Source organism: Chlamydotis macqueenii, chromosome 2 (assembly GCF_036417535.1).
Source record: "Chlamydotis macqueenii isolate bChlMac1 chromosome 2, bChlMac1.mat, whole genome shotgun sequence".
Classification (NCBI taxonomy): domain Eukaryota; kingdom Metazoa; phylum Chordata; class Aves; order Otidiformes; family Otididae; genus Chlamydotis; species Chlamydotis macqueenii.
Window position 1 is genome coordinate 158,236,840 of NC_141557.1, and position 288,358 is coordinate 158,525,197.

The 288,358-nt window shown below is 39.8% G+C and overlaps 1 protein-coding gene across 1 annotated transcript; it reads right to left on the reverse strand.

Annotated features, from left to right (window-relative positions):
* Window positions 1–29,727: 29,727 nt before the first annotated feature.
* On the reverse strand, window positions 29,728–223,908 carry FAM135B (family with sequence similarity 135 member B). Its single transcript, XM_086742651.1, has 20 exons — window positions 223,837–223,908; window positions 162,580–162,675; window positions 135,016–135,095; window positions 106,057–106,196; window positions 98,281–98,351; window positions 96,166–96,339; window positions 85,387–85,513; window positions 57,979–58,132; window positions 55,240–55,289; window positions 50,634–50,789; window positions 48,885–48,958; window positions 45,076–45,230; window positions 41,452–43,522; window positions 39,542–39,708; window positions 38,210–38,301; window positions 35,487–35,584; window positions 35,040–35,191; window positions 34,126–34,236; window positions 31,561–31,674; window positions 29,728–30,210 (listed from the first exon to the last, which is right to left on the reverse strand). Exons 2-20 carry the CDS (start codon window positions 162,654–162,656, stop codon window positions 30,005–30,007), a joined length of 4,269 nt encoding a protein of 1,422 aa, XP_086598777.1. The 5' UTR covers window positions 162,657–162,675; window positions 223,837–223,908; the 3' UTR covers window positions 29,728–30,004.
* Window positions 223,909–288,358: the final 64,450 nt, after the last annotated feature.

The window sequence follows — 288,358 nt, forward strand, 5'->3', positions numbered from 1 at the left end:
CAGCATCAGCCCACCTACTCTATTGACACATTTCAATTCGTCATTTCAGCTCTTTGGCTGACTTGCTAAAAAAAGCAGTTTATCAGCAAGCTGAGTCTCCAATAGAAGCACTCTCTCCCTCAGCCTCATCTCTTTTGTTTTGTATTCATTTACTATTATTTTCTGCCAAAAGAAGAAATTACCATCTAGTAGTCTTTTGTTTTGCTTTTTTTTTTCTCCTTAAGCTATGTTCTGTTACGCCTATCTCATCTTTCAGGTACATCTCACATATCTATTTCTCATGTAGCTAGATAAGACACTTTCATACTCAGTGTACACTTCATTCAGTACTACTGAGCTTTCATCCTCAAGTAAGCTATTTAGTAAATCCATCAAGGTAAGAAAAATAGTAATGACAGACCATTCTCAAGATTACTCCAGTTTCTAAGACAAAATAGAACTCCAAGATGCCTCTTAATGATCTTGATGAATGACAAATCAAATTTAGAGGTGATAAATTGCTGTTGGTTTCATCATCCCTGTAGGAGGAATTTTCAGGAAAATAATAATTAATATCCATTGTTGTATTTACACTCTTTCTCAGAGTCCTGCTGTTGATTATCTGAATTTCTTTAGGATGACATATATGCTTCTTACGGAGTTGTAATTGATTATTTCTCTTTCAATGTGACTTAGCAAACAGTCAGGAACAGTTTCTATAAAAGATAGGCAGGTTGCATCAAAGCAATATGTAGAAAAGTAAGACATCATCTTAGGGAGACTTCTAGGACAGGAACAATGTTGTGAGAAGGGCATACAGGACTGACTACATGTAGCTGGAGAGGAGGTACTGGTTAGGGGGGAAAAAAGGGAAAAGAAAAGGTAGAGGAGTGGGAAGAGGAGAAATTAGGAGTGTATTGATAGGGTGACTTCAAAGATAGAAACTGATAGGGAATTTGAAGAAGGCTATTGAAGTGATATTTGGAAACTTGTAAAGAGAACGGACCACAGTTCCCTGATAGCAATAAACATGAACATGTGAAGCTGTGTAAAAAGATACTGTTTACTTAATTTTGGTCTCTTTGGTGACTCCAGAAGTTGCATATTACACTGATATACTTTATTGAATACTCAACACTTTGGAAAACTTGAAATGCTTTACTTCCTGCTTATGAAGGAAATCTTGATCCAAGGTCTTTGCAAATTAGAAAATAAAAATAAGTACATAATGTTGTTCTTTGTTTGTTTATTTGTTTTTAAATAAATATCATTTGTCAAAATGTGAAAATGCAGGATGTTCATATTTATGGTTTATATGTCAATCTTTTATCTCTGAAGGCAGAGTGCTCTCAGGCAGGTAAAATGTATTTAAAAAATTTGATAGATTTTACTGAAAAAAATGTGGTATTATTTAACCAATATTTTTTGATTAGTCATCTTGAATATCCCTCTCTCTTGAATGAAAAATATAAGCCTAGTGCCACCAGTAGGACTGCAGATTTGTGAGTGGACTGACCATGGGTTACATCTAATCTAGTGGCTTTTCCTTTCACATTTCTTACAAACTATTTTTTTTTCCTTTATCTAAACCCCCATTGTCAAGGTGGATTAGTAAAAACTTCCTGGTTTAAAAGATCAATTATTTTCAGTGGTATTTAAACAGAATTTTAATTGTTTTATAGCCACCTATTCTTTACAGTTAGCTTTTTTCATTGGGCTAGACCCTGAAATGCACTGGCATGATGCTTTTAAGTTTCTTTATGTGCTCAGCAGCCATGCAGAGAATAAGAACATGGGTTTTTTTAGCTGGATGGGACATATATAATTAAGACTACATCATTCATATTGGACAGAATAAGAACAGTAGATTTTTTTTTTAAAGAAATATTCATATAATGGGAAGTAAAAAAATGTTGAATGAACTTTGAGAATATCTTGGTAAAAATAGACAAAACACTTTTCCATCTTCATATTTTTTCCTCCTTTTCTATTCCCCACTCCCTGAATCATACAGCAAATAAATAGTAATGGTACCAATAATGAAATAAAAAAAGGCAGCCCTCTACAATGATCCTCCGAACTTCTCCCACACAACACTGCCTACTCCTCCCCTCCCCTCGCCCCAATAAACAAAGTTGATCTCTTTATATAAGCAAAGGCTTGTATCTCCGGAAATATCCTGGCTTCTAAAAATCAGCTGAGCTACTTACAGCAAAGTGGATTTCACTTTATCACTAAATCTTAAAAAAGCAGGATTAAGGATTGTTTCTTTTGCAATTTCTCAGAGTTGTGCTTCAAACAGGTTAGAAGCCTACCATAAAGAGTGGCTTCGGTGCTGAGAGCTAATCCCTTTCCTTTGTGCAGTGGTAGATGATGGATTTTGCTCTGCTCTAAGATACTGCCCTGTATTTACTCATCTCTGCCAGTGTCACTAAACAAGTTTTATTCCTCCTCTTGTCCCTCATGGTGTTGATAGGAATCTTGTCCTCCACTTGCTGCATTAGGCATCACATAGCTCCAGTTGAGGTGGTTTCCTTCAGGCAAAAAAAAAAAGAGACAGTCCTAGTGAACGAAGTAAGGAAACTAATTCTGTAGTTGTGCTCCTGCACAGGGGTTTGAGGGATGAAGGGGTAAACAGTGGAAGAGCAGCCATTAGGCCCATTCAGAGCATGCAGACATCAAAGCCTCCCTACACAGTCATGCTCTCTGAGCTAGAGCATGCTGTTAGCTATCTCGGCTTCATGTATTATGCAGACTGTGGAGACTGCTCTTTGATCAAGGGGAAACCAAGAAGAAAAAGCACAGGAAACAGCCCGAGAGGGTTGCTTTATAAGTGAGTAGCTACCCGCTTTGCTGCAGTTACCTTTGCTTTCAAGGCTCTCCCTTTTGTCTTACCAAGTTTCAAAGGATGGAGAAGAGTAGCTTTGTGTTTGATTCCCAGGTAAGGACTCCTGGAAAGAAGAAAAAAAAAAAGCATGGAATAAGCAGGAGGTTGAGGCCTACTTCTGTGAGAGGGTTTTTATTAGCTTCTTTATTTATATGTACTGTCCTAGTTTTTAGCCAAGGTCTTAACAACACGTGAAAATGGGCACAGGGCACAGTATACAGCAGAGGGGAGCAAAGCAAGATTTCCTCAAAGAATCACTGTACTGTTGTTTGTTGCTCCCCTACCTTGTTGCCTTGCCTGGGCAAACAGCAGAAGGGTATATGAAGAGAGAACAAGACTCTTTTGAAGGATTAATCCCTTCCTGTCCTGTCATTCCAGCTCTACATTTTATACAGTGTGGCTCTTGTAAGGGTAGGACTCCATCTGCAAAGGAAGATTCCTGTCTTTTGCTCAGTACTGGCCTGATAAACCATGTGAAGTCTGAGGAATTTTGAATTTTGGTCCATTTAAGAGCCACCTCCACTGAGATGGGTCCATTTAGGGCAAGATAACTTCTGATTGTCCCAGATACTTGGCAATCCTAAAGAGCTACAGCAGATAATGGGGCCATTGGCAGTCAAATATATATCTGTTTGTTAGGCCATTTGACTATGTCTATATTCCACTTAAGCAGTGATAGCCACTTGCTCTATTATACTGTTAATTTGTTGAAATAGTGTCTGGCATAGTTTTGGTCAGGACTATCCAGACAATTCCCAGGAACTTAACCAGTCAACGCAGGCCACGGACCGTTTCCAAGAAGCATATTAGATGCAGCCATCCTGTTTTGGAAGGCAGGAGACTTCAATAGTCTAGATATTGACCATTCCATGCCAGTAGTATCAGTGCCAGAGGAAAGTCCCAGTGCATTTAATTTAATAGTGTATGTGTAGCTAAACAAGCATTGGCTACAAATCTGAAATAAACCAAGAGCAGGGATGAAAACTGAATGGTCCCATCCGAGCTGATTATCCCCACTGTGGGTTTGTGCTCTTTCATGGCTGTTTTCCTCCTGCAGCCGTAAACTTCTCATTCCCATGCCTGCATAGGAAGGATGGGAGCATCTCTGTTGAGGTTCTGTCCAGACTACGGCATAGCTTTGGGATTCTGCCTTGGTATATGGGATATCTCCAAGCGAAAGAGGGCCTAGGCCTCATGTCTTCCCCCTCTGAGCTCTCTCTTCTGAATACTTTTTTACAAGGTTGTCATAGTTCAGCCCTGATCAGGACCAGACTATGCAGTCTCTCTCTCGCTCCCCCTGCCTTCCGAGAGAATAGGGGGAGATGATATAGGAAAAACGGCTCAAGGTTTGAGATAAGGACGCGGAGAAATCCTTAAAGTTACCATTACAGGCAAAACTTGCGGAAAAATACTAATTTATTTCTAAAACTAGCAGGAGAATGAGACAGGGAACAAGATAACCTCCCCCACCCCTCCCTCTTCCCGGGCTTAACATTATCTCTACTACCTCCTCCCTGCCCCGAGTGGCACAGGGGGGAAGAGGGAATGGGGGTCGCGGTCAGTTCATCATGCGATGTTTTACGCCGCTACTTTGCTGTCGGGGGAAGAACTCCTTGCATTCCTCCTCTGCTCCAGCATGGGGTCCCTCCCATGGGCCACAGTCCTTCATGAAACTGCTCCGACATGGGTCATCTCTTCCACAGGCTGCAGTTCCTCCAGAACAGCTGTCCCAGCATGCCCTCCATGGGCCACAGCCTCCTTCAGGCATCCACCTTCTCCAGCATGGGGTCCTGCATGGGCTGCAGGTGGATCTCTGCCCCTCCATGGACCTCCATGGGCTGCAGGGGGACAACCTGCTCCACCATGGTTTTCACCACAGGCTGCAGGGGAATCTTGGCCAGGAGCTACATTACGCCTCCCCCTCATTCTTCACTGACCTTGGCGCCTGCAGCCGGTCCTCACAACAGGCTGGCAGACGCCTCTCAGGATCCTCTTTACATCTTATTCACTTCTCATCTCCTCTCCACTTCTTGCAGCCGGGCCGGGCTGAGTTGGGCCCAGTCGGCTGCCTGGCGGGAGGCCAGAGGGTGAGGCCTGCAAGGCCCACAAGGCTCGTGCCTCCCCCTCTCTGCCCCCATTCAGCTGCTTCACGTCTTCTTCTCCCCCTCTTTTTCCCGTTTTCCCCTTCTTAAATACATTATCGCAGAGGCGTTATCACGGGACATTCTGCTACCAATTGGCTCGGACTTGGCCAGCAGCAGGCCTGCCCTAGGCCCAGCCAAGTCCACTGAACAAAGGGGAGCAACTTCTAGCAGTTTCCTACAGAAGCTACCACCTTAGGCCCCCCCTCACTAACAAAACCAGAACAGGATTCAATCCTTTTCTCTCAATTTCCCCTCCTTTTTACAAGACTAACCCTGCAGAACTGTGGCAGAAGTAAAGCAAATATAGGTTATGAAATTCTTAAAGTGAGGAGTCTAGATATTCAACTTCTATAGACTTATAACATACCTTTCTTGTATTGTTTAGAAAATTGAGCTTAATCAGATGTTCAGTTATTATAAGTAATAAAATGAGTAGAATAAGTGCTATCCAGCTCACCTGGAAAGCACTCATTGCAGCAAATAAGATAAGCTAACCTACTTCAATAATAATATTTAAGTTTACAAAAAAAAAAAAAAAAGTTCTCCATAATGTTAGGACGCATATCTACAGGAAAAATCCACAATATGTACACCCTACTTATTTATATTTTTTAAAGGACTTGACGGCTTCTTTGCTTGCTGAGAATAGTCCCACAGCAGATGTCTAATGGCACTTAACGGGGGTCCTGGAGACCAAGTTGATAATAACTAAAAAGTGCAATTACAATAATTTTCTCAGAGTGCCGCTGGGTAAAATCCTCCCTGTTACTGTGCACATGCTTTTAAGCAATTTTCAATCTGTGCCTCATTACGCAGTTAGCAACATGTTCTTTCTCACCCCCAGCCATTTGGAAGGATAAGCAGGAGTGGAAGGGCTTTTACCTCAGCACTATTTTCAGGGTTATTTTCCCATTTCATTGTGCTGATGAGGCTTTTCTCTCAATGACTGCAGATTGCATCCTGTCTTGGTCCCAGTGGAGTAAAATCAAACTCAAGAAGGTAATTCAATTGCATGTCTTGCACATGAAAGCTGACAGTTTTCTCCCGTGTAGATTGTTCAATTTCTGAAAGTTCCCACTTACCTTTTGGCCATACTTTGAAATTGCAGGGACTCAAGGGCACAAACTGCCAGTTATTCTTTGTAACTTTGTTAAGTTGCAGTGTTTAACAAAATGTGGTCCAAAGGTGGATGAAATTAGGACATAACGTATTTCAGCAGCAGGTGAAATTCTAGTGTTGGTGGAATATTCGCTGTAGAGTCTCAGTGGTTCCTTGTGGGCATAGCATTTGTCAATGCGTCCAAAACTCAGCTCTTTGAGAGTGATTTTAATGGTGTTGCATGCACGACTGGACAGAAAATTACATATCCTCATTGATAACTGATTCAAAAGGGAAGGTGGACTTTCAGATAATGAGATAAAGATTGAAACTTCAAAGACTAGGATGTCTGTGTTAAGTGACAGATCAATACCCACGGTACCATGTAGTCATATACATGTTTTTAGCAAGCATAGTAATTTTCATCTTTGTGTACTGTACTGCACTGCACTAGTTTGGGTTGAAATGACTGTAAATACAATTTTTTCTTAGTGGCAAAGGATTAGGGATATTTCAAGTCAGCATCTCGTATTCACAACTTTTCTGCCCCAATACAAGATGCTCTGAAAGATAATAGCATAAATGATAAATGATTTCTTTTTTATGATATTTGAATTATGTAGGTTTCTGGATATTTAAAAAGGCAAATGGAACTCTGATTTTCAAATAATTACTTGAAGACAGGACTTAAGCTAAATCTTTCTTAGATTTTGTAAACTTAAGCCATGATTATATTTCCAGAAAAAATCCTACTCACATTTCAACTTACTTGTGAAATTCATGTTTCCCAACTGTGAATGTTTCTATTCTTTCTTCTTCACTCATAGTTGACCATGAGCATTTTTGTAAATAGCCAATATTAGCTTCTGCTCTCACTCTTTTTCCCTATTCTTGATCTTTCTTTTAACATCTGAAAAAGATTTACTGCATGGAGAAAAGTTAACTGCTCTGAGACACAATAAGAATCAAATTATGATTGGGAGACACAGGTGTATGTAGGAGTATGATATTTGATTGAAAGGGATTTCTTAGCTTGCAGAGCTCAGCTCACTTTTATTGCAGAAAATAGTGTCCTGGAACCTCAGTTATAGAATCACTGACTAACACCTTGGGGCAAGCTCAGTTTCCCCTTCCCTTTACTCTCACGAGAAGGCTATTTCAGACGATAGTGCTTCATAGCTGGAAGCGTGTTTTGGTTTTTTTTTTCCCCAAATTGCAACCATTGTTTCTTTTTTTTTTGTGTTCTATAATTTTTCTTTCAACAAAAAAAAAAAAAGCTCTTCCTCTCCCTAAATGTTATGTCCTTAATGTTTACAGGCAAAATTCCTGCCCCTTTTACCATGATTGTTATTTTTTTTTTTAGACTAAAGACAGGCTCTTTGCGTCTTGAAAGGTTTTCCTTCTCCTCTGTTTTCACATTAGTCTATTTGTATGTTCCTTCATCTCCTTGTTTGTATCAATCCCTTTTTGAATATTGATTGGACAGAAGTGGCCAGAGCCGTACATTCAGATTCAGATGAGATTTCAGTAGTACCTAGTATGACAGGTAAGACCTGTGACCTTTTCTCTGTCTTTTAAATTAATTGTTTTGTTATTTTGTCTTGGCTTTTTGTTGACTTCTGTTGAATTTTATCTCAGTTTTGCAAGATCCTTTATCCTTAATCTTTCAAACATTGTATGCTAATCAGATGCAAGAAATGAATTTGTATCTATTCAGTTCTTTGCCTCTAGGTTTGCTTCTGTCCTGCGAAGACATGCATCGAGGACATACAGTATAGCACCCTGTTAGCAGTTCCTCTCTGCTCCTTTGGAGCATGCCAGAAAATGCTACAGAGGAGAAGGTCCAAGTGCTTCCCACGCATTACCTTTCTGTTCCCACAGAAAGAGGAGAACATTATGTTGCTACAAAACCTGCTCTTCTTCCTCAAGCTTGAGTATTCAAAAGAGAATATTTTATACATCCATCATCCTGGACTTTTTTAATATGGTAATCTCCATAGAGTAGAAGCTATCTTCCTTGGTTATCTGCCATCATTCTTTATCTGCTCATTTTTCCTCCCTGCATTCCTCTCTTCCTCTCCCTTCCTTTCTTCCTTCCTTTCCTCTGGGATCCCTTTTTCTCCTGCCAGAATAATCTCAATACTTCTTTTAAACATGCATCAACCATGAGAAACCATGAGGTTTTGATCAACTGCCTGTAGTATATGAATCCTCATGACGAGAGGAACTGCGAAATCAGCCATCTGTTTGAGATCTAGTTGGCTTCCCAGTCACATCTTATGTGGCCTTGGACACTCACTGACTTATGAACTTTCTGTTGTATTCAAAGGTAAGTCTGCAAGAAGCCTGACAGCATGAGTCCCAGGGCCAGCTGGGACTGTTGAGCAGAATAGATGCTGTAATTATTACATGGCCCTTGTAACAGCAGGGATGGGACAAACTAACTCTGCTTCCTGGCCAGGGGAACAGGCACAGACCAGGTAGAGTCATATTCTTCTCTGCTGAAGCAAGCATGCTATATAATTTAGATCTAGGGCTGAACAACTTACAATCCTCCCCCAAATAACTTTTCATTTGAGAGGAGTCCCAGCCAGCTCTGTCAGAAAGCATAGCTATTGCTAAGCATAAAAAAGCCGCAGAAGAGAAAAGATAACATGGACAATTTGCTATTCATCACACCACAGTATTGTAGAAACTAATGGCCAGGAAAGCTGAACTAACTGCCCGTTATACAAACGCCACGGTGCCCATGCTATGAGCTTATTGGGAGTCTTCTATTTCAGAGAGCTTTAATAGGCATAGGCACTTTGTCAAAAGCCATCGGTTACAGTTTGACAGCAACCAAATAACAAAGCTAGAGCGGGTTTTGTCACTTGGCTCGAGTTTGGCTCCGAGACAAAACCTTCTCAACCCGGTGGGAGGGAACGGTAGGTCAGGCTAAGAAACACAAATATATAGATGACAGTACTGACCTGCCCGTGGTGATAGCAGGAGCTGTGAGATGAGGTTTTGGCTTCCATCAGCCTTTCCAACACAGAGTAAACATTTTTATTCAAAAAGACACAGTCACTGCCGTGAAGAGTGTGGGTACCCTGAAGGGGTATTCCAGGTACCTTGGGAATGATTTTTCTCCTATTTACATTTGGTGTAGTTGTTTATAACTCCACAAAGTACACGTGACACACTGATTAGTGAGGATGTTATCCACCTCTGCCACTGGAGTGGATAAATAAGATCCTTGGTAAATTTTGTAGCATTTTTCTTTACTGCAGAGTGAGAAACAGCCACCTGTGAGCACAAACTAAATGCAGAAATACAGGACATCAATCAGAGAAAAATTGTGGAGCTTTTTTTTTGCCTATACCTTTTACCTCTTCTATTTTCCTCATGACATACATATTTTAACGTTGTAGCATCAGGAGGTTTTACTCTACTCAGTATATATAGTGTAGGTTAAGGTTGGTTTAGTGTTCAGATGAGCACAATGGCAACTGAGTTATTAATGCTAACTCCTTTCAAAAGAAAAAAAAATGCCTGGTTACTAGCAAAATAGTATAGGTGTGTTTTTAAAATTTAAGGGGAAAAATGAGAGAAAGAGGAGAGACCACAGTTCACTTCATCGCTTAAGAACTCTGGGAACTATTCAATGAGTTTAGATATCTTAAAGTTAGGCATTAATTTCAAAAGCAATAAATAATAATTATAAACTTTATACTAATATTGAGTTAGTCTGCTGCTAAAAAAAAAAAAAAACAAACTAGTAGATCAACATATCTGATAAACAGCAATCTTGCACTTTACTATTTATTTTCTTCATGATGGGAACTCCTGCTTACAGAAGAAGTGAGAATCCTTAGTGAATTCTATCCCCCCATCAAGTTTAGATGAAATTGGACTCCTGCTGAAATACTTAGCAGGACTGTACGAGCCTCATTTCCTCAAGAAAACAGTCTACAAAATAACTGAGGGAATATTGAAACACTTATACCCTGAGAGAACAAGTGGAGCATTGATACTTCTTCACCACCACACTACTCCTTTAGTATAGATTGCAAACCTCTCCTGTGTACACTAGCAATCAGAGGATGTGTTTAATTGATTCCACTTTTCAATTTTGTCTCGTTCAAAGGAGAGATCAATATTTGCACTGATTGGGAATTTCTGTTAAAAGCCTTTGAATTACAAAACCTATAAGCACTCTTGTCTAATAGGAATATTGCTGCAAAATTGCCCCAATTAAGATTAATCAGATGGTTAAAACATTGTGACTGACATGAATGTTTTCAGGTTCTCTCAAATGTTGTTTTTTTTTGTTGTTGTTCCTAAATTACTTATTTCTTTTAGGACTTCAGCCTAACAATGTGCTTCTTTGTGAAGGGTGAGTACTGCAGAGATATCTGAAATAGTTTTGATTAATGTGTCTGAAGCTTTAAAATCCTCTGACAGTGTCTTGACTGAGTGCTCTCTAAAGAAAGGCTTTATATTTCTTTTATTTTTTACATGACTATTCCTTATTAATTTCCCATACTCCGTGTATTTCCTTCTACATTAAGACTATACATGGTTAGGCCTCTGATATCTTATTTCAGCCATTTGCTATCTGAGTTGGAACAAGGAGGATGATGCAGCCAGCCCTTGAGGACATCGCACCTGGTTGGACCTCAAGAATACCCTATCACCCGAATAAAAATTAAGGGAAGTAGAACTTTCTCAATGCACATCTAAATTTGTACCACAAACTCTTCCAAGAGTCACGGAGCACCATGCAGAAATTGTACTCTTAGAGATCTGCTTCTTCCAATAAACACATGGTAGATGATGGGAATAAAACAAATAAACCCCTTGATAGTAGAGAATGTTCTACCCAACATACTTAGTTCCTCTCTGAAGAATTAATATTAATGAGCAATTTGCACTCCTATGAGAAGTGCACTGAACAGGAGAGCATTCAGCATACACTGCTGGTGTGTGCAGTCTTAAAGAGGGAGAGAGATAGAAGTACAATTTGGTGTTTGGGTCTGGATAAAGGGACCTTTATCCAGTGGTGGAAACTGTCTTCCGAGACAAGCTGAAGGGCACTGCAGTATGGCTCAAAGGAAGGTAGAAGAATTGTGTGCCTGGGAGTATTTTTCATGGCTTGAACTTCCCTTGTCCTTTTATCTGTTTATGAAAAAAAAGCCCATGTGAAAGTCTTTCGTAGGAAGGCTGTGGCATTCCCTATTTCAGTTTGGCTGAAAGCAAGAGCAGCTGAAAGGAGTCCTTTCAGTTGTCTCTCATAGGGACACTCTATCTGTTAGAGTTCCACTCTGCTAGATCCCAGGGTAATGCAGAAAGTAGTGTCTGTGCCCTAAATCCTCCCTCCATCCCTTCGGAGTAAGAGGGAATGGAAGAGGAAGAATGGTGGTATAGTGTGGTCCTGTCATTTGCTGAGGAAGCCAGAAAGGCTGAAGTGCTTCCACTTTAGCTCTGACACATTTTCACCTCTAATTTAATTTCTGGAGTAGAACTGTTTACTGTGACACTTGAATCTAACCTGAGATAAGGAAATTAGGCAAATGGACTTGTTCCATCTCAAGCAGAAGTGTCAGTAATATCAAAGCTTTTCCAGAATGTTTAAACAGACCTCTAGCTTGGAAAGATCTCAGTGTTTCTAACAGCCACAAATTTCCATCAATTTTAACAAAAAGAGAAGGAGACACATAGCTGTTGTGATAACCTTAGAGAACAGCCAAGGTGGTGGCTGATGGCAGCAGAGGAACACTGAAAAGTTGACCCAATTGCTGCATCTGTTTTTCTAGAGAGTACCACACTGGAAGAGTTTATACAAATATAATGCAAAAAAAAAAAAAAAAAAGCTAAAATTAATCTAAAAACCAAACTTATTGCTTAACTATAACAACTCCAACAGCTGTCTGCCTACTAAAGGGGTTTAAGAGGATTTCTGTATTTAAATATGATTTGACTTTTTGTTGTTGTTGTTTGTGTTTATACTGTGAAAAATATGGCAACAGAGAAAACAGGAATTTATATAACATTAACAACAGGGTTGTTCTAATGCAGTGCTAATCTTTCCCTGTGTATGAATCATCTGGTAGAGAAGGAAGTGTAGAACACCAGAAACCCAGAAACTCTGAGATCTAAGAAGGCTTAGAGAATGTATCTAGCGTATGCTTTCAGCTGAGATTTAACATGTTACCAGTAGAATGGATTAAGCTTCTCAGTAGAAGCTCTCTTTATTTGTTAAAAAGGTTAAGAATGTCCAACCTTGAAAGAGAAATTCAGGAATGGAGTAGCCAAGTAACAGATCTGTTCCATTTCCAGTTCAGTATTTGTGTGTTCTGCAATGGAAAAATACATCTAAGCTTTCATATAAACTTAATGTCAGGCAAGAATTCCCTTCTCCTGGAGGACATGCCCGTATCAAAGATCCACTGAACATTTTAAAGAAGCACAAAGGTGGTATTTGACTAATACCTCCTGGCAATTCCTGTGTTAAGAGCTTGGCCCATTGAAAATTTCCTGTTAAATTCCAGCAGACTCTATGCCCTCATGCTTTTTGATGGTACTGTAGCCTAATCTGAGCTCTGTTAATAAGAAGCAGTGATTCCTGAAAAGCCTGTGAAAGAAATCAGATTTTTAAGAACTTAGTGGACAACTTCTAAGAAGTCATGAGTTAAGGCACAAAGCAAGCCTGTGGACACTAAGCCATGTGCTGGGTCTGAATGCCATCTGCAATTGGAAAAACATAAGGAAACAGTGATTCATATACACTCAGGATACATGACGCTAGTCTAGAAAAGATAAATGATTTATGAGAGGCAAAATTGCACATCAGAAGAACACACAGCTTTGCCTTCATGGCCATCCTGTTGTGTGCTTGGACATGGTGTGCCACCTACCTGGGGTTGCTTCTAGCATCGTATAAAATCCTGCCAGGGTGCACAATGACAGTCGAGGAAATGCACAACTCAGTGTATTTGTATGAACCAATACTGACATCGTGTGGCTGCCTGGCAAGAGGAGGAGACCTCTTCAGGCTTCTCTTGTGACTGTCCACTGACTGACTGTAGGAATAACAATCCCTGTGATTTTTAAAAGCATCTGTTCATGATTTCCAGCTTGGGAAGCCAGCATTAAAGTAACAGTGAATTTCTACTTCTGTTTTTCTTCTGACAATTTCCAGTGGCAAAGGCCATCCTTCATGTCATGTACAAAATGATGGTGCAGTTTATTCAGGGCTGGTAATGACACCTCACTGATTCACCTGTTGGTGACATTTTGGCTATGGCCATGCAGGTGCTAGGCTGGATTCAAAGTTTACCACCGAGAACAGAAGTAAATATTTGCTGCCTGTTTAGCCTTGCCAAAGACACTGCTTGTCAAATAAATTCACAAGGAGACAAGGCAGCATACCAGTTTCACCATTGCAACTCCATGTAGCACAAAACGCTCTTGGGAAAGTTCACATCTAACCAGACATGGAGAGTTTCCAGTTACTATTACTGGTAATTTAAAATAGCTTTTATTTTGACTAGCTCTGTCTCCCTGCCATGTAGAGATTGCTTTTATGATTTATCAAAGCTGCTTAAGGATGTTCTTTCTGAGCTGCCTGCTGCTTCTTTACAGCTCGCACAGTAGTGTGCAGCACTAGAGAGATATTGCTGTGTATGTTCCACATTAAAGATCAGGCAGCGTAATCCATAAATAACTCTGAAGCTAAAAAGCCTGTGGCAGCTTTGGATTATACAAGCAGACAAGATGCATGCTTGTGGCAAGAGGTTGTACAATCCTATGATTTTGATGTGCAAGTCCACCAAAATAATTTGAAATTTGGCAGAGAAATCACCAGATCTGTCTAACAAATTGATGGAGCGTAATCAGTGTTTCCTGAAGTAATCTATCTCTACTGCATAGTGCAGGGCAGACTTCCCATATTTCTGTAGAGGAACACCATCACTCTCTGCAGTCCCTGCAATGAACATTGTTTTGAAATCCCACCTCATGCTGTTTATGGGATGAACTTTTTCTAGATGCAGCAGCAACAATTGCTGTTAATGGTTAATTAATGTCTGGGTTTGTGTACAAAATGCAGTAGACATGCAATGAGAGGGAGAAAAGGCAAGCAGTGATGAAAGACAGCATTTCCAGTGTTGGTGTTGATTCTTGTTTCCAATCTCATGGCTCAAGGAAGAAAAGTAAGTAAGTTTCATCGACCTCTCCAAATATGTGCAATTTTGTATGAATATGAAGATACTAGTTGCCTATTTGGACAAAGGCCTACAGCAGAATTAACTGTAAGTAAAGCAGATGCTAATGTTAACTATGTGTGCACACATGTGTGTGTGTGTGTGAGCGTGTATGAATATGTGTCTCACTCCTTCTCTGACTCAAATTAGAGAGGAAACGTCTTTGGGGCATGATAATGAAAACCTGATCAGGCCAGTGTGAGCTCTCAGGAACAACCCAAGCTGAAGAAGAGCTTGCTCATACCACCACTCTGTACACATACGTGTCTGATCAACAAAACCTGGAAGGATGAAATGCAAAAAGCCCAAACTGTCATTCTTGTCTTGAGTAATTATGCCCCAGTTCCAGCACAGTAATGAACTCAAAGTCCAGTTTTGGCTTACTTGTTTGCTAGTTACAGTCTTAATTGTGTCAACAGGTGTTGGGGTCTGCACTAATTCAGTCTCTTTAGTTCTAAATTTGTTTCCTGACTTTTACAACCAATTGTCCATCACGCTATATACTATCTTTGTTAATGGGCAGGGAAGGAGGATGTGTTTGTGTTGGGGGCACAGGTTAGAGGAAAAGGAGAGATAAATTGGGATATAAAAATTATGGGAAGGAACACATGTTGCAGTCACAGATAAAAGTTACATCTGGGAGAACAGGACCGAAGCCCAGCCATGCATAGGCTGGTGCCAAGCAAAACACACTGTGCTTCCAGGTGTTTAAGAGGCTTTAGATCAGATTCATTTTAGGCTATATAAAGTAATACTTTACTAGCCTGCCTACATGCTTTTAGCTCTCCAACCATAAGGGAAAAAAAGCACTGACTGGCTGTAATCTTGAAAAGACAAGAAAAGCTTGTGTGACCTGTTCTCTGCTTCACATCACTGATACCTGCCAAGGAATTATTTATGATTCACCTTGTCTCAAGGGGATACATGCCCTTTGTGGTTATACTCCCCTAAGAAGGTATCCAAAGCACCACACAGAGCCTTTGTCCCAGTACAGGCATCTGCCTGTTGCCTTTTAGAAAATGCAAAATATTGCTCTCATATCACTTTACTGGTCTAGGAAAATCATGTGTATCTGAAATGTAGACTCGAATCTAATCAGGATGTGGACTGTACCACAGACCTTTTTGGAAAATACCTACTTCATCTTGGACAGTCATGGCAACAAATCATGGCATCTCTTTACTAGAAGTCCTCAGCACAACACTAGAGTCTGAGTCTAGTTTACCATAAGGTACCACAATTTGACTTACCATAATAATAGGTTGTATTTAGCTTTTTTTTTTTTTTTTTTAATAATGGACTGAGAATACCAGTTTGGACTAGACATTATAAAGCTGGCATTGGTTTGGCTTTCTGGTATAGATGTGCCAACGAGTCTCTCCTGACATTGACCAGAGTATATGCCTGTCTGCTTATCCTGATTGCTTTGAGGTGTATTCTGCCAAATCCTGGAAAATATGCCAACTCTTTTAACATTTTGAGGATGGGCAAATGACTTGTTTGGATTAAGGTGAGGCCAATTCATTTTCTGCCTGTGAGAGTCAAATATAATTTTAATCAAAAGTGGAATGCATTTAACCAATGCACTAATTTTCCTCTCCTTGCTGCTGGTCCCTTTGGCATTTGATATGACTGAGAAATGAGTCAGAAAAAAACCCCTATCTATACAAACACAGCCCTTTGTTGGCTACTAATCAGCTTGAAACACAAAGGCAGCAATCCCCTAAATTTTACACTCCCTCCTTGCTTGTGTCTGGGCTTCCACCAACTTCTCCATGTATTTGCGGTCTTTTGGAGACTCTGTGGAAGACACCTTTGAACACCCCAATTCCACAAGAATTGTCTGAAATAGCATAAAGATATACTAATTAGGGCCAGGATATTTCTTCTAGGACTATACTTTGCTCAGCTTCACTTCCATCCCAAGATAGATACCCAGTGATGGATCCCATCATACCACACTGTATAACTGGTGTCATCAGCAGTCTGTAAATATGTCTGGTGTAAAATTAAACAAATAGGCAGAGAGGGATATATCCTTGCTAGTAGGTAAGGATAAACAGATGTTTGTGTTGCTGACATGAAGCTGTGATGAATTTTAAGAACATATGTATTTTTATGGAAATTTATGGGGTAAGACCACAGCTTATGGCTGTAGTCCCTGTTCATTTGACTGGACAAAAAGCAGAAAAGTCCTTTCCTTGTTCTGTTAACTGGTATAGACATTGCCATAGAGGCACGAAGAAACATCAAACCCTCCTAACCCCATCCCACCCATTTCTGTAACCTTCTGATGACAGTGTGCAGCTGGGTGTAAGGAAGTACAGTCTCAATATATGGGATCAGAGGAACTCAAGTCTACTTACAAATTACATTTCTGAAATGAGTTCCTAAATATTAAACACTAAACACAGAAAGACTTACCAAAAAAGTGTCCAAGCAATTACTACTTGGTTACCTTCAAGGTTTTGCTGCTTCAAGGTCTCATTCATTTAATCAGTCAAAAAGAGTTCCATGTTAAAGAGCTTTTAGGCCGTAATTAGTTTATTTAATAATTACTAATTCAGTAAGTCAGAACTGTTTTGCATTCTTCAAACAGAAGGATGGCCTGAATCAGCCACAGTCCTTCATATAGCTCATCTATTCTCTTGCTTCATACTTGAGAATATTACATTCTCCTTCTCCTTATCACTGTCATATGTTTGCACCATGCTACATGGACAAGAGGAGCTGGGGAACTCCCTGTCTAACTATCAAGAACCACACAAAGTACAGACAAAAGGAAGCAAAGATTTTATTGACATTTCTTTACACAAGACACAAGCTACACAAAATGCCACAATAAAGCATATGTAGAAAAATAGTAGAATCATATTGGCACTGATGACTATTCATTATTATTATTGTTATTATTGTCATCTTATTATACAGGTTTCATCATAACCATAATAAATAAGCATTAAAATTTCACAGTGGCATTATAAGCTTTACATTCATGATCTTGTTTATACAAGGGACCATGTCAGATTTCTTCAGCTTTCTTGTATGATCATGATTCAAAGTAGTAGATTTAAAAATTAAAAGCCCTTTCCCTTAACCTAAAAGGATCTGTCCACTTTAATCCATTGACTTGATCCCTTGGAGAGGTCTGTATTTGTCTAAAAAGACGTTATTTTTAAAATATAATTCTCCAACTGGAAAATTGGCCTTAAAAAGAACCCAGGACATTTGCTATCTTCTGGTGGTCTGAGTGTGAGATGCTGTGAATGCTACTGGCTGCCATTTGGCAAGATCCTTAAGCTGTATAAACTGCTTTATCAGGTTAATCCACTTGGTGATCTGTCCCATTACATCAAGATTGTATTTGAGCAGCATTTCTCAGGATCAGACCTTTAGTCAAGACCTTGTGAATGCTGTTGAGTCAGAACCTACATTTCAAGAAAACTGATTTGCATCTCCATTTTCCCTAAAATGTCATGGAATTGACTAAGTTTTTTTGTTTCCACTTTGTGAGATCAGTTTTGTTTTTTTGATATAATTCTCACTTAAATCTTGACAGACATAGTTAAAGAAAATTTAAGTGTATTGCAGTTGACAAATGTTCATCAGGGAAAGGGAAGGAAATTAGAGGGATGCAGATGGAGCATGTGTTTTAAATCTTGGTGTCTTAAAAATAAATAAATAAATACTACAGATTTTCCAAGCTCACAGCCTCTAATTATTGCCTCTTCTTTCTGATTTGAAATATAATTTGCAAGAAACATAACTGCCTCAATCAAATGTAATAATGCCTCATTTAAAAGTACAGCCTCTAGTGTCACATGACAGAATCAGTTGTACTCATATTCAGCCAACAGAAATGGTTATAATTAAAAATACCATAGACTATTCATCTGTAAAGTTCAGCCTCAGTATCAAGTTAGTGTCTTTAAATCCAAATTTGCCGAAGATTGTTTTTACTGCTATACACACCGGTTATATCATGCATATTGCTTGCCCTGAACAATCAACCTGAAAGGAAGTACTTGGAGAACGATGTATCTCTGATGCATTGCTTTGCAGCCTTTGTGCACAAACATGGGCATGTCTATCAGTGCTTGTATTTTACATCCACTATGCATGGGTACAAATGATTAGTAAATCCAGGGGTCAGTCTCTTGATTTTTTAAATAGTTTTATATTAAAAAATAATTGAACTGTTTGAAGTTGAAATTAATTACTTGAAACTCAGCCTAATAGTATTTGCCAGTTGCTTATCTGAAAAAAAAAACATATTCTTTCTGTTAAAAAAATTTCTTGCCTTGCCCTTGTAACTAAGAGCTGTAAAAATTTCCTTAAAGAAAATCGCTTTCAGAGCTAATTACTTACAGGAAATAGTAGGTTTTAATTCCAAGGGCTATTTTACTGTCATTTAATAAAAAAAAAATTAAAAATAACTCTTTGAAACACAGGATAAGGATCTCCACAGAACTATGCTCCTGTCCACTGAATTCTATTCCACATGTCAGCTGAGGAACAGTGAACATCCAATTTTAGGTGTTACCACTGAGCTGAGAATTAATCCAACAGTGTAAGGACTTCCATTTGAATATATACTGTACAAATTAGAAGCTATTTCTGATGACATTGCTAACTTTAACTATTAAGAAGTTAGAGCCTGATTTTGAGGGTTACAATTTTAATACACTTTAAAGAGAGTTTCACCAAGTTTTCCAAGACTCTCAAACCAAGATAATGGTTCCAGCATAAAAAAAAAACAACAGAGTAACTGTGTTTGTATATTGCATACAGAGAAAGATATGACATCAATCAAGATCTACCTCACAGATGTGTTTTGTTTTGAATATAAACCAGAATATTCTATTTTTAAGTGCCTGAGTGTGAATTTGCAGTGTGAAACAGAAAGATAAGGGAGCGGACAGGATTCACATATTTTCTTGATTTACCTAAATTAAAGACTTGTTACCATAAGCTCCCTTTAAATAAGAAAGAAAGTCCCCCAGCAGGCAAGTCTTCCCAGTTAATGTTTGTACTGTTTGTTGAAGGTAATTCTGTATATAGAGAAAGTTTAATTTTCTGATGTCTCAGATGCCATGTCTAATAGTCTTGATGGCCCAAGTGGAAAGATAGAGACTGAAGGCCAGATTATTTTTTTTAAGGTCTTGAGTATATATTGGTGTTTTATTCCAGACATGCAGCTGCAAAAGTGTACCATGGCTTGTCTAGACTAATCTCCCTCATACTTCATAAGAAGATTTAATGGCAGAAGAAGGAAATAGCTAATTTCCCAAACTGAATGCACAGTCAAATATATACAACACTAAAATTAGTAAGAAGAGTAGCAAAGCTGATAAATCATTAGTCTATCAAAAATGAACATTTGATTGAAGAAGATGGATGTCAAGGAAAATTTAAAAATGGTGACAAGCTTCCTGTCTCAGGAGATAAGGCAACTCCCTTTGACGTGTTGCATTGACCATGGAAACCATGGAGGTGGTAGATAACACACATCAAATTCAAGACTGCTTAGACAAAATTAGTCAACTAACGGTGTGCCAAGAGGTTGACAAATCACTGCACAAAACAATCTTTCTTCTCCAGTGAGATGGATGAAGCCAGAAAATCGTTCCTTCCTAGACCTGTTAGACTCAACATTGCTGAGCTTCTAAGTATGGTATGGCATATATACAGTGTGTATTACATATGGGAACATAGCACACGCTATGTAAGGGAAAAAATAGTTTCTGTTTACATATGTATGTAGGGTATACCACACATATGGTATATATGGCATACAAGAACTAAATTTTATATTATCATTTTACTGAAAGTTATGATGCATCTTAGATCAAAAAGGTTCCCATAGTTTCTTCTTCAATCTTTCCTGTGCGTGTAGCTGCATATATGATCGTGTACCAGAAGTGCCTTGACGTCTTTGCCCAGCTGGGAATGATGCAGGTAGTCTTATCCATATAAAAACAGCAAAGAGTAAGTGAGCATTTCTCCTGGATTGGGGTAGGTAGATTTCTACTAGCACTTATGCTTTCAACAAGGAATGAAATACTTCTTAAATTAGCTGCTAGAAACTGCCATGGAAATTGAAATATTGGGGGCTTTCAGCATCAGAAGCTTTTATACTTATTAGCATAACCCCATCTATGGGAAATATAGAACTAGTGAGGCCATTGCAGTACTCAAACCACACACTCCAAAAACAAGTTGTTTGAGACTGGACTTTTGTGTGGAGTTTTTTTAGTTCTTTGGATAAACTGTTTGTGTTTGTAGCTGATAACTTTCTAAGACTGTGAAGCACGCTGGATTGCAATAAGAATAGTCCTATTTACTGTGTCATAGTTTTGTACTTTCAGAGGCAGAACCTACTTGAAGATGTGCAGCTCCACAAATATAGCCAATGGACTTCTGGCACATATACGTATGTATGCAAATCAGTTTCAGACAGAAGTGATTAGTTTGCTACACACTTAATAGGATCTTGCAGCACTTTAGGTGAAAGCAGAAAGCTGAATTTTCAAGAGCAGATAAATTAAGTTTCAAGGTTGTAATAGAAGTTAATTTAGTCTGACCTTTTGCATAAGAAGAGTTTATACATATTTATTTTTCATGCTTTTATCCTATGCAGGGAAGGCCTGAGTCATCTGCATTTAAAGCAGCTCTACACTGATTAAACTGTTTTCACAAGCATTTCTATTCAGTGAGGGGTTTTCTTTTAGGGAAGTGTGTATGTATTATATAGTCTTATTAAAACAGAAAAGAAACAGCAGCAGTAGCTCTTTCAGACCAGAGACTGTCAGGAAGCATCATGCTGTGGACCTGATGATCACAAGGTAAGAGATCATCCCTGCCTGTCATGCAAGGGTGGAGCAGACTCACATCAGGTTTCCTCACTATCTGTGCCTGAAGCTTACCAATGACCAAGATGACCTCTAAGATGTGCAAAAATGGGAGGGAAAAAAATTAGCATGACAGTGAGCATGCCAAGGGTGCAACAAGGGGCCAGATGTATTGCGTGGCGAAAAAGAGGCCCATAAATGGTGGTGATATGCCATGGGTCACAACTCTTTGCCCTTGCTAGTGCAATTACCTTAACCAAGATAATACAGGAGCAAGAAGTAAAGATGAACTCATAGGGCAATGCAAGCTGGAAACTTGCAAATTGTGGCAACTGGAGAACAGCTCCAGCTCTTCAGATTAGAATCTGAGTTAGGAAGAGGATGTGATGAGACCAAACAGCCAGTGAGCCCCTCCTGCACAGGAAAAAAGGCACCAGTCTGCACCCGAGCTATCATCCAAGGAAGTTTACTAGTACCTGGAGCCTCTTAAACTCAGTTCAAGACTGAGAATCTGGAAAGGGTCCAGCAAAGGGCTACCAAGATGGTGAGAGGTCTAAGCGTATGGCTTCTGAGGAGAGGCTGAAAGGCTTGTTTAGTCTGGCGAAGAGGAGACTAAGTAACAATTTAAGAGCTGTATGCATTTACTGAAAAGGGAGTTACAAGTACATCTGAAACAAGATGTTCCCCATAGAATAGAAAGGTGGTACAATAAAAGGTAACAGCAGGAAGTTGCAGCTTTGAAAGTTTGAATTGGATTTTTTTCTTTATTTTTTTTCCTTAGGAGTGATGTACGGCGGTTGAAATCCAGAGTAGTTGTAGTATGTCCTTTGCCAAACATTTTCAAGACTCAGCAAGACAAAGACATGGCTGACCTTATCATGATGCTTGTGATAATCCTGCTTTGAACAGGAATTAGACTGGGAGACTTCTGGCTGTTCCTTTGAAACAAAATATTCTGTCATTTGTAGTATGTTTGGATAGGTGAATAACAGTTCTTATATAAAAGGCTGAGAAAACTGACTGGGATGAATATGTCAGCACGATGTACCACTCCTGGATAAATGAAATGACAGTGCTGAAAACATTTGTGAATGCACATCTGCGCTGACTTCACAGTCTCTGGAGCAAACACTATGAACTGAATATTCACTGTGGCAAGAAGCTTTGTCTGTTGCTATATACGCTTAAAGGTACTGAAAGCTTTTAATGTATTTCAGAATGAGCTGGACCAGGCATATAGAACATTTGAAATACAAATAATGATCTTCTTCCTTAAAAAGGAAGTTGCTGAAAGCATGCAAAACATCCTGGAGTGACAAGTGTGAACTCAGCACAACACCTATCCAAAATCAGCAAAATATCTTCTATCACAAAGCTCAAAATAGCCATGGAATCTGTATTTCAGCTTCCCACTAAGGATTCATGAAGGATAAGCTTGAATTCTGGAAAAAGTTCTGCTGAGTCATTTAATCAAAACCTTACATCATGCACATAAAACAAAGGAGGACTGGATTTGTACAAATTTGTCATGGTTTAACCCTGGTCGGCAGTTAAGCACCACACAGCTCCTCGCTCACATCTCCCCTCAGTGGGATAGGGGAGAGAATAGGAAAGGTAAAAGTGTGAAAATTCACGTGTTGCGATAAAGACAGTCTAATAAATAAAAAAAGGAGGAGGAAAAAAAAATCAAAGAGAGGGGAGAAAAAAACCTCACCAGGAAAAAAAAATGAATTGCTCATCACCAACCGACTGATGCCCAGCCAGCCCCACCCCAGTCCCCCCCAGTTTTATTGCTGAGCATGACTTCATATGGCATGGAATATCCCTTTGGTCAGTTGGGGTCAGCTGTCCCAGCTGTGTCCTTTCTCAGCTTCTTGTGTTTCTCCAGCCTACTCACTGGTGGGGTGGTGTGAGAAGCAGAAAAGGCCTTGACTCTGCGCAAGCACTGCTCAGCAGTAACTGAAATACCTCTGTGTTATCAACACTGTTTTCATCATAAATTGAAAACATAACCCCATACAAGCTACTGCGAAGAAATATAACTGCATCCCAGTCAAAATCAGTATAAAATCTAACACTACTGACAGTACTTCAGAGGATGGTAGAAAGTAACTGTCTTTTTTGGATAGTTAGACAATTTTGTAGCTTTCCATGATGGCAAGAACAGAGGGATAAAGAGAAGAGGAACTCATAGAAGACATAGGGAAAAGAAAAGCAGGAGATGAGGTCAGATCATGGAAAGGTGACCATGCAAACTGAGGAGTGTCTGGGCAAAGCAGAACAGTAGCTTAGGGCAATTTAGGCTACTCAGAGGATAGAAAATTATGGCAATCATGAACAAACAGAGCAAGAGGCACAATCTTGCTGTGGTTGCATTTGATCCATAAGGCAAAACCAAACCAGGGAAGAGCGAGTTGTAGCTAAACAAGTCCCAGACTATGTATTTTATGGCTCCAAACATTAATGGACTAAACTTTACTTCAGTTATTATCTGTGCACAGAGTTGTTCTATATTTCATTAAGTTCCTGAAACTCTGGTACTATAGCTTGCCATAAAGTAACTGCATTAAAGAGTGAGAATGGATAGGCTGAACTCTGACTCCAACAGACCTGGATTTATACTGATTTATTCCTGAAAACAATTTGGGAGAGGAGGTAAATAGATATTAAGGACTGAGTGAGTAACTGTCAATTCCTTAACATTCAACATCAGAATTGCTGAGTATATGTATTGAAATTAAAAAAGAAACCATTCCGTAAGAGTTCTCCGTGGACATGGCCTTTAACATCTAAATGATCACCTGGAGTGAAATATATTGGGCTATTCTGATAATAATTTTTAAATGGAAATTTAAGTCCACAAAGAAAATAATAATTCAAGTAGACTGACACATATTGGCATGCTGAGACTGCTTCAGAAATGCCTCATGACTATTCATTATATATAAAGTTTCATGGGGTATTTGCATAAACCTTCACGAGGGTCTAACCCTGTTGTTAGAAGTTCTCACCTTTCTCCTGTATTATCACTTAGCTATTTCAAATGCAGAGGTAGAAAGGAAGAGATCTTTTTTTTTTTTTTAACATGCAGAAAGCACCGGAGGAACCTACAAATTCTAATGAAATCTTTGGCTTGAATTCTCAGTTTTCACATCGTCTTGTGCTAGCTTTCTCTCTCAAGTGTGGCTCTTCTCTAGCAAGAGAACAGTGAAGAGGATCAGTCAGTGGATACTTATGAAGTGTTTTGAAGTAAAATAGTGCTCAGTATTCCTGTTAGTAATTTCCAAAGCTCTGTGCTAAGGTTTCAAGCTTTTAGAATACAATCCTTTAAAGTTAAGCAATTTCAACTTCCTTTATTGTCAGTGGACAGACTTGATTTCGAAAACAACTTAACAATTTCATTAAAGACAAAATGAGCGTCTCCTGAAGGCTGGGAAAAGATACATTTCCTGCCAAATTTTAAAGGAGTCTGATTCGTCTCTTCAGTGTTTGCTTTTGATCAAGCTGTGAAGTCTAAACTTGCACCTAAGTATGAAAAACTGAAGAGCTAATAATTAGGGATGTTGTCCAGTCCACGAACGTTGGGCCTCTACTTTTTGTCTACATCTTAGACAACCAAAAAGTGACTCTTATTATAAGTTTGCTGGTCATTGAAGAGAGGTAAGTAATCCTGAATGCCATGAAAGCAGGAAACAGGATAACTCCAGCAGAGTTTCCGTAGTACCTACCTCATTCATTGACTACATAGAGAAATTAAGACTTTTATTTTATTAGAAAAAAAAAAATTGTGACTAATTTTTAAGCACAAATTAGGTGATAAAATTAGACAGGCTAAATTCTATCCCCAAAGTAGAAATGTCTCCAGAGGTTTCTCCAGGTTTTATGCAAGTCAGTATGCAACTATCATCAGGAGATTGAAAACGACCCCCTTGAAAATCCTTAGCTCAGCTGCAGAAAGAACTAGCTCTTCTGTCCCTCATCTACTCACACTTAGTCACCACTGCAATTTCTTTCCATCCATATCCAAGAAACAAATCTTCCATTTCAGAAGAGATTAAGTTTTTTCAAAAGTGGAGGTCAGTGGGCTCTAGGAGCCCCAAAATAGCACAAAAAAAAATTCATCCAGCTATTAATAAAGGCCTGATATCCACAGAATTGTTATAACCACACTGTTTTCAAGTGCTTCAATTCCAGAAAATAGTTATTGTCAATCCCTTTAAGTGCTACAGACTGCTTATACATAATTATTAATTAAAGATGAAGTAGAGGTTAAAAAAAAATCAAGGCATCTTTGTGTCTTTCACCATGTCCTTCTATGAACTTATCCATAAAACTGGTAAAGATTTTGTTCTTCTTTTTTTCCAGAATTACTGTGCCATTCCAAGCTAGATAACTGTTACTGAAAAGGAAATGGTTTCAATGACCAGGTGCTATTTCAAAGCACAATATCTGTTATTTGGGCCTTTGGGGTGGGGACAGAGTCCCATAAGAATTCCAGCACTGTGTGGGATTCCTCTGATCAAGTGTAGGTGTCAAGTAAGTACAGAGCTGAAACTGACATCCCGCATACTCAGTGAAAAAGAACAGGCCTAGAGAAAATTAGACCTGAAAAGTAGAATACGTCTGATAAATCATACCCTAAAAGTGCATCTTTCCTTCCATTGATCATAAAAGGAGTTAAACTCCCCCTGTTAGGCAACAAACAGACATACTAGGCCAGCAGATCCTTCCTGCTGGTTGTAAGACTTCTAGATGGTAAAGCAACAACCCTGCATTGCCGTCTTTGTTTTTTTCTTAACTAAAGAATCCCATAGAAGTGAAGGGAGTTTCACTTCAAATACAGCTAACATTAAGCCTTGAGCTGTGTCTGGGCATTGATAAGCTACAAAAATTTCACGTTTTCCCCTCTCTGTCCAGGTTCTTGAAAAACTGTCTTAACCTCTGTGAATGTGTGAGCTTCACTTAAGAATTTACGCACTGCCCCCACAGATATATCAACTCAAGAGGAGCTTGTGTAGTTTGAAGGGAAATCCTTGTAGCAATACCTCTAAAGTACCTAAATGAATTTTAAGAGATTTATGTGAAAGGACAATACATTAAAATTCCAAAGATTGAGATAGAAACAAAGATGTTAACTGCAGTTATTTTGCTATTTGTTATGAAGGTAATAAACAAGTCCATATTGATTACTATAGTTTGATGAAGCCCAACCACTTAGATATTATTTATATGACGATTACAATGAAGATTTCTTTGCAATATAGTCTACACAATTAGAGGGGATTTACAATATTAAGAGTCATTATTAAGGCAACATTCCATTTAAAAGGATAAAAAAAAATGAGAGGGAGGCTATTCTGAGAATCGTAAAGTGAATGCTCAGCTAGATCATTACTGCCAATATTTCTTACAATGTTCTACCAGCATAAGGAAGATAAAAACCTGTATCTCATCATTTCACAGGAATGAAATCACCCAGATTTTTCTGAGGCTCCATAGAAGCTCTCTGCCATATCCCACAAGGAGTACGTAGTATGGAGCTAATCCAACTCCATGTACAATCCAACTCCAAATCTGAAATCAGACTCTGAGCCACAGAAGAACATTATATCTATAGCAACATGGTAACTCTGAGGTATTTTTATCCATCAATCAGAGCACTGGTAGAAGTGTAGAATGTGAGAGCAAACATAGTGAAAGGCCCACCAACTTCTGTAGCAGTACAAAAGGGCCAGAGCACGTCTCCAATGAAGACAGGCTGAGAGAGCTGGGGATGTTCAGCCTGGAAAAGAGAAGGCTCTGGGAAGACCTTACAGCGGCCTTCCAGTACCTAAAGGGAGCCTACAGGAAAGATGGGGAAAAACTCTTTAGCAGGGCCTGTTGCGATAGGATGAGGGGTAATGTTTCTAAAATAGAAGGAGGTAGATTCATCCTGGACATTAGGAAAAAAAAATTACTATGAGGGTGGTGAAACACTGGCACAGGTTGCCCAGAGAGGTGGTGGATGCCCCATCCCTGGAAACATTCAAGGCCAGGTTGGATGAGGCTCTGAGCAACCTGGTCTGGTTGGAGATGTCCCTGCTCCTTGCAGAGGGTTGGACTAGATGGCCTTTAAAGGTCCCTTCCAACCCTAACCATTCCATGATTCTATGTTTAAAAGAGACCTTTTCACATTTCCTTTCTTTCACAATCATGCAAAGGGAAGACTGGAAATGCTGTCTAATGTACAAGGCAAGGCAAGAAACTAGCAACCTGAATGTAAGAACAGCTACATTAGTATGTTGTTGGACACAGTATACTCAGGATCAAAAAAGGTGGTGTGCGAGACTTTGAAATAAGCATGCTTCATGGTACAGACTCTATACACATACACACACACTAGGCATGTATATATGTGTAAACTAACCTCTCTCTTAACACTTGTCGTGGTTTTGTTTAGTGAGGGGGGGCCTAAGGTGGTACGACAACACTTTTCAAAGTTTTCTGTTGTTGGACTCCTGAACATTTTCTAAAAGAGCAGACCCTCACACAGTACACTGAAGCTTGATGACTGGAGATTGCTTTTCTTTCTTGTTCTTCACATACTCCTTAGAAGCCCATGTCTGTGGCTCAAAAACACTGCACTCTATAACAGCTTAACCTACATGCCCCATTATATTTAAAACTCTGTAAACAATTTACCAAGGAAGAAGTAAGCTGTGATATGTAAGTGCAGCTCACACTAAAATGTTGAGGCTAAAAAGTGGTAAAGACTTCCCAAACAAGAAGCGGGAACCAAAAGTTCTTGATTCCTGATATAATTTATTTGTTAACTGGATAAATTTGACTTTTAGCTTTAAACTGTTAATTTATAAAATGGAAAAAAAAAAAAGAGAAAATAGCATCTACTGATTTAATTCAAGTACTGAGGTAATATTTTACGTTTAAAAAACTCATCAATACTGAGATATACCATGTCACTGTTTCTGTATAATTTCTGCTCCTTTGAGAGGCAGATGATTTTTAGGTGCAATATACCTTCCTATTTTCAGGTGATTGTAATCTCACCCATTTGTACATTCCTTCTCTCTCCTTCCTATTTCAAAAACATGTCTACATTATCAAACCAGCCTAGTGCTTTAGCAGCCTTGACCAGTCTGCTAGCAACTCTTTTCTTGAACTAATGCTGTGTATTTTTTATACTTTTTTTTTCTTTTGAAAAAAACCTAGTTTTACTTTGTGCATGTACAATGCTATGGTTGCAAGGTTTTGTGTTTTCATTTATCAACTATCTTTTTTTCAGAAATTTCCACTATCTATCTTGGTCTTAATTTACTGATGAGAGTCTCGACACCTGAAACCACCTTTGTAACTTTTTTACAGCTTTTTTCACAAGATACAGAGAGCTGATCACTTACGTTTTTAAACAAATTACGTTTGCGTTAAAAAACTGCCTGCTTTCCAAATGAAAATAATTGTGAAGAATTATTCATTTTCTCTTTTTTTGATAAAACTGCTGTGACATTGAAAATTTATCAAAATATTATGAAAATGTATAGAAAGTTATTGAAATCTGTCACTTTAAATCTGATAATTTTTTGATAAAAATTTTAATGAAAAATTGGGAAAAAAACCTAAAAAAGTGAAAAATGGGTTATTTTCCAAACCCTTAAAAACAACTTGGATATCTTTGTATGAATTAATTTTTAAATGTTTCAACCAGCTGTAACCATATAATAATTAGAATTGTATATAGCACTGCAAATGGGCATTAGTAAAGCATTAGTAGAGCATTGCAGAGGAGCTTAAGAATACCTATTTATATTTTTTAAACTTTCCACAATCCTTAGCACTCTGTCTCCAGCCTATTTTCATCTGATTGGGTTTTTTTTAGGAATATTACTGGCTAGATTTTGAATTTCATATCACATAAAATAATAAAATTTTTAAAACAAAAAATTTATCGGGGTAAATGTACTTAGATACAAATGTAAAAATAAAAGTTGTACCTCCAAGGTTATAACAAGCACAATAATGATCCTCTATAAATGTAAACAGAAGAAATGCTAACAGATGCCACTGATATTTTACAAGTAATCCAATAGACTCCTCTTGGTTTGGCTGCTTCTAACTTGAACAAAGTTATTCCCAAATCAAAGTTGTCTTTTTTTTTTAAAAAAAAAAAAAAGAAAAATACAACTATTTCTGCATTCTAAGTTAAATATTTCACTCCTTTCCATTATTTGAATGTACTTAAGTTACAAAATATTACCAGTAATGGAATCATCCAAATATTTTCTTTCAACATATGGAAACATTTAAACTTTCATAAATGTTTTTCAGACTTCTCAGTTCATCATAAAGGAGGTTTTAACCTGAGTTCATATATGCTTGTTTCCTCTTATGTTAATTACTTCAAAAGTGCTACAAATGTATAACTTGGTTAATATGCAAATAAGTATTAAATCAAAGACAGCCAAGTTCCTGGGTTAACATTCAGGATAAATAGGGATCATATTGGTCCAATCACAATTAGGCAATTAGCCTTCTTATTCTGATTCTGTACTTCAAAAGTGGCTCATGTCTTTATGCGGACAAAGAACATAGAAACTGAAGAGGAATATTTATTTCTTCCAAAAGCACCAATATTTGGAAGCTTGAATGCCTTAAAGCCATAGCACTTTATTCTGTGAAACAGAAATGGAAATGGAGAGTTTGAAAGTCCCACCTGATCTCACTTCTAACACTGCACTCTTTTGGCTAAGGGATTCTCCTCCACTCAATGAAAAGGTTTGCCTCTGTTACCCAGTACTTCAGGCACTATTTGAAGTAGTTGAGTCCTGCCACGAGGAAAAACTTCTCCAGGAAAAGTTCAGAGTCCAGCACGGCAATGTGGGCAGCCCGGCCTATCAATGTGTTGGCGGTGTTTGGCAGAGCATGGAACACATTGTGTCTGATCAAAGTGCAGTCCTTCGCCCCAATCAAAGGCTGGAGCAGGTTGTTAATCATTTCTGCATAAACAGGACCTGCAAAAGAGTTCAGATGTCACACCTACACACCAAAGCTCCCAGAACCCCTCTTTCCTTCCAATATCATTTAATTACAGTGTCAATGAGAGGGAAAACAGAAGCAAGGCCAAAATGCAAGAGATAGCAGTTCATTTCAAAGATTTGCCAAGTGCCAGGACGCTGTTAATCTAACAGAAGCACTGGCTATCCAAAGAGGTCTGCTGAACCTCCTGGCATGAAGAGTGGGACACTCCTCAGCATTTAGTCTCATTTCCTCTGCGGTGGAAGGAAATGCTCTTGTTTCCTTCAGGAGCCTGGACTCACTCTGCCTGTGAATTCAAACGCAAAAGGATCTGGCAAGACATAGAGGTCCATTTGGGTTTCTCTGGGGAATTTAATGCAGGAAGGACATCATGCAGATAGTTGAGGAGTTTATAGGGCAAAAACAAAGGCTCAGGAAACTTGAACTCATAAATGATCTACGCTAAATGTAGCTCTGGCTCCTGCTAGGTCAAACCTCTCCCTGAGAAACAACCACTGAAAGAGAGAGTTAGAAAATTGCCTTTTAATTCTTATCCGAGGTAGGATAGAAAGAGGAGTAATTTAGGTAAGACATGTGAAGGCAACCATGTTGATTATTGGGCCTGGGTGTCTCTTTCTACCTCCAAAGAGTACCTCAATTTCTAGGTAATCACATATGTGAAATGGGTAGGAAATTACACTGAACGTTATTTCTGGAAGTGGTATCAAACTGAAGCCATGAAACATTTTATAAATGAGGGAAACTGTTAATAACAAAGTTAATACTTGGAACAATACTCAGCCTGAGCCTACAGGAGGTTTAGGCCTCTGATTGCATGAATCCTGATGCGCTTTGCAGATTTTATTACAAACCAATATGATTTTAGATCTGTCCCTTAAATTACCTGGCAATCATCCAAACACTATCAAAAACAATGGGAAAGCCCCCTAACTTTGGATGTGCTGAGAGATATTTAATTATGTGAAACAAAGGTAAGACAATACTAGCAAATCACTAGACTAGAGAAAAAAACATTCCCCAGAGCTAGTTCTATTATCATCACTTAAAAAAAAAAAAAGTAAATTAGAGGGAAGGGGAAGGAACAGTAAGAAACCTTTGATTATGACCTGATTGAAATTAGTTTTCATCAGACAAAGAGCTTCTTAAAAAGCTTCTTTTATTGATTTCAGTAATTTCCTGTGGGAAGAGAACACTTTCTTCCTTATCACATACACATTTGAGTTTTCATCATGCTGATGAAAAACCCTTCTAAGGCAATGGCCTCAGTTATACAAAAACACAATTCCTCAACAGCTCTGTAAAAACAGAAATAATCTTCAACATACCTGTGTGTCTGTCCTTAAGTGCATTTTTGCACATTTCTATTCTTGCTGAATGAAAGGGTACGTATCTGTCTTGGGGTGAGGCCACTAACACAACATTTTTAAAGTACTGAAGACCTGTGGCAAATGCATTGAATACATTTATCACAATGATGCACAGCAATGAAAATACATACAGTGTCACCTCATATTCACACACATTTGAAAATCTACAATGCAAAACAGATGATAATAATTAAAAAATTAAACACAAGCTTAGAAAGATTCATAATAGCTTAAACCCATTTCTATGGCTTCTGCGAACTGTTTGTTGCTTATCAACACTCGTACAGGTTAATTGTATGTCAATAAAAAAACCCAAGAACGGTCTCTGCTTGAAAAAAAGTGTTGAACTAAAACCTTAATCTTGCAAATATTTATGCCTCTAAGCATTGGAAGCACATGTACAGTCCCACTACAGACAATGAGTGGCTTTGGATACATAAGTGTTCACACGAATGGGAATTACATTAAAAAATAACACAAATTAGTACAATTTTAGAACATAATAGAAGAGGAGAAGAGGAACCAACTTCACTGCTATGATGTCATACTATTAAATTAGTATTGAGGGAGCCTTGAGATCCAGTCCCTGCATTCAGCAGTCCCTTGATAAATGCACACTGCTGTTACATGGACTGGAAATCAGGAATCCTCCCTCTTCCCTGGAGGTAATGGGGCCACTGATGGACTATGGAAACAGGCTTCTGCTGTTTGCCCTGCCTGTGGTTTCTTGAGCCCTCCATCATCTGCATTCAGCTGAAAAGCATGAAAATGGACACAATAATATAGTCTACTAGTCCAGAGAGCATCCTGAACACAGAAGACCTTCATCTTTCCCTCCCCCGTATGGTAAAGGGGCCCAGAACCAAGTCCTTTGATTTCTAGATTTTCACAGAAAAGTTGACCATCACCACCACAAAGAAGAGTCCTGCTGGCTGCCTTTACTAAGCCTGACTGAAGCTGTCTATCATTTTCTTTTTGTGCAATCAAACCAACTAAGTTTGTGACTTCAGTCTGAGGTAAGAGGTAGGAGAAGCAACAGTGAGTGCTACCATATCCAAAATCAATTTAAGAGGTTCAATAGGGAATAATGTTTATTTTTTCTACCAATATGAGCACAGGGAACATTTAAAGGGATTGAAAAGTAGCAGGGACTTCTTCTTTAAGAAGAAAGTCAGAAATTGCTGGAGGTATGAAGAGTTATCTGGGAAAGTAGGCAGAACAGTGCTTCTGACACTTCTCCCTCTGTAGGTTCTCTCAACTACTTCTGGGAGCAGGATGCTAGAGTAGGGGCACCTCTATTTTGACTCAGTATGCCAGCTCTTACTTTCATATCTGGACCTACTTACTTCTTCAGATTTTTCACCTAATCATCATCCACCTGCATAAATCTGACTTTCCGGACAACCCTCTTGACATTTAAATTTCTGCTTTCTGCTTTTGCAGGGACAACACTTCCATTTATAGCCTCTTAGATATCTAGTCTACTAAGCTAACAAACTACAAATCACTTCGACTCATAACATATGCTTGTGAATTCTTTGCTTAGGAAGTTACAATGTGAGCTTTCTGTGTAGACTCAATTTTATTTGAATGTAACAGTAATGAGGCAGGCATCAACTCTACTCCACAGAAATGAGGGTCAGAGAATCAAGGGGGAAATTCAAATAAGGAAATTCAAATAATGCAAAGATAGCAGTTTCCCATCATTCATTTTGTCATGTAGTGTGTTCATAATAGTATGAAACAGCTCTATGTCTGTCAGACTAAAAATTAAGAAGTTATATGCATCTTAACATAGTATTTGTTTCCTATTAGCAATGTATCAAAGTATGAGAAAAAAATTAAATACCGAGTAGTGACCTTGTGACTACCTACTTAGCACTAGTTTGTTCACACACTATATTAAAAGTAACTCTTAAAAGAAAACATTTGCTGGAACAGAAGGATCATGTTCACTTTCTTTTCTTAAGAAAAGCCTGTTTTTTTTTCATTTATTCATGACAGACCAAGGAAGGGATAAAAATATTTCTATTTAGACATCATTTTTCCAGTGTAAGTCTGTACATCTCTCTCTGTACTACAAAGTCATCTATAAACAGACATGAATAAAATTTGCTTTTCATCTCACAGAGGTATATTTCTTAGAGGCAAGAGATGTTAAAGTTAAAACAAAAAAAAATGTTTTCATCTAGTAGCATAAAATAAGCAGTGGTGGCCTGTCAAGAATGATATTTCATGCTTATGGAATATAAACTTAGGTACATGCTTACTACAGTATGGAGGTCTTATTTGATGCTAACAGTTCGGCAAATACATTCACTGATAACTGGCACCAAAAAAAAATGCACAGATAAAATAAATATTAGATTTTAAACAGAGCAGCCCTTCTTGAAAGAAAGAGTGTTCACAGAAAGATTATTAAGAAAATGCAGATTTCCTTTACTCCCTGGAGGACACGGCAATCCAGCACAATTCTTTGGTATAGCCCTTGATATTTACGCAGCCACATCAAGCCCTACTCACCCGTTTTTTGGCTGAGCTGATAGAGGAAACACTTGCGCAGATCTGCATTGTCCCTGAAAGTCAGTTGCAAAAGTGACCCAGACTTTTTCAACTTCTGCATGAGCCATAGACCTGGAATGAAAATTGGTGCATATTTTTATCCTGTTTGCTAATTATGAACCAAGGGGATCAAAGACATGTGCTTACAGCAAGGGTAGCACTGTAACTCAGTGTAAGTCTTTGTTTCCTCTTACATTGGTACTCAACAGGGAGAAAAGTCTAAGGGTCTCACAGGACAGAGGTAATGGTTTTAAAATAAAAGAGGGTAGATTCGGACTAGATACAAGGAAGAAATTTTTTACTATGAGGGTGGTGGAACACTGGAACAGGTAGCCCAGAGAGGTGGTGGATGCCCCATCCCTGGAAACATTCAAGGCCAGGTTGGATGAGGCTCTGACCACCTGATCTGGTTGAAGGGGGTTTGGACTAGATGACCTTTAAATGTCCTTTCCCATCCAAACTATTCTATGATTCTAAGATTCTATAATTATCCATGTCATGGTAGCATAAACACTCAGGAAGGCTGAAGTGTGTGTTGTTCCACTCCCATAGCACTGTGTTTTGTTCAGTCCTGGAGATGTCTCTCTTTATTGTCAGGATACAGAGAAGTGGAAGAATACTGTGGAACCAAGGTCATATCTCACTGCTGCATACCCTTGGGTTTGCCAGGGACCACTGTGCTGGACCTTGTAGTATTTACAGAAAGCCCCTCTCACGGCAATTTTTTCTGTGGGGATTTGAAGTCTTCAGAAATATTTTCCACAACTTCAGTGTATGAGTCATGATTTTATGATTTATTGCTACCTCCATGTGTTGCTTTCTCATGCATTCTGCCATGGACTGCAGCCAGTCATAGCTTTCCCATCAACTCTTACCTGTACTAACCAAAGTGCTGTTGTTGTAAAGAGTTCCCAGGTGAGGCCCAGAGAGGGACAGGAAGGTGTGTAACTTGTTGAGGTAATAGCGAAACCTGGGGCGAGTTAGTACAGATCGAATGATGACATTACCAAGGGAATGTCCAATAAAACTGTTGGGAAAGAAAGAACTACATTAACACAAAAACCATCTGCATTTTATTTAAATTAAAAATAAGGGTGCCACAAATGGCTTTTGAGGGGACGCTATCACAGCTTTCAGGAACATCCTTTAGTTTAACTTTTTTTTTCAAGCGTAGTAGATAGTTTTCCATCTGTAACAATGTAAAAATTAATCTCACTGATTTAATAGCTTTTGACACAGGGCACTTCTGGAAAAGCTAATTTCCCTGAATGTTGCTCATGTAACTCAAACAGTTACAGACTATTAACTACCAGAATGCTTACCTTATTCGGGATATGGAGAGGTTGTACAACTGGATATGCTGAATAATTTCATCCAATAATCGGTCAGTCATTGTATCAAAATCAGCAAAAGTATCAGTCTGGTGAAAAACGGAATGAGTCAGTGAATTAAAATATTTTTCATTTATTGCGGGCTGATGGCTGATGTTATTTTCAAAGTAAAATGCAAGCAGAAATGTAACAATTAGTTAATTTTTTTATACATGCTCAAGGGGGGAGGGAGAGGTATTTTTCTCAGTCTGCAGGTCCTCTAAAAATTGAAGTTCTCCTTTGCAAACACAGTCATGAAGTTTCACTTTCAGTTTATTAGCAGATAGCTTCCAACTAATATTGCAAACTCACTAAAGACAAGTATTTTCTTTCTCACATAGCATTAATAGTAGGAACAACACTATGGGTTAGTGTGCGTCACATAGCTACTGCTAAGGCTCATGTGGAAATTCACTGTCCTTAGTGAGCTTGTAGGTAAGGTAAAGCAAAATTTTCTGTCATAGAGTCTCTGAGTCTATATTGTACCTTTTAGCTTCAAGAACACAACCTGATAATTCAATTTAGGACTAAAGTAATCCTACACTCTGTAGGGAATGGAAACAGGGCCCTCTAGAAGACAATTCATATTTTAAGGGGATTAAATTACCTCCTGTGGTTGCTTCTTTTTCTCTATTGACTGTGCCTTTAACTTTGGCAAGTGTCAGGATAAACCTGGACCTATGAATTATTAATAGTAAGATTAACAACATTAGGCTGAGTGATTCCAGAGTCATAAGTGTATCTTAAAAGAGCTTGACTTGACACTGGTGAGAACTGCTAATGCTCAGCTGCTCTAAACACCATACCACATGGAAGAAAAGCTTTTGGCATTTAGGAATTAACAGATACTACAACAAAATAGTTTACAGCATTATACACTGACACGCAGGTTATGCTGATGTTAAGGATGTAATCACAAAATTCTTGGCCATCTTAATGAAATGTTGTATGTTTGTTATCAGTTATCAGTAAGAGAATGAGTGTTAGAGAGGAGCAAACAATTTGTTGCTTGCAACAGTACTGCCAGTTGTGATACAATAAAACAAATAATGTATTTTCCAGTCTGTACGACTGCACATAGATCTTATTCAGAACTGTGTCGTTTGGCAATCCAACAGGACTCTAAATCAAACTCATAACTAATGAGATGCCACAAAAACAATCATCAAATGTTGGAACAGCTATTCAGAGCAAACATATCAGTAATTAATGCTTTTGTGACACAACTCATCTTGCTAATTGCAGCTCTTGCAAAGGAAAACATGAGCAGATTCACTTTGCAATACGCCTTAAAATAAATGTTCTCATAAACGACAAACAGTCCACTAACCTTCTGCCCGTTTGTTTTGTGTGCATTGATAATTAATGATTTCCTCCTAGGCTCATTCTCTCAAATCTTTCAGGTTCTTTAAAAGTGGAAGAATATCAGCCTGAACATTAATCATAAACAAAACACATCAAATGCCATATTTCACCTGGTTACATCTCCACCCTTTAGTATCATCTCAGCTTGACTGAGCTTGTCAAAAGTATCGCAAATGAGTGCCTAAAAAAAAGTGATTTGCATTTTCCTCTATAAGCCAAACTTCAGATAAACGACTCATTTCTTGGGTCATTTTTAGTGTGGTTCTCAGAGAAGGGAAAAAAAAAATGTGACAGGATGCTTTACAGTATCCAAATAGTCATAAACCACACAGGTTCTATTTCCAGTGCCATGGGAACTTCTTCACCTTCCCAGTCTGTAAGAGCAACAAAAGTTCCCATTATGCGCTCTGGATAATGTTAAATAGAGATGTTGTAAGATGTTTAATTCTCTGAAAACATGAGAAGAGGGTTTGATGCAAGTCTGAAGTGGTCTCCTCATTATTTTCATCTTGCTTGCGTTCACTGTGCAGGTCTGCTGCTGACAGAGATGTGCACTGGAAGGTGGCAAGTTCACAGACTAACACCAACTGGCCACTTCAAAATGTAACAGCTGTTGAACAAAGAAGGTTGGGAAGTTTTGACTCAAGTTTCTCAGCTGCTCATAAATCAGAATAATGTTTCTGACTGGGCACTGGAAATCCTTATCTTGTGCATAAAGTTAGGCCTCTGTGTCACAAATATGGGTTCATTGCAGAGCAAAGCACAGAATTAATTTCTTTTTCTCTGCCTAGACTAGCAATGAATTTTTCTGGAGGATGCTTCTTTATCATTTAGGGAAATAAATCTTGCAAACATTGCAACAGGAAAAACAACGGCTGATGCAGCAAAGAAAACTGACAACAGCTGCTGGATACTCCACATCCTCTGGAGTATTCAGCATCACTAACCTTGCTGCTTTCTGTCAGTGCTGTGTTGCCTGGCATCCAAAAGGCAGAGGCACCATGCTGCTAAGTTTGCAAACTGACAGAATAAATGCATTTCCTCCTTCTTCTAAAGTCTAGTCCTATAAATGCTAATGTCACTGCCTTTGACTTTAATGCTAGGAATATCTTCTTGTGGGTTTGAACACCCTATCAAATTAGACAGGAACAGGACCAGGCCTTTCTAGTAAATAATAAATAAAATTCCCTGAATTCCCTAGTGCTTTTGCTTTATTCAGCTGGTGAAAAGGCTTTGCTGAAGGCCCTGTTTCAGCAATGTTAACAGCTTGTAGCAGATCTAAAGGAAGACAGAAATTAGTTCTGTACTACCTGATTTCTTTCAGACATTAGGAAGTCTAGTTTTCCACCAGGGAGTCCCAGTTCTATAAAAGTCTTTACCAGTCGCAGATCTGCACTGTTACCTAGAAATAAATGGTATTTTACAAGACGTAATTCAACAGAAAAATAACTAATATAGAGACAATTTAATACATTTGTCTTCCTACAAACCTAGATGTCAGGGAGCTCTTGCTAAGCAGTGTTAAGACAGCTTACCACACCACAGGATCATGCATTGAAACAGCAGGAGAGCGAGAATATCTGCAGCCTGCACAAGACAGAACTGGACCTCACCTCCTGCTACTGGGGGGTGCAGAAATGGTTGGAAAGAAAGGACAAAGATCAGGCTCAGAATAACTCTGTCTCATATTTGCTGAACAGCAGAGGTAAGACAAAAAGAGAAAAAACTGAGGTCTGTCCTTCCACCTTGACAGCTGGTGAGGCTCCCAGAGGACAATATAGCCCTGCCAGGGACCTTGGCATATGTACTGGGGTGTAGGGCTGTACCTTCAGATGTAGAGTAGCCTGCCTCTGTGTATTCACAATTAGAGATGATGCTGAAATACTGGCAAGCTCCCAATATTTTGTGAGATGCTTCATTGCATTCTAGGAAATTTCAGAGTCTTCTGAAAGGTTTTGTTGGAAAAGGAGGTACTTCTACCTCATGAGAAGGACATTACTCCCACTGAGATATTGAATGGCAAATCGTCCTTGCTCAAGCCAGCAAGTGTTTGTTTTCCACTGCTGAGAATGCCTGAGATTTCAGAGTCTCCACCCCTCCTTCTCTGTAGATTCAAGGTACACCTTTCCCATTGATGCCAATAATTTGTCAAGAGAAGTTTCAAGTTGTACATATCTATTTTCTGCTTAGAAAACATATAGGTAAGAAATTACAGGCCATGCTTCCTCTGCAGTGAATAATGATTTTCATTCTCTCACTTTCTAAATCCAGCCACTAAATACCCCATAAAAGCATTGGGAGGGGTTAAATAATATTTTTGTCCTGGTGACATACTGCAAAAAAACAAAGACAAGAAGAGTTACTGTAACACACTCCTCTATTACACAGAAGGACTGATGTATTTTGGTGTAGAATTCTGTTTAAATAACAAAAAAAAAAGTTTCAGCACCCATTTCTTAGAGCAAGTATTTAGTATTCTCCTAGATCCTTTATTACAATTGACCGAATAACACAGTAAGGACTAAATACTTAGCTACATAAATAATTTCCTTAGACTTTCCATTCTTTCATACTTGCTGAACATCTGCGCTTTTCTCTTTATGCCAAAATGACTTGCAAACAGCAATTTCTCCTGGCCTTACCATCCAATCCATGGACGCAGACAACCAGGTGAATTCCATCTTCCAAATTTTCTTCCTCTTCCTCTGGTGGAAAATATGGGATATCAGAAGCTAGTACAGATAAGTCACTGTACAGAAATCCTTCAATCTTCATTTCTTTTTTAAATTTTTCTTTGGCCTGATAAAAACTGGAGAATACATTAATTAATCACAATAGAACTGGGTGTTCAACAACAAACCTTCAAACTAGAAATTAGGAGGCTGATATTTGCAAGAAGTTATGCTTGCAGCTTTCAAGTAGAGGCCTGGATACTGATCCTTATCTATTCTGATTAAGAGAAATCAGGATGCAGGGACGAAAATCTGTTTCTGAGTAACTTGGCTACATACAGGAAAAGCCCATTAGCACCTCACATCTGCCTCAGGAATGAAGAATTTAAAAAAACAAATAATTTTCTAGTGGCCCATAACAATGAGATTAAGATACAAAATCAGCAATTTTGCATCTTAACAATATCATCAGCCTTATAGATACTGAAATGCAAAATGTATCATTTTCCTAGCATCACATGCATTTATAGGCTGGTAGAAGGTGTTCTCATTCCTCAGACTGTGGAGTTAAAGGATGCACCACATATGGTGGATATTTTTGGTTTGGTTTGGTTTTGAGTTTTTTTTTTTTAATATTTAATAGCTAAGAGGAAGAGCAACTCAGTGCTGAAAGAATTAAGCTAGCCCCTTTCCTACTCATGGCGTAAAATTTGACACAAAAATTCATCCCAAACCATTTTGCTGGCTGAAGATGCCAAACTCTTCAGTGGCTTTTTGACTTAGCAAAACTTATTCAGAGCGTTTCGGAATTAATAATCATAAGATAACTGTAGAATTAGGTAGAAAACTAGGATGAACCAGCTTAGGAGATATAAACCTTTAAAGCTTGAGGATAGCTTAAGGCCACTTGGTATAATGGTGAGCACTTACATCATCCCTACTGACTTTAAAGGGACACAAGAAAGAAAAATCCAGTGTTCGGACCATAGACTTGGAGGTTCTGGATTCATGTACATGAATACATGCTTAAATATTTTGCGTCACAAAGAAGGAACATTCTTTTTTTGTGCTTAGATTAAGCAGGACTTACAGCAGGATCTATAAAACAAACCTCAAGATGCTTTCAAGAAAATAAAAACAAAGTCTTGGGCTGCAAATGAATGTGCATGCTGACAGCCAATATTTTGGGCAGCTGAATGGGTTGAGAAATTCCCGTGATACTGTTTTCTCTCAGCACAGCAGAGACACCAAAACATAACAGAAGTATACATGTGGTAGTGTGTCAATCTGTGAAATGGGCCACTGCGACATCAAGGCCACGATGTGGCAATTTTGCCATGGGCAATGAAGCAAGAAAAAAAAAATAGTATCTCTTCTCCAGCTACCCAGGATTCCACTTCTCCTATTTTTCCAGTTTGAGAAGCTGAAGCTAAGACCCTGCCAGCCAATCTGTGCTCTTGTTCCACAGTTTAGCTAACGAGTGGAATTATTTAAGCAGAAGATCAAAACAGGCTACTGCACTGCCATAGTGAACTATCTGGGATCACTGCTCAATTCTGAGTAACCTTGACTTCATGAAGGAGAGTCAAATCTTAAAGATTATTTAGACATCTAAATCCCACTGGTTTTCCTGAGAATTAAGGACCAAATGTCTTTGAAAATCTTGGTCTTTCTGTGTTTTCATCCTTCCTGTCTATTTAGATAATTTATTCAATATAATCCATTTGTCTATTTGAATTAATTATACTGCAATTCCTCAGGCAGGAACTGTCTCCAAATGCAAGCTTATAGCATGTTCTACTGTATCAGGGCCTCAAACTTCATCAGGGTCTCTTGGTATTACAGTAACATTAATGAAGAAAGTAATTAGACATTCTTACTTCAGCATTCTTTCATTGGTCTCTTCATCCATCTCATTGGAATTAGAAGAGACAACTCCGAAGGAGCCCAGAGGCTGGCGTGTGATGGGGAACGCAGCCTGCTTTGCAGGGAAGCCAACCATAGCAGGGGTCTCTTTGAGGACAGAAGAAAAGGGAAGACAGGTGGCTGTGCAAGAGACAGACAGGTTAACCACATCGACAGCCTTTCTGCTTTCCAGGGCTACTCCTTCCGTTGTTGCCAAATGAAATCCAGTGCCATTAGCTACAAGCTTATGTTCTTGGCTGTTGGGTTCCTGAGGATATTCAGCTTGGTAGGCTCCTGCAGCTGGGTCTGCTGAGGCAGGTGAGTCGCTGAGCTCAATTTCTTGTAACTCCTGCATTTCTGCATATACTGCTGGGCTCTCATCAGCAAGAGAGCTACCACACTCTCCTTGCATTGAGCCAAAATCGGTTGAGGTCTCTGAGGGAGCTGGAACAGGATAGCAAAAATCTGGTACCAGCTTTACGCTTTGTGAGAAACTCTCCTCGCCTGAAATTCCGCTATTGGAGTAAAAGCCTTGTTGTATTTTTAAACTGTCCAGCTTAAGTTTATCCTTTGGATCCTCAATGCATGTATCAAACTTATCTATATTTTTGTCCAAGTAATTATAAGCCCTTAGTGTTTTTAAGCTGCACTCACCATTGCTCTCTAGTGACTGGCACTCAGAGACATTATCTCGGAGCTGCTTTGGAGAAATGGATGGTCTTGCATTTTTCAAACTACAGTGAGTCTCTGGAAAATCTTCATTTTCCTCCTCCTCCTGTAACTCAGTGTTACTGCTACTGTGTTTGAAGGAGGGTTTGGGATGTCGTCTTGGTTCTGCTTGTCCACTTGCAGTGCCAATTTGACACTCAGAAAAGTCCACAATTATTTTTCCATCTCCGTCCTCTCTTTCCGTGCAACTTTGTAAGTTTCCTTCTGAGTCTCCTGAGGTTGCTTCACTGTGTTTGGATATATCCTTGTCCTCTGCAGGTTCTTCTGGGCTACTGATCTGAGGAGCTGAGACAGATTTTGTCAGTTTGGTAAGCTCCACTTCCCTCTCCTCTTCCTCAAAGGGCAAAGAGCTGATGGATGTGAGTGACGCTTGGATCCCACTGGGCAAGCTGGTATTGCTTTCTGTGTGGCCACCCTCCAGGGAATTTCGGTGGATGGCATGCCTTCGTACCAAGTGGTGCAGGATCTCTCGATCGCTGGGCAGCTCCAGTGCCCGGCTACGAGCATCAGACCACGCCACCGAACTTGGTTCGCTTTCAATGCCTGAATCGGATATTATAGAGGAGGATCTTTTTATAACTCCTGACATCAGGGTAAATTCTTCACACTCCTCACCTCGTTGCTCCTTTGTGAACAATTTCACTTCAAAGCTGTGTGTGGGCAAAGCTTTCAAAACAGGGAGCAGAGTCTTGGTGTCGGGATCTTCTGTTTTTTCAAGACTGGTTAATTCATTCAGTGCAAGCTCAGACAAATTTAAATTATTTTCAGGATGACTAGATTCATCTATTTTATGTATTTCAGTCCTGTCTTCCAAGCCATCAGTTCCACATGCTCCACACTCATCCTGAGCACTGATAATTAACATGGGCTCACTTTTTTGGGAATCCTTATTGCTGGGTTTCGTATCTCCACAGGTAACGTCTGCCGCAAGTCTATTGTCTTTTAACAAAACTTCCTTGGGTGTTTTAAAGTCTGATGTGCATTCTGTATTGCCTGGCTCTGAGTTGGAAGTAGTTTCCTTACTTGAAACAAAAATATTTTCAGGTTTCCTTTGGCCTTCTTTGTTCGCTGTACATACCTGAGATGTGGAGTGCTGGTTTAAACTCTTAGCTGTATATGCAGCACCTTCAGTACCACTGTGTACACAGGAGGGATTCCCTTTTATCCTGTCTGTGTGTATTAGCAGAGTACCTTTCCCAAAGTCTCCTTTCACTACACCAGTGGTATCATTTGATGCAAAGTCTTCATTGCGATCTATTACATCCATTTGAGTGCTTGCAGGAACCTCAAAATCTGGGAAAACTTCCAAATTCTGATCTGAAAGAAAGAAAGAAAAAAGTGTAAGAACACAGCAAATTACCACAAGGTGATGTGGATTTTGAAAAGTTGTAAGGCCTAAAAAAGTATTTTTATTTCTGTTACACAAATTACACGTAGATTAGAGTCATATTACAAATGCAAATGCCAGAATGCACTTAACTAGAATTATACTCACTAAGTAGTTACAGTTGTGTCAAAGAAGACAATATCAATAAAATATACTTTCCTCAGTAGAATTGTATCTAAACTGCTAGCTTTTACAGCACAGGTAAGCAAAACAAAGCTGACATTTCTTTGTATTCCTGCTATCATATTACATTGTTCATATTATAGCCCTTGCCTGCGAGTCAGTTTAATAGTTTAATAGCTTAAATATCTGTAATGAGTATTGTCAAAATTTACAGTTGCATAACTCTGGAAGAGTGGAAATTTTGGACCACAGACCAGGAATATGATCACCCGTAATATTAATACATATTGCTTCCTTGCTAATCTTAACAGCTGAGTAAGAAGGAAAGAGAAGCAAGGGTTATGAGGTTTTACTATAAATCTGCGGAACTAAGTAATTTCTTAATTAAAAAATTCATTCAAGGGGAAAATATTTTTTGGAAAGAAATGCTGCCTTTCTGGGACCGTGTTGGGCTTTATTTTCTTTTTATTTTCTTACCACTAGATGTCACACTGAGGATGAAATTCATAGTGCTGTTTTTCCTTTAAATTTGTACTGTAGCTGCCCCTCTACTCGGCTCTGGTGAGACCCCTCCTGGAGTACTGTGTCCAGCTCTGGAGTCCTCAGCACAGGAAAGACATAGACCTGCTGGAGTGGGTCCAAAGGAGGGCCACAAAAATGATGAGAGGGATGGAGCACATCTGCTATGAAGAAAGGCTGAGAGTTGGAGATGTTCAGCCTGGAGAAGAGAAGGCTCCGGGGAGACCTTATTGTGACCTTTCAGTACTTAAAGGGGGCTTATAAGAAAGATGGGGACAGAGTTTTTAGCAGGGCCTGTTGCGATAAGACAAGGAGTAATGGTTTTAAACTAAAAGAGGATAGATTTAAACTAGATATAAGGAAGAAATTTTTTACACTGAGGGTGGTAGAACACAGGAACAGGTTGCCCAGGGAGGTTGTAGATGCTCTATCCCTGGAAACATTCAAGGTGAGGTTGTACAGGGCTCTGAGCAACCTGATCTGGCTGGAGATGTCCCTGCTCCTTGCAGGATTGGACTAGACGACCTTTAAAGATCTTTTCCAATCCCAAACTATTTGATGCTTCTAGGAAAAATCCCAAAGATTTTGTTTTCTTTCTAGATATTGCCTCCAGCTCTTGTAACTAAACAGTTTGCCGTGAATACTACAAATACGAAGCTACAGGAAATACTGTAGTCTGCTAAGGAAAACAGAAGAATTCAGCTATATTACATAGTGGATCACACCGATCAAAGCCAGAGTCAGCTCAAGGGTTGTAAGATCACTTACCTTGGGCTGGGGAATTGAACTTCCCTCAGCTCAAGCTGTCTCATGAAGCTGTACCTTGTGGTGTTTCACTCACCTTTGCAAGGCATATCCATGTACCTGTCTTCAAAGATAACTGGGAGTGTGTTCCAGTCCCCATCTATGTCGACACATTCTGCTGGAAGAGGGGGCATGCTGGTGAAGTACTCCGAATTACGAATTTCTGTAGAAATCTGTCCATGACTTTGGATCCTGGCAGCAAAGTACAGAAGAAATTGAGTGTTTGAGAAGTTACTGTGCTGTTTCTCCATCACTCCTGCAAGCTCAGCAGCATAGCTGGATGTGTAGGCAGAGGACAGAGGCAATGTGTTTAAAGGGAGAGGAGGCAGTACTGCATGATGATGGGGCACCCAGCACTCCTAGGAGGTTTCCTGTGAGTTTATTTCTATCTCTCAGTTAGAGATACCTACAACTTGCACACTCTCTCACTGCAAAACCTCTGTCTTTTTGAAATTGTTCCAGCTGCCACTGCCACAGTTAGCTACCATAACTCACTGCTGTCCTTCCAGGGGTCACTGCAGCTAGCTGAGACTGGATCCCTCCACTGGCTTTCCGGGCAGGAAAAGAGGTCTGTCACTCTGGCTTTGGCAAGGGTTTCAAAACCCAGATGCAGGAAGCAATAATCAAAAATTTGGTTGAGCAGTACAGGAAGGAGGAAGGCCAAGGCGGATGCATGCCAGGCCCTCTGTCTCACTCATATCAGACCTCAGAGCCCTGTGTATGCATCTGGAAGAGCTAAAACACATCAATTCAGCCACTGCCTGTTGGCAGAAATAGAATAACTATCTGTTTCCATTTTTTGGGACACGTAAAATGCTACCTGGCTTTCATTAGTTAATGTAACATTAAACTGGGACATGAATGTGGCTTCAGCTATAACCAATATAATATTTTTTAGTTCTGATGAGCTTTTCCATGTAAGCATCTTCCTCAAAATAAAAATAGTGAAAACATAAAACACAAAGTCTGTTTATTTGTGTTGACTCTTTGAAGAATTAATCTGTTTATCCTGAGGAATATAGAGGAAGACAACAAGCTTTTCATAGATGGTCAGTTGAAAGCTTTCTGCACAGATCACGTAGGACAGAATAATGGCAATATTTCTGATTATCATTGGCAAAAGGCAGATAATTATCATGTGGCAGTTAATTAGAAGAAACACACTTTACACATTATGAAGCAAAACTCAAACAACAGGTTTGTAATTCATGCTAGCATGGAAGATTCTTATGTCCAGACACAAATAACTTGTTCACACCAGCTTATCAGCTTCAACTTCAGAACATAATTGTTGCTGTATATCATTTGCTCTTACCTGTAGGCCAGTTATTTTTTTCTCAAAGATAAACAAGTCATTGGTTGCTAAAACATGACTCAGACAGGAGCCACAAACAGCTAAGAGTTGCCTGCAGCAACACCTAGGTTGTTAGAGGTAACTCTTAGCACCGTAATAAAGTTCTCACTGGCATATTAATTAGTAGTATCAGCATTGTACTAAAGACTCTATGTGAAAATAATAAACTAAACTTGCTTTGAGATCAATCTCTGGTGCAAAAGATGAATCATTGATGTTGAAAGGTGGGAGATATATTAAATATATATATATATATGTTTTCTGTGAAATATTGGGAAGATATGTCACTTGTTAGGGGCTCCCACTGTGTATGACACCCAATTTATTGAAAATGGTATGTCCTCTTCTGTCTAAGCAGTCAAATGCTGTAGGTGCATGACCTCACACACAACTCACAACAGTAGAGGAGGCAAAAAAAAAAAAAGCTCTTCTCCGTTAAGAAGGAAGAAAGAACTGGAAGAAAAAAGAAACCCTGTTACTGTTTGAGGTGCTTGTACAGCACCTGACACCCTGAGAGGTGATCTCACCTGAAGACTCTGTGAACCTAATTAATACTCCCTACTGCCATCCCCAACATTAATGATACTCTGGCAGCCAAGACTGTTTTTCAACTACATCATCTAGCAAAATCAAAAAGATAAAATTACTCTGCCATGAGGCCTGTATAGACTGAATTTACTACACAGATCAACTTTTAAAGTTTACAAAACTATTTTACCTTTTTTTTTTTTGCTCAGTCTCCTTGATAATCACTGAAGAAAAACTATCTTTATCTGTAGGAAATTGGCTAGTTCTGTGGCTGCCTGGAGAAATAAAAACACTTCAGGCAATTAGGTTTCCTCCGGTGCAGGGTTATATTCTCCTGAATGGGGCCATGAGTGTCTGTGCCCTCACCTCAGGATCTTGACATGGGGTTTTCCTTGTACATAGCTCACTTACAACCTGACATAGGATGACTAAGTGAGCACAGCTGGGCCCCTGAAGCCATGATTATGCTCTAATTTGCAGAACAAGTAGCTTTGTATAACCCATCCACCAATTAAGTCATGGTCCTTTCCACCAACACTGAACTAATGTCCTCAATGATAGGTCTGAGAAAGTAGTTTTCTTCTTTGCAGCAGGTCAGAAGTAGATATATCGCTTAAGTTTCATTATCATGACAGGATCTGATGTCACGACCTTTAAGCTCCTTCTGAAAGATGGATTTACATACTAGCAATGCTGTGGTCCCCCCATGGTAACAGGCTGCTTCAATGCACAAATAGCGTGGACATCTCTCATTACTCAGAAATTCAAATCTGTGCATCTTTCTTTGAACTCTGCCTTCAAGGGCCAAGTCCTGACCATTATCATAGAATCATAGAATGGTTTGGGTTGGATGGGACCTTTAAAGGCCATCTAGTCCAACCCCCCCCCGCAAGGAGCAGGGACATCTTCAACCAGATCAGGTTGCTCAGGGCCCCATCCAACCTGGCCTTGGATGCTTCCAGAGATGGGGCATCCACCACCTCTCTGGGAAACCTGTTCCAGTGTTCCACCACCTTCATTTTAAAAAAACCTTTTCCTTATATCCATGTGCTTTATTTGGAATCATTGGCTAAAACTGAAGGCAGGATTTTCCCTGGTGTAGCTTTAAAATTGACTCCTCATACTGTCCAGCTTGGCTCCAAGCACGAAGTATCAAACAGAAGGAAATACTTACTTTGCCAGCTTTTTATAGCATCTTTTTATGAATGCAACCCAGTGCAATATTTGTTTACCCAGACTATTTTGCACTGTTGATTCCCAGCCAATTAATTATCTGTCCTGAGCTTGTGTAACTTCCACAGTTCCTCCAGCTAATGTGGTGGTATTTGCCGTTCCTGTCCTCCACTGCTGCATCTAGTGAACATTCACATCTACATTGGCTGTTTAATGCTCCTGTCTGCATTTAAGGATCCTTTCTGCTACAGAAAGTAGGGCTGAACTAAAGACAAAAAGAAATCCGTAAGTGCATACCCCCAAAAATGTATATTAGGGATGGTAAAAGGAGATTTTTAAATACTAAGCTTTTATTGCTTTTCAGTAGTTATTTCCCATTAAAAGTGCCAGTATTGAATCTATTACAGTGGGTTTAGAAAGTTAATTAAAGGCATAAAAAATATTTCTAAATATTTCTGCCTGCCCTATGATGATGATGTTGGTAGACATATGCTCTGAAAAGAAATGTACTCAATTGCAAGTGAGAAGAGAGGTGGGGGAGAGGATCTCCTGCACTGCATCTCAAGAATACAGGAATCTTGAAATTAATTATGTCTTGAGCCTGATTGAAGTCACTTACTTTCGACACCGATTTCAATGGTTTTACAATAGGGAGCTAGAACAGACCCAGTGACTTCTCTCAAATCAAACTGCTCCATATCCAGAGAAAAAGACCTCAGTCCTGATTGCGAAATGTTTTAAATACATTTTCAGTCATTCTAGTGACAGAGGAGGGTTAGTGGGTTACTTACAGGCCTTCCTGGAACGTGAGCACAGCGAGTTTCTGGTGCTCAGTGTAGAAGAAGGCTTCTGAGAATCTCCTCACCTGAGGGAGAAACACACAAGTTAAACCTAAGATCTGCTGAAAGGTGCCAAGTACAATGAAGCTAATAACAAAGCAGTGACTGTCAGAACTAGATCCCTTAGCATACTCTGTCTGCTTTGCACCGCTCTGGTGACAGAAAGAAACAAAAAGCCCAGTTCTGTTTTACCTTCCCAGTCCAGCACAAAGCAGCTGGTGGTGTTGCATATTTTGCTGGGAGGTAAGTGTCCCTTGACATTAAATCAAGATTTGCTTACGTGTACCTTCTGACTACTTTTCTAAAAGCTGTCAAATTTACTATTTCCCCCTGTATTCTTTAAGTGGGGAAGATTTCTTCCTTCCCCACCGTGCAAACCACACAGCAGCAGTGGAGTGAGTTACTAAATTAGAACAACTTATAATAGATCATCTTTCCTATGTGAACATCTACAGTGACTCCCAAGGAAGTCTTACGTATCAGCCCAGAGGAGAATAAGCCTTGGTAGAAATACACCTGCCTATGTCGTGATACTTACAAAAAAGAGCTCTTCAAATCCCTTCATGGACTTTAGATCTCTTCAGTGTTGGATAATCAATTACAAAAGAGACACAGATCTGAAGTGGCTGGCACAGCGCAAAGTGTGAAATAAGCTATAAAAAATTCAGTGCCCCTGTCTGCCCTGGAATAAGCTTTGAGTTTCAATGAATCAAGCATAATGAGAAATCAAATATACTAAGCTGTTAAACTACAGCCCATACATTACTAATAATATTTGTAAAAATGACCTCTGTTACAGTGTCAGAAAATGGCAGTGAAAAGCATACATCACAGCATCTCAGTATCTCCCTAAATTTCAGCTGTGCTTCAACAAATGGCCAGACCTCCACTGACTTTGACTGGAACCAAAACACAAGCTGAGATGTCAATATCTACACTGTAGATGCCTAAAGCTAAGCAAGTTGATTCCTACCCTTTTCTCTAATGATTAGATCAGACTATGAGTTCAGCTCAGGAGATGTGCTGAACTGATGTCCGCTTAATAACTAAAAAATCCTAATGGAAGACACAGCACTTGCTGAACTAATCAGATAAGAGATCTGACAAAGTTAGCTCAAAAGACAAGTGCTTTTGTGCCTTCTTTATTAACAAGAAGCAATGTCCACATGAACAATACTAATATTCTGGTGTGTGCATCTCACTAGGAGAAAGGCAAGAATGAGATATATATATATCTATGCATATATATGTATGTGACATAAAGAAGAGAACAAATCTATATTCCTTGTGGTAGTTTTGTGAAAGAAGTTTAGATAAAATAATCCTTTCGGTTATTTGTCATTGTGACGCTTGTACTTTTTAAAACAAATGTTTATGATTTATGGATATCTAGCAAGTATAGGTGATATCTACCTCTTCCCACTCACCTCTTATTCCATGTCAGATTCTGGTGTTCAAAGTGCACTCATTTTACACAGGATCCTCTGTCCCCTATGAGCAACAGCCTTCATTCCAGAATCTGAAATCCGTAATTTCAAATCCTGTGCTTCACCTCTTCTTCACCTATTGTCCTACTCATCCTGTCTCCAGTAAATACTCATATGGGCAGAACAGTATTGGAAATACATAAAATACATATCCGGATAAATGTCTGTCAGGAGGTTACCATTACTGAACTGGCTTTTAACTTCTTAACATTACCCTTAGCATGTGATGTTCCTGAGTCAGATAAGCTGTGACTTCTGGATGGAGAGTTGCTACCTCCAGGAACTGGGTCCAAAGGGCCAGGAGGTGGGAGCAAAGCCAGGCGAGGTCCTTGCTTATTTGTTCTGCTATCTTCTCTGGATTGCTCAGTAGCTGAAAGAGAGAAAGGACATTCTGAGATGAATATAGATTCATGAAAGAAAATCAGTTCGTATGTTAAATTAAGTCATTTTAGGAACAACAACAAAACCAATTTAGAATTATTATTAAAGTTACTATTTTCATTTATTTTGTCCCGAATAAAGCTAGTTAGACTTTCGCCTTTACTCTTTAAAAGGCACCTTTTTTTTTTTTTTTTTGTAGTACAAAGTGTCTCAGCTGCACAATTGGAGAGCAAGATGTGGGAAGAGCCTCAATTTTTGCAGACACTTTATGGCAGATTAGTTACTGTGAAAAAAAAAAAATCATAGACCGTGAGTTCCAAATTATCCACCAGATGGTGCTGGATGCTCTGAAATAATAAACCACGGCCTTTCATTTCCTTTCTAACAGCACAGGTCTTCTTAGCCATGTCACACTAGGATACCAGATGGGGGATTGGGGTGACCGTGAGAACAAAGAACAAACCCAAACCACTGTGTCCTCAACACATGATGGAAACAGACATCCTAGAGTCTGCTATTGCTTCTTCCCCACACTAAGACATGTTGGGGCCCTCCATGCCTTCCAGCTCTAGGCTGCAGCTCTGCACTAAAGATCTGCAGCCCAGGAAGTGCACGTCAGCAGCAAAGTCTCTGCATATCAATCTCCCTCGTTTCACAGTTTCTTTTACTATGAGAGAGACATTGCATTTTACCTCTATATTTTGGCATAAAGAGTTGTGATTAGAGGGAGCTACAGTGGCAGCTTCTGCAAGAAGCTGCTAGAAGTTTCCCCTTTGTCCAGGGGAAACTGGCTGGCTCCAGGGTGGACCCGCCACTAGCCAGGGCTGAGCCAACTGGTGACAGAATGTTCCCTGATAACGCCTCTGTGATAATGTATTAAAGAAGGGGAAAAATTTAAAAAAAATAATAAAAGGAGAAGACGTAAGGAAGCTGAAGCACAGACAGAGAGGGGGAAGTGTTGCTGGGCGGCCATCTGGGCTTGACTTCTGACTTCTTGCAAGAAGTGGAGAGGAGATGAGATGTGAAGAGAACCTGAGAGGCGTCTGCCAGCCAGTTGGGAAGAATTTCTTGTGAGAGGAACGGCTGCAGACGCCAAGGTCAGTGAAGAGGAGGGGGAGGAGTAATGCTGCTCCTGGCAGAGATTCCCCTGCAGCCCGTGGTGACGACCATGGTGGAGCAGGCTGTCCCCGTGCAGCCCATGGAGGCCCACGGAGGGGCAGAGATCCACCTGCAGCCTGTAGAGGACCCCACGCTGGGGCAGGCGCATGCCTGAAGGAGGCTGTGGCCCATGCTGGGGCAGGCGTTCTGGAGGGACTGCACCCCGTGGAAGAGATGACCCACATCGGAGCAGTTCATGAAGGACTGTAGCCCATGGGAGGGACCCCATGTGGGAGCAGGGGAGGAATGTGAGGAGTTCTTCCCCCAAGGACGAAGGAGCAGAGTAAAGTCACAAGTGATTGACTGATCGTAACCCCCATTCCCTCTTCCCCCCTGTGCCACTCAGGGCAGGTGAAGGAGGTAGAGGGAATTGAACTTAAGTTAAGCCCGGGAAGAGGGAAGAGTGAGGGGAAGTTGTTTCTGTTCTCTGTCATTATCCTGCTTTTGTTTTATTAATAATAATAAATAAATAGTTTTCCTCAAGTTGAGTCTGTTTCACTGGTAACGGTAATTTCAATGATCTCTCCCTGTCCTTATCTCAAACCTTGAGCCTTTTTGCTATATTATCTCTCCTCCATTCCCTTGGAAGATGGGGGAGTGAGTGAGAGGCTATGTAGCTTGATCCCAAACAAAACTACGACAAGAATACAGAGCCTTCATCTATTCCTAGGGTCCCTATGTGCTTCCATGAAACCAGTAATACTACCAGAAATACTCCAGAAATAACACCAGAGGAATTGTTTATCAGTTCTTGGCCAGGTCTGGTTTTGTCTAGGACTGCAATCTAGCTGAAAGACTGCTTATTTTTCACATTTTACTATGCAGGCAGTTTCCAGATTGATGACACTGCAAACTAAGCCATGATTAAAAGCAAATTGTCTATGTGTGAGAGAGAGAAACAGAGAAAATGGGTGTGTAGATAACACAAATATTGGCACTGAGTTTGCATTGTTAGGGTGCTATTCTCTTTTAAAGACTTGTCTAAAATGGACAAGCTCCCATATGCATTTTGGTAGTGGAAAAATCAGGGGGATGGTGGTAGGCAAAAGATTCTGCCCAAACATTTATTTTTGCAGATTCTGGGTACTACTCTATTTACTGCACTCAATTTTATATGCTTTATATCGATTTATATATATATATATTTTTTTTTTTAGCCAGTAAGCTGCCTATTACACCATAAGCTGAAAGCACAGTCTTCAAAGAAGATGCATTATTAATGCAAGCCACATGAGGAATAGGTGTATGATGGCTATTTTTCTAATTTATTGGTTCTTAACTTTTTGAACATATAAAGGAAAAGACAATGCCTGCTTCTAATTGTGAGAGTCTTACTGCACTGCCACACACAGCGTAAGAGCTTAGCAACAGTAGTGATGCAGGTCAAATCCCGGGGTCTCAGTTCTTCCAAGCAAAACTCAGCAATTAAAATGATCACCAAATGTGATTCTGGCTGTTCCATTCACACACCTGCTGCTGGGCTGTTCCCTGTAACTGTACCTTTCAAGCCTCACTCAGAGTAGTCTGGCTTTAACAATACCGTCATGCAAAACAAATCAGCAGGGTTTTTTGAATAGTTATTTCTGCTTGTTTCTTCACAAATCAATCACACCATTTAAAAAAATATTTCCCTTCCACTTTCTCCTTGCATCTGCTGTGTTCTTGGGTTGAATACAAAGCTACGACAAGTTAAACTCACTTTCTTTCTTGTACTTCGTTTGTATTTAATTTTAGAGATGGACCTGGCTCTACACAGTGGTAGTGGGAGACTGACTCCATAGGCTTCTGTCTGTATGATTTTCATAGCATTTTTTTTCCTTTATAAATGTCTGGTTTTTGTACATTCTGCTGAAAAGAAATTATCTCAGTTCACATCCTCCTAGAGGCAAAATACTGGGAGAACATTGCCAATACTAATCTGTACACCATACAGAGGTACACGTGACTTCAGCACTTACACTGCAGTGATGGCCAATGCTGCACTGACGTCCCACCAATATTGTACAAGATCTCAACATTTATGTCTTGAGAGTCTCTGCAAATTCAGTGTCTTTATCATCAGATTATGCATAGATGGATAGAAAGCTACCAGCTAGGATGCTAAGCCAAAATGTTTTCAGCGCATAAAGGAAAATAAACGTTTTTATAACACCTTAGAGAACCAGCTGTTCTAGCTGCTGTGTTCACCTTTCTGTCACTACACTGTTCCCTGCAGCTTTCAAACAACAATCAACACAGTCTGGCTTTATTAATATTGCCATGCAAAACAAGTCAATAAGCTTTTTGGGAGAATAAGAATTGGACAGGAATTAGAAAATACAGATAAATTAATGCTGGCATTTTCTGATGTATGTCAAACCAATTTGGACTTTCCCAGACTCATAGAAAATAGGTCCAAAGGAGAGTCTAGATTGTGTTATATAACCTCCTACACCCCTACAGCTTCTAAATCTAGTAGATCTGAGCCCAATAATTTATGTTTCTCTAAATCAAATTTATATGAAATCAAATGTCTTTCAAAGTATTCAAGTCATGACTTAAATTTAAAGAAATTTGCCATTTCAAACATTTTTCACCTGTGGCTGACAGACATTAGCCCACCATTCGAAACTGAAGTGTGAATGTACTTGCAGTTTGGTTTGGCTTCGGTTTCCCTCTATTAACTGTTATTTTGACATTCTTCCTTATGCTGTCCCTCTTACTCATAAATTGAGCAAATAAAATCTATGCAATCTCTGATTATAAAGCATTTTTCCTAGTGACGCTGATGTTGGCATTTTTCCTGGCACCCTTGATGACTTGTCTGGGTCTCACTTGAAAAAAAAAAAAACATGGTAGAAGCAAGTTCAAGAGAATAGTTCAGTCGCTTCTGTGTCAAAATCAATTTTTTCCTCCCATGAGCTTCCCTACACATTTAGGCATTTTTATTTGAAAAGATATGGTTGTACAACCTGCCAAAGGATCTTTTCTCCTGTCAGCATAAAAACTGTAATTGCAACCTACCCCCAAATCATTTTTTCTGCATACTCTGATACTCTGGGCTAGGCTCACTGAAGGATGTTAAAGCAATCCAGCTGGTGACTTGTTAAAAGTGACAGAAACATCTTGTAAGTGACTAATCAAAATTATGTGAAATTGTTGGTTGAAGAAAAACATTCAACAAACTTTCTGCTGGCACAAAAATTCCCCTTTTCCCCACTCTGATACGTGACTGGGCTCTCTCAATGCCCTTGAAAAATGGACTTGAAAAAAGTATGCACAGATGCTGTTGAAGAAAATACCTGCAGCTCCATACAAAGCTGTGATAACGTCTCTTCCACAGATAGCTCCTCTAGGGAAAGAACACAAAGAAAGAGATCAGGTTTGAGAACAGTAGATGTGAAATGTTAATGTTCTGCTGTTTATTCATGTGAGAAATAGATTATTTGATATTATTTTCCAATAGACAAGTTTCTGTGTGGATGTGGGCACTCCACAACCCATCTTGTACTGGTGCAGGTGCAGGTACATGTAACCTGTTCACGTAACCTGGAGACCCAAACCCATAGAAGTTCTGGAATGTTGTTGTCACAACACAGGCAACAGAATTTGGCTTTTTATTGTCTACCCTCTCTTTTGCTATAAGTTTGCTTATTAACCTTTGGTATTATGACCAACTCCTGAACAGAATGTGAAGTCTCACCTTTGCAAAGTCCGAGCAAATAATATGCAAGAAATGTTTCTCCTTACTGTGCTACACAGGACTGTGTAAGCAATACCAGATGTCTGACTAGTAAAAGACCAGGCATCTCTGTACTGTCTGGTAGAGTGTGAAGTACCTTTCCAATCCTACAGCAAGTACGAGTGCTTTGATGCAGCCCTGAGAGAATCCAGCACGGGGACACTCCACTTTAAATGCACCACAGATTATAAGGCAAAGGAGGACATAAATCAGCTCTCCAACTTTGGCAGCTTTGTTTTGCAATGTGGAACTTTCTAACAGTATCCATAAAGAAACAAACCAGAACAACCAACAGGCCAATCTGCTCCCTAGTCCACAAATGACTCTTCTTAAATAGTATTGAGAATGGGAAAAGACAGATTGAGACAGAAGGCACCTTGAAAAGACCCATCCTTAGCTGGTAAAATTTGGGATAAAATTATTCCCACTTTTAATGTCTAACCTAGGCTATTATTTTTTTAATGTACTACTCGGAGAGCTAGGAAAAAGAATTAGGAAAGCCTGCAAAGATTTATAGTCTGGGATTAATCTTAACTATCTTTAGAAATCTATGACGAGATTAATCTGACCAATACAGATCTTTATAACTGAGTGAGTCATCTACATTCTCCCCCTGGTCAGGGGAGAAAAATGAACAAATGCAAGGTGAAGTTCATGTCATCCCGAGGTAGAAGCACTACTTGTTGGTTAACATATTTTATTGTCCTAAATGGGCCTGTTTCTCCCTAATGATTGCAAGGAGACAGATATAAAAATTTGCTTCATATTCATCATACTGAGTGAATCTCACATCCCCATGATTTTGCTGAGTTTTGCAACAGGCACCAGATTAGCCTCAAAACCAAATTTTCAGTTATTTTCAAATTGTAAATGAAATGATGCAAATAACACTCTGCACAAGAGGCTAAAAAGGGTATTTGCATTTAGCAAATTTGCATGCGTTACAACAAGTACATTTGCAAATTAATTGCCTGCTTTAGTACCAGTAGTCATGTGAAAACCAAGCGAATTGTATTTAGTAAGCCAATACGTGCGTATCTGGGGTAGTTCTTGAGTTGTGGTCAACCAACCATACATAATCCTGCCATCTCCCAACCTATATGCCTGAGACACAAATCACCTGTTAATGTGCCTGACAACCAAGATGCCTGAAGCATGTGTTTTGTTGCACATTGGATTCTGTCTGAGAGCTCATAATTGCAAATAAAAATGCTGTACTTTTTTTTTTTTTTTGTCAGAGTTGGATTGAATAACACAGTATGTGCCCTTCCCACTCCATGAGTTTTAGGCTACCTTGAAGAGAAAAATATCAGGGAACAAGACATGAAGTAGAAAATGGGAGGTTTCAAGCCCATAAGTCTGTAAAGCATAAAGTATTACGTCTGATAGTTTGTGTATACAAGCACTATACAGTGAAATAGGAAAATGAGTTTTGCTCCCTTTTAAAATCTGCTGGCCAATGCAATCAGCTCTCATAAAATAATAATATCTCTGCAATGTAACAAAATGATAACTTCAAAGTCTACATACAGAAATACAGAGACACAAAAACACAGATATGAAATAATGAGCCACATTCCTTCGATTCAAAGAAACAGGTGGGAGAGCAGGAATTAGTCAGGGATGCGCCTCATTTTCACAGGAGCTCATGCTGTCATTACAAACATGACTAAACACAAATTACAGAACTCCATCTCACAAATCCAGCCAGCCAGCACATTGGACCCAACAGGCCCAACCAGCCAAAAAAAGCTTCTGCTAAAACAAAAAAAATTCTATTAAACAATTGAATTAGGAAGAAAAGCAGAATCATTTTAAAAAGCGAGTTGTAGTTATGTAATTGGCAGGGGAGAAATACATTGCAAATTGTAAATGAGAAAGCATGTTTCAAAAACACTGCTATCACCTTTCAGATTTTTATTTTCATTTTCAAAAAAAAATGTTTGCTCAAGAGGAAAAAAAAAAGGTAGAGTCTTCCCCAGATCCCATGGCAATTCCCAACTGGAAGTTCAAGTCTTCAAAAAGCAACTGAGACCAAAAATCACTGACAGGCAAGTATTTTGAGAAATTTATCAAAACATTTTACCCCTCCACAGGCCACCTTCAGTTCCTAGAAAAGGATTTACATAAGCTAAAAAGGCAGGCATGTTTAACAGTGTGCCAAAATAAACACTAATCAGAAAACAGATATAAAAATCCTCTAAAATCTATGAACAGACCAAGAATTTTGGTGCTAAAATGTGTACTGAAAAGGCAGAACTGTACAATATACAGTGATTTTAAATGTCTCTTCACTTACCCAACTTCAGCTGTGGTAAATCAGGAATCTCCTTCATTATAAGGGTGTAGTACATGTGAAGTCCTCTTTGAGCATTCAAGAGCAGAAGACAGAGGTCCTTATGCCATTTGTATGCGTGCTGCATGCAGTTTTCAGATGGGACATAAAAGCTGCCCTGTGTAAGAAAATTATCAAGAAAATAAAATACAGAGATTAAAATACATGGCCTCCACTTGTCTTAGAAGTTTCCACAGAAATCCAGTTGTGGGCAGCCTTTCATTTCTAATCAAGCAGTTAGCAACGAAGACATATTAAACATCTCTGCCTCCTAACCACGTAGCTAGCTAGATGTGTAACTATTATAGTATCTCATTCTACATGTACATTTTGCCCAAACCATACCAAAACTATTAGGTCTCAGCAACACTGTCATATGTATTAAAGACCCTCAGTCCAAACAGTCCAACAGAGAAGTGCGTCACTGTCCTTCACACATGTCCCACTTGTGGAGTCGATGTCTCCCCACAACGTAGATAGTGCTGTGCAAAAACACATCCTCTCTGCTACAGGAGAAGGTGTGGAAAGGACTATAAGGATGGCTGCATTCACTTTCCCTTTTCCTCATATCCTCTTATCCCCTTCTGCAAAGATTGTAGCTTGATGGTATCATGGTATGCTTTGTTATGAGTATGATGGAAAAAAACGCAGATGGCATTGCTATTCTATCAACTCATATGAGCCACTCTGTACTCCAGGATCAATGTCTGGGTTAGTATCTCTTTTGTGGGAAGAGATATAATTGGACAGATCACAGTATGATTAATAAAAAAAATTTCCTAAACAACACATTTACACTTGGAACATAAGCTGAGTTTGCACTAAGGCCCCATAAATCAGAAGTTTTCTCTTCTGTCAAAAAACACCGTTCATATAAATTACTCATATTTGAAATTTGCCCTGCACAGACTTAAAATAAAACTATTTATTGAACTGTGTTTTTAAGCCCAGGATTCCATGGAGAGTTGCAAGGAGTAGAAGGACAACTAGCAGTAACAGCTCATATTTCTGAAGTCTCCATCTGCATTTTACATTTTTTATCCAGCGATGCAGTAGAAAGGTAAGTGAGCACTTGCAGTCAATGATTATATCTGGTTATTCCCCCAAACAGGAGGAGGTCATCTGTATTGCAGGAGAAGAAAGGGTTATGAAAACAGAAAAGTGAGAAAGTCACCTAGGTGCTTTGTCTCTGAACTCTGTGAAGCATCAGGTAAACTGAGAATACATCTACATCTGCTTTTTACAGCATACAGGCTGCACAAAGGCACCAGGATAGGAGTGTCACTGCTGCACAGCTATGGAGAAACATGAACAATCTGCAATTTAGTCCACTACTGGTAGCTGATGGGGTAGGACTACAATTCCTACATGCCAATTAGATACTGATTGCCATGCATCTCCAGGAGCAACAGTGAAGAGTCACCAAGCACACCCCAGTGCATCTCCTTTGTTGTTGTCCCTTTGACTTTCCTAAAGCCTTTATTTCATGCCTCTTAGCTTGAGTTAGGATGTTTCCCTTAGCTTTCGCGTGCAAATCTTCAAGATAGTAACTAGCATTCTGTGGCAGACACAAAGGAGACTGCTCATCTTGACCCACAGAGAAATGGCTGATGATAGCTGACTGAGTCGATTGTTCTTGGATGATTTCAAAACCTCCGGCCTCAGCGTGAATCTATTTTGCTCTCACCATGAAATAGAGAAAAAGGAAGCATAAAGAAATGCTACTGGAAACAATACAAAATTGGAAGTGGATTGATATACAATGTCACAAAAAAATGTCGTCTTTTATAATCCATTGCTGATTTTTTTAGACAAAAATTATTCTGACATTTAAATGCTACACTGACAAGCAGAAGGAAAAATGTGAGATAATTACATAGTTCATATCAATACTATAACATGGTATTGCTGTGCAAGACTACACTTTAATAGGTCTATTTTCAGCCTTTCTTGGCATAGATTATTGTTTAAAACTAAAAATAAAAAGTAATAGGAAAATGCAGCTGCAAGTGGGCTCAAAAATGTGTGAAGTAAAGGTGTTGAAAATCTTGATTTTAAGCACTCTTATGGTGCTTTTTAAATTTTGACCTCAACTGAATTAATAAAAATTCTTAGAGACTAGAGAGTTCAACTTACTGAAGCACAGCATTTAGGAAAGTATCTTTTGCAAAGATTTACACAGTTGCAAAACATCGAATGAGGAAAGAATCATTATAAAAAAAAAACAACACAGTTCATTGAGTATTGTCAAGATTGTCAAATATCTTCATTAAAAGAAGGCAATAAGAAAATTCTGGGCTTGGAGAGAAGGACTCACACATGTAAACTTAGACACATATTTCTAAGCTATCAGGTCTGTTGAGAGACGGAGAAGTGATAAAGAAAAACACATGGCTGGGGAATTATTGTTTTCATCACAAAGCTGACATCTAAAATCAAGGAACTGAACTGTGGCCACTTCTTTCCATTAATTATGAAGGAAGCATAGGACAACTGACCACATGTTCTACACTATAGGCACATATAATCAGGAGCACTGAGTAAAACCACAACAGACAAGTCAAACTTCCTTTAGCATTGTTGTCCTTCAAAATGTAAGCCTCAAATTACTGTAAGATATGGATGATATACATGCGTGCACAGAGTGCTGGAAAGCTTGCTCCCAGATCTCCTTTCTCTTCCTGTCTCATCTCTCTAGGAGGAGTATCTGTGGCAAAGAAAGGTGCTGAGCTTTGAGAATACCATTGCATGGGAGGGACAGCACTGCACAGTTGCAATTTAAGGCAGTGCCAAAAAGGCACAGTCCAGGCCATGCCATGCGTGAGTAAGAAGCCATATCATTAAGCTAAAGGATTTTGATGAATCTCTACTAAATGGCAACTGACTTTGAAACCCTGCTGTTTAATAGGAACATCCATCATAATATGAAAAATCATCTTGTCAAGGTGGAAAGTGAGCATGATAGAAAAAAAAAAGACACCAAGCTCCAAATTTCTGGTCCTTCAGTGACTTAAAGACATTACTGCTCTCACAGGACTCTTTCTTCTGAAAGTTGTCACACATACAGGAGGCAGGACAGGACATAACAGCAATTATTAAACCCACCTCAGGGACAGTTTAAGCTAATGTGAACTAAGGTCTGTGCATCCTCAACTGCAGGGACCCCAGCAGGGCAGGCATCTGCCAGATGATGCCATTATAAACTGCTGCAGCTAAATCAGCTTATCCGTCATTGTTCAGTAAGCTGAGAAATGTCAGGAAATATCTTCCTTTGGGATGACCTGAAGATTGTAAACCTTCCACATCTGTTATTTTAATTGCATCTTCCGTGCGTTTATTTCAGTGGTCTCTTATTTCCTAGGTTATAGCCTGAAACAGAGATTCAGTCTACCACACTAAGAAATCATGTTCAGTAACAAACATGGTACATACTATTTGAAGGGAAAACTACTGTAAAACTAGCAGTCATATAAAAGAGTGGCTGTGACCCATTAAACACCTACAAAGTGCTTGGCTCACTGGGTTTCTTGAATCAGGAGAACAGACATCTTATATTCCAAAGAGTTTGCTTCTGGTTAAATTAAAACTCCTATTAAAACAAAAGTTCATATGAAAGCTGACAATCCCAGCTTGCTCAAAGAATGATGGCTCCCTGGGCTTGTAATACCCATTGTAAAAGTACATATTAGTTTTGTTTGTAAAGAATCTCATGACCTTTTGAGTCAATTTATTTGGTCTACTCTTATTTTAATCTCATTAGTTTGTAGGTAGACAGATTTTTCTATACTAGTTGTAAAATGCACCTGCACTGATTTTGTTTTCCAAGATTGTGCTGGTTTTGGCTGGGACAGAGTTAATTTTCTTCATAGCAGCTAGTATGGGGCTACGTTTTGGATTTGTGCTGGAAACAGTGTTGATAACACAGGGATGTTCCAGTTATTGCTGAGCAGTGCCGACACAGATTCAAGGCCTTTTCTGCTTCTCACACCACTCCACTAGCAAGTAGGCTGGGGGTACACAAGAAGTTGGGAGGGGACACAGCAGGGACAGTTGACCCCAACTCACCAAAGTTCTGAGCATTAGACATCACGCTCAGTATATAAAGATGGGGGATGAAGGAAAGGGGGAACTTTGAGAGTTACGGTGTTTGTCTTCCCAAGTTACCCTTGGCGCTCTGCTTCCCTGGAGATGGCTGAACACCTGCCTGCCAATAGGAAGTAGTGAATGAATTCCTTGTTCTGCTTTGCTTGTGTGCACGGCTTTTGCTTTACCTATTAAACTGTCTTTATCTCAACCCAGGAATTTTCTCACTTTTACCCTTCCGATTCTCTCCCTCTTCCCTCTAAGGGGGAGTGAGCAAGGGACTGTGTGGTCCTTAGTTGCTGGCTGGGGTTAAACCACAATAAAAACCCTCTCTGTCTGTAACAATGGACTGTATCTCTGGCTTTTGGCCTTTTCTACTTATGATAATTTTGGGACCAAATGAATGCCTGACAAACCTTCACCTCAAGACTCACCACCTGAAATACTGTGATAGCAATGATGGATGACAACAGAGAAGCTAATAGTAGTGACACCAGATAAAAGTATAAATTCCATTGCGTCAACATAATCAGAGACAAAAGAAATAAAAAAAAAAAAACAAGACATGATGGAAAAAGATAATTGCAGATTCTGCAAAGATTTGCTTTAATAATTGTTTTTTCTTTTTTTCCTATGATGTTTGAAAGAACATCAGCTTTATTGATACTAGATGGAAAAAAGAACAAAAGTTGTCCCATCAGCTGCCAAACAAACTTATTTTCCAGCACCTATCTGATGAACTCAGCAAAGAGATTCCTTTTAGTGTTGAACAAGTTACCAATAGAGAGGTAGGTGTATTACCAGGACTGAAGTAGTCCTGTGATTGTTAGATGTGAAAAGTTGGAGATCAGGAGGTTTATAAGGGTCTACCTTTTCTAATTTCCTATAGAAAATATTATTTTGTTGTGATCCCCAAACTAGAAGTGAGACATGAAACTGAATATAATGTACACAAACTAGAATCATGGAATCATAGAATCATTAAGGTTGGAAAAAAACCCTTAAGATCAAGTTCAACAGTTAAACTAACACTGCCAAGTCCACCACTAAACCATGTCCCTAAGTGCCACCTCTGCATGTCTTTTAAATACCTCCAGGGATGGTCACTCAACCATCAGCCTGCTCCTGAACAGGGCAGCCTGTTCCAATGCTTGATAACCCCCTCAGTGAAGAAGTATTTCCTAATATCCAATCAAAACTTCTCCTGGCACAACTTGAGGCCATTTCCTTTCATCCCATCACTTGTTACCTAAGAGATGAGACTAACATCCACCTTGCTACAATGTCCTTTTAGGTAGTTGCAGAAAGCAATCAGGTCTCCCCTCAACCTCCTTTTCTCTAGACTAAACAACCTCAGTTCCCTCAGCCGTTCCTCATAAGATGTGTTCTTTAGAACCTTCACAAGCTTCATTGCCCTTCTTTGGACATGCTCCAGCACCTCAACATCATTCTTATGGTGCAGGGCCAAAAACTGAACACAGCATTCGAGATGCTGCCTCACCAGTGCTGAGTACAGAGGGACGATCACTTCCCCAGTTCTGCTGGCCACAATATTTCTAACACAAGCCAGGATGCCATTGGACTTCTCAGCCACCTACGCACACTACTGGCTCATATTCAGCCAGCTATCAACCAACGCCTCCAGGTCCTTTTCCACCAGGCATCTTTCCAGACACTCTTCCCCAGGCCTGTAGCATTGCATGGGGTTGTTGTGACTCAAGTGCAGGAGCTGGCACTTGGCCTTGTTGAACCTCGGATACTTGGCCTCAGCCCATTGATCCAGTCTGTCCAGATCCCTCTGAAGAGCCTTTCTACCCTCAAGCAGATCAACACTCGTGTCCAACTTGGTGTTGTCTGCAAAATTAGTGTGCACTCAATCCCCTCAATTGATAAAGATATAAAACAGAACTGGCCCCACTACTGAGCCCCAGGGAGCACTACTTGTGACCGGCTGCCAACTGGATGTAACTCCATTCACCACAACTCTTTGGACAGTTTTTTACCCAGCAAAGAGTATGTCCATCCAAGCCATAAGCAGCCAGTTTCTCCACGAGAGTGCAGTGGTAAACTACGTCAAAGACTTTACTAAAGCTTTTGCTCGTCCACTAAGAATATCACCTTGTTATAGAGGGAGATAAGGTTAGTGAAACAGGACCTGCCTTTTGTAAACCCATGCTGACCGGGCCTGATCACCTGGTTGTCCTGTATGTGCCATGTGATGGCACTCAAGATGAGCTGCTCCGTATCCCTCCCTGGCACCGAGGTCAGACTGACAGGCCTATAGTTTCCTGGATCCTCCTTCTGGCCCTTCTTGTAGATGAGTATCACATTTGCTACTCTCCAGTCAACTGGGACCTCCTCAGTTAGTCAGGACTGCTGGTAAATGATTGAGACTGTCTTGGTGAGCACTTCCACCAGCTCCCTCAGTACCCTTGGGTGGATTCCATCTGGCCCCATGGACTTGTGTTTGTCTAAGTGGTGTAGCAGGTCACTAACCCTTTCCTCGTGGATTATGGTAGCTTCATTCTGCTCCCCATCTCAGTCTTCCAGCTCAAGGGGCTTGGTAGTCAGAGAACAACTGGTCTTATCATTAAATACATAGGGACAGCCTGCTCCTGCGTCCTTACCATTTCCTTCTTGAAGAATGTCCAGCCTTCCTGGACTCCTTTGCCTTTCAGGACTGCCTCCCAAGGGATCTGTCAACCAGGCTCCTAAACATGACAAATTCTGCCCTCCAGAAGTTCAAGGTGGCAGTTCTGCTAACCACCCTCCTTACTTCTCCAAGAACTGAAAACAATATTGTTTTACGATTGCTGTGCTCAAGACGTTCAAATTATCTCTACTTCCTTCCCCCTCCCGAGTGGCAGAGAAGGAAGAGGGAATAGGGGTTGCGGTCAGTTCATCACATGTTCCTCCTCAGGAGTAGAACGACTCACTTTCCTCCCCTGCTCCTGCTCCAGTATGAGGTCTCTCCCATGGGAGAAACTAATTTTCTAAGTGTCAGGTGAGCACATACGTGTACACATTAACTCAAAAAGGATCCATCACTTAAAGTATTTTTGCAGGATGTAATGTAGAATCATGTACATATAGTCTTAATTTCTCCATTTCTCAGTTTACTGAGCAGTGATGACACAAAGAAAAACCTAGGCAAGTGCCAGATAAAAACAACTGTCTGGTGTTTTGGAGATATAAAAGCTTCAGTTCAATTTGATCATGTTCTGCAAAGCTAGATCCCAATATTGGACTGTCACTACCCCTTGTCTATCTGTCCTCTACGATGTTCTTATAGATTTACCCAACCAAGCAAAATAGCTTACAAAATCAACATCTCCAAACAAACTAAGCATTCTTGACAATATCCCTGCTGAATACATTTAAATAAATCAGCCTTTTAAATGAATAGGTGTCCTGTGTAATGGTCTTTTTAGTAAACAGATTTCTCCTATAATTAGAGCGTATTACTTTGTAAATGTATTTTTCCTGTGTAACAAGAGAACGGAAAATTACTCAAGAAAAGTAAACACTGTAATTAAATAAGGTTCATGCTAATTCATTATTCAAATGCAGAGAACAATTTGTGAATATCCACTTCCAGTGTACTAAGTCCATCTAATATCAAAAGGCACCAATTGGATTTTACGCTTTGTAATAAACAGTAAGTTGCTCGTATTTGTTTTGTATTAAAGTAATTTCACAAGCTATGTTAACTTGTGCAATACTCAACAATAGCACTAATAGTCGGTAAATTAGACTCTTTACATTTAAGCTAATTTGAAACTGCATGTCACAATTCACATTCAAATTCAAATTGCTCGTCAAGAATTTTAAGATACTAAAAAGCCATTCCAGAATAAATGGACAAGTTTTGCCATCTCCAGCACTATTTCATTAGCAGGCAGAACTAGCCTACCTTGCCTATGTCTGGTGAATATTTAGAGAACTGCTTGAAACATAGGAAAAAATCTCAGCATCCAAAGATAAATGCAGTTTCTGAGAGCACAGTGTCTGCCTATTCATCTGCATGCCCATATTGGTCACCTAACATATAAATTTTATTCCAGCTTCAAATCCACTGAGCAGGGAGATTCTTAATCTCTACTTTCGAGATTGTTTTCTAAGATAGGAGATTTCCTGTTATTTCGTGGTTGGAAATAAAATTACAGTTATGGTTTGAGCTGATACATTAGTGTTTACACCTCATTATCATTTTTTGAAAACAACAACAAAAAAAGACAATTAAATGATAACAATTTCTGGTAATTAGGTATATGACTGAAGCATATGGGCAGAAGAATACTGTTTCACATGTGTAGGAACACATGTGACAAAGAGAGATATTTCTATTTTATAATTTAAAAAATAAAAGGCAGAACAGGAAGGAAACCTGGAGTTACACCATGCAGCTTATGTTATGCCAGTTGTCTTATGCTTGTTAATTATTTCACAAACATTTATATCTGCAAGGTCCTTGGATTTTTTAACAAAAAAATCCAACCACTAACCAACCAAACTAAAGCCCCCTAATTTATTGGGATATTTGCATCAGGTAACACCTGTATGGGAACTCAGTTTCCTGAGCAGGACAGTTTGTTGCTGTCCAGAGGATGATGCAAGACTCCATTGCAAGAGTCCTTATGGTGATCTTCAGCTGGATCAGGTGAGACTCCTCCAACTGTTATTCTGCTGAATTCCAACACCCAGCCGGACTATGGTCCTGTCTGACCACTCCAGCACAAGCATCATCCATTGCTATTGAGTATCTTAAAGTACATACAAAACACCTCATTAATATCTCAACTGTTCTAGAAAGACTGTTCTAGAAAGACCTCTGCAGGAATATTACCTATTGACCATCCACAGGCATCTTATCTGTGTTCAGTTTGGTCAGTTCTGCATCAAGGACCTCCCTGCAGAATCTCTGGGACAGCTATATTGACCACCCAGGATGTTTGTCACTACACCAAAGCACACAAGTTGGACTGATCAGCTTTTTTAGGAGCTGCTTGGAGGAATCTCTGGGTCTGATCAAAATTACCACCCAGAAAGATTCTACAGTAATGAGTTAATGCTGATTCTAATTGTTGCCACCTTCTTTCAGGTTGATCCATTATCTCATCCATATAGGCGACAAACTGAGGGGTTCCTGGACCACCAGTGACTTAACGCCTGGTGCCCTGAGTGTCCATACAGGCACAATCCTGATACCCTACTATTCTGTAACTATAAAATGAACTTGAACTTCATATTTATAACATTCTTATGACTTAAATTCATAGCTCTTGCCACCGATGATAAAATGCTTTCTTTTACAGAAGCTGACAAATGCTTTCAGAAGCATAATTTCAAAAAAATTCATATTACTTACACTGCAGTTAAGACAGAGACTCTGATGAAAATAGAAAGTCTGCTAGACTAGCCCTCCACAGAGACAGAAAGCAAACACAGATTTACTAAATGGCTAAAACTCTTTTAGTTTTTCATTGCTCCTGACCTTCATTTCTCTCCCTCCTTATACTCTGCTTTTTATCTCTTGCTGAGAAACCAATAATAAACCCACAGATGTTCCCTTTTCATGTGAAGTGACACACATGGTTATGCATGTTGAGGGAGATACAATATATCCCTGTTAATCAAATCAGTGTTGTGAATGTAAAATGTAAAATCTACAGCTTGAGCAGAGGGCACCGGTGGTGGGAGGAGGGCAAGTTCTTAACCCATTTACTGAAACCGATTGCATGTTAGAAATTGTTTTTGTTTTAAAGAGGTTATCATGTCGTATGTTGAACTGAATGCTGAAAGAAGACCAAAGAGGCAAAGAATGTCATCTTCTAAGCCCCAAAGATATCTTCTTTCATGACAGAAATAATATGAAATCCAAAAAAAAAAAAAAAGAACCTTGATGATTTAAAATGAAGTACTTTTCAATTAGAATGTTTCATGAGAAAAAAAAGTGTAAAAATACTGCATCTTGGTTGACTAAGGATATTTTTATAAATGTATATGGTCTATATATATAAAACTTTATATGTATACACACATGTGTGTATATATGTAAATTTACATTTCCATTCAGCTACGGAAAAAAAAAAAAAACCAAAAAAAACCCCAAACAAATCAAAACAACTTCCGCTCATTAATTCACTCATCAATAGAAAATAACTTCTAGATCCCTGTGCCAGACAGTAAAAAATTATTGGCCATACCAAGGTTCAAAGACATGAAAGACCACAGTGGCTAAATTGTGGATGCCATTCTGTGGTGACATACTGTTTCTTCTTAGCCTGGTTTCCTCAGCAAACACTGCACATTTAATCATGATGCTGGTGTATGTATCACTCTGACAATGCTCGTAGCATTTTTTCTAAATGGTGGCTGAATTTAACCTTCTTTGAGAGATAGGAAAAAGTCCTGGGGACATTCAGTACCTAAAGGTCTGGTGAAAATTTTCAGCCAAGAAATAAAATGGACTTTAAATATTTGTCTAACAGAAAGACTGTAGACTATACATAACAGGCATGTGCACAAACCTTAATCCTATCTGGTGGAAAAAAAATACACCTCTGTGTTCTCCATCTGTCAGCAGCAGATCTGCGAACACAGAATTTTTTGAGGGATGGTTGACAACCACATAAGCCAGCTCCTATTAAAACTCATTCCTCTAATATCCACTAGCAGGAAGACAATATGCTTATGGAAATAACAGTCATAGAAAATTGGGAAAATTAAGTGTCTTCCAATCAAACAAAGTGAGACCTAGAACCAAACATGTAAGATAAACAGATTTATTGGATTAGGATGCACTTGAATGTGCATACTCTATCAACTTAATAAATTGCCTTGCTAATATTGATTTACTAGTCTGCTATATGATATGATGGTCCATTACCCAAAGCTCTAAAATAGACAAAAAATAAAACCACTACATTATATTTACTTTTGATTTATATGACACTAGTAACACTAATCAAAAAAGTGTCAATAAAGGACAATACTTAGAAAGGCAGTGACAACTTATGGAACTATTTATGCTTTGGCTCTTACTAAATGTGTTATGTAAGAAAACATAGGCTAGTATTCTATAAATACAAAATACAATTTGACATTTATATTAACTCTTAAAGTTAGAATTACTTTGTCAAAACCATGGGGATGATAATGCAGAAGAAAAAGAAATCTATGAGATTGGAGTCAGATTCAGTGATAATTTACACTTTGTACAAAATTATAAGGAAGAAAGTATTTTAGTCAAGACCTTTGAAAACCAGACACCATCGGGCTTAAAAAAGAGCCATCCTCTGAACAGGTAGAAGAGAATTATCCTGGTTAGCTCCAATGGTTGTGTCTCTGGGTTTAAATAGTATAAGCTACTTTTCAAAATGCTTTTAGGAAAAAGCCTAGTAAAACAGTGGCAAAGTTCCAAATGTCTCATATTGACATTCTCAGAACACATTATTTTTAATTTTAATTTGAAATAAAACTTCTTTTTTTTTTTTTCATTTTCTTTTTCATCCAGATCATGTTCAGATAGCAATATATGATGCCATTTACAGGTCCAAGCCAAATCAAAAAGTTGTCTTTCTTGCACAGGTGTTTTGGTTTGTTGTGGCTTTTTTTCCAGATTTTTCTTTTAGAGTAGATTTCACAATTTTTAAATTTAAATTTAATAGAAATGAAGCCAAATTCTGAAATCTCCTCAGCTTATCTAAAATCTCTTTCCCGTATCACTTTGAAAACTGAATCTAGTGTTTGGAGATCATGTTACATCCTAATGTATCATCACAAGTGTCTACAATCATGTAAAAGAGATCATGTTACATCCTAATGTATCATCACAAGTGTCTACAATCATGTAAAAGGACACGTAGTGTATTCTGGAGAAGTCTTTAAACTGTTCTGCTGCTGATGAGTAAGAAGGGAAAAAATTACATTTCCTCCACCTGATCTCTAGGGTTATACATCACCACAGGGAAAATTAAAGCCATAAAAAACATTTCTTTAGTAGTAAATTAAGCACCAGGGAAGATGTCTCATGAAAGTTAGAGCAGGTGTCTGACAGGAGGCATACTTCTTCCAAGATGAGTACTGAATCATCTGGCACAAGAAAAGTCATATGTTTTCCTTTCCCTCTGTTGGATATATGTATGGCAATGACACATATTAGTCCATATCTTCATCTTTGTATTAAGTCTGTGTAGGGAACATTCAGAAAGCTCACTGAAGTATCCTTTGCCTAAGAGATGGTACAACAACACTGAGTAATTATTTTATGGGAAAAAACAGTAGTTGATTTTCAAACTGTTGGAAAATATTTTTTTATGCAAAAAAGGTGCCAGCTTAGATGTGTATATATAAAGAGACAGATGTGTAAATATATAGAATCATAGAATCATAGAATGGTTTGGGTGGGAAGGGACCTTCAAAGGCCATCTAGTCCAACCCTGCTGCAAGAAGCAGGGACATTTCCAACCAGATCAGGTTGCTCAGAGCCCCGTCAACCTGGCCTTGAATGTTTCCAAGGATGGGGCTTCCACCACCTCTCTGGGCAACTTGTTCCAGTGTTCTACCACCCTCATTGAAAAAAAAATTTTCCTAATATCTACTCTAAATCTACTTCCCTCTATTTTGATACCATCTAAATATATATATATATATATATAAACTTGATCTTTATATGTAATTTTATATTTAATATTTACAAATACACACACACACACATCTAGTGTAAATTCTGACCTCCTAAATGAAATAACACAGTGGAGACATCAAAAAGGGCTATAGTACATTGTCCTTTCTGATTAAAGAGAGTCCATGCTGTTTACTCATAGATAAGAAAAGCAAATCCCCTCCTGTTGCTGTGATCAAACAAGGACCCCTGAGCTGAAGAACTGCTGTGTTATCACACATGACTGCAGGCAGCAGGCATAAAACCAGTCAAGTTTCCAAAAGACACTTGTTAACATTTTTTTTGTCTCTCCTACCTGTTTGTAGACACTCACACATACAGAAGGAGACACTGATCAGTGGCGTAACAAATTATGCCATTAGAATTGGCATTTAGGACAGCGGAAAGTACCAAAAATGGTTTGATTTGACTTTTACACGTAGCAACAGGGAAGGATACGTTCAGCCGCTGCTGCAGCTGGAGTGTGGGTGGTTTTATGCTACGTAATCCTGCAGGTTAGCAGCTGGCAGAGGAATTTTTCTCTTTGCATCAATGCTATCTATGTCCTGCTCGATACTAAATACACGAATAAATAAATAAAGTAGTGCATCCCAGGATTTTCTAGCATCCTGATTGTTTTTTTTTTTAATGCAATTAATTACATACACGGCAATGATCAAAACTCTAACATATATCCCAGATTGTTCACATAGGAATGGTGAGATCTGTTGCTAGCAAAACTTTTATATTTAGACTGTGAACTTGTCCAGCTCAGCTTATCACCCTGAACTCCCTTCATAGCACATAGAGAAACAGGCATTTTTTGAGAATAGTTCACCTCCTCTATTTCAAATGTTGATGTTGCAATGCATTATTCCCTAGAAATGCTTCTTACTTTCTATAGACTGTGTATGAAGGAAAATTAAACTGGAAGCTCGGATGCAGGCAATTCAGAAATGTGCAGAGAATTTCCACCCCACCACTTACTAAAAAAGAATGAAAGTAATTCATGCAGTTTGTAACTATCCTTTCCTAGTGAACTGTGACATTTTAGGGCTTAGAGGTAACAGAGCTTCTAATTTAATTTACTTTTTAAATTCTCCAGCTTTTGGACCAAGAATCAGGATTTAATTGAGGGGTTATATTTATGTCAGCCTGGAAGTACTGAAATATTAATGGCAATAAAAACAACAGATGAAGATTAACAGGCTGTGGTTTTATATAGTGGTTGTCATTTATAAAATCTGAACTGCCTCATAAATAAGTCAGTATCATTGCCTGTGTTTTACATTTCAGGAATCTAATGCTCCAAAAGATCATCTAGCAACTCTTTTCAGGTGGAGGCAGAGGGAGAGAACTGCAGGGCATCCTGAATTTGAATAGATATTTTCTTCCCTCAAACTGTACAAATGTTTCAGACATAATGACTTGGATTCTTCACCCAGTGGTAACTGCTGGCTCCAAGGAGCTGACAATCAATTCCAGAGCAGGTATGTGTCTGAGTCTAGTGTGAGCCTGGAAATCCTCTAACTTAGAGCAAAGGCAGGAACTGGAGGGACCTGAGATGGAAGTGAAGAGGTGGTGTCTTGGTTTAGCCCTGGTCACCACACAGTTTCTCACTCACTCTCCCCCTCCCAGAGAGATGGGGAAGAGAAACTGGGAAGAAAGGAAAACTTGTGTGTTGAGATGAAGACAGTTTACTGGAATAGCAAAGGAAAATTACAATAATAACAAATCATAACAAAATATAAGGATACCAAAATACAAAAAATGAACGATGCACAATTTCTCACCACATGATCTCCCATGACCAATATAGTCTATCCCGAGCAGTGATCACAGAAATGAAACCAAGCAGCAAGCAAAGGAGCGAGAGGGAGAGAGCTAGATGCCAGATGACTCCCACCCTGACCAACCCCCACTTATATACTGAGCATGATGTTTATGGTATGGAATACTCTCTTTGGCCGGTTTGGATGAACTGTTCTGGCTATATCCCTCCCAGCACCTGTACATTAGAGAGACCTGGAAAGCCAGACAGTGTCCTTGGTCTCATTAGCAACAACTCATAACATCAGCATGTTTGTCAACATTCTTCATATATGAAATCCAAAACACATCGGCTACTGAGAGGAAAATTAAATAGCACAATAAGCTATTAAACACAGTGAACTTCTATCATACAGTGTACACCAAACTGCTTGGCTCAGTGTTGCCTTCTGATGCACAGACCTAGAGAAAATGGTCACTCTAAAATTCTCTTTATTTAATAAAAGCAACAACGAGAGTCACAGCTTCCTATTTAGAAACGCCAGGCTCTATTAAATACTGCCAGTCACTGCCAGAGACAAAGTGACTTTAGGCTTGGATCTCTGTTCATGTATGACTGGAGCTACAGGAATAATTGATTTTACAGTTCAGTGCCCAAACTGGGAAAAAAAAGAACTTGTTAGGTTAACTTAGAAAAAAAAATATTTCCTTGTTCAGAGTGGAATGAAACATACCTCTTTTTTTTAATATATTTTTAATAGTGATTGCAAATTATCTTATTATTGTGGCTTCACATGTCAAAACTTTTCACTTAAGCACCATAATAGACCTTACACACCCTCTTAATATGGTACAGATACAGATTAAAACATATCTTAAAATCTTCTGTACATTGTGAAGCTAATAAATTTTGAAGACTATGTTCCAAATCTCTAGGTTGAGTAAAAGGTATCAGCTGGGAAGTTCTGGTACTTATGACCCTGGTGGTACAAAAATCATGCCCAAGTTATACATAGCAATAGCCTGAGTTAGGGAAATGTATTTGAAAAGAAACATGAGCTAATTGGTGCAGCATATTGACTATATATCAGCATTACCTATACGCTGAGCAGAAGGAAAAAGAGCCCACAACTAGCAAGTGTGGAATTTGGTGTGGACGTGGATCTTTTGATCTATGGAAAAATTAGATGGAGACATAAGACTGGAGTCTTACTCTGGAAGATTTATAATAAGAAATGGGAGGAGACGGATTTTTAGTTATTCCAAGGAGTAGTATTCTGTTTCTGTATCTATTTCTGACTGGTGTAAGACTTAAAAGTAAAAATATAATTTGCTTCTCAGATATCATTGAGATGAGTATGTTTGACATTTGTGTGGAAAGATTCAAAGGCAAAGACAGGGATCCTCCTGTCCAAAGACAGGAATATATAAAGAACTAGGCAAGATAAAATTTCAGAAAAGATACTAAAAAGATTACAAAAAAAAAGCAAATCTCACTTAAATGAGGTGATGAATTTCCTCATTTCTTGTTCAAATTTTGCAGAAAAGACCTTTATGAGTTTGACGCTGCTACAAGCAAAATCTTATTATTCAAGCATCATGCCTTATAAAATAAAAGATATTTCCTTTCCTTAGGGACTCTATAATTCAAAGAGGCTGGACAATTTAAAAAAAAAAAAAAAAGACAAAACAAGATCTCTGTACATTACAGCATTTTTCCTTATTCCCTGTCAAGCTAATGGCCTGAGCCTTCGCTCCGATCAAGATTCACTAGTATTATGGGGAACAACATCTACTGTCTTGCAACATGGCATGGTGACATCAAGAAACCAAGAAGGCTTGTGAATTATTTTAATAGAAAGAGTACAGGAACATAAGCCTCTTGGGATTTCTGATATGTTGTCATTCCTGCCTATGAACAGGATGTTTATGAATTGCACCATTTGCTTTTCAGACTGCTTCTGCAGGTGGCCAAGATTACTTTGAAGCCTGTCATTCTACTCCCACTGGCTTGGCTTCTGAAATTACTTTTACAATAGGTATTATCTGAAAATCACTTCCCAGTGGGCCATTTTAGTTCTTGATCACACTGAGATTCATAGGAAAGAAGGATATGGTGCCAACCGTGTCCACCTAAATCTACTTATTTGAGAGCTTTGCCCAGAATTCAGTGTAGATATCTGTATAATCAGAGCAGTTGCTGCATGCTGGCTAATTAGCTCTGTCTTCACAAATAGAGATAAAAATGAGAATAATCATAACACTATTTCTGATCTCTTCCTTAACTTGGTAAATTTAAACATTAGTAACACTGTCAAACAATGGCTAAGGAGGAAATATTTAGTTGTCATTTGGCAGTGACAAATTACTTCAACCTTTATGGGTTCATTTTTTAAAGTAGTCTGACATTTCTTTACTAAGGCAGATTTTTTTTTTATTTTATTGTTTCTTTCAGTCTATTACACAGCCACATAGTTACCAAGTAGGTTCCAATGAGTCATTTGCAGGTGGGAAGAAATCATGTCTCTATTGACAGCACTATTATTTTTTTACTATTATTTGCAAATCTTCTTGTATATTCTCCTCTTTCTACTTGGTTCATGATTGACTTCTCATTTTTCCCCAAAGATGTGGGCAAAATATGCTGGTTTGTATAGGCTCTGTCAAACTGGATCAGGACAGAAGTCCAACAACTTTTGTGTTTTGCAACCACAGTTAAGTATCAAGTACTCACTGAGGACACAGAGGTAAACAAAGAAAAGAAACCCCAAATCTAAGCCCTAGCAACTTCAGAAACTGCATGCCTTCAGGCAAAGTCTTCCTCAGATTGCCCAAATATTGATTTATGCCACGGCCCTCACAGTTCCCACACTTTCTGAACAAGGACTGTAGGAATTGTCAGTGCTGCCATTTTGCATAATTGTGGCAAACTCTACACAATTCACAGAAGCACCTTCCGGCAATATGTTATACCAGCTACCTTATGGCCTATAAAACTGGAGAAAACCCAAATCTTTTTGTTGGTTCTAAATATGCTATTTTTCAGGTTACCTGAATTTTCTCTGTTCTTGTATTGTGAAAAATAATTAACAGAAGATCTTTTGCAAGATCCTACTCCAAGGTTTGCTGTAAAATGAAGTAAGACAAATCAATTTCCATTCCTTTCCCACTTATTTTGCTGAAGATAATTCTGTGGCTCAGAGAGTTCCATCACACAGATAATTCAAGTTTTCAAAGTGATCTAATTAATCCTTTTTTGATTTTTTCCCTCTTAGCAATGTTTCAAAATCTGTTCTTTCTGGAGTATTACTTTATTTCAACCAATCACACCCCAGAATAATCATTTGCATCCTTGGTTACAGGCACCTTCCTTATTGCAAACAGTTATTCTGCACAAGTAATGCTCCGCTTCAGCCTAGGTGCTATATTGTTGGTCTGTTTTCTTTGATGTGGGGGGATGCTTTTGCTACCAGGAAACAGCTCAATGTCTAAAGCTGCCATTATGCTGCATTCCTGAAGTCTTCACTTATGACACTCTCAGGCAATGAATCATTTATAGCTCTTTCACATGCATGCAAACATACATCAAATTCCAAAGCCAATTATAAAATAATATACAGTCCTTTTTATCACTTCAGAAATCCATAATTTCTATTTTAACACTGAAAAAGAGTAATGGCTAATCAGAAACTTTCCTAGGTATGTTACTTTAAGGCAATTATATTAATTTACTATAATTTACTGCAACAAAATGGGGAACTTCTGAATAGCGGGAGCTGTATAAATTTGCATAAGTATCATATTTTCACAGGTTCATTTTCCTAGCCCAGTAGATACCTCCTGTATTATGCATAGTACTTATACCAGCTCTCAAGTAATTTACACTCAAAGACAATCAAATTTCATGAGCCATGAGTAGCTTACCATTTATTTGGCCAGCCATCATTTAATGATTTTAAATAAAATACTTCTAGGGAGTTTAGTAGAGGAGAAGAAGGTTTGACTGACAGCTCTGGAGAGGCAAACTGTATTTGTTTACAAAAGAGACACAATATGTAGAGCAGAAACAGGGCTTTACCACCCCCAGGAACAAGGCTGAACACTGCTTTGGAGGTACCTCCCTGTCCTGTCCAGGTCTTCACCCTTGCTTCTCACTAGCCAACTCTGTCTACCAATGCCTGGTAGACCTAAATCATAGAATCATAGAATACTTTGGGTTGGAAGGGACCTTCAAAGGTCATCTAGTCCAACCCCCCTGCAAAGAGCAGGGACATCCCCGACTAGATCAGGTTGCTCAGAGCCTTATCCAACCTGGCCTTGAACGTTTCCAGAGATGGGGCATCCACCACCTCTCTGGGCAACCTGTTCCAGTGTTCTACAACCCTCATTGTAAAAAAATTTTTCCTTATTGTTTAATCTAAATCTACCTCCCTCTATTTTGAAACCGTTACCCCTAGTCCTGAGCAACCTGATCTAGTTAGAGATCTTAGAATCAGAGAACAGTTAGGGTTGGAAGGGACCTTTAAAGGTCATCCAGTCCAACCCCCCTGCATGGAGCAGGGACATCTCCAACCAGATCAGGTTGCTCAGAGCCTCATCCAACCTGGCCTTGAGTGTTTACAGGGATGGGGCATCCACCACCTCTCTGGGCAACCTGGGCCAGTGTTCCACCACCCTTAGTGTAAAAAATCTTTTCCTTATATCAAGTCTGAATCTATCTCCCTCTATTTTAAAACTATCACCCCTTGTCCTATCACAACAGGCCCTATTGAAAAGTTTTTCCCCATCTTTCCTGTAGGCCCCCTTGAGGTTCTGGAAGGTCGCTATAAGGTCTCCCCAGAGCCTCCTCTTCTCCAAGCTGAACAGCCCCAACTCTCTCAGCCTGTCCTCACAGGAGAGGTGCTCCAGCCGTGTGATCATCTTTGTGGCCTCCTCTGGACACTGCTCCTTGCAGGGAGGTTGGACTAGATGACCTTTAAAGGTCCCTTCCAACCCCAACCATTCTATGATTCTATGAACTTGACAAGGAGGAAAAATCGTGGGAATAGGCTATTGGCCTTATCTGACTTACTAGAAATGAGAGTCTACAGATGAATGATACATCATGCTTCATGACACACGTAGCTATCCTGGGATAATACAGTGACTGAGTGATAGGATCAATGCACCAGACCCTATTCAAATCCTGTACTATGAAGCTGTGAACAGCAAAAGTAAACATTGTTGTAAAATCAGACTGACTGGAAGCTTGATTTCTGAAGGTTCATGCCAGTGAAAGAAGTAGTGTAAGTTCATATGCATATTGACTCTGTCTAACTTACCCTAGATAAATATTTAGACCCAGATTCTCACCTGAATATTCATATGCACCTTTCTTATTGATGCAAAGAGCTTCTTTGAAGTGTTACCCAATTCTGCCCCAAAATTATTTTTTTTGCCACTCATCAAAACACTCCAGTACAGACTCTGAACATGCAATTAAGTCAAATCAACTTGAAGGGAAGTTATCTAGTTCTGAAGAGCTTCTAAAATTCGTATCTTGCCATGAAGCTTCAAAAAATGCCTTACCTTTATTGGTTAAACTTTTCTCTAAAGTTAATCACCTCTGACTGGCAATATTTTTGAGAATCATAACACACAGACCCATCTCTATTCTCTTAGCCCATTTTTTTCTCTTTGTCATTCTGCTCAAACTTGTCTGATCCTCAGAGAACTCATGAGATCATTGGAGCCAGGGCAGTCATTTGTGCAGAAGCTAATGTTGCAGGGACTGCGCTTCTAAGTGTTCCTCTCAAGCACTGCACCAGAACTTATAATTCATACCAGCTGTGAAACTGAATCTTGGATCACTATGCCTGGCATAGTGGCTTTGAACAGAGGTACAGGCTCTGGCTGTCACTTGAAGATTTGTTTTCACAAAACAAGACAAAGTGGTTGGAAAAAAAAAGGAATATCTTTACTCATTCCCCAGTCCCCGAGCTACTGTCTGGGACACTTGCCAGTAGCAAAGAGTTAGGTTCCAGATGATGGATCTTGACTGTGCTGTTGTTGGCATTTGTGCTCCTGTTGGAAAGGCCGTCAACTCAGAAACTATGAGAGTTGATCAGGTCTCCTTTCAAGAACTCTCTCATCATCAGTCAGTGGGAATTATTGTAGTGTTCTTTAGGGCACGTGAAGATAATTTTTCAACAAAGTACCACTGGGAAAAAATACTGAGAAAAGAAAGACTGAATCATAGAGTGCTCTGTCAAAAGACAGAGAGCAGCCAAGTCCACTTCCTAAAGTGAAGAGTAGAAAAGTTGTTTCTGCTGCTTGTGCACTCATGGAAGAAAGAAAGAAACATCTGTCTCAAGCCCCCTTCTATAAATTTTCTCAAAAATCAATGCTGAAGTCTGTAGAAAGGGAAAACTTTTATTGAAAGAATGTCAGTCAAGTGAATGACTGTACAAACCACATCAGTGGATTTCAGCCCCAAAGTAAGAAATTATGGTGATGGAACCCAAATGAGTTCTTCAGTATATAATTCTAACAGTAGCTGTGAAAGAGAAATAAATTCTCCACGCTCAGTCTGATTTTTACTAGTCTACGGACAACTACTCTAAATTAGCCATAAAAATCTTCTTTTCAGTTATACAAGTGTATAAGTGTGATTTACTTTTTCCCAGTGATATGCGGAGAAACAGGGAGATTTGTAAAGAGAATGTAGCAGTTTGACTCTTTCCAATACATAAACACTTCAGAAAAATAGCAAAAAAAAATATATGACAAATTGAACTTCTTATGAAAGTTCTACAGGTTTTCAAAAGGAACCAATTATCAGTCCAATATAAGCAATTCATGAGGATCCACTACAGAAGTGAGTGACTGAGTGATGAGTGATTCACTCCATCATCGTTCTATCTGGAGTCTCACAAGAATCTCCAGATGATTTAATGACATTTTCATTGAACATCCACAGTTAAAAACTTGCAAAGCTTTTTCAATATCATGTTTTAGGCCTAATCTCAAATTAATCTTGATTTTGAACTCTATCATAATAGAGATCATTGTCTTGCTGTACCTTAGATATGCCAGATGAAAAAGTAAGAGCCACAGAAAAGAAACATGCCAATGATTAAAGGAACCAGTTATTGTCACATTATTAGTTACTATGTTTTCTGCTACAGCTAGGAAATCTTTTAGTTCTTTATAAAGATCAGCCATTTATCTTCAGGCAAACAAAGATTAAAGACTTCATCAGTAATTACCACAAATTGTGCCCTAAACGCACTGATTGAAGATGCTTGTCATTATACCTTATAAAGAACAGTATATCAGCTCTCTTTACTATTTCAGAATAATAATACGTTGGACATCTGCTGGAGTTCCAATCACAAGTAATCACCTTTTTGCACAGGCAAGACACTGAAAGAATCCTGTTCCTTTAAAACCACCACTGGGCTGCAAACAGGTTTTTTTTCAGGGCATACAATTCCCACAATCGATCCTACATGGGCTGTTCTCTGATGTACAACCTTCCTCTTTCAAGAGCAGAAAAAGTGAAGTATTGTGGTCAAAGAGCCATAACTATACAGAAGGAAGGAAAAATAAAACACGGATGACTCCCATCTGACATAAAAATGCGGGTTTGAATAATCTTTTGGTGTTAGGCTGAAACAGCCCAGGTTTTTCATATGTTGCTGAAAAGATGAAAACATTAGCAAACTGTCTGTGGAAAAGAACTCATATCATCAATGCAATTTTATGTGAATGACACTCCTAGTTCTTGTATTATGCCAGGCATAAATTTTCTGTCTTTTTGTGATAGCTACATCAATGCTAGATGGAAGAAGAACACTTCTTGTCAAACACCAGTGTCTTATTAATGGGAAGTCATATGATTAATCAATTTGGTTACTTATAAGTCAAATTATCTGCAGTGCAACTGCTATCCAAATGAAAATAAGATTACTGTGAGTACAATTTATTAATAAGCCCCAGTATGCCATTGACTCAACTTGATTATAACACAGCAGGCATGTGATGTACAACATTACAAAGACATTAAAACAACTCAGCAACAGTGGATATAAAAGAGGTGCATGGCACAGAGTAGGGCATAAAACTCCTGAAGAGTAAGTGACCATTCAATTTTCAGTTCTACAAGGAATATTTTCTTTTTATTTATTGAAGATGTAGGATTTGTAGATATTTTTCAGTGTCCATCTCTTAGGGCTGCTGAGATCACCTGAAAACATGAGTCAGTGTGACGTTCAGATACAGACCTTGTAACATCCAAAAACAACCCCTTGAACTTCCTCACAGGGAAAAGCAATTTAGCAAACCCGAAGGGGAATTCAGATGCCCCTGAGGGAAGCCAGTCACACACAGATCATGAGTCTGTTTCATCCCCCTAGATCTCCCAAGCCTGCAGTATATATGGTCCTATATTGAACATCTTGTTAAATGTACTGTGATATATATTCCCTGTGAGTACAGGTTATGGGCTGAGGAGAGCTTGAGAAACTACTAGCACATTTTCTTATTCTCTACTAGTTTTTTTTTGGCCACAAAAAACATCTTCCTTCATATTTATCTAATAACAAAAAAAAATATTTCAATAAGAAATATCTTAGTTGTCTTAATTGTGCCTGAAAGGAAAACTGCAGTATAGATAGAGAAAAAAAATATTAGAGAGGGAGGGAAGGAGGAATGTAGAAAGAGAAGATTCCTCTTTGCTGGGGAGATGACTGGGAATAGAGTGGAAGACTTCAAAAAAATCAGCAAGGCTTAAATAGGATTAATTATTATAACTACTCTGCTAAGCCAAGAGATGAGGAAACTGTCAGTGGTGTTCAGAAGTCGCTTGGAGAGAGTCAGGGAAAATGCACGTGTACAGTCCAAAGCTGCTGGCATTTAATTAGTCTCCGCACTGAGAAGTCAGAAGTGCAGAACAAGGACCCTTCAGGATCTGTCGTTAAGCAGTGGCACCTCAGCAGACCAAGCACAGAAGATTAGCTCAAGAAGCGGCAACAGAAGCTGATGATTGATACAGGCTTTCTTTAGAAATGAAGGCAGATACTTGTGTTTTCAGTAAGGAAAAAGCAAATCAACTACATAAACTAGATGAGAATTTGCACAGTCAATCTATAAGCCTAAAAAGAAAATTAGCTGTCTGATGCACCTGTGTTTTATGAGGAAGAAAGAGGTAAAATGGGATGTATGAGTTAGAGATAACACATCACAATAAGAGTCCTCTACTCTATATTCAAGAGATCTCTGAAAAGCATGACTTAGTAGTACTAAAATCAGATTTCACCACAATTCTGGCTTTCCTGAGGACTTAGCACTACTGTAAATCCAGTCACTACTCTACTGAAGCTGTGTGTTCAAATCTTGCCTGAACCATGAGTTATGGATTGACCTAGGCTAGCTGTCAGGTGCCCACCAAACCGCTCTATCACTCACTCCCCTTCTTCAATAGGACAGAGGGAGAAAAATACAACAAAAAGCTCATGGGTCAAGTTAAGGACGGGGAGATCCCTTGTCAATTACTGTCACAGACAAAACAGACTGCACTTGGGGGAATTAATTTAATTTATTACCAATTAAACAAAGTAGAATAAGAAATAAGGATAAATCTAAAAACACTTTCCTTCAGGGCACAGCCAAGTGCTCCAGCATGGAGTCCTCCACAGGCTGGAGTGCGACAATCTGCATCACCATGGTCTTCACCACAGGCTTAAGGGGAATCTCTGCTCCAGCAACTGGAGCACCTCCTCTCTTCTTTCTTCATTGACCTTGGTGCCAACATAGTTGTTTGTCTCTCATTTTCTCACTCTTCTTTCTCACATCTTCCGCACAGCATTTTTTACACTTTCTTAAATACGTTATCACAGAGGTGTGACCAACATCACTGATGGGCTCAGCTTTGGCCAGCAATGGGTCCATCTTGGAGTGGGCTGAAATTGTCTCTGTCTAACATGGGGGCAGCTTCTGATGTCTTCTCACAGAAGTCACTCCTGCTCCCATCCTCCTCTGCTAGCAAAACCTTGCCACATAAACCCCACTACACCATGCCACTAGTCCATTTACTGAGTATGGTGACACTAGTGAGGGCATACGTTTGTGAGCCAGACTGCTTCATGACTTTGTAGAATTTACACCAAAACTATGAAATTGAATAAGCTGCAGAGTTAGTTAAGTTCCTCAGACACAGTGAAACACTAATTCGCTGGAGTTTTAAGCCATGCATCTCCTAGACTTAGAGGAAAAGTGTGCAATAAGAATGATTTAGAGTCTCTATCCATTACAAGTTTCTGTTCAAATTGAAGCATTCTGGAAAAATAATCTGTCTGCAACTGCCAAGGGAAAAGCTCTTTCTGGTTTATTCACTAGAGGTAAACCTCAAATAATGAAAGTCTCAATTGTTTGCAGTCTTACAGAGAACTGAACAGTCAGATTTGGTTCCCTAGAAAAGACATCAGAGGGAAGACACTTGCACAGGAAATGCATCTTAATAGCTTAAGCCTGGAGACTTCTCAGATCAAGGAAAAAACAGAAATGTACATGAAAAGTAGAAGGATCCAAACTCGGCTTTGCAGAGATCAAAAAAAAAACCAAAACAAAACAAACAACAGGACAGACCAATATTAACTGCTTTTCAGCATTTTACAATACAAAAAGAAACTAATAAAAGTATCTTCAGAATTCATTTGCCCATGTCCTGCTGCCCAGTGAAGCTTTGTCTGCCTTGAAGAGAAGATATATTTATTGTTCTCACTTAGATTTAACCAGTTACATCAAATCAGAGTAGCTTAGCAGCAAAAATACAGTGTGGTGCATCTCAAGTTAAGTTATTTAACAGTTGCTAATTTGGACATGCAGTAGGCAAGGTCCAATCTATTTATATATATTATAAAGTGAGTAGAGAGATCTGCAATTTTCGTCTAATGAAAAGGGTAGGATCCACTCTTATGCCCACTGATGGTGATTGCAAAATTTCCCAAACTTGGACATGTCTACAGTCCAGTTGAAGTTACATTTAAGAAACATATTTAAACAACCTGGAATAAAATCTACAATTTTGTAAAGGGAAGTAAACTTGACTGAATTCAAAGCATTGCAGCACTGTAAGAAATAATATTACTCCTCTTCCTTCAGTCCCTTGTGGCTTGATTTAAATTCCCAAATAAATCAGCAGTCATTCACAAGGCCCTCACTTGAAGTTAGGTTTAGCCCCCATAGCTGTTTCTTTTTTTGATTTTTTTTTCTGGATTTTTACTCTTTACATTAAACCAAGAGAAATAGTCTTCGCTCATTATCATACATCGTGGGTAGCATATGCAAAAAGGCCATCACAATCTATTAAATTAAAATACTCAGATTAAGAACAGATGTCATGACTTATAGAGGTTTCTGAGGCTAAAAAAATGCACATCTGACCACGTGGAGGTGGAGCATGCTTGTTTGCTGTGTGACATTATGATAACCTGCAGGGTAGCAGAGTCCTAAAGCCAGTTCATGATAGAGTGCTTTCATTTTGGTATGTAATAGGTCACCTGCTAGGATAATAATTATGCTGTCATTAAAAAAAAAAAAAAAGGGGGGAAAAAAGCCTATCAAAGACTAGTCAACGGGGATAGGTAGAAAATAGTGTTTGCAGCTAAGGAAAACATTTGGGAAGGAAATAAGGTTTCCTAATCACAGCAGACTAAGATTTTTCCATGGAGAGTAAACGGAAAAATGGAAACAAAGAGTTAGCCTTTCCATTCATCTTCTGACAACAGAGATTTGTCCAGAGGATAATGAAAAGTAGGAACCACTCTCCAAAGAAGCCTCTCTCTTGTGTGATGCACACAGATGTACAGAGATTAGTCTACAAAGACAAACATCTGAATCAGTTATTTAAATTTATATGATGTGACGGTCTACCAGAGAGGCAGAGGTTGAGGTCAGTTTGTTTGCCAAAAGCATACAATGACCCAATGGTTTGGGTAGCAGCCTCAGGCCAAACATTCTCTCAGCCTGAGTTAATTCCCTGGTTGTTCTGCATCAGCCGCTCTAGGCTAGCATATTTTTAATATTTATACAGAACAGAACAGCTTTGACAGGAAAGGTTGAGGGAAGCTGAGGGCAGCATGTTAATCAGAATCCTTGAATCAGGATTTCCTAACAAGTTAATGAGTCTAGGTCAAGTTTCTAGAGCTGAGGAAACATTTCTGACAAAAAAAAAAAAAAAAACACTTCAAAGCTAGCATTAAAAAAAAAAAAACCCACACAAAAACCACCACCAACAAAAAACCCAACACCCAATTAATCATTATTTTCCAAACAAACAACTTTGTATTAAAATTGCACAACAAACTCTTCTCTTCACCTGCCGTAAGTAATAGGATCAAAGGCATACACTAACTATGGGACTTGCCTTGGGTAAAGCAACGTGCATAACAGCCCATCACCAGCACACACAAAAGTCAATACTCCAGACACAAACCTGTCCTTCACAAATCCTTGATCCTCAAGTCCTCTGGCTGTTGAACATAAGACCTGAAAGTAATGATCTTTTACTGAATAATTAATTTCACCTTATAGCAGACACCTGCTTAGGTGGATCCTGCCTTAAAAGTGTCTTTGCCAATCAGGGATATATCTATACATCTTGAACTTTTCTGAAATGGGTCATATAGGTGGAGGTTGAACACCCAGGAATTCTATATCCAAGTGCCAGGTGGTTCAAGTAGAAATATTTGAAGGGTTCTTCTTCCAACAAAATCCCTCTACTAGAAGTAAAAAGTAGGGCACATTCTTCTCAGATAATGTGGACACTCTGTGTGACCAAATTGAAGTAAGACATCATTGTTCATCCTCCTTACCTCTGAAGAAGTGGGTTTGCAGTAGCCAGCTCCAAACACTAGATTTTCTAATGACATACTGGACTGGTCTGGTCCCGCCTCTGGGTTGCCTTTACCAAGCCATGATCCTTTCCCTGGACGAGCAAAACTAATAGAAGAAAAATTGAGAAGAAAAATAATCAGAGCAGCATTGTTAGAGAAGAGTCATTGTTGCCCCACTGTTATTTCCTTGCTTAGAAAATGTTTGCAATTTTGGTTTTGGTGGTGAGGGTTTCTGCTTTTATTTATATCAAGCTTACACTCTAAGTCCACGTTTCCCTTTCAAAATGAATATTGTTCAGTATGCACTAGCTTAAATGATGCAAATGGAGTTTGCTTTCTTGGCATTCAGTCCAATGGCTTGACTGTTATCTTTAACTTAGTCCTTTCTCTATTGCCTTACAGATCTTTTTTCCAGTATAATGTCTCAGCAATACAACCTTTCCATCTATTCACATGGATAAGACTCTTATCCAACTTCTCGCGATCTTGCATCTTGATTGATGCAATATCTTCCTCTCTGTCTTTAACCATATCACCCTTCCTCTTTGAATTGTGCATGATCTCTCTTCACTATCAATATTTTTTATACCTCATCCCAATCTTTTATTACAGATTGGAAGTTTAGATCCCATGTCTCACAGTCCCATGACACAAGCTTCCAATACCAAAATGAAAAGATTTCAGCCCAGAAACTGCATTTCCTTTTGCTAGGTGCAGTCTATCCATTTGGGTTGTGTTCTCTCATACCCAAGTGCAACATGAATTCGCTGTTATCCAAATTCTTCCTCAAAAATTTGAGAGTATTTAAGTTAGTTTAGTGTTGAGGTCATTATGTCCCAGTGCAGACTGTTACGGTCACAGTGTTCACTTTTGACCCTATCTCTGTATCTCCTGTCTTATGGCATGAACCCATTAAGAGTGGAACATCTTGTTTGGATTCTACTCAGCACTGAGCCCACCATAGTCCTCATGTGTAGCTAGGGCTCTTACTCTGGATTAATCTGAGCAAATGTCTGCAAGTCAGTTAATGATGTAGGCTGCTTTTATATTTGCTGGAGAGGAATCGGCATTTCCAGGGTATGAGTCATCTCTTTCTGAAGTAGTGATGTCAAATAGGTCAGATGAATTTCACCCTCTAAGTGCTTATTTTCTACTGTGGACTATAAAGAGAGGCTAGGACGACTGCCTCATAAACAACTGAAGTTAGGTGAGGTAAAGCCCACATGTGCTGTGCATAAACTACATTGAGATTTCAAGAGAGAAATCAGGCTACTTGTGGTGAACACAATGAGCCAAATTACTGAGTTTAAATGGTGATGCAAGCAACCATAATTGTTCTTTAAAAGTATGTAGGCAAAGACGGATTTGAAATAAAGAACTCCAGAGAAAAAAGAAAAACACATTCACTGTTCATACTCAGTGCAGAGGTAACGCCACTGACTTTGTGCTACAGCTTTCAGACTGGGATCACCATCCACAGGCACCTGATGCCCAGCCAGTCATCCCAAATTACATCATACCCACGAGATGTGTTCTCCTTGAAAGAACAAAAGCTTCCAAGGTAGGGACCATAAAAAAAAAAACCAAACATTTTAAAACCATAATGTTCCAGAACTAAAAGCCACAGGGCGGTACCATTCATTCTGCCAAAATTTTCCAATCTGAGGGTATTCCTCTATGTAGATATGTATCATGTGGCCACATCAGCTCAGATCAGCGATAATTCATGGATATCTACACCTCATTAAGTTTTAAGGACAGATAAGAGTCCTGGCTGCTGTACAGAAACAGAGAACAAAAGAAAATATGCTTATGCTAAAGACACAAGAGAGTTTCAACAATACTTGTTATCACCCAGATAACGGAGGTTCTGATGCATAGGGAAACTCAGCGATGTGTGCAACATCAGAAAAAGAATCTCAGGAAAAATTAGGAATTGGACTAGTTTCAGAAGGTTAATCACAAAACCCTGCCTCACCTCGAAGTCAAAACTGCTGCTTGTTATAGATCACCTAGCATTCATATATTGATAAAAAGGACATCCAGTAAGGGGGAGGATGGTGTAGAAAACCTTAGCATATATCTGGCCTTGCTTATGTATGTAGTAATTTATGTGATCCAAGAAATTTCCAGCTGGCTGCTTCTAAGCAGCATGAAGTCTTTCCTAGATGCAACATTTAAGACAAAAATGAATAAATAAACTAAAGTAATTTCAAACAGCCAAGAGATAAACATTGCTCTGAATAATTTCAGCTGTTATTGGATGATGTTGTCTACCCTGGTCTGCTGGAGAGGCTCAAGAAGCAGAAATAAAAAATGATTGCTGTGGTATCAGAGAGAGAAGCTTAAACAAATGTTGCCTGCACACACAAAAAAAAACCCCTCCTAATTTGAATATTAGCAAAGCTTTCGAAGGTTTTAACGGAGAGAAAAGCACTTTTTAAAGCCTTTTTTATTTATTTATCTTTTGCTTTTAGAGCAGAGAAGGGATTTTAATCTGTTGGTTTTATGGAAATTTATTTCACATAGCACTGTAAAACAAAAACCTTTTTTGGGAAACCTGCCAAAATGTTGTCTATCTGTTAAGGGAATGTTTAACTGGAAGGCTTACAAACTGCTGAGGTTCCCTTAATGCTTTCTGAAGTACATAATACTTGAAGGCAATTTTTATTAGCAATAACAGGTTGATTTCCTAAATTTTTTTTTTTTTTAAATGTATTTCTTTTTCCCAATTATTCCTGCAACCATGCTCATTTGTATGACTTTTGAATCTTGGTTACTTACATGTCCATTTGGACCATCTATTTAATAGCATTGATTTAGTATCAATATTTAGATCCTCATCCTGTATGTTAACCTTAGCTTTTATTTGGAGTCAGGATTAAAAAGATCAATAGAGATAATGTGTGCATGTCCTAGAGAATTAACATGTATGCAGAATTATTAATATTTTCAGTGAAAGAAAGATTTTTTTTTTGCTTTTTGTTTTTAGCTGTTTTTGATTATCTTAGCCATGAGACATCTTAATTCTTCAGAGGAGCCTCATAGTTCTTATAGCAGCCATCTACGGACACATACTATAGTAAGCGGCCTTGAAAAGTCCATTTTCTTTTTCCTGTGGTATAGCCTGCAAGATACCAGCATTCAAAATTTAAGAACTTTCTGCCTCAGAAGTTATATCAGGCAATTATTTCCAGCAGCCATGGTTACCTTCTATGAATTTCTGTCCATGCCATTTTGATTTATACTTTCGACCTGTGTAACATCTTTTGGAATGAATTGCACACTGTAGTATGTGCTCCGCTTTGTTTGTTTTGAACCTGCTGCTGGAGAATTGAATGTGGCACCTCTTAGTTCTTCTATGGCACAAAATATTAAATAATCATACCCTGTTTTTTATCTTCTGTGGACACTTCTCTAACATATAAATGAGATGACAGTTCCCTAGTATAAGAAATGGATTGGCTCTGATAAATGTTAATTCAGATAGGCTATTGAAGTAATTCAGAATAAATGCTTTAGGTCAGTTTAACAAAACATAATATTCTCTTTGACATTAAGCTGGCACAAAATGAAAAAAAAAAAAATTAATTTTTCATTCACTGTTTTTCTTTTCAAAATGAAGACCTTTTGGGACTTTTTAGTAATCAAAACTTAGTATCTTCATTAATTGTAGTTTTCAGTAGAATGAGGGAAAAAAAAAAAGAGATTGTGATCTGAATATTGCTTGGGGAAAAAAAATATCTTGCACTATATGAAATCGTCAAACTGTAAAAAATCAATCAAACAGAATAGCAAACAACCATGACATATCTAAAGAAAAGAAATTATAATCTTGTGGCAGAACAAGGAGTGGAAGTTCAGGAAATGAACTTGCACCCCATTTAGGCCAGATCTTATGGAGAAATAATTTCTTTTTCCCTCAGTTCCTTATGCACAGAATATTAGTGATTTGAAAAATATAAATGAGTCCCATAGAAATAACACACCTCAGAATCAAACCCTCACATTCTCCACTGACAGCACTGTTTGCATTTCCCCAGGAACTTCCTTGTAACTCCCACAGATCAGGAAAGATGTAATGCTCAACACTGATTTCCTTCAGTGTTTTAACTCAAAACTTTAATATAGCTTTTGGCAAATTATTACTGGCATGTGGCCACAGAGTACATGGATGATCTGTTATTTATTTTTGAGAATAATATGTGGATATTTACAGATCGTGCTCCTTCAGACATGTTTCTCGCTTAACAAGGAGTTTCACTAAGGTTATAGTCAGTGACTGCAAAATATTCTAAGCTTCTTGGGTAAAACTGATAAGATTTATTAAAATAAAATTTGTAATGAAAATATATCTCTCCCTAGATCCCAAACAAAGTCAGTGGAGGAATCTGCTTTGAAATCTTTACCGATTTTGATTGCTGGAACATACTGATTTATTTGTCCTGAACTTAACCTTAGTTGCTATAAAACTTGAAAGCAGGTAAAGTCATGTGGTGATATTTATTTGGTTTTGGGTAGAGATTTTTTTTTTTCTTTGCTTTTTGAGTATGGGGTTTATTTTTAAAGTTTGACTCAGGAATAGTCAAGTTTTCTTATGTGACTTCTCAGCTGGTAGCTCAGGAGAATGGCATGTCAAAGTGGAGGTTTATCTTTGCAGATAGGTAAAAAACAGTAACAAATAAAAGAAAATTCAAAGAAGAGATCAACCAGTTATCATGCAAGAGTTCTTAGAGGAAAAAAATATAAAATATTATTCTTTTAATAAAGATATTATGGAAGTAATAGCACTTTACTGCATAAATATGCCATTTTCTTTCTACAGATTAATTTATTTGCAAATAGGATGGAGAGGGAAAATAAGTCATGCACTTTACTACCCAGGATTACATCTGTGGCAGTTTCAGATAGAAGCTGCCCATAAGTAGGTGCCAGCTACACTTATAATTGTAGAAAAATTGACCTGCATAGGCTGCACCCAGATTCAAGACACATAAGGTAGTACAGTGTGTGAATCACATATAGATACATCAGTCATGCTTTTGAGGAACAGGAGGATGCCTGGGAATAAAAGAATTTAGACAAGATAAAATTGTTCAAGGATGCCCAGGGCTGGCCTGATTCCTTGGTGCAGTGGAGCAGAACAGAACCAGGTCAGGGCCGAAACCTTTAAATACTCCGTGTCCCTTTGATTCTGTTTCCTCTTCAAAGAGCAGAACAAGCTCTAGGAACTGAAAAATTCAGTCTGTGACCTGGTTTCTCCACCTGCAAAATTTGTATATTATTTCCCCATCTCAGATGCCAGCAAGATTTCCTGTTTCTCACACAGTGATTTGGGTGTGAGCAATTAAGAATTGTTAATAAGTAAAATCCTGAACTTCTACTTTGATTTTCATATAGGCATATGTATGAAAGTGGGGAAGAGAAGAGAAAGTTGAGGAGAATCCAAAAAGTTCAGGAAATTAAACTCCTTACTTGTGCAAACAAGAGAAAACAGGTTTGCTAACTGCCTATGACAAAAGATCTTGGCTATCTTCAGCAATTTCAAGTCTTGGGTTTTTTTCCCCCCCTCCTTGGTGTTTGGTTTTTTTTTTTTCTTTTCCCCAGGTTGAAAATGTTTTCAGCTGAAGCCCAAGAGCTAAAGTAAGTCTTCAGATGCTGTGGTCATTGAGAGAGCTACATTCTGCACAGTCCTTAGACAAAGTGTGTCTTTGGGGAGACCAGTCTGTACAGATAGTAGCAGTCTGGTGCTGAAACACAGCTCTTACATCTCCAAAAACCTTTCAAGGGAAGAAAGTATAAATCATCTGAAGTCATTGGATAAACTTTCAGTAGAAGACATGCCTACCAGATCCTATTGTCCATGCTGCTTGACAGAAAATATGACATACAGGGCATTGCCTTCAGCATCAGAAACTATGCATGGGAGGGAAACTCTGTACTCAGGTACTTGTTTCAGAGCTTATTTACAAGTTATATTTTTACTTATAAAGAGTAGTATATGCTAACTCCTCTTGGGAAGGAATGGTGCAGAGGTCGATGGAATTAATGAAGCAGGTAACCATGTTTCTTGCTGTTGCTTCCTCAATGAGTCCAATATGAGAAAGGGACTGAACCTGCAGCATGTCTGAGACTATGCAGACCTGTGAACCGTAGAGATGGATGTATCCCTTTGGGAAAGGCAGAAATATTTCTTGAATTCTGAACTATGCTGGAGCAAAGTGCTTTTTCTAACAGCTGGTGCTGGGCTAATAGCTGCTGGTTCCACTTATATACTGGACCAGTTGTGAAGCCAGTGACAGGGAGAAGGGAGAAGGGAGAAGTCAACGCCTCAGGCCAGAAACCAAACTGATCTATCCAAACCAGAAAACTGGATTCCAAAAGCCCAAAGTCCTCCTCACTTTCCTCCTGCAGCCGTCTTCTCACATTTAACCTCTGGAGCTTAGGTAAGAGAATAAAAAAAGGTACTCGAGCAATTTGTCAAGGCCAGTGTATTCAGCAAGGGAGTACTCTCAAGCCTGAACATTGTTCACTTTTTCTGTTTAGCTTTTGGAAGACTTGCTGGGATCATCTCTCATCCTGGGTAAAATGAGGTCACGAGAGGCAAGCTCTTTACTTTTCCATGTTAGAAGAGACATGCCAGCCAATTCCTGTTCTAGATTCTCCTCTGTTTCTCTCACATCCTAAATGTCTGAAAATACTGCTCCATGATCTGCAGCTGCCAAAAGCATTCACTGAAGACACCACCGCCCTGCACAGCAGCTGTCACTGCAGGAGAGCAAGGGGCTGGGGTTTGCAGCAGCACAGCTGGAGCCCTGTACTTTGCAAGCAGTGCTGTGACAACGTCCTGCTGTGTCTGGCAGAAGGGTTTGGATGCAGAGCAACACGCAGGTGAAGGGAACAGTGTTTTGGGTTGAGACAATAGCTATCGCAACCACTGCAACCTACATCCCTGTTATCCATTGTTTCTGCACTCCTGCCTGGAAAACCAATGTTTTGGATTTGGCCCTGAGTGGTCCAGCTTCCCCAGCCACTTCTGGGGTGTCTTTTAGAGAAGTCAAAGAACTCTAAAGGTCAAAATAAGAATTCTTAAACAAGCTGTGGTTCTGTGCTCCATAAGTATAAGTCAAAGCCACTCAGAGTCCCCTCTGCAGCAGCATTCCAGAGGTATGCAGGTGCACAAAGTACTAAGAGAGGAAGTGATCCAAGCCCCAAAGCATCCCACCGTGCTCGTGGTCATCCAAAATCTAGACCAAATGTGATTGCTGTAGAGATAACAGAGGTGGAGGTAACTAGAATCATATTATCATAGAAAAGGTAGAACTGGAAGAGACCTTTAAAGGTCATCTAGTCCAACCCCCCTGCAAGGAGTAGAGACATCTCCAACCAGATCAGGTTGCTCAGAGCCTCATCCAACCTGGCTTTAAATGTTTCCAGGGATGGGGCATCCACCACCTCTCTGGGCAATCTGCTTCAGTGTTCTACAACCCTCAGTGTAAAAAATCTTTTCCTTATATCTAGTCTGGATCTACCTCCCTCTATTTTAAAACCATTACCCCTCGTCCTATCACAACAGGCCCTCCTGAAAAGTGTCTCCCCATCTTTCCTATAAGCCCTCTTCGGGTATTGGAAGGCTGCTATAAGGTCTCCCCAGAGCCTCCTCTTCTCCAAGCTGAACAGCCCCAACTCTCTCAGCCTGTCCTCATAGGAAAGGTGCTCCAGCCCTCTTATCATCTTTGTGGCCTCCTCTGGACTCTCTCCAACTGATCCATGTCCTTCTTATTTTGGGGGCTCCAGAATTGGACACAGTACTCCAGGTGGGGTCGCACCAGAGTGGAGTAGACGGGTAGAATCACCTCTCTCAACCTGCTGGCCACATTCCTTTTGATGCAGCCCAGGATGCGGTTGGCCTTCTGGGCTGCAAGGCTGCACTGTCAGCTCATGTTAAGCTTCTTGTCCACAAGCACATCCAAGTCCTTCTCCTCGGGCTGCTCTCAATCCATTCTCCACCCAGCCTGTATTTGTACCTAGGATTGCCCTGACCCATGTGCAGGACCTTACATTTGGCCTGGTTGAACTTCATGTGGTTGGCACGGGCCCACCCTTCCAGCCTGTCAAGGTCCCTCTGGATGGCATCCCTGCCCTCCAGTGTGTCGACCACACCACACAGCTTGATGTTGACTGCAAGTCTGCCTCATCACCTTCCTACCCAGCCTCTCCTCTCCTTAGTAAATGCTTAAAGCCATTAGAAGCTGCCATGAATTGTGACTCCATTAAAAAGCTGAGGGTTATACTCTTTAGAGAAGCTGAACCACAACATTTCCACCCAGAATCCTGCAAAGGATTCCAGAAACACGAATTTCACTCATTCTCAGTTTGGTGAAGGCTTCAAAGTATCAAATCTAATGTAATATTTATTATATAAGAATTATTAAACAGGACAAACATCAATATAAAAATGTTCAGTTGTCAAAAAATAGGAGGTAATGAAGGCACCCTGGCAAGGTTGCCCAACAGGAGCCATTTGTGGGTGTACATTGCCCTGCGGGGAAAGGCCTGTATCAGCTTTGCTGGTTTCCCTACTGTTTTCACTTTTTAAATACAAGCAGTAGGGAAGAAATCTGGGGAAGAGTATCTAATTTGCCAAGAGAGACAACAAAATATGAAAAGCTGAGTCCACAGGACATATGTGAGGACGTAGCTGTGCTTCAGGAAAAGTTATTTTCCAGGACAATTTCAAGACAGCAGTGAATTTCAATTTTACCTAATGCATGATCTTTATTTTCAGGGTAGGTCTAGAACTAATGTTGTTTATATTTAAGTATATACATATGTGTAGAAATAATATGTATATACATGTAAAGTTCATACTATGATGGGACAGTTCAAGGTACCAAACTAAAACACAGTGAAACACCACATATATATTTTTCCCAGACAATGTAACTATCAGGTGTTTATTTTTTCTATATTGTGACAAAAAACTTTCCAGTCACTCAGGTTCTATCTTGTTACAACAATAAAGATGTGATTTTACAATGAAGTCTTATTTTAATATGTTCCCAGTAAACTCCAATGATAAGTGACAAGCAGGAAAGCTCTGAGCTGTGAGAAAAACAAGTAAGTTTTAGTTGGCTGGTTTTGTTTCAGAATGCTTGGAATTGTTATTTCTTTTACACTAATGTCCTCACCTTGATTTATGTTTAGAGAATGTTTTATATAAAGACTCTTCCGGTTTGAATATTTATCAAGAAGAAGATAAATCCTCAGTATCACACTTTAAAATGATTCTATGGGCTTAGGCAAATGAGACTCTACATTTTGTTTTCAAAAATCTTCATTCCACTGCATTAACTAAAAATTTTGTATACTTCATGAACGTCCACAAAATCACATTTTAAAAGCTGTAATAATCAGACTATGGAGCAGTTGCTGGTCATGTGATTCATGCCTAATAACAGTAACAAGTCTCTGCAGCCCCATTCATTAGAGGATAACAAAGCACTGAAAACAGTCATTAAGCCTGATAACTATTGTTCTTTCATCCTTTTTCAGCAGAACAATGGGCAAATTATCTGAGCAAAATTATGTGGTTAGAAGTAGTCTGTTACGATCTAATTCACTGTTTAAAAAGTCAACACATAGCAGAAATGGAGATACAGCAGTTACCTGTATCTCAGCAGCAGCAGAAGACAGATATGTCAGTGTGATCTGCTAATACAGCTCACATCGCTGTCACAACTCAACCTTTTACAATCTTAGCTTATTTTATGGCATTGTGTACAAGCAGTGCCCTTATACAAATGGAGAGCTGAAGCAAAGATGTATTAAGTCAAAACAAGAAACTCAAGAAAAAAGGAGTGTACAGGTTCATCTTTTCTGTCTCACACGGCGGTCTTTGCACAGTATTTGACAAATGTAAGGGTCTCCTGGTCTTTTGATAAACAGCAAGGCCTTGCTGGAGTAAAGAAAGTCGAACAACACTGAACGCTGCATTTTGCTGCAGGACCAAAGAAGTTCCCTCCCTCTCAGCACTCTTTATCTCTCTCGACGACAAGATTGGACACAAAGCAAATTGCCAGAAAGACCTTTGCTTCCCCTCGCCTGCTCTAAATATTAGAAGATATTGACCTCCAGCCCTGTTTTATTTGAAGGAGTTCTGAATTATTTTCTTGTCCTTACAAATCAGATAACATAAATCACACCTAGACCCCATGGCAGTGAGTATTATGCTGCTGCACAGTTAAATCAGATGATGCTGCAAAGAAGAAATTGAACGGAGCCTTATCCAGTACTGACTCATGCACGCCTCGTTCTAGCCATGTAACGAATTATGCTAATGCATGGGGGCCACAGATCAGATCAGAGTCCAATGGTCTTAAATGCTTTACAGAACTAAAGGGGGAAAAAACATAAATGCTCTTAGTTGCTTTTAGGCTAAAGAAACAAAACAGACAAGGCAAATAGAATTCTCACTTTCCTTACGTAACAGACGGGGAATAGAGAGATCAAGACTAATCAAAATTTCCGAACCTCTTCCCAAAGATTTTGCTAGTTTTTAGTCAGACCCTGAGTATCTTATCAAGGGAAGGAGCCTATGTCAGAGGCTGGCTCTAAACTTCAATCTCCAGAATCCTAGCTCAGGACAAAGAAAAACTTGAAATTAAACTATCCTCTCTGCTTCTCCTATACAATGAGCAAATGAACTCAGAAGAGGAATCTCCTCTGCCTTTCAACAGACATTTCTGTGTCCTTTACCTGATCAGAGGCTGGTGTAATGCTACCAGTGATGCATGCACCGTGATGGATATCACTGACAGGTGGAAATAGTCAAACATGACAGGAACATGGTGGTGCAGACCTCTCCGGGGGTGGAAGTGAAGACACAGTGTACGGCTGCTGATCATGGGGATTGCTGGAACATCTCTCAGCCTGGAAGAGAAGGAGGTTTACAAGGGTTAGTGAAAGCTTGAGTTGTCACAGCCTATAACACTCTACAGGCAGCAGACTGGGAAATGGCTTGAGTTGAATTTTTATCACTTCCCGGCTTCATAAGGGTTTACAAACTAATCAGTATCTTGTGTTGTACTTGTGCCCAGCATAAATACAAATATTATAAATATAAATATAAATATAAATATAAATATAAATATAAATATAAATATAAATATACACACATATAGATACAAAAATAAATAACAAGTGTAGAGATATATATAAATACACTGTATAAAAGAAAAATAGATGTGATGCAATTCCAGCTTCCCCTGGTGATTGTTCTCGATGTCCACCTTATGGACTAGTTCTGTGGACATCAAGAACTAAGTAGCAGAAGGAAACGCAGTTAGCAAACTGCTCAGCTTGTTTGAGTGTTCATAGCCAGGAAAGCTCAATACTTGTGATTTTAGTGTAAGAACAATCAACTCAGGCAATCTGTGAGAATTAGAAGCAAGTTTGTGTCAGAGAAAGCTGATAATATTCAGAGTACCTTTCCAGTTAGCTGATCTTCTGAAAAAACTTTTTGCACGAAGCCAAAAAAAACAGAAGGTGAAGAAACTGCAGAGAAACAATACAAGTTGGACTGGCTTCTCCTTTTTTTTTTTTCAGTAAAAAAAAAAAATACTTCAATTTAAAGTTTGTTTATAATTATTCCAGAATAACTTTCCTAGTGTGGACTCAGCCATATGACATCTGAGTCACCTACAGGGCAGGAGATTGAGATGTGAACCTGGAGGATGCCTAACCACATCCTCCCAATGCAAGTGAAACTCACTTCTAAAGAATTCTTTTACAGGATTAAAGACCATTCTGAAGCCATATTTTTTTCCCAGAGATAAAAAAAAAACTATGATGAGTTGGTTGAGTATGGTGCATGGTTAGTTCCAAGAAGTGTTTCGCTGAGATTTGCATAGTATTATTTTCTAAAAACCATTGCTTTTGTTTACAGTAAATTGGATTAATAATTCAGATGATAACATAAATTAAATGTATGTGCTAGAGCACAATTACATAACTTCAGTGTTTCTAGTCTTTTTATTCTTGGCTACCCCTTAATGTTTGTTTTTTCTCTCTTCTAGAACCATCAGCATCACAACTGCTGACTAATTGTCCAGTCCCACCTGCCTGAGAGAAAAAGTTTTCACTTTTTGTATCTTGAAGACAAAGGAAACATGTTCTTGAAATTTGTTTAGGTCCTTTATGGATATGAACAAAATAACATGAGGACAGTCTTAGCATGAAACATAGCTCAGACAATTTCTCTGTGCCCCCTCCCATCCCCCCATAAATGCTACTGAAGTCATTGGAAGCCTTTTCTGTGATTCAGTGAATAATGTCTGGGATCACGCTTCCTACTGTGTCTCGGAAAGGGATGCTACTCGCACTTCACCTAAGATTGTGGAATGAAATGCACTTCTAACAAATCAGATCCAATGGGAATACTGTTTCTTCCTAGAATATAGAGAAAGCTTTTGTTCTTAATACAAGAAAAGCACTTAGCATGTTAATACATCCATCTTCTGGCAGAAAATACTTTGTTTTCTCCTGAGATAAACTCATTCCTGAACCACAACCTCTGCTGACATGAAGGTCAGTGATTATATTCCCTTTGACTTTAACAACAGCAGAGATAGAGCAACACTTAACATCTTTGAAAACCTCACACCTAAAGGAGAAAAAATATTGTTCCTTTTAAGAGGAGTATGAGATACACTCCTCACATGCAGAGAGGAGAAACAGAAAGACTTGAACACTGAGGCAAAGGAAAGACTTATCAAAGCTGCCCCTTTTTCCAAAAGACTCTCACTTCATCAAAGTAATCTCCCAGTTGAACAAACCCTTGCATTACCAATTGAGCTTTAAATCAGCACTTACTGTTGTTCACTATCAGTAAAGTGCAGGTCCAACTTGAGCTGAAAATCTGCCTCACTCAATGCGTCTTCCACCTACAAAAAGAGAAAGGCAAGGTTACCCTTACAAATTGACACCTACAGTATTGAAGGCAAAGGTGGATGAGTTCGTATGATAAAAGCAAAGGCAAAAATATGCAGCAACAGCAGCACCACACCACAGTGGCAGAAAGAAGCACATGTGACAGCAAGTCGAGGCAATTGCTGAGTGAGTCAGAGGGAACCAGACCAGTCACAGGTTTTATCTGTTCCCAAGTGTCTTGTCATGTCAAAAAAAATAACTCCAGACAAGAGTAACCAGAGTGTGTAGAGCACTGCACTTGTTGGATGATTATTTCTTTGCACACTGAGAATCAGTGGAGTATTTCTGAAGCTGCACTCCCTCATTGAGCACGTTATTTGTTTGGGCGGTCTTGCCAGCTAAGCGAGAATAAGGACCATTTTTTCTTGGTTGAGAAACAGCCATGAATCCTTCTGGTTACCTCACTGTAACTAATACAAAGTTCAAAGTTTACAACTTCAAACTCACTGAGAAATGGCTCAAATAATTCTGACAATTTCTGATCTCTCATCATTAGCCTTTTAGATTGTTTCTCATCAAACTGAAGCTTTTTTCCCTCCCAGTCACTCTTCTGGCCCTTGACAGATTCATGGAGGACTTTTGTCATTGATTCTCATCTAGACCATTTCCTTTGCAAAATTCAAAGCCTTTTGTTGTTTTTAAAGCTTCAATTAACAGAAGATTAACAGTTCATGATGTTTCAGGATGTTGAGCATCTTTATACATAGTAGGATTCAGCTCACCAAAACCCCTGAAGATATGTGTGATCATAAGCCAACTCACTGGTACCTTCATCTAACAGGTCCACTAGTAAGATTACCCTTCTTTTATTTTCAATAAAATACTTTAATCAGATTTTCTGAAAGAGTAGATGATGGGAGCAGTAAGTTAGTTACCTTCACCCAGAAAGAACTACCTCGGATAACACATTCCAGCTTGGCACAGTTAAAGCAACTATGAGCAATGGTAATAAATAAATTAGAATGGAAGAAGGATTAAGCAATTAAGCTGCCCAGCACTTTCTCCTTCACTCCTCTGAAATGTCTTTTCTTCCCCAGCAATGTAGGTTTAGCAAAATAAAAAAAAAAGAATATTTATTTCTATCAACCTAAATGGAAACATGAGCCAAAAAATATTAATTTTAGTATGTATTGATGATCAGAGGGCTGGAGCACCTCTCCTATGAGGACAGGCTGACAGAGCTGGGGCTGTTCAGCCTGGAGAAGAGGAGGCTCCGGGGAGACCTTATAGCCGCCTTCCAGTACCTAAAGGGGGCTGCAGGAAAGATGGGGAGAAACCCTTCAGCAGGGCCTGTTGTGATAGGATGAAGGGTAATGGTTTTTAAATAGAGGGAGGAAGATTCAGATTAGACACAAGGAAAAAATTTTTTACACTGAGAGTGATGGAACACTGGCCCAGGTTGCCCCATCCCTGGAAACATTCAAGGACAGGTTGGATGGGGCTCTGAGCAACCTGATCTGGTTGGAGGTGTCCCTGCTCTTTGCAGGGGGGTTGGACTAGATGACCTCTAAATGTCCCTTCCAACCTAAACTATTCTATGATTCTATCATTCTGGCATTCTATTACCAAAATAGTCTTTTTCTGTGTGTGTAAGCATATTTTATTTTATACTAGAGTGCAACAGAAGATGCACAGGAATGCAGGTAGAAAAGAAGTGTTGTTTTCTGAGGATAAAGTATTGTAAATACTTCTTTTTAACCAATTTTTGCTATGAAAAGGTGTGGTGAGACATCTAGTTTCTGTCTTTTGTCAATGGAAAGCAACAAGCAGATGGATACAGAGAGCTGACCCATCCTGACATACACATCAGAACAGGACAATTGATTTCTGTTTGTTCCTGGCTCCTTCCACTGACAATAGATAGAGCCTAGAGAAATATCTTGGTGTAGATACACTTGAATTTTAGATGGCTTAAATTAGGCAAGATGAATTCTACTTTCTCGAGCTGATCAGCACCTTCTTAACAACAGACAGCAGGCAATGCCAGAGGCATCTAGCCTGGTCTGACAGGTAGGATTCATAAAATATATAACAGAAACCATGTTTAGCTAGGTCTTCCAAAGGTGAAACTCCATCTACAGTCTACCTTTTTCTGTTGAAGCAAGAAAATTGAGAGTTAAGGATTAATTGTACTTCGACAAAATTATCAAAGATGTAAAATCTAAACCCTTATGAAGTAATATGGTATTTATTCTAGCATGACCACAGACACAGACATGTGAGGAGAACACTCCAGCTTCTGTTTACTGAAAATGTGCTTTCTCTTTTGTGTTTGTCTCAAAACAGCTGGATGTATGTCTTTCAGAAAAAAAAAAAAAAAAAAAAAAAGACTTTTTCCTTTTTAATGAATCACAGTTGCTGGCAGTTGCAAAGGAAATAATCATTACTAAAGCTACAATCTGAATTTAATCTAGCAATTCAAGTATAGTGCTTCAGACAAAGCAAACCATATCCTTCAACAGAGGGGATGAAATTTTGGGTCTGTGCCTAATACTGCGGAGCATCTGCAACTGTCACTGAAATCTGAGTCTGTGTTTAAAACAAGTTCAATAGCTAGCGACACTAGCTCAAAACACCTTGAGGCAATAAGCAGATGTCTGAGAGACTTAGAGATATTCCTCACTGCATGGGGTCATGCATTAAGGTGCAAGTAAAGGATATTTTTAATCCCAAAACTGTACTGAAATCAGACTGTTCAGAATAGTGCAAAAATCCACATAAAATCCAATCATAGTTCTCACTGCACTCTTCATGAGAAAATATCATTAAAAGGCTTACACACAGGTTGAGACACAACAGAATTATGTACAGTAATTACATGACACAAGTTACCATACAGCTGTGATACTGGCTGGACTTTCCTGTGCTTTAATTTTTTCACTTATTAGAACCACAGGTGCATAAGATTCTTCACATGTCAAAAACCAAAATTGCCTTTCCATAGCTAAATCAGAGACTCAATTAAATTTCTATCATTCCTCAGTCTCCTGTATGAAATAATATTGTCCTTAAATGAAACATTGGTTGCTTCTTTTAGCACTACTGGGACTATTACGGTGTTTTCCACAGTTATTATTTACAGACTGTAAAATTATCCAAAAAGTTTGATAGACTATCAGATTTTTTAAAAAAATATTTTGATTTTCTCCTGATGAAAATTTTTACATTTTCACACCAATGTGCTTAAGAAATTAGTCTGAAAAGCTTCTCTGGAATATAATTAGTGTTTGAAAGGCTAAGCCAAGCACTGTCCTCCTAGGTGCTCTGTGGAGGGTCTTCCAGTGTTTATTACAAAGTTCTTTGACCCCTCAGCTGTGTTACTGATTAAAATCACAACTTGTGAAAGAGGAAATAAAGATCTATGTTTGTGGAAATACATTCATACTAAACAAGGTTTATTATTCTGTTCTGTAATACTCTGTACTCTCAAATAAAATCAAGGAAAATTCAGAATGTCTGACCTCTGGGAAATACTATAGCATTTCATATGCTGATCTTGTCGCCAGTCAAAAATAAATTATGTAAAGACAATTCTGAACAGAAATTTAAAATGCTTTCTTTGAAATAGTACATGTACTTCACTCTTTCTTTTTTTCCTGTAAAATCAAACAAGACAGAAATTAATTTTGTCATTTCTTATTTGATTAATTCTTCATTGTTTGCATCAGCTTAATATTACTCTGCATTTTATAGAATCATAGAATCATAGAATACTTTGGGTTGGAAGGGTCCTTCAAAGGTCATCTAGTCCAACTCCCCTGTAAGGAGCAGGGACATCTCCAACCAGATCAGGTTGCTCAGAGCCTCATCCAACCTGGCCTTGAGTGTTTCCAGAGATGGGGCATCTTCCACTTCTCTGGGCAACCTGTTCCAGTTTTCTACTACCCTCACTGTAAAAAATTTCTTCCTTATATCTAGTCTAAATCTACCTCCTCCTAGTTTAAAACCATTAGTGATAAAACCTATCACTACAGGCCCTATTAAAAGTGAAGGAGCCACTTACAGTGAGGGCTCTGTGTCTTGTAACATCATCTCATGTCTTGTGGAAAGTAAGTTTGCAAATTCAGTATCCATTGTTCTCCATTGCTAGGGTGTGCCTACATTTTCCCTAGTGTTCCCACCTTGGGCCTCATAGCTTGTACAAAAAGACCCCATTTGTCTGTGACCACATGCTATTTTCCAGAAGGTGCTGTCCAGAGTTCAGGATGTTTTCCAGTCTCTGGCTCTCTTGCCAAAGGACTGCACTGATAGGGAAATACATTTTATTAAATACTGTTTGGAATCTGTACAATATAAAGTATTTCTATATGAAAAGAAAAAGTATTTTATACAATTAAAAAGTATATATAAAGTACTCCAATTCCCGTTAAAGTGGCCCAGAATGAAGAGCATCATTTCAGTTTTGAATTCTAATTTTTCAAGTTTACATTTACATCTTTGGTTTAGATTTTAAAAGCTGTGCTAAATAGCTATAACTGAAGCTTCCAGCATTCTTATGACGTACTTCCACAATATTTAACCATTTAGCCAGAGTGTCAGACTGAATGATTTGGATGACCCACCTCACTTAAATTTCCCTGGAAAGCACAAAATCTAATATATTGTGATATCTCAGTTTGTCTCACTCTGTCCTCTCACAGCTACTAAATTGTCCCTGAATGAAGGCAGCAAGCAAGAAGAGAGACAAGTTACCTGTTTTATTGTTTGATGAAAGAGGTAGAGCTCCCTCTTTAATAAGAATGAAAGCTAAAGCTTATGAAAATAAATTAGACCTCTTTGTAACACTAGAGGCTGCTTCAGCCCTGCAATATTGTCTCATATGAATTCAAATAATGCTGCATTCTGGGATAATATAGAAAAAGGCAGCTAATAAACCAAAGAGTTTTAAAGCACTATTTATATGGTGAAAGGTATGCTCAGTGCCACTTCTAGGCAGATAATTGAGGTTTCTTCCAGTTAATGCCAGACATTAAAGATTTCCATATTTAAGCTTATCTAGGGTTAGCAAGATGAGGAGAGGAAAAGAAAAAAGAAACAGTAGCAAATAATCTAATCTGGACATGCACAATGGGTTTTGTTGTTTGGAGGTTTGGTTTTTTTTTTGTACTGAGCCTATCTCAGCAACCTATCTCATCAACAAAACTACCCTAGCACCATGAGGAGAAATCATACTGCTCCCTTGTTATAATATTTGCTAATTCCAGCTCTGTCAGAGCATATGAACTCAATACTCCCATTACCTAGTCTAACTTCCTTGTCTATTTATCATAACTTCCATTTACAGAAAAAGCAGCAAACAGATCCTTTACTCTCAACTAAAAAAAACCCCTCACTATACCACACAATTAGCACAAAAAGGACTCACATCTGTTGTTGTTAAATAAGTTAAGACATTATGAATAGAGATAATATTTAAATCACTTTACAAATCTCTATGTGTTTTGCTAACACCACGTTGCAAGGATCACATCCAACATACGAGATTATGTGACAGAGATGCAAAACCACCTGTAAACAACAGTTATGGATATTGTAGGTTTCTTTTGAGCACGATGCCCAGTGGAGTGGCACGATTTGATCTCTCCCATATTTATATCAAATTTGTAAAGTTGTGGAGGACAAGACATCAAAGCAGCAAAAAAAAAAAAAGGTCTGGGAGCATTAAGCAGAAGTGAATTGTGCTAATCTGCTTAACACAAAAAAAAACTTTTACAGATCTTTATTTTTTAAGTTTGATTTTTTTAGAGTGTCTTCAGTAGCTCATCTGGGAACAACAGACCTGTTTATCCTCTCATGCTACATCTGTCAAAACCCAAAGCAACTTCATCATACAGAGATGACAGTTTTCTCTGTGCAAAACCACTCTGTAAGTACAGAACAGGGCAGCTCTCCTTTTCCCAAGGGACCTCCTATGAAAAGACAAGTGTGATGCACACAGCACATCAAGAGTAAGAATGTGAGGAATCTTGTGAGATTTTTTTTTTTGTCATTTTGTGAGGTGCACATCTTTCCTGAATATTAATGCAAAAATCATCAGAAATCATCCCTGCTCAACACAGCAGAAACTGCTATAATTTGAGGGGAGGAACTTTTAATCAGAGATGTTCCACTGAGGAAGGATAAATTTAATATTCAATTAAGCATGTTGGAGCATTTTCCTAATGAATATTGATAAATTTGCATTTAGCAATTTTTCATATAAGCACAAAACAACAGTTCTAGGGAGGAATAAATTGATTATTCTATGTTAAAAAACCCCAAACAACACAAGCCAAACCACCAAGAAAAAAAAGTGGGAGGGAAAGGGAAGCATGTGAAATAAACTTAAATTAGGTTTTAATTTAGATCTCTGTGTAACTCATGTATATATGGGTTGAAATAGGACAAAATTGAAATTTTAAGTGTCTTCATGTTCAAATACAAAGTCATACAAGGAAGGACAGGTGAGTATCTCTGGCCCCAAGTTCAACACACAGCGTTTGATTCACACTGGCTGCATAACTTACAGAACCTGGTTTTGATGGCATGTTGATTTTGCAGAAACAGTTAATGTCATACCTCTCTCATTATCACTGACAGCAAATCCCAATGCCACATATTTTTTACCAGTCCTTGTGCTGGCAAAGCACAGTGATGACACATCGGGCCAGGCTTGAGTGCCATTCTGCTATGACACTTTCTTCTCTTTCTGTTTGAGTCCAGTAAAACAGGACTCTGTACTCTTAAGATTGCTCCTCTCTTGTAGCTACTGGGAACAGGAGTTATCACTGGAAGCCATTAGTTTCACATCAGTAAGAGGAAGCCAAAGGTGCCCTACAAGATGAGTGGTTCAGCTCACACACCCCCATTGTGTGGGTGCTCATGTTGGATGAAGGAGTAGATGCCAAATGGGGAGGAGGATCTCAGTACGAATCCATTCTAGCTGAGACACAATGAAAGCAAAGGGGTACATGGGCCATAGGAAGGGTAAGCTCCAGCAACTCTGCCATGCACTCCTGCAATCAGGAGCACTAAGGAAAAGGGTGAGTCCTCTGAGTGCTGGAAAGTGTCTGAGTATATTGGTTGCAGTATTTTCATTACTGTAGCAAAAACCTGTCACAAGGAGAGAGGAAGAGAAGAAAATAGCAGTAACAGATGGTAGGAGTGGAAGCTGGTCCTAGCAAGATGCAGAAGATTCTAATTTTTCTCAGGTGAGATTGATCTACACAGATATGTAGAACGAGTTATTTAGTGCAGAAATGACAAATTATGGTTGATACATTTGAAGTTCTGATATATCGATTTACCAGTATCTGTCAACATCTTATTCCACCAGAAAGCCAAGATGTAGACTACTCTTCATAACAGGCACAGTGCAGAGGGTCTATCTGACCAAATGCATATGGTTATAGTGTCGGTATTAACAAATAAACAGATCACTCCAGGCACTCGTGTTACCATTGGTATTAATGAGCACAGGACAGTCAATCTCCTTCTGATTGAGATGTTGGTATTTGGTCAGATAAATCATGCCTTTGCCTCCACCAGCATGAGACCCGTGAGAGCATAGGGATCCCGTGACAACTTCTCAAATTGAGATATCTGTGCAACGGACACCTAAAGTTAAGTAAGAGGACTCCCAACCCTCCTGGTTTTTGTGTGCCTCCCAAGATAACTCACCCTTTCGCCATCCAGAAGCAGGTGCACTCTGAAGTTCATTGATTCATTAAGAACGATCTCTTCGTTTCTGTACAAAATCTGAAATATTCTGCTGTAAACGTTGTTTTCATGAACACAGGCTGAACAAAGGCTGGAATCACCTGCACAAAACACAGACAGACTCCTGGTGTGATTTCTGCAGGGAGATTATTTTTTCTCATATGTTTTCACTTCAAGATTGTCTACACCAGATGTACTAGTACTTGTAATTAAACACTTTCATTCTCAAGAATTAATGGTTATGGAGCAGATCATTATTGTGGGTTGCAGGTTCACAAACATGGTACTTGAAGAAAATAAATATTAAACTGTAGGCAGGCTGGTTTTCAAAATGAGAATAGCTGACCTTGTGACAGCACTTACCCTATTAACTTTATTTCTAATGAAAGCATCAAGTGTCTTCCAGGGAGGTTTTCTACCCAACACCATGAGGCCTGTGGGTGTTGACCTGTGAAATTTCATCTTTTATCTGCAATGGGCATTTTTCAGAATCGGGAGTTTTCTTGTAATCTCTGGTGCTCCCAGAACTTACTATGTGGAGGGGGGACAATAGCCAACAGCAGATCTTGAATGTAGAGCCTGGAAGTGCAGAGGCATCTTAAAATACAGAAAAAGAAAAAAGTAGCCATTTTTTCAAGATGCCAACAGTTGTGTCTAAACCTCCAGGCACTTGACCCATGTGAGAGCTGCCAATTTGGCCCATACAATTGGGATTAACCTGAGGAACTCAAGAACAAAAACCTTGAGCTTCTCCACATTAAATTCAGACAGTCAATAGCTTAATATGTGTGCTGATGTGTCACAACATCAGAAATGAACTTCATATAAACTCAAGTGGGATTTGTCCTTCCCAAATTTTAGTTGTCTCCAGTGTTTGTATTTTGTATTGGTTACAATGGAGTCTATGGAATTTAAGACATAATTCACCTGACAAAAAAAAAAAAAAAGTGCATGCTTTCGACTGAGGCAAATTGTTGCTTCAAGTGCAATGCTTATTGAGCAATTCTTCTTTCACTAACAGGAAGATAGTATCACTTGCTTAGCTGTACAAACTCACATTGGAGGCAACTGCATTTACTGCAGTGAATTCCTTCCAGAGGAATCTGCAGTGACTGTGTGACTGTTTAATAAACAACTGGGCACCAGAGTTGGGTGCTTTCATGTTGTATCTTGGCTAATCAGAATCCTCTGCTAATTCTGCTTCCATAGCCCCTGAGCAACTACTTCTTGTAAAATTTACTCAGAGTTAGTTTTATCCTTTCTCAGCATTCAGTGCTGTAGGAATCTGAGCTTTTGAAATATAGTCCTTTAGCAAATAGTATTTTGGAACTTCCCTGACAAGGTGTGTTTAAAAAAGGTGTGCTTAAAAAAGGTGTACCAGTATCAGTTCTTCAAAGAGAGACAGATCTGTGATCATCATCAGGAAGCCAGTAGGCACATACTTTTTACAAAGAATAGGTTTTCAGAAGGTCCACGTAGGAATTTGGACCTTTGCAGAATTGTTTTGAGTCCATGAGCTGTGGTAAGACAAAAGTCCACGTCAGAAGGTCTTGAGGTCTGCTCATTTGTCAAGAGTTTCCAATTAGGACAGTTCTATTCTGCTGTGCTAAAGCTTTTGCTCTGCTTTTCAGTGCAAGAATCATACATAATTTGCAATAAGAATTCAGTCACTCAAGACTGACAGAAGGCTAGAGATTTCCTGAGGTAAAGTTTGGTTAGGGGAAAAAAATATAAAAGAATAGGAAGGACTTTTTTTTTTTTAAAAAAAGAAAATTACTAAAGGCCATGGTAGACAAGTGAATGGAGTTTTGTCATAACGATTAGTTTTTGTGGCGCCAGTCTGCTGGAACTGGAACACTGCAGACAAAGAAGTACTTTCCCCAAAAAAAAAAAAAAAAAAAAGAAAGAAAGAAATAGAAAAAAAAAATCATATGGGGTGGGGGGAGGCGTTGATTAAACCCCAATAAGACTTGAGCTAATTAATTAGCAGGACCATGGTGCTGTCATCCAGACTACATTCAAATAATTTTCTTATTACTGACTTACCAAGCACAACCAGGAACAGCCTCAGTGTTTCACCCTGCTATTGTCTTCCCATCACATATCCTGCACAACAGTTATGTGTAAATTCAGGCAGCCTAGATAAATACACATTTATTTCCTGGTGCTACACAAGTTAGGCTAGAATGTTTCAGCCTGATTAGCTCTTTAAAAGCATGCAGTCGTATTTATTTTAATTTAAATCTCATCATATCAGAGACACTGCAAAAATCATATTAAAGGTACAATGCTTTCTTATTTCTAGCCGGCAGACAAAGGAAGCTTTATGTTATTTGATTTTGATATTGATATACTGGTAGTCTTCTAGGACAGAAAGTTTAATGTCATTTTCTTTTCAAACACACTCCTGTGCAGACCACTCCTAGTCTGTAATTGCTTTAGGAGCTAGATTTGCAAGGTGGCATGAAGACTCATTTTTCTTGGTGGAAGATCAAATTCAAAGACATGCTACAATGCTTAGAGTTGTCTCAAATCATTCTGAGTGAATTTGATACTAGAGGGCCAAAAATTGCTCATTTTGCAAAGAGATCTGGCAGAGAACCAGAGTAGATGAGGGCCTGATCATCTAAACACAACCTATCCCAGCCTGCTTCTTTCTCTTTTAAAGTATGATATAAGTCTGTGGCAGGAATTTTCTCAGAGAAACACTTGGCAGCATGAAGATGTCTTAGTAATGCAGACAGAAAGGCAGGCACTCTGTCTCTCAAAGCAAAGGGTAACGACACCATCTCCATAGACATTGCCCTTCAGGCAGTAGCACTCAGGCTGCGTGGCTGTGTGACTGGTGCAGGTACCACTAGCAAGAAGAGGTACCTGCACCAAACATACTGTTCCTTAGTTTGCCCCATGAAAATATCATCATCCCAGTAATTTTTACAAACTTCCCCTTGTTCCTGGGATATCTTCTGCCACTCATGTCTCTCTAACCCACAGACTTGTCTGCTAATAGACAGTGGCAATAAAGTTGACATTCGCCATGGCTGACATCATTCAGAGCAGGCTGCTGGCAGAAGACACAGCCAGAACACATACCCCCATGTTCAAATAAGAATCTCTGTCCTTTGGCACAAAGCACAGGGTGGTGTGAAAGAGAAGTTTGAAACTATAGGCTTTCCAAAATCTCTTTCTAGCATAACCTCATTACGCAAATAGCTCTGAGCTATGCCTGCACTGCTCAGCAGTCACACGCAGTTCAAAGAAGACAAACATAGTGTGTGGAAACTGCTCGGAGCTCTCACTCCCTGGTGAGAGCTGGAGCTAAGACTGTACTGACCTGCATTTAGCTCTTTATTTCACAGTATCAAAGGCTTGAGCTTTGTTTAACTCAACCAGGAAAGTTTAATTTTGTGGCAATGAGCTTTTGCTCAGTAAATTTCCTTGTTAAGAGGTTTATTTGTGACACTTGCAGTGTCCCTTAAGCTAGAAGGAATCGTATTTTCCTGTCTTCTTTTCCTAAGTGGCTATTCCATTTACTGCTTATCTTCTTTGGGTTGAATAGCTCTTCAAATTATCTGGAAAGTGAAAGAGCTCTCAGGGCTGTAAGAACCATTGCAAGTATGAACGGGACAGTTGTGCTGCACAACCATTCATTTAAGAGAATGAGAGAAGCCTGTTGATGCATCTCTCTCTCTCTTCTTTCCACAGGAAATATACTGCCATCCCACCACCATCCCTACCAATCCCTTTACAGACTACTGAATAATGGCATTTTTAAAAAAAGAAAGGGAAAAAGGCTCTTTGAAGTTGTGCACGCACATACATATAGCATAGGTTGACTGTACAAACCAGTCAGTATTTTATGCCCTGCTTTCCCACTGTATCCATATTCAATTTACCAAGCTCCCCTAGATGCACTCTAGCCTACCTCATCTTCCCATCTGGAAGTTTCTATAGATGGAGATTTCTAAATATCATTGCAGCACATCATACAGAAACTATTCATCCCTTTAAAAAATCAGAGAGAGGCTTTGCTATTTAGAACCTGGAGGTCCCAGAAAACATCTGTCCAGATAATCTTAGAAGGAAGGAATTGATGGATAGGTGACCTGTAAACAAATTTCTTACTTATCTTCAGTCTAATTTAGTGAGAATATAAACTATATTGTTCTGACAATCACTGCCAGTAGGAAGGTGCTGGGGTGTTGGTGTTGGGCGTCTGTGGCAGATGTTCAAAAGCCCCTGAAGAATGGAATGGAATAGAATGGAATAGAAATAGAAATAGAAATAGAAATAGAAATAGAAATAGAAATAGAATAGAATAGAATAGAATAGAATAGAATAGAATAGAATAGAATAGAATAGAATAGAATAGTTTTGCATAATGTCTCAGAGCGTATATGTGAGTTGGGATAGGAAAGTAGAAAGGAGTAAGCAATGGATAAGAAAATCTGGTTTAATATCTACAAGAAAAAGTGTTGGAACCTGAAGGAAACCACTAGAAAACATAGTCCCCTACAGACATATGTGACATCTGGTCAAATTCACTTAACCATAGCTTTGCTGTTGTTAGTAGGTATCATTTGATATCGTTGATAATGAAATCAACTTTCGTTGACTAATGCGCTACTCTATTTGTATTTTGAAGGGGTGTGATATGCCAGAATAGCTTACCCTTCTAACCGAAGGGTCCACTAGTACATCAACTGAAAGTACTGCTTTGCCAGACTGGCAGCATCCTTTAGCTGGTGCAAAGCTGTGGCAGGAATCTAAGTTTCCCTGATTTTCAGATGTTCTCATTTGTGTTATTTCCCTCAGCAACACCCTCAAACCACTTTTCTTCATGTGAGGAGAGAATGACATTTCTAGAGAAAAGTCATCAAAGATGTAATTGTTTCCCCAACCTTTCCAATATCCTAATACATGTGCCAGATAGATTAGCACTCCTCCCAAACTCCACTCCATAAAGTCAGTTATCCCAACTGTCCTTTACAGATATCTCCCTTTCTTCATTTTTTAACTCTGAGCTTTTATAGCATCCTTCCTCTGCTTTCACCATGCCTAAATTATCTCCCTTCTTCCCTTTAAATCTCCTTTATTTGAACCATCCTTTACTCACCTTTTTTTTTAACCTCTATAAAAATGGTTTGAGAATTTTCATAGTTGTTCTACGTCAACAACATTTCCACGGAGCAAACAAGCAATGAACTCACCTTGGCAGAATTAACTGACAATGACACGCACATATCTCAGCCTCTAGTTTCTGACTTTGAAATGGCGACGTCTTGGTGTAGCTGATGATTAATGATTTCCCCAGAGGTACCTAAGTCATACGAACCCTTGCTGTTTGCAAAGCAATGGGATTGTCCAGTTTTTATCCCCTCTGCAAACTGTTTGCATTGTAAGTTGTTAGCATGCTTCAATCTCAACACCTAGATTCTTTCCATAATTAGTATTTTCAATTGTGCTTCCTCCTGACATCTATAACTGCCAAAGACAAATGGAATAAATTTTAACCAAGAAACCTTTTCAAGGATGGTACGCATCCTGGTCTGAGACCCAGATTTGCCCAAGAGCATTTGTATAATCTGACCCTTCAGAAATACTGGAGTTTTGTTCATATTTATTTATTCAGGGCATTAAAACATGTAAATGCCTAATCGCACAGTCCCTAATTCAGAACTCTTGCATGAAGTAATGTTCCTATGATAGGATGGTACCTTTAAAGACATAAGTGAAAGGTAAAATGTTTTAGAGAGTTTCTGAAGAAAAAAAAACAACAGTTAGGAAGAGGTACTCAGTTGTAGTACTACAGAGACCATGCACAGCAAGCATGATCATTGTTACATCACTTTCCATTACTGTTTAAGTTCACTTCTGTCTTAGTTTAGCCCTCTCAGGACCAAGCTACGCCATCTCTCACTCACTCTCCCCATCCTCCAAGGCAATAGGGAAAGAAAATATAACAGAAAGCTCAAGGTTTGAGATAAGGACAGGAAGAGATCATTCAAGTTACCGTTACAGGCAAAAAAGACTTGACAGAGAACAAAAACAACTTCCCCCCACACCCTCTTCCCAGGCTTAACTTAATTTCAAATTACCTCTACCTCCTTCCCCCGACAAGTGGCACAGTGGAAAAGAGGGAATGGGGGTTATGGTCAGTTCACCACGTATCGCTTTAGGTCGCTCCTTCCTCCTCGGGGGAAGAACTCCTCAGATTCCTCCCTACAGTCATTCGTGAACCGCTCCAGCGTGGAGCTCGGCCCTGGCCAGTGGCGGGTCCACCCTAGAGCCAGCTGGGTCCACTGGACAAAGGGGAAACTTCTAGCAGCTTCTTACAGAAGCCCCCTCTACTGCACAAAACTAGCACAGCTTCCAAGAGGTATCAGAAGCATGAAGAAAGCCTTGGAATTAGGTCCCTGGTTTATTTTAAAATGACTACCTTGTTAAGAGTAACTTCAAATAATGTTAGATTTCCCTACACAACAAGGAGCATGAGACCTCAATGAAACATGAAAAACTCTGTTCTCCAGAGGAAACATATTAAAACCTCCTTCATAGCAAATTTTCTCTTTTACAGCTTTGCTGTTAAACTTGTAGGACTTGACTATAGCTGTGCAGAGAATTACAGGGGAAAATACCATACTCATACCCCTCTGTTATCTCTGATTTTAGTATACGGCAACTTTAGAGTTTGACAATGAAAGCACAGAGATAGGATTTACCCTGACTTCATCCTCTATCCAGTAGTCCAGAGAAGTAATATTAATTATTCATTTTTCAAAATAAGGAAGGGGGAAATGTGAGGACTCACTCCTGACACTCTGCTGCTGGAAAGCTTACATCACTTCCTTCCACCCACACAAGGCAGAGAACAAAGAAAGTAATATTTTTTATTCTAAATATAAAAGTACTACTGCAGGGAATATGGCCTTTTAGAAAGATGGCTTCAGGTTTACATCCTGCTTTCTCCAGAATAATTTCTCTACAGTTTCCTGAGCATTGTGTAAGAGGTCTAAAATGAACAGAGAGCGATTACACAGCCAGGAAAAAATCCATATGGAAAACAGATCTAACTTCAGATCGAGCCTCTTTAATGTCTTTACAACTATAGTATCGGAAACAAGATAATTACTCAATTGCTGGCAACTTCTTGAATCTTTCTTGCTGTCTGAGAAAAGCAGCATTATTATGCTGCTGTTCAGAAAAATGGAAAAGCAGGGTTCAGCTAAGTTTTGCTTTAATTAAAGAGATACTCTTTAATAATGCAGGGAGATGTGTGCTTGCAGTCCAGAAAGCCAACCACATCCTAGGCTGCATCAAAAGGAACGTGGCCAGCAGGCTGAGGGGAGGCGATTCTCCCTCTCTACTCTGCTCTCGCAAGGCCCCACGTGGAGTGCTGTGTCCAGTTCTAGAGCCCCCAACATAAGAAGGACATGGACCAGTTGGAGAGGGTCCATAGGAGGGCCACAAAGATGATCAGAGGGCTGGAGCACCTCTCCTATGAGGACAGGCTGAGAGAGTTGGGGCTGTTCAGCCTGGAGAAGAGGAGGCTCCGGGGAGACCTTGTAGCGGCCTTCCAGTACCTCAAGGGGGCCTACAGGAAAGATGAGGAGAAACTCTTTAGTAGGTCCTGTTGTGATAGGACAAGAGGCAATGATTGCAAACTAGAAGGAGGTAGATTTAGACTAGATATAAGGAAGAAATTTTATATGATGATGGTGGTGAAGCACTGGAGCAGGTTCCCCAGAGAGGTGGTGGATGCCCCATCCCTGGAAACATTCAACATTGGATGGGGGTCTGAGCAACCTGACTTGGTTTTAAGTGTCCCTGCTCCTTGCAAGGGGGTTGGCCTAGGTGACTTTTAAAGGTTCCTTTTATTTCAGACCATTCTGTGATTCTATGGTTCTATTAAATCATTGTGTTGCTGTTGTAAACAGAGCTTTACTGTAAATATTTCTTTATAAATAACAGTGTACACTTAAACATTTGTGTTTCAGATTAATTTAGGGCCACAAGAAGCATATAATAGTCTCTATACTTGGGTTCCCAGACAGGAAAATATCAGAGACATATGAAATCTTTAAATGTAGATGAGTTCATTCTCCCAGGTCACGCGTGCAGACGGATGAAGGGCATTGCAATGTACTCACTTAAGAAAGAGCTGTGAGCGTTTTGAAACCTTCCTACCCACAAACCTTATGTTACTACCCACGCAGACATGTTGTGTCAACGGTTCATGTGATTTTTCCTAATCTGCTTCGGTGGAAAGTCAACTGTTGGTAAATTGCAGCAGAAGGCAGTTTAAACTAAGCTAGATGTTCTTGCCCTGAAATTAATTGGAAGCAATCACATATTCTATTAACATAAGTGAACAGGGCAGGCAATAATAAATAAGTATAGATAGTATTGCCCTTAAAATCTCTGTCTTGACTAGCTGTATCCCACCTACCTGTAATCTGAGCGATCTCTACAGCACACATCATACTGCTTGGTAAACATAACCAAAAATCTATCTAGTGGATGACTACTTCCCTCAACCATCCAGACACAGACTTTGGGCTGTCATCTCTCAGGGGGGTTGGATTAGATGACCCTTAAAGGTCCCTTTCAACCCAAACCATTCTATGATTCTATTATGATCTCAGATTCCCACTAGCCTCTCAAGGAGTTGGTTCTTGTTCAGAATCTCTACAAAATAGGTATAGATTTTATAATTTCTAAGTTTTCTCATCATCTAATTTCTTCTACTATTGACAAAATTCTTAAACACTTACAAGCAATACTAATTTTGCTACTTTTTAGAGAAAATTAAGACATGTGGGCATTCCTCGAATGAACAGTACTCCATCTTGCTAGAACCTAAGCACCATACTGCAAAATATAACCAAAGGAGACCAGAAATTCTTGTGCAAATAGCCCTGTTTATCTAACTTGCTTTTTTCCCTTTACCATCTGTTGGATCCATATGCCTTCTTAAATAAGAGCTAATTATAGGCCTCCACCACAACTAATAAAATAGTGGTAACTGTTGCAAACTTCAGTTGAAAATATTTCATTTCTTCTTTATAAAAATACCCCTAAACTAGACACTGAGATGGTTGCCTTTCTCTGGTTTTCTGGACTTGGGTACAGTTGATGCACATATGTCTGTGTTAACATATGGATTAAATTCATAACAAGCTGGAGAAATAATAAAAGCCAAAGTATAATTCCCACCAAGTACATTAGGAGGGGTGACTTTGGGATGGAAAGTGACTGTGTCTAATAAATTTCCACTGACATGTACTGTAGCAGAGCTCTTACTGTTTTGAGTTTTCCTTCACTGCCCTTGTGCAATTGTACTGAGTGACAGAGAGACAAGAAACAACCCTGTCACAAAATTATCTGGCAAATTAGCAAAGAGGGATCCAGTACTAAAATTAAATTTTGGAAGTGAGATTCCAGCCCATTTAGAGAACAATATATCTCCTAATGAGCTCAAAAAGTCAAGATTTCACTTTCATGTCCAATAGGCATTTGTAGAAATGTCCATTTGTATAAATGTAAATTTACATCATTCAAGCAAATGTTTTAGAACTGGCTCCAGTGTCAATGTCACTCTGCATTGCTGTGTAATGTGAAAGGACTGAAGGATAAAAATTAAACCAGTCCTAAATATGGCAAATGAAGAGTTGAAGTGCCTTTAAAAAACCCCAAACAATAAATAGCTCTTTCAGCATCACAAGACTGGCAATTTCAGACTGTCATGCTGACCTTCCAGGAAGTTTAGAACTGTTCTGGCAGAAATTAGAATGAAATAAAAAAAAAAAAAAAGAAAGCAAAATGGGAATAGTATGTTTTAAGTTAGTTCATTCCAACCATAGTTGTTTCCCATTATAACCACCACAACCTCTTTGTGTAAATGAGTGGTGCACATAGAAGCAAAAGAACACTTCCAGGATTCCATTTCATTTCCTTTCATTTCATTTCTTTTCTTTTCATTTCAGTTCCTCTGGCTGCCAATGGAAAGATTTCCTTCCACTTTTCTCACCACTGCTCACATGATGTTTTGACAGCTGGAACACCACAAATATTTAAAGATACAGATATGTAAGAGTTTAAATATATATTAAAAATGGGAAAATATATACTTTACAGACACTTCAAACATGGTCATAACATTAGGACTCACCTGTTATTTCCTCAGTGCTGCATAGCATATCTGGCATCATCTCATCAACACAACAACAACTGAATCAGTAAAGTCCCAAGCTAAAATCACAGACTTTAAGTCAAACTGGAAATTAAAGATTTCCCAGACAGGGCTGTAACACTTTCAAGTCCTCTGATCAATGCTATGGATTGGGAACTAAATGCTCTCGTGATGTACTATTGCAATGCCTGCTGTGTTCAAGAAGGTGATGGATGAAGGTCATACATTTACCAAACTTTTATCTTCAGCATTAGGGCCAGTTGCACTTTACTCAGAGGGTAAATTACTATGAATTAAATATGTAAAATATTTTGTGACAGTCTAATAAAAAATCTGACAATAAATCTAATTTGTCAGATGTAAGAGGAAGTTCCTAAGATGCCACTGTAAAATAAAAAGCCTGAGGATTTGTAGTGAAGGACCTCAGACTCCCACTGGAAGAAGTCACCAGTGCTGGTTACTGTTTCTGCAAAACCAGGCAAGTTACCCAGGTAGTTAAATACCGGTTTCTGAACCCCGCTCTGGATCACAGAAGCAAGCACACAAAATACATTGCAAGGTCCTACGTTTTTTTTCCTCTTTGTGTACAATAACAGTCAGGAGGTCTTTCATATCCTTTCTATGATCAATCTTCAGAGTTAAGTTAGATACAAGAGATCTGATTCCTCAGCTGCTGCTGCTACAACTGAAAGTCTTTCATTCTACAGGCTGCAGGTTCCATTTGTAGTGTGATGTTCAAGGCAAGTTTGTCACATCCAAATTTACAAGATGATGCTTCCACATTATGTTCTTTCTCCATGTTCAAATGGATCTCCCGTGCTCATTCAGGAGAGACCTGATCCTCGTGCCCAGGTGGTCTCTGATTCTGACCAGTAGATCTGGTACTTGTATACAGTGGGAGAAAGGGTAGAAACACACAGACCTCCTTACCTGCCCATAAAACAGATGGAAGAGCTTGCTGATTTCCCAGGGTGAGATAATGACCTATAAATCAGATGTTTCTTAAGGCGAAGAAATACAAACCACACTCCAGAAAGGCAGTCAACAGGATGGAGACTGACAGAATCAGACTATAGGTAAGTTATGTCAAGGCCTCATATTTTTAACCCAAGTATTATTACAACCCTTGAAGCAGATAGGTGTCACTTAGATACTCAAGCAAAACTCTACAAAGACAATTTTTTTCTGCTTATTAAAGAAGCTAAAGGAATAAAACTTTCACCTAAAAACTAACACACGTGTACAAAAAAAAATAAATTGCCGTTCTATTTGCTGAAAACCAGTTTCAGTTAAAAATAAGAACAATATCACTATAAACTAGCTTCCAAACAAGAAAACTATATTGCTAATCCATAAAAGGAAATGTTGCCATGTAAGCCATAAGCTTAATTGAAATCCAAAATGTTCTTCCATATGTTTTGTATCTTTTTAACATTTATTTGACCAGATATTTTAAAACTTCAAATGCAGTTGAGAACAAGATGGCTCCTTTCCTAGGTCAGCCAGCTCTTGTCTGATTAGTGATTTAATTGCTGAACTGTCTATACAACCTAGCACAAAAATTCTATAAAATTATTTTTTCTTATTAATTTGCTTCTCCAATTAGATTCCATCAACCTCTGCCATTGAATCACTAAATTTTTTTTTGCTTTTTAAGTATGCACATTGTCTCAATCAAAATCCTGTAGCTTCATCTGAATCATACATGCACATAAATCAGCAAGAGACCAAGCATACTTTGTCAATGCATGTCAGGCACAAGCCATTTGGCTTTCTGTCTGGGATTTTATTAAACTCCATTAATGTCCTATCTGTGATGTGCCAAGAGTATCATTAACTGTTTTCTTTCGTTGGGCTGATTTCTGGTAAGGCTGTTCATCGCCTTCAGTCTGAGTTAAGGGTCATTCAAGAAAAGGATCTTTTACCACTTTCTGAACAGTCTGCCTTTTTATTCTACATAAACTTTGCATATGTGTCATGGCCCTGCAGTAAGCTCTTAAATGGACTAAGCAACATAAGACAAAGGGGCCTGAATCAAATCCTACATATCTTCCCCAACAAAATCTGTCTAAGACTTTGAAACTGAAATGGGATCCTTTAATAGCTTCCACAACAGATAAATTGTGCCTGCATTTCCCTGATTTTTATTATTTTTTTTTTTTTTTGCTTAGTGACAATCACACTCACAAGTTTTTCTAAAGATTTAATAAAATCTTCTCTCTTTTTCTTAATCCTCTAAACTTAACCATCAACATTCCTAATAATTTTGGAACTATTAATCCAAAGTGTAGTTCATGGAGACAAATACACCTCCCTGGCATAAGCTGACAATATTCAAGACACGTGATTTGCAAGATTTGAGTTGAAATCCATGGAGTCATTTCCTGGAGGTATTATAGCTTTATTATAAAGTTCACAGAAGATAACAGATCACACCTGTGTTGCAGCTGCTTACAGCTCCCTTCCTAGTTTTTAAACTCTTTCCCAAAGTATAATAAAATTAACAGTATATATTTGAGTGACAAAACTTTGGAAAAAACCCCCATCATTTCTGCTGCTACATTTGAATTAAGAGAAGGAACACATAAGTGCATTATTCCTCTGGATTTCAGTGGTAGGAAAGTCTGAGAGAAGAACAAATATTGGAGATCCCAACTAGCAAATATTGCACTAGAGTAATCAGAAAAGTACCTATAAAGTAGGGTAAGAAGACTCAAAACTAGTAGAAAAAAAAAAAAGTCCTCTCTCTTTTCAATACTTTTACAAATGCTGGAAATCAAGGAGATCATGTTTGCCATTAACCAGGGAATAGTGATTTAAGTTAAGATTGCTCTACAGATATTAAGAAGGAGGAAAAAAAAAAAACAGAGTGCATTTTGCATAAGGCTTTTCTACTTGCTCATGTCCTTGTAAGGATAGCTGTCCTTGAAAATGAGAGCTATCGGAAGTCATATAAAAGCCCATGGATATGAATCATGGGGAAAAGACTAAAAGTTAGGTTGTTCTTATTTAAAATTAATTGAGGGAATTTAAAGACTTGATGGGAACTTTTCACATGGACAAAAGAAAGAAGGACTGTGGCTAAACTGGAAAGCATCCAAAGTAGACTTGGCATGAACCTTTAACAGAAATGGTAAAAAACTTTCATAAATTATAAGGAGGATAAAAATGAAAAAAAAAAAAAGAGGAAAGGAAGGAAGCAAGATTATAGGTTTTCTCAGTACTAAATCATCCCTATTGTATAACAAACACCTTACTGCATAAGCTGTTCAAACATCCCTGGTTTCTGGGGAAAGATGTGAAATACCATACTGAACATCTAGTTGCTTCCTTAGCATTGCATAAGCAGATTAATTTCTTGAGGAATCCATATGCAGCCCATCAGTTCACTTTACTTTTCACATCCCTATTGAGATACCTGGATATTCTTATGCATCTTTGTCCACTGCTACCAAATTCAACAGCAGTCGATGTCAGCAAGTTTCAGAGGCTCATGATCTTGAAAAAAATTTGATAATGCTTAAGTTTGTGGTATTTTAACATCCTGGATACCCTTGTGTTCCCTTTCTGTCTGAAAGTTGGAATTCAGCGGTCAGACTTAGAATTTATGTTGTTTATAGGCAAGGTGCAGACAACAAGTCATGAGCTGAGGGCACTCAGCAGGCAGAAACATTGAGAACTTATAGAGTTTACCCATACAGCATGACAACCATTTCCATGCAGTAGTTAATATTTAGCTGTTATAGACTTTCTGGACAGACATTTTAGAAACTACAACTGATATTCAGTAGTTTTCTATCACATCGTTCTTACTGTGTTACTACTCCTATCTGGAAGCTAGCCTCCAGTAAGCAAATAGCAGTAGAGGCTTAACATGTCGATCAAAAACAGTAGCTTGCAATTTTTTTTGCAAATAGCTCTTTGAGAATTTCCATCACATTGCCTTTGTACCAATTTGTGACCCAACCTTGTAATGATGGTCAGAGCTGGAATAATCTTATCTTTGGAAGGCGACAGTGGGAGTTATTGTGAAAACTCTTTAAAAAAATAAGCTTCAAATAGAAGACATGCACAGTCAGATAGGTGTTTAACCAGTGTTGTGAAGAGTTTGTGCTCCTCCCTTATTTATTACAAAAAATACAGAGTTGAGAAGGAAGGACAAAATAAAACCATAGCACAAATGCTAATCCTGTTCTAATGACCTTAGCACTGAGCTTGAAACTAGAAACTCCTGTTCCAGCTTTAGCAGACACTTGGCCTGTGGTACTAAGTAATTTACATGTGACTGGATTAGAATACTGTCTCCATATTCCTAAAGCTGGATCATAACATACAGCTCCTCACCCAATACTCTTCTATACTGAAATCTGGACAAAGGCAAAGTATCCTGGTTCTCCGAAGCATTATGCAGCCAGTAGACCTTTCTGGAGCCAGAGATGGTTGTTAGAAGCTCAGGACTTTTGGAGAAGTGATCAGTTCAGTAAACTAGCACCAAAATAAAACAATTAGGCTCTATTTTTCTTTGAATGCATTCTTTTCCTGTTTTTTTCTTACTTGCAGCTGAAGTTCTGCAGAGGATAAAGGCAAGAAGATTCTTTGGAGGATTGAATCCTGCAAAAACTGTGCCTAAACCATCCAGAATTAGGGCTGAGCATCTGACTGAATCTTAATTTTTACAACCAAATGCATAATTTAAAGCACGTTATCATGAATATCTGTTAAGCGTTTCTCTAATATCTTGTTGCCATTTTCTTAATTTCTACATTTCTCTGGCTAAAATTACTCAAATTCAACTAGTTATCTTTCATATTTTTTAATATAGACTTTTATGTTTTTTTTAGAAAATACTGTCAGGAAAAGAAATATAAGTGCATCAGTTTCAAGCAAAATTTAATCTAAAGCTGGATCAGCACCTTTGAAGAGAGCTCATGTTGGAACAGCAGCCCTTTCTTAAGTGCAGCTGTGTTTTTCCTGCTTGAAAACATCATAGAATCATTTACGATTGGGTCATTTCTGGGAACTCTCTCAAAATATATGAAAAAGCGATGGTTTTCAACTCAAGCCTCCAGGCTTTAAAGAGTAATCCCTACTGGAGTGTTTTTGTTTCTTTTCTGCTACATCCACGAAGATGTTTCATAAGGTTGAACTCTTCTGAGCTGAGGATGGCTTTTCCCTTCATGCTTTTCCCTTTCAGCAGCAGTTGCTTACTAAGGTCTACCTTGTACTCAGATTGTCACAAAACTTGCAACAACAAGGAGTCTCTGATCATCTGATGAAAAAGAGGAGAGACTTTGATCAACGCATCCAGTCACATCTGTGACTCATCCTATAGCTTTTCATTTGTTTAACTCCACCTTCTGATCTTATAAATCAAGGATACTGCTGAGGTCCCCTTGGCCTACGATGAACTATATTTGCAGAGATGGGAGTGATATCAAAGTCAAGTGTCTTCAATGACTAGGTGAGCCCTATGACTAATCCTCATGGAGTCATTGCTCCTTCTTGAATTCTTTCAGGGAAATAGGATGGAACTTGATAATTTCTTGTTTGTACAAGCACCACTAACATACTGTTTACGCTTCCCCTAGTGATAGATCAGCCACTTGATCCAAGAAGTAAAAGTGACTGCAATCAAACTTCTGTGCAGGAATAGGCTGGCTGCCTCAGGTGTCTGCATTCCCCCTTTTCCCCAGGCTGCTGATAGAACTTAAAGAACAAGGAAAGTTTTTTATCCTTTTCATCTATGATTATATTCTACACTGCAAATCAGACTATATGAAGCATGTATTTAGTCTATGGTGATCACACTTTATGAAATAGAAGTAGCTCTTCCCATACTGCCCCAAGTTTGTATTCACCATCTTGTTCTGCTCTGTGAGTATAGCCATCCGGCTTTTGTTTGCAATCACCAGGCAAGTAATCTCACAGACTCAGGCAAGCACTAAATTCAGTTCAATTCATTTCTGTTTTCATTAATTGGCTGGCTAATGTGAAATGTTAACCTAACCCCTAAGACTACCCACATCCAGCAGCTGAATAATATGTCAGGGAGCAGTCTCTTTCCTGAAGATGGTCGGCACTGAGAAGCCTCAGATTCCTTCCTTGCTTAAGCCAGTTTCCCATTCTGCATAGCAATTATGTAAATGAAGGTGAAGTTCCAGATAATTTCCATTGGTTTCTTTCAGATAATGATTTAAAAGATGAAAAACATTTAAAAACTTTCAGTTCAGTCTGGGGAAAGAGATGGCTGCTCAAACTAAAAAATTCTAAAATTATTTTTTAAAAAGGACATTTTAAAATCGACTTTCCTCTTTAGCCCAAGAGGACAACAATAAATAGATGAAAACCCACCTCCAGATGATCTTGTTCAAAGAGTTTACTTCATTGTGTGTAGTCACACAATTTCCTGTTGCAGGTAACTGCTCCCAAAACCAGGAACTTTGCAACGTAAACAGTGACTAACATTTTAGATTAAATCTATTTGATATGACATGAAAATCTTCAACATTGTTTGAATGGCTTAGAGGCAATCCATCACATAAACATTTTTATGGCCCTCACCACATCCTTACAGTGTGAGTTCTTCACCTTCTTCTTTATCTCTCACAATGCTGATTGTAGATATTGTTCATGCCTCTTTTCCAGGTGGGAACCCGAGACAGAGCATGACTTGGGCCTGTCTCCTCGGGAGTATTCAATATGAACCAATGTAAATTAGGCCTCTGAGGGAATTTGAAGAACTCAATCTAAGTGTTTTGCCTAACATTGGAGAGAAACCCTGTTGGACAGTAGGAAATGGAAGCCAGATTTCACAGTTCAGCGACAGTCTAGATTCCTTGTTCTCTGCTTCTCTTCCTGATATTGAAGAAACTTCTGTAACTGGAAATCAAAAGACGCAATAATTTGCAGTTTAAATTATTTCATTAAAACCTAAAGCGTAATTCATCAGAAAACACCCCAGCCTTCCTATTATAATCCACAAACAAGATAAATTAATTACGGAAGTCTAAAACTCTGCTTTTGCTTCCTGTGTGCAACACTGGTATGAAAGCACATAGTAATTCCTTGGATGCTGTCGGAGGTCCTTTGTAGTCTCCTGTAATCTAAATCGTGAGACTCTGAGCTGTGATGAGTGTATTTTCAATCAAATATTATTATGTCTAATAACGCAGAGATCCTTATTGTGTTATTTGGACAAGTGATTTTATTTGGTCCCACAAATATAATACCTACTTCATTAGTGGTTGAATGGAGTTATTACACTACTTCCCACTACGTAAAAGGGAGATAATTAAACCTTGATATTTTTGAGTATGTCACATGGTGAAAACTCAAATCCTAATGTCCACATACTTCTTAAAAAAGCGTCTGCTGACGTTCATCTCATTCCTACTCTCCCTGCCGTAGGCAGGGACATCTTTCACTAGATTATGTTGTTCAAAGCCATGTCCAACAGATTTTATCCGATTTTAGCTTCTTTCAGCAATAAGGAGAACACAAAGAAGGTGAAGACTAACTAATATCAGAAGAGAATGAGACATCAGATGTCTCAGATTACAGCGGCTAGAAGGGCAATGGGTGTTCCACTTGTTTCTACTATAAAAAGTTATTCATAGAAAGCAGGCCAATCCTTTATCTCAAGTGGAAATGGAAAAAAAAAAAACAAACAACAAACCAAACCCCAAAACAATGCCCCAAAACCCACCCCCCTCTCCTAGCAATTAACATTGAACATCCTTCTGCAAAGATATGCCACAGCTCAAACACCATGAACAGAACACTGGCTGAAGTTCTATGGCTTAGATTCAGAGGAAATCAGACTAGCTATAAAAATGGTTCTTTCTGGACATAAAAGAATCCATTAATAAATCCCCAATAACTTTTCCCTTTCTTTGTGACATCATTATCCTACCTGGGACATAGCTTTTCTAATGATGGAGGATTTTGAATCACCTGCTAGAGGGTGTAACTCTCTAGCTATTTGGATTCTTATTTACCTTACACATCTGGAAAGTTATTAAGTAATGTATATAACTGCATCTTTGAAGTAGTACCATGATTTTACAGATAAGACAAGGACACACAGTTTGTCCTGCTGTCTATGTTCCCTGTTTTAATTTGTAGGTCACAAGATTTTTCAGAGCAGTCCCTGACAGTGTTATCGATGGGAAATTAAACTGACTAGTGTTCCTTGGCTGGAATAATAAATTAAGCAAATACTTCTGAAAGACCCACATGTACACTTGAATGCACAGAAAATTCTCTCATTTTTCTAATTTATGGTCACATCTAACACATAATGTTAAGCTTCAGAGCTACTGACCACAGAGTAATGTCCTAGAGAACTGTTAATAACACAGAATGCTTTGCTGAACCTCAAATTCAATTCCTGGTTCATCAAAATTCAAGCCTGGTTTCTATTTCCCAGTATATTCTTTGTCCATCTATGAAATTTATGGTGCAAATATAATCAGAGTTTTAGTCTTACTAAATATAAATAAACAAACTACACCACTTCCACAATTTCATTTTCAATTAATAAATCACTGTGCCATTCTGGAAGGAAAATGTGAATACATTTTTTACATCATATAGCTTTTTTTTTTTCTATTAGTGGCAGAATGAAGTCCAAAGCAAATAATAAGAAAGTTGTTCTCACACTGGAGTCTTCTCCTTGCTCTTATTTTTCACCTTGAGAAACCATTCGGAAGCATTATGCAAAATCTTGAATCAAGCTATCATCTTTGATTATTTGCTGGGAAAGACAAGGGTACCATTTGCTCTCTCTGTTGACTGTCACCTTTCCTATTTTTCATTATTACTTGCCTAATTTGCATAGATACATGAAGACACAAACTGCAATCACAGCCTTTTTGTGCCAGGTCTTTTACAAACACAATGGAAATGTCTCTCTGTGCAGAAGTTCCTGCAACTTCCTCTACAGTAAATGGACAGAAATAGGTGTGATTCAACTCATCTTAAAATAGATATGTTAAATTACTGCCTCAAATTACCTGTTTCTCTCCTCAGACTATAAAGGGAGACTGGTTGATCAGCTTAGGTGGCGACACTCACAGCATAGATATCAGCAGTTAGATAAGATTATTTTTACCCTTAGTCACATGTTCTCAGGGCTTTTTCCATCTTACAAGCATAATTCAAGTTACAGATTATTTATTGCTTGCCCTTAGAATACAGCCTAACACATCATTACAATACAACTATTTCCTGCTAGTACAGAAAACTTGGCGAAAGCTTTCTAGCTTATTATAAATCATGTAAGATACCCTTCCCAGGGAACAGCTACCATTAACTGTAACTGTTAAGAATATATGCAGATGTTTTAACTAATTAATATCTACTTCTTACATAGCAACTGTCATCTATAGATCTCAGGATATTTAAATCCCATTTTTTTATTCTCTTCTGCATCCCATGGACACTAGGACATCCTGATGACCTACACTCTCAGGAAGCCATCACTCCTTGTGACATGTCTGTAAAGATTTGCCAAGCAGAACATTGGGACATCATGCACCATCCATAAGAATTTTTAAAGAAAGGCTTAGAAATAGTTGTGGCCCCCATACAAAAATACAGTTGCACCTTACTGAAATTGTAGCCAATTAGTTCCTACTAATTTAGACCCCAAAGTCCTTCAGCTCAGATGACTCATGAGACTTCATATTTATCACCTTGGTTGGGTAGTAAAATCTTCAACCCAGAATTACCTGCTAAATATGAAGGTAAAACATATGAAGGGGATGAGGTGACCAAGAATGTAATCATACTAAATGAACTCCTTACTGGAGAATCCCCCTAAGACATGGCTACAGACATGCAGACATGCCCTTTCTTTATAGGAGCTGAACTATCTAAAAACTGTAGAAAACAGTTTTTAGAAAAACAGAAAGCTGGGGGTTACAGAATACAAGTCCTATGAGGGGCAGCTGAAGGAACTGACATCATTTAGCCTGGAGAAAAGGAGGCTGAGGGGAGACCTTGTTGGTCTCTACAACTACCTGAAAGGAGGTTGTAGTGAGGCGAATGTTGGTCTCTTTTCCTAGGTGACAAGGGATAGGACAAGAGGAAATGATCTCAAGTTGTGCCTGGGGAGGTTTAGATTGGATATTAGGAAAAGTCTTCACCAAAAGGGTTATCAACCACTGGAACAGCCTGCCTAGGAAAATGCTTGAGTCACCATCCCTGGAGGTATTTAAAAGTCATGTAGATGTCACAGTTAGGGACCTGGTTTAATAGTGGACTTGGTAGTGTTAGGTCTACTGTTGGACTCCATCTTAAGTGTCTTTTCCAACATAAATGGTTCTATAATTCTACAAAAACACTCAGTTGTGATGTCTGTCTATTTCTTAGGTAACATAAATCCAGCACAGTGTCATCTTCTGAAGAATTTTCTAGTATTTTTATAGACCTCTGTTCGGTATGCTGTATTCCCTCTGATATATCTTACCTAGAGGGAATATGAGGTTACTAGAACTGTCAGTTACACATGATACTGCCCCAAGTTCACACCAAATTCAACAGATGCAGGACAAACTTTCATTTTTATCCGTTATATCCGTAGAAAGACAATATACTTGTTATTCAATCTTAGCACTAACTCTGCTGTACCATCCTTTCAGGTACTTGGAGCTCATAGGAATTTATAACTCCGATGAACTGCTAAGGTAAACTCATTCTGGTTTTGGCTCTGATAACAGACTTGTAGGAGCTTTGCTGGTAAAACAGGGTTGTCTCCTGAATAGAATTCTGGGTAAATTGTGTGGGTTTTTTTCTCCTGTGATCTATATAAAGTTGTTATATGCTAGTTTGTAACAGTCGATTGTCAAGATTTTCATAATTTGTAGGAGGCTATCAACTTTTAATGTGACTTTGCCTTTTAGGCACTCAGTGAACAGGAAATATTAGATCTTATTTCAGATTTTAAGCTGTGATAGGTTATTTAGTTAGCCTATTTTGACATACTAGTTTCGCAAGTATCTTTCTACTGAAACTTTAGTGTTTTAGGCTGAGGGGAAAAAAAAAAGATGGAAGCAATACATATAAGCAATGACTTCTGAAAATTTAGTCTCTAAAGGCAACAAAACAGGGTTGAACCTGCCACATTCATCTGCATGTATTGAGTTGCATATCTGCTTTTTAGAAGGCTTGAAAATTCAGTTGCTGAAGCTTGAAAATACACAGTCTTTAGCAGAGGAATACTCACGCACACCCTCCATTTTTACACTTGAGCTAAAGTAAGTCTATTTTGAAAGTGCAAAGACAACAATTTTCAGACACAAACTCTATGCATCATCATTTTCCTATTTCAATGTTTGAAGAGACTCAGTTTAGTTTTGAAATACTATGTTTAGCATATTTATATTTGGAATAAATGCAGATGTTATATTTAGGATAAATAATCTCTAAAGAAGATACTATTATTTTTTAAATTGCTTGATCAAAAAGTTCAGAACGTTTTCTCCCTCAGTGTGACTTTTGATTAAAGTTGCACATTTCTGAGATTAATCCTTTATCTTAACCTTGCCTTTTGACATTTTGAATTAGCCTCGTGGAAAGAATTACATAAAGCTACCTCTCTACCCATACATAGATTCAGCAATGATAAAAAGCAAGATGTCCTATTAATTTCCTTGTATGAAAGATCCTAACATAAATGCAGTCTCTTATCACTGTATTGCTCTATAAACCAAGGTTCATTTCTCAGACACAATGAAATGGGAGATGATAGAATAGCTGACCCACTTAGGATCAGTGGAAAGTTTTGTCTTTGCTTTCTAAAATACTTAATGTTTTGTTAAAACAAACAGAATCTATGCTTTTTGTAATGTTCCTTTCTGTTTCTAAACTCATTGCCAACTCCCTAAGAGCCATGTTCAGTTAGAGAATTCACATCTGAAAATAATTCTGTGCTTCAGAAACTTAAGTGAGCAGACATTCGTTTGTTTTGTCACCTAATTGTGTAGCTGACACTCATATATTTATTCCAAATATTAATTCAGATGAAAAAATTCCCTGAATAAAGTATGGATGATCACAATAGGACAACACATAGATTTTCATCAGTGTAGACTAGGAGGAAGTAGTTATCTGCATGCAATTTACCTACTTATTAGTGTAAATAACTATTTAATGTTTAGAGCCGTGGTGGAGTTTAAAGGACTTTCAAAATTGAACCTTACATTAGACTGAAGGCAGCAAGGATCACTGTGTGGGGAAATCAGAGACATATAAGTAAACCTGGAAGAGAAGAGAGCTCTGTGAAGGCCCAGTTCACACCAGAGTAGGTCTGAAAAAGCTGTATGGCCTATTTAACCACAGAGCTGAAGTTCATCCTTGGCCTCACACAGCAGAAATACTGTGTTGGCTCTCTGCATCTGAGCAACTGGATTCTGTTTCTGTTAGACCTTCAGGTGGCCACTGATGATCAAGTTTTGTGTCTCAGAATCACTGCCTAGGGGAAAATACCCATCCCATGTGTTGGTGCTTAGAGGCCCTTCCTTGTTCTGGCTTTCTCTGCTGACCAACTCCCAATTTTGGGTTGGGATGCTGTTCAGCACCTCCAAGAGTGTAGCCTACCCTACTGCCATCTGCGTGACCTGCCCCAGCTTCTGGAGGGGGGAAGGGAAGGTATCCTGCATAGTTCAGGGTCTGCAATGGAAAATCTCCCAGTCACAAATATGTCTTTTCAGTTTCCATCCTTTGAGCCATTTATGAAAGACCTTGATGGGAAGAGAATTGATACATGCACACAGAAGTAGCACATCAGTCAGAGATGTCTTTGCTTTACTCCTTTTCATCTTTTTTTTTCCCTCTATTCCTTTCTTCTTTTCTCTTGGAATATCATGCAATTAGTTCTGTTTAGATTGTGGATTAACAGGTCTTAAAATGTCTGACCATCTCTTATGATCTCACAGCTAATGAGATTTTCTAAGACAACTCATCCCCGAAATAACATTTCTCACAGTAAGATCCCCTCTAGATACAATTTGTATTTGTCAAGTATGCTTTATTTTATATATAAAATACGTATTTATTTTCAGATTCCTTTAATAAGCTTTGAAAACAAAACCATGTGTTTGTTAAAGCATGAATCTCTCCCCCCTTTTCTCCTGCTTCAAAAGCAGTAAGCTTATCTTCACTTAATGAAGGCAGAAATTACCTTTCAAAAAGTTATTTGAACTAATGACTGCAATTTCATACTGTTCCACAAGTTATGGTGCTGTTTCTTCTTGCTCTAATGAGCAACTAACTGCAAATGCTTGTTTTGACTCCATTAAGAAGCCATTTAGAAGAAAAGGTTTTTCTTTAATAATCAAAGTAGAATTCCTTCACCAGGAACTTCCTTGAGATATCAAAATACTAATAAAGAGATTAGGATCACTAATTGTTTATTAAAAACAGGCACAAACAGTTCATTAAGGAGCATGTCAGAAACATAAATGACCCTTCAAATTAGGTCTTAGCTGCAAGGTAGTCACACATCAACATTTAATTTATAGACAAAGACATTCAGTGTGGATGATCGTGAACTTGTATAGCACAATGCAGACATAGGTCTGCAATATTCTTCATTTTCTGACACTCTCTCCTACTTTCCTTTTTGGATATAACAATTTAAATCATGCTAATTTTTTCTTGTCGCCTCATGTCAGATATTCCCTGCTCCTTGCAGGGGGGTTGGACTAGATGACCTTTGAAGGTCCCTTTCAACCCTAACCATTCTATGATTCTATGAGAAAGCATCAAACTGTGTTTACATGAAACATCTCTACATCACCAATCAAAAGAGTTAATGTGTAGTGCTAGTCACAGTTACTTTTTCTTGACTTGTCTGGAAGAAATATTGCATCTTATCTCCCTTGCCTTATATGAGATAGATGAAGAAGGAACCATATTCCTTGGCTGTCTTTGGATTTCTGCACTCTTAGACAGTAACCCAATTTAACTGACTAAAATTAGGTGTACCACTGCTACAATCAAATAAATATTACCCTGGTAGGTCATAATTTTTCTTAAATACTTTATATTGTTTGTAATTAGATTTTCAGGCCAAGGTTTCAAAAATATTTTTTCTGTTTGAAAAGTTTTGAAAATTGGTAATGTAGTACTTCTGGATTTGAGAAACAAAGGAAATCTGGAACCAAATCAAAGTCCTAAGTAATTTCTTTCATTATATGCCACACAAAATAATTTTTTTTTCTTAATAGTCACTCGCCAAAATTTTCCTTGGCTTGTAAGGTAAACAGCTAGGCAAGCTGGCAGTACATGAGAATGAGGCATAGTGGGTCTAAATACAGAACTTAAAAAAAAAAAAACAACTGCAGCTTTCACTAATAAAGAATAATTCTTTCTCAAAACAGTAATGCATCCAGGTGGTGTGTAGACTATTGCAAAACACTGCAGAGGAAATGAAAATTTATACTTTTCCTGAGATTTGGCTTAGCCGGCATCTTCAACAACGTAATCCACCTTCATATTCTTTGTAGGCAATAATGCTGCTGAGATTTACCCCATGCATACCATCTTCCTTAAGTTATTCTCAGCTATACTGTTCTTCTGGTCTCCACCATTCTCCACTCCTTCAAGTGGTGCAGGAAATCAAGATAAAACAACAAATCCTCTTTCTGACCAGTGTTATTGCTCCCAGTGTTTTGACCATTGATCTTGTGTTCTTATGGGCAAACTTTAAAATAAAAATATTTGAAAGATATATTTTTAGGATAAGATCCTGCAGCCTTTCATCTTGTATCTCTAGCCTGGAAATGACTATGTATTCATAACTTCTATGAATCCTTGTTGCCACATTTATATGGTAGCCTAAAAACATCTGGAAGACGCTCAGTGGATCATAAAACAACTCAGCCAAGGAGCTAATTATACAAACGCGCTACTGTGAGAGGGCATTTTCACTTCCCCCATTCCTTTAGCTGTTCGTGCTTGAGTCATGCAGATTCAGACCACTGTATGCTGCAGGTGGACACCATCACACAGCAACTTTAACAATCCATGCTGCTGAAGAGCACCAGAGGTAAAAGCCTCATAAATCCACTTTTAGAAGGGTGTTTCTAGAGTTTAGCTTTAAGATATGTCTGCATTAGCTCAGCCCTGCAGAACTGATGCTGAGGCCAATGGAGTATGTGCTGTTATGAACTGCACAAGAACAAGATGAGAGCATAATTTCTTCTTCATAAGCCAAAAGCAGGCTGCATCAGTCATGATATCTATTCAAAAACAGGAAGCTAAATTTCATGGGAGCTGAAAACCTGCATGAGAGCAACTAAAGACTGCACAACAAGACTTGTTCCTTTTCTCCTTTTCATTGCTGAAAAAGTCACCAGCCATCAGTCTTTTCTTGTCTAAGGAAACCCATCTTGCTAAAAATGCTTAGGAATATGAATAACATGTATAATTTTTATGAATATATATATGTGCATATATATATACACACTACATGGCATATATATGTTCATACAGCCTGACTCAAAACAAGGTAACGTGCAGCCTTAATGACCTAAGTGACCAAACCACAGGCGCTACTGGGCTCCAGCACAACCCTCCTTTGCTTCAACTGGGGCACGTAGCCCATTCTCTTCCCACAACATAGACAAGGATGCAGCGAACGTGTAGACCATGTAGTAGGTTGTCAAGATTTCCTGATCTGTCCTGTGCCACGAATGGAGTGCTTGCTGGCAACCACCAAGGGAATGACTGATACAGGCTTCAGTTTTCCCTCTGCTGAATTCTTGAAAACTGCTCTTTTTTTTTTTTTACCTCTGTTGCTGAAAACATCTAGTGGGAAGCATATATCACTAATGCTGTCAGTTCCCCTGGTTTTATTGTAAATTCTGCAAAACTTAATAAAAATAAAAGGCCACATGCTCTGGAAGATAAATACTACCTCTTATTTATTTTATATATTTACATATTTTATATATTTTATTACTGGATATATTCACTGATTTTACTTTATAAAATTACATAATTATTTTCAAAATATATTCTGAGTTCTCATAGATCCCCCAAATCTGATAGGGAAAAGACTAAAAATATTTCCTTTAAACTAAACTCACAAATCACATGTATTTTGTATTCATTCTTGTTGGTGAGGTGGGAGTTTATTCACTATTTTATAACACCCTTTTTTTGTTGTAATACTACTTTAATAGGAGTGTCTTACTGAAACATGCACAGCAATTTAATTAGTCTTATCCCAGCTATCCACATACTGAGAGAGATCAGTGGCAGGAGAACAAAAAGAACATTATGGCCTGTTTGCCTTTAAGTTCAGTCGCATTAAATGTTGCTCACTTGCAGGCCTATGAAATTAATTAGGAAGTACTTGCAAAGATAGCCAAGAAAAAAAACTGTTTAAAGCCTTAACAGCTTAAATACCCTCTGTCTTGATGTTAGCCCTATAAAGCTATTAGACTCCAGTCTGGATTGCATTAGCACTGTAAAAGTCAGCTGCTAATCCTGTAACCACACTGCCTGCCTGGGCTCTCGCCTGCCCATGCTTTTACATGAATTGTTTCTAGCAAAGATGAAAGAAGATGGGACACTGAAGATGTATCAAGCAGAAGAAAATATTAACCCGAATAAAAAGTAAATACAGAAAATAGCTGAGTTTCTTCCTTAAAATAGTACAATCATCCCTGGTTCAGTATAGAATAGGAGTAGTTTAAGGTTTTTGCTGTTTGTCGTTTTTTGTCCCTAGAAAGTAAAATTCTACCTATCTTCATACTGAAAGTGTTTCACTAGTTCAAGACAACTATGCCAGAAATGATTGTAATTTGAGGACATTTCCAGACAGCAAAGAAACTCCAAGAGATTCAGAATATGTCAAAGGTGAATTACACTGGAACATGATGAAAAATAATTTTCTTTCTTCCTTAGGGTTTTTTTTTACACTAAAGGATTTTCCAAGCCTTGACTACATTAGTTCATTTATTTATTTATTTATTTCCCAAAGAAATGTCTTTATTCAGATTCTGAGTTTGGGATTTTTTTTTTTGTTGACTTCTTCATATTTTTGTACACTTTGCATTTTATACAAATATAATTTGTCTAGTAATTTTATATTTCAATGTCTCTTAGTTAATTAGATTTCCAAATTGAAAAGTACATTTTTACTTAGAGAGAAGAGAATCTTTAATCCACAAAATAATGTTAAACTGGAAAATTTGCAAAAGTAAAAAGTTTAAAAAAACCCCGAACATTATATCCAAGCTCAGGAATTTATTAATCCCACACTCACATTTTTTCTTCCTCTGTGTGCAACATTGAATCAAAAAGACTTTATAAGTTATTCTGTAAAAATTATGGCTAACATTGTGTATTGGGTTTGTGAGGCAAGGTTTTGGCAGTGAAGAGGCTCAAGGGGCAGCTTCTGTGATAAGATGACAGAAGCTTCCCCTGTGCCAGGCGGCTCCAAGACAAACATGCCGCTGGCCAAGGCTTTGCCCATCAGCAATGGCAGTACTGCCTCTGTGATAACATATTTAAGAAGGGGGAAAAAAACTGCTGTGGAACAGCAGATGGATAGAGGAATGAGAATATGTGAGAGAAAAAACTCTGCAGACACCAAGGTCAGTGAAGAAGGAGGAGCAGGAGGTGCTCCACAGACCAGAGCAGAGATTCTCCTGCAGCCTGTGGTGCAGCCCATGGTGAAACAGGCTGTACCCCTGCAGCCCATGGAAAAGGCCATGCCGGAGCTGGTGGATGCCTGAAAGAGGCTGTGACCCCATTGGAAGCCTGCACTGGAGCAGGCTTCTGGCAGGACCTGTGGACCCATGGACAGAAAAGCCCACGCTGGGGCAGGTCTGCTGGCAGGACTTGTGACCCCATGGGGGACCCATGCTGGAGCAGTCTGTTCCTGAGGGACTGCACCCTCTGGAAGGGACATGTGCTGGAGGAGTTTGTGAAGAACTGCAGCCCGTCAGAAGGACTCATGTTGAAGTTCATGGAGGACTGTCTCCCATGAGAGGGACTCCATGCTGGAGTAGGGGAAGATTGTGAGGAGGAAGAAGCAGCAGAGACACTGAGCACAACTCCCATTCCTTGTGCCTCTGCACTGCTGAGGGGGCAGGAGGTGGAGAAAATGAGAGCGAAGTCGAGCCTGGGAAAAAAGGAGGCGTAGGAGGAAGGTGGTTTAAGTCTTGGTTTTATTTCTCATTACTCTACTCTGATTTGATTGATAATAAATTAAATTAATTTCCCCAGATCAAGACTGTTTTTCCCGTGGTGGTAATTGGTGAGTGATCTCCCTATCCTTGTCTTGACTCATGAGCCTTTCATCATATTTTCTCTTCCCTGCCCAGCTGAGGAGGGGAGTGACAGAGTGGCTTTGGTGGGCACCTGGAGTCCAGCCAGGGTCATCCCATTACACACTGAAACAATTTTCAGCCAGAAATAATTTAGAATAGTGAACCAACTCTTTCCATTGTCAGCAAGGAAAGCCACGTATAAGAGAGACAGCTTGCAGATAAGATGGTGAGAATTTCCTCTGCTTTTCTGACAGACACAAGGACCAAAACTCAACTTAACTCAGCCCAATCCCATACCAGAACAGAGAGCTGTGAATCTGCTGATTATTAGGGAAATCCAAGTTTGGATCCAAATCCAGCTTGACCTGTTCCCCACACACACTGTCATCCTCCATGCTGCCCCATCTCCAGTTAAGTCACATCCCTCTGGGACCTGCTTACCTGTCTGTCCTGCAATTGTAGCAAACAGCCTGTGGGGAATCCTGGATGGGATCTTCAGTCCAGCTCTTATCTGGTAATACCTAAGAAGAAAGAATTAAAAATGACATGCTGTTAGATAGGTGATTACTTGATCCAACCTAAAATTCTATAAGAATTCTGGGTATCCACACGCAAACAGTGTTCAAGAGAACAGGTATGCTCAAAAATACGGTTTGGTTTTAACTAAAGTGGGTTTATACTGATTTTAATCAGGTCCCTCCTATTTTACAGCAGGCAGAGTGGACACAATGGCCTGATGTGTGACTAATGAGGAAAGATTGTGAAAAGTTCTTTGCTTCTTGTAGGGAAAAGGCACATAGAGAAATATCTATGGTAAAAGGCAGTGAGATCAGACAAGGAGTGACAAAAATTTAATACAAAACAAAGAAAGAGGAAACTTCTGTGGAAAGACAACAAATGTGCTAATCTCACATCTAGGAAAATTCAGTTTATACATAGTGATTATCATTCTGCTGTTCCATGTTGAGGATAGCATATCATGAAAATGTTAGCATTAATCATATGTAAACCAGCTGTATTCTGTTTATTTGCTATCCCATAGGTGATCACTATGTTAGATGAAGGAAGACAGAAAAATAAAACATCAGCAATTTCACTGGCTTAAGTTACACATGGTGCAGGTTACTTTAGAAAGTTTGCAAATATAAGCTCAGTCTAAACACAGAAAAAAAAAATCAGTCTTCCCTCATCACCGCTTTTATGAATGAGGAATAGAAGGCAGTGTACAGTACAGTACCTAATTCACTACATTGTCACTCAGGATACATCCACCTTTTTGCAGATCTCCCACTGACCTCCCATAACACCATGTTGCTGTCAATCCCCCTTTCTCTGCATCTTCCCTCCTACCCTTTGTTTGGTCTGTTGATAAATTCTTCACATCTCACAAGTGCTTGCAGATATTTTCAGCCTGATTTGTGTCTAAGCCTCTAAATACAAAAATACAGGTTAAATTATAACTGTAAAGGTCTACCCAGCACCTGAAGACGTTGTGACACTGAGCAGAATTATTTCCTCAGAGGAGTATAACCATATGTGGAAATGAACAGTTAAAATACTTAGTTTACTTTGAACTGCTATATAAACAATAGCTCATACAGGTTACACTTACCAATAAAACCAGATCTGTTTCTGCTAGGTTAAAAGCTGAAGAAAGGGGTTTGATGGGGAGGAAAAAAATACTTCAGAGGCAATTGTGTTGTGGTCCTTTACAGCTGAAAGCGCACATTATCCTACCTACTCCAACTGGCAGACGCTTGCCAACTTGTATATAACTCCAGCACAAGCTTTGACATTTTTAGGTATCTGTTTTAGGCAAGAACTTGGGCATGAAAAATCTCCATTTACACTTTAGTTTAATAAAATAAAATAAAAGAAGCTCATATTCTAAATGCACACAGTATCTAGTTAAAAAAAACCAAAACAACAGCAACCAAATGTAAATTGCCTGATCTTTCTCTCCCTTATGCTGTCCCTGCACTGGTAGGAGTTTTTAATTAATGCTGTTGCTCCTGGTTCCTATTAGAGTAAGTGCAAGAATTATGCCTCTAGACTCTGTATTTTAATCACAACCATATGGTGGATGCCCCATCCCTAGAAACATTCAAGGCCAGGTTGGATGGGGCTCTGAGCAACCTGATCTGGTTGGAGATGTCCCTGCTCCTTGCAGGGGGGTTGGACTGGATGACCTTTAAAGGTCTCTTCCAACCCAAACCATTCTATGATTCTACAGGCAATATAATTTTTTAACTGACAAAAATATCCTGTTTGGGCAATCCATACGGTCTAATCATTTCCAAATAACAGCAATATGGTATTAAAGGAGGATTGCCACAGTAGGGTAATGGGACACGCCTCAGTATGCAGATACTAATGTTTTACTACGTGTCCATTCCATTAGACTTATTTCTAAGAATAACATCTTATAAATGTCTGGCTACTCCTTTTAGGTTTTTGCTGCTTAAAGTTGTGTTGCGTTATCCTTGGCTAAAGGCCAAATTCCCACCCAGATGCTCTCTCACTCCCCCTCATCAACAGCACAGCAGGAGAAAATAGGATGAAAAATAGGATGAGATAAAGACAGGGAGATCACTTATCAGTTGCCATCACAGGCAAAACAGACTCAACTTGAGGAAAATTATTTTAATTTAGTCACGAATGGGTAGTAAGAAACAAAAACAAACATTAAAACAACACCTCCTCCCACCCCACCTCCTTCTTCTCAGGCTCAGCTTCACTCTGACTCCTCTGCTCCCACACAGCTCAGGGGGATGGAAGTTACAGTCAGTCCACAACAGCCCCTCTCTGCCATTCCGTCCTCCTCACACATTCCCTGATCCAGCGTTGACCCTTCCATAGGCTACAATTCCTTCAGGAAATATCCACCTGGGTACCTACTGCCACACTACCATAATGTCTGCCGTCCCTCATAGTGTGTCTCATATGCAGAAGCATCTCAAGCAACTCTAAATACTTTCATTAGGAAACTGATTTCCGGCTCCAAAGGAGGTTATAAATATCACAAGCAGAATATGAGCAAAGAACAGCTTCACTTCGGGTGGCCAGAAAAATCTAGACATACTCATTTGAGTTTCACCAGACCTCTTCCTGTCCAGTTAAAGTAAACAATCTCCATACAGGAAACTGAATAAAGCCATTACCTGCTTTTTTTTTTCTATTTTTAAGCCATGAATCAATATTTAAATCATAAGACAGGCAAATATTATCCATTCTTCCTCAGAGCTTCCTCTGAGTCTTTAGAGGTAGGGAGGAATCGCCAGTGACTTTATGCCTAAGTAAAAATACAAAAATGAAAGTTTCTGCTCCCACATTGTAAAGCTGGATGTTACTTCATAGTAGTTTGTGCACTGTAAGGAGGGTTTTCCTGCTCAAAATACAGACCACTGTGAGACACAGAATCCCATACATTTTCTTCTTGTCTGAGTGAAACATTTGCTGTGTGGACACTGTGGTAGCAAAACCTTGAGGGCGGGCTGCTATCTCAGTGGAGGCAATTGCACAGACATGGCTTCTCCTTCTTTGTCTAAGAAGCTGCTCTCTGCATTTCAGGCTTGAGAAGAAATCCTAAAGACAAGGGCTTTATCTCTGCCCATCTGAGTGCACCTCTCCAAAATGATATGAGGCATGAACAGAAAAACTACGAACAATAGGAACGAGATCTAGAAGACAAAATCTAGACCTAAAAATGAAAAATAAGGCTGAGGTAAACATTGCAAAAGTCATCAAAATAGTTACAGGAGGTCCACCACCACACCAGTCAGGAAAGGACTGCCTGATAGTGATATGGGTCTGGCAGTAATGATAAATGAGAAATTGCCTCCAAAAAGAATAAGCTCTTTTGCCCTCCTGCTTACCTTTTCTATGAAGACCACAGATAGGTAGGCTAAAGAGAAGGAGTACAAAGCTTTGAAAAAGATCATAGCCAAGATGCCAAAATCAAAGAAGTCAGCATACTTAGTGAAGATGCATGCTGGTATCTGTGGCATGTGAACTGGACACTCAGTACCACAGGTTTACAAGTGGCATGTGAACTGGACACTCAGGAACACAGGTTTACAACAAATCCAATAAATAAATAAAAGTACAGAAGAGCAGAAGCTAAACAGTCATTATGCAGAGAGGCTGAAATGGACAGCACTATATGGGCCCTGAGCATGACCCCAGAAATACATAAGACTTTATGGCAGATTTTGAAGGAAAGAATAATTAGGGAAAAAAATTGAGAAATTGCAACACATATTCTGTTTTGTTTTTTTTTTTTTTTATAATTAGGCCAAGTCTGGCTCATTAGAATTACACTAGGCAGTATCTCTCTTTGAGTAAACAGCTGTTTTGTGGTTTTTTGTGTGTTTTTTTTTTTTTTTTAAGACAAGAGCAGTGCAGAAAAGCTTATTTAGACTTCAGTAAAGTAAGGAGACCATGGAAAATTGCCAGTTAATGTGGAACAGGCACTGTGAAGGGAAGATCAGGAAACAACAAGCTGATTTTACGAAAAGAACTAAAGGAACTTGGCACACTTATCTCAGCAAAACACAGAGCAATCAGATCCCCTCTCCATCTATAAATAAACTGGGAGGAAAAACATCAGGAAGGAAGAAGGAGGATGAGGTACAAGAAAGTACAACATTGGCACAAGGAAAACCACATATAAATTGCCCATGAATAAATGCGATTTAGAAATAAGAAGTTGTAGCTGGCAAAGGAGCAAGACTGTGAAACAATCTCCTAACAGAAGCAGGAATGAAAAAGCCAATTTACTTCTAGGGTAAGTTTGGTAAATATTCTAAAGATTTATAGGACATGGATCCTTCTTATTTGCAGGACCAATGTTATTTATGCAGGCGTTCATACCTGTCCAAATTTCTTCTCTCCTGCAAGACAGCCTGCATTGGTCACCCCAGTAGCAATGAATTTACCATCACCATCTTCACTGGCCATTTTTGAATTATTCATCTTTAAAATTAAACAGATAATTTGAATATTAACTCTGTTTTCCTGTGCCTGGACACACATTAATCCCTGATGACGTGTACTGACTCATCTAGAGCACTGACGTTAAAGCCTCCCTCAGGACCCTGTCTCCGCTGACAGATGTGTTGGGTGACACTGCCTCCCCTTGCCTCCCACTCTCACCTTCCACCCTCCCGGCACTGCGGTGCTCAGATCTCCTCTCAAGAGCACCAAGATCACTCTCAGATGTTAAATACTCAGTTAACAATCAAGCAGGGTGCAGAGGGTTGGGGTTTTTTGCTGTCTTTTGAAATTACTACATTGCACTAAAATACACTGAGGAAATATTTACTTTTAGGAGAATAAAATGTTTCATCTTCAGATAACTCACTGTGCCATCTCTAGTGATGTAACCATTGCACAGGCAGTACCTAATCTCAGAGGATTTACAGGAAAAACAGCAGAGACCTGTCAAAGGAGCAGGCTGATACCAGCCCTGTTATTGACACTTTAGACTCCATCCTTCCCTTCCTTCCTCCTCTCAGATGAATGCCAGAGCTTCTTAGCTCTCATCTAGTCCTACAAATTGCTGTCTGCTTGTCTTCCCCAGCCACTGCATGGCAATGGTGTTGTAAAGCCTAGGTTGAGAAGGGATAACTAGTTTGAGAGAGGGCAGGAGGTGCTGCAGGCCCGGAGCAGGGATCCCCTGCAGCCCTGCAGAGACCCCGCTGGAGCAGAGAGCCAGCCTGCAGCCCGGGGAGGGCCCCAGGCCGCAGCCGGGGGATATTTCCTGCAGGAGCTGCGGCCCTGGAGAGCCCAGGCGGGAGCAGGGTGTCCCTGCAGGGCTGCAGCCCGGGGAAGGGCCCGCGCTGGAGCAGGGAGAGGTGTGAGGAGGGAGCAGCGGCCCAGAGGGGCTGGGGTGGACTGACCGCAGCCCCCAGCCCCACCGCTGTGTCACTTGGCAGGGGCAAGGAGGTAGAGGAGCTGGGAATGAAGGAGTGACGTTTAGATTGGGGAGAGGAGTCAGGAGTGAAGGATCGGGGGCTGGCTGAACCTCAGGAAAAGGAGTTGATGGAGGCAAAGTGTTTTAGTTTATGTATCTCAGCATCATACTCTACTTTTCAATATCAAGAGATTAATTTTCCCCAATTTGAATTTGTTTTGCCCATGATGGTAACTAGGAAGTGATCTCCCTGACTTTATCTTGACTGAAGAGCTTTTTTGTCTTATTTTCTGCCCCTGTCTTTTTGAGGTGGGACAGTGAGAGAGCACCTGGGCAGGATCTGACAGCTGGCTCAGATCAACCCACAACACCCAGATCCACCTTCATGTGCACATTCTCTGGCTGAAGCTGACCGAGTCTGGAAGTCCTGTGATTTTCCTGCATCTTTAACTGCAAGTTCAGACGTGATATCTCCTAATTTTTACTGATCAAATTATCTTTATATTCTTCTGGTTGGTCTAATAAGGCTGCAATCTCTCTCTCTTTTGTCACAAGTGCTTCCTGTTCTGCCTCTGACTGTTCCTTTAGCACTTGATCAAAACTGCCTTCTGTAGGTATGCCATGCCTTGGATCATTCAATTTAAACTGTAGAGCAGACATCTGAATCAGGTTATTGTACTCCTGCTGTTGTAATGCATCTTCATTTTGTTTTAATTCTATTTCCACTTTCTTCATTTTTTGTAGTTGTTGTTCCAACTAGTTTACAGTCTTCAGGACTTCAGCACCTCTATTCTCCATTCTTGTATCTGCGCCACCAGTTTCTCTATTTTTTTCACAAGCTGTAAATTGCTGATGGTTTTGCTCCTTTTCTCATAAAAACTTACTGTAATCATCCATCTTCTATTTTATTTCGTCTTGCAAAAATTCTACCTCATATTTTCTCAGCATTCCAGAAGTCTTTGATGTTTCTGTAAGTTCTATCTGTTCTTCCAGTTCCTTAATTTTTTGTATCCCATTATTTTTTTCCTTTCTGTAGCTTAATTATCCATCAATTGCCACTGTTTTTCAAGCTGTTTTTCAAGGACTGGAATTTGCTTGTTTAGATATACAGACTCCAATAATTATTTAGCCACGTTCTGAAACTCTAATTTCTCCATTGCTAAAAATTCTACTTCCAGTCCTAGAAAACATTTCTAACAGGAGCCAAGGGGTTGCATTATTTATTTTACAGTTTTGTGGCATATCACTTTCTTTTTATTGTCTTATGGTGTTGTAAAGGATATGTGAAACTTGCCAAACTAATGCTCTGTACAAAAACTGTACAATTTTTGCTCCATGTTCAACTCATGAAACACTGAAAAGTGTCCAAATTTCCTATCTGCTGAGTGTTTGTTTCTAATTCTGAAATAAGATTGTTAGTCTTTTAGAATAGAATACTGCCCTTTTTGTGTGTTTTGTTTCTTCATTTGCACCATGTATGACACAGTCATGTCTTAATCTGTGTTTACATCTCATAGGACCTACCCTTATAAATAAGGCTGTCTCTCTGAATTAAGAACCTCATTTTGAAAAGAGCTGAACCATTACAACCCCATTCTCTTTAACAGAAAATTGAGCTGTAATGAGTTCTAGGAACCAGGCTCCAAAAGAGAACAGGATGAAATTCCTCTCTTAAACCCACTTGAGATATATTTTAAATTAATTTTGAATAAATTACAAAAGTAATAATCTTCCTTTTATGGAGGCATAGTAGGACACACATGTGAGTCTAAGTTTTTCTAAATCAAATGGTATATATGAGTTCTGCTAGTTTAGACTGTTTGTCAGAGGAAGAACTTGTCTGTCTAAGTTACAAAGTATAATGCACTTATAGTTTACAACTTCCAAGGTAATGCATGAGAGAAATGTAGCCTATGTTAAGCTGTTGTAAAAGAAAATATTTCAAATAAATTAAACATTTGAATGCACAGAATATGCTCTCCCTCAAAATATGCAACAAAAACAAATAAAGCTTCATTTCAGAAAAAAAAACAAACACTGAAACAGTGTCTTTACACTTCTGAGATAAATTTTTGTTTTCTGACAGGTACCTCAAGAATTCAGCTGGACCCAGATAGAAATGCTGAATTCTCTGAATTTATGATGGGTGCCTGTTTCAAGTTTTTCTTTGCTCTGATACTTGATCTGCCATCACACCAGATCTTTCAACCTTCTTGAACCCTTGTTCATGAGGATCCCCCTGCTGATACACCTGAGCAGAGTGGAGAGTTGATGTGCCAGGTCAGTGACGTGAAGCAGAGAGCGTAACACCAAACGGCTACAGGGAGAAGAACAGGCAGTGAGTGAGAATTCCCTTTGGGGTTCTGTAAATGTCAGGCCTTGGTGGGAGGCACTTTCCAACTGTAGTATGGTAATGTGGCTCCTCTACTTTCCTTGTTCTGCCAGCCAGCCAGCAGTGGCTGAAACGGAGCCAAATAATGGCAGATCAGTACCAGAGCAATGGTTGGGTGGGATTATAGACCAGGAGACTGTCCTGAAATTGCCAAAGATACTGGCATAGCCATGGGACAAAGCAAGTCTTATGCTGAGACCATGCAACTTGACCTTTCTGCATGACTTTCTTCCACCTTGCGAAGTGTTCATCTTCTATGGGACTTCCAGGTATTTGAACTGATCAATTTAGTGTCAGTAGAATTTGGGGATCTGCTAGATGGGCTAAATCCTAGGATCATGATTCACTGTGTGTCAGATCGCTCTGCCTCTCCACTTGGCTCATGTCTCCAAACTTCCTTCTTCTGGAAACTAGTTTAGGGGCAATGGCTAGAAGATACTCAGGTTTTGTATTCATTTGGGATTAGACAACTGCCAGGCCATGAATGATGTGTAAATGTCTCTTTGGTTTGCTGGGTTAGGCATACCCATTTTGCCCCCAATAATTTTCTATCTCTGTTTCATGGTCACTTTGGCTTTCAATATTCTTGGAAGTTTTAAGAATCAGACTATGAAAAGATTTGTATACTTTCTAAAGCAGCAGCCTCTGAGAAGCCATTTCTTGGCTATCATTTCCTGTTGTCTCCCGTTTCCAGGAGTGGGATCCAAAAATTAATAAAATTTAGTGTAAATAACCAATTCTCCAAATCTACTTATCAATTTCTGTCTATAAACATTACAGAAACACTTTACAACTCTCATGAGACATCATATTTGTCTTACTCTACTAAAAAAGATGCAATATAAAAGTTTGAATTAAGAAAGAAAAAATAATGACCTTCAGGAACGTTCTGCTCCTTTTACACCTATTAAATAATTCCTATAGAAAGCCCCTTGTTTGCACTCAGAACAGTTACGGGTTATTTAACTCTCAGATTATCGTAGTGTAAGATTTTTTAGACACTTTGGTTAGAAGAGCACAAAAACTCTTGATCTCTAGCTGTTCTTATAAGAGCAGATTGAAAAAGGTTACTACTTGACTGTGAGACTAAATTAAGCCATGTTTTCAAGGTTTCTCATTGCCTTTGAGACAAGGATATAAGTGCTTATATCCTTATTAGGGTCCTCATTTTTCTACCTTTTCCTTTCCTTGCCTCTCTTTTCCAACAATAAAGCACATTTATTTCATTTTACTCAGCTGTTCACCATTCTACTGCCTCCTCCTCTTCACCTCTACTTTACTATGCTGTCTGAAAGCGAAGTAAATGGCAAATCGCTTTAAGAGTATGGATATGGGACAAAATAAAAGGCAGCATTGCTACCTTCGTGAGCATAAAGGGCAAGAGCCTCTTAGGTGAGCATAAAAGATTTAAAAATTGCTGGTTGGTGTAATTGTCAGAGAGCTGCAGGGATGCAAGGACTGAAGCTTTCATGGCCTGTAGGGTCACAAGTTTTTTCAGAGAAGAGATGACCTGATGAAAAGCTGCAAGAAGCTAGAAGTATAAAAATTATCATGGTTATGGCTTTTCTGGATACAAAAGAAAGCCTTATCCCAAATGGATCAAGTGCCAAGTGTAGGCTCTGATTCAGTAATGCACTGAAATATGAGATCGCTCCTGTTAACACTAGCACTCATTTGCCAAAAGTTGTTTATATCCTCTCCACGTTGTACCCAGAGCACTCAGCTACTGAGAGCTTCCAGCTCTAAATCTTGGACTCAAAACATATCTACCTGTGTTTGATCCTGGGACACACTGAGTGCCTCCAGAAGATGCTGAGAACCCTTGCATAATGTTTGCTTGGGTGAGAATGAATCACGCCAAGTACCTCTTAGGTCTGCAGAACCAGACAGCATTTGTTGTTAAAAAAGGATTTTCTGTCAGAATAAAAAATTTTAAAAGCAGGCTGCCGTACATTTGGAATTGAAAAAATTCCTCTGATTGAATGAGCAACTTTGTCATGCTTCCTTGTATCTGCATGCTACAGCCTCCTTGTAAGTGAGAAGTTTGCTAGTAGACCCTATGCCCTCTAGCTAGAGACAAGGGCTACATTACTTACTGTACTGCAAGGAGGATATGGCTTGTCCTCCTCTTTCTCTATTAATTTTAAACCTACCTTCATCAAAAGTTAAAGAGCCTGAGGATAAATCTGGGACGATAACTGTAGAAACTTGATGTGATAAATGGCTGTAGAGTCTGGATTGGAGTACCACAGTCATATTTGACTAACCTGCTGTCATGCCCTGGCCCAGCAACAGTGGGCATCGCAGAGGAAGCTGCCAGACAGACCTGTCACCTTGTTCAGTGTTTATGTAAGACTGAGCCTTGAGGGCTGAGGAAAGCCTTCCTCTTGCCACCTCTAATGGCTTCCAAAGTGAGGGGAAGGTTCCCTGAGCTGTCAGAGGTGTTCCTCCTGCTGCCAAAAAGATGGGAAGGAAATGCTGATGGTGGGAACGGTGATGGCTGCTGTGAACAAGCACCTTCTGCCTACTGGTAGCTCCTGTGCCACACGTTCACACCTTTTTTCTGGGGTTCTTCTATACCCTGCCAGGAGCCTGTGGTAAAGCTAGGTCAGCAAGGCTTCTTGAAATAGCATTTAACTGAGAAAGTGTCTGTGTTGGGGTTTGTAGATGTGTAAGTTCTCAGGCAACATCACACAAAAAAAATGTTTTCAAATAAGCTTGCAATTTAGTTTCAAAGTTTACATTTCAGTTTTGCCAATTAAAATAGATTTGAGTGGTAGGAAAGAGGAAAGTTTTCTCCCTTGCCCTCAACTTTGCCCCATTCCCACCTTCCCCCCTGCACCCCCAACTCCTCTCCCCGAGGGGCGCAGGGGTGGGGCTGGGGGCTGTGGTCAGTCCATCCCAGCCCCTCTGGGCCGCTGCTCCCTCCTCACACCTCTCCCTGCTCCAGCACGGGCCCTTCCCCGGGCTGCAGCCCTGCAGGGACACCCTGCTCCCGCCTGGGCTCTCCAGGGCCGCAGCTCCTGCAGGAAATATCCCCCGGCTGCGGCCTGGGGCCCTCCCCGGGCTGCAGGCTGGCTCTCTGCTCCAGCGGGGTCTCTGCAGGGCTGCAGGGGATCCCTGCTCCAGACCTCGGGCCCTTTCCCAAACCGGTTTTCCCCCCTCCCAGAGCCCCCAGCTTGGCTGAGGGGCTCAGCTGTGTCCTGCGGTGGGGCCATTGGAGCCGGCTGGGACCGGCTGTGTCTGGCCCAAGGCAGCCCTGGCTTCTCCTCACAGAGGCTGCACTGCAGCCCCAATGCCAGCACCTGGGCACAGACGTGCGGTACGCTGAATAACTGTGACTCTTCAGCTTGTCTTTTCCATAAACACTGTTTCAAGCGATAAATCAAGAAACTGACCATTTCAATGAGGAGATGAAGAAACTCCCAACTTTCAGACACAGGTGCATTTCTCCCACACCAGGACTGGGAGTGACCAAATCATTTCACCCCAAGGAAATTCTCCTATCCTCCTCCTCCTCTCTTTCTCCTTATTTTCCTCATTTTTACTTTCTGCATCAGATTTTCTTTCCTAGTCTTTCTCAGGAAATGGGTCATCTCTATTTCCACCCACTCACTCCGCATGAATAAAACTAATTGCTAAATGTGGGATCTTAACCAAATTTACCTATTTTTCTTATGGAACAACTGTTGGCAGCACTGAAGAGACTTTACCCCCTTTTCCAAGAAGGATGAATAGTCTCTTCTAAAAGTACACTCGGTGCTGGCACAAGCCTGACAGCTCTAGAGATGGAAATCTCATTTTCTGTGGAGCAAATTCAGCACTAACAACTGCATTGCAATCTCTCTTCACAGTATTTTTGTCAATATGAGTCCTCTCTCCTTCACAGAAAATCTGTACAAAAAAGTGAAAAGACTTTTCATTCACAAGAGTGTCATGAATCTGTCCCCTCTGATCTCATTTTTGAGCTAATCCTGAAAATATTAATATTAATCACGTAAGAATTCACAAAAATTTGTGTTTCTGAAATTTTTTCCCAGGATAAATTTTTCACAGAAGTCAAAAGAGAACCAGAGCAGTATCGAGCAACACAGCAGTAGAGACAAATGATGTGTCCACCTGCGAGCCACTAAATCCTGAAAATGCCAAGAGTTTGTAGCCACTTAGACTACACTAGGAAATTCTCCAAGTTGGTTGCAGATCTGCTCTTGGTAGTAGAAGGACTTATTTCTGAAGCAGCTAGAAGTGAAACCCACACTTATCTTCCATCGGGATACACAAATCAAATACTCTGCGTAGAGTCATAGAACCATAGAATAGCATAGGATGGAAGGGACTTCAAAAGATCATGTGGTTCAGCCTTTCGTGGGAAAGGGAGCGTAGATTAAGTTACCTAGCAGCCTGTCCAATCACATCTTGAAAACCTCCAGCAATGGGGACTCTACCATGTTTCTGCAGAAGTTGTTCTGGTGAATGTTCTCACTTTAAAAACTTTATTTCTTAGACAGAGATGAAACCTCTTCTGGTGTAAATTGTACCCATTGCCCTTTGCCTTCTTCCTGTGGCTCCTTATAAAGAGACAGCCTCTGACCTCTTTGTAGCCACCCTTTGACTACTGGAATACTGTGATGAGGTCCTCCCTGAGGAAGAAAAGACCTAACTCCTTCAGTCATTTCCCATAGGTCACACTTTCCAGCCCTGCTTTGATCATCTCCATGGCCCTCCTTTGGACTCTCTTCAGTCTGTCCATGTCTTTCCTGAATTGTGGGGACCAGAACTCCAAACGCAGCCTGCCAAGCACTGAGTAGAGTGGGATGATCCCATCTCTGTCTCTGCTACCGATGCCCGGGCTGATACAGCCCAGGATCCAATTTGCCTTCATTGCTGCAGCAGCACAGTGCTGACTCCTGTTTAGGTGCTTGTCCACCAGGACCCCCAGGTCCTCTTCAGTAAGGTTGCTCCCCAGTCACAAAACGCCTAGCCTGTTCTGGGCTCTTTGGTTAGGTCATCCCAGGTGCAGGACTTTGTGCTTGGCTTTGTTGAATTTCATACAGTTATTGCTTATCTGCTGTTCCAGACTGTCCAGGATCTTTCCGTAAGATACTTCTTCCTTCTGATGTGTTTGCCTCACCATCCAGTTTGGCGTCATCAACAAACTTGGTGTCAATCCCATCATCCAGGTCATTGATGGAGATGATGAACAGAGTGGGGCCCAGGGTGAATTCCTGGGGAACTCCACTTGTGACAGGCTGCCAGCCTGAGTAAAAACCATTGATCACCATCCTCTGAGTGTGACCTGCAAGCCATTTTCCTACCCATCGTGCAGACCATCCATTCAGTCTATATCTTGCCAGTTTGTCTAGGGGGAGGTTGTGGGAAAGAGTGTTGGACACTTTACTGAAGTTCAGTATCACATCTGCTCAGTCAGACTCCTTTCAGAGGAGAGAGTGCTGCTACACTTTTCTGCAGTTTTCCTGCAACCTAAGTCAAATGATAGCTAGGTCCAGTTCCCCTCCCATGTCTGAGATCACCTGCATCTTTTATAATTTCTGTGCTTATCCATATGGCATTGTTTTCGTTCCTGCTGGGGCTGTTCCTGTTTTCACCAAATAAAAAATATTAATTGGACCTCAAATCAGTGTTCTATATTAGGCATTAGCAGAAGCAAGAATGAAAACTGAGGACTCCACTGACATAAGGGAATTCACCTTGATGGAGCTACACATTCTTATTTCTCTAGCGTTACGTCCTGTTTCAGAATATGACCACTAACCTGACTTGTTCCATCCATTCGCTATGTATCACATAAACTGTATCTAAACTAGACTTGTGAATTCCAGTTTGGAAAGCAAAGCACCTAAACATTCGCTCTGATAACACTAAACACCATCAGACTCAAGCCCCTCTGTGAGTCTGGATCTTCGTGACAGCATTCAAGATACTAATGACAGATATGTGAATTCTCTAATCAAACATATGAGATCCTCCAAAGGGAGCCAGGACTCCTCCAACTTTCTATCATAGACAAGTCTGAAAGAATCTCAGATGATGCCTCAATCTCTAAGCTTGCTGTTACATCATAGTGGAATAAATGTTAATTTCATCTAGATAATGGTTCTGGCAACAGCCTAATCTTAAGAATATTCTCTTCACATCAGGAGCACCGTAAGAGTATGGATAGACATTGATGAAGTAATCCTAATTTGTTTATTCTTCCTTTCTCCAACCAACTAAATAGGCCATCTACATAGCAATGTTAATACAGGAAAGTGAGGTCAGGATGTAGGACATAAAACTTTTGATACAATGACACATACAGGGCTGTGACAACAAACCTTGTGAGAGGAAACTATATTTACACTGAAATACAACATCCTCTTGTGAAATAGAGAGAATAAAGACAGAGGTCCAAAAAGCATGAATGTTAGATACTTAGAGAGATCTCACCAACTCAACAGACATTTAGATAGATGCCATTTTCTTCAGTTAGGACACGTAACACACTAAAATTGGTGTGAATGCTCACAGGGAGACACTGAGCTCTGCATCACAGAGCACAGTGGAGGTGGAAAACACTCCAGTCTGATTTTTCAGAAAAAAAAAGATGAAACAGTAGTTACAACAATAGCAGCACAGAACGAAGATGAGAATTCAAGTGTTCCTAGAGCCAAAAGAGACTGGATATTATTCAAACCAGTGTCATAAGATCTTATTGACTGTAGAATTTGTGAAAAGTCATGGAAGTTAAAAGTCAAAAGAGACAGCACTGCTACGGGAACTCAATTAAACCATGGAGCAGAGATTTCCAGAAACTTGCAACATTTACATGTTATCTGAAATAGCACACAATATATTTTTCATCACAGACTACCAGTACTCTTGATTGCTTTCCATCTTACTACGATGCCACCTTATCACAGACAGGGCAAGCGAAGGAAGACAGCACCAACATTCAACTTTTTGCAATAACTTTTTTCTACTTGAAAAAAAAAGGTTATTAAAGCAAAATATTGGATCTGAAGTGCTCCCACATCAATGAAAGACAGGTTTTTTTCATGTTATCAGAGTACCATTCATGAGATCTGCTAGACATGTATCCATACCTTTTCATAAACACCAAGCCACAAACTGAAGGGAAAGCTGGTTGCCTGTTGTGACTCATAATGCAATTTTAATTCAATTTTGAGCTGTAGCATCTATCAGAGACCAATAATTTTTAGAAAATCCCTGTGTAGAAATTAGTGTGACAGCTTTAAGGGAGGAAAATTGTCAGAAACTCAAGTTAGATAAAAAAAAATTCTTAGTTTTCAATGCTTAAAGACCTTCTATCCACTTTATTCTCTGAAATATTTCCTATTATAGAATCATACAATCTTAGAATGGTTAGGGTTGACCTTCAAAGGTCATCTAATCCAACCCCCCTGCAAGGAGCAGGGACATCCCCGACTAGATCAGGTTGCTCAGAGCCTCATCCAGCCTGGCCTCGAATGTTTCCAGGGATGGGGCATCAACCATCTCTCTGGGCAACCAGTTCCATTGTTCTACAACTCTCATTGTAAAAAAATTTTTCCTAATATCTACTCTAAATCTGTCTCCCTCTATTTTAAAATCATTACCCCTCAGCCTATCACAACAGGCTCTACTGAACAGTCTCTCCCCATCTTTCCTGTAGGCCCCCTTGAGGAAGGGGGGCAGACCAGTTGGTTTATTCTCTAAAAACTGCCAATGTATTTAGATTTTCAGTAACTCCTTTGGGTTATTGAGGGAGCACAGGTGTATTTTCTTTACCTGAACATTGTTAGGGCAAGCTGTAAATAGGTTTATTCGTCCCAAACTGTTAATTAGACCTACTGATTTAAATGAAATTATCTATTTACTAAAATCTGAATTCTTAAGTATTGTGCTCATTGGCAATAGTACGAACTTGATTCCAGTATCTTTTCTTTTAAGGGATTTAGCTTGCTTTCTTTATCCAGTGGTTGAACAAGCCAGGGTAGCTCTTATCGGAGAATCTTTCCTTGAGCTCTAGTAAGTCTATTACATCAATTTATTTATCTCCATTGCTATGCAAAATTTATCTTGTGAGGAGGAAGTGTGAATCCTGGCAATATCTCAACCAAAGAGAGTATGTTAACTTGGTCAGAAAAAAAAATAATCACAAAATAAATTAAAAATCCATGGCTTCGTCAGCATTTTTTGTATTGGCTGGTTGAAGACATCATTCCAAACAGTCACTTTATAAACTGGCTTCTCATTTGTTGCAGAACATCACCATAAAGATTTATCATGCATAGCCAAATGGGAACAAGAGATTACTACAGACAGTTCATTTTTTTTCAGCTGCATTTTATTCGTAATACCTTTTCTTGGCAGATGTTATCCCCGCAAATGAATGAATGTTCTGAAGTAACAAAGTGGACATGGATTGATGAGAGAAATTGATCTGCACTTGTTAATGTACTTTTGCTGCAGCAAGCACTTTAAGTAATTAAAGTGCTAAAAAAGATCTTCCCATCCAGACACACAATATACTGAACTCCATTAACACAAGGACAAAGGCCAACTGTTTTTCCCATTGCATCTCAAGTGCACCTTGTCTGCAATATACACACCATATAGTTTGATTGCATCCATAGAATTAAACTATCCAGTTATACAAACACTTATTGTCTCAAGGCAACTCTAAAGGATGAAGTGTCAAAAAAAAGAGCAATGATTTTGAGATCCCATGTTCCTCTCTGACCTGCAGGTACAGCACAGTTTTCCATTCTGAAGATTAGACTTTGCGATGTTTTAAGTTGAATACAAAAATGTCTGGAAAATAAAAGTGAGAGACACTCTGGAACAAACTTTTCCCATGCAAAATAATGTTCTCTACTGTCATAGCACCTGAGCATTTGTGATTGTATCCTGTTAAGAACAATCTTCTGAGATATTATTACTATTCCCATGTTTGTAGATAATAGGTGATGAGCTAAAAGGCTGTTCAAGCCCAGCTTAAGAAATTTCCCAAACTCATTACTCACTCCAACAAATAATAACAGTCATAGATCATTTGGGTTTGGTACAGTTACATTAAAATGCACCTTTCAAAACTGTACTGAAGTGTGTGGACAGTATGATCAAGAGAGGATTTCTTCAAATATAGAGCAGGGAAATAGAGCTGAACCACATCTCCTAGCCCCTAAGCAGTGCTTCCTCTCTGAAAATGATGAGTGTGAAACATAACAGTGAGAGAAATTACAATTTTTTTTTTCTTCAATCCTAGTTTGCATGGCAATGTGAAATTTTTCACGTACAGTTCCCAGCAATCATTAACACAGAGTTGAAATCCAGCACGTGCAATATCAGAGGGAAAATTCTGGACAACATGGTGATTTAAAACAAACACATGTTGGAGAGCCCAGAAATGTTATATTAATTTGAGTGTGTATGAGAACTCCAAATGTCATGTTATTGCTTCTCAACCCATATGGGCCAGATTCACCACTTGTTCTGCTCCCATTTGCTCTCCGTGTAGCACAATAAGAACTGGCTGAGTCATATGTCGAGAACAAGTGTGCTCACTTCACTTTGTTCACCTTTCACACATGGGATGGCAGCTGTTTTTTCTTGGTCATAAACACTAGAATAATGACTAGTCATTAAAATAAATTATTTAAAAGTACACATTGCACAACATCCAGCAAATTGGCCTCTGTTTAGTCATGGGTATCAGGGAAAAAAGTCTTAAGTATAACCTAGTAAATCAATACATTCACTACCTAGCTTTCTTTCCAATCGTAGTCTTGTTACAGTTGTCTCAGCCTTCTCCTATCTATAGAATATAAACAACTAAGAGGTAAGAAAGATATTTTGAAGGATAAGTAAAGGTTGTGATGTGATTTTTGATCCAAAGATAAAAAGTGGTGGTACTTATGCAGATGACAGTTTGGTATAGATACTCTGGCTGCCCAGGAGAAAAGCTTTGTACATACCAGGAAAATTCAGAAGTCAAGAGGTAAAGATACAGACAGAGAAGGCATTCTACTTGCTCCTGGAAGACAAACACTAAAATATATCATGCCAACAGTGCTAGCCAAGAGGAATGTCATGCAAACAGATGGGATCCACTCTCTTAGGAAATAAAATGCAAGGTGTGATGTTCGATTAAATCTTGGGTAAAAAAAAAAAATATAGTTAAAGAGAGAACAACTAAAATGAAACTTTTGGGATTTAGCCAGCTTTTAATGCTCATCAGTCATTAAATTGGAAGACAGCTCATTCTATCATCTGTAACATTAAAAATTGACCATCACAAGATTTTCTTCAAAGCTCTTGGTGGGCAATTGCACAGTGCTTTGCCCATTTTTATGAACCAATTCATAAAATAAAAATATTTCTGCAAGTAGAGATCTTAAATTTAAAGTATTATTCTCTGGAGTATCAGAGTGGCTTTGATCACCCTTAAGAAAGGTAATTAAGTTTTAAGTTCAGCAAAGCAAAGGTTTTCATTTAATGGGCTAAAACCATATCTTTAAGTTGAATTTCTGCTTGAATCAATAGACTTTATACAGTAAGTGGTTGCTTTTCTTTCCTGGATCTTCTGGAGACATCTGTGATCCTCATTGAAGCACTCCGGTCTAACTTTTATCCTCTGAGTATTTGTCCTCAATGATATCATGCAGAATTGATGACACAAACCCCATAAATTCTTAGAATCATGTAGAATTAAGGGCAGCATTGAAAATTGGGCTCCTTCAGGATGTGATGCATTTCTTGAGGAACTGGACACAATAACATCAAGACTAAACATGTAAGGCATTGCATATAGATGAGAAGTAGAACTTAATTTTATTTCTAAACTGTGTTTCTCAGCTAAAATAACTTTTTAATGTTAATCAAATAAACCTATTTTGCACTGTAAGCTAAACAACTAGATGAATTACTGGAGACCGTGGTGCTGATGCTAAATCACTAAAATGTAGTGTCCACTGCATGGGCTGAAATGGAGCAATGCAGAAGGAAGCTGCACAGGGTGTTTCAATGCAGAGGAAGGCTATGGTCACTCATCCTAGAGTCAGGGAATCATTCAGGCTGGAAGGGAACCTGAGCAGCCTCCAGCCCAATCCCTGCTAAAATCCGGACCAATTATTGAATTTGAACCAAATTGCTCAGGGCAGTGTTCAGTCAGGTCTTGAAAACTTCTAAGGATGGAGATTTCCCAGCTTCTCTGGCCAGTAAATTCCAGAGCTTGACTATCCTCATAGGATTTTTTATTTTTTTTTCCCTTGCAACCAGGAACTGTAGGAAGGGACCAGGTCTAGCTGTTCTCTCAACAGCCTGTTCTGTATTTAAAGACAAGATTTGCTGGTGATGATTATGCCATGCTTCCTCTAGGGATATGCACAGCGTGTAACACCGTGATAACACTTTCTGAACACAGTTAACTTCATCTGCCTCAATTAGTTGCTGTTTGCAAAATGCTTTAGAGAGGAAAAGTGCTAGAAGACCTGCAAACCACCACAATCACCCCCACATGAAAACGTGGAGAATAACTTCCCATTCCCTAAAAAATGCACACAAGGAACACAGTGCTTTTTTTGAAGCCTCTCATAGTTATTTTATTACCAGAGCTGTTCATTCAGTAATTTCTTGCACCCTCTCTTGTTTAGAATAATTCCATTGACACAATCTGTGCTGGTGTCATGTTTCTGGCTTGTTCTGGTTAAGTTCAGTGCTTTAAGAATGTGTCACTTCAATTGTCCTTAAGTAATGAGATGTTGCAGCACATACACATATATCCTTCACAGGCCTGAGGGCTTAGACTCCCTTTCTCTACACACACACGTGTGTGTGCACACACACACAATGCTGAGTGATTCCCAGCTGTAGATGCAGGTCCATCTGTAACTCTACGAATGAGGAACAGCAGTCAGCATTTGACATACAGCTCTGTATAAATGTAAATCATGTTAGGTGAAATTGGAGCTGCTTTGTGACATAATTCACTCAGAAAGTTATCAAAGCAGAAATGTAAATGTCACTTGGATTGGGGCGATATTTGCTTTCCTTAGAGGAGATGGTATCCAGATGTTAAGGGACAAAGGTTTACTTTTTCGTCAACTAAATACTACAGTTATCCAAGTCTGGGGTTTTTGGTTTTTTTTTTATTAAAAAAAAAATAAAGGCTTGCAAGGTATACACTTTCTTACCACTCTTCCAGCACTGATTTCCAACATGGGATTGTTTAACAAGTGAATGGAAGCTGGACTTAATATTTTTAAAATATTTTTTAAAACTGATAAACATGAAATTATTTTTTAAGCTTTGGCATATGACTTTCCATTGTTTTCATAGCAATCATGAGCATTAAAAATGTTAATTTTGAATGTCTAATTGCCTGACTCCAGGAAACATACTTTAAAAAAAGGAGTAGGGTCTGCATTGAAAGCACAGACATTGCCAAAGGCTTAGCTACAAACTGTGTCACAGAAATCTTTTTAGAAATGTCCTTGCTTAATATTAGGTATCACAAAGACTCTTCTTTGGAGGCATGAGTTAGAGGTGCACTGCTTGCCAGCCTCTAAATCAGAGAGGACACAATCCAACAAGCCGATGGAGACTCCCATTACTATCAGTGGTTTTGAAGAAGGGTAAGAAGCGTGATGAACATAAAATACACATGGTTTTAATTTATTTTCTCAGTGCTTAGCAGCCTTGAAAATGGAGACTAGAACAGTGAAACCCCTGCATTTTCCGAGATGTAGAGGTTTCTGTTGTTTTATTTGGCTATCACAACCCGTTGCTGATAAGATCACTACAAAATGCCCATTCTGCTATGGTACTGGCTTTGTCTAAACATCCACCATTTTATAACTTTCTTTAGTTACAACTGTGTACATAAACACACCAACTCACTAGGGTTTTTTTTTTTTAATCTTATTCAGTATGAGATTCTTATGATACTCATCACTAATATCTGAGTAACTCTCAGTGGTGCTTCTTCAAAGACTGATGTCTACCATATAATTTTCCTTTTATTCTCTCCGCTTGGGTGAAAACTTGAGCAGTAAAGTATTTTCTGTTTTAACACTATACACTTTGCACACACAAATGCACTATGTGTGCACTTGTCAGAAATTCCATGTCATTCCATGCCTGGCCTTTGGGGATGATCCTCTGTCCTGTAAGGATTCACTTCACTGCTCCTGTCAGGTCCTAGAGAAGGGATGATCCTTCAGGCAGGTGCATTTTCCATTTCTGACACAAAGTTCTATTTCATTAATTAAAAAAAAAAGATAAGAAAAGGAAATTGCTGATCTCCATGTTCAATATTTGATCACCATGTTCAATTCTCATCTAGATTATGGTCACAGGCTACAAATCACTCTAAAAAAAAAAAAAAGAAAGATATCCTCTGCTTTTTTTTTTCTACACAATGGGAAGCTTCCTGTATGATCCAGTGTCCAACACGTTCACAACAACCTGTGAGGCTGAGGAGATAATATACAGTGCTTTGTAGCAGTTCCCTCATCACAACATTTCTGCAGCTCAGAACAATTAGAATTCGGACATCAGAGCAAGAGGATATTAGCTATGCTGTCATAGTTTAGCCCTGCTCAGGGCCAAACTACACAGTTTCTTGCTCACTCCCCTCACCCTCCAGTGGGACAGGGAGGAGAATTGGTAAAGAAAAGGCGGCAAAACTCATGGGTTGAGATAAAAAAGTTTAAGTGAACAACAGAAGAAAACAGAGATGGAAAACAAACAAAACACACCAACAGAAAATACTTAAGCATGCAGTTTACAGTACAATAGCTCACAGATGATCACAATACCCAACTTCTTCCCAAGTAGCAAGAACCTCTCCTCACCACCCTCTTCACTTATATACTGAGCATGATGGCCCATGGGATGGAACAGCCCTTTGGCTAATTTGGGTGAACTATCCCAGCTGTTGGCTAATTAGTAAACTATCCCAGCTGTGTCCTCCAGCCACAAGTGCCACCAGCTCCAGTTCCTCTCCCAGCTCAAGTGAAAATTAACTCTATCCTAGCTGGAACCAGGACATATGCAAACAGAGATAGTAGGAATATCAGTCATATCTGTTAAGGTTATTATCGGCAAACAGCCTAGGGACAGTCCCAAGCTGTTGGCCACACAGAGCAGTTTTATATATATATATATCTATATATATATATCTTTTATCAAAGACTAGTGAGCCATACTTGCTTAAGTTCACCTCTCCTTTCTCTGCTACTCACTGAACCATTGTAGTGTGACACACTTGTATGCCACAAATGGATATGCATATTCTCTGCATAATGTTGTCACTTGATTTTACACCATCTAGATAATTGTAGAACCACCAATTATTCCACAAAAATGGCAGAAAAGACACAAAGGGAACTGACCACAGTAGGTCACAGAAGAAGGAGCTCTAGCAAGCAAGGCACGGTTTTCGTCATTGTGCACTGGCTGCATTTCAGAGAGGATGCTCTAAGGTTCTCTGTCACATCCAGCATATGAAACAATATCTCAGGGTCCTGAGTACCATCCATCCAGGCTCCTTATTTCTGAATCTAGATTGTACTAATCCTGTGATATTGCCTTGGCTAGCCAACCTCTTAGATGAGTTGGAGTCGGCCTTTAGCTCAGTTCTCTGTAAGTAAAGAACTGACGCAGAACACCTGCCTAATGTATTTAGAGTAAGATAAGTCAGAGTATTGCTTACTTGAAGGAGAAAGATAATTTTCAGGGGCAAGAGCATCCTACTTTCCACTGACTATTTTGATCATCTGTCAGCTGAGTTTGTTGAGGTGCTGCTCTTCACCTGCAGAACAGTCTAATATTGTAGGCTTCACTCTATTCAGTTTCAATCTTTTCCCCCTACCATTGGCACTGGAGATCCTACCTCTCTTCAGTAGACACAGGGTGCCTGAAAGTTAAAGATGGCTACACTAACTAACTAAATGGGAGAATTGTCTTCACCAGATGTCATGAAAATAACTTATCATATATGATTCTCCAGAAGCTGGACATTTGCTTCACTTTGGGACATTGATGTTTAGCTTACTGAACACCAGCACCTCAGCTACTTTCATGAGGGTTTGTGCTATGCTAGTTTCAATCCTGTCAGTTCAGTGCAGCAAGTTCTCAACTATTACTGCATGACCACATAGACAGGCATTGCCTTCTTATTACTGAGCTTTTTTCCTTTTTTTTTTTCTTTAAGTATCTGATGCTGGTTTAAAGTGAAGGTCTGTTCACAAGTCACAGAAATAATATGTCTTCATGCCAAGAAAAAAGTCAGTTCTGTGAATACATCTGTCCAAGGGACACCACTCATTATTCAAGAAATGCATCACTTCAGCATGCCTGTTAGCTCCCCTTCTTTTCTTTCTTTTTTCTTTTTTTTTTTTTTGTTACTTCATCTGTATTACAGAAAATCTATATATCATAAACAAACCAGGTAAGTATTTTAAAAATTACATAGATTTACAGTCCAAAAGTGATTTGTATTTCATTACAGGTGAGAAGTTAAAAGAAATGCATGTTGTTATGAACAAAGTAATAAGATTTGCCTCTGTCCTAGACTTTAAAATTTATATATATATATTTTTTTTTTTTTTCAGATCCTTACACTGTACCTCAAAGACTCCTGGAAATAAGGTCTGAACCTCTGAATATGATGTGCATTTTCAATGTATCCATCTTGACAAGAAAGGCATTGGTTGATTGCCAAACCCCAGTTTGCTGAGAAAAGGAGCTGTTGCATTGTGTATCTGAAGGGGATGATTTCATGAAATCATTCCTGAAACACTGTTGTCCATCTGGTAGGCAAAAGGGATGTTTTGCCACGTAGAAGCTTTGTCTGTTAAGGCAGAATATCACATTTTCAGCAGCTCTGAATGCTACTGATACTTGGTCTGATACTTGTAGGGGTTTGGAAACTCTGAGACCACTGATCTTTTCCCCAGGGCAATGTTACATTCATTTCAGAAGAAGCTGGACTTCATTTTTCCACTCATTTTTTAATGACCACCACTCCTTACACACAAAAAGCACCAGTGTAAATGTTAGACACTTACAAATTGCAGCCTGGAATTTGAGGAGTGAAAAGACTGATAAGCAGATTATTCAGTCCTGTGATTGGTAACTAATGACTTAGATTTATCCTTGTTTTATAGTACATCATTGCCAGAATCCCAGCATTATTAAGTCACTATTTCACCTTCTTTGCACCCTCTATTCCCTCACAGACTCCAAAAGTTACTTACCCTGTGAGGTAAGTAACCCTGAGTGGTTGTGAGGTTGTTTTTACTCTCTGTCAAATAGATTTTGAAAAGCTTTACGAAAAAAAAGGTGCAGAAGGATTGCGTCTGACAGAACCAGACAAATCAATTAATTGATCTGTGGTAGTCAGGGATAATTTTATTTCCTACTTTATTAAGGAAAATCAGAATCAGTTACCTAATTTCACTAGAGAAAATATCTGTCCCCAGTTATTAAGCAACATGTGATGGAGAGAATTAAGGATGGAAAACGTAAAAATGTTTTTTCTTCCAGAAATTGCATTACTTATTACTCAACCTTTAGAACTCTGGCATCAAACACCATTGCAAATCCTTTGGTTTAACCAAAGAAAAGGTTCTTTCTTCCCCTACAGCAGCACCTACAGCATTTAACCTTTGATGTCTATAAATACTGACACTGTTATGTTTGTGCTTCAGAAGAAGACAAATTTAACACTAACTGACCAAAGTAAACTACTTGCAACACATAATTTACTCATGACTGTTCCTGTTATATATGCCAGAAACTTATAAACATAACAAATATTTACCAAAACCAAAACTGATTACTTTTATTTTGGAGTCTCTTTTCAAGATTAATCATTCATGCAGGTTAAGAAACATGATTCAAATATCACAAAGTGTGATTCAAATAGATTAAGGAGTTTCCATTTCTTGTGGGGAGGGAGAGGTGGCAACTGGCTATGTGTGTCTACAGAATTCAAAATAGCTTCCAGTACAATCAAAAATGGAACACGACCATTTCTGAAGGCCTAACATTTTAAAGCACTTGAACTCTGTGACTTATGGCCAGAAGATCACGTCCTTAATCAAGTTTGATTATTAACCGTCACCTAACGGATCCAGAAGGGATGATTCTCCCACAACTGTCTTGCTAAACCTTGTTGATTTATTCATTGCCTTATTTGCATAGAGTGCTCTTCTGCAAAGGGCTCACGGTTGGCCCAGCCGCACATTCCCTAAAGGCACTGTCTTTAGAAGGACAGTTAGTCAAGACTAAGTGTTTTGGAAAACTGTCCTTATTTCTGCACAGTTACACAATCCAGAAATTTCAACTTTATTTCAATTAGGCATACAGTAGCAGGACTGCTATGTGTTTGTGGAGATATATGATCAGGTTTTTGATTATGTTTTTTTAAAATTTCACTTTTATACCAAAGTATTAAAAGAAAAAGTAAGCAACAAATTATTATTGATACTCTTCATTGCTGTTTTTGCTTTTGTTGTTAAAAAACACAACACGTTGGGTTATCACAGAAATTATTATTCATTTCAGCTCCACTGTTATCCTGATGGACAACCTTTCGTAAATCACTTTTCTGGCCTTCAGCAGGACAGAATGATATTGACTCAATTTACAAGGCACTCAAAGAAGAAAAACACTGCTTACTTAAACAGAAAATTCCCATCATTATTACTTCTACCACCCTCTCATCTGGGGAGACTATATGTCAATCCAAGATAACCCAGATGTCTATAGTGAATATTAACAAAGCAACATGAATAGAAATTAAAAGTATGCTCAAGTTAAAATGAAACTGGGCAAGCTCATCTACTCTTTTTCTTCACACTTTAATGCTACAGTGATAGGGGCTACTGAGTAGATGAAGCCAGACAGAGGATACTGATCAGCAAATATGAGATACGATAAAGGATTTTGTTGGAAATGCAAATGTTAAAACTATAGAAGGAAAACAAATGTAATACTATGCAGGATATATAGAAAGAAAAAATACTATAAACAAATTAATGCAGTATAATCTGTAGTACCGTGTGTTTGGAATATTAATCAGTAAAGCAAGGTAAGCAGCAGTGGGGGAAAAAAACAAGGGTAATTAGGGACTCATTAGTGTGACAGCAGAATATATTATCTGTGTTAGCACTAGGTTTACCCCCATACCAGAGATTTGATCTGACTGTCAAAGCTGAGGAAAGCATTTTACAGAAATTATTTAATGCAAAAGCAGAAGAATATGATGAAAAACAGGCAGCTTGTCACACAGTAACATGAGAAGTGGGAAGATTCCTGGCTAACTTCTGAGTATCCTACTGTCTAAGGTAAAAAAAAAAAAAAATCCCTGAACCCACAGATGGATGCAGATTTTCAAATGTGAGGAAGACCAAAGACATTACACTGATCATCAGAGGCCAAGAAAAAAATCTAAAGCTAGAATTGGCTTCTAAGTTCATAAGGACCAGAATACACAGGAGACTTCTTTCATAACTCAGATAAACCAAACACCTCAAGCACAGAGGATTTTTTTTTCCTATTTAACACAAGTACTTGGTGTAGTCAGAATGCTAACATAAAAGTGCATAGTCACTTGGAGATATGAACAGACTGACAGATGTCAGCTGTTAAAACAAAATAGAGCTGTGTTTCCTTCGTTCACATTCACAGTATCTTTTCCACGTAGTTCATCACAGTAAAAACAAATAACAAAATTATCTATACAGACGGAAACGTCTCTACCTAATCCATCCCAATATGTGAAACAATTTCGTAGTTTTCTTGCTTGAAACAGTGCTTGTGGTGGACAAAGCAGTTGTGAACCATCCCTGTCCTGAGCTAAGGCTTGAACGAGAATATCTGGTGTGCTGAACACATGAGTCCTCATAGATGTAAGAAAATAATACTCCACTAGCCCTACTATTATCCATGAAGTACATTCTTTTGACCTCTCTGGGTCTTCTGGTCTTGTCAAGAAGTGCTTCAGTATTTTATCTTTTCCTCACTGAGTAATACCTGTGGGTTCCAATATGCAAACAGAGTAACAGCCCCCACGTGGTTCAGCTTCTACACTTTACAGCCAGTGGGTTGTTAAAAAAGCTATTAGGAAGAGAGGTGCAAAAGAACAGAAGCAAAAGTCTGAGTAAACCAGAAGTTGTACATGTTCTTCTAACTTACAGGGATGCGAAAAAAAAACAATGTGGCCACCAGAAACGGAGCTTTAAGCAAATATGAGTATTCATGTTCCCTTCTGAAATGGTGGGATTCAGCGAAATTTGATTAAAATAATACAGACTTTTGATTTATGACCCTAAAATGAACATGTTTTCATTATAGTTCAATGCAGCTATTATTTAACTCAGAGCATCAACACCAGTCCAGAAGCACTTAAAGCAGCTACTGTGCTTGTATCTGAACAGATGCTTAAAATAGTTGGGAGCATTACAACACTGTATTACAAAAACAAGTCAGTCAGTCTGACTTTATAGTGAAAGTAATGTACATTGATCTTCCTTGACAGCAATAAAAGCCCAATGACATCTTTCCCTGCCCCGGAGATTCCAAGAAATATAACTGCATTTGGCAGAAGAGAACCTGTTTTGGAGTTTAACTCTTTTCTGTAAACTACTCCTCCATAATCATCTGCAAATTAATGGAAACATCAACTCACCCTCTCTGGAAGAGGTCCACATTATGGAATTTGTGTAGCTCCACAGAAAACTCGACCGTTCCCTGGACCTCAGACATGATTTTTTCAGGTCATCACCTAAACAAGACATATATACAGGCATTATAAACATTTGAAGTATTTTGCCTAACAAATCTATGAATGGATTACTGCATTTTATTCAGCATCTTGGGGTTCATACAAACTTTGAAATCAACTGAAATCAACTGGAATCTTTCCAGTAACATAATTGGGCTCCAAGATACTCTTATTCAATATAATACTCTTCTTCTTCAAGAAGACTCACTGAAAGTCAGATCAAAGCAGTTATTAAGAGCGATAAAAAGTCTAATTAAGCCCAAGGACAGAATGATAACATTATGGAAAGTATAAGAAGCAAAAAGTAAATAACATATTATGTGCAGGAAACTCAAAGCAAATTTTAATTAACTCTCTTGCTACTCTTGTATGGGAAATTAATTTTTTTCTTCCTATTTTACCAAATGGCAGATATCCAGGGTCAGCACAGCTCGTTTCTGCAAAAGCACAGCCTAAAAAGACAAAAATTCTAGACACATGAGAGCAGAATTCAGAATTCTCTTGCTTTTGACCTCTCCTATGACTTAACTAAAGTACCAGAAGGGAAGCTTCTAAGAGAATATGAATAATGTAAAGATTAATGAATGGAAGAGATTCTTCTAAAGAAAACACTGACACCTAATAGGCCACAGCAGCCAGATTGAGATTTTGAATTATTATAGCCATTTACATATTACCCTTTCCTCCTTTTCTCCCCACAAGTCTACTTCAGGCAATCTGCAAGCTGTCTGAAAATTTTCTATAGCATCATTGAGAAGATAGAAATAAAATCTCTTTAATTAACATGTTCATAAGCATCATTTTGGTAGCTGTTTAGCAGCAGCCAAGTACAATATCTGAGGAATACCCATGTCAGGGCTATTACTGATTCCTGATGTGAAACATACAGGGCTTTCAGGGGCCATCCAGCTCAGACTGCAAAGTGGGGAATTTCTCCGTATGTGTTAACCAGTAATTTCCGTGGCACTCAAGGATTTGACCATTTCCTTCAATGAAGCAGCAGTGAAGACAAGTTTGACACATGAAGTCCCCAGATAAGCATTAGGCTGTAGCTTTCTGATAAGTCTTAATGCTTAGTCCTGATTAGTAATTTTCCAACTGACTGGCTTATTACACCAATTATTTTAAACTATATTTTCTTTCTGACTTCCCTCTCAAGCAGTACCATTTTTCAAAGAGAGCTCATTCTGAAGTTAAAAGGTTGTTGACTTTTCATTCACTCTCCTCAAAAACAAACATTGCAGATGTTGACTCTGGAATGACAGGAATTGGACAGAAGATGTATGCAATACATGTAATATATGTTGGCAACTGTGAGGAAGAAAAGGACAACTGCTAAGCAACTCATCTGATATACCTCCAAGGTAAGGAACTCTGCATTAACTTGTGTCAGGCCATGATTTAGGAGCAGTCAAGGTAAACACAAATGTTATCACTTGACAAAGTACTATTACTTTTTTTCTTTTATTTTTCTCTTACGTTTGAACAGAAATGGGACTAATCCTCTCCCGTTTTGCCTTTCTGCATGAAGAAATTGTACACTGTTTATAAGACATACATATCACATATCCACCTGGTAATGTGTATGATAGTCTTGTCTGAGTGTACAGTATCAAAGCAAAGCAGACTGTGTGTGGGAGGCCAAGAGAAAACCACACAATACCACAAAGCAATACTGTGACAAGGTATTTAGCCTTGAGGAGAGTGCTAATTGGAAGAATTGCCTCTGGGTAAATCTGCATGTTGTGCTGAGGCATATTTCCCTAGACCAAAAGCTCAGGATCAAAGAAAACTCCGTGCTTTTGAAGACGCTAGTTTAAAGAGGAGAGATGCGAATGAATGCCCAGCCAGTTCAGACCAGCACCAGTATTGTCAAAGACAGAAAGAATGACATGAAGGTAAGGTTAGCTAGGGTAAATGAAAAATTAAATGCACAGAAATACACACACAGGTCTTCATTGTATTTACATTTCCTTTTGAATGTTTTATACTTTTTCAAAACAAATACAATTGTACTTGTGCTGGTTTTGGCTGGGGCAGAACTATGAGGCTATGATTTGGATTTGTGCTGAAAACAGTGTTTATTACACAGAGATGTTTTAGTTACTGCTGAGCAGTGCTAGCACAGATTCAAGGCCTCTTCTGCTTCTCACATCACCCCACCAACAAGTAGGCTAGGAGTGCACAAGAAGTTGGGAGGGGACACAGCTGGGACAGATGACCCCAACTGACCAAAGGTATATCCTGTACTATGTTCAGCATATAAATAATAGAATCATAGAATCATAGAATGGTTAGGATTGGAAGGGACCTTCAAAGGCCATCTAGTCCAACCCTCCTGCAAGGAGCAGGGACATCCCCAACTAGATCATGTTGCTCAGAGTCTCATCCAACCTGGCCTTGAACGTTTCCAGGGATGGGACATCCACCACCTCTCTGGGCAACCTGTGCCAGTGCTCTACAACCCTCAGTGTAAAAAATGTTTTCCTAATATCTAATCTAAATCTACCCCCCTCTATTTTAAAAACATTACCCCTCGTCCTGTCACAACAGGCCCTACTGAAGAGTTTCTCCCCATCTTTCCTGTAGGCCTCCTTTAGGTACTGGCAGGCCGCTATAAGGTGTCCCCAGAGCCTCCTTTTCTCCACACTGAACAGCCCCAACTCTCTCAGCCTGTCCTCACAGAAGAGGTGCTCCAGCCCTCTGATCATCTTTGTCTGAGAAGAAGAAGGAAAGGGGAGATGTTCGGAGTATGGATGTTTGTCTTCCCATGTAACTATTACTCATGATGGAACTCTGCTTTCCTGAAGATGGCTGAACATCTGCCTGCCAAAATGAAGTAGTGAATGAATTCCTTGTTTTGCTTTGCTTGCTTGTGTGGCTTTTGCTTTACCTATTAAACAGTTTTTATCTCCACTCACGAGTTTTCTCACTTTTACCCTTCTGATTCTCTCCCTCATTCTACTGGGGAGAAGTGAGTGAGTGTCTGTGTGGTGCTTAGTTGCTGAGTCGGGTTAAACCGCAATGATCTTGCAAAAATAAAACCTGTTTCTGTAACTTTATTTCCCTCACTGATCACCAGAATGAAAGAGTAAATAACTACTACCCCAGGCTGGGCTTCCATCCACCCCACTGGCACATCAGAGGATCAGAGCACATAAATCTATGTCAGATGTCTGTAGGGACTGAGCTTCCAGCAGCAGGGCCTGGTACTTCAGGGAACACCTGACAAGTACTAAAAGGGGCCTATGGTACATCATGGCACTTCACAAATTTCACAGAAATCCTGCTCAGAGCACAGACATGCTTCAATGAAAGAAGTTCTGAAATTTGACAAAGCAGCTGCAGGCACCCCTGGATCAAGAAAACACAAGTGCTTAAAATGATGCACTAAATTTTCACTGCTGTACCAGTTGCCTGCTAAAAGAACCTGATCATAGCCCTTCAAAATCCAGGGTTTGTGAAGGACCTCGGACCACCTCTTACTCACTGATCACTGCGTCAGAAAACCTTGGGTTATAAATAGAGGAATAGTTGGTAAAAATAATACTGAAATGAAGGATGCCATTACATAAGAATTGTAAAAAATGAATTACGCCAGTACTGAAGTATCATCAATTTATCTAATAAGCAGCTTAAAGAAAAATACAGAGGTGATTCTTGGGGTAGGCATTAGCACATTGTTTTTTCTAAAATGTCTGTTTATAAGTCAAACTCTTAGCATTTTCCAGAGGGGAACTGAAGGCAACACTAGTAAATATCCATGTGAAGCTACTAAAGCAAAATGGGAAGTGTTTTGGCCAGATGCTTCTGTAAAAGCAGTCCCCATGATCATTCTCATCAATCCAAAGCAGTGGATTGCTTCATGAGGTGCTGTCATTGTCACTGTTGCTGTCCTACAAGCACTGACATTACGCATCAGGTCACCACTTTGACAGTTTGTCCTTCCAACTAGAGTTGGTGTCCTAACAAGAGACAGTCAATTTCAATTGTCATTTTACTTGTAGCAAGGAGACACTAACTGAAATAAAAATCCTTTGTACAAATAAAGCCCTATGAAAATCTCTATGTTTAAAGATTGAAGACTGTCTCCCTTGCATTTTTAAAGGCAGGCTTGATTTTACTCCCCACATCTCCGTTGTTGTCAGTGGATATACCTTCTCTATTGGAGATTGTTCAACATATGATACCGGCCAAACTGCAATAGCTTTATTCGTCTTTATCCTCCACTGCTCTCTGCAATCTTTTTGACTCAATGTTTGTGCTAATGGCATTTTAGAGATACAGTCAACTGAGATACAGTCACCTCTGACAGCAGGTGATTAGTTGGTTACATACCACACACACACAACTCTTAAACACCTGGAAGCTAAAAACAAAAAGTCTGACAGTTCCCTGCTGAGACAGAAATCAGCATCAACCCAACCAAAAGGAGAAGAGGAAGGTGAGATGGGGACAGAAGAGGGTGGAAATAAGGACAGGACACTGCATACTCTGACATTCCATGAACTTTCTAGCATTTGTGCAATTACATCTGAGTGAAATATAAACCAGACATTTTTTAGTGCTTTCACCATTCTTGCCCATCTCCATCACAGAACCCAGGAAAAAAAAAAAAAAAGAAAAAACACCAAGGACAAAAGAACAAAACACCATGTGATAAAGGGCAATGACTCATAAACCTAGAAACAGTCATTTAGGAGAATAAAGCTGCCTCTCAGAAACACTGCACGTACTATCTCCAGTATAACACTGCTGTCTTTACTGCTTTTAAAGCATCTTTTATTTTATTGTGAATTTCTTCAGAGGCTGACATTTGTTGTGAGCTGCGCATTTTTTATTTATTTATTAAGAATTCCTTGATGAAGTATGTAGAATAAAGTCACAGTGAGATAACCTTATTCTCCTCTCCACAAAGTTTGTTTCCTAAATCCACTTACAAAATCCACAACTTTCAGGTTGCTGTTTGTTTGTGATTTGAGACTTCAGTCTCAGTTGTCTTCTGAAATCATGTTCTTCTTAGCCATGAGAAACCTTCTAATGTTCTGTTTAGTCATGGAAGTATCAGGGATTACTTTATAAAATCTCCAGTTTTTACAATTTCCTAACATTACCCAGTATAGTTTACAGAGTGAGATATATCACAGCACAAGATAACAATAATCCCTTGCAGCTCTTTTGGTAAGGTTTTTAGGTTTCCAGTCTGTTGTAATCCTTTGAATTTTTTCTTCAATATGCAAGCCAAAGTAAAGACTTGTCATACAGTTAAAAACAAATGCAAAGCGCATAGCCTTATTCAACCATAGCTATTAAACATGTTTTTTTTTTCCACTGCATAAGCATCCGTCCTAGTTCAAAATGTTAAAAACTAGTGGGGTTTTTTTTGTATACTCTAAAAGGCTAACTCAGTTTGGATGCAAACCTTGAAAATAATCTCCTAATATTAAAAAAAAAAGTTTGCTGTTTAATATTCTCAAGAAAATCAATATCCTCAATTTTCTCAGATGCATTAGACATGTGTTCATAAGGAGTGCAGCACCATGAATCACTTTTTCCCAAGGTTTGTTGATTGCTACCGCAAAATATGATGAGTTAGAGACACAGAAGACAAATAAAAAATGATCCTTTAAAAAATTACTCATAATCCAAAGAGTATTCAGAGTGGAGCAAATAAGAAAGGAGCTGATTTGGGGGTTTGGGGGGCTTTTTTTTTTTTTTTTTTTTTTTCTTTCACTTACAAACTCCACTGTGCTTTGTCTTTTGCCAGCACAACTGAAATTTGCGAAGTCCCAGTGGTACCTGTTTCACTAGGGGCAGATACTCACTCAGCCTCAAGCAACAAAATTAGTGTTAAGAGGAAAACCACTTGCACCTTACAGTTAAGAACCTTAACTATAGCTTCAAATAACAATAGCTTCAAATATATGGTCTACATAATCATAGAAGAAAACAGTGTACCTAAGGAAGTCAAAGAAAGTCAGGGAGGAGTCAACAATTTACTTCAATTTCTCTCATATTCTCTTTGTGGGACCAATCCACAATGGAGAATTTGCACAGGTCATCAAATCCAAGAAGGCTGAGAAGCAATGTTCTAGATTATACCCCTCATAGACTGGTCATTTCAAGGTTATTTAGATGGAAGAATAAATCAACCAGGGGAAAAAAAAAAAAACAAACAACCCAAAAAAAACCCGACAAAAAAATACCAGGTTGTGCCAGAGGGTTTGTAGGGCAGAACTGCAGAAGGGCCAGAATAAATGTCAGGTGCCAGTAGGCTGCTCTTAGGAGATATAAAGCCTTAGAGTTATTAGGCAGGATTAAATGTGAACACAGCTGTGCAAATTTAGGTCAGATCACTCAAAAAAAAAAAAAAAAAAAGAATGGAGAGCAACCTCGATTTGTCCTCTGTTAGCATGTGCCTGTCAGGACACCAGACCTGATTTCAGCTCAGCACAAATCACTATCTGCTTACATCAGTTAATAATCACCTGCTGTTGGTATTGTGCACAAAATGAAACAGCAGGGAAAATACAGGCCAAAGAGGAGGGAGAGCAAAACAGAAGGAAAAAGGAGATAATACAAACTTTCACCTGGACTAGCTTCCCACTGCTACATAATCTTCTCTTCTTCACACTTTCCCTACCTCTTCCCCCCTCAATTCGTATTTCTTCTTTATGACCTTCAAAAGAGGTTTTAACATTTTATGCACAACTGAGAGCTAAAACTCCAAAGAACATCATCATCCTCAATCTTCAGCAGTTTTTCCATCTTATTCCTACTGTTCACTTGAATCTCTTTCGCTGATATTCCTGTTGTCAGTCATAGAAACACAAAATGCATCAAAAAGCAGCAAGTTATTTAGGACACTCAAGCAGAATTATCCATCGTTCTCATATTTGACTGTGCTCCTCTCACCAATAAAAAGAGCTATATTCTCAGTCTGGGCTTTTTTGTTGGTTTCATACAGGAAATTAGAGCTCTTTAGGACACAGACCATGTATTATTTTCCTGTACTCATACAGGAGTCCCACAATTTTTTAAATTTTATTTTCTAGCTTCTACTCAAATTCATACCTGACTGATCTTCACACTGCATGGACAGAGGTCTATACTAAGTCCTTGCGAGTATATTGGGATATTTGACCTCATTCAAATCTTTAGAAACACCTAAAGGTCTGTTCTGTCTGTCTTCTGAACAGGCCAAATCCAGACATGACAGCAAGTTGACTCAGGTCCTCCTTGGAAAGATTCCAGCACCAGGTGCTGTGGCACTGGAAAGGAGATGTAAGAAGATGGATGAGATGCATCCTCTTGTAAGACCCATGTGGCTTCCTGATGCATGAGTAAAGGAGCTATCTGCTTTTGAGCACAAACTGTCATGTCAGACATCACCAAAGAATCCAAGTAGATAACAGAGGGACTTGAACATTACCATGATGCCACTGACAGCTAATGAACTTCTGACAGCTAAAACCATGAAAGCATAATGGATTATGTGGGTTTTTTTTAGCACTGTTCTGGCTGCATTTCGATTTCTGGCCATGAAAAATTTCATGGCAATCTCTAACTGGGTTGTAAACTCAGCTGTCCTTGTCAGATTTTAAATGTTTATGTTGTATTTTGTCTAATCAAATTCACTAGAGAGTTTCACTTGGACAAGTTATAGTCTCATTCAGATGTCCTGAGGAATTCTAAATAAGCACATAGTTTACATTAATAGCACTGATTATCCTTGTTTGTGAAAAAATTAAAGCACAGACACTTGCCCACGAGATCCATCTCACTAACTAGGAATGCCTTCATATGTATGAGGTGTTCAGAGTCACACTATGGTCAATAGAGATCTGGTAATACACTCAACAAGATTCACGTGACCATTAATACCTACTTCTGTGCTCAATACTACAAAGAAGCTGAAGGTAACTTGCTCAGGTGTAGACATGTGAGCCAAGTCCACATCTAGTTAGATGAATGTCACTCACAGCAAAATTGCACATATGAACAGGAGTTTGAATGTGTCTGCAGAATCACATACAAAAGGGGTGAGAAAAGCAGAGTGTGTGTGTCTCTACAGATACTACTGCCTTACATGTGTTTAAAAAGAATAAAGGAGAAAACCAAGCAAATCCTCAAAACTTAATGATACAACATTTTGCCTTTTTTTTTTTAGCCTGAAACATTTTGCCTTTTATGATACAGATGTGGACATCTAGCTGGAATCAACAGAGTATCACTGGACTGAGATGTGTTCAGCACTTAAAAGATCGGAAATGCCAAAGAAAACATTGGTCATGGAGTCTCCAGTCTCTCCTTACTTAATGCACATGCATCACGTTATGATCAGACACTGATCTACAAAACCATTTCTGCCTTTTGCAGTGCTCAGGACAGACAAGTTCTAGGATTGTCGCTGGACTTTTTAGAAGAGTCCCTTCCCTTTTTCAGATTTGTATTAAGTTTGTGTGGCAAGGTTTCGGTAGCAGGGGGGCTACAGCTGTAGCTTCTCTGAGAAGCTGCCAGAAACTTCCCCTGTGTCTGACAGAGCCAATGCCAGCCATCTCCAAGACAGACCCACCACTGGCCAAAGCCAAGCCCATCAGTGATGGTAGTGGTGCCTTTGAGATAACATGTTTACGAAGGGGGAAAAAACTGCACAAGAAAAGCTGCAGTCAGAGAGGGGAGTGAGAATATGTGAGAGAAACAGCCCTGCAGACACCAAGGTCAGTGAAGAAGGAGGGGAGGAGGTGCTCCAGGCGTCAGAGCAGAGATTCCCCTGCAGCCCGTGGTGCAGCCCATGGTGAAGCAGGCTGTGCCCCTGCAGCCCATGGAGGCCCACGGAGGAGCAGATATCCACCTGCAGCCCGGGGAGGACCCCACGCCGAAGCAGGTGGATGCATGGAGGAAGCTGTAGCCCCATGGGAACCTGCGCTAGAGTAAGTTCCTGGCAGGACGTGTGACCCCATGGAAAGGAGCCCACACTGGAGCAGGTTTGCCAGCAGGACTTGTGATTCCATGGGGGACTCATGCTGGAGAAGTCTGTTTCTGAGGGACTGTACCCCATGGAAGGGACATATGCTGGAGCAGTTTGTGAAGAACTGCAGCCTGTGGGAAGGACACATGTTGGAAAATTTCCTGGAGGACTGTCTTCCATGGGAGGGACCCCATGCTGGAGCAGAGGAAGAGTGTGAGGAGTCCTCCCGCTGAGGAGGAAGGAGCAGCAGAGACAATATGTGATGACCTGACCCCAACCCCCATTCTCCGTCCCCCTGTGCCACTCAGGAGGAGGTAGAGAATTCAGGAGTAAAGGTAAGGCAAGGAAGAAGAGAAGGGCGGTGGGAAGACTTTTTAAGATTAGATTTTATTTCTCTTTATCCTACTCTGATTTGATTGGTAATAAATTAAATTATTTTTTCCCCAAGTCAAGTCTATTTTGCCCATGACAGTAATTGCTGAATGATCTCTCTCTGTCCTCATCTAGACTCACAAGCCTTTCATTTTATTTTCTCTGCCCTGTCCAGCGGAGGAGAGGAGTGATAGAGAGGCTTTGGTGGGCACCTGTCATCCAGCCAAGGTCAACATATCACAAGATTTCAGAAGATGTGTTATAAGGGAGATAAAGGATCCTAGGAAAAAAAGAGAAGCTTCTCCTGGTTCAAGAAAATATGTGCATATTTAGCAAGTCAAGTTCTCTGATGTCTTGATCACTTGATCCAAGTTTTGAGCAAGTAAAAGGCTCTTAAAATATCCCTTTTTATTTAATAAAATACTCTGAAATTGCTAACAAATTAAACATTGTCAGCAGCTGTGTTAAGGCTTCATATGGAGTCGGTGAAGCTATTGATGCTCGTAAGGAGCTGTTGAATTGTGTGTTTGCAGTGCTGGGCCAAAAGAGAACAGCACAGCAAGCAGTGTCATGCTCTCACACAGTGAGCAAGACAAGAACTCAAAGCCACAAAAGCTTGACAAATAGTTATGACTTTCATTGTTATCACCAAAAATAGGACAGTGCGGGAAGAAGATAAGGATGTTGGTGAGAGAACTCAACAGAGAGAGATGGTCAGAGCAGCATCAGTAGAACTAGGGTCTTGATACTACTGGAAGAGGGAATTTTTGCAATACAGCATGATGTTTTACTTTCAGACTCACCAAAAAAACTCCAAACCCCAATTAAGAAAATAAATTTTTCATAGCCATCCTCAGTTGTAAAATATTTAACAAATTGCACACAAACTTTGGAACAAATGTTATTCCAGGGGGCACCGACTACTGTAGAAAGTGAAGAATCTGTAGACCATTTTCCATCATGATGGCTCTTTGGACAGGCAGTAACTATTGAACTGGAATGTGGTAATGGAGGAACAGGTGCCGGTTTAGAGCAACATGATTTAAATATAGGCAATAAAATATGCACAGCCATAATCAGAATGTTGACTTGTTTTAAGTGCTTGGGGCTATGTTGATATAAATAACTGCATCAGGTTTTGCTGCAGAGCAAGAGCTAAATTAAGTGGTTTACAAACAGAGGAAAAGGCTGACTTATTTGTCATGGCATTACTTGATCTGTGACAGAAAAAGAAATGGCCACGTGAGCCACTGCTAGACATGGAGCCAACACAACAAGGCCTGAGGTATAGCTGCTGAATAAAACGATGCTTGCAGAGTCTATCAAATCAACAGGAAAAACAGTTCTTTCTCAAATTCAGGCCAGCAACTGGGTAAAATTAATCAGAAGGATGGTTTTGCACAGCTACAAAGTTTGCCTCACAGAAGGGCTGTGATTTTTCCTGGAGGTCTTGGCTTTTATTACAGCATCAGAACAGCTGTCCCTCAAGCTTTGCCTGAAAAAAATGTGATGCTGTAAGCATGTTGCTTGGTCCTCTCAGGGAGCTAATGACCCTTCCCAAATGAGTAAGGGCTTGCAGGATGGATGTTGAGCTCTTGAGGTTCAGTTGGGAGCTGGATTTGCCTTTGGAGGTCTGCTGGCAGTGGCAACCCATTACATGTCACAGATTACTGATTCTCCGAAGCATCTAAGTGTTGCTTTGCTGTTGTCCTTATCACACTTACTTGAGCTGTTGTTCGTAACACACTTACTTGAGTTGCAAAGCAAACAGTGCCTGAAGCTAAAGGAGATATGCTAACAAGATTAAGACATCCAACTTGGGGCTACTTCCCTGAAATCCTTTTTGCTTGTGCCCAAATACTTCCAGCCAAGAAAACGCGGGCAACGGCCTTCTAGAAAAGCTGAGGGTGTTGAGGCATCAGCACCACCATCCAGCCACGCCACCTCCATGTCCCTCGCAGTTCTGCTTTCCTAGTAGCGATTAAGTGTGAGCAGACTCAATGTCCGTGGCACGCTGCAGATGTACATGAACCAGCAATGATCTGCACATTTCTGATGCAGGTAGCAGTCTGGTGGTAGCAGCACGGTATGCTCAGCAGGACAACGCACTCTTTCTGCAGTCGTTTTGAAGCCTGTCCTGGTTTCAGCAGGGATGGAGTTAATTTTCTTCTCAGTAGCCGGTGTGTTTTGGATTTCGTGTGTGAAGAATGTTGATAAAAATATTCTGATGATACAAGTTGTTGTTAAAGAGACCAAGGACACTGTCTGGCTTTCTAAGTCTCGTTAACGCGCAGATGCGGGAAGCTGGGTGAAAGACAGACAGAATAATTGATCCAAACTGGCCAAAGAGAGTATTCCATGCCATAAACGTCATGCTCAGTATATAAGTGGGGGTTGCCCATGGGAGGGGGTATTCCTTTTCTGGCATTCTTGTTGGGTATCCGTTCGGGCACCCTTGGCCCCCTTTTCTTCTCTCTTGCTTGCTGGCATCGTTCCCTCTACCTTGCTAGCTTGCTCTTCCCCCTTTGCTTGCTGCTCGGTGTCGTTCCTGTGATTGCTGCTCAGGACGGGCTGCGTCGGTCATTCAGACATCGGGTGGTGAGAAATTGTACATTGTTCATTTTGTATATTTTGTATATATTAATATCCTTATATCCTGTTAGCTTTGTAGTTTTTAGTATTTTTAGTAAACTGTTTTTATCTCAACCCACAAGTTTTCCTTTCTTCCCAATTTCTCTTCCCCGTCCCACTGGGTAGGGGGAGGGTGAATAAGAAACTGTGTGGTGATTCCGGGCTAAACCACCACACAGCCTGTAATGAACGACATGCTGCCACAATTTACACTGGCACCAGGGCCCAAACAGGCTGGTTTAAGGGAAGAAGGGTACCCACACTCTGAAGTTACAGAGACCACTACTGAGACATAGCCCTCAGTTTGTAAGGTCTAAGCAGATGGCACCAGGAGATGCTTCTTGCCAAAGTCAGACAGAACTGTGCTGCTAACAACTCCACACCCAGGAGAGAATCCTTGTTGAGGTGTGGGCACCAGAGAAATTTCCACTTTCAAATGTGGCTTCTGAGACCACTCTTCTAACAGAGTTTGACTGCATTCATGGCTGGCTCCTCTCGGAGACCAGATGTTATTCAGCCATTGTAAGCACAGACAAGGTCCTGAAATCTTATGAGCACTGTCCTCCTTCATGGTTTCCAGTCGGGTTAATAAAGAAGCAATGGAAGGTATTTGATTTTGGATCCAAATGATCACTGGGGCCTTTGGGGCATCTGATCATCTTTAGAACTAATGGAAAAGCCTGTTACATACAATCTTTGTCTTTCCATCAATAATTGAATGCCTTATAAGCAAAGTGTTGAAGACGTCTTCAATATTTTCTTGTTGTAGGTAAGTATCTAAGCTCTTTCCTAACTCTTCTGTTTCACAGACAGGACTATGCACAGGATAATCCTGTCAGAAGATGCCAATAGCAAAGTTGGAAGCTGGAGCATATTTTTACCCTCATGAGCAGCCCAAAAGCTGATGCATCAAAGGCTTTGTAATTTCTCAATTATAATATCAACATCATGCAAAATATAAATATTTGGGCAGCAATTCCTGTAAGAGTCATTGATGAATGAAAGGAATACAGAAACATACGTAACAAAACCGTACTTGGTTCCTCCTCATTTGGTATCCCATCTCTAGCAACTCACAGAAGAAAGCTAGGGAGAGAAAGTATTTGGCAGAAGAAATTTCACGTGTTCATTCACATGAGAAACACCATCGGGTACAGAAACCTGGGGGCTTTGTAAGGATGAGGCTGCATGGAGATTACATCTTCAAAACAATGCAGTGAAGTTCCATTCACCCAGCCGTCTTCCCTAATTTTGTTATTAGACTATTGTTCTTGACAAGCAAAATAAAAGAGGAGTAATATTTTGCCTGTTTTTTTGTTTGCCTTTTTTCTAAACATCCTTTGTCCTCTCTGTCCAGGGACACTGCATGGCGTATTGCAGAAATACTGAGAAAAAACAGGGAACATTTAATTGGTGTTCTTGATCACTGACACAGTAGTACTAAGCTGTTTTGGTTACTGGACTATTTACAATATATCAGTGATGACTGCTTTTACTAGTTTGCCATGTTATCTGGGACCTCTATTTAATTTTCCCTTGTTTTAGGTAATACAAGCACACAATTTCAATTGGCAGCCAGAACTAGACTGTGAACACACCAAATACTGTAATTTTGTGGAAACTCCAGCACTTCCCATATAAATATTTATGCTCAAATTGAGATAACATGGGAAAAAATTCTAGGAAAACATCACACGGGAATTCTTCCCACAGCAAAATACTGCAAATTTGGAAATTATGGAGGAATTCTCCCAGCTACATGGCTTTCCCACTCTAAAGTCCTGTTTTGTTGTTTCAATAAGGACAGAAAGCTTTCTCCCACTCTTTCTAATGTCTGTAGGACGTTAGATATGCACCCAATAAAAGCACACTGTATGAAGATACTACTTGGTATCCATTGGTCCAGCTGGATGTTTTCATAAAGTTTCAGAACACGCAGATGAAAAGGTGTAACTCTTCCTGAAAAAGTGAAATAAAAATGTTTCCTGCTAGGCCTTTTCATGTTGTGTGAGATAACCTCAGCAAAATGATGCCATGCACCTAAAACCATATACTTACTGTGACCAAATTACAGCCAGCAAAGGTGTCATTTCAATTATTTTGCTCCCATTTCACTAATACAATGCAATTTGAGGAATAAGAACAACTTGATGAAAATATATACCACTACAAATATCTTGTACAACACTGCAGTTGCACAATCACACACCAAACTACTGAGCTAAAAAACAAACAAAAACAACTTCATGTACTCCAGGCCAAGAACTCAGTAAGAATAAAACACCCAGTCAGAACCAGAGAGGTTATCTACAAGCAGAGGAAATCTCATTGGCCAAGCAGAAATTGGGACTGCATTTTGGATGAAGCACTTCTTATTCAGAGCAAGAACCTTTAGTAAACAAGGATGATACGCAGCCCAACTTTTCAGTTTTACACCAACTTGAAAGACAATACTATGCAGGTTTGCATTAGCACAATGGAAATTGTCAGATCATTTACTTCTTACTAGTTTGAAATAAAGTGTCATCTCGAAAATTATTGACGGTATTTCCTTAGTAGCTGAATTTGCTATAGAGGAGCAGCCTTCAAATCCTAACTCTACTAAATTTTTGAACACTTGTATTTACATACCTCTCAGGGAACATTCAAGATTTCTTAAGAATGAAGACTCACCTTAGGAGAGGCACTAACAGCTTCTAAAGCAAGATGTGCCGTGACTGTCAGGCACAGGTCAAGCATCTGTGTTAAAACAAGCAGAGGGCTTTTCCTCAGACCCCAAACAAGAAAGTAAGGTGCGTGCAAAATTGAAGTCAAGAGGATGTAGCTAACCAGAAAGCTAAAAGCAAAAATAGGTATATCAGTGTCTAATTAAAAGTTCCCATCATGTGAACTTGCCTGTTCAGAGCAGGCATATTTAGCACAAATGTCTGCTCTTCTCCTGCGGATTTTTCATAGCCTGATTCTTGGTAACAGGTTAATCATTTCTGGTGTCCCACAACCAAATGCTTAACCCCCATGGTTTTAAATTTTTGTATTAGAAGTACAATCAATATGTAGAACATCAGGAGAATTCACAGTGCACTCGGTGCTATATGCAACTTAACAAAACATGAATAAACCCTAGCAAATGTATTGCATTTCTTATACCCTCATTTACCTCTCTTGTGGAGAGTCTAGCTAGTTAAAAATTTTGCACGGTTTTTATCAGAAACATAATTTTGTTTCCAGAACATACAATAGAAGTGATGATGGGCCTGTAGGGATTAAACTAGCTTCATGTTTGCATCTCACTCTGAATTTTAGACACTAGCTTGTTGTGCAAGCAAAAATTTCAGATTTAATCTGAAAATCAACAAAATGCAATTAATGGAGAGCCTCCGGGGTCTTTTTATTGCCTTCCTGAAAGCAATGGCATTTTCACCTCTCATTTTGACCCCTGAGAATGCTTATATCTACATAAGCTACTTTGGGAAAAGGGTAATTTTGGACATCTTGCAGACTAAAATGCATAGCCAGAATGTCAAACTGCTACTATTTTCACCCATGATATTAGATACAAAAGTATTAAAGCTCTATTTTCAAAAGCAATTAGACACCTAGGGAGAAATTCCAATGCCTAAAAATAGAGACCTCACGCCATTTAGCCAGAATAGTTTTGGCTGGAAGGGACCTTTAAAGTTCATCTAGTCCACTCCCCTGCAAAGAACAGGGACATCTCCAACCAGATCAAGTTGCTTAAACCCCCCGTCCAACCTGGCCTTGAATGTTTCCAGGGATGGGGCATCCACCACCTCTCTGGGCAATCTGGTCCAGTGTTTCACCACATTTTTAATGATCTACTTATCAGACTAAAAAATGCAACTTTGACCTACAGACTGTATAGCTAAAACAGAAAAATAAAACACAAGATTTTAAAATGGATGCAAAACTTTGATGTAGGGACTTCATGTATGAACATCATAGAATCATAGAATCATAGAATCAGACTAATCACTCTCAGTAATTTTAAACTGAAGTTTGTTTGTCTTTTTTATATTTTCCTTATTTCTAATGACTCCATTGAAAGGTAAGGTAAGATTAAATAATAGAAAAAAAGATCCTAGATGCAATAGGAATTATACTATGAAACTAAGTCCTATCCACTCACAGGCAGAAGTTCCATTGCCCTTCACCTACATCCTAATATAGGGAATTATATTTTCTGCCTAATAAATCTTCCACTGCCATATTGTTTGTTTCAAACCAATGTCCAGTTTTGATGCTATAAAATAGCTGCTTTCTTCAGTTCATAGGAAGAAATGAAATATATGTATGCTGGAGAGCACTTTGGTGCTCCTCTGGGTTAAAGAAATGTGAATTACCGTTAGATCAAAGTAACAAAGAGCAAGCCACTTCTTCCCCAGGCATGATGGCCTGTCATTCTGGGCAAGAAAATATAAAGGCTTATTTTCCCCAACTCACGTTATCATCATCAACATCAGTTTTCAGTGCCTCACAAGAGCCTTCTCTTAAAAAAAAAAAAAGGTTAAAATCTGAAAAATGTGTGATACCAAGGGACAAAGTCTCAACAAGTTTTTGGAGTTTTAATCACAATCTTGAACTTGTTGTACTGAATAAACATTCATCTTGGATTCCTGATTTCATCCTCCTGTTAGCAGCCAGACATCCATGAAATGTAATTCTCACACAGCGCTGAAAATTAGGAAAACAGACAGAAAACACAACTAAGGCAGGCACATGATTTCATCAGGCCATAAATAGTAAGTTGTGAAATGTTCTGTTCTCTGCGTTTGAATAAATATCACTAAGATGCAGAGGAAGACAAGCGACCCAAGCTATTTACAAATTCTGTCATAAGGAAAATGCAGTCGTGTTTCCATAACATCCTGATAGCAGAGATAGAGGATGGCAGAGCATTTCCTGAGTGTGTGTTTCACGCTTTATAGCAGCTGAGCGACACAGAAGTAATAAAATAAATGTGGGCCAGGATATACATTTCACCTGGTCTTGAGTCTCACCCTGATCCTGCAAAGGAGACTCAGTGCTGGCTTGCAAGATGAGCATGTTTTAGGCTGCTCCAGCACTTTTTACTTTGTGTTTATATGCAGAAACACACCATCTGTGTGTCTTCTGAGATAAAATCTTGGCAGCAAAGACAACATCACACACTGAGTAATAGCCCAATGATTCCTGGAATATACTGATTGCAATAAGAGTAATGATGTTGGGTAAAATTATGGTCATACTGGTGTCAACAGAATAGCTTTGTACTCCATCTAAAGTGTTAAACAGCTATTCAGGGGTATCAGAACAAGGAGAAAACAGAAACCACTATATCCATCTTCTTAAACCAAAGTTCCATCTGAGGTCACTGTTAAGACTTTATCAACAGCAACACTACGTGCACTACAGAGAGCAAAAGACTATTACTTTAGTGATCTAGATTCTCACACAAATTTGATGTTGAGCATCTGAAACATCAAGTGAGCTTTGATACCATATCTGTTAAATTCAAAAGCAGCTTTACTATTGTAGAAGTAAAATCTTTGCAGACTAAAAAACAAATTTATCATTGTACACCCTTCTGGCACAGTGTAGACTTTGACATTTACCCCTCTTTCCAGGTATCTCTCCTTTAGATAGAACAACTTGCAATGACTTGTGTGGGAATTGCTTTATTTTTTGTTTTTGAGGATAGTGAAAGAACCTTGTTTCTATTTCCAGGGTCAAAGTAAGGATATACTAAGCCATCAAATGTGATGCTACTGAGATCTACTCATTGCACATAATCTTATTTCATGCACATGCTAAGCCAGGAAAAAAAAAATACTCTGTGTCTGCAGAAGTAAAAAATAACTTAAATTCTGCAGCTCATTTATGAAATGTGCCAAATTTGGCCCTCAATAAAATGTTCTACAGAAAAGGTCTCACTCCCATACAAAGCAGTAAAATGGCTATTTTCCTTTTTTTTTTTTCATATGACTACATGTCACTGTTAAGATCAGGAGATATAAATGACTCTAAAAATTACAAAAAGTGTTCTCACGAATCTGTCAAGCTGAATGCTTTGTGGGCTGGTACTGTACAAAGAACATTAATTATCAAACAGCATGGAATCTGAACAACATGATATCTGGAATATTTCTCATCAGAGTCAAGTGCTCAGCTAGTGAATAGCAGTATAGTTTGACTGAGATCAAGAGGTTTTTCTGCCTACTTATACCATGGGAGGAGATTTCCCACTATATGTTTAAAATATCTTGTCCTTTTCTTTTCTTGTATAATAAGCCATTATTTCTGCAGCCGAGGCTTCTGAAAAAAACATGATTTCTGTGTCAGAGGGATAAAAATATCCCTGACACAACGCTGGATTTCATTTATAACAGCATCATAAGATTCACAGTTTGAGCTGGAATTTATTATTGATCCTTTCAGCTCAATGCAATTTTGAAATTGTGCTCTGAGACAAACAATACACTTTCCTTAGTCAAATCCTTACAGCAGCGTTAAGAAAAAGATTAAAATGGTTCTAAAATTAACCACTGGGTTTTAAAATATTTTACGAATCCATCATTAGACATATAGATGAAAAAAAGGTGCAGAAATCTGTTTTGGATAAGAATTTTTAAAACTTCCACTTTCTTCCTTTTGTTTTGTAATTGTCTGAAAAGATAGATATTTGTGTTCTGACAGCACCAGGCTGAGACAGAAGACCCATTTTAATAAGCCGCACAGACAGAGTAACAATATGTAATTAACCCTTGGAACTTGGTAAAATATTGATTTAAATACGAAATAACCCCGTTTGAAGAAAAATCAACATGATTCAACTACTCTTCCATCCAGATTGCCAGTAGAATCTGAACAAACACAAAATTCCAATTTGCTTTTTATATGTTTTTAATGCATAAATAAATGCCTAAATTTCTCAAACATTTAAAATCCAGAAGCACAAAATGGCTAGGGTATTCATAGCTCTACCATGCCAAAATTAATACCAGGAACCAGTCTTCTCACTGCCCTTCTTCCACCCCATCCAATGCCTTATCTGAGATTTTACCAGCGGAGCTCTTCTGGTACCTGGAATTCTGTATAAGGCCTGACTGACATAGTTTTGACGGAGCTGAGCAGCTTCATTTCCATTTCCCAGCTGAATGGGACAGGGCAGCTTCAAAACATGCATCTTTCTGATGAGGTCTCTTGAGCAGCTCAGTCCAGAAAGCATCTTCTGGACATGCTTAAAGCATGTGGTAAAGAGCAAATGACATCCCAAAAACAGTGTCTAGGAGTGTTTTTACCCTAAACCCAAAATACTGGTTCAAAGGCTGTAAAGGGAGAGGGTCGGGGACCGAAGGAAGCACTGCAAAGAGCAGATTGGAGATACATGTCTTGAACATAGTCAACACTCATTTACTACTCTATGTCCCCACCTTATGTCTTGCCAGGCAACTCCTGCATTTAAATTCCTGGCTTTGGCTTTGATAATTTTAGTCTTCTAGACAAGCAGTCCTTGTTTGTCACTCTCAGCCTTCCACTAGAAGTTTTTCAGCTGGAGCATAGGCTGTAGAAGATATGTGTGCTGTGAGTTTCCAGCACACTGCTTTAGCAAGAGATCACTTTCATCAATATTTCAACTAATAAGGAGAACTCTGAAGTGAACCTCCGACATCTCCCACTCTTACTCTCCTTGGCTGTTGGGGCAAAAACTTCCCATAGGAGGACAGAGGAGACATGAGTATGACTGTCCTTAACCTTCAGAGATCTAACTACAGTCATTCATCTGTCAGGGACCTCATAATCTGAAACTCCATCACTTCAGAAGCCAATAAAAATCCTTACTGGTGCCCTTTATTTTCAAGCTTTCTAAAATTTGAGTATTTTAAAAGAAAAACTATAAATGTGGAGAGAGTAGGACTTTCCTGGGAAGTGTAATTTTTGGCAGCAGGCACAGTTAGCAAGCTGCAGCTGGAACTTTCAGTCTTTGAACACCTCATTTACGACAGTCTTTCTCTGGAATAAGCCTTTTAGTGATGTTACAGCTGTTAAGGTTGTAATTCTACAGAACCAGCACATCACATACTCACTCTGAAATCACCAGCTATTTCAGAGGTATAAAAGAATACATTGGATTTCAGTGGGAATTCAGTATGCTAGAAAGCTTGTGAGGAAGCCTGCTTTTTAGCAAGCGGGTTTCAAAGAGTCTGCTTTTACAAGGCTAGCTTGTGAACTGCTGGCTAAGCAGCCAGGTGCTGGTGCTTATTCCAGATATAGAAGGTCTTAAAAATTACAACAGTGCTGTATAAAAATAAGATGGGGCAAGTATAAAATCTGAAGAGGAGAAAAATTTGTTTCCATGCTTCAGAAAATATTGAGGCTTGGGTAAAGGATTCTGGGATATGTCAGCAGCAGCTGACCATGTGTGGCCTCTTCTGGGCAAACTTATGAACCTTTATGCATAAAGACTATGGTACAAACCGCTGTATTTCATTATTGTTCCTAATAGTAGGGAAAATATACCAGTGGAGAAACTTAGTGGTTCTACAAAAGCCATCATATGGGAGCTTCAGCAGTGCTTCATCTCCATATTCCCCAGGGAAGTAAACTTACATTATCATCCTTATTCTATAACTGTGTGTAGGCAGTCAAATGTTTGCTAAAAGCAGATTGGGAGAAAAGTGCTGAACAGAGAATGGTATAAGCACATTCATAAATGATCAAACTAAAGGTCCCTCTAGGTCTGAAACATACTTTTAGAGACCAAGAGAGGCAGAAAATAGCAAGGAGCCATCCTCCTCCTTACAGAGCCTTCCAGCCCTCTGTGGTAACACCATGGCTCCCAGGCAGTTCCTCCCCAAGGGAAACACACCAGCCTATTTCCCTCTTTCATATAGAAATTATTCCATATTTGTGACGGCTCGTGCCCCACTCGCTACATTTTTAGAAACGAAGGCAGAAATATAAAATGTATTTAAAGAGCATACTCACTCTTAATGGAATAAAATTCAATGGCATAATCTGAATTTCTCATGTTCTTCACTACTAATTTCCTACTAATTCCTAACTGTGGTTTGCCTTTTTCTTTACTCAGTAATAAGCTGCTTGCAATAATTTTTCATTATCTTTCCAATACCTCTTTGTTCTCTAAGCAACTACTCTAGAGCCTTAATTTTGTTTAACTATGAGGTTTTGAGGATTTTCTTTCCTGGGTATTTTTCCTCACCAACTGGCACAGAAATTCTCCTTCTACAGAAAAGTTCATCTGGGCTTGACTTGACTTCCACTGAAATGAAGGACAAGCTGAATGTTAAACAGAGTTTGTGTTTTGATGGTTAGCGTGTCAAACCAGGTGTCAGCAGAAGGGAAAATCCTCCTCTCTTACACCGCAGGGAAGATGACAGGGAAGCTGATCCACAGCTGGGAAGTTCAGATCAGGCAGAGGATGATACTACAGCGATAACAACAACAATAACAAAGTATAATCATCTTTTTGAATCTAAAGGTAAGTACCTTTCTAAGAGCTATTTAATAGATTATCCTAAAATCCTCAATATCAGCATGTAGGTCAGTTAATCCAGGGTAGGGGAAAATCCTTAGGGAAAAAAAAAAAAAAAAAGAACAACAACTGAAAAAAGGAGAGGGGAAAGAGAGTAACAGAGAACTTTAGAGACACTGCTGTGGGTACATCAGCACACACAGGGACGTGCATCTCCTCTCTGCTCACAGAGCAAAACGACTTCACCTCTCACCTTACGTGAACCAACAAAAGCAAATCTGGTCTAAGAAGTCTTCTGCAATAGGAGCATAAAAACGATAATTGAAAGTTTATTACTGAACGCTTGGCAAAGCTATTTCCCATGGCAATTTGATAAACACCTTGACTTTTCTGCCCATCATAACCTCAGACATTTATTGCCTCATTTGCTATAACAAACGTTCAGTTACCTTCCAACTACCCAGCCTGTATTTAACAGACTGTACAGTGGGAATGTTACCACGGGAAAAAAAAGCCACGAGATGAGAGTGGAAGTTCAGGCGAGGGAAAGAAAATAGCTTTCCAGAGAACTGCACCCATCTTACACAAGAAAAGCTGCTTAATTTAAGTAGAAATCCTGTTTCAACAGGCTTGAGGAAGGAGAGGGTTCTTTCTGCTGAAGGAGTTTGTCCTCACTCTTTCCCAGCTATGGGGAGAGCAGAGACCCACATCTCCACACAATGCCACAAGGCAGCCAGCAGAAATCATCATGGGGCAAGTCACTTGGATTGCTGAAATGAAGTATTAATTGCTTTATTTACTGCAAGTCAATTTTTGCTTAGGCAAGGTGATCTTAGCAGGGCTTTGCAATCAAAAATGAATTAGAGGGGGGAAAAAAATCCAGTATTGAAGTGGATTGTAACCCTCCACAGCAGTGGGATTTTTATGGCCAAAAGGGTAAACAGAACTCTTCTAGCAACTCGCTATGCATCCTCCCTTTGGTTAACACAGGCTGACACTGCCGCCAGCTTGAGCTGTCTCTGCTGCGATGAATTCATTGCTTGGAGGCACAGGGCTGTGGGGAACACTGCCATGCTGGACCAGGACAGGGTTCTCCTCCTCTCTGTGGGGCTTCAGGACAAGTGTGTCCACAACCAGCAATGCAAAATACTTACTACAGAAGAGATGGAAAGACATCCTGATGCTCACTTGAGTACCATGGGGAAAACACTACCATGAGAGCACAGATCCAGCTTCAGTGAGGTTGGGTACCTCGTTCATTGCAACTCGCTCCAATCACCAGGTATTTGTGATCACCTGGTATATGTGCCATCTACAAGGCAAGGCACAACCTGCCCTCCTCGTAGTGGGTCTGTGCATGCAGGTGGTGATTATGAGGGAAATCTATCCCAAGTCATCTCCCAGTGACACTTAGTGACATCTGTGGCACTCAGCCAGTCAGCACCCACATCTATTGTATCCTCCACATCTGGAGAGGTTTTATCTTTTGTACAAGGAACTGAAATGGAACAAAATCCCAAACCAATAAAAAATAACCTGAAATTTCTGACAGAAAGCAGATAATACTCATGAAAGGGGGGGAAAAATACATGGAAGATGATTGTAGTGTAAAACATCAGTCCTGTCGTTTTCGGAGTCTCCTTTGGTGCCTGGGTACTTCCAGCAGCTGAGGAAAGATCAAAGGACCTCAAATACACCAACGGATTACAATGTCCTATGGAGCCAGTATTAGAAGTTTATTCTTTGTTCTGCATATCTCTCATATTATTCTAATTAGCTGTATTATGACGGTGGTGCCTAGAGGCTCAATTATTTCATTTCAACAGGGAAGGCTGCTGTATTAATTTTTAAACAGGACGCTTTAAATATTTACTGAAGTTGTTAAGAACCTGCAATCAGATGCCAAGAGATGCCAAGACCCTTTTTATTGATAGGAAGGATGTAACTGCAACGGCTCAATGTCCAGGTGGAGACTGATGACAAGTGGCATTCCTCAGGGGTCAGTACTGGGCCCAGCCCTGTTCAACATCTTTGTCGGTGACACGGACAGTAGGATAGAGAGCACCCGCAGCAAGTTCACTGACGACACCAAGCTGTGTGGTGCCATCGACACGCTGGAAGGGAGGGATACCATCCAGAGGGACCTTGACAGGCTGGAGAGGTGGGCCCATGCAAAACTCATGAAGTTCAACCAAGCCAAGTACAAGGTCCTGCACGTGGGCCAGGGCAATGCCAGGCACAAATACAGGCTGGGTGGAGAATGGATTGAGAGCAGCCCTGAGGAGAAGATGCTAGTGGATGAGAAGATCAACATGAGCCGACAATGCATGCTTGTAGCCCAGAAAGCCAACCGCATCCTGGGCTGCATAGAAGTCATCTTAAATCTGTCTATAATTCTATGTGTATAAATGATATTTTATAAATTATTATTTTGGAAGACCTTCAATGAAATTACAAAGCATTGAGTAAATCTCCAGGAAGGAGATCCATTTGGTCAATCCCTCCTGCAGGCCCAAATTTATCTGTATATTTAGAGAAGTAAGCAGAGAAAGTAACAAATGCAAGCACATGGCTGAATGGGGACCCTGAGCAGTCCTCCTGACCACATAGTTCACAGACTAGATGCCAAACAAAGCAATATTAGGTAATTCTTCAGAGTTAAAGGTTGGATTTTTAATCAGAGTCATAATGAAGTTTTATGTTTCTTATGGCAGACTTTCAGTGAAACAATTTTGGGAGAGGGGTTCTTTTCTTCCTCTTCTTCTTCTTCTTCTTCTTCTTCTTCTTCTTTGAAAGGTACAGAATATTTTTATTAGTGTTTTTTTGGACTGAAACAAAACTTCTACCATTCATTTTTTTGAAACAGATGATTTTGGCATTGCTGGTGTGTTTCAGTATGTTCAGTTCTGTTGCTTATTTCCCCCCTCCTCAAAACAATTTTTCATCACAACCAGCATTGTCTTGTAAAATTACTACCTTTTTTTTGATAAAAGCAGCATTTTAGGATAGGAAAATATTTCATTACATTTTTTGACTCCAGCTTGATCTGCGATATTTGTTCAGTGCATTCTATCCCCTGCACAGTAACTGTGGTATCACTGTGCCATGGGCACTAAAGAAAAATGAAAATAAACCAAGGACAAAATGATTATCTACCCTGAGGCAGTGGAGATGGAGGGAAGCCAATAAAACTATGCTCAGTTACACCAATGAAGGGCAAAACCTGCAACATAATGTACAAGACTTGTAGCAACACCTCAAAAACAGTCACTTTTATCTATTAAAGAACTCCAGTCTTGACTGTTCGCAGGAAAAACTTCTCATCTTCTTACTCAGCTCTACAGTCATACCTCACTTAATTCTCTCTCTGCTCATCTAAGTATTTCTGTTCACATGCTATTTTAATGTCAATATCCTCAAGCTATTTTATTGGGCTTTCTTGGTTCACAGTTGAGAAATTAGGTGGGTCTGCTAGGACTGAGCTATTGAACAGTTGTAGTGATACTTCATGATGCTAACCTCTGTGTTATCCTGATACGGACAAAGCCAAGGACCTGCACCTGCTGCTAGAAGCTGTGGATCCAGTACAATTTTGGCCTAACAAAGGTGTCACATAGAGCACCCAAGATTTACACAAAAGGCAGGTTAAATCCTTGACATCAAAGTTCTGTCCTTTTTTTTTCTGCAATAAAGAACTTCTCTACAGCAATATTTTCTGCCCATTGAGTAATCTGCATAAATAACCAAGGATCACCTTATATACGAGAGAGAGTTTATTACATCAGCCAAAATATTTAGCTTAGATGACAATGGGTATAAGTTTCAGGAAAAGAAATTATGATCAGAGGTAAGGGAAATACTTTTCACTCTGCAGGCGGTTGCACACTGGGAACTTACCCAGAGTGGTGATGGAATCTCCATCCTTGGGGATAATTAAAACTCAACACGACATGGCCCTGTGCAACCAGGTATACCTTCAGAAGTGCCGCTGCTTTGGGCAGGATTTGGACCAGATCATCTCTAGGAGGTCCCTTGCAACCCAGATTGTTTTTTAATTATATGACCAAGTTTTGCAGTCCTTTGCAGCCGTGCCATACTGACCGCCAGCTTAATCTAATCATGATGCCTGTTTAAACTGATTGTAAGTCTACAGCATAAGGATGATCCCCTTCCAAGAGGCATAGCTAAATGAGAGCATTTCAGACTACACATCTGTGTTGTTACAACAGAAAGGATAAAAGGGGAAAGGGTACCATGAAGTGCCATATTTGCTGGCATATGTAGAGAAATGTCATCAACTGCAGAGAAACTCATCAACTGTAGAGAAAGTCATCAACAGAGCTATTGTGGCCCTTTCCTCAGGAGCAAGAATATTTCTGAGCAAAAATTCAATGTATAACTCAGTAGTCATAACTGTAAGAAAAAATCTTCAAGTGTTACACAAAGGCTATCAGGTCCACCTCCTTGATGTCCTTTCCTCATACTCCAGGACTCTGCAACATCAAAATTACAACCTGAGAACAATCAGACAAACAAGACAGTCCATAGGTACTATCTCAAGAAGGAAGTAGGTGGAAGCTCAGCAGCTCTCTGAGCTTTCATAGCAGGCCCCTGGCAAACACCTACGCACAGTTGCTCACGACTGTGAGACTCACAGCTTGTACCAACCCACCTGAATCTCTCCATGCTTCTCAATCCTGCAGGCCTGGGTGCAGAAGGGTAACTGAAGCAGCGCACATGCAGAAAGCAGAGGGAAGAGAGGAGGGGAGCCCAGGATGGAGATGAGCTGCAGCACTGTAGGCTGGTGGTACAACAAGCACAGAAGTCTTCAGACTGGGAGGTCCAGGGATCAAGATATAAAAGGGATGGATTGCAAGATACTTAAGCCAAGGTACCTTTTGGATTCCTTGTTTCTTATTGCCCATGTCAACCAGGTTACAACATTAGGTGTGAGAGTAGGAGTGGAAGAAATTAGTCTGAAATACCTGATGTCACTGGTATGAGGCAGACTAGAGAAATAGACTGTCAGGGCTGCAAACTCAAATGCATACCTGGGCTCATACACTGCAGCAATACGTGGAGAAATTAAGCCAGCTTGTCTATACTATTAAATCCCTTTCTATATTTACATTTTGAGCCTAATTTAAAGAATATTGAGAGAAAGTAAAAACTGAAAATAGTCAATAGTAGCTATCATCTCCTTACTCAGCAGAAATTTGTTTTAAATCACTAGGAGAGCATTAGCTACTGCAGATGCTCTGAAATAAAAACAAAACAGAAAGTAAGTGTGTTAATTGTAAATTTACTGTTTCTCCACTGCTAACATCCATAGGCTGGCCTTTGCAACAGAAAGATCAACAACGTTTTCCTGAGTTCCCCCAAAAGCTTGTGTTGTGAAATAATCACACGGGGAGAAAGCTCCTAAAGGAGGATGAACGAGAAGACTGCAAGAGAATGTAAGTTTACAGGCTGGACAATATAAAGATCAATCTAAATTAAAATGTCACCCTATCCTTCCCTACAATAAATGTATATATGAATAAGTACAAAATATAGACCAATATTAAAAAAAAAAACCTAGGTGAAACTTTTTACTCTTCCCTGGGACAGTTTTATTAAGAGCAAGAGCCTTATTTCATTAAAAAAAAAAATAAAAGAAAATGAGATCAGTGTCACTCCCCACCCCAGTTGCTTGGTCACGCCTGAGAGGCAGGGTGCTGACCTCTATAACCTCCATCTTCACAAACCAGAACGGGGAGCCTGGCACGCGCCATCTTCACAGTCCTGTACTTAGCGGGAAATTCCAGGATGGTTCATCCTGGCTTTTGCCAAGTGGATGTGTCCCAATGTGTAGAAATAATTAAAAACTTGATTAGTCAGAGAAAATTTGTCTTCAAGTAGGGAAAGAGTGCAAGAGACACTGGCTCCAGCCAGGTTGTCATTAATTTTTTAAACATGAAATAGGACAACTTAAATAAATCAAGAAAGACCCATTCTAAAACTGAAAACTCTCTACAACACTGGTAAAACCCTCTCCTGGGAAACAGGAAATTAACTTCTGCTTCAAGTGGTCTTCTCTAGTGATCAAACCACCCAAATAGAGGATTTAAAATTCCTAAATTCTCATGGATGGCACTTGAGCTTTGATGTTACTTAACTCTAAATGTGAGGGGAGGCGCGGGGGCTGCAGCTGCAACAGCCCCGCAGGCAAATCAGTTTTTCTGAAGTCTCTTTGCTCACCTCTCCTTTAAAGAGCTTCTGAACACCTGCAGCTCCCATTAACTGCAATTTGTGGAAGCCCAGCTAGTCTGGAAATCAGCCCCTATGCCCACACCATGAAGTACATTAAAATGAAGTGCACTGGTGCTTTAACATCAGCAAGTCACTAATAATCTAAGTAACTAATAATTACTGAAAACCACCTGTATACAGCCTGCCTGAAAGTCTTCTATTACTGAAGTATGCACGTGCCAACCAAGCAAATGCCTAACCCTTTCCACACCTCATTTAGCTCAACACATCTGCTTTTTTAAATAGCTATTAAACAAATTATATTGTGGTGCATCCTTTTTTTGAAACAACCCACCAATTCAGAACTCACTCCCATCGCTCTGTATAATTTTTGTGCCAGGAAGAGATTGAAATACCAATACCATTTTAGGAGCTATTCACTGTTGCTAAGAGGACATCAACACAACCCTTAGCAAGCAGCAGTCATGGTAGAGATTAACGTTTCAATGGATTTTTGTCTAGCTTCATAGTCTAAATCGAGGGAACAATAGAAGTTATTTTCTTTTATTGTAAAAATCTTCCATTACTAATTCAAAGTAATTTAGTCAGTTGAACTGGCATTTGTTCTAAACACCTCCACCAATGAACTGCTTTAGTGCAGTCAATATATCACCATGAGCCTCACTTAGGAAATAAAAGATGATTTTCACAACAGAACACAACCACTCAAGTTCGTTATAACAGGTATGTAACTACCTGCCTAACAAATGTGTGATCACATAAACTCTAACAGACACAAGACTACTATGTGTGCAGAGGAACAGTACAGTGCACAAATTTCCATTACAACTACTGTGTCCCTGCATGTGAGAAATTTTCACAATTTCATCATGTAAATTTACTTTTTATATGTGTCCACAGCTGCAAAGGTTGTTCAGTGATGCATTTTGACACTGCTGGAAGGAGAACACTCTGAAATGTCAGGTTTGTACAGTAAAGCATTTATTCTTTTACCTGAACTGAAAGCATCTGTGATGTGGTCAGGGGACAATAACCTTCCTCCAGGATTTTAAAGTGTGCTAGTGCTGTCCTATCAACAGTAATCACTGGACATTAAAGTGCTAAGAGCTGCGGACTGAAGAGCAAAGTGTTGAACTCGCCTTTTCCTGCACAAAGAGAATATCATGTGGCTCACCAATATGTGAACACTTCTCTTAATATAGTCATGATCTATGATACAAAAATTTTCTGCTTAGTGAATTACTTACATTGCACTCTAGTTGGGGAGCATTTATTTTAAAATAGGGATTTTTTTTTTCAGAAAAGAAGAAGGACAAAGATAAATTTCTTTCTTTGATGCCAGGTCTGCTGTAATTATTATTATTTCTTCATTTTTTAATTGTCATCTGAAGATTTAACAACCAGACATTTGATTCAATGGGAAACATGAAAAGAACTGGAAAAAAAATAAAAATAAAAATAAAATATTTCAATGATATGTTTAGTCTTGGAAAGTTTGCACTAAAAGCATTCCAATTTGTAAGTCCTATTTCATTTTTTTTGTTGTTGCTAAATGAAAGATTGAAATAAGCAACCACTTCACTGTGAATATAAACACAATATACTAAAAAGCTATGTAAAAAAAATACATTACATGATCAAACTTTAAGATATTTATTTTTCTTCCCGTCTGTCCTGGTTTCAGCAGAGATGGAGTTAATCTTCCTCTCAGTAGCCGATGTGTTTTGGATTTCAGATGTGAAGAATGTTGATAAACACACTGATGATATGAGTTGTTGCTAATGAGACAAAGGACATTGTCTGTCTTTCCAGGTCTCACTAATATGCAGGTGCAGGAAGCTGGGAGGGATACAGCCAGAACTGAAGATTTTAAAAGAACTGACCCAAGTCTTTTCAACCTTTTCCTTATGTATGAAGATGATTTTTAAAATGATGGAAAAATTGCTAGTCATCCACTTCAAAATCCCAAGACCAACAAGCCACAATAGCAGACTATAAGAAATGTGACTATTGGCCCAGGAACAAGATAGGAAGGATATTATCCTCCTTCAGCCCTGGTATATATGAAAATTGACATTAGGAGCTGTCTTCTGTTGGTCTGCATAGACATGGCACAATCTAGGTGAACTGGATTCTTTACAGGATGAAAAACCTGTTGTTTCCCTCTTTTGCCATGCCAAAATCCTCCCTCCACCCTGAGGAAATGCTGCCTTTTGGTTTGATAAGTCAGAAAAAAAAAAACAAAAAACCAAAATTAAGGTGAACTGTTCCTTTCCAGTGCATTATTTTGGATGGGAGAGATCAATATTCAGCCATAGACTGCATCTGATCTAGCAGCCTCAAACCCAATAATCCACTATCAATGCCTCAATCAAGACCTCAGTAAAGAAAGCTCAGGTTTAGCCCAGACACTAGGTACTGTGTCAACGTGGCATACAAATATGGTGATGTATGTCTAGATATTTAACCAGCAAAGATGAGAGCTGCAATACCAGGAAGCAGTCTTGAATTTGAAGTATTCAATATAATTCAGTTTTAGGTAAATTCATAATTAAATTCTTAATCTCGCTATACCCATGCAACAGCCAAAAGGCCAGTCACAAGTGGCGTCCCTCAGGGGTCCGTGCTGGGCCCGGCCCTGTTCAACATCTTTGTCGGCGACATGGACAGTGGGATAGAGTGCACCCTCAGCAAGTTCGCCGACGACACCAAGTTGTGTGGTGCCGTCGACATGCTGGAAGGGAGGGATGCCATCCAGAGGGACCTTGACAGGCTGGAGAGGTGGGCCCGTGCCAACCTCATGAAGTTCAACAAGGCCAAGTGCAAGGTCCTGCACCTGGGTCATGGCAATCCCAGGCACAAATACAGGCTGGGCGGAGAATGGATTGAGAGCAGCCCTGAGGAGAAGGACTTGGGAGTGCTGGTGGATGAGAAGCTTAACATGAGCAGGCAATGCGCCCTTGCGGCCCAGAAGGCCAACCACATCCTGGGCTGCATCAGGAGAAGCGTGGCCAGCAGGTCGAGGGAGGTGATTCTCCCCCTCTACTCTGCCCTGGTGAGACCCCACCTGGAGTACTGTGTCCAGTTCTGGAGCCCCCAGCACAAGAAGGACATGGACCAGTTGGAGAAGGTCCAGAGGAGGGCCACGAAGATGATAAAAGGGCTGGAGCACCTCTCTTATGACGACAGGCTGAGAGAGTTGGGGCTGTTCAGCCTGCAGAAGAAGAGGCTCCGGGGAGACCTGATAGTGGTCTTCCAGTACCTCAAGGGGGCCTACAGGAAAGATGGGGAAAGGCTGTTTAGTAGGGCCTGTTGCGATAGGACGAGAGGTAATGGTTTTAAAGTAGAGGGGGGTAGATTTAGATTAGAAATTAGGAAAAAAATTTTTACAGTGCGGGTTATAGAACACTGGAACAGGTTGCCCAGAAAGGTGGTGGAGGCCCCATCTCTGGAAGTGTTCAAGGCCAGGCTGGATGAGGCTCTGAGCAACCTGACCTAGTCAGGGATGTCCCTGCTCCTTGCAGGGGGGTTGGACTAGATGACCTTTGAAGGTCCCTTCCAACCCTAACCATTCTATGATTCTATAAAAGCAACGAAACAGCTCCCATCCCTCCTTCCCAGGGATTTTCACACTAAAATATATTAAGTTCTTACATTTTGAAACATATAAAATTCCAGCTGAACAGAGTGAATGGATTATTACACTTTACTGCAGCAAGAAGTGCACACAGGAGGTATCTACACGCCGTACTTCATGAAGCACCTCTGCCTGTCGACAGCCCAGAATGCTTTGTCACTACAAAAAGGTGGCTAAACGTTTTAATAAGAAACACTATTTTCTTTTTCTCCTTCAAGAAGGAAAGGGAATAGCTGGGTATTTCAAGATTGTAAGCAAGAGATGAAGGTGTACTACTACTGAAGGATTTCCTTAGTTAACAGACCACAGATACTGGAAAACAAGAAACCCCTGAGATTGATGTTTATTCAAAGCATGTTTATTATCGATTGAAAGACATGTGCCTACCAACACATGTGCATGCAGCACAAATACACATGCACAAAATTATACACACATGCTGAGTTATATAATGTGAATGCAGGGAAGTTCTTTGTATTGTTTCCATGCTTCTTGCTTGGATAATGATATCTAATGGGAAAATATAAGTGTCTAGAAGACCATATTCCTCTTGTTTGTGAGCATGACTCGCAAATCCCCACATCAGGCCTGATAATAGTGGGGTTTTGTTCCATATCTGAGCACATCCTCTGCTACAGTGTCTGAAAATATCCCAAGTGCTTATTTGAAGCATAGAGGGATGGTGAATGAAGACTTGTACAAACATGCCAAGTACATGTCAACACTGAAAAGCAGACCCTGCAGTTTTAAGAGTGGTTTTTTTGCCGTTTGTGCTGAAAATGCTTCAAATTGCAGCCAGTCACTGTGCTGTCGTCTCATCTCTCACTTCACTGAGCTTTGGTACTCGCCGCTGAGGGAGCACCCTTTTAAATTGCTGGCTTGTATCCAAAACCAAAAAGAGCACCCTCAAGTTTAATGGTCCTGACAAAGATGAATAATGTCGAAACAAGTTACAGAAGCAAAACCAGTCAGAAATCAAAGTACATCTCCACTAAAGCATGGGCTTCTGCAGCAAGCCTGGTCAGAACTTGCTGCACTGCCTATCTCTTAAAATAATTGCTCAAAACCAGCAGAAATCTCACAACAATTGTAATTACTATTCCAGAATCACAGACAAATGTTCTGGATTTGGATTGTTTTTTTTAATTTAGTTTCTGTTAATAGGCATTCATGTCACTATGTGAATTAGAGAAAGACCATTAAAAGAAAATATTTCTTACAGACAGCACAGTGAAGTTTATGTCAGCCCTTTGCTGCTTCTGGAAGGTCACTTTGTGGTTTTCCACTGAAAAATTCCTCTCTTACACACATAAGAGCTTTTATTCCACAGGGTTCAAACAGATCAGGAGAGCTGTCTAACAAACTATGTTTTTCATCATCATTAGATGATCTCCAAGGTGTCATGTATCTGTCTGAGGCTATTGAAGACTAAAATGTTTCAGCTATTCTTGGACAGAAAATAAAATATTGTGTTGGCTGCCTGATGTCTCTGAAGATACATGTTTCACTATTTTGTATAATTTGGACTTTCTAAGGTTTATGTACAGAAATACCACATTTTCATAACTAGCTGAGAAGAAATGAAATTAATATATGTCCATCGCCTGCCAGCATAGAGTGGATTTTCATACAGAGCCAAGGGTAACTGCTGCCACTCTTGGATGTTGCTAAGAACTCAGAAGAAATTAAATAGACATATTTCCAACCAAAGGAAACTATATAAAGGTTTAAAACTCCTATGAACTCTAAAAGAATTTTCTTCTGTCTATGAGTTTTGCCTCTGTTTTCCTCATAGTCACTTCAGCCAGTGTAACTGGTCAAGAGACAGTCACTGTAAATATCATTTTTACTCACTAAACATTAGTGAATGTTTTATTCACTAAACATTTGATGAAATTACCTGAACTAGTTAGCTCTTGGATCTCTCCACCATTTGTTTCTTGACTGGATTCACAGCAAACATGATCAGGTCTTCAGATTCCTGCTTGGTGTGATCCCTGTAACCTTTCCAAAACTTCATTTCACAGTCCCACTCTTGCACAGATATTTGTTCAATACAAAATACCCTAACACCATGCTCTCATCTCAAGGTAGAAGAATGATTCAATGAACACTCTGCAACCTTATGATACAAGAAATCTGAATTTGTTTCTGTGCTGTGACACATTTTATAGCTGACTTTGGATGAGTCATTTAGTTTCTTTATGTGTCTACACCCTTTATAGAAAAAAAAACACAGAAGTAAAACAAACAAACAAACAAACAAAAACCAATTCCACAGAATAAATAGCTCTCACTTGGCTCAAAGGCTACAGTGAAATGCTCAGGCGTGAGAGCTACACATCCCAGGAAAGCACTTCAATAGTGTTTTTCTCATGATATTCCAAACACTTTCTTCTTCCTCCAGCACACCAGGCAAATTGTGCTCCAGAAGCTTGCTGATATTGAACCACTTTCCAGAAATGCCCACCAACCATTCCTACTTCACACCATAAGTGTTTTCATTAGCTCACATTTAACAAGACAGCTTTGGAATTGGCAAAGTGGAAACCTAGCTGAAGGGCTTGGACAATGACTACCAGCACACATTTATCCGTACTGCAGTCTCTTGATGTTTTTCTAGACCTGAAATCTCTCTTTGAATACTTTTGAAACTCTTTTGCGTAGCACTGATTGCAGGCAGACAACGTGAGTCTTTAAAAATCTTTAATGCTTTAATCAAGTATCATCTCTTTTTTTTTAAGCCATGGTGAAACACATGCAAAATATTGCATAGAGCATGATGGCTTTGGGAAGCAGCTAGGACCCGGCCAGTTTATCACTTCAGAGACAGATCTACACTGGGATCTTCATGCTATCTTCTGCTACAATTACAATACAATTAAAATAGTTTCTGTCTGACAGCACAGCCAAACAGCAAGGAATTTTACAAAAAAAAAAAAATTATAAATAAGACAGTAGAAGATAATTTTAAAGGTTAATTGTGTTACATTTTAATCAAGAATAATCAGCACATAATGGATTAATTCTGCACTGGTTTATATCTGTACAACTTGATGAAGTCTGGTAGGAAAGGACAAAGAACAGAACTTGATTTTTTGAAAGATAAAGAACTAAGAGTACCTTATGAAGAAGGCAGGTTCCCCCAGGGTCAGTGTCTCTGGTAACAACACACAATGAGTTTGAGCAGCAATAGTTTCAAAGATAGGTCACAACCTGCATTTCCATTAAGTGCTTTCAGCTATGAAAATTATTTAGCCTCTCAAAAACTACGACAACAATAACCAAAAAAAAAAAAAAAAACAACAGAAAAACCACAGCTGAAAACGCAAATGCAGTGCGGAGTTTGCAGAGATCTTTACATGTAACAGAGCAGGATCTGTATCAAAACGGAGTCCCTTTCTCAGGAAAGCTATGGTTCTCCAGTGCGGTACCTCCAAGTCATATCACGACTGCAGTAACTTGCTTTCTTTATAACATCTGAGTATCACAGGTCAAGAGGCTTTGGCAGAAAGTCACAGGAACATTACTGGGCTTTGGATCAAATGATGCGAACCATAGGTACTATAGATTGCCAACACTGCTGAAAACCAGCAACACAATGGGACATGGACAGGACAAAGTAGTCATGATATGACTATTGGTCACACTGTGGTATTGAGATTACACGGAATACTCACAAAATGTTGTTGAAAGTGAACATGGAAGACACACTCAATAACATCATCAAGACAAAGAGCAAGAGCTATCAAGCACACACTACCATGCAATGATGGAGAATATTTAAATAACCTCTTCACATGGGATTCAGTTCCATATTTGGACATATGAATTTAGGTGACTACATGTGCACCTAGGTATTCTCCCCATTCCAGTCAATAGAATTGGTAGAGCCTGGAGCATTTCCAGTGCACTCTAAAATAGGAAAATTAGAATTGCAGCCAATCAGCTAAGTAGACTGTTTCTAACTCTCCCATTATTTCCAAGAAGCTTAATAGTTTTGAAACTCTTTTTAAAACCCTTGATTTTTCCAGCAACCTGTCTGAAATCAGAATGAAGTAATCCAGTACTGGTCACTGAGCCTCAGTAAAGACTTAATATTTCCTTCCCATCAGTATTGGTAGTTGCTCTCACACAAAATGTAATAGGCTACAAAGTCTCTTATTAAAGCCTGGATTTTCAGGTTCATATGTGAAAATATTTGTCTTTTTAAAATTATTAACTTATTTCCCGACTGTATTCAAACATCACATCAAAAAAGCCAGTAGGTAAATGGCTTTTAAAGTTATATAAATTACAAACCATATTTGTTAACTTAGCTGACCCTAATATGGTAATTAACAGAGAATTAATCTCTCTGGAGGAGATACAAAACATATGAAATCAAGACAATCTGGAATCCAGCCCAGCAAAAGGATGTACGGAACCATTTAGTCAACAACTTTGCACTGATATTTTAAAATAAGGTTTTAAATGCTAAACTTTAAAGTGCTAGAATAAACTAAAAACTTGAGGACTTTGTTCCTAACCCCATGAAGCAGAATCTTAATTACATCTTCAGAATGATATATACTCATATATATAAACATTGTTCACAGGTTAACCATCCTTTCTGCTACAGGATTTTGTCAGCTAGGAAGATTAATTTCTTTAAATGAAAACAAACAAACACAAACAAACAAAAACAGATACATGCTGTCAGTTTTATTGTAATGGCAAGCAACAAATCTGGCAAGAGCATCTAGTGGCCACATCATTGACCCAGTCTCTCTAGAAAAAAAGAAAAAATCCAGCTAAAAGCTGGAGGAGATATATGCAATTGGAAAAACAGATTAATAACTTGGTTTTAAAATAAAAATAACGTGAACATTCCAAAGAAGGGGAACAAATCCACCAAGAAATGAGAGCAGTGAACAAAAGTAAAAAAGCTAAGGGGAGAAAGAGTCCTTTACTGGAGGATCCATAGTCTGACACAGAGAACCCATCACAGAATCATAGAATCATGGAATGGTTTGTGTTGGAGGGGATCTTAAAGATACCTGGTTCCAATCCCCCTTCCATGGGCAGGGATACCTCCCACTGGATCAGGTTGTTCAAAGCCTCAAAAGTTCTCAAAAGCAATGAAAGCTAAGCAGGTATTTGCTAGTCTCCACCATCCATAACTTCCAGGGACTCAGGGAAGAAGGCTCATCCCTTGTTCCTTTACAAACTTTGGATCTTCAGTTTCTTTGAGGCTCCGGAAGTGTTGAAATGTGATCTTGAGATGAGCACAAATAAGCTACAGAGGAAATTCAAATGAAGCTGAAATCTGAAAGTATCACGCTGCAGGAAGTATCACCAGGAAGAATGCCATTGTGTGCACAGCATCACAATGACAGGATGCCATCCAAACCCACTTGCCTTGGGAACCTTTGCAATTCAAAGCTGTGAGTCACACAACACATCGACAACAGCCCAGAAATAAGGGAGGGCAATTTTCAAACAGGAATGTATTGCTTTCTCCTAGTGCCTCGGAGGTCAAATGGCCATAAAGGAAGTCTCCTTCTTTCAAGAAGTGTATGGTTGCATCCTTCACAAGGCAACTGGTGATTTCTTATCCCCCCATTTTATTAACCCAAATCAGCACGGACCCATTAGACAACACGGGAAGGAAGCATAAGAAAGCTATTAGACAGAGAAGCTCCCTTTTCATGCCAACAGTCTAAATATCCTCCCATCATCTTTCACAGAGGCTAACACATATCTCAATCACTAAAATGTCTAAGCAAATTCATGTGGGGAAGCCTTAAAGATGCCTAAATATGATAAATACATTTAAATAGGCGCATCTGCATTTTAAAACTTGTAGACTTTGTAAGGGGGGCACAGAAACTGGAGCTTTATTAGACGCTGAACAATTCCCATGTCGTTTAAATCTCTTCTTTGCCCTCAGCAAGCAACTGTTCCCCTTGCCTGTTTGTACAGACCTGGCAGTAGGGGTCCATCATTCCCAGCATTTAGCTCTTGAGGCTCTGACAGCCGAACATATTTAGTCTTATAAATAGAAAAACATTTGCGTCAGCCACTACACTATGTTAATTCCCTAAATTGCCATATTTTCATTACTCGTTATAAAACATCCCTTTTTCCCCTCATCAGGGAACGATCTCTTGTGTAAAGGAGATAAATGTGTATAACAGTCTAATTAATCCTCACGTTAGATCCTATTTTCTTAGAAGGAAATACTTAAATTTGTAGAAGGCAAAGAAAGAATATCAATGAAATGGAAGCTCTCCTTTCTGAAAAAAAAAAGACAGTTCAGATTTTCCATCCACTTACAGTCCCCCTAATTGCAGCACTTCAGATATTATTCCTTTCATCCACAGCATTTCCATTCCCATTACTCAGAAGGACCTTGCAAAGATGGTAGTCCTCTGCCTGTTAAGCCACGCTCCCACCACAATGGATTTCCATATGAGCAGAAGAAGCTTCTTTGCTCCCATGACTGGACAAACTTCCCTTCATTCTTCCTGTTCTCTCCAAATCATCTGCCACAATGCAGGAATTGTACTGCAGCACTGAGTAAACTTTACAGTACAATATTCAGAATGAGTGCTCTCAGTGTCCACACTTAGCAAAAATTTCTTTGAATTTTGTACCATATATGACCTAGTCTTCTGACCAGTATGGTTATTCTCATTTACTGGAGAACCAGATAATCAGATAACTACCAGGATATTTCATAGGGCAATGAAGCAGCAATTTATTTGTTAATAATTGGGCAGTGCTTTGAAGAGGTAAATAGCTGTAAGTGCTGGGTACTATAATTAAGAAATTGCTAGATGTAGATAAAATGAAAAACAAAATTTCATATCTGAAATTGCTACAGAGCTATTCACTCTCCATCTGTGGATACTGTTCTTGCAGCAGCTATTGATTGCACAGCAGTGAGACTGAGAAAGCTTAATTCTGAAAAACTAGCAGGTGAAATGCTGGTCTTATTCAAGCCAATAACACCTTACCCTGCCTTCAGAGGGTCCTCATCTTAAGAAACTAACTTCCATGGTGATATTTTTCTAGTTTAGGCACCAGCAGGTCATTCTAGGTAAGCAGATTTCTTTCTCTCCAGAAGCCACCTTATCTACATGGAATGATTGACTGGAATCACTGTCTACATCCATTTCAGGTGCTTTAGCATTATTGCAGATATGAAGAAAAAACCTCTCCACTTCCATGCCTAGAGATCAGTTTCAATAGCTTAAAATACCTGGAACTGGTGGAAACTCTTTAAATTTTCATAGTGCTCAAATGTGACAGTGAATATACTCATATTGCAAATCAGACTTAATTTTTGCTTCAGAGCAGGCCCTGAACTCTTTACTTTGTCTCGTTTTCACCAATATCATTAGAGTCACTTTGACAATTAATTGGCCACAAAGTGCTGCCACCTCGTTCTGCATCGATCAAGAGAAGAGAGTGACCTGCAGCAAGGAGCAACTTGGGCAGGGATCAGCATGGCTCACATCAGAGTCATTAATGATTTGCATCACTGATGGAGGAAGAACAGCATTACTGTAGCTCAGACACTGTAAAAAAGGGATAAGGGAATTATCTGCTGTGGTCTATTGGGTTGAGAAATCCCAAAGAAATTCATCTTTTCTTTAAGTCAAATCAGAGAGCTCAACTAAAATGTTGTCTCTCTAGACAAGAAATCAAGTAAAATCATCCTTGCATTAATGAAAAAATACCAAATTAAAGGCAATACAACTTGCCTTATATATGCTCTTCCAGTGCAATGTCCAAAAACTGGTCTCACTGGTTGTGTACAGGGGATTTGTACTGGGAACTTGTTAGCAATACCTAAGAAAACAAAATCTGCTTTTCCAGCCAAAACTTCATGCTGAGATCAACCTGGATGCATAGCAGCTCGAGTCCACTTGCAGTCTAGCCTGATTTTGGAGGCACAACACCCAGGGCAGAGAGAGTGTGGGTTAATAGTGCAAACCCATGCCTAAACCCAAGCAAGGAAATCTTCAGGGGATGAGACTTTTCTACCCACAGTATGTTCTAAATCACTCTGATGTGTTTTGTGATATTTCTTCATGTCATCTGTCAAATACTGAGTTGGCACCACTGGATTGATTGTTCCCAAAACACGTTTCCTCACTTTTCTAGTAAAATTAAACAAATTTAAGCAACAGCTCCGTTTGCTTTCAAAAATATGCACAGATCCACCAGTTTATTTGATTTTGTGGCAGTCAAAAAGATCTGCAGCCTCTCCCTAATCCCCAAAAATAAATCATTGAGCTGAAAAACAGCATTTGAAGGATTATGGGTAAACAGTCACTTCTGGTAATACAATCATGTGGAGCACAGCCACAGAGCTTGGGTACGTGGAAACCCAAAACTCTCCAAGGCTCATTAGAACAGTAGGGAGCTCGCTGCAGTGAGAGGCAACTTCCAGCTTGCGTGCAGTTAGGTAGGCGAAAAATAGAACTGGTTTGCTTAGCACAAGCTGTCTTTGTGTTGGGAGAAAGCCACTAACATCCAGGAAAATGAAATGAAACAAAACAATGCTTTGCATAAAGAGAATTGGCCACAGGAGATTAAAGAAACACTATGAAATAGAAAGGAAAATTCACCGTTCCTCATTTTTTGGTCAGCTATCATATGATAAAATAGACTATCCTGAACAGTCAGATGAGGCAGAGCCTCAAGAAAACATAACTCAGACCTACACCACAGAGTCTTTAGAGACAGGGAGTGCAAAAGCCCTGATTCTGCAGGAAAACAGCAGCATGAAGAAACTGGGTTTTTTACGTTGCAGATGCCCAAATAAAACTGAAGAAACTGGATTATGCAGGTTCCTCACAGTTATATGAAGATGTCTGAAGTATAGAAAACAATCAGCAGGGTTTTTTTTAACCAGTCTCCTACTGCTGAAGGTACCCTATGTTTCTTTTTCAGTTTCACACTGGAAGTTTCTTGCCTCAGTGCACCACAAAGACAGGAGACTTTTAAAGCCACATATGTTCATGTTCATGTTGTCATTCCAAGAGGGAATTATCATCATCAGCTTCACTTGGTAGAGCTTGTTAGCATTTCTGTGTCTTAACCAGTCTAATTGAGGCTGCTTTTTCCTGAGTGGAAAGATCACGGTTAAAAAACCAAACATTTTGCCTTTATGCCCAACCTCCCAAATTTTTGTATGGTTTTGAGAAACACAAAATGCTGTGCAAGAGTTAATGTATTTGGACAACTTGTGGAAGTTGCAGGTGAAATACTGGCTGAAGCACAATCAAGGATGATAAACTATCTATCTTGAACCCTGCATATCACTAAGACAATAAGTAAATAAATAAGTAAATAAATAAATAATTTTGAACATGGATTCAAGGTGACTCTTCACAAGGGATTCACTGCTATGCTACAAAATATAACGGAGTATTGTGCCCACCTTTCTTCCTCTGAAACTCTTACCACCACATCTCTAGATACTCAAAGATAAACCTGCAGTTCTAAAAATAAACAGATCCAAGACAGTGAATAACTTATTCCTCTTCTTCATTCGACACTAGTTGTAGTAACGAGACTATCATTGAAAAATAAACAATCTACATAATTAGTCTGCTATCCTGAGTCTCTTATATTCCTCATTTCAAGGAACATCAGTCACTCACATCCCACATTACTTCCATTCCACTCAGCCACAGCATCCTTCCCACTTCTACCACAGACCATTAATTCTGATAGCAATGCCAAATCACATAAACAAAGTGATACAGAACATTGTTTACAACAGTGTAAGGAATCCCATAATGTTTTCTATTTCCTGCCTAAATTATATGTATGTTTCCACTTCACATTTGAGCCTTGGCAGGCTCAGATTTATGCCTAGCAGCTCAGTTAAGAGATCAGTTCACACTCTCACGAGATGCTCGTGTAACTCCAAGTGAACCACTCAGGTGTTGGAAGATAGCTTCCAGATCACAACTGCACAAGTCAAGGAACACAGCACACTTTATAAAAGCTGACTGTTAAAGGATATTAGAGAGGAAAGATGTCATCTTGAACCTTACGGGGAGGCACACCATTTAGCTATCACCGTCTTCTGGCTGGCTTGCTGACTGATGACAAGATCTACAGATGGGAAAGGTGGGAGGGAGTTAAATGGAAAGCTGTCCAGCTCTTTCACTTTCCAGACTGTCAACAGCTCTTCTCTGTTACTTTTTATGAGGTTTTTTTTTCAATTTTCCAAGGAAGAATTGTTCATAGCTTTAATTACTCTCAGTTTCTATGAAACAACACTGAAACAGAAAACAAAGACACTGGAGTTCTTCTGTGCTCCTGAATTCAGTAAGGACCATGTCATTGACTCCCATCAGCTTCACAGGGACCCTCAAAGAACAATTACAGCAGGTCAGCACAATTTAGGGACAGCTTCTTTCAGGGGTTGCCTGTTCAAAGCTCAATTATGAGCCAGAGGGGCCCATGCTTTTACAAGATTCACGCACTTCCAAACTGATGCTTGTTTCTCCAACCAACTCCAGTGACATTTTGTCCCAGGCTGAAACTCAACAATTCCCTCAAATCAGCTTCTACAACTGAGGAAATCTCACCAGAGCTAGATTTTAAATATGACATTGTTTTTCTTCCTTACCCTTTCCCCTCTTACCTTCAAAAGCCAGTTACATGCAGACTGAACTGAAAGGAGAGTAATAAGGTTTGACAGAGATCTGAAGCCTAAGATAATATCTCACCAAGGCGTTAAGTCTCCCGAGCCTTTTGTAATAAATAAATGGCATGCAGCAAAACACAAATGAGCATCACTGCGGCTGTGATTTCATTGTCCCGATGGGGAACCTGTGCCTGGCAGGAGGCCAGCTACGTAATTCAATACTGAGAGAGAGCACACAAATGGACCTCAGGAGGAGGATCGATTTCAATGTAATCCCATCTACTAATCAAAAGAGACTGAGGGATTAACATTCACTAGGAAATGTCTGCTCAAAGTTGTCATAGCTTATTGATAAAGATAGCTTTGTTTTAATTAAGATACAAAATGCCAATTCCAGGTCTAATTTTAGCTGCAAATAATCGGTTATTGATGATGTGTCGGGCTGCATTGTTCTAACCGGCCCTAGAATGTTGGGTTTTTAACTAGATCGGCCAATGTGGGCTGGTTTTCCGTACTGCAAGAAGACCACATTCTCTCTTCATCCTCCAGGCATGAGTTGTCTGTAGTTTCTTATTTTCCAAATATGAAATGCATTGTTGGCCCCATGCTAAACCTAACTCATGACTCTCCATCCACCGCTGTCTCTCCACCTGCAAGACTGTATCCCGTTTTGTCTATCCTATGACATGCTGAAAGCAGCAAGCTGATGTGCATACCTCAAAAGTCCAGATTGCATCTCAAAAACCCAGGCAAGATGTGCCCAAAAAAAGTTATCTCCTGCATTATCTCCTCAGAGAGAGCAGAAAACACCACACTTGGTCTAGGCTGGGTGAGTTTTCCAAGATAAGCAGAACTGGCTTGTTTGAGACTACATTCAGTGACAAAGCATAAGATCTGTATCTTCTGAGCCCTGTGCCTCACCCTCCCCTCACTCTTTAATATTACCATCTGTAAACACTAATCCTGTAAATCCTTTTGGCTGCACTTATCTTTCAAAAATAGAAATCACACAAACATACATTTTCAGTGGAACACAGCAAACTGTTACAGGCTTTTATGACCCACAAGATGTTTCATCCATCAGTGGGGCAGTGCTTGCAGAAGATGTTGTCCACGCAGATGGTACTTCCACCTGACTTTCGGATTTAGTTGCTTTCCCAGTTTCCTTCATTCTCACTCAAAAAAAAAGTTGCAGAATTTTCCTGCAAATCAAATGCAACACATCCTAGCCTCTGCAAGATCTTGGGGGCAAGTGAGGACCCTCTGACATAATTTCACCAAATCTTAGGCTCAGACTCAGGCCCAAAACTGACTTTTGCACCTGAAGTCTCTGCCTGTAAGAGGCCACGGATGGAGGTAATTTTATCACATTGATCTTAAACATTGAAACGTGAACATGTTTTCCGATTTAACTCAAATCATGGCACATTTCTGTTCTGAATGCCAGTGTTCACGGAGCTACATACTCAAACCAAGGTGCAGAAAGTAAATCCTACACCAGACGCACTAAAACACACAGCCTCACAGCCTGACCGATCCTCTGCTTATCTCCTACTGCCATGGTTCGGATGAGTTGCTTTCAAGCCATGACTTAACTCAAAAGCTCATGCTTTACTTCTTTCACAAGTGTTTGGCTGCCTCCATCTCCCTGCTGCAGAGCTGTCAGTCCTAACTCACCCCTGCTCATTTGCCAGGCCTGCTGATAGCTCGTTGTTCACACCTTGCCAGTACAAAGTACAGGGCCTGTTCCCCTCCCACCCACTTATTTGCAATCAGCTGGTGCAACTGTGACTCATCCACTTCTAATACAGACTTCAGAGACCAGTTTAAGGAGTTTATTAGCTGATCTCACAGTAGCTGTAGTCTTCGTAATTAGTTGTGACCATTTAGAGAGGAACAATTTTAAGGATTGCCATTTTCTTTCTCTTCTTTCCCTGTGTTAGAAGAGGATGGGATCCTTTCAGAAGACAGATGGCAGCAGAGATGAAGACATGGTCCTACCTGGGAAAACTGGTCCCTTCCCCAGTACAGGGGGTCTGGAAGGTTAGAACTCTACAGAAGAGAGAGAAATGGGAAAGAAAGCCTCCTTCTATGGAAAGATGCTGAGATTTTTGAGAAACAGAGGTTAGTTATAGGTTGGAAGAAAAGAGAATGAAGGTATGGAGAGGAAAGCCAGAGAATGAAAGGAAGAACATGGATGATCCAGCTTCTTTTACTAGAAAATGCAGCAAGCTCAATCACACCTAAGATGAAGGGGCTACAGATATCAGTAAAAATACTATATTAATTTCTATATGATTTCAGTTGCTTTCAGGGACCTGTTCAATACTCAAAGCTGAACAAGCTTCCAGGATGCAGAAATCACATTCTGCTTCCCAGAGACAGAGACAAAGGAGGGAAGGAGCTGAATTAGACAAAGAAGCACAAGGATAGACCCACCTCAAGATCTTCCTTCTCAAACTGGACAAAAGGGGAGAAGAAAGGCATTTAATTTTGAGGGACAGCCATGCCCAAGCAGTCAGCATGGTGGTTTGCTGGGCTTTACACTGAGATGAAACAGAAATGTGCTAAGTTCCCATGCATGGACAATGGAGACAAGGAGAGAGGAGCTGAGGACAAGTTGGCAGGAAGCAATGGTCAGCACGTGTCTGTGAAACTGGAGATGAGCAGGCCAACCCGCTTACATGCTGAAGCACCACTGAAGTCAGGACCTGTTGTACTCAGAGAATTATGCCTGGGTAGATGAGTACAAAGCAGTAATGGCACAACACAATTGCAGGAAAGTGGTTATGAGATTATTTCCCCTGTTTCTGTGGCAATCTCTGGTATGGAAACACAGATAGAAGCATGGGCTCAGGCATTACAAGAAGTCCATTATATTGAGAGCTCTTTCACATAACTTTGTCTCCACCTTACATGTGAGGTCATAGAAGATGCTGGCAAAGAGGGGAAAAAAGAAATGACAAGATGCAAGCGGGTGTTTCTAAAATGGGAGAAAAAAAAATAAAAATGCCTACTGGAGTTTTGCTACCTTTAGCGTTGCTGTTTTAAACGTGCCATCATGAACACTGTGGTTTTTAACAACTGCCATTTACAATCACAGCTACACGATAATGGCAAATATTAAATCCTACTATGGCACAATGGAGATTTCTTGAGAAAGACACTGAATATTTTAATCTACTGTGGTAAAGCAGATGGGTCTCATTTGAGCCCTGAATAAGAGATCAATAATAATCAATTTATTGTAGGACAATTTCACTATGCAGGTGAAAGAGAAAAACATGGTTTGAGTTTTGGTTTCTGTAGTCACAAGCATCTTATTTGTCTGTGCATATACTGAGCCTTGGCGTTCTGCAGTGCCGTTATATTTCCTCCCCTCTGTTTTCAGTATAGAGTTCTCTATTCTTATTTGCTACACATGGAACAAATGGAATTCTCATTTTTATTGAAAATAAAAGTGCTGAGAATGTTAATTAACAGGTTTCAGATTAAAAAAAAAATCTTACATAACACACTATGCAGCACCAAACTCAAGCTTTCTGAGTGCTTTTATCAAAGAAGGCACTGTGACGTTTAAAAAGCAAAGCAAAACACAAATACCATTCTGTGTACTGAAGCCTGGTCTTATGTGCACAATGACCTTACAATTTCAGCACTGAAAAAACTCAAACTACAAACTTCTCTACATATGGATAGAGTTTTATGAACCAAGAAATAGACTGCAGAGTTCACCTTTTGACTTCAGAGTACTGGGGACAAATCTGGTATGCAGATATGCAATAGCAAGACTAATGGCAGAGGTTCAATGAAAAGCAAAAATAATCCTGTAATGACAAACTAGACAAACTGTATCTGAGACAAACTGGCAGGATACAGACTGGGTGGATGGTCTGGGAGATGGGTAGGAAATTGGCTAGCAGGTAACACTCAGAAGGTGGTGATCAATGTTTTTTACTCAGGCTGGCAGCCTGTCGCAAGTGGAGTCCCCCAGGGATTCTCACTGGGCCCCATGCTGTTCAACGTCTCCATAAATGACCTGGATGATGGGATAGAAAGCACCCTCACCAATTTTGTTGATGACACTGAACCGGGTGGTGAGGAGGACACATCTGAAAGGAGAGCCATCTTGCAAAGAGATCTGGACAGTCTGGAACAGCAGCCAAGAAACAACTGTATGAAGTTTAACAAAGCCGAGCACAAAGCCCTGCACCTGAGATGATCTAACCAAAGAGCCCAGTACAGGCTAGGATCTGTGTGTGGCTGAGAAGCAGCTTTGCTGAAAGGGACCTGTGGATCCTAGTGGACAATCAGCTGAACAGGAATCAGCAGTGTGCCATGGCATCAACGAAGGCAAATTGGATCCTGGGCTGCATCAGCAGGGGCATTGCTAGCAGAGGAAGAGATGGGATCATACCACTCTACTCAGCACTTGACAGGCTGTATTTGGAGTTCTGTGTCCAGTTCTGGTCCCCACAATTCAGGAAAGACATGGACAAAATGGAGAGAGTCCAAGGAGGCCCACAAAGATGATCAAAGCAGGGCTATATCACCTGCCCTGTGAGGAATGTCTGAAAGAGGTCTCTTCTGACTGAAGGTCTCTTCTCCATTGAGAATAACAGGGTTGGAGGACTGCCTCACTGTATTTCAGTACTTAAAAGGTGGCTACAAAGAGGACAGAGTCTCTCTCTTCACAAGGAGCCACATGGAGAAGACAAGGGTCTACCACTACAATTTGCACTGGGAGAGGTTTCATCTCTGTATAAGAAAGATTTTTTTTACTGTGAGAACAATCAATCACTGGAACAATCTCCCCGTGGATGTGGTGGAGTCGCCATCGTTGGAGGTTTTCAAGATGCAACTGAACAGGTTGCTAGATGATCTGATCTCATCTCCCTTTCCCAGAAAATGTTGTCCAGATGATCTTTTGAGGTCCCTTCCAATCTGGGCTGTTCTGTGAGTCTATGATAATGAAAAGTTATAGAGCGTATTTCTCAGCGGGCAGGTTTTGTCATAATTTCCCTCAGATATTGGTTGATGCAAAAATGAATCTGATGAGAATCTTTCGGTTTTTTTCAGACACTGTGTCAGAACCTGGAAGATTTTAAACTCATCCTGTAACTGAAAATGTTTTCATTGGCTGTAAAAATGTGTAGTATTTCCCCCCCCTCTCACCCATTTTCTGTTTTTAAATTCTTCTAGCCTAGCATGTAAGCTACCTTGCTGATATCAAAACCAGGGGTGAAAACACTTCCCTATCCAAGGGGAAGTTTTTCCATTAACTTCGTAGGAGCCGAGAACATCAGTACCTAGGCCTTCAGCTAAGGCATTTTCTGTATTCACAGCTGAAATAACATATTAATTTTACTCAAACCCAAAGCATAAAAAAGTCTTCTTATCAATAATAATCCTGATCACCTGCTTCTGAAGCCTCCTACTTATGATGTGGACTCCGTAGCAGACAATGACCAGATTAAAATGCACTATTTTAGGAGATGCCATGCTTCCGGTAAGACATTGTAATATTTTGGAGAGCACACCCGTGGGACCTATAGCAAGCAATTCTCCAGCTGTGAGTGGGTGAGTATTTGTGCTCAGACTCAAAATGAAAACCCTATATTTCTCACAAAATAGCATTTTTTTGACAGAAATAAAAATATTTTGATGGATCTGAAACACTGTGTTTCAGTGAATCAGCACATTTCATTTTGAGGATTTGGGTTTTTTAAACTCTAAATAGCTGGTTTTTTTCTAAAACATTTGCAATTTGAAATTAAAAAAGGCATTTCAATACAAAACAAACCCTGAACTGTCCAATAGGATTTTGGAACACTTAATTTCCAGCTTTTTCCCCAAACAAATTTTAGAATATCTGTACTTCCTACAGGTTGATGTTAATTTAAGTGAAAAAAAAAAAAATGACAAATATTTCAGTGTAGGGGGGAAAAAAAAAAGAATAATTCTTATATTCAGAAATAAACTTCGTCCCAATTCTTATGCGCCAAATATTCTATTTACTCACTCTCTATTTCCTGAGATAATCATACATGTAGAAAGGTTTTCTGGAGGACCTCCCCTCAAGCGCTGAAAATTTATTTAGAACCAAGCAAGGGCAATGAATCATTCCAATTACTTCTTTGCATTGTACATTGTGTTGTATTCATCAACAGGGAATTTAATTTTCCTTCATAGAGCTTTGTTAAGGTTCCACAAGTCTTGCCTGAGCATAATAATTCTGTATTTCTACCATCTTTATTACTTTGTTGATCATTAGATCAATGATATGGAAAAAATTGATGTATTCAACACTGATTTGAGGCATACAGTAGATTTGCTGAGACTTGACAAGATTCATAAAAAAGAAAAGATAAATATTGTTCTTAAAATTAAAAAGAAGAATTTTCCATTCTCTCTCAGCAGTTCCATTGCTCCAGATTGAGATACAATCTCTCCAGAAGAGATACAATTTTTAAATGAATAGTTTAGGTTCCTGGTGAGAACCAAACACCCTGACCTGCAAATCCAACCGGAGCAACCACAGAAGTCAAGTGAACAGCAGTTGTGCAAGATCATGTACTACATTGCACAATGGTGAAGAGAGAAGAAAACAAGCATTTCAGTTGTCTTCTCAACATATTGCCACCAATGTCTGGGACACAACTTTTGCCGCCAGCCATAGCCACTCACGTCAGCAGTTGCAGTGCAAGGCATCTTGGCCTTCTTCCTGCACCACCGCCCACAGTCAGTGAGGGCAGCACGGGTTGGACCATCACGGCACATCCTCAACTGGAGAGCAGTTGCCATGAGAGCCACTGGTGTGCGAAGTGTGGCACTCAGCACCAGGGAAGCTGGAGACAGAGGCATATTGACTATATCTTACATACATCATCCAGGTGGATAGGTCTGTGTGTTGGATGGGGGAAGACAGGCATGGGTCTCGGGTCTAAGCTACTGTCTGGATTTTTCAATTTTTTCTCAATTCTGTACACCTCAGGCGTTAGGTATTCATCCAGTATCATACTGCTGCTCTCCTCTACTTTAACCAGAGTCAGAACAACTTGCTGTGAATGAGCCAGGAAAAATCTACAGCCACATTAGAAGTTTAGGCTCCAGAGGGATGAAAGAAAAAGTCCAAGTGGGAGTCCTGACGAAGTCAACGCGGGCCAAGCCTCAGCATGGCTCATTGTCACATTAGCAGCTGTAGGCCTTAAGGTGCAATTCTTTTCATGAAGTTGTTGATTTGCTTACTATCAGAGATACTTCATCCATTTAAAAAAACAACTTCCAACCCTGCTTCTCTCCCACACAGAAAAAGCTATTAAGGTACAAATAAGATACAACTAAAAGTGTTGACTGCAAAGTACTGCTGGTGAATAATGGAAATTTCCACCACCAAAATGTCTTTTTTTTTCCTCTTAGTGTGGAGCCATAACATCTGCAAACACCAGAAATATGCCTATTTCTTTAAGAGGAGCTGTGTGTTCCCATAAATGCACCCACACAAAGTACTAAATTACTCCTCCAAAGGGTACCGCATATATGAACTACTGCAGAGCTGTGCTTAAGCTGTCTCTGAACAAGCTCTCTCATGGGCATGGAAAGGATGACTCTGCTTGGGCTAAAGGAGCCTATTGAACAGGGGTGGATCCCAGTGGTGTCCTGGTGCAGCTGGACACCAGGCTAAGGCAGTTATAGTGCCTCCGTTACCCAAGTTGGCTCATGGGGTTTGCCTCCTCAAAGCTCAAATGGACTTCCTAAACAGGCTACATTTTTGCCAAATATACCATTTATTCCCTGGCTCTTTCTTACCACTAAAATCCTTCAGTATAGGTACTGTGAAGCAATGCTAGGGGCTGCTTCACTATTCTTTCACTGTGGTAGTGCAGTAACCAGCCAGGAGCACAAAGTGGGATATCATACATAGGAATGTGACAGCAGATCAGGGAAAGCTGATCTTGCCACGTGAAATATCAGAATAAACTGGAAACCTGAATGACAAAGGCAGGAGGCCTGCATATGATCCCTCCTGCAAAAAAGGATCACTATGCCACACATCCTAGGAAACCTAAAGGCAAGTGACAAGGGCATCTGGAGAGGAGAGATAAGGCTCAGGATGTCCATGCTCACTTCCGTATTTTGACAGCAAATAAGATTGGATAAACTTGGTAAAATGACAGACTTCTACAGTGTAAATGGCTGTTCCTCAACTTTTTGTCCATTTAGACAGCGGAGATAAAGTTTGAGCATGATCTTGCTATCCTAAAGTAGGCATTTTTAAAAAGTTGTCTCTGTAGTGCCTTAGAAATATCTGTTTCTCTGTCCTGTCCACAAAAAGAAAGCTGGCAGCTACTTTTGATGAAGTTGACTCCACTCTAGATCATTAAAGTAGAACAAATTAAATTCCACCCATAACCAAGATCTCCTATAAAACGCACACTCATAGGCCTGCAACTTCCCATACATGAACTAGCAACAGCATTTCTGCATGGAGATCCTTGCATAAAAAGGTGAATGGGGATAAGCAGACTTCACTGCAGTTCAAAGAGCTCCCAGATTGTGTGACTGGTTCCCAAAATCGAGGGGAGCAGGGAGGGGTATGGCATTCATTGTCTCTCCAGTGGTCTAGCTGGACAAACTAATGTCTCACAGGATGAGCTGGAGTCAATATCCTTGCAATTTTGTACCTGAGCAACCATCAGAGGAAATATTCTCACCCAATGCAAGTCCATACTCCACAGTGGGAGTAAATGGAGCTGTGTTGCCTCCAGATAGTTTAACACCAAAGGTGGGAAGAAGGCAGAAAAGAGGACTGCTGATAATGAGACCATCATCCCTGTCACAAATACACCACGGCTGAATAACCACCTCAATTTAGAAAAAGTATCAGAATGGAAGCTACTCATAGCAAAAATTCACTCCACCACTCACACTGTATAGCTAGTGGTATATACCGATTTTAGATTGAGTGTCTGTCTTAAGACTAAGAAACACCATTCTTTCTAGCCAGAATAGGCTACAGGGATTCTGTTGCCAACCATAACATATAAAAGAACCTATAAAATTACAGTCACACACTAAGGCATATGTCTCACATTTAACTTAATGTTTATCTTGTCAGGAAATCCAGCTAGACCATGCCAACATTTTGTTTCATTCATGCTGTCTTCAAAATCATCTGTTGTTGAGGGAGGAAAAGGAAGGGGAGAGAAAAGAAAATGCAAGAGAATTATCCAAATATGAAAAAGAGAACAAAATTCAAGTTAATCTCACAAATTAGCCTAAAAAAAAAAGAAAGTATTGTACAAAAACCCCATCAGTAATAGCATTCACCTTTACTCCTCTCCCGTGGATTGAAGTCGTCATTCCCCAGTTTCACTGGGAAAATAAAAAACAATTCTAGAATCTGCCCTTTCCACATAGGAAGTGGACTCTTCAACTTCTGATAAGCCTTATTCTGCTGAAAGGCTTTGTGATTTTTGCTACTGAGGAAGTCACCTTGACATGCTCCAGACCTAGTATCAGCCGATCCTGAAGAACACACTCACGACAAAAATCAATTGCAGAGTAGACAGAAGCAAGAGAGTGAAATGGCAGCTACTCCTTTCAAAATTATCTAAAATATCTGCATTTCCATCACATTAAGAAAAGTGTTTCCTTACATAAAACACAGCTTACACAACTAAATAATTCATTATGATTAATTATTTAGAGAGATGTGGACCCAGTATGTTTACAAGTCCCAAGCTGTTTTACAAAAGAGGAAACATTTATATAATTGGTCCTCAAACTGTTTTTTAAATGTTCTTACAATAAGAGTTTTCTGATTACCAGTGGCACTGGTCCTGAAAGCAAAACTTTCAAAAACTGAGCTTTTTCTGGAAAGATGGGATAAGAGGAAATGACTAGGTAAGGTGATCTTTTCTTAGTGATTCGTGATTATTGCTGCTGAACAGATGATTCTTCCAAAAGCCATCCTTTAAGCCTTGAGTTGTCTCAGGTATGGTAAAAGGTTTCCAAACCAGACATAATTAAATCACTGACCTGAGGCTTTATCTCCCAAAACAGTCATCTGCCATGTGCAGAAGCAGGGCAAGCCAGACCCATTTCACTATAAACGTCAGCACTTTCCCCCTGGCAACGCATATTCCACAAGTCTCCAGAGAAAGCCATCTATGCCTAGGAATAAACCTGCCCTTGACAGCCCAAGGATGCTTTTGATAAGTTCGTCTTCACCTCTGTCATGCTCTATGTGCCACTCTCCTCTCAGAGTCTCTGCCAGCTTCCTCTGGATATCTCCATGGTTAGAAGTCCTCATGGAAATACTCTCTGCCTGTGCTGTCAGATCTCCTCTCTCTCTCAAAACAATCTCTGTCTGAAAGCTCCTGCCGACCCTAGCCCCAACAATTCAAAAGCTTTTACAGGCCACTCACTTTTCATTACAGATGGGTAAAAAGCTGGACTGGATAAAACCCTCAGAAAGCTGGTCTGACACCACAGGTGACCCTGATTTGAGAAGGAGATTGGAACAGAGGTCTCTTCCAACCTGGATTACCCTATGAACCTATCCTATGAACCAAAAATGGCTTTTTGCAGTTCACTTCATCAAAGAGTAGGTAGAATAACAGTCCCAGAAAGAAGCTAAGACTGGCTGAGAAGGACAGGCAAGCAAGCTTGTTATTGCTGGTGCTCCCTTTATCTAGAGTAACCTCAGCCCAAATAAGTCTACACAAGAGGCACCTATCACATGAGAAATACCCTCTGCTTTGCCTGGCCTGTCTACAGCCAATCCCCATAACTACAGAGTCTCAGATGAGACAAAGGGAGACTGATGGCCACAGATTTACTGGTTGTAATATAGCACAGAAGGAAAACGGGCAGAAGAAAAGCTCACGTGCATTGAGGAAAGGGCTTACCTTGAGGTTGAATCTTTTAAAAACAGTTCTGTTAGCTATGTTTCTCCATACCATATACTGCCGTTTTCTGCTCTGAGGGAAGCACCTGCGCTGTACAGTAAGCAGACATCTGACTTTGGGAGGGGAAGCAAGGCAGGAGGACTGATGCAGCCACCTGGATTCCTCCTGCCTGCAGGTGTGGTGACCCAAGTAGCTGCAGTCATATCCTTGCTTGCTCCTACCCCATCCACAGTTGTCTCTGTATCCAAACCAGTGAAGGATTACCACCACGGCCAAGCTTTTATTACACATAATGCAGGAATTTCAAGTTTGAGCATTCAGCCTTTGCTTCTTGTCTTCACTCTTTCAGCACTACGTTGTGTTTGTGTTCTTTGTAAGGAGACAATGTCTCATCACTTTTGCCCAATGCAGTCAGTTAACTCCCTCTTTTCATTAAGCACCTTTCTTCATCTATAGTATATTCCTCATCTTTGATCTACCATCTGATGATTCTGGCATTAGATGTGTCCTAATTTAATTTAACTAACTTATTTCAGGGTCCCCCATCACCCCACCACATCTGGGCCACTCTTAGCTTATCATCATGGAGACTTCAAAGTTCATAGCAGAAAAATCATGTGCATGATAAATCAAATTTCACCCTTGTAAAGCCCAAGTTGAGAGGTTGTGTATGTCCTGGGAGGCTGTAGAGAAAAATGGATAAATCTCTTTAAGCACAAACAACTCTTGCACAGTGATAACTCCAAGGCTAATAATTCAGCAGGGATCTTGACATATGCTGTTTATCCCCAAGCAGAAGCACGGAGCAGAGGAACAGAGTAGCCATGGTTACATCCCTGTCCCTGCTGCAGGTCACTCCCACCTCGCCGGGTGCTGCCATGATCACACAGTCCCACCCTAGGACAAACCACCTTCCCAAGTCATCCCACATAGCCTGTTTCACCCTATATCGTCTCTTTATGGCTCTGGAGAATGATTAGCTTGCCAAGTATACCAATTAACTTGCTACGAGGGGCCTTGCACATCTGAGGTAGAGTTTGGCAGTTACACACACGGGTCACCACAGAGCACTGCTGACTGACCTAGCAGCTGCCAAAAACAGAGGAAAGCCGTTCCCTGCCACGGCCAGAGCCCAATGTGTGTTCAGCATGTGCTGCTGTAGGCAAGAGGGTTATGCTGTTGTGTATTTTTAGTTCAACTAGCAGCAACTATTTCTGCATTGCAATTTCTGATGCTGAGTTATCCCACCTTCTGTTTCTCGATTAGGGTATTATTATTAGCTACAGTAAACCAAGGAGTTTCTCAGCACGGCAAGTTTAATAAAGCATTAATGTCACCCACTGCCAACGCAAGTCACCTAAGGAAAACAAGGCCTAATTTACAGTGCCACTAAAAATTAGCAAAGTCTGCTGATCATTCCTCACTAGTTTTTTTTTTGCTGGGTTGTTTTTTTTTTCCCCCAGCAATCTTTCTTCTCTCTGCAGACAAAATTATTGACTTAATCAAAAATCTATTCCTCCCTTTCTTACCATAAAAGACAGAACATATCTAAGGGCTTTTCACATCACCTGGAATTATTATTCCTCTCTGTTTTGGGCCAACTCACAGATCTTGACTTCTTGCAAAAAAAAAAAAGAGTGGCCTTGCTGAAATAATGTCTCTCTCTACCTTGTCCTTCTGCCTCTCAGTGCCCCTGACTTTGCTGCTCAGTTCCCCACACAAAGACAAGGAACATTCTGGTGGTCGTGACATCCCAGGTTAAAATAGCAGCATGATTTTGATCCATCTATGGCAGCCAACAAAAGCTTTTCGACCGACGAGGTTCAGGCTTCCACGCCTTTCTCAAACACAGCCTTGTGCATTATCTTTCCTTCTGAAAAGACTTTTGTGCATGGGGATTAATCCTGCTGTTTCTGAGGTCAGTGGCAAGCATCCTGCGGTGAAAGGGCTGGGTGGCTGTGGAGCAAAGCACTCTAGAACATCACACAATGCAACTTTATTTTCTCTAACATCTACCCTGGCAAACTGTACCCTCACACAGCTCAGCTTAAACACAGCTGCAAAGGGAGAGGGAAACAGAGAGAAACAATGAGGAGACATGGACAGAAAAGAGAAGTTTTCAGCTGAGATTTTAAACCAAGACAGGCAGGCAAAGAAAATAAATAGACCTGTGCTGCTGCATGGTGTACAATAGATTTATGCAGTGTTGTGTACTCTGTAAGCTCCTGGAAGAAAAGTCACCTGCAGCAGCAGATGCTGCCCAGCTCTAATGAAATCCCTCTGCCTTGTCCCACAGAGATCCTCATGTCTTAACACGTGGGATAGTTGAGTCCTGACAGCACAGAAGATCTGCGCAGATGTCAGCCGGTACCTGCTAAACTCAGGTTCTCAATCACACAGAGGGAGGGCTGTTGCTACAGGTATTGGCAGCTAGCAAGCCGTCTTCGTAGGTGCAAAACCTGTAGCTCAGCGTCTCAGTCCTCTGCAGAAGCCAAATAACAGTAAGAACCCAAATTTTGTTAGATCACACAAATCCAGAAAAGTGGTATACAAGGAGACATGATCTTCCAAAATTGTGTTTTGCCCCTTGCTTCCCCATCACCTCTACAACAAATGGGAGGCTTTCTTAGGCAAACAAAATAATTTCAGCAGTTGTTTCCTGCAGACATCCTCAAAGCTGACACTCACAGGCCAAGGGCCTATTTAGCTAGACCACGAGGTTACACCATCTACAAGCACCGTCTGCCCACAACAAGGTCAAGTCATGGCCACTGAGAACAAGAGGCTATGAGTGGAAAGAAGAAGCAGATAATCCAATATTTTTATACTGAAACACCCCACCTGTAGAGGACTCAGTGGAAGGAAGTACTGGTCCTTTTGCTCTGTTCTTTATGAAATCATTCCCAGAAAACAGGATTGCTTTTCCTACTGCCACAGTGGTTTTGGCAGTATGGGCTGACAAATTGACAGAGATGCAAACAATGTTTCACTCAAGCCACATCCTCCAAGTAATACTCATGTTCTTTTGGGCCATAAAAAAAGTAATAGAATACTGCTTTCTCGCCTCAGAAATAAATGCAATGTTAGCAGCACATTAGGAACTGAAATTACACATTAGAAGATACTGGCAGAGCCAGATTCCTTCCCAGTCACGCAGATCTGGATAGTCATACAACAGGAGAGATTTGTTTGCTCATCTAGCTGGGCAAAGAAAGAGCCTGCTGCTCCCCAGGCTGCTAAATGGTGGCACTGGGGTCCCAATAGCACAAGTAGTCCCTACCAAGCCAAGTTACGATAAGGAAGTCCTGCTTGTCATTGTGTTGCATGCTGTGAATCCTTAAAAGCCACACTGATACCAGGAGGTCAGAATTTGAAATTTCCATGAAAGAGAGACAGACATCAACTTATTGCGGCACCACTGCTATGCATTATAAATACAAGTCTGTTGTATAATAAGTAATATCCGCAATTCTGCCTTTAAGTCCAATAGGATGCATAAGGTCTGACCTATACATGACACCACTATAGAATCACAGAATTATAGAATGATTAGGGTTGGAAGGGACCTTCAAAGCCCAGCCAGTCCAGCCCCCCTGAAAGAAACAGGGACATCTCCAACCAGATCAGATTGCTCAGAGCCCCATCCAACCTGGCCTTGAATGTTTCCAGGGATGGGGCATCCACAACCTCTTTGGGCAACCTGTGCCAGTGTTCCACCACCCTCAGTGTAAAAACCACATAGCTAAGAACAAATGTAGATAAATATATCTACTAGACACAGAGCAGAAAGTACAAAAGCAGGAATTTGGTAAGTATATATACCAGCAGAAGGTCAAATTACTCTTAGGCTGTCTCATACCTATGATCCTAAGGATGAGAAAACACAGCAGGTAACAAGAATATGTCAGGATATTGTATCTACCTACAGTGTCTCACATGCAGTAAGAGAAGTGAACTTTGTGTATCCTTCTGTGTCCACTGAAGGAAAACTTAGATTTCTCTGTGGATGTGAGTAAAACCAGAATCACTCTTTATCTGACAGAGGCACAAAAATGGCTTACTTCAGTACTGAAACATGGCCACATCTGAGGTGTGGGGGCTCCAGACACAAAGAAACCACACCGAGACACATCTGAACCCAAGAGAGAAGCAGAAACGTAATGAGATTTCTGGCAGATTTGCAGGAGGACCAGAGAGAGCACCCGTCCTCCTCCAAGGGATTCTCTTGTGATCTGGGACAACACATGGATATCAGCAGTATCTGCATGTAAAAAAGAAAGAAATTCTCCCTTTTACACTTTGTTTGAATTCTCTATCTGCTGCAGTGAAACAGGGAAGAAGTAAAACTGCTGAATAACAGAGTCCTTAACATTGCAGGCACTAATAATAGGCTTAGAGAGAGAATAAAATCCTGTCTTCTTGGATTTGGAAGAAACTAACTTCTGACTCACTCGCCTGACAAGTTGAGATCAGGCATGTCATGGTGTTGACCTTCGGACGAAGGGCTCCCATCAGCCCGCAGCCACAACCGCTCTGGGTAGTTTCAGCCCATTACCTCCTGGAGCCGTGTTAGCAAAGGTCACGCTGCATCCCAGGCCCGGGGTTCTTTGGAGCACGTCAGGCATTGCCAATGTGCTAGGAAGGGAACTGGGTACGGGGAAGATGAGAAGAATGCACACAAAGTGAGACACCTGCACTGTTCACGCGCTTAAACACGCTTTTCGCAATGCTGCGCTGCTGCGAGGCATGGACTCATAGTCTGTCTCACTGACTGGTGGGGAAGGTTTTATCCATGAACAAGGAAGCTGATGGACCCCAGGGGATGCTGAGGAAGAGACCAGGAGCTTCCACTACCTGAGCCACTAGACTAGAAAGGAATTATAAGCTTTCCAAGTACTAGTGAGTGTATCTGATAGGTGGGCATAAAGGTTCCTGTTACATGAGCCTGAGTATGATTTGGGCTTGAGGAGAACCTGCCAAGATCAGACTGACCCCTCAAGATGAATATTGGTGAAAAAAAAGGTTATTTCCTTATCAGGTATGGATGGGACACAACTCCTGCTAATTTCAAGGGGACCAAGCAGATGCGGAGTGCCCAATTTCTAATGTAAAGATCTGACCCTCCCCCTACTCACCAGGAAAACTTATTTTCCATGGTTACATTTCTGTCTCATTAAGCAGCAAATCTAGCCAATCACCATAGAGTGTAAAGGGAAAAAAATTACAATATTACAACAGGGAAAATCACAGAGTGTGATTATTGAATGGAGTAATAAATGTCAGTTTACACAGAGCCTCAAAATAAAATGAATAGCATTGTTAAACTAAATGCAAGGTACAATATTCATCATCAAATCATCTCTTGCCTCAGGTTACTATAGAGCAGGATCTGGAAAACAGCAGCTTCCTTATTAAAAAAAAAAAAAAAAAAAAAAAAAAAAAAGGCCTAGCTGCAGCATTTCAGAAATCCCTGTCTCAACCTGTTGGCAAACGTTGACTTTTGAACAGCAACTACCGTATAAGTCTTCTTTTGTTCTGAGCTCTAAGAGACCCAGTGGGTGACTAATGAAAATAAGGATAGAGATTTTAAAAGATGCTTAGTAATATCATTAGATACAAAAATAGCTTTTTTTTCCTTAGAACAGTGAACAACACTAAATGCGCATCAAGAGACCAGTTCTTAACAGCCGTGCACAAAGCAAAAGAAAGGCTGTGTTCCCTTCCATTACTAAACAAATAAAATATAATAAAACAAGCCATAAGGCAAAATGAAAAAATCTCTCCTAAGATTTCCAGTTTAAGTAAGGGAAAGAGGTGTAGGGGTGGGGGCCACTGAGCGTTAAAAATCTGTTATCGGAAGTGGGGAGCATCCTTGCTGTGTACACTGGTACCAGACTCAGTGCCCTGACTTTCCATAAACAGCCCTCCACAGAGGTTTTATGGCAAAGCACTGCTCATGAGAACATTCACCTCTCCTGCCCTTTCCCAGAGCCATTTCTAAGAGAAGTTTTGCAGTCCTGTAGTAATCAAAAGTCCATGCATGAGTCCTGGCTTCCTAAAATCATCTGCTCACAGCTAGCAGCAAAGTAAGGCTATATAAGAATACTTGCAGGGTGTTAATGTGTAATCCCCCAAGCCCTTTGACCTTCAGTTATTTACTTGCGCTGATGAGAGGATCACTGCTCCACGCCTCACTGAGGTGCCGTTTGATTATGCACTTTACATCTCTGCAACACATATAAACAGGATTTTGATTCTGTTACTGGTATCACAGCGTCAGAAGCATGATCAGGTTTGTGCTCTTTTTACAGGCACTTTTATTCCCTCTCTGTTATTACAAAGGAGAAGATGCAAGATTTAAATATTCTCTAGATTTTAAGCAGACACTTAATCTTACGCAGAAATACACTGTGCAATGTGGCCAGGCTAGTCTAGTGTCCTGAGGACTGTAGCCCTACAGTGCCTTGGTTTAATTAATATAAGTATCCAAAATAACTCTCTTTAGTTAAACTTAAGTGTCTGTCCATGAGAGCTGTTACAAACATGGATCACACAGCCCCTTGTAGAGAAGACCTGTTGTGATGACAAGGTCAGCTTCCTGAGTAAATTATTTTGCAAATCAAAGCTCTGATTCCAAATACTTGTCTGTGTTTTCTTTTTCTGTCCCTCATCCTAACATGTTCCTTTGGGATGGAACATAATTCCCAGGTAATTTTTAAAACACTTCTGCATAAGAACTGGGCATGAGGTCCTGCCTACCCAAATTCCTTGTTCTCCTGTAGCTTACAGGAGGAGGATGTTTTTCATCAGAGAGAAAAGGTGGGCCCGATTCTGCCCTCTGTTCTATACCCATAATCTCAAACTATCTTCCAGCTCCTGCTGATTTCAGGAGAATCTGCAGACAAGCAGCAAAACACAGGACTGGGACCAAAAAGCCCTGTGATTTTTCAAACCAGGCTTAACATGAAAGGCAGGTGCCTCTTAGCCTTTACTTTATCACTTGTTATTGGGTCATACCCAGACTGTCCCTAGAGTATGATTAGGAAGCAGAATTATAACTGTATCATATCATTAGGTGGGCTCAAAAGCCTTCTATTAAATGCTTATCATCATTAAAGCCTGCAGTGTTTCCAGCCACACAAACAAGGATGATCTGGGGAGGACAAGGGAAGATCAGGACACCAGACAGGGAGAAAAGAGGTTTAGAGAAGGAGATAGAGACAGCGGCAGCAGCTCTCTCTTTCTCCTTACCGCTGTCTAAATAAATAAATAAATAAATAAAAATAGTTACGTGGAAGTGGAAAGAGCTCTCTGCAATCATTACATAGCAAACACTTACCGCTTGGCTTAAACTTACTTCTTATTCTCTCCCTCTTCATGCTCCTCAGACATGTACGCACTCATCCACATATATTTGCCTGCACAAGGACACTCCACAGCTTTGGATCTCTTCTGTTTTTAACACGATAAGGACTGTCCTCATTTGCCTTTGGATTAGAGCTATTCTTCCTACCTTTTAAAATGTACCCAGTACCTGCTTTCTCATACACAAAGTGAGCATCTCTCACTGCCTGGCCATCACACCCACACCTTTAAGATATTTTGTTTTTTCTTCTTAGAACATATAAAGCTTTAAAAGCAGTATTTTTACAAATATATATACACATATATTCACAGGGATGATTGTATTGTTATGGCAATGATTTAGTCTAGCTTTAAAGCACTTAAGGTCAATGTGCCAGTTATGAACTACAGCGAGGTTTCTAGTCCTGGCTATTCATACACCTCTCTGGTTTACAGCTCTCTGCTGAATATGATGAGAGAGATTTATTTGTGGAGTAGGCAGAGACAGAAGTGCGTTGTCGCATGATTTTCTTTTTTTAAGGGTTATTAATTACCATGTCAACCTTTGCTCTGCTGCTGTTGTCCACTTTTATTTTGGAAGCACAGCCGTTCAACACTGATCACATCAGGTTCCCTGATCACCCCATTTTCTACGAACCTTTCTGAATATTATTTATTACTCCTTATGTATCTGGGTGGAGGATAGGGAGAGGGACAGTATGGCAGAGATGGGAAACGTGAGCCGGAAAACACGCTTGCCTTGAATTGTCATCACACTGCTGTGGGAAGGAGCGAGCCAGAAAACTAGCAACAAACACTCACACACAAACACACGCCAGGCACACACCACATCGATCACGGAGAGTTTGTGAGCAGCCCCACAGCTCTTACCTGGGTTGTCTGGGATCCCTCTGCAGCACACCTCCCTCAGCTCCCTCTCCCCTCTTTTTCCCCCCGCCGTGGGGAGCAGCGGGGCTGGTGTCGGTGCTGTGGCTGGGTGACGGTGCAGGTAGGTGACGGCAGGCAGTTGGCTGCAGCCTCGGCTGCCGGTCTCTGGCTCCTGCCAGGGCTGCTGCTGCTGCTGCTGCTCCTGATGATGCCGAGGAGGAGGAGAGCTGAGTGAGGAGGAGGAGGATGCTGGCGGTGATGCTGTTGCTATGGTTACCCAACTCCGTGGCGGCGGCGGCACCGCTCAGCGCAACAGCTGCCCCAGCACCCAGATCTCCTTGGCACCGTCACAGCCAAATGGCCCTCGATGCACAGGCATGAGTATTTCACCCCAGAGCCCTTCCAGAGGGACAGTGACGGTGCGGAGGATGGAGATCACACCTTAGCACAGTGCTGGGGCTCTGGGAAAACAGATGGAGCGATGCATCTGAAATGTTTGCATTCTACACTTGTGGGTGAAGAGCTCACTGCCCTGCAAAGGTCAAACACTAGCTTCCAGGAGGCCAGAATTTCATTTTTCAGGGGTGCCTTGCATTTTTATAAGAAAGTGAACAAAACAGCAAAGCTGAGGAAGGGAATAATTTTCAAAGTTCCTGTTTTGAGGTAATTTTAAACTTTTTCTCTTTTAAATTGAAGATCAACCCTCTTCCTTTAAAATAGGACTTAAAAGTGGGATTTTACTGCCTTCTTGTGTAAAGGTGTTTTTTGTGCAGAGAGAAAACCCCTTGTGAGAGAGAGAGCTGCCTCTTACCACAAAAAAAAAGTGAGAAAAAAACTTTCTGAAAGGAACCTTCTTACACAGCCCAGGACACTAATACTTTCATGCCTAATTACATGAAGCAAACAAGCTGAAGTTTGCCTTTCTCTAGGGATCTGAAAATAAGAAACAAAAAAGACCTCAGGTGGATGGACTGCCATACGATCAAAATGTGGAGTCCTAACTGAGAGAGACATGTGAAATCAAGGCATTCACTTGCCATTTATCTATCAAATACGCATGTCATGAGGCTCTAATTTTGCACTGGAACATCACAAGACACAGCAAGGTCACAACAATCAAATGTCACTTCCATCCAAAAATTTCAGTGTAAAGCTACATAACGCTCATAAGCCATGACAGTTCTTTCAGGAGCTTGTATTGTTGGCAGGACATTGTGAAACCCTGTCTAAAACCTAGTGAAAAAGAAGAAAACACTGGTGGAAACTTTCTAAAGGGATTTACTTCCTACTGCCAGAGCTCTGCTTGCAGCCTGGACACTGCAGACAATATGAATCTGTGAGCTTGAGGCACCAAGAAGATGCACTGGATGGTGTTTCCTATTGAAGTATCAGACCTGGAGAAATAGTTGTAGGAGATGTGCTGGCAGCACCTCTTCTCAAGGTATTCTAGAAGAAAGTGTCTCCACACCATGTTCATCTGAAGAGTCATAATGTGGTTCATATAAAGGCATTTTCTGCATATCTCATTACTATGGGAGAACCTGGAAGCACCCAACTGAGGAGCAAAATGTGCCAGCCAGTATGCATTGTCAGACTTCCTTAGAATAGCTTCCCGTTTCCAAGTCTTCATGTATCTTATAAAACTAGTCATCATATAAACCATTCCCCCTACAGGTTTTTTTAATTAATATCTTTTTAGGCAACCATTCTGATGTCCACTCAGAGACTATATGGAATAATTGACCCAAAGGGCCTTTCTACCACTCAAAAAAGAAATAAGAAATGTTATCTATTTTAATATTTTAAAATGTAATGCATGTAAAATTAGTACTTTGAATGCTTTCTCAAGAGTTAAAAGATAATATTTGGTGTATGTATGGCCCAGAGAATTCCCTGCTGTAATTCTGGGTGCAGGAGGAGAAGATCTGACTGCAGCAATGACTGTGAACAAACCTAAATCACCCACTCCATAACTAACTAGCTGACAGCAAAACCCATGGTTATTCTGAATAGATCACTGACACCACAAACAGATCTTATTTCTGCTAAATCAGGGAGAGTACTGCAAAATGTATCTGCTGAGGGACGTGTCATCAGCTTGCAAGCTTATATTTTTGAAGTTTGCTTATTAGGGCAATTTTTCGAGAGCTGCATCTCTGATTTCAAGAACACACATAAGAATAGCAGAAGATATTTGGCTCCTTTGGCTTCAGGCACTTTGGCTCAGCATTGGTGTATTACATCACTGAGGATGTGCCCACCTTAATCCTCTTGTTGGCGCTAGTCTGCAACACTGAGGAAAAATGTCCCCCAAAGGACATGCAGAGCCCACTAAAACTAATGGCTCTTATATCTCACTGTCTGGACTCTGCAGAGTACACATCTTCAACTGTGTGAAGGGAGTAGAAAGTGGGTATAAAGTTCTAACAAAACAAAAAACCCAACCAAAACAAAAAAAAACAAAAAAAGGTGAAATTCATTTGACCTCAGTCGTGCAAGAAGGTCCTTCATGGTAGGACCTGCACTAGTTCACTAGGGAAATAAGTCATGTTACAATACGTAAAGCATATTGATTGCATAAGTAGATATGATTCTTTAAGAAAGGAGATGTCTTAGCCATTTGACAAAGCCTAGAGGAAAGGCTGCATTTTCAGTCACAACTTTCATTTTTAAGGGTAGGACCTATGTCCTATCTTCCCACTTTAGGAATTACAGACCCTTTAGGACATCTCAGATGGTACCAGACACCTATGTTTATGCACCTTAGTAATGTCTAGATTATTTTCTTGTTTTAAATACTGAAGAGAAGTAAATCAACTTAGCCTAACACAGACTTCTAAAACAAATCAGTTAAATTTTCCCTTGTGTCTCCTTTTCTCTCTCCTGTTGTCAGGAAGACACCAAGGCTGACTAACTTTGCTGTACTTATCTACAACCCCCTGAGGTAAAGGCAAATCCCCTCTCTAACTCTTGTTTGGAAGAGCTATCCCACCAAATCAGACACCTGAGCTCTGATGCCTGCCAACAATGTTTAAAACCAAGACTTACCTTCTGGAAATGCCTTCTTAGCTGCCACCTTAGCCCCACAGGAGCCTGAGATTTCATCAGTAAAGATATGTGTGCCTGTGCAGCTGCTCAATGTTCCCAGACTGGCTAAAATCCCAACAGCACAGACATCCTTGGACATACTTTGTGTCCCAGAGCCCAGCATAGGCAGTAAATGTAATATTTTAGATTCTTTGTGTAGAGTCTTCGGGTTATTTAATAATAACCTGGAGCAGATATCCCCATTAGGTAGCAGGATACCTAATAGATGTTCAGTGGAGCAGTCCACCCTGCAGGGCCCACGTTGGGCTGGGAATCATCTCTACAGGCTGTAGACTTCTTTTCAGTCTGCTGCTCTATACTACTTGAGCTGTACTGTAATAGTCAGTCTACCAGTTCTGCTAAAAGCAGGATATTTAAAAAAAAAAAATAAATCTTAAATTAATTGAAATAAACTCAGAACTGCAAACTTCCCCAGATACCTAAATGTCAACACATAAAACCTTACACGATAAGGCACAAGCATGTGAATTAAACACACATACAGGACAAGGAAGAGAATGTGTCTCAGGCAAGCTGTATCATGTGGCAGGGAAAGACCACAACACTAAGCTTCCACCTGGAGCACCCAATGAGTGATCACAGGCAGTGATGGCATCCTGGCTGCAACAGCTTTCTTCAAGCTCTGGGACACAGCCTGCAGCACAAAAACCCTGTCACGGTGCACTGTGGATATCAATACCATGGCTGGGGAGCAGAAGGTAGGGCCAAATGCGTGCTTCAGGCTAGCAGCAGGAGACTCGACAGCTCTGTAGTTAATGGACAGAGAAAGTTAATCTTCTCTTTTGATTAACTGAGAAGCTGAATTTACCTCTTGGCTGCAATGCAGAGTTTTCAGGGAGCCATTTCATTCTACTCAGTCTTTATAATTTCAGGTAACAGTTAAGGTCCAAAGGGAAAGCGTCTGGCCCACAAGAAAAGGCAGCTCTTTCAGTCTTGGGGCTTTGATTTCATCTGGGTCCTCTATACCCTCTAGGACTATTCAGATGGCCAAGGGTCTTTCAGGAAGCATTGCACCATATTGGTATAGCAGGATTTGAAATATCCTCTGATGCGAAAGGCAACACAGTCGTACATAATCCAGATTCATGCTATGCAACAAAGAAGGAGTTAAGCAAAGGAAGAAGGAGGAAAACAGGAGAGGGGATCAGAAGTTGCCTTTCATGCAGCTATTTGATAAAATATGTCCAGAATGGTTAAGTAAAATAGATCTATATATATTTTCACGGATCTGGTGACAGTCAGAGCTCTATCATTCATGCCCCATCACTGGAAGTGTTCAAACTCAGGTTGGCCGGGGCTTTGGACACCTTGGTCTGGTGAAAGATGTCCCTGCCCATGACAGGGGCATTGAACCAGGTGACCGGAAAAGGTCCCTTCCAACCCAAACCAGTCTATGATTCTAATAAATGTAACAGATTCTTGGGGAGTACCACAGTATAAAGGTGTTTTTGAAATAATGCAGCATTTTTAAAATCATGCAGCATTTTCATGTATCATACAGGAGAATTAAAGGTAAAGACTACAGCACTAGAAAAATAATAATCCCTCTCAGTATAAAGTATAATTTATAATTTTCCTAAGCATGTATTTCACACAAAAATCCCCACATAGTATAATATATACAAGGATTACAAAGACCTGACCTGCTTTAATAGTTGTATCCAAGAAAAGTTTCAAGGGCATAAGATTATACTTCTTACAACTCCTTGCATTTATCTCATCCTCAAGGCACAGACTCCTCATACAGCTGCTATCCATTTAATATTTTGTTTCATTCTGCCATTCACTTTGTAATCCAGCATCTTACTTTTTATAGCCAACCTGCAAAGTAGACAGCCTTACTTTAAATAAGAAAAAGTTACATTTACCGACCAGTGATTCCCTTACCTGGAAGGCAGCTGGAAATCTCAGGATACAGTCTTCTCATTCACTCTGGAAGACTGCATATTAGATAGAAAACCCAGAGTAAATAAACTAAACACCTTTCAAATGCTTAACATGATGCAAACATCTGATAGGACTTGAAGGAACTACAGAAGTATTAGGAGTTCAAAAACAATTTCTGAAGTGTCTTTGTGTACCATAGAACAAAGTTCTGGAAAGTAACACATCTACTGACAATGAACTATAGGAATGAGGGATAAACACATTCTGGACCTCTTTAAAGAGTGACCAATATCAGATATCTACTTAAACACATCTTTCTAGGGTCCTCTGCAAAACGCAGTAGTTTGATTTGAAGGTATGTTTCTTATCTTACCAATGGCTGAAGCAAAATGTGAACCCAAATACGCAAGATTATCATCCTCCGTCCTCAGCTTTATGTCCACGGTGCAGGCAGAAAGAAAGTGAGGGGAAGAGGGATTTTGTGAATAACAGAGCCCATGCCTGAAACATCATGTTAGAGACAGCCTCAGGACCTGCAGAGCACTTCACTCACCACTGCAAGTGTCACAGAATCACAAACAATCATTATTTTTCTAAACACCCCTACGGAAAAAAAAAAAAAGGCTATCATTGCTATTTATTTTGTGCATGGAAAACAAGGCATAGACTTTCTCAGAGGCACCCACACAAGCAGACAAGACTTTCTGAAGGTCAATGCTGAACTCTCTGAACACTGGAACAGGTTGCCCAGACAGGTTGTGGAGTCTCCATCACTGGAAATATTAAAAACTTGATTGAACATTGTCCTGGGCAACCTCCTCCTCCTGCTCTGAGTAGGGTATGGACCACATGATCTCAAGAGGTGCCTTCTTACATCAACCATTCTGTGAAATCACGAACTAGTCCCATACCCCGCTGCTCCCAGCATGCATTTCACAGACTCCTGATCTCTGTCCCCTTAGTTCACCCACTGCTAACCTCTCCCTTAGTTATATACATAGCCTCATTTTTCCTCCACACACACATTCTGCCATATACATATAATCACCTCACACACATCAGTGCCAGTCAACCTTCAATATCCTAAACTCAAACCACTTGGTCTCCTCCTAGGTCTCTTATTACCTCCTAGGCACCCCTTTGCCAGTTTTGTTCTGTATTTAGCCCTATTTAGCCTGGGCACAGTGCAGGGAGCCTTCCTCCCACCTTGGGTGTCCCACCTCTCACCTGGTGTCCCACCTTGGAGCTGATCTAACCTACAGCATCCCATAAAAAGGATGGAAAATTGCAGAGAAATTCTTGTTTGATGCAGACTGGAAAACATCCAGTGCAGTCAGCAAGTCAGGGGAACTTAGCTGTTTATGTCTAGTTACTGCTGAACATCAGAAAATTGTGTTTATTCAAATGTTAATGGGCTGTCTTAAGATAGATGTTCTGAGCAATAGATGCAACAGAAAGTCCATTTCTTCTTCTCTTTTCTCTTTGGAATTTCTGCTCCCAAGCAGATGAGTGCAAGTCTTCTGAAGAAGAGCATACAGTCCCTTCTAATGTGGGCAAAACTGATTATTTCTCCTAGATAATTTCACGGAAACAGATACACTATTTTGGCTGCAGATTTCCAAAATTAATTCAGTGCAAGGCAGATGCCCCTGCATAAAGAGTTTCAGCCCAAGCAATTAAGACACAGCAAAATTATAAGCAATAAAAACTGGAGTATTACTGTAAGAAATGCTGGACAACCTTAACAGCACTCATCGGTATCACTCCTGCCTAAAATACTTATTAATTCACTAAACAGCCAGATGGGCTTGTTTGTTTAAGACTCTTCCCTAGTGGCTTTCAGCTTCTTTTTTATATACATCTTTTATAATGCAAAATACCCATTAGCAGGCTGTACTAGTAGTACCTTGCTATGAAGTGGAGTTTGCAATACAGAGATTTAAAAAAAAAAAACACATCAGAACCAAACACTTGTCCGACATTACTTCTGAAAAGCTTCACATTGCATCCTTGCAAGTAGAGGAGAAACAGCATCCTCATTTTTTGTCTAGGTAAACCATAGTACAGATAAGCTAAATGTGCTAGAGAAAATTTACAGATAGAAAATGGACAGAGTTGCAAACAGCTTACTGAAAGATATGCTTGCATGCAACACGCTATTCAGCCACTGGATGGCAAACTGTTGTACAAAACCCAAGCGAGTGGCAAACAACCCCTTTCAACAGTGATGGAGGTGTGAACACCTGGTTTAAGTCGCTTTAAGTGCTGACTCGTAACTTCCAACAGCCATATTTCTTTCTAGGTCAATGCCTCTCCAAAGCCCATTTACACAGTGGTAAGATGGAAACCACCAGAGACATTATTGTCTTCCTTGTCTCAAGATGGAGGTGCAACAGTATGAAAGAGTAAGATCAGTGAAAAGTCAAACTCTAAACAGTTCCCACAGTTCTGGACTATGTAATATAAGATGTCATTATCCAGACTGATGAATCCCATCTTCCTACCACAGCTCTATAGACTCCATTGCAACAAAACCAGAACAGTGTCCCAACCACCTCTGTCAACGATAGAAGATGCTAGTGGAGACTTCCTTACCTCATATTCAAAATGGCTTTCAGCAAATGGGTCTTTCATAGCATCACGAGGTGGAAGAAGCTCAGTGTGGCAACTTTTGAGGCATGTCTACATTGGAGACTGCTTTGGAAAGACTTGCACAGCTACTGGGTGGAGTGTAAATGCAGACATACACTGCTTAAGTTAATCTATTACAAGTAGAGATACACACCCCGTGATTTCCTCCCTCACTACCTCGTGTTCATTCTCCCCTCCTGAGTTACTAGCAAGCATGAAGCTTCAGATCCTCCTTCAGAAAAGCAAGCCAAGCTCGTAACAGTTACAAAATAGTAATCTAGAGGATGGTAAAGAAGAGTGATGAACATATATCCAAAAGGCCATGAAGATAATAGAAACCATAAAGCTGAGTTCCTGTGTTCTGGCAAGATGGCAGAGCAGGCAAGAAGCACAGATCAAAGTAACCCGTTCACAAGCATTAACGGTTGAGAGACTATGACCTCCTTCTTTCATTCTGTAAATGGCTAAAATTTCATAAGGTCTCATTTTTAAAATAACAGAGGATTTCTGGTGTTAAAGTGAATTTAATTTCTGTTCTTCCTGTTCCTGACTGAACTCAGACACGTGTCCATCCCATGATTACCCTGCCACAGCAATACAGCTACTGTGTAATTGCTGTGCATTACAGCAAGTTCACGCAACACACAGCCTAAGGGATAATCTGATGTTGGGGACAAGATTCCAGGAACCTTCTCTGATCATTTTGTAGCACAGTCACTGGCTCATTTCAGGGGAGCTTATCCTTTGATGCCTGCCTTCTTTTTCTTTGTTATTTTCAGGGAAGGAATGAACTGGAAAATCAAAGAAAATGTTGGGATGTTTTGAGTGGAAAGAAAAAATACAGTTCATGTAGAAATGTGGGAGTTTAGTTTGCCTAGACTTCTTGAAGTGCCTTAAAATTTTTGAGCTTGCTTTGAGGGTTGGAGGCAGAAATTGCTTGTCATTCAGAGCACAGTGTCTGAGTCTCAGTCTTACTAACCTTTGACGTTCCATAGACCATGGCTACATCGTGCCAAAGGACCAGTTCCTACCTCTCTCCTGGGTGGCTGGAAAAATTAGTCTGAAGAAACTAAACCTACCTGCTTTGTAGAGCTAATGCCAACAAAATTTTTTTCTCTCTTTGCATGGAAGTCCAAACAACGGTTATGAAATACACATGTGTTGTAACTTTAAGATAAGCTACATATTAATGGTTTTCATTAAGGGGGCTATGCAAGGTATACGATGCCTTTCAGTCTTTGGTAGTTCAAAGAAAGGTGAAAGATATCATCTTGAATAAAAAATCACAGAACCATGTCTTAATATCTCCGTAGACATCTGCTATATCTGTTTTTCTTATAGCTTATTATTTATTGAAGAGAGAATGAGAACTACTACAAGTCTAAAGCAAGAGGTAAACCACACAAGCAGAGAGCAACTGGAGGGCTTCAGGGATTTTCCGTAGCATGGGATTCATAGTGAAGTCCACAGGTACACAACTCAAACACATTTCCTCCTCTTCATTTGTCAGTATGCTTCTATTGAGCATATGACAAGAAGAGGCAGTGAAAATACATGTCCCAGCCACTTAGGCATATCTTTAACACTAAGACCATACAGCCTGGATGTTGATACCTAAAGATATTTGAATGACTAGAGATGGAAGGACTTGGGCCTTTATGTTTACTAACTTCTCAGCTGGAGGTTTGATGTGAACAGGGAGGGACTTAGTTTCCCAGTAAACTGAACCTCCTAGCAGAACTCACATTCAGCATTCAATCAAAGCAGAATAACCTTCTTCAGGCTATTATAGAAAATACTGATTTAAAATATATATATATATTATCTAGCTACAAAGGAAGAAAAAAGAAAATTCTTGAGGATTTTTCTTGCAGATTGCCCTGTCATTCTTGAGGAACAGCTGTAGTACACCTTATCTAGCATGGTCAGAATCCAGGAGATGACTGCATATGACAGAATGGTACTTTCCTTTTCCTTCTCTGCTTCCCAGATCTGAGGGGGAAAAAAACCCCATATTTTAATTCCTCCTGTCCCATTCCATCTCAGCAGGAAAAATCCCAACCTGCACTAACAGCAACAGCACCTTACTCAGAGCCAAAGCCCTGGGCACAGCTCCATCATCAGATTATATTTTATGGTCTTCCCTGCCACATCAGTGCAAGTAGGAAACTCTACATGCACACACTACAGCATAGGTGGGAGCATGAGGCACCTGGCACTACTCTGCCCAACACAACATCATGGCATAACATCAAGAATATTGTTTCATATATCTATAGAACCAGCAATCGATGAGGACAACTGCAAAATATGGCTCTTACAAACACTGCTGTGTCCTTGGAATCACTGATTCAGTGTAGGGGACTGGGACAGAAGAAGCACTGGAAGCAACAGACGCTGTGGCTGATGAACTGCAGAAAAGGCTCGGGGGGTCCTGGTGTACAGTGAGGTGAATATGAGCCTTGGCAGCAAAGACCAACAGGCTCCTGGGCAGTAACAACAGGGCCACAGCCTGTAGATCAAGGGAAGGGATTATCCCTCCCACCCTCAGCACTCTTTAGACCTCCTAAATACTGCATCCAGTTGTGGTTCCCCCAGTGCAAGAATAACATGGATAAACCAAAGCAAGTTCAGCAGAGCGCCTCTTGGATGGTAGGATCTGAAGCAGTTGTGGAGTAAGGAGAGGGTAAGAGACCAGGGCTTGTTCAGCCCGGGTAAGAGACTGCTTTGGAGGGACTCTTGAGGGGTGAGCAGCCGCCTCAGTACCTATGGGGAGAGATCACCAAAAAGATGGAAAAAAGTTCTTCAAAGCAGTGCATGGTAGTGGGACAAGAAATAATAGGCATAAGCTTAAATAAAGAGATTCAAATCTTTGCCCCACGAGGACAGTCCAGCAGTGGAACATGTTGTCCAGAGAGGTATTGTGGTCTCTATCCTTGGATGTTTTCAAGACTGAAATGGATAAAGCCCTGAGGAATCTTAACGGACCTCCCAGTTGACTGTTTTGAGCAGGGAGCAGAGCTAAAGACATCCTAAATTATGCTATGATATCTATAACTTGGCTCACTACAGAAGTCACTTGCCCAGTTTTCCAAATCTTCCCTTAGTAGACTGCCTTGCACTCAGGCTGTGAAAGGAAAAACAGAGATTGTATGCATGCGTACTTCTCAGTGACGACATTCTGGCTAACAGATTGGCACAGCAGGTAGATGTCAAACCAATAAAAAGGAAAGCTAAAGAACACTAAAGATAATCACTGAATTTATCAGAGCATTACATCACATTCTTTTTATTTTCCTTTCTTCTCTAGTCACAAACACAGCATTGGCTTCATCACCCAGCTCTGAAATTAAATGGGGCAAGAGAGAGACTCAATCTTTTCAACACAAAGGGAAAAGTAAATATTTCCCTCTGCCTTGAAAGCCTGCATAACCCAGTTCCCTGCCAACACACAGATATGAAAGAGATATGAAAGAGAAAGGAGGGGCAGATCAAGGTGAAAAGCAGTGAAGGCTCCTCTTACAGCCTGTCTGTGGAGAAGTGATGAACCCTTACCTATTGTTTTGTCCAGTTCCCATCCCTTGTTTGCCCTGCCACATGGGACAAAGGATGGTAACAGTCCCTTTATGCTTATTAGGTGTTAGCATCATCCTCTGCAATCTACATAAATATCCCAAACTAGCACATAGTGTTTGGGTTTTAACGGGGCCAAACAGGGTCCTGATGCTTGAGTGGCCACAGCACAAACTGACGACAAGCACTACCTCCTAACAGAAGTGACAGCATATTGCATGTTGCATGTCGCTGGATGTAAGGCGGCAAAAACCTTGAGAGCTTATTCCAGCCCTGGCTATCTTGCTATGAACTCCACATACTTTTTAAATTTCTCTTTTCCAATTGAATTTGAAATTATAAAAATATTTTGAGATGATGACTAATACAATGCTGGTTCTAAAGGATCAGCTCAGTTTCAAAACAAAGTTGTTCTCTAAAATATTCTCACATTTATATTTCTCAAGTTCTAAATTAACATAATTTTACATTTTAAATTACCCAAAAGGTATTTCTAGGAAAGTTCAGTAAATCTGTTTCAGTCACCAGGAAAATAATATCTGAATATATCAATCTTTGCACAATTTCACATACATACAAAATTTTGTCAGTTTAATATTTTAAAAGACTAAGAAATCTGAGGTGAGATTGGAGTTGTTGATCAGTTTTGCAAAGTATTTTTTTTCTCCTGTTTCTCTAATGGAACAAATCCATGAACTAAACTGAATCCTCTGAATTTGCACCGTGAAGGACATTAGAATGTATTTTCTGCTATTTCAATCGTTATTCCATTTTCATTTTTTTCTTCACTTTCCTTGTTTATTTCCCACACTCAAACAAGTCCTTGGACATAAGAATGCACCAGAAGACACAGCGTCCTGAACACTAGAAGGCAGATGAGAAACAAGCCATCAAGTTTATCACTCATCATTCAGCCAATGGCATAAAAATATCCTTCTAGTAATTGTTACTCTTTCTTTTTGCATTCCATAAGCAAATGGGATTAGTTTAACTTTAAATATCTATGTCTATGATCATAGTTGCATAGCATTTTATTTATTTTTAAGTATTGCTTGAGAACCAAAGCAGGAAAATTCATGAAAAGAAAAATCATATTCAGACTTTGAGTTTGAAGGACTGTTCCTTACATGCTTTTTTGCACATGATGGGAAATACCTCATGGCCCTAAGACTGTACATAGAGTGAGCTCTAGTGCAGACCAAACCAGAAAAATCCATTACACTCTTGTATGTATACTGGTACTGCGAGCATATCTGAGTTACAGTGATCAACACCTAGGGCTAAAGGTTTACACATTAAAAATGAGATTCACTTGCTTGGCACCCATTTCACTGCACACTTCCTCGCTCCAGTCTGGTCCTTCATTTCTTCCACCTCTGTAAACGCTGACCTGCAATTATGTATACTCCCTCCTACAACCTCATAAACTGGGTTTCCTGCATTTGGGTAACAAAGATGAGATTTCTGTCACTCCCAGCCGTTGGTGTTGGTGGTCTCTGGTAGAGAGGCAGTCACATGCACAGCAGAAGTGACATGCACATTAATGCACATTAGAGCATTTATTTCCCTCGTGCTGCCAGAAGCAGCCAGCCCATTAACATTTGAGACAATTCACTTCATATCTCAGAACAGCTTGAGCGAATACTTTTTTTAAAAGATAGTCACGGCTTCACAGAAAGCTCTGAATCACACCTGGGGTGAGGCAATCATGCTTAACTCTTTTGCACATCCTTAGCATGTCTCTTCTCACCACCAGGAATCTAGCAGACTGCTGTAATTCAGAGGGATGTCACAGTACTATTTACAAACACATCTCCTTGAGCAGCATTGCTCTCTCAGCGTAAGTGCACATACAAACTCTATAGCATCTCATGCACATAACATTTAATGCTATGCGGACCATATCTAGATGTTTTGGGAAGAAGCTGCTTCCTTCTAAATGCTGAAATAAATTACAAAATTTCCTATTCTTCAAGTTATGTTTTTTTTTTTCCTGGCAAACCTCAGTGCAGGGTCATTCAGAATATATCTTGTGGATTTATGCAGGCAGAAGAAATAAAAATAGCCAGTCTCTGCTGGCTGAGTGTATAGGCAGAGACATGCAACTGTATTAGTGTGGCTCAAAGCCTGAATTAATATATCTCAAGGGCTCTGAGAAGGACTAACTAACCTGGGAACAGATATGTATCCATGTTATATGACCTCTGGCTCAGAGAGGGCTCTCACAAGCAGGCAAAAATGCAGACCACAACCTTTATGCTTACAGTTTCTTCTGGGCCAGCAAGGAGAGCCAAGACACTTCTCTCAACCATCCAAAAATGGAGAAGCAGTGAAACATGAGCATGATAAACCCTCAGGCAGGGCGAAATGAGCACATCAATTGATCCCAAAACAGGCTCCTTTTTCCCCTTGGTAAAACATGAAGGACACGGAGATCCTTTAAAAATCATTCTGAGAAGCCCTGTAAGAACAAGACAATATGGTCATTCCTGCTTTTCTCTGTGGTGGGTTAGCTTTAGCTAAGGGCCAAACTCTCACCTAGCTGCTCACTCACTCCTCCCCTTCAACAGGTCGAGGTGAGAAAATAGGATGAAAAAGCTCATCGGTCGAGATAAAGTCAGGGAGATCACTCACCAGTTACTGTCATAGGCAAGCCAGACTTAGAAAACTGACTTGGGGAAATTAATTTCATTTATTACCAATTAAAATAGATTCTGATAGTGAAAAACAAAAAGAAGCATTAAAGACCTTCTTCCACCCTCTTTCTACCCTGCCCAATGTCACCTCTCCACCCCCAACTCCTCTCCCAGGGGGCGCAGGGGTGGGGCTGGGGGCTGCGGTCAGCCCACCCCAGCCCCTCTGGGCCGCTGCTCCCTCCTCACACCTCTCCCTGCTCCAGCGCGGGCCCTTCCCCGGGCTGCAGCCCTGCAGGGACACCCTGCTCCCGCCTGGGCTCTCCAGGGCCGCAGCTCCTGCAGGAAATATCCCCCGGCTGCGGCCTGGGGCCCTCCCCGGGCTGCAGGCTGGCTCTCTGCTCCAGCGGGGTCTGTGCAGGGCTGCAGGGGATCCCTGCTCCGGGCCTGCAGCACCTCCTGCCCTCCTCCTCCTGCGCCCTCGGGGTCCCTCTGCTGCTGCTCCCTCCTCGCCTTCCTCCTCCTCTGCCTCTGCCCCCTTGGGCCCTTTCCCAAACCGGTTTTCCCCCCTCCTGGCACCCCCAGCCTGGCTGAGGGGCTCAGCTGTGTCCTGTGGTGGGGCTGTTGGAGCCGGCTGGGACCAGCTGGGACCAGCTGTGTCCAGCCTGGGTGTCATGGTGAATTACGACACTGGGGCAGCCCTGGCCTCTTCTCACACAGGCCGCCCTGCAGCCCCAATGCCAGCACCTGGGCACGGACATCTGACAATCCAATATATTTATTTGCTGTTAATTCAACAGGGATGTTATTGAGATATGTCTGCCTGGAAAACCAGAATGCCGTCGTATGATATAAATGTGAAGGGACACCAAACCATATGCTAATAAAGATAAAACTGTTTGCCCTGGAAAGGAAATAAACACTAATTTGTGTCTTCAAATATGACTTATTTCCTTTGTGATCTACTGTGGCCCTTATTACCGGATGTCCAACAGACTGCACCTCATCTTTGTTCATCTCCAAGATGTGCGTGTATAGCTCAGACCCATGAGCAAGTTCCTCACAGCAAGGACAGAGCCAACACAGTACGGGTACAAATGGCACAGCATTCTGAATTTGTTTTAGTATAGGTAAGGAACTACCCATAGAGTTCTAAAAAATCCTGGTGTGGTCTCAGTTGTAATTGTATTTACACTTCTAAGCTCCTGTTTTCAAGAGAGAACATAAATAGAAAGAGGAACAAAAAAGGTCAGCTAAAATCGTTGTGGGACCAGGATACATAAAAAGCTCTAGTTGGCATAGGAATATAAAGGTTGAGGGAGAATACGGTGACTCATGCTTGTAAAGGATGAATGTCAAGATAGTGGAAGAGTTAGCTAACTTTAAGTATGATACTGGCACAAGATCAGTTGGATACATTATGTTCAGAAATAGACTTAGGTTGGAAAATTACAAGATGATTTCTAACAATCCGAGAATGGTGGTTTTGCCCAGATAAAATTGATAAGGTTTGTCATGGACTGAAAAGAGGAAAAAAAAATTGCTTATCTTGATACTACTAGACATCGTCTTCTTTCTCAGATCTCAGAGGGGATTTGTTAGATTGAATTTCTGCTGCTGCAGGAAGATAGGATAAGTGCTAACAGCCGTGTCTCCTACTTCTTGAGGAATCATATCATAGCAGCTCTAGGTTTCTCACTGAGGGTAGGGAGTTAGTATTATTTATCAAGTACAAAATTATTTCAGTGGTTGTACTAAAAAATGGACTCATTTTGGAATGGATATCAGCAAACCTGAGGGCAATTTATGCCTCTAGTGAAGACCTGATATAATTTTTTTTTTTAATGTCACTGTCAGCTAGTTTTTTAACCTGCAATTTGGCTCTTAATTCACATTCATTTAAGTGGAAGTGAGTCAACCAAACACCTTGAATAAAACTGGCCCCAGATTTTTTTCACACTTAACTCTCTGGTCAATAAAAAAAACCATAGAAAATCTGTGCTACTTTTCTTTAGCCTTTCTCTAGACTCAGTTGTGAGCTCTGTAGTTCACTGAAGATACCTTACTCTTAGTATGTGCTTGCACAGCAAATCAGTCCGGTGGGGACTCAGTTGTTACTATGAAATAAATAAAAACAGGAGCTGGGAATGCAAAAGTAATTTGCATGTGCCAGCAAGTATGAATCCTCCACCCTCTTTAATAAAAGAATACGCTGCAAAAATACCTCTAAACCTTTGTAAGAAACTATATGGAGGGGGGAAAAAAATCCCAGCACATTCATTTGTCCTGGTTTTGTAACACTCAAGCAGATTTTGTCCATCTATTAATTTTGCATGCATTATGCACTCGGGCTAAGTACTAACTGCACATTTGTACTTATCTGGAAGAAAGCAGGTCAATGCTAGAAGTGTCCTGGATGACAAACTGCTTGACTTTCAACTTAATCAAATAATGAAAGAACTAAAAGTAATAATGAACCTACAATAAAGCAAGGAAATGTTATGTAATCAGGCCCATTTGTATAGATGGTTCTTAAATTCCTGATTATTAAACATTCTAAGTTCCATCTGTTGAATAATACATAGTCTATTGAACAATTTAACTTAGAACACAGAGCTGAATGTTACATATTAAATATTAAGCATATAGCAAGGAAAACAGTTGTGTTCCTTGCGGGCATACAAGTCTGGGCTGGCTCACTGGTTCAAAGGGAAGTGGGAGGGCATAGTTCCCATGTGGGGAACCCTGGTGGAAAATAAGAGTGGAAGGAAGCAAAGGGAAGGTTTCTATGACTGGCGGGCTTTTTCTACAAATATAATGAATCTACGTTGATCTGTGTCATAAAAATAAGACGTACCTGAAAAATAATCTCTCCCACTCTACATAATATTTTTCATGGAACAGTTTCTTTGGCAGCAAAAGGAGTTGTAAAAGACTGATAAATCACGTCAGCCATGCTGATTGCATAATGTTACAGAGTAGTGCAGTACTTCTGATTCCTTTCATTATTTATTTAATCTTTACAACGGACAAAAATGGGTCTTTTTACGGATTATTATCTATTGAAATGCAGGACTTCGCCACGTTGAAAGGATTGTGATGAGACAGACTAAATAGAATTGATGCAATTATTTTGGTACAAAAAATTTATTTGACTATGTTCACCTCCTCTGACCCCCTAAGCAAGCAGCCACAGCAGTAGAAGGTGTTCAAGAACACAGTGCACTTTGAAAATTTGTGAACTGTTCGAAGCAGTCGAAGAAACAGAGTGGCACATAAGGTAATATAAACCAGGGAAATCTTACTGAAGTGAACAGCTAAAAATGATAGATGGTGAAATATCAAACACAAATCAGGATCTGCCAATGAGAAGTTTGGAAACTTCTTATAAGGTTTGTTCCTTTAAATATTTTTGATCAGTGTTTAAATGCTTAACAGCATTCACAGACCACTTGGTGTGGTCTAGTTGGACAGATTTGATTAGTTGTTCTGAACACTCCGGTCATCTAAACTGGATAAGTTTGGCTAATACCTGGAGATAGGGCAGAGATTCATCTTTCTAAGAGCCAGTCATGGTAAATCTCATGTTCCAATGTAATCGCCATTGAAATCACACCTAGCTTTAGGATTAAGCACAACTGGGTGAAACTTAACAGCTGTACTGAAAAGTGCAAGGATATATTCTGAGCTTAGCTTTCTCAAGCTGGAATTACTCTGCTTGCTTTGTATAAAACAAGTGTGAACTGTAGTTACATTAACAGTGAACAATGATGGATGTTTGCCTAGGCAATGTGAGAAATAGGGGCCTTCATTCTTTTACCTGAAGGAACTGTGCTTTCTTTCATAAACCTAATTACTATTCACTGTAGCCATGATTTTATTGAATTATTTAGCAAGATTTAGATGCTGGAAAAGGCTGAAACAAGACTGCTACCATTCCCTTTATGAATATATTAAAAAGGGATCATACACCTTGCTCTTGAGGAAAAATATATTTTTCTTGTCCACAGTATTTACTTAAAGTTGAAAATAAACAACAAAATATCAGAGAAATGCATTGTTCATCCAGAAATAAACTTTCAGCAACACAACACCTCTTATGTCTTGCCTCCTGTTTAAAATTTCCAAGAGAAAAGATTTAAGTGTGCTTGTACATTGTTCAGCCTGTAACTGTGCTGTATTTAATGCTGTATGAACAGGAAAAGAAACCCTATGTCTCTCAAAATACACATATCAACCAAGTGCAGAGTTTAAATTTTTCTTTACTGTTCCACAGGATCTACACAATACCAAACACAAGGTGCTCGCAAGGTTAATTGGGAATCTGAGCCTTGTCATTCATCTTTGGTACTTTCATAAAGACAACACATATAGAAATAAAGGTGGGTCAGCAGGATTAATTACAGTACATTAGACACAAACCCGCCACCTCTTAGATTAGGTTGCCAGGATATGAAGTTTTTAATTTCAACTGAAAGAGCAACAGGTATTCACAAGTCACTTGAAATTTTTGTTTTGGTACAGATATATGCTTATGTTGTGCAGATCTGTTTACAAGGTAGCTCCTGAATGTGTGCACTGTTGTAACAAAAAAAAAAAAAAAAATTGAGCATACAGCAAGGAAGCTGTGATGGAGAGGCCATTGCAGCAATGAAAACATTTTACTAAGCAGAAGAAACTTGAGGCCTGCCTGCAATATTCTCTAAAAGGATTAGAGCTGAATAAGCACTTTAAAACTTTAAAATATCCACTGGAAAATTTCAAATTCATGCTGACTTAATTCAGTTTTTACAGCTTCTTCCTGTAACATTTTATGAAGAGGAAGATTTTCTTAACAGTAAACATATTCCTATACAACACCACATTTAGACAAGTGTTTAATTTCAAGTAGATAGTTAATTCCCATGGTTTGCTGAATCACAAACTCTTAGCTGAAAGCCTAAGGCACTTTTCCCTTGTATCCCAGATTACTATCCTGGATCAGAGCAGTTGTCCATTATTACAGTATGGCGTATCTCCCTGGTATTAGAGGCTTCAAGGGATGACACACTTAAGACCCACAAAGGGGTAATTTGGTCCATCTCACCTGATCTTTAAGATTTACAATCCACTCCAAAACATTTACCGCTAGCATCACTGAGTCTTTTGTTAACCATTTACAAATATCTGATCCCTTTCTAATTCACTTTCACTGCTGTTCTCAGGAGGTTGCGCATCTTAAATGCAAATTGTGTGGAAAAGAACATTTTTGTGGGTTGAATTTGAACTTCTCACTATTTAGTTTCATTGACTGTGCTTTTGTCCAAATGTTCAGATATAGGGAAAACATGGACACTCTTGATCTTCTTCCTCTAGAGTATTTTTTTTAAACTAGTATTAAACTTCACAGCTTTGCTTCAGAGGAGACCTCTCCCAGCACTCTATTAGAGTAATCATCCTTCTTTGCATTCATTTTAGGACTGAAATATCCTTTTTGAGATAAGGCATCAGTTCTGCACATAATATCTCAAGTAAAGATGCACTTTTTTTTTCTCAGTATCCTCCAGCACTCTCCTTATTTATCACAATGTGTTTTCTGCTTTGCTTTTTAAAATTGCAGATGACAAAACCAGAACTAGTTGGGTTTTTTAGTTCAAGAAAATCTATTCTAAAGCAGTTAAAACTGTAAAAGTAATCAAATTTTTCTCTCCAAATAATTATGACCATCCCACTTTGGACAAAATGATTGTTTGAGATGCCTTTCAACAAAGTAAAATAGGTTGGTTTTACATTTATAGACATATAAACATTTATTTCCTATATTCTCAACAGCAATTGTGATTCCAGTCACAGTGGACATAAAAGGAAAGAGTTTGTTTAAAAGTCAACCTTCTTAAAAAACTTACCACATTGAGTTCTGCTTCTGTCTTCACACACTCTTTCTGATACTCTTTATGCTTTTAAAATCACATTATCTGGCTCTTGAAATATCTTCTCTTCTGTTCGAAAGCTTGAGCTAGGCAAAAGAATCAACGAATCTGCCACTCATCAGTGTACTGCTGAACATTAATAATGGAAGCCAATGGAAGAAAATGAGAGAATTTGCACCCTTCCTCCTCTTTTCTAATCTCTTTCTCTTAGGATCGTATTTTGGACAGTGCCTTTAGACAGCACTGTACAGTTTAATTTCACATCAGTTTTTGGAACTGAAAGAGGACTGTATTTCTCAGATGTGCAGGGCAGCTACCCCTGTCCCAGCAGTTTCAGCCAGAGTATGTGGGTGTGTGGTCCTTCAAAATCTGGCTATTAATGAGTGTCCCTCAGACAGTGCCAGCTGCTTAGTAGCATTGCTTCTGAGGAAAGGAGACGTTTCAAACTTGGAGAGCAGGCTTAGCAAGCTTGTAGAGCCTGCAAGAGGAACAACCGTTAGAGACACTCATAGAAACAGAGAAAGGTGGAAAGCAAAGGCTGACTGCCAGGGGCAGAGCAAAAAAAAAATTAGTCTTGATTTCTGGTTTTATTTCCTCTCTGCATAGTTCAATTTTTTTTTTTGTTTTGCTTTGTTTCTTCCAAGGACAAAGCTCCTGAAATAGCAATAGCTAGTATGAACGCAATAGAGACCCTTTTAGAGATGTGAAGGCGTTCATTTGTGGAAGTGAAAGGAAACAGTGAAGAACTCAAAGCTAAACCTCAAAATGTAATATATTTAAAGTATTCAGAGCATCTGTATTTCAATGCTGTAGTAACATTTGGTGGTATCTCCTGCTAGGTGGTACTGATACTGGAATATGGAGTTTCCTCTATGTCTTCAAACTAATCTTTGAATAATTTGGGAAAGATGCTTCAAGTGGTTAAGTCTGCCCCCAAAATCTTTCAGAAATACCAAACACTCCACAGCAATTAACTTAGTGGCAGAAGTTGTGAGCCCAGGCATGATCTGCTCCACAGTAAGGCGAAAGATCTCTATCAACAACAAAATAAATAAACTATAATTTCTTTTTTTCTAAACTGTTTGCTCTTTGCTCATTCAGCTGCAAACTGATGGAAAACCCTTAAAAGAACTGGACCTTTGGGAATGCCAAAAATCTCTGCGGAGGGGCACTAACAATAAACCGCACCCCATTTGCTCAGCAAAATTTATCCACATGGGAGAAGATAAACCTTCCAACAGGGATGCAAGTCCATTAGAAGACAATATTAAGAGATGGGAGAGGGATGGATAGATTTTTATGAAAGCCAACAGAGCTAAATTGTAATTATGGAAGTCCTGCTATATAACTGCACAGAAACATACACTTCTTATCACCAAAAAGAACCAAGATAAATTAATTTTCATATGAAAGAAAATGGAAATTTAATCTCTTATATATTTTTTATCAACCTGATTAAATGGCAAATACATTCCTATTGCAAATGAGCCTGCAAGCCAGACTGTCCTTGGAAAGCCACACGATACCACTACTATCCTAAGCCTTCAGGTACTGCAGAAGAACCAAATTGATAATCAGCATGGTCTTGCTAAAAAGTAAAATATTTTCTCATCCCCTTGTTAGATAAGAATATAATCAAACACTCATGCAAATTCACAGAATTCAAGTTTAAAGCCTAGGACTCCGCAAGTTGCTAGTATGGCATGTGGCACTATTAGGATGCTTGAGGCTGAGAGACAATAAATCAACACAGACAGCTAGAAGTCCTTGGGTATCAAATCTCATTGGGAATATAAAACATCAGTAAAAAGTGAGATGAGGGGGAGGGAATGGAAAACTCCCTAAGGAACCTTCAAGACAACATATTTCATTAGCAGATACGAAAATAAAGATGCCACAATGAACACAAGGAGGTATCCAAAGTGGCAGCTAGTAAAAGCCACAGGATATTGTCTGAAGCAAAACACAGCAACCACATACCATGGAAATTAAAGCAATAAAGAATCTTCCTTTTACAGGCAGGTAAAAGCAAAGCATTTAAAGATGGAGAAGAGGGGTCAGGATACTCCGAAGTAAGCAAGAAACAAGGTCAAGATACCTTCCAGCCATGGAAAGAGAAACAAAGAGGAGCAAAGTCTAGCTTTGTCTCTTTTCACCAGCATCTCATGTGGTTGCTTCTCTGCTTATATCACAGTAGAGTCTGACGTGACAAGTACCATTGTTCATGCTCTCAGTTCTACCATCAGTAAAGTAGTGATCAGGATCCCTTTCCTTCTTTTGGGACAGGACACAGTTAATGTTATTAACTTCTTAGGTTGCTTAGGTTATTCATTTACACCTCTGCTTCAATAAGTATATTCAGTCCCTATGCATACTTTACTGATCTTTTCTAGAGAGAAAATGAGCACAAGTACAAGTGTTTGAGATGATACAAACCTACAGTACTGAGTTTTCAAGAGGTATGTGGCAGAAGAGGTGGCCAGGGAAGAGACAAAGATGAACATATAAAGAGAAGTTTCAAAACTCCTGAATAGATTTGATAGAGCAGGTCAATATAATCTGAATTTTTAAATTCCCATTAAAAAATTGTCATTTTCACAGTAACAAAATTGAGAACTATCTTCTTACAACACTGCAACAATGTTTTCCTCACACTGTTTTTTTTTTTTCCATTCTGGCTGCAAAAGTGTTCATCACTGATTTTGGTTCCCAGAGTCTTTTCAGAAAGATTCTGAACTTCTGTGAAGAGTTCAGTGTGAACAAGTGCAAGAATTTGAATCGTTCTTACAGTAGATAAGAAGCATTTGCATTTTCTGAAGCCTTGTGCTGAGAGCACAAAACCAAGCCTAGCAAAAGGTCAGTGAGAGCTATGTAAGAAAAAAACATCTGCAGCAGAGTATCTTTGGCACATTTGGCCTTCCAAAGACACCAATATCAATGCATATACAATAACAAGGAAACTTGTAGTCTTCCTGGAGCAAATCTTTATGGAATAACAAAGGGAAAGGAGGAAGGGAAGGGGAAGTAGCTGTTAAACTCCACCTGCTTTGGTTGTCAAGAGAAAAGTTGACCAGCTTGAGCAGCTGGTTCATAAGCATTCAGCCACATACAAATGGAAGCCTGTAAATGCAACCCAGAGGATTGATTTTTCAAATACCAGGCATGATGAGTGCTTCCTGCAGCACTCCAACAAGTATCTTTGCCTGAACTTACCTTTGCTGAGCTAACTTACTCTACATACTGACTGCCTTTGTAAAATAAAATCTTTCTGTGTTCTGCACAAGTCAGTAGAGGTTTTCCTAACACCACTATCAATAAAACACAACATTAGTCAGAGATAAGAAAAACAAAGTGATTGTAAACATATTCCCGTTACAAAAATGTGATTGTCCTGATCATCTGAGAGACAAAAGCTGCTCTTTCGGAGTAATGACAGAGCATTTAACACTGCCAACTGCAGAGGATGCTGTTCAGTGTAGTTCAGGCCACAGCTGAATTGCCAAATGTGCGTTGTTCTAGCACAGCTATGCCTGTGGCAGCTTTGAATACAATCCATCTGAGAGAGTTTGTGCCAGCCAATGTACGTGGGCTACAATAAAAAAAAAAAGCTATTAAACACTTCTTGAGTTGCAGTCTCAACCTTCGGCTCTAACTTAAGGGACTTAATACAGTACTAATGTCTTGCCTGAAAATACATTCAAAGAATCATTATGGGTCTCTCATGTATGTATTTCAGCAAGCAGAGGCGTGCTATTTGGGAAGATCATCTTGGCTTTCTGTCTGTAGATGAGATCATCGCATTAAATTCTTTACAGCCCCACCATCATCACTTTAAATTTTAGTTTTTCTTCTATAACATGAAGTCTGGTTCCAATTGCTCTGAAAGAAATAGAGGTGTCAAGGCATCTTTATTTTCCTGAGATATAGAACACTTCCACTGATTGATTAGAAGATCCTTGCCCTGCATGTAGTGTTCTCCATGACTTCTAGGTAATGTTTTCTGAAAGCTAACGTTTTTCTTTTCCTATTTGTGCTCCCCACAAATCTACTAACTGTGGGTTTGAACTGGTAGGAAAAGCTGTGTTTGATTGTATAGGGATTAGGTGGTTTGTTTGGTTTTTACTGTTTTTAATTACAAACATCTTGTTAGACAACATCTAATGAAAATTTTTGTTTTCAGCCTCCTTTCCAAAGATTTTTTTTTAGTAAAAAATTAAAACAATAAAATATATTAAGAAAGATGTTTTCTGTATGCACTGCTCTATATTAAATTAATAGTGTGACAACACATAGCATCTACAGCTCTAGAGCTTCTACTAGAAGCTCTCCCTAAAAAGTTGACCTTTCATTTCTTGATCACTGTGGATTTAATCATTACTCTGCCTGCAACACAACGTTTAATTTTGCAAGACCTTAAAAATAAATTAAAACATCTAGGTCCTTGCGTTTAGGGACCTGTACCAGGTTCATTCCACAGAAACTTCACTATCTCTGCACATACCTAAAACTCATCCCCTGGCTCTCCTTTTCTCGCTCTCTGACTAGCAACAGCCTTTTCCTTGGCCTTGATGAATGCAGTCTTGCTGTGTTCATTATCTACTTGGCATGATGTTTCAAAGGACATTTTCCTAGCCTACCATGGGGTTTATTTTCTGTTTCGGTAACCCTTTATCTGTCTTCCATTGCCAAAAGCAGTGTAAACAGTAACTTTTCACCCCACTTTGTGTACTTTCCTCACTTCATCCCTCATTCAGCACTAGTGAGAATCACAGCTCACTAAAGTTTTCAGATGTTGTTTTCTCATCTTCCCCTGGTGTTCCTGCCTTCAAGAAGCTTTCCAGAAACATGCAGTGGGCTGTGTTATTATTATCCTTCAAATACTTCCTTTGCCAGGAAGCACTTCACAAATATTGCATGGTTTGTTAGGAAAAGTGTAGGACCTACTAACAGTCGTATCCTAAAAGTAAGACTTGATATTTTATAAAAAAGTGGCAAAATTCTGCCATCTGCCCTTTGGGTTAAATAGCTATGATGAGCCTTTTCAGCCTTATTGTTCATAAATCAGAGAATCAGAGGCTGCACATCTCCTCAACTTTCTTCCTTCCTAAGCCACAGAAAACACAAGAGCAATCCACTTTGTCCTCATGGCAGTCTTTACACTTGCGGGTCTGTCTTATGCAGGCTACAGTCAAACTTCATGCTTTGCCAGTGACATGAAGTTTTTCACTCCAAGGAAAATTTCTGCTTTCCAGGACATATCAAAACATCTGAATTTCTTGATAAATAGGAGTCACGTGGAGTAAGTGAGGCTGTCTCTCTGGTTCACATACTTAAGGGGCAAGAAGTGATATATTACAAAATACAAAATGTCTATTGGTGCTATGCTTTCCCCAACCCCTTGCCCATCTTGTGTCTTGGACTAAAGGCCAGGTGGAGAACTGTCTAGAGAGAACTGTCTTTTAGTCATTTGGAAAACAAAAGGGGGGAGCTAAAGCAACCGATTGAACCCACAAGTATCATTAATATGGTCAAATCAAAGGTATGTGCAGTAGTATAACACACCATCTTGTTTTAGTACCAAGTATGATCAAACTCCCCATTTTCAGGCACACCGGTTCAGTCTAAACATTTGTAGGTATTTGGCAGGAGGTCAGGTTTCCGTCTCACTGGAAAAAGCTAACCAGGTCGGCTGTTTCTGGTGAGGCAATAAACCCTGGATTCAGAATTGCAATGCCACACTTGCTCCTCTAAAATAATTTTGAGCATTGATCGCTGGAGAATAAAAAAAAAAAAAGTAGCGTTTTTTTTTTTTTTAATATAAAAACATAGTTATTTTTGTAATGTAGTCTTTCTATGTCCAAGGGAGCACAGTAGGACAAATGAAAAGGATGTTGTCCCCATGGCATTTTCCAGGGTAGCAAAGCTTGTGTTGATCTGTAATCAACACTTCCTACCATTTTACTCAAACACTGAATCAAACAAGGATGGAATTAAATCATGCATTTTCACTTCTTCACCCACTAGATATACTTTCATATACAGAATCCTTCTAAGTATATCACTGAGAGCCAGACACCATCTACCCCACACTGAGCCTATGTAATCCAGTCCACATTGAAAATACAAATATAGAGCTCGCTGAGTGACTGATAGGCAAATTAGTTCCTGAGCTAAGCCCTGCAGGATAGGCTTGGCAAAGTAAGAGGGTATTTGCTATCTTCTAGAAAACCAAAGGAAAGAAAAATACAGAAAGCTCTCAGTTCAGGAATTCCAGCTTCACACTGCTCTGTAGCAAAAACAGATGCTACAAATAGAAGGTTGCTTTTGATGTCTTTGCTAGAGAAGGCGAGAAGTCATATTAATTATTTTGAAAGAGAAAGACTACAGCTTTTCTTTTTTTTTTTTTTTTTGCACAGAGAGTCTTCATTATGCTTTCATAAAGTTAGGGCAAATTCCAAACTATTGGGCAAGTGTATTGCTCTTAAAAAGGCTCAAGAACTAGATCTCAAAGAAACCCAGACCCATAGCTGTAACCTAACCTTTAGATATGTGCTGGTCTCATCAACTCTCATTGAATTAATCCTCAGTACCTTTGTCTCACTGCCAAGGCTGTTCCTGAAAGTGTGCTGGATATAGAGCTATAGTTCGTATACTACTAATTTGAAAACTATAAAGGATGAAGCACCACCTCCACCAAATACTTCTTACAAACAGCTATGTCATTGCTATCAATTCTGTCCTCAGTGAAGTAAAGTAGGTAGGAAAGAGAGTAATTCAAATGTATTATGTGACTGGACACCTAGGTGAATAAGCATAGTTGATGTGTTGGTTCATTCAACGTAGTAGACCCTTCTGAGGTCACAAGAGAACAACATACGGTTCACTAGCTTCCTGTAGATAGGAAGTACTACCAATCTTAACCTCTTAAGTATCAATGTACTTTCTTCCTCTAAATGTAACTGAAGAGAGGCGAGAGAGGACGTTCAGAAGTAGGAAAGGAAATGTCTATTTCCCTATAAGATTATATGAGCTCTACTGCTGTTTCCAGGCATGTTTATCGTTCCTCAAACAAGCTCCTTCAGAACTCTGGGATGAATCCCATCAGGCTCCATGGACTTGTGAACATTCAGCTGATACAGCTTGTCCCTTACAGTTTCAGTGCCCACAAATGGAAAGTCACAGTTACTACACTGATGGTCCTCTGAAGCAGGGAACCAGGCAGCCCAACAAGGAGCAGTGGCAAAATGTTATGCTGAAGTTTCCTTTTGCATTTACTGGTCACTTGAGCATATTACCTTTCACAGTCATCCTAAACAACAAAATCTCATTCAAGAAGTTTCATCAATACTTGAATACGCCAAAAAAAAACCCCAAACAGAGAATAACAACAGAGTGTGAAAAAGATTGTAAGGCTGGAAAAGGTGCAAAGCAAGCGGAAAACATCTACATGCAAGATGGAGTGAAACCAGCTTATATGGCTGGTTTTGTTTTGGAACAGTACTACAGAATGCCAAGTGCCATAGATTTGACCTTAGAAAGCTATCAAGAAGCAATAGCAGAAGTAAAGAGAGTAAAAGTGAAGCAATTTAAATCTGAGTTAGACTATTTAAAAGCTCCAGAGAACTTCCGTAATATTGCAAAGCCTTTGAAACAAAATGGACAAGGAGTTGGAGATGTTTATTTCATTTTGGACCATATGATTACTTGATCTTTTCCTTGAGGGCTCACAGAGATAATAATCTCTGCCACTCATGCAGATGCAGGACTAGATGACCTTTGAAGGTCCCTTCCAACCCTAACCATTCTATGATTCTATGATTCTATGATTCTATTTTCAAAAGCAACCCAATGGGGAGAGCTAAGTGAATTGCTCTCTTCTTTGTCCCCATCAGCCTGGCCACCACCTGGTGTTTGGCTTCAAGAAACAAAGGGGGCAAGGGGCTGGGGAAAGCATAGCATCAATAGACATTTTGTATTTTGCAATATATCACTTCCTGCCCCTTAAGTATACAGCTTCTGAAAGGTGCTAAGGTGTTGATTTAAAACACCTACATCTCTAAGTATTTCTCTTTCCATTAAACAACCAGCTTGGATTGCAACAATCCAGGCTTTTCTAGACTTCACTTAGGAAACGTGTTGCTTTGCTTTGCCTGTGCAAAGAATTGTGGGTTTGAGGTTTTGGGGATTTTTTTGTTGGTTTTTGGAGGGAATTTCTTTAGGGATTTTAGGGTTTGGTTTGTGCAGGTTTTTTTTGGTAGGAGGGTGTTGAATCAGGACCGAACATGGGCATTATGCACTGTAGAGACAGGATGAATAATTTTGAGTACACAAGTCTGTATAGAGTCAAAGTGAGATGAGAGTTCAGTGAGAGAAATCCACGGAGGAGACATAGCAACCAGTTGTTACTCAGGAAGTCCCTGAAGGTGAAAATAGTAAAAGGCTGAGAGAGATACCTCAGGAAAAAAATATCACAAGGACAGTCATCGCTTTTTACTCCCCCTTGCATATCCACTTCAAACCCAGGGCCAATAAGACCTTTGCTCTTGCACATTTTGTCTGTGGGGGTCTAGTGAATGGTTAATAAGGCTGTAGAATGCCATCTGGCACTGACTGGGAAAAAAAATTGTTTCTGAATGAACCATTCACAAAAGAGGGTTGAACACTGAAAGCGTATGTATAATTGTCTCTGGACTTTCTCTTGAGCCAATTGGTAGTGTAAGAGCCCCTTTTGGAATAAAGGGACTCTACCCTTTTTTCTCTGTAGCAGTCTTCACTGATCTGATCCGCTACCACTTACAATGCTGTTGCCAGTGAGGTGGTAGACCATCTTTGCTTTATCAAAGGTAAGTAAATTTTCCAGTGCATGACTGGGTCAATGTCAAAGCACATACTCTGTCAAGTCAAAGTTTCCACCTGTGAAACAGTCTTTGTAATAGCTCCAAAATAAAACTTCCTCTGCCCAGGAAAACACAAGTCCTAGTATCTTCCACCAGCTGCTGCTAACATTTCTCTTTTTCACAGACAATCAAGCTCACTTACAGGATGAGCTTCCTACAGGAGCAGAATTAAAGCTAGGATCTGGATAGTTAGGATTATAAATTAAAGAAAGTCAGGCTAGACATATGCTATGTTTTCTGGACTAGAAAATGGTAATTAAGTGTTGAAACAATTAACTTGGCTATATTTGTCATCGAATGCAGAAATTATATAAATTATCAGATGTCTTTCCCTAAAGTAGCAGAAATTATTTGCCATAGCTTGGCAGTCCTTTGACTTACTTCACATTGATGGTCAGACAAGAACATATCAATTTCATCTGATTTCAAACTCTATGTCAATGGGGAAATTATTTGTTTATGTATTAGTCTTTTCATTTTGAAGAGATGATAAATTCTTTATTACATAGTGGGTCTGGCTGGCATAGAGTTTACTTTCTACTTAGCAGCTCATATGCTGCTGTGTTTTAATTTGTAACCAAAACAGTACTGATAACATACTAATGTTTTAGCTATTGCACTGTGTCAATATCTCCTCTGTTTCTCACTCTGCCCTTCCCCAGGAATAGATAGAGGGTTGCACAATAGGTTAGGAGGGGACATGAGCAGGCAGAAGATCTAACTAACCGAGGAGATAGGCCATGCCATAAAATGACTTGCCCAGAAAAAAAAAAAAAGAAAAGAAAAGAAAAAGAAAAACAAGGTCTGTAAAAAAGATAGACTTTCAGGAGACAGGACAGACCCTGACCCTGATACAGAAGAGACATAAGGTGATGGGAAGTAGGGCTTCTTTTTCATGGAATACAGAGTGATCACGGGAAGGGTAGTTGCTACTAGAGCCTGTCCAAACAGCCTAGTCCTAAACAAGTAGGTTCAGTCTGAAGGCAAGTAGAGATGATAGGAGACTGTGAGCTCCTTCAGCCTTATGCAATGCTTTGTATGGGAGAGTTGTTTGTATGGCTGAGTTGTCCAAAAAGAAGCACAGCTCCCTATTTCCCATGTCCCTCATTTTCCTCTCAAACACTTCACTGGTGGAGCTTTCACTGCTAGATCCTTCATAGGAGGCTAAAACCTAGGCAGCCATGAGATAAAGTGGGAGCACTGGGGGTATGAAGAGCAAGTGCAGGAAGGCAGAAAGACACCACAGCTCTCCACTATCTTCACCACACCAGGAGCTGAAAGTTAAATGCAAAATGAGACAAGTATTGTAGATGTTATTGCAATTGATAGGAAAGCATGGACCCCTTTCACAGGGGGTGGGTCATCCCCTGAAGACATCTCTAACAGTCCTAGCCTAGCCATAAATAGCCTCAACTTTATGTTGAGTCCATTGTCCCTTTCCATCTGCCCACTTGTGTCCTCACAGTTAGGCAGGAAGCTCTTTGACACAAGTATATGTTTAGTCACTTTTAAAAAGGATTTCTGTACCTGGAAGGTTGTCTATCTTAGTAAGTCTCCTGATAGAGACACTATCTCTTTTTACAGACCTTGTTTTACATATATCCTTAGGTCCTTAGATTACAGCAGTAATACTAATTCTTATATCTACCTCTTTGTGTAAAATATTTTTCAACCCATGAGAGGAGTTTCTTTAGCAGAACCACAATACAAATGAATAATCTCATTGTAAGGATCACTCTTCACCAATGAACACAGTTCATTCCTAGCTGTGAAGCTGGAGAACTGTCAGTGTCTATTCTAACATCAGAAATTTTCAATTTCATTTATGTTGTTTCATGTGTGGTTTCTGGATGGGAAGCAAACACATCCACCATGAGAAATAAAACCCCTCAAGCTGAGTTGGAACCAGCCCTGGGCAGTGGTTTTAGCCCTGAGTACTTTCTTTTAACATGAACACTTTAATATAATCTCCTTCTGTTGTTACCTGGCTAGGCTTCAAGAAGAGTGGGGCAGCCACTTAGCAAATGAGATATTTCCAAATAGAGGGAGAAAGAGAACAAGATATCCATTATCAGAGGCAGGCCTGCATTGCTTTGGCGATTTAAAAACTAATGACCCCATAGCTGGAGCCAAAAGACTTTATTGTTCTCTCCTAGTATAAATCAGCCAAGCAGAATTCAGTCCAACTAATTATTATGCCTACAACCTACAGCAGAGAGTGCCTTCTGAAATTACTAGCCATCGAAGGTAATCAGTCACTCTTTGGAGCCTCACATTGGAGCTTGGAGATGGACCTTGCAAAGCCTCCTTTCAGCCATGTTAGATTATGAACGTATAGATCTGGGCTAGTAGGCAGGTCCTGGACAAAGTCTGGTGTCATCACAGAAGGGTTAGAAAGCAAGAGTAAGTTCAGCTGGGAATGTGAGATGCAAAATGGTGTTGGGGTGCAGACAATAACAAGCAGATGAATCAGAGGAATTTTTGCTGAGATTGTGTCTACAGAGTCACTTAAGCATTCATCCTGAATTGTCTACTCTTTACCAACATTTCCAACTATTGGTATTACCTAAGCAATTTATTCTCAGACACCAATTCAGCCATTCTGCAGTACTGCTGTCTTTTTTTCTTTAATTTTCCATTCAGTGATATGTGTCAACTGAAACAACACTCCACCAATCTTGCATCAGCCAAAACCACATCTGAAAGATTCACTCAATTCTGAGAAAGCTCAGATAGTTCTGCTTCAGCCTTCCTGATGTGGAGTTGCCCACAGAGCTTACTTGCCATGGATATCAGACATTGACCTTGTGTGAATGGCATTCAAATAGAAATGCTTTTTCCACTCTCACTGTACACTACAACTCTTGCTATGGAGTGATTTTTTTTTTTCATTAAAATCCTTTGCAATCCCATTTAACAGACATACACCTATTCATCAAAATAAGAATCTTCACATCTTTCTAAAAATCTGACTCTCACTCCCAAAAAGAAAGTATTGTCAAAGCCAAATCTCCGTATGTTCCCCCAGGGTCTTTACTTTCAGGTTTTTTATATCAAATTTATAGAAGCCAATTGTGGCAGCTTTGTCAAAATGTCTGCAAGAGGGAAGGGGGACACATGCAGAAAAAAAAAAAGTGGAACTTTGCTGTCAAAATTATCCCTTCGATCCATTCCTGTAAGATCTCTTTGCTATTAGAGAGCACTCTGTAGGGAAATGCCTCCTAAGAAAGTGTACTTCAGTGGGTTCTCAGGGAAGTGGAGCTGAGAGGAAAGCAAATTTTGTAGTGACCTACACAGCCAGGCCAAACATGCCAGCTGGGAGCTTAATGAGCTGCTGTAAAAGTCCGCTGAAGACTGTACTGGCCACAGTGTCCAGAGCTCCAATTGCAGGAAAAAAAACAACCATGTCTCACTCACACCCTTGACCTCAACCTCAGCCTGCAGATGAAGATGAGAGGCAGCAATGTCTCCTTCCTTCACACCACGACCGGCAGGAGTGACACTAGTGTCGCCTCTTACTCCACTTGAATTTGCAAGCAATTCACCATACACTCTCTCTCTCTCTCCATTTGAGGTTTCAGAGTGACCCAGAGAAAGAAATAAGCTGCACATTAATTAAATCCACATCTGCTACAGCAAATATTGCTGCTGCCAGCACTGCAGAGAAATGATATAAAAGGACCCCAGGCCATTAGAGGGACATTAACTTGATTTCCTTCCAGTGCTGCTGACTCAGAGCTGTCTCCCCTGCTCTTGATCTCTGTCTCTTTGGCTTGCCCTCTCGACCCCATCACTCTAGGGTTTCTGACTGGCTCATTTTCAGCCTAATTCTCTCCTCCTTATTCAATGTCTGTCGTATTCATGTCTGTCTCCCAAGTACAGAAGGAACATACTTTTCACCCCTCATCTTTGAACCCATGAGTCCTTCTCCATGCATTCAAACTTTGATGGCACAGGCCTCAACACCCGTTTCCTTGGGTGAGAGGTGTGTTAGTACATGGAAACAGGGCCATGGCATGGACTCAAATGTTAATTGCAGTCATTCATGGCTTTTAATTGTTAGCACAGGCTCTGCTCTGCTCTGGTGTAATCAGAATGTCAATTGGCAGCCTTTCAGGCAGGTTTAGGAAGAGCACTCAGCAGGGACCATTCCCTGAAGGCAATGTGGGCTGAAGGAAGGGGAGGAGAGGGAGGTTACTCACCATTTGACCTCTGGGCTGGAGACCAATGCCTGACCTGTTTTATTTAGCAATGCAGCAGCACCCTTGCAGTCTAGTTTCTCCTGTTTCCATTGAAAATCATCATGATGTCTTTACAGTGGACCCATTTGCTGCTGGATGTGGTCTTACCCATCTGTTGTGACAGTGTCCTCTTCCTTCTGCTATTGCACTGAGCCCTCATTCAGTTGTTTTGTGCTGCAACTCCTGTACCTTCTTGAATACATCACCACTGACCATGTCCCTCCAGGAGCTATCCTCAGTTCCCCTCTTTGACATGTGTGGGCTTTTCTTTAATGACAAACACTTACTCAGCATTTGTTTCTGTCTCCCAAACCTGGCAATTCCCAAAAGCTCAACTAGCCTCTGCCCAATTTTGCATTCACATCTCCATACAGGCCATCCAGCAGCCAACTCTAACAAGAGATTCACTTTTCTGGTGGATTCATTTCCAACCTTAGCATCATAGAATGGTTTGAGTTGGAAGGGACCTTCAAAGGTCATCTACTCCGACCCCCCTGCAAGGAGCAGGGACATCTCCAGCCAGATCAGGTTGCTCAGAGCCTCATCCAGCCTGGCCTTGAATGTTTCCAGGGATGGGGCATCAATCTGGTGCAACAAGATCAGAGAACTCTAATACTATTTTTTTGGTAGGATTTTACAGCAAGATCGTACAGAAATAAAATTTTTTTAAAAAATAGGTCTTTCAACTGTTTTCTCCATCATTCCTTCATCATCAGTTGACATGTCCATCTCAGATGTGTACTGCAGCTCAGACAGGAACTGGATACAGTAGTTGTTGATTAGGATCAAGGGCAGCTCTATACATGAAGTTAGCATTGGTACCTAAATGGCCTTTTCCTGCCTGTCCTGGTTCTGGCTAGGATAGAGTTAATATTCACTTGAGCTGGGTGGAGAACTGGAGCTGGTGGTTCCTATGGCTGGGGCACCCAGCTGGGATAGTTAACTAATTAGCTAACAGCTGGGGTTAATTTACCCAAACTAGACAAAGGGCTATTCCATCCCATCTGACATCATGCTCAGTATATAAGTTTACCAATTCTCCCTTTTGTTCCACTGGAGGGTGGGGGAGAGTGAGACAGAGACTGTGTAGTCTGGTCCTGATTGGGGCTGAACTATGATGCTGCCTTAAAAATATCTGTTGATTATCCTTTTTCTTCCACAGCCACACAATGAAACATTTTCTCTGTTGTTTTTGAAGTGTCTGAAGCATATCTAAAGTCTTTGATTTCTTCTTTTGCAGCATCTAGCAACATGGACTGTCCACCTCAAGCATTTGGCCAACTTTTCTCCATCACTGTAGCTACTGCAGCCTTTTCTTCTTTCTGAGGTCTTTGTTCTCTTCTCATTATATTTGGAATAATCATTTAGGAAAGAAACATCTCTCCTGCCTAAAGCTTAGTATTTGTCATTCAAACTCTAAAGACTTTTATTGTCTTCCTTTTACCTGCATCAATTTTTATCTTCTCCTTCCATGACTTTCTGCTTCCACAGACCTGAGCCTGCCTTTCTTTTTTCACTGCTCTTTCCTGAATCATTCTCATCATATCTCATTCTTTGCTTTCACAAGAACTTTCTGGCAGCATATACCTATTTATCTTCTTCATTAAAAACATAAGAAATTTCATGGAAACACACATTTGATAAACACAGTTATATTATAATCTGAACCTGATTCAATTGAAAATCAAATCCAGACACACAACAGACTTGATGACCTTGTGTCAAAGGAGGCCCATGTTTTATTTTAAAATAAATACATGTTTATATTTCTAAATAAACACCCTGAAACTCCTAGTATTTTGACCTTCAGAGAGGTGTCTCATCTGCATTAGCAACAAACCCACATAGACTAATTTTCTAGGCTCTTTTAAAAATGAAAACACAGGTTTTTTTTTTTACTATTTTGCTACTTATATCTCATAAGGTGCACTTTTCATGTTATATGCTTGTTTGTTTTAATTTATTTAATTTAATTTCATGTTATACTGGCAACTTATATGACACTGCAAGGATTTTTTATTAAGAAAGGAATTTATTAAGATAAAGATACTTTCTTTATTAATTACATTGAAGTATTTAATGATGCTCAATGTATTAAGTGACAGAAAGGTAAATCACTTTGTGGTGGTGTTGTTTCAGAAGCAGAGGTATAGTAGACAATATGCAGACTAATACACTCGCACCATCTCGGAAGACTCATAATTTTTATTCTCCCTAGCACTGCTCTTGTTCTTCATGGAAGTGAAGGGTTCTTCTATGGTAAATTTACCATTGAGTTTATATTCTGCTCTTGCTTAATTATATTCAAACATTAATTAAAGAAGTTGTTAGTTGTTAGTTGGCACTAGTAACTACTGATGGCATGTTTGTCTTGGTATTGCAGTCATTTCAGTTTCCTGAGTAGATCTCCAATGAAGGGACATAAAATAATGTATGAGATATTTCAGTTGTAACACATAAGTGTAAGTTTCATTTTCAGAAAAGGTAAGCAATTATTCTATCAAAAATCAACTGCTCAACCATCGTAAAGCCTCTGCTCTTCTACCCACATTTACTTTACATTAGACGTCCTACCTTTGAAGAAATATCCACAATAATAGCAACAAAACATGCCCCCTTTACCTCTTTAAGCAGCAGTCAGCATCATTTATTACAATCATACTTGTTATGTACTTAAAAAAAAAAAAAGCTATTATCCTACGCAGCAATGCTGCTTTAAAGAGTTCAGCTAAAAAGAACATGGGTCAATGCTTCGAGGTCAGTTTCATTTCTGGGAACTGCAGGGGCTCTTTGTACCAAAACTAAATGTTGAAATATCTCGTAGGACACTGGAGGATGCAGTGTGGATTAGAATGTACAGTGGATTGCAACCGTAGACACGCTGACATGAACCTCTGCAAAACTGCAAGAGAGGAATCACCATTCAAAAGTGCCAGCAAATCTGCATGCCTGCAGCACATGACACCATCTGACCATAGTGGTCTTCTCCTAGTCTTTAAGATATTCTAGTCATCTCTTAAAACTACAGTTATTCTCCAGGTTTTCTACCTATTTTCAGTCTTTGTGGATGACAGTGGTGCAGTAACATCTTCAGCAGGGACAACCTGTCAGGCGCACACCCACAACTATTCTAATTTGGGTGTGATGAAGAACTGCATCAAATGCTGTGTCTATTTTAGGGAGGCACAGTCCCCTCCACCACTCCAAGCCTCCTAGATGCATCCATTCACCGTGCCCAAGTTCCTGCTTGGATCCAGTCTTTTAATAGTGATACAGCACAACCCAGTGAAGTCTGTCTGACACTGTGCTGCTTCTCTCCTCCAAATCGGTGCTGCTTGTTAAGTACATCATCTTGAGTTAGAGGTCACTTAAAACTGATCAATAATATATTGAGTCTGGCTGACATGGAGTTAATTTTCCCCACAGCAGCCCTCATAGTGATGTGTTTTCTGTTGGTAGCTAGAAACTTGTTGATAACACACCAGTGATTTGGCTACTGCTGAGCAGTGTTTGCACAGCTTGAAGTCTGTCTCTCCAACATTCCTCCCCTCACCAGTAGGCTGGGGGGTCGGCAAGGTCTTGGGAAAGGTCATAGACAGGACATCTGACTCAAACTGACCAAAAGGGATATCCCATACCATATGATGTCTGCTCGGCAAGAAAAGCTACGAGAAAGGTGTGGGGAGAATTCGTAATTACAAAATTTGTCTTCCAGAGCAACCGATACACGTACTGAAGCCCTAGTTCCTAGGATGTGGCTGGACATTGCTGGCTTATGGGAAGTAGTAAATAAATCTTTTGTTTTCCTTTGCTTCCACAGGAGGCCTTTGCCTTATTTAACTGCCTTTATCTCAACCCATGATTTTTTTTCCCCCCATCTTATTTTCTTCCCCCCCCCGTCCTACTGAGAAAGGGAGTGATAGAGTGGCTTGGTGGGCACCTAATGTCCAGCCACGGTCAACCCACCACAAATAAATAAATAGATAAATAAATAAAAATCATCAGGTGTCCTTGCTCTCCAATGAGTAAGCCTGCTCCTGAGACAATGGCTTAGAAATCAGCCTGAGACAAGCACAGCTAGCCGTAATGCTGCGAAGAGGCTGACAGTAATGCAATTGGACGTTGCCTTTGAACAAAACTTGGCTGCTGGCATGCAATCTGTTTTGAGACAGTACCAAGAGGACAGCTCTGACAAATGCCTTGAAATTCAGTGCCCGTGGCCCTGCCCTTGCCTTGCTGCAGTGTGTAGCAGAGAATGGTGACAGTTCAAATGGCTGGCTGGCAGATACATTCACAATACATTAACATTTTGTTAGAAACCTGCCAAGTGTCTCTCTGGTCTCAGTGGGAACTAACCAACTGCTTTGGCTACATTTGGATGGAACAGCTGCTTCATCAAAATATCCCATCTGTGGATGGTTTTGCAGGGTGCACAACATTGTAGTAGCCTCTTTCACACCTTTCCAAATGTATCTTTCACGTTAGAAAAGTCTAGTTTGATCTGCATTTGTCCAGTCCTCAAGCACCTAGTGTTCAGTCCACAAAAACCAAAAGATTCTCATTTTCCCAACATCCAACAGAGAGATCATCAATTCTGTTCATTGGTCTTAGGGCAGCACCATCAAGACCTGGCTCACGCCTTCATTCTGCTGCCAGAAGTACGCAGGGATTTCATTACTGGAAGGTCAAATTACCTTGACACATCGAAAGCCACCACTGTGCAACCTAGAAGCCCCTCAACTAGCCAAAGGTTGAATTATCTCACCTTGATTAGCTTCATCGAAGTTCTCTAGCTGTGGAGAGACTCCTGCTTCCCTGCAGGGAGTTCCTAACCCGTCCTCAGATGTGTGTGGGGTTAGACAAGGGCAGAAACAGGAAAGTCAGCGAAAGCTTCCTCCTGAAAAAGTGCTTCTTCCTGAGAAAGTCCTTCATCCTGACTCCCTTGGAAAAATAATGCAACTTGGGTGTATATTAACTCATCAGCTCTCTACTATACTAGGTAGATACTCTACTTCCCATCCCACAATTCTGGGTTCTGCACTTCTCTTAAGATCTTGTTGACTCAGGGCAGCAATGAAAAAGATTTGAATTTTAGCCCAACCTGGCAGCGCTTTACTCTTGCCAACTAACCAGACTGGTGCAAAAGCCACAAAATTTGATGTTCAACTCTGACATGCAGAAATAGAATTTCAGGGAATGAAACCACTGTGCAAATGGTGTCCCTTAGCCTACTACTGGCTGCTTTGGAGTTGATAGAAGCTGATTTCTGGAAACCAAGGGTCCCAGTGTTACAGCACTGTGGCAATCCTGTTCCCCCTCTAACTCACACTACACTGGGTGTAGCTTTCTGGGCTAAAATAGCCATAGGAGCAGTGAAGAATCAGGTACTAAGCTGCCGTTCACCTTAGGGTCCAGGGATCAGACGTTAAGTTAAAGGGAGGTTAAGATTATGAATAAAAAAAAGAAACAAAATTAAGAATAATGATCACAGTGCAATTGGACTGCTGTTTCACCAGGCAGCATATCTGCATAGTTGCTTAACACATTGCAGCATGAGCCACTTCACACTTAATGCATGTCAAATTGAAACCACTGAGAGGAAGAGGAGGGAGGCACACATTCAGATATCCGCCTTCAGATGGAGACAAGTTCTGTTTGGGTTTTGTATAGCATAATTTCAGATAACAAATCAGATGTTGTCTTAGACAGTGAATACCGCAACGCTGAGCATAAATCCAAGTCAGCAATGCAGCAAGGATTTACTCCCACAGCTATCAGATCCATAGTATTTACTCCACGTGTAATGCAAAGAGCATTTCAGCTTGCAGTCAAGCTGTCAAGAAGACAGACAATATAGGAGAAAGGAACAAGTTGAATGTTACCTTTTCACCTGGAAACTAATCCTGAACCCTTTAAGGTCCGATTTCAAAGAGTTCTGAAATGAACAGAAGTGCAAATGGATCACGGAGTATTACAGATACATCCCTAAATCAGTCTGCTAGCAAATCAGCAAATTGATCGTAGCAAGAATGGACCATCAAGCAGCTTACATACACAAAAGAATAAAATAAATTAGACTTCACTGACCGGATATTGTCTTCTCCATCTCCAGTACTGGCAGGCTATAAATCTATCCATAGACTGTTCTTAAATACTTCAGTGTGAAATCCGCTAAAGCCTGAGGATACATCCAGTAGAGGCTTACCCATTATAATTTATAAGTAAGTTACCAGTTTTTCCTTATTTCCTGATGGCTCTGATTGCCTTTGGCTGAAGGACTCAGCTGTTTGTGAACCAAGACCCAGCTTGGTGCAGAACAGCTGTGTAACCCTAATTCTCTTTTCCTAAGAAAACTGTTGTTGGGAGGTGGTGGTGAACATGTCCACCCTCATGGTGAGAACACCCAAGATATAAAACTGTGCAAGACCAGAAAAGTGAAAACAAAGACAGAAAAGTAATAGGTTAGCAGAGATGCTAGCAGTTCCAGCATTCAAGAAAAAGGTATGAGACCCTAATTAAAAAAACAGGCAATCAGAAGATGGCAGCTCAGCAGCATCAGGGATCAGCCTGTTCCAGGGAGCAATGGAGATGAGCCCTTCCCATCTGATTGGAGTGTTTTGCCAACAGAAACAGTGTGGTGAGCATATTAATGCTTAACCTGCTAGCTCATTAAACTTAGATATCTACTGTGTGTATTAGCCAGCAAAGAATTGTGTGTACTCTTTAAGTTGCCTGCATCCTGTTTGGAGATTCTCTATGCGCACGCTAAGATGTCTGAATCAAATGTGCTGGAAAAGGAGAGTTACAGTCCACCCAGAACGTTGTCCACACAACCAAGTCTGTGTAGTAGGCCAAGAAGCCACCTTCTCTCTGTGCCTTCTCCCACTTGCAATCGCCCTTTTTTATGCTCTGACCAAGAGGTAGGCTAACCAAAATTCTGGCTCTGAAGCAAACCAAAAGGAGGAATGGGTCAATGATTTCTGGATCACTGCTGCTACGTTTCCTCCTCCCATCACAACTCTCATACTACTGCTCAGGTATAGTTTAAAAGGGGCAGATGTTCCCCTTTTAGCAAAAAAGTCTAAGCAGCACATAGCTAAATAAAAGGCACTGAGATGTTAAATGGTTCAAACACTACTGTAACATTAGTAGTGTTGAAACTTGGCTATTAAAAATTATAAAAACCACAACCCATATCTATTTTTATTTTTGTACTGAAATACAAGTACTAAAACCTAATATAAAGAAAAATCATATTTTAAAATCAAGATTTATAGATTGCAGCTTGCCTTTTAATTTATCTCCTTTCTCTAATTAACAGGCTGTGTCACTGGAAGAGAAAAACATTAATGGCACAAGACAACAGTGTCATCTCCTACTACAGAGTAAATCTTGATGGAAAAACAAGTCAAAGCCGTTGTTTAAAATAAATCAAGAGCGTTGGCCGAGTTGGCTGTCTACGTGGCAGGTATTTATTGCCTCACACAGTCCTTACAGAGAGACATTATCTGGCACCAACTGGTTAAAAATAAATTAAGAAATGTACTTCCAGCAAAAGAAACAAATATTATTCAATATTTTCTTTCTGGCTAAGGTAGAAACAGTCTTTTGAGCAAAGGGAGCACAAAAAGGAAATGTGTTTAAATCACAGTGCTCAGCCATGAATTCTATCCTCAGTCAATTGTAATGTCAATTTAACAATATCTCATTTTTATTTCATTTAATATTTCATTTTATTCAGGAAACACACTATGTACTTTTTAAGTGCCAGTCATCCTGGAACCCTCCATTTTCAGGCACGGAGCACTCAGCTTTTTCCAGGTTTCCTGTTGGAGGTATGTTAGATGCGACCTCGCAGTCACTACGACCACTACAAAACATAAGGCACCAAAGTTTTTCTGCTGTGAGGCCAAAACCCATGGGCCTGAGCAGCACTTTGGGATACCTCCCAGCTCTCGTCCTTCCCTGGAGGAGGCACTGCACTTTCAGAAAGCTCTGATGTTTTCCAGTTTGGGCAGAAGAGGCTCCTGCTGCAGGTATTGTCTCCCATTACCTATTGGCAAGCACCCGTTTTCAGTGCTCGTCACAAGAACCTGATGGACAGTCCAAAGTCAACCATCATACGAACATTCACATATACTTCTAAAGTTTAGTGTACTTGGATTAACCAAGGCTGTATTTTTAACCTTTGCATCAGTAAATAAAGTTATTCCACAATCTGTTCTGCTAAAAATATGATTTCAATTGACACAGACTATTTTTTTTTGAGGAGAATTAAGTGCAATATTAACAAATATGGCAGTGTGGCTACTCTCAGGCTACAGCAAAGAGAGAATTACAAAGTTTGGCAAAGGTCACTGATCTCCCACTGGAGACATTTGTGGCTTCCAGGATAAGACCAGAGGGAACAATGCAATCATCTATTCTGAGCTGCTCTGTGATGTTAGACCCTTTCACTTAGTGCAGCAGGGAAAACCCTTCTTCCTTAGTGTGTTCCTACCTTGGAGTTCTTTAAACTGTCATTGAACTAGGTCAAATATTTTCCAAGAGATATGATACTGACCCTATTTGAGATTGCATCTGGGCCAACTGAGCCTGATGTTTCACACAAAGTTTTATAAAATAAATGTCCATGATCCTTTCCTCTCAGTTTGTGTGGCAGTTTTCAGGAACAATAAAGAGGAATATCTTCAAGCAATGGCATAAGATTTCAGCTTTGCTGTCACAAGATCTTGCCCTGTCTTTCACCAAAACACCATCTACTTTCCGAGAGAAGAACAAGGCTTCTGATTTTTCAAATCTCAGTGCCCAGCATCTCTCACAATAGTCAGAACAATCCTTGATGCCTATGGTAACTCTCTCCCTCCATGCTGTAGAGTCTGGGTATCAACTGAAACAAAGGATGACAGTCTCAGAAATCAGTTCAGATTTCATGGAAGAGGAAAATATACTTTTGTGGTCCTTTTTTTTTTAATTTTTGCTTTCCTAAAAGCTTTCCTTTATGGGGTTATGATAAAATCCTCTTTAAAAAAAAAATCCATTCTAGAATAAATGTTCATTTTTAGAAAGAAAGAAAAAAATTGCATTTTATAACATTTTTTTTACCTTGGGCTTTCTACTTACACCAGAAGGGGTTCCCTGACATCCAGACAGGTGTGGAGAAAATAAAATGAAATAATCTATTGAAGTTTTCATAGGAAACATTACACTCAGCTGTTGGATCACTAATGTAAGTGTACTGGGTTTATGCAATGGGGTTCTGCTAATGGTAGGGGTGGGAGAAGGGCACAGAGGGCTGACTTTTGTAAGAAGACATGAGAAGTTTCCCCCATGTCAGACAGTTCCAGCCATCCAGCTAGCCCTGTGAGGAGGAGGAAGAAGAGTCATGAGTGAAGTTGAGCCTTGGAAGAAGGGGGTGATGGGAAGGTGGTTTTAGTTTTGTTTTTGTTTTCCACTATACTACTTTATTATTAATTGGCAATAAATAAAATTAAACTTCCATGAGTTGCCTGTTTTGCAGGTAATGGTAACTATTGAGTGATTTCCCTGTCCTTATCTCAACTCGTGAGATTTTAATCTTATTTTCTTCCCCTGTCCTGCTGAGGAGGAGTGAGAGAGAGGCTTGGTGAGTACTTGAAAGGCAGCCAATGTTAAGCCACCACAGTAAGGTTTATGCAGTATATCACAGAGCATTCAGTATGTGCTTTCAACTGCTTGAATGAAGGGTGACGCAGGCAAAAAACTTGAAGAACAAGGGGCTCAGCTGACACAACTGGGCCACAGAAAGGAGGATACAGCAGGAGAAGTACTAGGATGAGCACGTCTGGTATTCAGACTAGAGATAAGGAAGAATTTTTTTTACGAGGTGGGTGGTGGAACACTGGAACAGGTTGCCCAGAGAGGTGGTGGATGCCCCATCCCTGGAAACATTCAAGGCCAGGTTGGATGGGGCTCTAAGCAACCTGATCTGGTTGGAGATGTCCCTGCTCTTTGCAGGGGGGTTGGACTAGATGACCTTTAAAGGTCCCTTCCAACCCAAACCACTCTATGATTCTATAGCACAGTGCTGAGTTATCAGCCTGGAATGGCTAATCAAGAGCAGGACCAGCTACCACATGTATCACAGCAGGTCCACCCTAAAACACTTCCATATATGAAATTTAAATTAAAACTCTAGTAGTATAAATCATATCTGGAATTTAAGTAAATGCTTAGCACACAGATTAAATAGTTCAAATAAATGTGTGACAAATAAAAGCAGCCAATAGGGGAAGACATGGTATAATGTACCATGTTCAAATGCACGTAGCAGGGACCTGCACTACATCTCTCACCTGGCAGCTGCTGGGCAGTTGCATCTCATGATGCCCTGGTTAACCACAGACACCTAGGCTTGCTATTTACTGAATAAAGAAACCTGTGATACAAATCTGCTGTTGAAATCTAGTTCTGTGGTTAAAGGGAACTAAATCAGGGTCCTCAGCAAGAGGGCCCAAGTTACAAGCCGGAGGTCATGGCTGAAGCCCATGACACAGAAATTACTCAAACTCCCATATTCTGAGTGCATAGGCTTTTCCACACAGCACTGGACCATCTTTCCTATGCAACTCTCCAGAAGGCAGAAAATTAGAAGTGGACATGAGAACAGAGAAGGTTTAAGTTGATTGTGAAGCTGGCATGCAGTATTACAACTGAAATTCCTGCATTTTCTTTTTCCTTTTGGCTTTGTATCTCTTTTGTTCACCCTCTTTTTCATGTATGTGACTGCAGAGGAACTGCTGACAGTCACTGCTTCAGATGTGGGACTTTATCACAGCAGGATTAACTAAATCACAAAGGCAGAGCCCAGACAGCAGCAACCCCCTTCCTTTTCACATCCCAGAGGCAGATGGCAATAAGAAATGAATTTTCCCATACTGTTAAAGCCTATTATTTTTCACCTGTGAGAATGATTTTTGCTTTGGTTCAAGGAGGGAACTGATTTTACAATTATAATGGAAAATATGAATAGGCTCTAGATCAAGGTGACTAATGTGTACTGTAAGTTTGTGAAAAGCAGGGTTTTTTTCCTTCTTCCTTTTTTTTTTTTAAATTAAAGTTGTCAAGAACTGTTTTTGCTTTGCATATAGCCTTGTGGTAAGACATATGTAGATTACTAGCATGAATTCTTGCAACACAAACATATGGTACAATTCCATGTTGGAGATGCTTTTTATCCCACACACAGACTGGGAGCTTCCATGATACTGGGATATGTTAGACAGCTGCATGACATATTTCTGAATTTCAGGCTATCACAAGATTATTGCCTGTGACAAGGCACTGAATGTGATGCAGCCAGAACTAACTTTCTCAAGATCTTTGAGATACACCAGAAAAGAAACCCCTGCCAGAACAACGCAACAGAAGGATTGTGCAAGAACTACTTGGAGATATGAATCCTTTTACAAGATTTTCCACTGCAAAGATCATTCTTTAGGGTGACAGAGTATATCACATGCAAGCTATTATTCTGAGGATGAGGTTAAACCCACTGTTATTTCACTATGGATACATCCTACAGCTGAATGATATCAAATGGGCCCCACAAATGCAGAAAAGTCTTTTTTAGTTCTCATGCAAATAGAAACAAATAAGGTTCTTACTACATTCAGATACAATGCAATGAATAGCCATGGAAAACTGTGTCCTCTCTGTAGCTGCTATGGCAAAAACAAACTTCTCCCAGGCAACCTACTTTCGTCCTGGGAAGCTCTTGGGCTCTGGAGGAAAGCTGTTGCAAGGTCAACCCCAGTATGGACAGCCAGTACATCACTCCCAGTCTCCTCTTGTGATGCTCATCCTGCTCCAGTTGACCTGTTGAGGCTTCTCCAAGTTCAGTCCCAAACAGGCATATATTAACTAACACAAAAACACTGTTCAGAAGAAACTACATGCGGAAAATCATTCCAGGCAACTTCCTGAAATAGATGAGCTCTTAAAAAGCCATTTTGCAGCATTTTCTTTAGTCTTTGAGCTTTGCATAATAATATAGTTAAAGGGAAAGTTGTGACTGTACTAATGACTTCCTCCCAATAAACTATTTAACAAAAACAAAGGAATCAGGTTTTTGGGACTCCTTCTGATATGTTCTGGAACTGAACCACGAACCGCACCCTTTGTTCTCACAGACATAAGAAAATAAAACTTTTTCTTCACTCATAAATGAGATTGGATTTGAAGTGTGAAGGGCTGACTATACGCTATTAAGTCTCCCAAGCCATTCTGCATTTCCCCCCCACCATTAATTTTTCCTGTAGAGAAAGTCTGAAGGATGTCCCACATGATCCACTGAAATTTAATCACACAAAATAAATGGCCAAGTGCAATCTCCATCTTTCTAGCTATTTTTTTTTTCATTAACATATTGGTTAATAATTGGTTTTCTTTTACTGTGCATCATATTGATTATGCATTAGATCTTCATAGCAGTAATGGGAATGTGGACACATCTTCCATTATTGAGACATTTAATATAAAAGGATGTCTGGGACAGATTAGATAACCATGTCAAACTAGTATGAAGCTGAAGCTATTAAAAAGGCACTATTGTTTAAGCTGCTTTTTAATTTTTTATTTTTACTAAAGTCTGTACTGTCTTTATCACAATGACAAATTTTATGTAGAAGACTGTCTACCTCATGGTAACTTGTTCACATAGCCATATGTAGAACTAAGGTTTAAGCTTTTGACTTGCTTTTTTTACGAGATAAATCCATAGTAATTATTGCTATTTAAATACAGGTTGAGCTTCCTTCCCAGCACCACAGGCTCAACACTTGTGTTGATCATTATTATGAAGTAGTTGTGAGCTTCTGTCCAGCTGGTCTCCATGCACGTACTCACTTTGAGAGCTGTTCCTCTACTCTCTATTTACAGAATATCTCTGGTACACGGTACGTCTGTGTTTACTTAACTGTCAGTGCTGTGATTATGTAGATCCAGAGTCAACTGGTGAGTAATAATTGAGCCTAGCTGTTCTGTCCAGATCCCACAGATTAAAATTGCCAAGGTAGACAGCCTAGAACATAAAATGACGGACATCTGAAGCACTTTTACACAATATGCAAGTCAGCCTCAATCTTCACAATTGATGACAAAGTCATCTTTTTATGACATTGTCTCATTGACTTTTTTTTTTTTTCATTGAGGAAACATATAGTTTAGCGTTATTTAGCAATTGTTCTCCTGAAATCCGAAGGAACTTTGCCATACTACTGTTACTCACTTGCCATTTTCTTTTTGGGCCTGACAACATCTGCTGTTTTTTCTTAAATTATTCCACAGCAGAAACAGAGGTCTGAAGTGAAAATTCCATTTTCATGTAGCATATTTAATCCTTATTGTTAGAGAAAAATCTTTCAAATGTAATCTCTAAAAATGAGAGTCAAGATAGAAAAATAACCCAGTATAATTTAGCCCAGTGAATTTTTAACACTTCAGATTGACACCTCTGAAATGAGAGCATTTGATTGTAGCTGCTTCTAAAAAAAAAATCCCACAAACATAGGTTTCTCTGCTTTCACTGATTCTATCCCTTTCCAATGTGTCTATGTTGATCTTTCATTAGTTGATCTCTGTTACTAATGAACACTCAAGAACAACTCTCAAGTTGTTCTGAAAATAGTTTGAGTTCAGTCCCAAATTCAGGATGCACAAGACACTATGGAAAGTATTTTTATAGGATCCATCTCCTTACAGAATATTCTTCTGTTAGCGTATAAGCAGGCTGTCTTGAACACAAAGACATTAAAGTGAAGGAGTCAAAGAGCTTTAAAATTTGGATTACTTCATCTTTCACAAAAATGATCGCTTTCTACCAGCACTCAGACCAGAAGAAAAAAAAAGTCTACTCATACATTTCTCACAAAAAGATTCATCTATATTTTATAAACACACATGGTGCACACCACAGAAGTATTTTTACATCTTAGATGGGAAAAAGAAACTCTTAGTTAAGTGGTTCACAGTTTTTTTTAAGAGCAAATCTTCCTCATACTCCATTATTCCCATCAGTCTGAGATCTATCCATCCCAATTCGTCCAACCATCTCTGCCTCAGCAGGCTCATCCCCTGATCTATTCCGAAGTTCTCTCCCCAGAACACCAACTCTCCTCACACTTTGGACTTTTCTCACCTCCAAAACATGTAGGTGATACCAGAAATCAATGGAGATGGGGGAGAGGACCAGAAAGCATTGAGCTACAAGTACCACCAATGTACCTGGTTAACTAGGCTATGAGTAACTTCAACACACATCAGTGAAGAAAGAGGAAAATTAAGGCCAGGATAGAACAAATCACCATGACTTAAACACTTCCAAAAGCACAAATGCTTTTAACACCTATTCAAATGAATCATAATCTTTTTATCTGAGTAATAGCAAAGAGCAATGCTGTAAGTGCTGTTTAATTTACTTTGACTGTACTGAAAATATTTACAGCTTCTGCATTACTGCATATATTAATTGCTCTCATAACTTTGCTGTCCTATAGAAGTGTTCAGGACTGATAGAGCTAATGATAGCAGATTGATTTGAAGTTCTAATTAAACAAAATCAGAATTAATTTAATAAGCTCATTTTTCATTAAACATAAGGAAGCCTCCCCATTAAAATCAAGTCTCCTTCAAGTAGGTTGTGCTGGACAAAAAGGGGAGCTGCAACATCACTGATCACCGCTTACATGTCAACTCTTAATGCTTTTCTGCCTCTGGCAGCTGATTCAAGTCCATTTCCCTCAAACAGACCCCAACATTTAGCCATTATCTTTTCCCACCACTGCTCCAACCACTCCAGTCTTCCAGCACCAGTTTCACCTTCTTCAAAGCTGCCTGCTAGGTCTGCAGATCTTCCAAAATACAGGCATCACACAGCTTCCCCTGGAGACTAAAAAAGGAGTATTTTCCCAGGGAAAAAAAAAATAAATGCATTCATGTTTCTGTTAATTCCTTCTGAGCAACATGACCCTGTTGGTTTCTCTACCTTAAAGTTACTGAAGATCAAAACAAGCTTTACTGTCCCAGCAAAAGAACATGAGATGTGTCTCAAATGATCCTCAGTTTATCTACCCTGGTGTTCCATCGTGATGTTTGTAATATGTTCTCAGATAGCACTGTGACAAATAGCACTACATGTGGCACTAATTCCAGATCGGTGCTAATAAAAACAAGAGTGTTAGTAACATCAGGAGTTTTCCCACTGGCTGTGATTGTGCTAGAGTACAAATGATGCCTGGAGACTGTGCAGAAGGAGATAGGAATTTTATTTTCTTCTTACAGATGAGTCACACCATCTTTTGCCTTTAGGATTGCTCCCCTCTAGTGACAGCAGAGACAAGCGAAGCTGATTTCCTTTATGGCTGCCACTTAGTGACACATAATGCTTCACCCAGAGAAGGGTATCAAATGCAAAACAAGTAACAGCATGGAAAGTGAATGAACAGGCAGAATCCATGGGTTTCATCCTTAGCAAGCTAAGCAGTTTTGCTGATGTGATGCACAACTGAAGATCTCCATCTGCAGAAAAAGAACCCAAAACACTATCTGAACAGCATACTAATGTCCACCTCACATTCTGAGGAACAAGTTCGGTGAAAGCCATTTTCAGACTCAGTGGCTGAGATAAGGTTAGATTCATGGTCTCAGCGTGAACCAGGTTTCACCTTTGTTGGAGATATTTTGACATACTGTAGCACTTTGGATACATTGCAGAATGATAGACCCATCATGATAATATACAGGACATGTTGGCTGACTGGATCCATGTTTCAGGACACAATCTATTTAGATATATACAGCATAGATGTACAAATACAATTAAAAGCCTAAACAATTCCAGTAACAATCTAGGGCACAATTCCTATTGCTCCAAATTTCTCCAGCAATGGGGGTTGCGGTCAGTTCATCACACATTGTCTCTGCTGCTCCTTCCTCCTCGGGGGGAGGACTCCTCACACTCTTCCTTCTGCTCCAGCGTGGGGCCCCTCCCAGGGGAGACAGTCCTTCACGAACTTCTCCAACATGAGTCCTTCCCATGGGCTGCAGTTCTTCATGAGCTGCTCCAGCATAGGTCCCTTTTCCACAGGATGCAGTCCCTCAGGAACAGACTGCTCCAGCGTGGGTCCCCCATGGGGTCACAAGTCCTTCCAGCAGACCTGCTGTAGCATGGGCTCCTCTCTCCACGGGTCCACAGGTCCTGCCAGGAGCCTGCTCTAGTATGGGCTTCCCACCGGCAAGCTTCCTTCAGGGCACATCCACCTGCCCTGGCGTTGGGTACTCCCTAGGCTGCAGGTGGATCTCTGCTCCTCTGTGGGCTGCAGGGGGACAGCCTGCTTCACCACGGGCTGCATGGGAATCTCTGCTGGAAGCAGCACTATTCCTTCTCCTCCTTCTTCACTGACCTTGGTGTCTGGAGGGCTTTATCTCACATATTCTCACTCCTGCAGCTTTTCTTGTGCAGCTTTTTTACCCCATTCTTAAACATGTTATCCCACCATCATTGATAGGCTCAGCCTTGGCCAGCGGTGGGTCCATCTTGGAGCCGGCTGGCATTGGCTCTGTCAGACACAGAGGAAGCTTCTGGCATCTTCTCACAGAAGCCATTGCTGTAGCTCCCCCGCTATCAAAACCTTGTCAGGAAAACCCAATACACAATTTATTTTTTTTTTTTTTAATTTAGACACCTACTTTCTCAGATTGTGATAGACTTTTTATTTGTAATAATTTTTTGCCTTCTGTAGAACCTTGCATCTCAGTATGGCAGAATACTTTGCAAACATTTAATTAAGCCTGATGATATCTCACCAAGGTTGGCAGGTAGGTGTGCCATAATGGCATCAGATATTTAAAATGACACACACACACAGACACAGAAAAACTGATCGTTAGGGTAGTGGCAGAAGTGGGACCACAATATGGAAATTTAATTGCCACTTCTCCAGTCTGACTACCTGAGGACTCTGATTTCGAAGGGCCTTGAGTGGACACTGCTATGTCAGGCAGCAATAAGCTGACTGCTAGAAAGGAAGGAGCAGCAGAGTGTTTTATGGCAATCTTCCCAGGATTTCAGGTGACAGAAGCAGAATGTCTCGTCCTTGGCTTCAGTCATAGGTTGACAGAAGGGTGTAAGATTATTCTCCATCTCTGCAGAGGCTATGGACAACCACAGTGCCCAAGTGCAGTGTGTTCTGTTTTGGCACCCGGAACAGGTTCCCAAAACAGAACAGCAAGGTCAAACCCTTGCCCACATGGGCTGGCAGAGCTGGCAGCGTAGCTGCAAGCTGGCATATTACATGCAGTTCTTAGACTTCCCCTGGGCTGACGTAATCTGCGGCCACAGAACCTGTCTCACTGAATTGCAGAGATATGTGCATCCTTGGACAACAGAAAGGAGCGAAAAAAAGCAAGGAGCTTGACACTGAGGTCCTACATATGCTCTATAGTGAGGTCTCAGCCTACTGGCTAATGAAATCAAAACTTATTTGGGAATTTATAAGAGGGCGGGAGCACCTCTTCTATGAGGACAGGCTGAGAGAGCTGGGGCTGTTCAGCCTGGAGAAGAGGAGGCTCTGGGGAGACCTTATAGTGGTCTTCCAGTACTTAAAGGGGGCCTACAGGAAAGACAGGGAGAAACTCTTCAGTAGGACCTGTTGTGATAGGACTAGGGGTAATGGTTTCAAAACAGATGGAGGTAGATTTAGATTAGATATTAGGAAAAAAAAATTTACCCTGAGGGTGGTAGAACACTGGCCCAGGTTCTCCAGAGACGTGGTGGATTCTCCATCCCTGCAAACATTTAAGGCCGGGTTGGATGGGGCTCTGAGCAACCTGATCTGGTTGGAGATGTCCCTGCTCCATGCAGGGGGACTGGACTAGATGGCCTTTAAAGGTCCCTTCCAACCCTAACCATTCAATGCTTCTATGATTTATCCACAAGTCCTATTCATCATAATCTTTGTGTCTAAAACTAACTCTTATAGTCCTACCCAAATCTGTCCCTTTTCTTCTGCTCCAGAAGATTTCTGGTAACCCACTGGCTTGCAGTGGTAGCTTAAGAGAGCCATAGGACTTACGTCTGCTCACAGTGTGTTTCTAAGTGTCTTTAGCTGATATCTTTGGCTTTGTTTCTGTATTCTAGTGACATGAAGTCAGATCTGGCAATTTGGCAGATGACAAAAAGTTCCCTGCTCACTGCTCAAGAGTCTGAGCTCTGAATCCCAGGCTAGACTTCTTCAGTCATATGAGCCAAGTCACTCTTATCACATACTATGGCACCCAGTCTTTAAAAATCATGGAATCAGAAAGTGGTTTGGGTTGGAAAGGATCTTAAAGACCATCTACTTCCAACCCCCTGCCCTAGGCAGGCACACCTTCCACTAGACCAGGTTACTCAAAGCCCCATCCACCCTGGCCTTTAACACTTCCAGGGATGGGACATCCACAACTTCTCTGGGCAACCTGTTCCAGTGCCTCACCACCCTCACAGTGAAAAATGTGGGAACAGAACTTCCCTGCCTTGTAGACATGTTCTGAAGTAGGGAATACATCAAATTAATAACATTTTGCCCAGGTAGTGATGACCTAAATGCTATGTTTAGATAAACAAAGCACTCCGAGTGTAATGCAATCCTTTAATTGCCATGATCTTAATTCCTCCATCTCAGCTTTCCTCTCTAACAAGGCATGCAACAGTATCTGAAGGAGAGGTCAGATGTTCAGGGCTCCTTCCACACTGCTACGCCGGCACAGACCGATGAAACATCTTACTCATTTCTTTTATTTACCCTTCTTTTTTTTTCTGTAAGCCTTGATTGAGCAACAGCACAGGGAACAATAAGTCCAGAGGACAGAGAGGAAAGGAACACCTGCCAGATAAATATAACTGGTATATGTGCACCCATCTGAGCCAAGCAGTGTGGGCAATTAACTAAATTATTTCATCCATCCCTTCCAGGCTCTCTGTGTGCAAATGCAATTGGGACACTCTCGTCAATCACTACATACAAGAGATTTAAAGATCTCTTAAATAAAGAGATTACTGCAGGATTTTATATGTCTTAAGGGTTTTTATCTCTGCTTGTAGAGGAATGTTGTCAGGGGCTATGAAATATCTCTACCTGTTCCACAAGCACACTTTGCGTTAGTCGGATGCACTGCAAGTAATTTGGCTAATGTGCTGCATTTGGAGACCAACAAGAGCCAGGTAAAGAGCCACAAAAATTAGCTTTTCTGTCGCTTCTTAAAAGCTCCAGTCTGCTTTATCATGTCCATAATTCACAAACATATATGCTGGCATTTCTAAGTAGGATTTATAGTGGCTTGCTAAATGCAGAACATTGCTTAAAATAACCATCAAACACTTAGCGTAGCCTAGCTTTTCTGAGACCTAGAGGCTTTTTAGTAGGACTAAGTGCCTACAACACATTTGAAATTTAAAACATTTAAAGTCAGGATACCATTTTTCAGCAGTATCATGTCAAAAGCCCTTAAATAACATGCCTAGAATCTTGCACAGAGACCACAACCATAACCAGTCCTCTTCTGTTACTACGTACCTGATTGTCATTCTTTCAATGGCTTTGGGAAAAACACAACCTTAACAAATATGTCACTGACTGTAAAAGCAGCAGCTGAAACACTCTCTGCTGGAAATCCAAAAAAAAAAAAACAAACCCCACAACCAAAAAACAGTCATAGGGACAAACAATCCTTTCAGGATATCAGCCTGAAATAGGTTTCATGTAATCTTTATATCCTGAAAGATGAAATAAATCTGAGGGACAGCAGACAAGACGCAGCAACCCAGACTACCATAGGTACATTTTCTTTCTACATCATCTGTCTGAAACAGCCTTGTGAGGGCTCCGTGTCATTTTTCAGCTCCACCTACACATACCTCTTGGAGAAGGGCTTGGATAGAGATTTGCATCCCTGAAAATTCTTTGTAACTCTCTGTACCAGCAGCATTAGGTAACCTCCTTGGTTTCATGCAGAAAGGAGACTGACAGGCAAAGCAGAGAGAAGCAAAAGCATCATGAAGGTCTGAGGGCATATGATGCTGCAGTAGGGAAAGCAGAGGATGAAGTGATGAAGGATTCATGAATCCCCAAAGACGAAGGCTGAGGTGGATGCCAGGGCAAACTTGAGCTGAGAATGGTTGATTGGAAAGTTGAGAGACAAGTCAGAGCAAATCATGTTTGGAAGCTGCTTGTGACAGTAATACATTGATTTTCTCTTAAACTCTTTTAGGTGGGTAGCTGCCTGAGGCCAACCCTGCAGACACCAGGAGCAATATCTGTTTTGCTGCATAACTGCCAGGGAAATCCCATTTGAAGGAGATAGAGGTGTGAATTTAAGACCACTGGCCCTGGAGGTCTGAAGCTTTCCTAACACTAGGCAGTGTGCTGGGCCATTTTATCTCTATATTGCAAGTCTTTGAGAGCACAGCAAGCCTAACACACACAAACCATTTTGTAACTAATGCATTCAAATTCAGCACTTCCAGTGTCAGCTGGGGATCTTTCGGTACATGGTACTGAATCTGGAATCATCGCAGGGAGAAATAATGATGCTATTCAGGTTTTATCTTAGCGACTAGATGTTTTTTCTCCAGGCTCTGGGCAGTCAGTGCCACATGACGGAGAACACAGTAAACCAGGTTTCTGGTGACGGCAGCAGAGATTTCTTCCTTCATGAAACTGAAGCCTTTCTGCACGCTTTTCTCAGCCTGACCATAAATCCCTCTGCACACTAATTTATTGCACTGTGGCCTGTGAATTCACTTGAAAATAGCTTCCTAAAAGAACATGCAACCCTCTTATGCTCTGCAATGGCATGAAAAAGATTTAGTGTAAACAAGAATGAGGACTGAAGGGATAGCACCAGTGGGAAGTCTGGTCCTCTGACTAAATTAATACAATGACAGCCACTCTGAAATTTGTCTTTTCTAGCAAAATGATGAGGTAACCTGAAAGTCTCCATGACAACACAGCCCAGCCTTGTGTTACAAGATGCTTATGCAAGAAAGCATGTAAAAGTACAGTGCCTGAGGAAAGCCTTCCAACAAAAAAAAAAACCTCATAGGGTTTCAGCTGCTTCCCTCAGCTAATTCAGATTATTTCCATGGGTTTTTTTTTATTTTCTGAAACTTCAGATAAAAATGGAATTTTGCATAGCCTTCTGATTTTATCACTGCTTTTATTTTTTTTCAATTAAAAAGACATATAAAGAAATGTCATGGAAATCTGGTACATTTTTTCCTTTGGTCAAAGTGCTAAAATCTTGTGGTTTAATACACTTTTGTATTTCCAGAAGAGTTTTGTTGGTTGTTAGTTACTGTAACAGTGGCCAGACGTACCAAACATCAAACCCACTGTTCTCCACAGTGTATGCTATCTAAAATATAAGCTATCAAACTTAGATAGAAGATTCTTTAATACAAGATTCCTCTATTGCAAAAGAAAACATAGTTTTACCTCAGATCAGTTTTTGTCCATGGTGGGATTCAGCTGCCTAAATGAAGATGCTGTTTGAGATGCCTCAGGCTTTCCTGCTAGCCTCTAGCTGCTACTCCAGAAGAAATTAGGGTTCCTGCAGGTCTTGTGTTGCATCTGTCAGCTCTGTGTGAATAACTCAAACACCAGAACATTTAACATCCAAGTTAAGGGCCTGAGAACAACTGGTATCTGTCACTATTACAGTCAATAGTCTTCAGAGGCCAAGACTTCATCCCATAAATCTTATTTAATGCATACTCGAAGTAAAAATATTATCACTAAAAAAATTATAAAATGGGGTTTAGACCCCATCTCTAGAAAAAGCCTTTCTAATTTTGGGGTCCATTCCACCAATTGCAGTGTTACTGTGAAGTTGCACAACGTCCAAATCAAGGCTCACAGGTGCAAAAATTGGGGCTTTGAAGCCCCCTTGCCTACAGGCTGGCCAGGTTTCCCAGCAAAGCTTTCAGTTAGGAATACAGAAATACAGGTGGAATAGAATATTAAAATACATCTTATTAAGTTAACATGGCTGGAGAATTAGCCTGCAAACAAATAAGCCAGGGGGTATTATGTAAGCTTTAATACAATCTTTTATCAGAGCTGAGGAGTCCCTAATTAAACCATGGAAAATAGTACTTAATGAATCTGTAAATAAATACCAGCAGGAAAGAGGGTAGAGCTAAAGAATACCTACCAGGGAAGGTCTAATCTCCAGAGAAGAGTTTAAAAGAGCAAAGCAAGATCGAAACTGCCGTAGCACCCCAGTCCACCTCACTAATGGACATCCCAAGGGAGAAATACACAGACACCCCAGAAAACACCCACAGCCTCCTGCCTTTCCTCACTAGCTCTTACCATGCACCTTCCTCTCCAGTATTTTCACTGGAGTGTAACATCACTAAACATTCAAAACGTTCATCGCTTCAAACGTCCTTTGAAGTCTCTCCTTTCACACGCTACGTTTCACCGTGTTTAAACCACTGCTAGCAAGTTCTACCTGGCATTGCCTTTGATTAGAAGGGTGTGTGCAATATCTTGCCAAGTCCAGGAAACCACAGCAATGCACATTTAAGGGTCTATGGAAAAAAGTTACCTGAGTTCATGACAGAAGGGAGATCACCCAGAATGACACTAAACTCCAGTCAAGCCAGATAAACGGCATGCAAAACCTCCGCAGAGGCCAAGACTTTCAGGCGAGTCAAACAGGATGGAAAGTTTAGTCATTCTGCTCCAGGGGGATGCAGGCAGCTGCTTTCTTACTCTTGTGGAACACCTCTCCACAATAAAAACACAGTATTTTAATGGTCTGTTATGGATGCCACCCATCCCTCTGTCCGCATCCTGTTACTTTGTGAGCCCTGCTGAGACAAATAGCCTGTGAAACAGTCAGAGTGGCTGTCCACAACTTCTGTTCCTTCTGAAAATGATTTTGCCTCTCTTCCAGGACAGTATGCCACATGGTTCTCCCAGCATTAATCACTCCAGGAAATTCAAATAAGGCACAAAAACAAAACAAAACAAAACACACCACCAAAACAAACAATTCACACTTTACTTCTCCCTACCGTCTTCAGTAGTTCTCCTCAGCATGTTGACAACTAGTACTCTGCTTGGAGGACTTCCCCTCCTTCAGCCCTCCTCAGTGGTGTCCAACAAAGAGTTTGTGAACAGCTAATTTAATTTCATTTTAACTGGTCCACAATCCTGTTCCACAAAACTTTCTGCAGTAGGACCATAGATTGGAGTTGCACCCTGCAGAAACCACTTAAAGGTACAATGTCCCCTATCGCCTACAGCTTTCCAAATCAGCTCCTCTTTCACTGCTGACTATCCTTTCCCAAAGAGTTGGAGCCGTAATTTTATCTTAGATCTTTTATTTCCAGCTTGCTCTCAATTTTTTGTTCTCTTTTGTAAAAGAAAACCACACTTCTGAATTTTGTTGTCTCAAACAGTCAAGCTCACCCGAGGAGCTCAGCCTGTTAATTTACTCAAACTAGTCAGTCCCAAGTGGAGAAGACTATATAATGTCTTAAGACCAGTGTACTACAATGATCTACCACTACAGCAGTCCTGCTTTCCCAGCTACTCTTTGGAATAGCTTGTGCTACTCTAGAAGCAGTAGACATATAGATACTTTCTCCAGGAAGAGAAAAAAAAAGCCTAATCTAATTTCCATTATTAGCCTAATACAACTATGTACACGTCCATAACTTACAGGAGAACTTTACACAAGCCACTGAGCTGGAAAGTCAAGCTGGGGATCGGCAAATAAACAAACAGATTACTCTTTTCATTTTGTTTGAATAATTTGTTTCAACAAGGTTTTTATTACATCACGCTTCATTAAGGATACTAATATACCAGGATCCTCAAGGAAATCTCAGAGACTAGCATCTCAATTTCCACGTGCAGCACAGAAGAAATAATTTTTGGAAGCTCCATACAACATGGATTTCCCTTATTTACCAGTAATTATCTTGAACTGTTACTTTTGCCTCATCCAGATAACTAAACAATATGATGGTGAGAACAGAAAGCCATATACATGGAGAAGACAATAGCATTAATGAAGTTATGAATTATATGGTATTTCTCCTTCACAGTCAGTTTTTGATAGCTGATCTTGACATCTCATTCAAGCAGGAGTCTTCAATGCATTTCAATTACAGGAAGAAAATAACCAAGATTTTGCACAATAATGAATTAACATCAAGAGTGACAGACAGCTAGGAGACTTGAAATGTCTCCTTGCACAGAGAACAATATTGATCTGCAACATCTATTTCCAACCCTTACTTTATCCTTTTATCCTATTCCAATGCAAAATAACTTTTTCTTTCTTTCTAAAACTGATTTTTCTCTGTCGTCATTCTTTCTTAGTTGCAATAACTTACCAGTTTCAGCGAGCTTGCTCTCCTGGGTGGTGCCTTTTAAAAATAAAGACAAATGCCTTAGAAGGCAGAGTGTTTACAGGAGAAGCTCCACCACAGTCTAGATTATGTTAACTGGTGGGAAGGACTAAGATCCCAAACATGTGCACACATATTCATTTACACCCACAGCATCACTGACAGCATTAGGTGAGCTTCTCTTGCTGCAAGTGATGGCTCATGTCAAAGCATGCCATTTATATGTACAGTAATGAAACGTGGTTTTGTTTTGTCTTCTTCTGAAGGCAAATGCATCGGTCTAAGGAGCAACAATCCCTTAGAGACATATACATTTAATACAGTGGTGTTTGCAACAGCAGAATGATGAAGATAAGTAAAATTTTACTCAGATACTCAGTGATGCAGATAACTTCCTCTCTACATATAGCTGACCACAATGATTGTGACCTGCATTAGACCTGGAAAAAATGGCATTCAAGTGATTTCCTGCCTCCCCCTTCCCCTTCCTTTTGTCTGGAACAGAACTATTTTGTTTTCAGTTCATATTTCAGGCTTGGTGTTTGAGAAACAGAGTCTAACAACTGGAGTTATAAATTACTAATTCCTCTGGAAAAAACAAAACAAAACAAAACAAAACAAAACAAAACAAAAAACCAACAAAACAAAAAAACCCAAGCCCATAAACAAAAAAAAAACCCACGGCAGGTTTTTTTTTTTTTTTTCTTTTTGCATCTTTTACAATATTTTGTGAATTTTCACTTGCACCATGCAGCTGTACAGGGGAATAGAACTGGTGTAAGTCTTGCTTGTTGCACCTGAATACAGAGTACGCAGCTGCTGTGAGTCTTTCCTAAAAGCAAAGGAATGTGCTACTTTTAGGCAGCTGAAGTCCTTTTCAACTCAGAAATCTTCTGTTTGTGGATAAAAATAGCGCAGTGGTGACAGGGTTGTGTCCAGCCCTGAAACAAGACAGCAAGACAGCAGCTGGCAGGAACCTGCTGGTGTTAATGAGGGGATGTGCAAACATCGATGCTATCAGCTGCTCTGCTCCTGTGCAATGTGACTTTTCCTGATGCACCCTCTTGCCCTCTATGAATAGAGCTACGCAACCACCACATGTAAGAGCTTGCCATTTGTCGTGTTTCTCCTTCATTTTTTCATCTCAGGTGCTGAGCTTTTCCTTTCTGCTCCCTGCTGTGAGGGCAGGTCAGATTTCCAAAGAATCACATTTCAAACTTTCTTTTTTTAACCTTTAGCTCTTCTTTCTATTTTTACTCCCGAAACAGTTTCTAAGTATTCCTGTCCCTTCCCCATTATCCTGTCCTAGCTTTTCAAGTTTAAGTCACACTGAAGGAGATTGGTTTTGGTTTAGTTTTTTTCAGAATCACTAGGGCAGATATCTAAGATGAACACATTTTTATCTCCCTGAATGATTTAATTTCTTCTTTACTATCCTTTTCTGGGTCATTTCAGAGCGTTTTACTTATGTGGACTTCTACTGCTTTTTTTTTTTTAAAAAAAAAAATCCTTCTAACTTTCAACATTTATTTACTAAAGTCTATCCTAATTTAGCTTAAATACTTCTGTTCCCTCTGTGATGCTACCTTTCTTTTCTTCCAAGTATATTTATAGGCAGTTATCTCTACCTTAATTTCATTAAACAAGGTCTCAGACTCCCAATTATTTTAGCATATCTGCACATCCTATCCTTCATATCTACGTAACCGAGGCCTGAGGCATAGCTCTTAGTTTTACATGAGACCCAGAAAGAGTGTGGAAGATTGCACGTTTTTGATCCCTCAGCAGGCATAGCCCTTCTGCTTTCAAAGGAGAGCGCATCACTCTGTATTCCATAGTTTCAGGACTACAGTAATTCCACTGTCCGCTTCCCAAATTAGCTGGTGGTAGCTCACCACTCCAGCAAAGAGCAGCATCTCTTTTACTGGGAATACACCTACACAGTTTCAAACCTTCATTTACATAACTGAAAAGCTCAAGTGAAGTGATGGATCTCACACTTGTTTTAAAAGTAATTCCTGGCTTTAGCTAAGGGTTTTCCGGTCATATAGGAGCAGAGTCAGGAAGGAGGGAAACAGTTAAATATTGACCTGGTTAAGATCTTTTTTTGTTGGTTTTGTAGCTTTTGGTGGGGCACGGCTATGGAAGGGAGGTCTATGTCAAAGGTCACCACACACATAAACAAACAACCAGGAGTCTTGCATTTCTGTACTTTGAGAAGCCTCAGGTATAACAAATTAGAGTGAACAGATTAGGCAAGATCGATCTGGCAATGAGAGCCAGCATCTAAATTGAGGGGAAATTCAGCATCAGAGTGGAAATTCAGCCAGCATCAGCATTAAATGACCCAAAAAACATTAAGATAATAAAATAAGTAGCATTCAAATAAAAGTAGTAGCTCACTCCTGAATGTAGCATATCAGGAGTTGATGTTAATGAGAAAAAAGTTTCCAAGTGCAAGTGACCCATTTTTCAAAGGACATTGTAGACTACTCTAAATTCTAACCTCAGAAAGTCTGCAATTATGTGTTTTAGAAAGCAGATGGCTAGGATAGGATGTGGTAAAAGAATGTAAGATAATGAATGCTCTGGAGAAGACTTTCTTTCTCGTGAGTCCAGATAGATGTTCAACGGAATTAAGAGGTGAGCAATGAAAGGCAGATCAAAGGAATGTCATTTCTAACTCACCATGTGATTAAACTGTAATTAATTGCCATAGGATGGGAATGAGGCCAAAAAAAAAAGAGCAGAATCCTAAATGGATAGAACATATACACAGATATCAGGAGTATCCACAGTTATTTTTATTGATGATTAATTTTTTTAATTAAAATAGTTCACCCCATCAAATTATTAAGAAAGGATATTAAATATCTCATGCTTAGAGCTCAAGAGAATTTCCAAATATTAAGGGCTCTGGATGAATCCCAGCTAGCAGAGACAATTATTCACATCTTACAATTGTTAATTCTGACACTTCAATCCTACCCTATGGTTTCAAATGAATGGAGCAGGGCCTCTGCTTCTCTTGGGCTAATTGGAATTTCTCAGCCCTAAAACATACTGCACTTGTGCCCAGAGTATCCAAAAACTGCAGGTGCTGAAGGACACATTGCTATTCATTACTTCAAAACATACCTTCATGAGCAATTGTATATGACTATCAGCCCAAAGTACAGACTAGAAGATAAATTATATCAAATTATCTCTGTTGTCCTCTCTGTTATAATACTTTCTAAGATGTCTCTAAAATTTATCACCTTCCTAGTTTTCCATTAGTTTGCTACTGACTTGGTAAAAATAAAATTAAAAATATTTCAGGGTGGTTTACCATGGAGACATGGCTGTATATAGAAATAAAGTGTGACACAGGGGAACCAAGGACTTAAAGCAGAGATATTATCTTTTGTCGGATCTATTAATGGGAACTCCAGAAATGGTTTCACATGTGTCTTTGACCTGGTAATGGCACCTTAAATGTACTTCTTCATATCCTCAGTTAAGTGCGGAAGCTAATGACTTTAACATTCTGATCAATAATCCCTTGAAACAGATTAAGTGAATTTAGGGCGGAGGAAACCGTAATATACTGAATCCCTAGGAATCCACCTTGTATCTCTTCAAAATAGTTACAGCGTAGGCATTGTAAAGTCTACCTTGATTATGCTGCTCTGCCAGCATGGTCCAATCTTATTCTGGAGAAACTGCTTCCAGGGATGACAGAATAAGCCTCCTCCCTCTAGCTTGACTGCTTAGGGTGCCAATTAGCACAGGCTGATAGGAACTCCAGTATGATGACAAATCAATTACATGCCCAAAGGTAGAGCAAAAAACTCATTTCCTGCTAGGAGGAGAAAATTAACGCAGCTAAGTTATTGCAAAAATTAGAAACTCAAGTGAAACACATGAACTTGAACGCAGCTAACTTTAGTTCTTAAACTTGAAGCAGATTCCTTCACTAGCTGCTATTAGATTAAACTTTATAAAGGTCAAACTTTAAAATAAAGTTGCATGGTTTGTTGGAAGGTCTGGTTGGTTAGCTTTGTCAGATTTCGGTCGAGTCTCCTGCATATCTGGTGGGTTTGAGCATCCAGCAGAAGCACGTAAGAGAGAGCTAAAAGTTATATATCACTGACATTGCAGCATAGGGGAGTGCAGCATGCTACACCACAGCAGTAGAAATGTGAGGCTTGCCCTTCAACTCCAGAATCAGTTTCAGACCACACACGGCTTCCTTTTGTTTCACTTTTAATATTTTTTAAAGGTGCCCTGCACTTGATTCACTCACCATAAGTTAGATGGGATCCATCCTGGCATCTGCTTTGCAGGGTAGGGCTCAGATGTCTTTTGACTTTCTTTTCAGAGAAAAGAAATGCTTCAAATCTATGCAAGCCAGTGTGCCTCCATGTGTCCTGCAGTTGTGGTCTATGGCCCTCAGAGAAGTGTAGACCCTTCATATCCATTGACTTCTTTGTGGATCTGGGCTAGAGACCTCAGTGGCTGTAGATCAGAGATGCTAATTTGTAATCACCTTTTTTATGGGTAAGGTATGCCTAGCCAGATCCATAATCAACGAGAAGTTGTTGTTAGGCTCATCCAGTTGTATTTTCCAATAACTAATTGCCTTCTACTGCAGGAGCTCAAGATAACAAAAGTATCCTCGATCACTTTGTTTTGCACACAAAGTCTTCCGGCACTAGTTTTGCACACGTGGCCATAGGTATTTACGCACACATGTATCAAAGCAACTACATATATGCAACAAACCTTCCATAGACTCATCTAAAGGTAACATTGATTTTATCTTTCTGGTGTTCACAGAGTGCTGGTTTGCACTGAATGATGCAGATATTTCCTTCCAACTAACTACACATTCCTGTATTTTGTTGAACATAAAATACATTTAATTCCCTTTAGTATGCACAGTGCATGCATATGCTCTACTGTGAGTCAACGGGATTTCAAGATGAGAGCCCTCAAAATTAAGAGATGCAAAATCCTTCTTTAGCTCCTATTTTATCCATGATGCACCAGAAATACCAGTAGTCACTCCAGGCACATAACTTGCTGCATACAGTGTATACAGTATACATATTTTTGTTTTCAGATGTCAGAGCAGCTGAGGGTCTACCATATCTAACCTAGGGAGGACCATAAGATAGAAATTCCTCTTCCAGTATTACCAGAGAGATTTGCATGGGGAAAGCATAAGGGAAACATAAGTACTCCATAACTGTATTTTCCTTTACCCAGGCTCATTACAAAACACAGCTAGAGCAGCCACAGCTATATCTCTAATCCAAAAATGCAATGAATAAGCTATTTACAATCACATGGTAGACTCTCAAGATCAGTTCCCTTGCCCTGCTTGCATTGATCTTAATCCATATCTCCTCCCCTCAATCTGCCCAAAGGGTTTGGGTTTTGTGAAATACTAAGAGCTGATTTGAAAATAGTGTGCACCTCATGTTGAAGCTGGACTATTTCGGCACTGAGAGTCTAAAAAAGATTATGTGAACCCAGTGACTACACACAACTTCCCCTCACCTGCCCCCAACATTTCATTAATTTATATTTTCTCCATTAGGTGCTCAGTGAAGCAAAGACTAAAGATTTAAAGACTAAGGTTTTCCCTTTTTCATCCCAAGGGAAGATTTACCAATAAGCAAAACAATATCTCTCTCTCTCTCTCCTAGCCTAAATAATATACCACTATTTAAATCAAAGTGAAACCACTTCAATAAAGTAGAGGAGGAAAGCTACTGCCCAGTGCTTTTGAAAATATCCTCAAACCAAGCGTTTACAGTCTTTGCCTTACATTTGGAGTTGTGGTTCTCTGTTTCCTTTAGGCAGAAGGAGTCAAATCTCCCACACCCCCATGAGTGTTCTAACTACTGATCTGTTAGATGAAAGGGTGCCATAACATTTTTCTGTGTCCTGCACAAGGCTATATCTGTAACAGATGCTCCAAGCCTTTCTACCAGATCGAGAGATACAGGTGATCACCACAAGAGATTGTTGATCATCTGGATAGACATATGAGCAAATTAGGATTTCCAAAACTAAAGCACTTCTGAGCACATTCAAGAGCAGAGTAGTGAGTGCCTGAGGAAATTACCACTGGAAACTCAGTGTCTGAAACCTCAGTATTTACTGAGCACCCACACCAAAGCAAGAACCTAGCAAGGCTTACTTACCGAAATCCTTCTGTCTTCTTATCTCCATTCATCACTGGCTTTCCAGAGCTGATCCCTCCACCTATTTCACTTTATTTCAAGCAGCCATATGCTATTAACAGAAATAGATCTCTGTACTAGTTATATATACTTATATCTGAGGAAAGTGAAATTATTGTTCTGTCATTCCTAATTGGTCTTATTAATAGCAGCTTGTGCTACTCCCCATTTGATGTGGTGTTTTCTGGCTAGTTAATTAGTTCATATGACTGTCCTGTGAAAGTGAGAATGTAAGCAACTTCTCAGCTGTGCACCAGAAAAGCTGGAGATGGTGTTAGGAAGTATGCTTTATCAAGGTTTTATCGTACAAATCTGATGAACATTCATTTTTCAGAGTTGTTCCAGCTAGACTCATGATCTTATGTTGATCAGATTATTCTTTCCATCCTACATTTGCCCCAGAACTTCAGTCAGCTGGTTGTTACTTAGGATTGCCTTTTAATTTTAGCCAGGATAGAAATTTCTCTCTTCTATATTTCGTAAGTCCTTTCTTTAACAAAACCTTTTCAAACAGTACTTCCTCTATTTTGGCTGTGCAGAGGGATTAAATTAATCACAATATTCCTTCAGGTGATGACATCCACCCCTTGCTCTTGGGGACCCAGTACTGGGAATGCACCGGCACTCTGTGTCTCCTCACTGGTGCTATGCCCAGGTGCCCTCACATTCCTCTGCTATGTCCCATTCAAAATCGCCCCATATGCTGCTGGTTATTGACCCGTACAGACATCTGCAGAGTTGTAACAACACAGGGGTTCGTAATCATTACTTGTCTAACAATTCACCTGTTATTACCGTGCATTAAGCCCAACAGATAAAGCAAAATGTGTTATTTGAAAGACAGCCAATCTTATTACCAAAATTACTTCTTCTTTCCTTTATAAGTTGCTCCAGTAGCTCCACTTGCATTAGAAAACACATGATTTTAAGAATCTGACAATATGTACACTTGTTTTTTCAGCTGC

Coding starts and splice junctions, on each gene's coding strand:
- FAM135B (XM_086742651.1), bottom strand. CDS start 162,656: ATGTCTGAGGTCCAGGGAACGGTCGAGTTTTCTGTGGAGCTACACAAA. Junction 106,197..135,015: donor TACAATTGCAGGACAGACAG/GTAAGCAGGTCC, acceptor TGTTTTGTGCAG/GTGATTCCAGCCTTTGTTCA. Junction 35,192..35,486: donor CTCTCCATATCCCGAATAAG/GTAAGCATTCTG, acceptor CTTTCCCAACAG/TTTTATTGGACATTCCCTTG.